This window comes from Vanellus vanellus (genome assembly GCF_965231255.1).
Source record: "Vanellus vanellus genome assembly, chromosome: 2".
Taxonomy (NCBI): domain Eukaryota; kingdom Metazoa; phylum Chordata; class Aves; order Charadriiformes; family Charadriidae; genus Vanellus; species Vanellus vanellus.
In genome coordinates this window covers 162,584,876-162,873,233 of record NC_138906.1, presented here as the reverse complement: position 1 = coordinate 162,873,233, position 288,358 = coordinate 162,584,876, and positions in this window count along the sequence as shown.

The window sequence follows — 288,358 nt, the reverse complement described above, 5'->3', positions numbered from 1 at the left end:
TCCCAGGAGAAAGTGCTCTGGGAATGTAGTCTGGCAGTTGTGTATTAGGAGATTGGATTTTGAGACTTAAGGAGCAATTCCAGAGGTTGTCTGAGATTTGTGAGTCCTAAATGTGTTGTGGAAACAAGACAGAACGTGTAGAATAGAGCAATACAAGAAGAGGTGAGAGTGCTGATGCTTTGGGGGATGGTAAAAGGAAATATGGCTGTGAGAAGAGAAAGAGAAGTCACTGGGAAAAAACAAAACAAACCAAAACAAAAAACCAACTTGTTTCTCCAAAATATGCCTGAGAATTCAGTGGGTGAGAATGACCTGATTTCAGATTTTTAATTTAGAACTCAACTGGGAAACAATAGTCCTGACCGCAAATATCACAGCACTTTTGTCCACATATTAAGTTTTAGCAAAATGGGGGAAAGTAAGAAGCAGGACTATTTAATTACAGAACAGTGTATAAAGTGAAATGTTAAAACAAAAATATGCCTTTGTTTTCCTGCTAAAAGATTTTAATTAAATGTAGTTTCTCTCCCTCACCCAAACATTTTCCTTAATAATTTGGGATATTGGCTTAATGCAGTTCTGTGACTTAAACTGAGAAATATATTTTTGACAAAACCAAGTTACTAAAAATCAATAGTTTGAATTTTATTGATGCACTGTCTTATTTTGGCAGTGAACAGCCATGAATGTAAGCTTGGGTAAGAAATGCTTAGTAAGGCTTAAAATGTATGCAAGCACACATTTCCTTAAAAATAGTCCATCACTGGGTTACTACCTGAATTCTGGGTCTTATTCACAGGCCTGCAGATAAATTTTTTTTTGGTATAAGTTACTGAAGAATTAGAACATAATACTTCCCAAGGAAACCACTTCTGTTGTTTGTTTGTTTGTTTGTTTTAAGGAAACCGTGAAGTTTTATTGACTTTTATGGAGTTTACCTCTTATGCAGTTCAAGTAAAAGTGCAATGCTTGAAAAGCAGGATATGGATAGGTCTTTTAAATTACCTTGAGAAGCTAAGGATATCTTTATAGCATTAGTAGTTAGTAATTGATGCATTCCTCCTAAATCTCAACTTTGCTGCTGCAGCAAGTCCCGAAAATTAGCATAACAATCCTAGAGAACAAATGGGTCCCTAGCTGTAAGTTTCTCAGCTACTGATTTTTTCATTCATTACTGTGATTTTTTCTCTGGTATTTTGCCACAGATCTTTTGTTCCCATGATACAACATGCAGTTAAAATTATCTCATTTTGTATTTGTTTTTCAATAAACAGAATGTGTTACACAAATGTGCCATCTTCTTGGTTGTATTGTAAAACAAATACAATGTTCTAAATGACACAAATAACTAGATTTTTAATATTCATTATTGTATCCTTTTTTTTTTTTTTATTCATGATGATGGCCTATATTATAGCCATAAGGATAATCTTATGTTCTATACCGCATTAGATTTCCACAGCAAGATTAGGAAGCAATCCTAAAAATATCCCATCCTAAGTATACCCAGATATATTTGTATTTCATTTTTCTTGTATCACATAAATAGAACAGCTATAATTTTATACTAGTAACAGATCTAATTTCAGTAAAAACACTTCAGGTAGGCTGGGACAAATTAAAGCATAAAAGTGGGAATGTGTGAAAGAAACATATGCTTTCATTCAAGATTTATGGTATTTAGCTACGGCGGTGTTAAAGTCTTGCTGTGTTTTCATATGGAGGAAAACACAAATATTCAAATTTCCTTAACACAACGGGCCAGTGGTCAACTGCGGGTTTATAAAAGATTGCTTTGGCAGATGCTGTTGTCCTCTACATGCAGGAAAAAAAATCAACATGACTTTTCTTTCTTGACAACACAGTCTTACAGTGATCTGCGTGATACAGAACCAAAGAAAAACAGAGCGGAACAGACCCTACAAGGTCATCAAATCCAACAGTTTGCCCAAGGAAAGAGTCCAGGGGACACTAATATCTGCTGAACTGCCTTGCCTGAAAATTGGATACAATGCCTCCGGTAAGGGCCTTTTCTTATACTTACAGATATCTCGTCTGATGTAAAGCGTTCTGGGATGTAAGTGCACCAGGACAGAGCTCACTGTAGGAGTTCAGCTCTTGCCCTAAAGCTGTAAGACAACATATATAATGTTTATCCCACTTGTTCAGGTTACGCTGGTTGCTTTTATGCACCCTGCATCTTGTTTGTTAATATTCACCCATCCTAAAGAATGTGAGTAATTATGTTATGCTTTTAGAATCTAAGTCTCTATACAAGTGCCCAGTTACCTTTTCTTATATTAAACATAAGATAAAAACCTAACTTTACCTCCCCCCCCCCCCCCCCTCCCCGCCCCGTACTATTTTCCATGGTATGAATTCTTTTCCAGGTTAATTCAGGACTCATAGAAGATGCTGAATTGACACTACTGTATCTATTTACATGTGGAATGAATAAATGGCATATGAAAGAGTCCACGTGTTTTCCACGGCGCTCATCTAACATGTTTCATTCTTCAACAGTTATGAAAATAATACTAGTAATACTATCTCCCAATTAACCCCTTTTTAGCTGAAAAGGTTAATGATTAGTCTATTTTTTATTTAAAACCTACTGCAATAAAATTGCTGCAGAGTAATGGTCTTCTGTGTCTCACTAAATGTAAAAGCCAGAGGAAGGCACTCGGGAAAGGTTAACATAAAAGTCATGGGCTTTTGAAGAATAAATTCTGAATTAAATCTTCATAATTAAAATGTTAACGCTCTAGTCATTTTAGTTAGATTGCTATGCACTGCAATATGGGATGGCAGAAGTTCAGCAAACAATATTCAACCTTAAAATTGCTCCAAATGAAAAAGACTCAGAACATAGATGTGGAGGGTATTATTACTACAGTAGCGGTAAGACAAAAGATCTTCATTCAATAAGAAAAATGAAAGGAAGTCAATTGTCTAATTTTTCTTTTTTATTGTAAACCCACAAAAACTTAAAGGAATTTGCTAACAGGTGAGAAAAGCAAACACTGTAATTTGAGAAACAAGTAAGCTGTTTTCTTCTTAATGAAATTGAAGTCTGTTGACTATTTGTGTCCCTACTCTTACAGGATGGTTCATCCATATCAAGGAGCTTAAAACATCTAGACTTATGGCATTTCATTGCTTTGACTGTCCTGAGATTGAGAGGACTAATATTTATGTCCTTCAGGAGAGGAAAAATATTCAGCTATATAAGATACTGTTAATAAAAATAAGAAAATTTAGTCCACATATTTATTTCAGAGACATAAAATTACATTGAATATGTCATTTCAAAATAACATATGAGACACAGGAAGAAAAAAGAATAAATTATAAGCTAATTTAGTGTTCATATAATCTTTATTGCAGCTAGCTTTTTCTTACTTACAGCGAGTTCTCAACTTCTGTTTTCTTTCAGGGCTTTTCCATTTGTTTTTGTTTTGTTATGGGTTCTTTATTGAAGAAAAGAAACCCATACATAATTTTTACTGATTACTTTCATCCAGATCTGCTGATGCAGCAGGAGTCTTTACTGGACTAATTTCTAACTTGTTTTTAAAAAAGCCATCAACATCCACCCTTAAAAACCTCAAAACCCTAAAGCTTCACACACAGCTAGTGATATTTGTAACATATTTCTTTATCCAAATTGAGAAAGAAGCAGCACTGGAATTCTGAAGCCATTTCTGATCCTCCAGAATCTTAGAGCCAACCCAACAAAAAGGAAATTGGCTCTAATATTAGAAATTTCAACACAAATAAAAGTTAACGTGCATTTCAAATGTGAAAAGTCATATTATCTCATATTAGCAAATCCTTTGTGGTTTTACAGATTTTTTTTTAGGCCCTCAAAGTTGAAGCTCTCAATATAAGCCTAGAGGTTTCCTATGCTACGTCTCATTTTACACTTCCTGTGTTGAGGAAATGCTTAGAAAATTTTATTCCTCCTTCAAATTTTGTTATAAGGAAGTTGTTATATTATTGACAGATACAATGGTAAAGAAAGCTGAGACAAAATAAGGTCCCTATAAGAAATTCATCTCTTGTATTTGTTTGCAAATACCTGCAAACCCTGAGTTGAGAACAACTCTACAATACCAGTTGTAGTGGCTGATTCGACTGGGTCTTAAAATCCAGTCACTGACAAAGGTTCAAGAAGGAGGTTTCCTATTTTACGGGTCTTGAGAGCTATTGAAAAATAACTGCTTTGCAAAACAGTCTGGGAAATGTAGTTCTACTGCAAGTGATTATTTTGGTAATTAAACACACTGGGAAAAGGGAGTGAAGAGCTGATAGTATTTGATAAAACTGTATCTCACAGTTAAAGACAACATGGCACTAACAAGAGAGTGTTAGGGTGTAATAAGGCTCCCTAACCTTGTTTGTGCTACATTTGGTCTAGGTTACCTGGTGGTTTTAGAGTCTGTATTTTCTTTCAGTAAAGAAACCAGATGCTTTTTAGGAGCGTAACGTAGGACAGTTTGGTTTGGGTTTCATTATTTGCCTCATAATAGGGCTTGTGAGCAACATGCAATAAATCTGTTGAAATCTGTTACGACAGGGTTTTTTTGGTAGTAGTAGTAGTTGTTGAAATCCTGAGTTTTATTACATTATTTCAATATTAAGACAAAGGAGTGATATAGCTTTTTCTTATACCCTTCTATTGTCTGTATGATGTAATGAATGGTTTTAATACACTGTAGATGTCCGAGTTTCCTGCAATGCTGGTGGTGTATTGATCCTGCAGGTAGGTGTTGCTCTTCTGTTGGAGAACATTTTTAGCCCTTTGAATCTGAATGACAAAGAATTTCTTGGAAAATGCGACTTACTATTTAGTCTGTGAAACAACAATCCCTTGCATTTTTAAAAGAGGGTCACCAGAACTGCATGACATCTTTTAGAAATCCTCAGTGAATTCTTTTTGCTGTCATTCTGAAGCTGGCGATGGATATTTAAACCAAAAAGCTGATTTCTAAACTTGATTTTGCATGAACTGTGTCTAAGCAATAAAAACGTATAGCTTAAATTTTGTACATGAAAAACAACTATCTCTTAACACAACTTTTAGACACGAAGGAGAGAGAATAGAGGGCGAGTTATAATTGCTGACAACCATAGCTGTAGTTCTGACTTCTCTGATTTCATTACTGTCCACCTCCACCATTACTGGTGGACAGTAAGGCCACCACCTACGATTCAGCATAGAGGGCACACCAAGGACTATGCTCTTTTTCAGCGTAAAGGTGAAACAATATTCACGTGGGTGGACAGCAGGTACCAAATACGCATGTCTAATGCGACATGCAAAGCCTAGAGCACCACACCTGACCTCCCACTGCTGTTGCAGGTGGATGTGGATCACCTGTAGATCTTGTGCAGTAGTGTCTCTCCCCATATAAATGACACTTTAGGGAATCTCAAGCAGCACTAGATGCTTACGCTTAGGCAACTGAATTGAGCTCTTCCCGTTCCTGGAACATTTTCTTTTCATAACCTAGCTTATGGAAAGTCTCTTCTTGGACAGACAAAAATAGTTGGAATGATTGGGATCCCAGTTAAGAAAACAAATATATTGAATTCAGGCAGTGTTTATTCTTCTGTAAATAACTGAGATGTATCCGATGGCAACATTCTGTTTCTTTGATGTTAACCCCAATGAAATCTACCATTAGATGATTTGTTTTCATAGATCAAGTCTACTCTGTAAGGCTAGTGATTATAAAAAATGTTTAAAGAATGTAAATGTTTGCTCCTCCATGGCTTTACTAGGGTTGGTTTTGGGGTTTTGGGTGGTTTTTTTTTTGTTGTTGTTGTTCTGTAGGAATTGAAGTTCTTCACCAACCTTTTCATATCCTGATAATATATAATGACAATATGGTGCTTTGGTAACCTCTTTAAAATACAGAAAACAAGCTAGCATGAGACCAGTTGGAAATAACTACCAATGTAACTGGTAATAGCTATGACCCCATTGTGCCAAAGGTTGTGCAGGTGTTTAACTTCAAACATATATGCAGACCTCTTATGATGGCCTCTAACAAGCATGTTTATAATGTGGACAGGGAGCCACAGAAACCTTAGCCAACATGAGCCTTCTGCATCTTCTCACTTTTTCATGATTTTTCAAGTCTGTGGAGTACTGTAATCTGCTTCAGTGAGCAAAGATATCCTCCAAGAACAGCTTCTCTGCTTAGCTGTTCTCTATGGCAATACTTCAGTGAAGTGGGACTCCTTCAGCACTAGCAGCCTGGAGTAAAATTGTCTCACACCATCACTAAAGACAGATGGATAAAGAACTGCAGTGATTTTTTTTTTTTTTGAAATGGTTATTTTTTAGGTGGTTGTTCCCAAAAAATGGAAGCCAAAGCCTACCATACCATATGTTTTCTCTGCAATGCTGTAGGGAGAACTAGTTCTCTTGGGGAGACAATCCAAAGAGCCTCAGATTCATTAAGGAATTGCTAGTACCTCAGCAGTTACCAGTGGAAAATTCTCAGCATGGGTGAAGTCCAGTTTTTATGTCCTCTCTGCAATTTAGGCACCGCAATCAGTTTTGCAAAGGAGATGCTACACAGCCTCCTCAGACTCAAAACCAATTCATGAGGGAAGATGCCTGATCTGAAAGAATGGAAAAAACATGTGCTAAAAGCAGTGTTATGCACTCCTGGTACAAAATAACCTACTGGTTTTAACACTTAATCATAGAATCATAGAATGGTTTAGGCCGGAAGAGACCTTGAAGATCATCTAGCTCCAACCTCCCTGCCATGGGCAGGGACAACTCCCACCAGACCAGGTTGCTCCAAGCCCCATCCAGCCTGGCTTTGAACACTTCCAGGGATGGGGCATCCACAGCTTTCCTGGGCAACCTGTTCCAGTGCCTCACCACCCTCATAATGAAAAATTTCTTCCTAATATCTATTCTAAATCTCCCCTCTTCCAGTTTGAAGCCATTCCCCCTCCTCCTATCACTACATGCCCGTGTCAATAGTCCCTCTCCAGCCTTCATGTAGGCCTCCTATAGGTACTGAAAGGCTGCTATAAGGTCTCCCCGGAGCCTTCACTTCTCCACGCTGAACAACCCGAACTCTCTCAGCCTCTCCTCATAGGAGAGGTATACGTATGTATAACCAGAAATACTTTTACACTAGTGCCTAATGCCTTGACTTAGGAGTGTGGAGTCCCAGAATCTTGACTTGCCCTCAAGATTATCTCTTTTTTAAATGCATTGACTGTGCAATGCAAAACATAGTAGCCTGTAGGTACATTCAAAGCATTCCCTTGTGTTGAAAAGGAGGAAAGATTCATATGGCGGGGGAGAGTGAACTGCTGCTGCTTTCTGAGAGGGGAGAATCTTCCCAAAGCAAAGCACGCAAGTTAGTTCTCAACAGTTTCTGGGTAAATATTGCAGCTACTGGACTGTTCTAATGATAGATGCTGCTGCAGCTGGGTTTTTGTAAAGAAAGAAGGTAACAATGCACTTTGGCAGCATCTCACCTTTTGAGTATCTGTCCCCACTGGTCTCAGAAGACGTCTTCCAGATCGGGTATCTTGATTGTTAGGCATTGCTCTACATACTTTTTTTTTTTGGATCCTGACAGAACTTGTGCTTCAGGCTGTTGTGGGAAGAAGGCAGAGCTGCACCTGCTTGGAAAAAAACCCCAAATTTCCCACATTTGTGTACAGAAAGGAGTTACCATAACAAATGACCTCAGGTTGTTTTTTATATGCATTTTTTCTTTTTAATTGTGTGCGTATATTCCTGAGTACTACAGCAAATTTAATTATAAAATTAACTTAAGCACCTAGCGACTCTGTTCTCTAAGTATATAAGGAATGCAACAAATCTCACAGTCAATCCTGCAGGAACGTTAACATTCCTCCTCCATCCGCTTCACAGATGGAAAGATGCTGAGAGAAAGGAACAAACAACATATCTCAGCATCTCCAAGTTAATAATGTTTCTTTTCTTTTTTTTTTTTTTTTTATTTTTGTGGGGTGGGGAGAGTGGATAAAATGTTGGGGCTGCGATAAGCATTTGTATTGAAAAAAAACACAAAAACAAACAGGAAAAGTATTTACAGAGAAGTCCTCAGAGCCCTGGTTATTACAACAGAAATTCCACAGCATGCAAACTGACAAGAAACAATCTCTGTGCATAATTCATTTTATTTGAGGGAAGGCGTGAGGAAAAAGCAATGCACTGAAAAGTACTTTTGTTTTTGTTAAACTAAGGGAACCCCTTGGGATGCCTTCCCCCATTTATCAATTTCCTTTGAGAAGTAAGCAAAGCTCCGTGAACCTGTGTGGATATGTGCATTTCTAGTGTCTCTAGAACAACAGAATATCATCACATTGGAGTTTAGAAACAGCTACATTTCTTTGTTGCTCTCGTGTCTCCTTTCCCCAGTTAAAAATACTAATCTGCATGATTTATGTTACAGAATTCGGTACCTGGTCTATTATGCATTCTAGTTTTCACCATTGTTTTTGTGTTGACCTTTTCCATAAAAAAAAAAAAAAAGCATATAAATCCAATAACTCTCTGAAGAGTAAATTTTCAACAAATATCCTCCAAGTCTATCTTTCAGCTCTGACGTACTGCATTATCAAAATGGAAGAAATGGACAGCTACTTCCAGACAGTAAAGGTAAGTAAGTGGATATTTTCTCATCTTATTTTTTTATGGAAAAAAAAAATCTATTTCTGTACCTTGGTAAAAGCAAGCAAAGCTTCAGTTAGTTTTAAGTTAATTTTCAGGAATTGTGCATCTGATTTTGTTTTCATTGGTGCAAATCAGAAACAAAATTTCACTGTGAATGGAATTAGCCTAATGTTTGCAGTTAAATAGATCAGGAAAAACACTGTCATTCCTATTTCTAAAAAAAAAAAAAAAACTATCCAAAATGAGGAGTACAATTAATTATAGATGAAACTTTCTACCAGGTAATGACATTGTACAGAATATTGCTAAGTTATTAATTACGATGATTACTCTGTTCAGCTGCAAGAGGATTGTTTTTCACAACTAATCAACAGTTGTTTATAGGTTTCCACTACCACCAACTTGTAGAAACAACATTGTTCTTTAGGACAAAAAAAAAGAAAGAACCAAGAATACTCAGTCGTGTACAAATTCATGTTCCTAATAATGAAGGTAGGTGAGTTTCATTTTGTCAAATTCTGGATTTCTCTGGAACTGTCTCCACTGGGTGGCTTAATTTGTAGGAGTGACACTGGGAATATGATCTGCTCTCTGCTCTCCGATGTGCTACTGGGTGCAACTGGATCAAGAAACCTGTTCTGGTTGCCCGTAACCCCAGAAGTTGTTTAATAAAATCGATAGAACTATTTCCTACCTGCAGGTTACCTCTGACATCAAGGTTAGAAATGGCAACTTTTAAAAATGAAGTTTCTCTGTAATATTGCTAACTCCCATTAATACGGGAATGAAAACACACACCCATATCATTGCAGGTTCCTGAGCGGACTCTTTGGGACTCGGCACTTCTGTGGGTCTGAATCCCACATTTAATTTGACTTCATAATTTCATGAGTTGCTTTTGATGAAGGTAGAAGCAAACAGCCAGAATATTGGTTGAAATTCGCATTTTCTCCTTCTGTCTCGAATAGAACTAAATGATTGCTCTTTGTTCCCTGTGTCCAGCAAGAAGAAATAAATAAATACATCAAATGAAGAGATGGTTTTCCTCTTCCTGAAGCTGCTGGTTGTCTCATGCCTGAGGCATGTGAACTCTGCTCGTCCAGCTTACAATGCTTCTGTGGAAGACAGCTCTAAGGACCTCTCGGAAGTATTTTATATGAGCCTCATTACAACAGTATCAAAGTGCATGACAGTCATAAATGGATTTATCTCTACAATACTGTGATAATTAGAGAACTAATCTTTTGTAGATGAAGATCCAAGGCACAGAAGATTGCTATGACAGAGCAGTGGGTTCGATTTCAGCTATCAGCCCATAGAGCAAACCACCTTTCCCTGGGGTCCTGGTGTATCTTCATCATCTGACCTGGGCTAACTCTGCCCACGCTGGAGCATGGCAGAGTGCAAGGCAGGTGTAAAAGCAGAAATGTTTAATGCCGTTGGCTCGGGTTTCCGCTCGGATCCATCATCTCGGGTGACACACTCTCACAGGAGCGGAGCTATCAAACCTGGAGCTGATTTGCATTTTGCTAGCTTTGAGTGAAAGCAAAATTAAAGCCAGATGTTTCTACCTGCCTGAGCACATGCTCTTGGCACAGACAGATTTGCCAGGCAACATCTGATATTCCCAGGGATTAACCTATTAGACTCACTTTAACATTAAAACCTCTTCACTAAAGAGGAGTTTCAATTGAGATGTGTATTGTGTTTCTCCCCATGTGTTCTGTGTAGCGAGCTAAATAATTCAAAGTATAGAGGGCCTGAAAATTATCCACTTTGGTTCTTTATAAGTGTTTCTGTCTTTCTGGGTTAATTGTTCTTGGGCAGTCAAGGGAGATGATGGCACATTTATCAATAATTAGAGATGCGTGTCTTTCTGTCTTCAGGTGAAAAAGGGCAAATATCCTGCATATGAAATATCGTGGATAACAGCAGAAAAGGAAAACATTATGTGCATGATCAGCTTCAGGAATTAAACTCTGGTACGTATAGTCCGATAGAGATAGTAAAGCATTATTTGAAATAGCACTTTTCATATGTTATTTTCAATATAAAATAACAAAAATCCTAAATAATGCTGTATTTTTCCAAGTTTATGGCAGCTTTTAATAATATAATAAATGTAAAAGACAAGAATATTAAGTAAAGCCTTACTGTTGAAAATTAATAAAGCACAAATATAAGGGTTTTGCCAACTGAGAGTCATATTTAATCACCACTTTCAGTTTCTTCTTTTGCACAGCAATTTGCAGTTTTGAAAGATAAGTATTCGTGCTATAGATATTCCTTAATTTCTAATGTACAAAGAAGCTCTTTCACAAGCACATACAGCTTTTGTTTGTTCATTATACCCCTCTTTTTTGTTATACCACGGCTGTTCAGGATAAAGATAGATGATGCTATACCAAAAAAACAAAACAAAACAAAAACCAAACCCCGAAACCAAACCGCTTTAGTCTTGGGTAAGTAGCAAAACTTGCACATCACTTTTATTGCATCACTTATTATTTGTAATAATATTGCATTATTACAAACGTATCAGCCCCTAAATATCTATCCGTGCCATATTTTCTGTACTTTGCTGTTGTTGTTGTTTGGAACTTGACCCGGGTACGACGCCGATGCCGTTGTGTTGTGGTTGTGTTGTGGTTCCCAGCATGAAGGTCGAGGGCCTGCAGCAGCAGGAGAAACTTTGATCGTGAACTTGCAAAGTGGCAATGCTGCCTCCCGGTGGCTTCCTCCGTCCTTCATTCTCGATGCCTTTACATTTGAAAGGGGTTTTTTGGCTGAAATAAATCGTGTTGTTTCTATTGTGTTTTGAATGCTAAATGCACACAAGTACGTACCCTCCTTTTTTTGTGTAGTGAGACACTGCTGCATCCATATGTGCGTTTGCAGCGTGTTTCTTCTGAATTTTTCATGTGATTATTCCACTACAGTTGCAGCAATTGAGACTCAGGCTGAAAACCTCAACACATTGTTTTTCTTCTTATTCTGGCTTAGCAAGTTTATTTAGGAAGGTGCACAAAGCGTTATGTTCCTGTCCTGGTTTGTGGACAAAGTCAAATTTGGGTCCAGAGCAATTTCTTTTTGCAGCATACTGAGCAATCTAATTGGTAGCAACTTCTCATCATTTTGCAGAATGTGAGCTTTATTCATGATTTAATGAGTCTGTATCCTTCAACTTAATTGTATGCATTAGCTTTTTTGTGTTGCTCATGGCCTTCCAAGAACACCCAGGTCCACTTGACCTGCCTGCACAAAGACTACACACTCACTCAGAGATGACTACGTGTCAAAAGCTGCAACTCACTGTTAAAAGCAGGGTCAGCCTTTCCAAAGTTTTGGGCGCTCACTCCCTCCTGCAGCTCCCACTGACACATTCATGGCCGGCTGCTTTTTTAACACTTTGTGTACTAAGTAGCTGAAAATCTTAAAATGGCATCAAATTGTAGACAGATGTGACATACAGACGTGTATATAATGAGGCCCGTAGCTACAAATATGCACAGGACACAATTAGTGTGTAGGGGAACTTTCTTTGTAATCCCCAGAGAGTGAGATCTTGGAAGTTTAAAACCGAGGCTGCCGTTTCAGGGCATTTCCAAGAGCTTGTCCAAGAGGCTGTCGGCTCTACCCACCACATGTTGGCTGGGAAACGTAAAGCTTTACAAAGGGCGATACAGAAGTCTCTGCTAACCATTTCCCTTAGTACTAAATGAGGGAAGGAGGAGGAAAGGACCTTAAATGATTGATTGTGCAACGATTTGCAAATGTCCTTGGTTTCAATGTTTCATTTAAAAACAATACACTTCCATTTTGTCAAGCTATAGCCACTGTTTATGGAGGCACGCTGTATTAATTCAAGCAGTGATATAAAACCAGTTGAGATGGTTATGCCCTTTTCCATGTATTTTATTCAATTATACGTGAATTACAAAGCCTAATTAAATGTCTGTTTTACTGAATGTAAAACAATTCTTTTTTTAAAGGTGAAGTAAACAAGAAAACTAAATTAACTATGTGAATTTAATATTATGGCTGTATAGTTAATTTTGAATTTTTATAATAATATTTTAGTTTGCTGTTGAAATTACAATGTTTTTCAGTTTGGAGGTGTAGTTTTGGGGGTTGCTTTGTGGTTGTTTTTCCATTTGTCTCCTGAGGACTGTGCTTAGGATTTCATCTGGCCATGTGAGAGCAGCTGCGCTGAATGCTCCAGGCCCTGTGAAAGTTACAGACCACATTTTTAAAGATAATTACTGATTTTAGGTAACCATTTTAAGCACAGAAGCCTAAAACTCAAGGCTGCCATGCATCTATACATTCTTGGCCATAGCTTCTGGCTTTGGGTGGAATTCTGTCCAAAAATAATTAAAAAAAAAGAACATGACCAGGCCCTTGTGTCCTCCAATTAGCAGAGATTTGCAGAGGCAAGCAGAGATGTTGTAGGTGAGTTGGCGTGTCTCATGTTGGGTTTCAGAACCTGAAGACCCCGGAAGGGCTGGTGACTTTTGTATGTATGACTCCTGACCATACATCAACTGGTAATTATGGTTTTAGACATAGCATTAAAGACAGGAAACAAATGTGAGCTAGCATGAATCTGTACCAGCAGCCATCTCAGTGGAAGACGAGCGTTACCAGCATAGAAATATAGGACTCCTGAACTGTTTGCACTGTTTCATCTACATGGACGGTCCAGGTGTTGACATGCTGAAGCTGTGGGGTATTAAGCTGGATGTAGGCTCATTCTGACCTTTCTGTCAGTCCGTATGTATGAACCTATACTGTGCAATGAAGATGTGTCAATCGGGGGTCAGTACTGGGACTGGTAATGGTTAATATCTTTGCTGGTGACATGGACAGTGGGATCGAGTCAGCAAGTCACTCAGCAAGTCTGACGAAGACACCAAGCTGAGGTCAACACACTGGAGGGAAGGGATGCCATTCTAAGGGGCCTGGACAGGCTGGAGAGGTGCAAAACTCATGAATTTTCACAAGGCCAAGTGCAGGGTCCTGCCCCTGGGGCAATGCCAAACACAAATACAGGCTGGGCGGAGAATGGATTGAAAGCAGCCCTGAGAAAAAGGACTTGGGGATGTTGGTGGATGAGAAACTCAACATGTGCTGGCAATGTGTGCTCAGAGCCCAGAAAGCCAACCACATCCTGGGCTGCATCAGAAGAAGCGTGGCCAGCAGGGAGAGGGAGGTGATTCTGCCCCTCTACTCTGCTCTCATGAGACCCTACCTGTACTACTGCATCCAGCTCAGGGGCCCTCAGCACAGGAAAGACATGGACGTGTTGGAGCACGTCCAAAGGAGGCCACGAACATGATCCGAGGGCTGGAGCACCTCTCCTATGAAGACAGGCTGAGAGAGTTGGGGCTGTTCAGCCTGAAGAGAAGGCTCCAGGGAGACCTTATGGCAGCCTTTCAGTACCTAAAGAGGGCCTACAGGAAGGATGAGGAGGGACTCTTTATCAGGGATTGTAGCGATAGGATGAGGGGTAACGGTTTTAAACTGAAAGAGGGGAGATTTAGAATAGATATGAGAACAAAATTTTTCACTATGGGGGTGGTGAAGCACTGAAACAGGTTGTCCAGGGAAGTGGTGGATGCCCCATCCCTGGAAGTGTTCAAGGACAGGTTGGAAGGGACTTTGAGCAACCTGGTCTAGTGGGAGGTGTCCCTGCCCATGGCAGGGGGGTTGGAACTAGATGATCTTTAAGGTCCCTTCCAACCCTAACCATTCTACGATTCTGTGATTCTAATATTGCCATGGAGAACTATTTGTTGCATTTTCTTTCACTGGAGCAATCCCCAGTGATGGCTTTCCCGCAGTGTTAAAAACCCACAGTTACATAATGATATTTATTTCATGTTCTTCAGCATACAAGTGCCTGCCACAAGGCCTGATTCTCAGCTGCTCTCTGTACTCAGCTTGCTGCGTGCCATGTTTGTGCAGTGGTGGTGTAAAACATGATGGTGAGAGTTGGTTTTTCCAACTCCACTTTGCAGAAAAAGAGGAAGGGAGAAACAGGCTCACCATTAGCCAGGTAATCAAAGCAATGAGGTCCCAAGTTTTCTTATTATTATTGAAGCAGCATTTACAAAAAGAAAGCCACAAAATTCATGTCCGCCAGTCTCTTTCTACATTTTTATTTGTGTGATTTCCTATTGCCTTATTTCATGTCATAGGATTGCGTTTCTTACTCCACGAGGAGGTTTCCTTGCTAGTTGAATTCCTTGGGAGAGGAGGAGCAGTCCTTGTCATGGCAGCAACTTTTTCTTTGTCAGACACTTTGTCTCTCTTGCACATTCAATTCACTAGTGCCTTGCGGTAAAGAACATATTGCCTGACAAGATAGCGCTGTATAATAAGTGGTTAAATCTTTCTATGTTCCTGATAACTTGGCTTTGAGGGAGGTGGAATGAGGATATTAAAAGCTTTCAGTTACAGACATGTGCTGGAAGGACAATCTTGACACTGTACTTTGGGAGCACATAAAGGTTAAGTGTAAGAGGGATGTTGTGCATTAGTGATTACACAATTCTGTTTGTGCAGGAAAGCATTCTGTATCTTCTAATAATCTTTATCAGGCATGCCTGCCTAACTTTTAGGTCTTGGCAAACTCCTAGTTTAGAGCAAATTACTTTTTTTTTGCAAGAACTGCCAGTCTAGGTAAATTACGAATTTTGTCCCTTTTTACTTTACAACATCTGAGCCTCCAAGGCAGTATGTGGTTGCAATCCTCTTCTCCTCCTGGCTCAAAAGCTTTGTAGAATTGCTGTTATCAGTTTTCTATCCTGTGCCCGTATATTTGAACAGCAGGGATGCTGCAGCCCAGAATCCAGGACCTACAATGGCTCTGCCCCTTCGTGATGTCTATGACATATTGTCTGGTGCACAGCAGAATTCCGGTAAGTATCTTGGGTTAAGAAAGATACATGCTGTAACTAAAGCAATATTCTGTTGAAGAGACTGCTATAAGTAAGAATCTCGAGTGCTAAAAGTTTTCCTTTCTAAGCAGTTCTAAATTAATTTATGACACTGAGATGGTCTGTGAGTGCTTGCTATGGCTTTCAGGGAGCAGGTTGCTCACATGCTTCAGTCTAGATTTTTTTTCTTCATCTGCTGCTCCATGTGTCTCTATTCTTTTTGCAAATGACAGCTCTGAAATGTGCAAAAGTGCCTGAATGGCAAGAAAAGAATCTAGCTGCTGGTGGCAAGAACAGACACTATATCGGAGCAAGGAAGAACTACTCTAAAGGTGCTGCTCCCAGAACTGTCATTTTCCAGAGAAAAAAGGTGTCCTGTGCAGGCAAGCATGAGCAGATGGGCAGTGTGTGCAGAGGATGATGGTAAAGAGGGATTCACGGGAACGGGCAGTATTTCCAGTGAGAGGGAACCGTTTAACATGGCAACCTATCTTAGACAACACGAGTCGGCAACAAGGAAGCACAAGAGTAGAGAAAGAGACAAGGATCAGAGTGTGACGAAGCATATTCAGAGGAGCAGAGAAAGAGGGATGAACAGATGGATGCAGTATCATTTTTTACACAAAAAAGGGAAGTGAACTGTAGTATTACATTTAAGACGTATCTATGAATGCGTATGTATGTGTAAATATTTACTTATACATACATATACTTAAATATAAAACACACATTTTCTTAATAATATCTATATGATCAACTGCTGCTGCTATAAAATGATTCTTATGATCTTACTGCATAGTTTGAAAAAGTTTATGAGCCCCTTTGCTAGGAGAGATAAGAGAGCTTCTGTACTTCTCAGCAGAGGGAATATTCTGTAGCGTTTTTATACCATTACCTTATTCTAGTTCCTCTGTAATTCTGTGAAGTATATGTAGAGACTTGCATAATTCAAGTGTATGAGTTAATAAATTACAGTTAGAGTATATCCAGTTACCATAATTGCTCTTAAATAATTAAACAAAGCAATCTTAAATAGGATACTGCTACACCGCACTAACTAGAAAGGTGTCATCAGAGTTACTAAAAACCGATCCCTTAAGGTCCTGTTCCAATGTGTACGTAGAGTACAATTAGTGGCTGCTTTGTGGGTCTAAAGGAATGGAGTATAAATCAAAGGCACAGACTGCTTGTAGGGAATCGAGTGGAATTTAATGACGAGAATTGTGTGGGTTATGGAAAATGTGGTTCGGTCGCTGACGAAGTGTCGGATGAACTGCCTAGCCTTGGGGTGACTCAGCTGACCTCCCTCTAGGATGGCTGTAGCCACCTTCCAGGTCACCACAGGAATTAATGCTTATAAATTTCTTTCACACTCTTCAAAGAGGACGCTACTTTTTAAATCAACATCTGGAATAAAGATGTTATTGGAAGACAGTGGTGTATATTGACCATGCTTCAATCAGGCCTTGAAGTCCTGATGAAAGCAGAAAGCAATGGTCTCGTAATTAGTTCCACTAACATCTGACAATTTACTTACATAAGTGAAGGATACACAATTAGTCCTTTGTTAGGACTCTTGCAGGAGCTAACTTTGTACTTGCTAGCCATGAGGTAATAATGGGCTGATCGATCCTTTGTGCAGACCTAAATGAAGATTTTAAAACCTAGAAGCCTAAAACAAAGGAAAAGGAACATTTTTTTAATAAAATATTCTCATCAAATTCTCATATATATATAAAAAAAAAAAAAAAGAACAGAGATAGTTATTTTCCATGGAAAACTAGAGATACTGTCTGAAAACTAAGGAAGGGCTACAGAGCATATCAACAAAAAACTCTGTGGAAGAACTTTACTCAAAGGCTTTTTACTGTCTGTGGTATTTCAGATGTTCTCACCGCAGGTGGGCCATATATTGTGTTACTTTCTTTGAGAAATTGCAGGAAAGCAGCTGGTGAAATACAAGGTATCATCCAACACTTGTTCCATATACAGTAAAGCAGACCAGTAATGCAGGTTTCTATGATTTATCTATGAAGAGCCAAACCATGTACTGGAGTTGCCTCTAGACAACTCACTCAGTGCTCTTTTAATAGTAATAACTGAGATTTATATAGTGCCTTTCATCCCCCAAAGCATTTTACAAACTCTTTTAAACACCCTTTTTGAGAGGAAATACAAGGTCCATGAAGAACACGTGACCACTGCTTGGGCAAGAAACAATTGTCTGGCAAAATATGCAATACCATTATACAACAGTTAGGGACAGGAAGAGAAGGACAAAGGTGTCAAAACAGAATGGCAGATAGTACATAATTAAATACATTCTAAATAAATGCCATTTATCTAAGTACCCTGGTACCAGAGTCTAGCTATTATACTGCAGGATTTCACATCCCGTAGGAGAGACTTTTGTATTTTTTTAACTTATATTGTGAAATCAATCCAACACTGAGCGCTGAAATACTTTCCTATGTGTGCAGCTACAACAAGAACGTATTTTTATCACTGGTAGTTCAACTATCATAGTATCCAAAATATATCAGGTGCTGTTCAGTTGCTGTAGATATAGTTCTGGTACTAAAAAAAAAAAAAAGAATAAATCACAGGACAAGAAAAAAAGAAAGCGAGGGATGTACAAGAAATTACAAGAGGTGCTATTGCCGCTTGATCTGCTCCTTCTTTCACACTTTACGTTTGTCTTGATCATCAAGCCTGATTTGCCATTCTCATTTTCAAAGGAGCTGCTTTTCTGCTTCGTGTCAACTGGGAGGTTGTTTTCACCTTTATCTCAATCAACGAGAGTAGAAGGCATGTATTCAGTCTACAGTCAGATTGGGTCCAAATCTGATTTAACTTGCATACCGTGTACATCAGCAAGGCTCTGTGAAGTATAAAGCAGGACAGCATTTGATATGCTATTTTGTTTGTTTGTTTTTAATAAATACTCTGAATGTGTCGGAGCAGGCTGCGATATTTTTTAATTCCTTTCCTTGCCCTTTTGAGTCTTCAGAAGCCCTGGAGGGGATGCCTCTGGGAATCATTTATTTACAGACAAGGGAAGAGAGGTTTATCGAGTAGTGAAAATATCATCTTGTTTTGTTGCTGTATTTTCCACTTTTATTCTGAAAGATTAACCTGTACAAGAAAAGCACTTTAATGGAATGTAACTGCTCTATGAAGAGGGCCTGAAGAGATATCTATGCAGTATTTATATGCTGTCTCAATTACCACTGCAAAATAGTTTGATGATTCAGCAAGGGGCCTTAACAGTATCTTCAATAATTCTTTCCCGTTTTGGTCTCTGAAGAAGAACCGAATCTATACTATTGCTTGGTCTTTTATTCCCTTTAGGTCACACATTTCAGTACAGAAAGTACGTACGTAATCTTCTGTGAGCTGGAAATGCGGATGAAGCAGGCAGCGAGGCTGAGCTGAACGGAAAGCCAGGAGCTGGTAACAAGGCAAACTGCTCTCCACAAAATACTTTGAGGCAAACACGCCTGGCTTCCAGTTACATTAAAAAAAAAATTTAAAAAAAATTGTTGGGAATATACTTCTTACAAGAACACACACAGCACTCTCAACAGAAATGCAGTGCAGCAAAGGAAATGTTTTGCTTCGAATTGTTTGTGTAGTTACCATGAAAAGCAAATGTATAAATTTTCATTGTCTCCAAAGGCAAAAGCCCAGGAGTTAAGGCAAGGGAAGAAACCAAGAGCAGAAGTCAGAGAGAACTGGTGCACAGCACTGGTGCGGGACATGCTGTAAAGAAGAATATTTTTGAGCAGTGTCAGAAAACACATCAGGGGAGTCGGTAGCAAGCGTCAGTCGCTCAGGAATACGCGCCGAGCTGTTGTTAAGAATATTGTGACAAGTTATATGGAGCACCAAGGGATGCTCCAGACTTTATCAAGAGTGAGGCGATCATTCCCACCGCTGTAAAAGTATCTTGGCAGGCAAAGACTATAAATGTAATAAAAGAGGGGGGTGGGGGGAAATGCTGTCTGTGCCCATAAAAAAGGACAGTGATTGTGTGGTTATAGTGCTTCATAAAATCCTTCAAGTTAGCAGGAAGGGAAGAAATTGGGCGAAAAGATGAGTACAAAGCAACCCGTTATATTTTTTGCTGGAAGCTGGTAGGGTGGATGAGGGAAAATACCATTGGATCCTGAGTCTGATTTTATACCTTTCTATAAACAGCAGCTACCGGCCACTGTCGCCGACAGGACTCTGCAAGATGGACATTGTCTCTAATTCAGTATGGATATGTTTTGCATTTCTAGCTAAAATAAAGGTTAGTACTAAGACTGAGAGAAGCAAAATTATTTCATTAATTAAGTACCTACGGTGTTTTTACACAGCTCTAGACAAAGAGCTGTACAAAGGGCAGGGTGGAAGCTGTGAATGAGGTGACAACTCAGTTCTGGCTTTTTTTTTTTTTTTTCCTCTCTCTGGAAAGCTGTGGCAAAAAAGAACAAGCAACACAGCTGCTTTTCTTGATAGGATTCAATAATTGTCCAAATTGTTTTTGCATGAAAACTTTCTTATTACAGGTTTCTTTTCTGACCTAAATGATGACATTCATAGCTAGCAAATGAATGATATAACCAGTTGTTGGAAAAAAGCCAGTCCTCTCAGTTCACAAGAAATATTTTGTGACAGTCCTTTACTTTCTCCTCATTTTCTTGAAAAAGTCTTTGAGACTGGAATATTAAGTTCAATATATTTTGTACACATCCCAAACACTAACTGAGGCAGTGCTGAAAGATTTGTGGTTTACCCTAATTTATTCAGGCTTTATACTGCTTCTGTAAGACAAGACATGGTAACGGGTAAAGATTCAGGCTTGAAAATACATGCCTTTGGAACAGGAGATTTCAGTTGTTTAGATATAGCAGTTAATGAGAGCTGTGATAGCTCTCTGGAGATACATAAAAGACTACTAATGACTGGTTCATTTATAAGTGATGAAGATCTCTCAAGATCAAAATCCTTCAAAAAATACAATAAATAGAGAGCCGTGAACTTGTGGAGATCTTGATGGTGGTACACTGTCATTGTCACCCCACTGGTGAGATTTCTTTCATGCTCAATTTTTAGTGGAATTAGTTTTCATTTGCGACATCTTGCAAGACATTTAATTTACCTTTCTTCTTCTGCTTCGCATCTCTGCTTTGCAGAGCCCAGTGGTTTATGGCTGCCATATGTCAACATTTTCTCAGTCACATCTTTTCTCTGCTTGAAAGTTTAGTTTAAATGGAATTAGAAGATTTGGGGCAATGCTGTGCAACTGCAATGTGTTCAGTGCCCCTGCAGACACAGGAGGACTCACAGTCTCTGCTCGTTGGATGGTTGGCCCATTTGGGAAATTTCAGAATCGTGCAATCATAGATCAGCTGGACAACATCTGTGCAGCAGGTCTTACCCTTGCCGAAACATCAGTACAGCTCTGCATTTCTGCCTAGAAAATACTTATCAGAAATACTATACACCCCAGAGGTGAATATTTGAAATGCACGCGACCCTTTCCCAAACATCGTCTAATCTCGAGGCACAGAAATACATAGCCATATGTGAATAGTGGGATAATATCTTTATGTATTTATCTTTCTTCACATTTTAGTCTTTTTTGTATGCCAATACTTATTGAAATTTGATCACTTATGTATAAGTACAAAATATCAAACCCAAACTTGATATTTTTATGGCTAGTTTTACTGGATAAATAGACTAAATAATTATTTCCATAAATGTTTTCTTCTGTTTTGTTGATAAATACTTTGTTGATTACCTGGAGCCTTGAACTTGGAGCAAAGGCTAACCAAATCTTACCACAAGAGTTTATCTGAATCACTGGGAAAGTTGGACACGAAGCGTGAGCCTATGCTATTTGACTTGTGTATAAAATCTGTTCTACAAACACAGCTTTACTATTACTTAGTTCACTCACAGAATACTCAATGCAATCATGAGAAATAAATCTCTATTATTCTTTGCGTTTAGCTCTCTCTTGCCCACATGGCATGGGGGGTGCAAAATCCATGATGTGAAAGCGAACTCAAATTTCAGTGGACAGCATCAGTGCTTCAGTAGCTAGAGAAGCACACGTTGGTTCATGACGTGAAAAGTATCAAGAGTCTGTAACTTTCACTGAAGCCAAATTGTAAATGCTTGACACCTCCCAGTGCTTGTCCTGCTATTCTGAAACGTAGATTGTGATGAGAGGAGAGAAAATGGCAGTTTAGCAGGAATATCTCTTCAGGGTTAAGTAATCAGAATATTCAACAGCAGCTGAACTGTGCTACGATGGATGGAGCAGATCTCTTTCTAACCAAACTAAAATTTTAATGTGCCACACATGGATGAAAAGGATTTTGACCATTATGTCACTATAAAAAATATCTATGAATAATAATTATAATCCATTCCAATAATAGGAATATTTATATAATATGCCATATGATAATGGTTAAGTCAGTAAGGAGTTGTAATTATCCCTATCAATTAGCTCTAAATTATGCATATTGATGATTAATGCTGAAATAATATGTTGTTTTCAAAATCCCTTTTTCCACTTTTACTTGCTGCTTCTTTGTCTTATTCAGCTCTCCAATCTTTTCCATTAATTGATGTACTTTTGAGGGCACAGACATTCACCTCTTATGGCTTGGCCAGTAGGAATGAGCTTCATAAGAGCAACAACTACCATTTAATATATTTTTTAAAAAATTGAATTCCAGTCTGACTTAGTCCTAATGACACAAAAGTAAATAAGATCCTGGATTAATAATGGTGCGAACATTATTAATAACAAGAATAAAAATGGTAAATAACTGAGTTACTAAAGTGTTAAATTATCCACTGTGATATCTGTTTTCATGAGGTAAGGCACCAATTTGTTTATTGCAGATGTACACAAGGGACTATTTTTAAAAAGATGGTGCAAATCGTTTAGACTTATACAACAAAATACCAATTTCTTGGGTGATTCCTGAAGTGTTTTGCACATGCCAAGATATATCACTGTCTCCATATTACTCACTGTCTTTGAGCAAAGAAGAAGAGGAAATTTTAACTCAGCCGGAGGGTCATTAGAAAAGACCAACAGAGCTCAGATCTATTGGCTGTGGTTTGCCCTGTGGTTATGAGGCCTTGAGATTTTTTTTTTAGCAGTAGCCTATTGACTCTTGTTGAATTAATTCAATATAAGGCTTCAATACCTACAAGTGGAGTTCCCTGATGCCTAGGGTTCCATCCAGATCTCAGAGGTTTGACTTTCTATCTGGTATACAGGAGAATTTAGGCAGAGAAACCAAGTTAAGAATGTGCACTCTGAGGGTGAGGTTTCATGAAAAAGGCTAAGTTCAGCCAGAGGTATAGTTTCTTCCCCCCTCTCTCTCTTCATTCCCTCCCTTATGATAGAAGAAAACTGCCCTGAGAAGAACAAGCGAACGGTTTCCTCCTGGAATACTGAGGTCCAAGGTCTTTCATGAATGTGTGATGCAATGAGACTATATAACCCTAAGTAGGCCACTCCTCTGATTATTGTGAGCTATTAAATCAACTCAACCATTTCAGAGCTCAGGTTGACCTCTCACCACGTGGTCTGTTGAATCTGCTAAGCATGTGGATGTATTTTCAATTCTGACTATCTTCCAGGAATGAGAAGTCTCAAAAAAGGTCTTCCAGGGAGATTTACCTAGCTACTTGGAAGCTAGACCCCAAAGTCCTCTCTTTAGGATAAGCCCCAACAATTGTTCTTTCAAAGAGCTCATGTGATGATGATTTACTATTGTCTTTTTAAAGAGGAAGGAGAAGCAGTGGTAGTGTCACTGCTTTACATTCAGGACAACTGGTTAGAAGCTCTGACTCACAAAGTGAGACCGTGGTCCAAGGTCTTTCTCAGCCACGGTGGTTTCAAAGAAGCTACAACTATCTTTTCAAACATCATCCTAGCCACTGACGTGGACAGAAATCCTCTTCCCCATCTACTGTAGTCTGCTGCCTGTGAGGAATGTACTAAGTGATAAGACATATAGAAAATGTTGGTAGTACCATCAGGTATCACTGAAAAAATACACATACTCTGTAGCTTCAAGACAGATGTTGGTACGCTGATTATGTGACCCTGAACAGACCTGATGGACTCATCAAGGCACTGTGGACCTACTTAGCTTACTGTTTTACCCTGTCACAGCCCAGGTATAAAGCAAGAGGTCGGGACCTTGCCGATTAATGAGGGCAATTCTGGGTGTGCAACAGCGAGCTCAAGGCCAGGAGGAGAAACCTGCTTTGAGTGAGCTGTTTCAGTGGTAGGAATCAGCTGAGCTAAGCCCCGTGATGGATTTACTCCTTCCACTTTTGTTTTACTTGGCAACACCTTCTCCCTCCTCTCCACCCTGATTTGGCTCTAATTCCTCTTACACCGGTCATTTAACGAGCAGTGACCTCTGTGAAGCCCATTTTCAGTGGTGAGAACTGTTGTTCTCCCTAGTACCGCCAATTGCTCCAGTGTCCAATTTAAACCCATGAATATAAATTTCTTAAAAGTGATGAAAGACATATTTTACTAATAGGGTCAAAATCTTTCTACTTAGTTATCAGTAAAGTTTGATGAATCTAATCCAGAATGTAAGTTATTTAGAGAGAATAACATGTGGTGCAGTTGATGTGAGAAGGAGGTGGTACAGACATGCCTTTCAAACTCTCAACCCTTTGAGAAGTGAGAGGTAAAGGGGCAATAACCCTCTTCAAGCTGTGAAATATTAAAGAGACATCTGAAATGTTTCCCTTGCAGATTTTACCTAAAAGTTGATTTATTGGTGCTTTAACGCTCAAGCATATTCAGTAAGTAGGAGCACAGATGTGGCCATATTTCTGACTTGGTAAGCCTGATGAATTATGGGATATAGGACCTTTTATCCTGCAGCCTGTGGTCAAAAGTGAATGCAGTGATCTCAGCCCTGTTTCTTGTGGTCAGATGTCTACTTAGTGACCCTAATTGTTGGCCTCTGCAGTTCTTTCAGATGACAGGATGACAGCTTACTTGTTCTGGAGGCATATTTGCAGAATAAATGGCCTTAATAACATGCTTGTCAATCCATGACAAAGAAGTTTTCTTTTTTTATCCCCTGTGCTTTTCCTATACTGCGGAGAAGCTGGACAATTCATCACCTTTTGTGAGAAATACATTCTGCCTTTAAAGGAAAAAGTGACATTCCAACTTGAGTTAGTCAGTACTGGGGTTTGATGTTTTATCACTACAAGGGAAAGATGGCAAAGATATTTTTTTCTTCTTTGTTCAACTCTTTTACCTCACCTGTTCACCAGTTTCTTTCCTGCTTTCCTGCACTCTACAGTATAGAAGCACATCCAGGAACAGAGAATCACAGAACAGTTGAGGTTAGAAGGAACTTCTGGAGGTCAAGCAGGGCCACCTACAGCCAGTTGCCCATGACATTGTCCAGACACCTTTTGAGTATCTCCAGGGATGGAGACTGCACAGCCTCACTGAGCTAACTGTTTCAGTGCTCGGTCACCCTCACAGTACATTGTAGATGTTGGATCCATCTTGTCTGGAATTGTCTGTATCCACTATTTTTATAAACTGCCTTAATAACATGCACTGCTGGCTACTACAATGGAAACGTGATTTTTATGACCTATGATGGCTATAAATTTCACCCTTTTGTAAGCATCTCTTTCTTGGCATGTACACTTTCATACAACAAAATCGTAGACTACTGTTATTCTAACAAGTCAAAAGTAACCAATTCTCTCATCTGCCCCTGGAGCTGGTGGCCAGTGTCCACACCACTGAAGCTTTGTAGCTTGCAAACCAGAGTGACAGGGAGTGACCCCTGGTCGGTGCTAACTTGCAAAAGGTTCTTCACCGTTGTTTGGGAGACTGCTGGTTGGCATGGGCCAAAACAGCACCAGGGACCACCTGAATGATTTAGCAGTGCATACAGAGAATTGAATACCCGTGTCCGGGAATGTTCCCTGGCACTGTTTAATGTACTGTATAGACATAGCCGTAAATTCTATGTGAAAGCGACACTAATGTGGCTATTAGGCAAGTAGGAAGAAACCTTTAACCTTAGAAAACACTTTCTGTGCTATTCTGTCAGTGAAAATGTGGATCTTTTAAGTAGTTGTGAGAAATCAGTATTTGGGTAGCTAACCTTCTGCTACGTTTGCTGTGAGTATTACTGGGGGATTATAGGGAAGGGCGAGAAGTGTCAATGCAAACATTCTACCTAAATTTAACCTCATCTGAGTTAACTCAGTTGATATCGAAGTAAGGCAGAATTTCAGACAAATGAAGTGGTGAATCTCAGTGCAGAGGAATACTTCCTCCGTTTCACGCTGACTTGTTTTTTTTTCCCTTACAGGGCTTCAAAAGGGAAATAAGGCATTCCTGCACACCGGGCTTTGAAGGTGAGCTGCTTTGTGAAAACTCACTGCAGTGCTGTGCTGCTGAAACCAACAGCTTGAAAATGTAAGCTGTGCTTTGTTATAGCTGAACTTTTAAGTGACTGTAGAGGCTAAACACAAAGCAAGCAGTTTCTTGAGCTGTATCTGAAAATAGAAAATAAAACCCAAAATAAAACAAAACAAAAAAAAAACCCCACAACAATCTGAGTTGTGTTTCCCAGCTTTTGTATTCACTTTTGGGCCTTGGTCACATTTGACTTCATGTCCCAGTGAGACCCAGATACCCTGTCTTTCTTCCCTCTATCCATGAAGGCAAACAGGCCCCCAGCAGGGCCCAGTAAGGTTCCCAACCTAGAAGATCAGAGGCTGGGAGAAAACAGATGAGGCCTTGGAGGTTGGACAATGATGCTTGGGAATGAACATAACAGCCTTGCTTTAGGAATAGAAAGAATTTGGTCTGTCACTGCTTAAACCACTTGGCCATGTTTCGGTCCTTCAGCCTGACAATGGCATCAGACTACGTTTAATATTTACAGAAAAATATGAATAAATGATTTGTTGCAAGGGGTGATGTTTTTTCAGGTTTTACCCATCTGGTGAACCAATACAGAATTGATGTCTCACACAGCACGCAAAGTGGTTGCGTTTCTTTTCAACATAAGGCCCTGTGCAATGGCGTTTGTTGTATGTGTTAGTAATACAGTTATTAACTTCATGTTAGAAAAAACTTTTGCTGACTTACAGAAATTATGTGAAAATGATTTGTTATAAATTGTTTCATAGTATTCCTTACTTTTACAGTCTCAATTGACCAATTTTAAAACTAGCTACTATTTATCTTCACTTCCTTTTGAAAATTGCTGTGAATTCATAAAGGTTTATCCGATGTCCATTGAAGTCAATGGGATATAAAAGGTCTTTTAACAGCAAACTAATTTTTCTGGTGGATTAAACGGCTTTAGGTAAATGGCAAATTAAGTAATGTAAATTTATCATTAGCCTAAGGTGTTATTCTAATATTATTAGTTTTACTATAGTTTCCAGGCCAGGGTCTGATCTCAATTACTCTGGCATGAATGCAGATAACTGCTGACTTAGAGCTACTAAACTTTTTCTGAACATTTACTAATGTAATATATCAAAATCTGGACCCCTTGTTCTTGGTGGGACAGGTTTGATTTGCTGGTTTTCCAGGTGGTGTTTCTGGTGCACTCTACAATAGTCAAACACACTATTCTTTATTAGAGTCAGTCTTGTTGCAAGACACATTTTTTCCCTATTTTACCATTCTGTGCTCTTTCTTTGGATAAGAAAAAGTGATGCAGTTGCAGAGTTAATAGCTTTTTACCTTACAACTGATTTAAATCCTCACTTTCTTTAAGAAGTTACTAAAAAACCCCAACCAAAACCTGAGCTTCTTCTCTAGCTTTTATGGAAAAGGGACAAGAAAAACATAATTTCTACCACTATGGAATGACAATACTTTAATGTCTGTCTCCCTGATAAAATCTAGGGGAAGTTTATTTTCCCTAGGTAGCCTTGTACATGTGTAAATAACAGGGTTTATAAACCAGTGTCCTTATCCATATGGTCACCCATCTGGTGGTGAAGAATCCCAAGAGAGATACCAATTAGTGGGAGCACAAACATAAAGTTAGGAAAAGCTACTAAGAGCTACCAGCACAATGACAACGAACGTGTTTCCAAAGTGTCTTTCATCTTGAACAACCCTGCTGGTACTTTCCAAGGAGGAACTATTATAAACATAATTATATGATGAAACTTTGATATACAGGGGAATTAAAAATAAGACAATTTTCTGGCAGAAAGTGCAGAGATTAAGGGATGAGCACCAACATGACCCTGCTGTTAAAGACCTGTCTCCCTCTGCTTAAATTCAGAGCCTTCCTTTGGACACATGTTCCCAATACAATAGAAAGGAGAAACTAAACCTGTGGGAACAGCGACCACAGGAACTGTGTGCCCCTGTGCGAGTGTGAGCGTCACGTTGGAGCAGCAAACTCTGGAGACCCCTTTTTTGATTACTTCTTGTCCAATTACCTTTCTACCTTCCATCAGACAACAGGTGAAGGATCAGGGACTCGAGATCAGCATGAACACTTTCTGCAAACAGATGCACCTTCATCCCATGTTCTTGGGTATGGCAAGGCTTGAATTTGGCAAGTTGTTTGGATTGTGCCTGTGCTAATTGCCAGTGCACTTTGGCAGAGTTGGGGCATATAGCTTGACAGCCCTTTCTTAAAACCATCTGCTCTTCTCTTTGGATTATCTTTGGATTCTCAGTATTCCTGGAAAGAAACTACACTGTGTAAGAAGCTGGAGCAGAGGTGTTTTTAAACGGTTTTAAAGCTGTGTGCAGAGTTATCCCAACAATGTTTGTTTTGGGTTTTTTTGTGTTTTTTTTTTTTTTTTTTATTGAAAACACCTAGGTGGCTGCACTCTGAGCATAAATACTCTTGTCAGGTTTCTGCTCAGCACAATAGCTGCCCCCAGTCTCATTTTGTGGTAAGTTATTCTCTGCGTCTCATACCCAAAGTCCAGACACTCAGCAAAGAGTTACGGATTCTGCCTAGGGGGAATCACACCTCTAAATGTCATATATTAGCTTCCAGGCATAGGAGTCTCTTATTGGATCTAGCTTAGGAAGCAAAAAGTATACACTTTGGGGAATGAACGTCTTTGGTGAGGAAGTATTCATGTCCTTTTCAATGGCGAATGTAGGATACTGCCACTAATCATTTCTGCCAATTTTTATTACTTAGACACTGTTTGAATGTGATTTGAGGAAATTAACTAACTAAAAGACTCTCAACTGAATATTTTGGAATACAGAATGATCAATCTTCTAGCAGGATCTGAAAGAATTTCTGATGTATAAAGTGTTTTGATTGGTAGTCATGAGGAAGATTTTCAAAGGTCAGGACAGAAGAGGAATGCAGAATTTATCCAGGGAAAGACTGGAGTTTGCTATATAAACAAGTTAAATCTACATCAAACCTAAAGAGAAGTTAACATTATTTAAATTTTCAGTGCTGAAAAACAAATGATTGTAATGTATACTGTTCTACCACAGTGGTGTACTATACATGCAATAAAGATTAGGGAGCTCAAGCTATTATTGTGGGTATCTATGGTTATTGCAAAACTTTGCATCAGAATTTCAGTTTTTGTAAGATTTTTCTGGGCGCAGTTAGCTTATATCATCCAGATGTCTGCATTAAAAGAAGTTAAAGCAGGTCACGTTTCTCCTCTGATTAGTGACTATAAAAGCTGTAACGTATCATTCCAAATGAACAGTGTTTCAGGGGCTTTGAGTCAAATGTGATCACTTTACCAGTGAAAAGACATGTACTCATTTCTTTTCCTTAGCTGTCAGAGCTGGTAACTCAGTTTGGAATATGGCAGTCAAACTGTGCTTTTCTCTGCTGGCACTTTATTGCCAGCAGTAACAATTCAATAACACCTCCATAACCCTATTGCCATTTGCTTGTCCCCGAAGTTACACCAAAAGAAAACTGCTCTGCAGAAAATGTCCTTGTAGGCATGGAAATTAGCATCATGCAGAGACAGTGGAACATAACCTGAAGACAGTATGGATAAAAATGTGGCACCACCTTTATTGCCAGGACTGATACAGAAAAAAATAAAAGCACCTGAGCCAGAGATGGCTCTCAGGAAGATGACTCTGGGACTCAGAAACTCTGAGCACGTAAATGCACGCTGGAGCAAACGTGGCCCTGAAACACAGCCCCCAGACCCTTGGTGGGTATGTCCGTGTGGCACCTGCTGTGGAAAACCCCAGCTCTGGTTATCAGAGTGTGGGCACAGGTTTGGCTTTGTAAAGCTCGAAGCAGTGAAGGAAAAACCCGTCAAATTTTAAACTGAACTTATTTGATATGAAAATCACTGATGTGCAATGCTTATGGAGCACCACAGTCACTTTGAAGAGCAGAAGCACAATGTAAAGAGCTATCACAGAGAACTTATAGAACTAAAATTATCTACAGCAAAATAGGCATAATGAGACACTGAACAAAAAAGAAATCTGTGCTTGCATTGTTAGGATGGATGAAGGGTATGGATCTGTGTCTCTGAATAACATGTTTTTACTTATCAACCTGAGATATATCTAGAGATAGCTCAGCTGTTTTGATACCCATATTTCGTATTGCACTTAATATGAATTCTCATCTAAATGTTTTACTGATTGTGATGATACAGTTTCGTTTGAGTTTTTAATTTTTTTGACTTAAGTATGACTATTTCATATTTGTTTCTAATAGTTACACACACAGGCTGTGCTATGAGCATTGTACTCTCCCTCAGAATTTACCTGAAGATGTGAGAAGTATCACAGTATCACAGTATGCTAGGGATTGGAAGGGACCTCAAAAGATCATCTAGTCCAATCCCCCTGTTGGAGCAGGAACACCTAGATGAGGTTGCACAGGAAGGCGTCCAGGCGAGTTTTGAATGTCTCCAGAGAAGGAGACTCCACAACCTCCCTGGGCAGCCTGTTCCAGTGCTCTGTCACCCTCACTGAGAAGAAGTTTCTTCTCAAATTTAAGTGGAACCTCTTGTGTTCCAGCTTGAATCCATTACCCCTTGTCCTATCATTGGTTGCTACTGAGAAAAGCCTGGCTCCATCCTCATGACATTCCCCCTTTATATATTTATAAACGCTAATAAGATCACCCCTCAGTCTCCTCTTCTCCAAACTAAAGAGACCCAGCTCCCTCAGTCTTTCCTCATAAGGGAGATGCTCCACTCCCTTAATCATCTTAGTTGCCCTACGCTGGACTCTCTCCAGCAGCTCTCTGTCCTTCTTGAACTGAGGGGCCCAGAACTGGACACAATATTCCAGATGCAGTCTCACCAGGGCAGAGTAGAGGGGAAGGAGGACCTCTCTTGATCTGCTAACCACCCCCCTTCTAATACAGCCCAGGATGCCATTGGCCTTCTTGGCCACAAGGGCACAGTGCTGGCTCATGGTCATCCTGCTGTCCACCAGGACCCCCAGGTCCCTTTCCTCTACACTGCTCTCTAACAGGTAGCTCCCCATCCTATACTGGAACCTGGGGTTGTTTCTGCCCAGATGTAGGACCCTACACTTTCCCTTGTTGTATTTCATGAAGTTATTCCCTGCCCAAATCTCCAGCCTGTCCAAGTCTCTCTGGATGGCAGCACAGCCCTCTGGCGTGTCAGCCACTCCTCCTAGCTTAGTGTCATCAGCAAACTTGCTGATAGTACACTCAATTCCCTCATCTAAATCATTGATGAATATATTGAATAATATGGGCCCCAGTACCGACCCTTGAGGCACTCCGCTGGTTACCGGCCTCCAACTGGACTCTGCCCCATTGACTACGACTCTCTGGCTTCTCTCCTTCAGCCAGTTCGCAGTCCACCTAATTATCCGGTCATCCAGTCCACACTTCCTCAGTTTATGAAGTTGAAATCTTCAGAGAATGAAGGGCTAATTGGTAGATGAAGAGAAATGCTTATGAGAAATGCAGATAGACCAATGACCCGAATAGGAAGAAATCTTTGCGGGCCCAGAGGAACTTAATGAGCTGGATGCTGTTTGCATGTTATGTGTGGCGATTTTTGAGACATTTGTATTTAACAATACAGAAACTGTTATTGCAATCTACTAAGGAAATGGCAAAAGAATCATTTTAGATCTGGGGAGGAACGGCACCTTGAACCTTGAACGGCACTTTGAACCTTGAACGGCAGCCTGTACTTCTGGAATAAGGGACTCCTCTCCATGATAGCTAGAAACAATAATTTTTCTGCTCAAAGGGCTTATTTCTGGGTAAGACATCAATGTGTTTCTTTATAATATTGATTTTTTTCTGGGAAGCTAAGACAGTGAGGAGGATATTAGCAGATGCAGTGGTAAGGACCTCAGATTACTTGTGTTGATACTAGCAGCCTAATTGGAGGAGTCCAGCGTAGGGCCCATTTATGACCAGAGTTGAAAGACAGAGGAGAGCACTTGAACTGCAATTTCCTGAAGAGAAACAGACATGTATGTCCAACGTACAGTCTCCAAACCTGAACAGCCAACTGTGAGAAGATATACAAGTGGGAGCAGTGGTCAGTTAACTCATAAACTCTTCACAGCTGTAAGGGTCATGATAATTCCTAATGCCGGGGAAGGAAGCAGGGAAGTGCCTTCTAAATTACTGGAGCATTAATATACGTTCCCAAGTTTAGAGTGTATACTCACTGTCTCATTCTGTCCTATTTTCCCAAAAAATGTTCTGCTTATTTATAAGAATTACTGCCTTAAGTATCTAAGGGACCCCCACTGCTGACTCCTGAAAAGCGTGACTTCCTACAATTTCACCAGCTTCAGTCCAAAATCTTTTGGCAACATCGTTTCTCTAACAATGTTATGGAATCTTATCAAAAGCATTTTTAAAAATCCAAATGTATAATGTATTCTGCATCTCCATTAGTCACATGCTTACGAAATCCCCATAAAACTGTGACTGGACTGGTAAAACAGGATTTCTCTTGAGATAAGACCTGACAACTTTTCTCCAACGCATTGTGTTTATCCATGAACAAAGTGATCTTACTCTTTGTTACAGTTTCAACCATCTTATGAGGGATGGAAGCCAGACTTATTGGTGTGTGTTTCCCAGGTTGAATGACCTAGAGGGTCTGTTATTGCTTCTAGACTTGTTTTTCTACAATTGTATCATGAGCTGGTGTCACAATCTCCCTATCTGGAGATAAAAAAATTCAAGAGGTGCACCATGTAGTGGCATCAACTATGATTTGACATCCTTATGTGCAGAATATTGCGGGTGTACAGTAGATTGTTGATATGGACAGATCTTCCACTTTCAGAATGAACAAAGGGTACAATGTTCACATTCTGCTGGAATACTAACCAAAATAGCTATGGTGTGTGCTCCAGACTTCTCAAGTGTTAAGCAGTACTGCTTTGAGAACAAAGCAGTCTGCCTCAGGTTTTGTAAGGCTGAAATTTTCGGGATGCAAAAACTCTCAACAAGGTTGGAAAAATGGTATGAGTAGAATCCTGTTTCACCTCTCCATGGGACCCTGGCTCTCTTGTCTGAGGATTCATAGTCGTGACAGAGGACAGAAGGAAATTAATGCCTTGGCTTATGTACATTTGACTTCAGAGCCGTTCTTCTAAGCAAGAAATTTACCTGGCTTTTGATAAAACCACACCTAAGAGTCCTTAAAGAGAAGTATCTGATAGGCACTGCCAGGAGGTCTGAGTGCTGGAGCTGAGGGCCATCTCAGCACCAGCGCAACTGGGGGTGGCCCCTTCCCTTGGGTGACCATGGGGAGAATCTGCTGGGGAGCAACGTGGAGAGGCCATGTCCAGGGCTGACTCCTGACCCACAGGAGCTGCTTTACACTGTGGCTCTGGTCATCAGCTCCCGCCCGAGTAGCAGCTCCACTGAGTTGCAGCCCTGCATGGACTAGGCCATGGGTGCTGCTGAGACAGGCCCCAGCTCTGAACCATGGGCCACCATAATGGTTTGGCCTTGTCCGTCCCCATCTCCACAGAGATGCCTGATGTGCTTATCTGGTGATGTACCTAATAGTCCACTGGTCTGCCCTGCTTCCTGGCCAGGTGAAGGACACCCCCATGGGAAGCCCATGCTGCTACCAGCTGCCAGCCCTCAGGGAGCCATTCACTCTCAAGGCACCCTGACAATTAGTGAAGTAAAAAAATCAACATTCGTCATACAATATTCACAAACATACTTTTATAAGTAAAGAAACAGAGGCATCTGGGAAAAGTTTAGGATAGTGCATCCAGTTTTCAGTCCTCCAGTGCAATAAAGACATCAGCAAACTGGAAGGAGTTCAGTGGAGGGCCACTGAGATGGTCAGTCAGGTTGGAGCACTTGCCCAGTCAGCAAGGTTGTGCCATCTCTATCCCTGGAGGTTTTCAAGACACAATTGGATAAAGCCCTGAGAAACCTGGACTGAGCCCACAGCTGACGCTGCTGGAGGCTGGGCTGGAGACATCCTGAGGTCCTTGCCCAACTGAGTTATTCCATGTTTCTATGATTCTAAGTTATTATTAGTTATAATTTTCATAATAGGACCAATCAAGAATGGGTCTGTGCTAAACAGAGCACAGCACAAATTTGGCATTGTAGACAGTTTCTTTGATTGTCTTCTTTATTTTGTAACACCTACTTGTCTTCTCTTGCATTTTGCTGGAATTTCCATTTCTCAACTATGAGATGTTCCAGTTGTAACAACATGTGACAAGAATGGTATATACTCCTTCTAAAATTAAGGAAAGGTGTAAATTTTCTTGTTGATAATTTAAAAATTAACTTTATTTGCTCAGAACTTTCTTTTCTCAATTTTTTCATAGATTATTCTTTGAAAAGTCTTGCTTTTATACTGTCTGATGTAGTCTTTCATTCATCTGAAAAGTGATATTTATTTAACAGACAAAAAATACAGTTTATATATATGATATACACAGTGAGACAAGTCTTTAGTAGCATAAATCAGTGTGCCACCTTTGAAATCCATGGAGGTATTCTAGTATGTCAGAAACTGATGGGACCATTACATATCATCTTTGCGTATCTATGTGAGGTCTATCTTGGTCACATACAAAATCTCATTTAAGGCCTCATTTCACTTAGGTATTTTAATAGTTGCCAAAATTTAAGCATGTCATTCAGTTGATTGCAGAAAGATTCATCGTGTATTTAAGCACCCTGCTGAATCATGATAAGGAAAATAAGTGAGGGATATAAAGGATAATTTTAAATAGTGGAATGTGCCTACCAGCACACTGGAATGCTCTGAAATGTATATGCTCCCTTTTCCCCAAAAAGCAAAGAGAAAAGCAAAAAAGTGTAACTTCTCTGTAGGGTCCCTGGCAAAAGATTTGTAAAGTCAGCAAATTTCTTTACTGTTTGCTTTGCAGTGCAATACCTTCACTTTTCAGTTGCTTTCCCTGTAACATAGACCTGTTCTTTGTCGCTTGACCTCCTCTGTTTCTGCCTTTACAAACTGCTCTTTTTTAAAAAGCCCTTCTGCTCAAAAGATTGTCAAGTACTGTGGTTTCTATTTTCAGCTTGCAGTTAAAAGCTCTTTGTTATTTTCACAATCCTCCCTTCTTGTGACTTTCACACTACAAAAAGGCTATCTAATTCCTATCGCAAGAATCCTGGCAAAACCACTCATCAAATTAGGCCAACTGAATGTAAGAACAAATCCTATCATTTGGAGTAATGTGCTTGAGGAACTGAGAAGGAAAAATACACAAGAGATGCTCAAAAAATAAGCACAGGGAAAGGTTTTTTATGGCAGTACAATATTGTCCGTCCACAGTTGCTGTGGTACAGTCCAATTTGCTAATTGAAAAAGCACCGAAGGAAGAGTTCAGTGTCATCCAACAACACCGTTGGTAACTAAATGTGGAGCCACTTTGAGAAAGACAGCTGTAAGAGACCAAGAAACATGTGTAAAAGTGGACAGAGATATAATTAAATATATGGTAAATACGACTTTATAAGAGCAGGCGCACATATACATACAGATGAACCAACTCCGGAATGCATGAGGTTACTCTGTAGGTTTTTGTTTCTGTTTGAAATGACCGACAGATTATTAATAGTTTTTACATCCAAGAAAATGAATCAGTTGAGTTGGCCCTCTATGTGCAGAAGGTTCACCAGTGCCCAGTGAGTCTTGCTAAGTCACCTCAGTCATTTTCTCTTTCCAACTATGCACTTCAATAAACAGGAGACAAAGCTGACAACTAATTGCCTATGATTCACCTTCCTTTCAAGCTGCTCTTTAGAGTACACAGTATGCAGAAATCCACAAAATCTTTTTTCTGACATAGTTTTGTTATGTATTATAAAAGACGGCATGAGTCAGTAACTGTGACGCGGATGGGAATTTGGAAGTTCTAGACCCAGTTCTTGGTTCTTCGCTAGAATCTATTAAAAACCTTTAAAGCCTTTAATTTCTCTCCTCGTAAACTCCACCTCGGGGATGCACAATATTTTCAAATTCTTCTCCTCTTCTATTTTGCTTTTTGCTGTTATTGCTTTATTTTTCAGTAAATCTATACAACAGCCTGAACAGTGAGCTCCAGTCTTCATTGCCTCACTCATCATTGATCAGATTGTTCACCAAATGATGCCAACACTGTATTATTACTTGCTTTCTATATAATGAGAAAAATATGTGGGAAAAATTACCACTAGTTTATCCCTTGAATCCAGACCACACTTTTAAGACTATGCTTTCAGCAGATCTGCTTTTTATATTATTCTCTCCCCTCTTGACTACCATTTTTATCTCCTCACATTTGTGTCATGTCAGCACTTCAGCCACAAAGTGCAGAAAAATATTTACTCTGTTTGCTACATCGTCTTGCTCCCAGTTACAGCAGATGTGTTTGCATTGCTTTTCAATTCAGAGGTGCGTGAGCGCAGATTCAAGTTAGGCTAAAGGCTAGACTCAGCTCCCTGCTGAGCAAATTGCTCTGCTTGCTGACAGTTGTAACTTCTTGTGAATGCATGTAAGAATAAAATTGGTATTAAGATTACAAGATTTATGGGGCAGCAAAGACGTCTTTTTCTTCTGCTAGAACATGTGTCTGAATCAAATGGTTCCATTCATTCACAGGGCTGTAATAAGACCAGTGAGGAAGCTCAATGAGTACTTAGTTGTGGGGATGGTGGCTGGAAAAGGTTCAGGTTTTTTTTTTCCTTATTGTTATTGTAAAGTAGGTTGAAGTAGTTTTTCTGAAATTTTATCATCAATTGCAAAAAAAAAAAACCCAAAACAAAACAAACCTCATGGGGAAAATATTTTGGAATTAAAATATTTGGCATCTGGATTTTTTGGAAAACCTACTTTGCAAATTGGGTTCGGAATTTTCTGTTTTGTTATTTTGTGGGCTTTGTGTCATTATTTTGATGTAATTTTAAAATAAATGAGAAAAAACATCATTTACCACAATGGCATTGCTGCAGCTGACTTATTTTCCTGGGGTGGTGGTGGGGTTGTGGGAAGCCTTTACAATCTTCCGTGGTCCCATGACTTCAGACTTACTAGCATATATTGATCAGAAGAAGCGTCCCTTGTCTCCTTTTACAATTAAACCAACTGATGCTCTGTAAGTTGAAGTTACAGTGATTCGTGGTGTAAACCTACTCCAAAATGTAGACATTTCTAAAAAGCGAACATTCTCATTTTTTACTTGAATCAAAACTCATGGAGCAAACTTCAGTCCAAATGTGCTCATTGACTAAATCTTACTGTTTCAATCTACTGGAGGTGGGACCCTTGAACTCAGTGGGTATTTTGAGAGCCAATGAACTGTCTTATGTGGGGCTTCATAATTAAAGGTGATGCTTCCGGAGGAGATTAGTGTCTGCTGGAGAAAGATTATTCCCCTGTTTAGAAAGAATTATAAACTTACCAGAATAAGACATCTGGTCATTCACCTTCTTGGCAAAAGCCTCCGGAAATGATTGATGGCTCATAGTCCGGCACAAACACGAGGGTCTGCCAGTGATGTAAATTCCTCTGTTGTCTGTACATCCAGATTAAATCCTCAGTGCTGTTCCTACAGTCTGTGAACTAATAGGAAGCTCAGTGCATTGGCAGGAACAGCAAACAAACTGATACAAACTAAATTTGCTTAACTAAATTAAATACATGGGAATGCTAAGAGAACTGAGTTAAGAGCCTTCAGGAAATGTAAAGTAGGGAAAAAAGAACAGGTTTGTTTCCCAGGGGCAAAAAAAGACAAGATTTAAAGGGAGACATCAGGAAAGAAAAATCTTTTAAATATAATGTGCATATGAACAGAACACTTTGTGTTTTTAACACATAATCTGGATTTGCTGTTGCATGGAGGGTGGGCAGGGATAAGTCTGAGAAGGATCTGTGCTAGATGAAAATAGAAAGCTTTCAAAGATTTAACCATGCAATAGAGGGAAGAAAATGCCCTTCAGGTTTTTTTTTTTCCTTTCAATAATAAAAGTCTGAGAAACACAAATTGGCAGAGAAGTACTTGGAAGGAAAATGCACAGTAATTACCCAGGCTTTGAGGTTCCATGCAGATTTTTTGCCAGGCCAAGTTCTCCAGTCTCAGTGTTGTGACTCAAAGTGAGATTTATCCCTAAATATTAGTGATCCCAGTGTGTTGTCTCTGATTCCTTAGTTATGCTACCATTAACCAGAGAGAAAAAATACCCTTGATATTGCCTTGGCTTGAACTGATCCTGCAGAAATTCGTTAGGAAGGGAAATCCAAAGGGATCATAATTTTTTCCAGTCATCATAATATTTCTGACAGCTTCTGTGACTTTTTTGTTTCTTTTTAGCAAGTGAGTCTGCCCTGTAGAGTGGAAGGAGAAGTGGCCCATGCCCCTCCCCCAACTGTCTCAGCACCTTGGCAGGAGAAGAGCTATCCACAGTCAGGTTTGTCTCTGGATTCAGGGTTTCTCGCTTCTCCCAGCTGCTCTCTGGCAGTCCTGCAGCTGGAATTATGCTGCCTCCAACAGGGCTTTTTCCAGCCACAGAAAGACACTATAGCAAAGCAAAAGAAAATCTGGCTGCACTCATAATATGCCCCATTTCCCCCAGGGCTGAAGGTTGACGGCTCCTTTACGTAACTTATTCCATCTCTTCATATCTGCTCAGATTTCTTTTTTCGTCCCACCAGCCTTGCATTGAACTGAGAGCAGATTTTGCTGAGGACTTGAACCATGGACAAGCAGAAAGATCAGCAATAGAAACCTAGAAATCTGTTCTTCCACCTGATCGTGAAAGTTGTGAGCTCTTCCAGGCTGTTATCTCTGGAGGTTGGCCAATTTTCAACCTGGCTGTACGAAATGTATTTGTGAAATCATTCACATATAGCTGGTTTGGAAGAGTATTCTGACATGGAGCTCTTCTCCCAGTGCCACAAAGTGGTGAAATGGAAAAAGATGAAATCTATATTTAATGAATTAAAATTTCACCCGGTGTAAGCAATTCCGTGTCTAATGCAGCCGGCTCTTGCCAAGTTTTCAATAAAACAGTCGCTTTCACCTGACATTTACTTCTTGAATAAAGCCATACTTGAGATCAGTATGTTTTCATGCCGAGATTGTTAGCAAACTGAAAACAGATAGAAAAGTTTGGCCTTTCCAGCAGGACAGCAATACAGAATTTATTAACAAGAGCAAAGCAGGACAAAAAGAAATAGAACGTGTATTCCTTTAAATTAAGGGGATTACTGTAATGGGACATCTGGTACTTTAAAGTGCAGATTGAAAACTCGCTATGCTGTATCATTTTAATCCCCATAAGTAAATGCTCCCTTCCAGCTTCCTTTCCTGTATTAGTTATTCTCCTGCTTGCTGTCCTTGTATATGGGAAGAACAAATCCAAGGGCAAAATGTTGAGAAGCAATTTGATTTTGTAGACGCTTTGTCAGGCTCTATCCCCAGAACTTGTGCGGATGTGGGAGAGGAGTGAGGCTATGCTGCATGGCTAAATCACATGCTTTAACATCTCAGCTTCAGTTCAACACGACATGACTTCAGGCAGACCCAGAATTTCATGTGGGAACAGTTAAATAACTGCGAACATCTAAAGCAGAGCAGAACAGCATCAGGCAGTGAGAGGTAAATGCCTACAGGCAGGCCAAATCTACAGAAGAAAGAAAATTGCAATGCTGTATATTCTGCATAACAAAAGAAATGTACTTGTGATGAAAGCTGGCTAAACTTATACCAGTTTTGGATAGGAGATAATAATTATTGCCATTGTAATCCTGGAAAATTCTTCAATGTAATTATCACCCTCACCAGAGTTTATTACACACGTGGTAGCTGGAGATTTGTGAAGTCTGGATAGTTGCTAGCCTCTGGATCAGGATAACATTCCGCTTTTTTTTTGTTTGTTTTAATCTGTTATTTCAAAAAGCAGATTATTTCCTTTTTTAATTTTAAAGAGGACTCTTCAAAACAGATAAATATTCTTACTCTGGGCTGATAGTCCACATCTATATTTGAAAAAAATGTTTTGAGTTTTGTTGCAAAAGAGACAGATTTATAATACTGATTACTATATTTATTTCTAAACATTCTTTCTGCTAAACATGCATTTGCTGTATAAGAGAACAACCATCTGTGAATTTCTGAATTTCATTAAACAGACGATAAGTGTTTAGTGATAATGATTTCATTAAACAAATGCTAGTATTTTGTTTTGCACAGGATTAATACATTTCATACACAAGAATTATCATAAACTAGTATGGACTTTAAGCAATTTGCAAACTGGAAATAGTCCCAGAATTACATCGTTTGTTTAGTTGATTCAGATTAATTAAGAAAAGCAGGTTATAAATCTTAATTATTATTAAAAATTCCTCTGAAATTAAAGAAGAGACAACCATAGAGGTTTTGTAACTTTTGTAATTTATTTTGGAAATGGCTAGCACTGCTTTTAACCTCATTTTGTGTGACTAAATTTTCTGTAAACACAACTGTTCTTTCACAAGTATTTTCAAAGATTTCTTTATGTCTTTCAGGAAAAGATTTCAGCAGAAAGGCTTTCAAACAGCCTGAAAGTCATTTTGATGCACAGTTAAAAAAACGAACAAATGTTTTGCCTGTACTTGTCATAGCTGTTCAGGTGGCAGGGGGGACTCGTACTGAGCCACCAAATCAGAGATACTCACTACGTGAGCAAAGCCAAAGGTGGGCACTGACAGCTCGAAGTGCTGTAGTGGGCTCCCAGCGCAAAGCACATGCTGACAAAGAGCATCACCCAACACAGGGAAGAGGGAACCTTGAAGGCTTGAATAGTTCTCTACTGGTTTCTGTCGCCTACATTTGCAGAATCCATTTCTCTTTTCTATCATGATGTAGCTGCTGAGAGCAACAATGACAGTTTGAGATGACCTTTGTTCCCTTCCTCTGGCTTCCAGCTCTTCTCTTATTTGCAAAAGCCTGAGTAGGAAACATCTACAAGCCTTCCTGCTCCTCCTTGCACTGCCCCCTGAGAGCACTTCTCTAAGAGGAGCTGACATGTAAAACAGCTAAAAAAATATTTCCATTTATATCTTCATAGAATCATAGAATGGTTTAGGTTGCAAGGGACCTTAAAGATCATCTAGTTCCAACCCCCCCTGACATAGGCAGAGACACCTCCCACTAGACCAGGTTGCTCAAAGCCCCATCCAGCCTGGCCTTGAACACCTCCAAAGATGGGGCATCCACAAGTACTCTGGGCAACCTGTTCCAGTGCCTCACCATCCTCAAAGTGAAAAATTTCTTTCTAATATCCATTCTAAATCTACCTTCTTCCAGCTGGAAGCCATTACCCCTCACCTTATCACTACATGCCCTAGTAAAAAGTCCTTCCCCAGCTCTCCTGTAGGCCCCCTTTAGGTACTGGAAGGCTGCAACAAGATCTCCCCGGAGCCTTCTCTTCTCCAGGCTGAACAGCCCCAACTCACTATGAGCCTCTCCTCATAGCCCTCGGATCATCCTCATGGCTCTCCTCTGGACATGCTCCAGCAGGTCCATGTACTTCTGTTGGGGACTCCAGAGCTGGATGCAGTACTCCAGGTGGGGTCTCACCAGAGTGGAGTAGAGGGGCAGAATCACCTCCTTTGACCTGCTGGCCACACTTCTTTTGATGAAACCCAGGATACAGTTGGCCTTCTGGGCTGCGATTGCACATTGCTGGCTCATGTTGAGCTTCTCGTCAATCATCACCTTCTCCTCAGGGCTGCTCTCCAACCATTCTCCGCTGAGCCTGTATTTCTGCTTGGGACTGCCCCAACATAGATGTAGGACCTTGTACTTGGCCTGCACCCCTTCCCAGGGTTTCCAACTGATTCCATCTTTATTTCCAGTTTATAGCACACATTTTTGTTATTAGTCAGTAGTACATGACCCTGCATTTAGTACAAGCGAGTATCACCCCATTTCTAATGTGGCAGGACTCAGACCACTCCTCTGGATCCTTGCAATCCTGATCTGTGCCTGTCACAGACTTAGGTCGAAGGAGAATTTCAATATCTTTTTTATGCTGTGTTTAGTAATTAAAATGTTAATGGTAAGTCTGGAGGAACTCTGGAGAACTTCCCTAATCACTTCTTTTCAGCATGACACCTCCCTACTGGAGTGCAGTTGGCTCCCCTTAGTTAAACCTCTTCCCACTTTACAGATGTTACACTGATTCTCCATTTTTCTACCTCACTAGTGTTTTCCCATGTGGCACCATGTCTAATGCCCTAGTTTAATTCAGACAGATTTCAACTATGGCATTTCCTTTCTCTGGATAATCAGTTATGCTATCAAAGGGAGATATCTGATTATTCAACTTTATCTATCCTTGGTAAACTATTTAGCATTTTATCTCATTTTCTGTTTACCTCATGTAACTAACATTCCTCAATTATTTTTATAAACCTACTGAAATATTGAAGCCGATGCTTTGGAGAGTAACTTATTCCAACAATTTCCCTTTTCCCTCATTTGAACTGTTCTCCAGGTATACTGACATAAACCCTTCCTTGGCATTTAGCGCATCTTCATGTGACAGACCTTCTGGAGTCTGGAGGCGGGGGTGTTCCTGCCTGACCGCTTGACTTCTTTCCACCCCAGAGATGGGGCTTTCCTTTTCCATAACCTCTCATCATTCCCTTCCTATAGCCCTGTGCTCAGTGCCATTTCCCAACAGAAAATGAAGACGCTGTATTCCCAGGAGCACACAAACAGCTCAGAGAAATGCTTTATCTAGTGCTCACCAGGAGTAAGAGCTCTTCTTTACAGCTCTCTCCATAGCTGCAGAGGAGCACTGTGCTATTTTTCTTTATGTAAACAGGCCATTCTTTACATCCAGTCAAAGTAATCACAAACAGCATTTTGACTGCAAAAGCACAGAGGACTTCCCAGACTTAGATGAAAGTAGTTAGTTGAGGTTTATATAATTCTTGTTTAAATTCATTATACATGCATGGATACATGAATCTTGCAAGAACTTTTCTAACTATGTATTTTGGTGCCTAAGGAATACTATTCTGCAGAGATAAAAGCCCAAATCCAGCAGACCGTTGTATCAGAAGTTCTTATCTAATTTTCAACATTTATAGAAGGATAATTACCTTCCTCCTCTCACCCCCCACTGTTTTAACAAGGAGTTGGTTAAACTTCTTTTTCTTTCAGAGGACATAGGAAAAGTTTGAGATCCAGTTAACCCTGACTAGTAATCCCAGTTCCTTCATTGGCTCATACTGGAATTCTCATCAGGTCATTTACATCAGCATTTTCAAGGGCCTTTGACAGGCTAGTTGCCTTCACTTCTTATTTCTAATGCGACAAACCAAGAACTTGGTTTCGGTGGTCCAAAGCCATGTCACTGTGAGATCAAAGAGACAGAGCTGAGAGGATGCCAGGCTCCTGGCTGCCAGCTCATGCCCACTGTAGTACGTACCCTTCAGAAACCCGTGGTGCAGACACACACTGAATAACAGTAGTAATAGAAGCGATGTGATACACTGTTCTCTGGAGCATTACAATGTACCACACTTTCATGGATCAGATGAATGAAGGAAAGATAGGAAATGATTACTCTGCAGGAGCCTGAATCAATCCCTCCCCATTCTCTACCAGACCTGGAAACATTTGGCTATTGCAAATAATCTTTAATCAGATAGGTCACACTATTAAAGTCAATCGCTCCTTCTGTGAATAAGGACTACTCAGCAGGCTAAACATTTGCTGGACCGATTTCTAAGTCTTAAAATGCTCAGAGAAAACACAAAACACATTCTATAAATTCTTGTTGCTGCACTTCACATTTTACTACAGAGTGAAATTTTATTGCTAGCTGTCATTTATTAGAAAAAAAAAAAGAGAGAAATATGAGCAGGACCCAGATGGCATTGTGCTTTTTACATAATTGCAAAATACTTATGTTACAGGCAATTTTCATTATGTACTAATCAAACTTGTGTAATCCTGTCACTGCACTGTCAGTACGATTATCACATCTGTTTAACAAAAAGTTGAGTAACAATCATAAAGAAAAATAGATAAATTAATGTTTGTCTCAACAGAGACGCCAAAGTGGAAAAGGTCCTGCCACAGTTGCGGTTCTCAGCGTACAAGAAGTCAGGATGAATTGTGGCATCAGTGTGAAATACTCCAGAGAAAAGCAAGTGGTATGACAACAATCAGACAAGATCACAGGAGCAGTTAAGCCAGCTAGCAAAGATTTTACGATGTCCCTTGTGAACATCTGAAAGCAGCACTCAGAACCTGCTGCATTTCCTTTCTTTGCCATGCAGAGAACAATAATACCTGAGAGCATCTTTGTTGTATGTGGTTTGGTTGGGAAGAATTTCTGGAACATGAAGAAAGAATCAAAATATAACAGGAACAGTAAGAGATAGGCAGAGTGTTCTGGCAGCATCCCAGAAAAAGACATCACAAATTTAGCATCACGGGCTGTGCAGGAAGGAAAGGGGACTCACAATTCAAATCTTGCAATGGCTGCACAAACAGGCAGTGGAACTGCGAAGCGCTGCTCTGGGGTTAGTGTGCCAGCGACGGAGACAGTGTCGATGGCTATAGAAGTAATAGTTGTGATCACCACTCAAAACCACTACAGTCACCCTCACATCATGAAAAACAGTTATGACTGCAACCTGTAAAAGCCTGCATGAAGACCTTGCCTTGAATCTTGTTGACGGACTGTCTGCAGACTCTAGTGACCACTGTTGAAATCTGACATCTGGGAAGGATGACTGCTTGCCAGGAGGAATGATGGCTGTCCCTTTACTTACACCGTGGGGCTTTGTAACTGGTCAGAACAGTCTCCAGCTCCAGACTTCCAGTTTTCAGCCAATCTGCTGCACAGCCCTGAACTGACCGCCCTTGGGAGCGAGATCCTCTACGTTCCTGTGATTTCGTGTCCCCTGGCAGCTGGGGAAGAGCAGATCCGCGGAGCTCTCTGTGCAGCTAGAGCAATGGCAGACAGCTCGGATGCCCTGACACAACTGCAGAGAGAAGTCACCTCTCTTTGGTTTCAGCCTGTCACTGCCCTGCAGTGATTACCTCCTCCAGGGTAGCAATTTTGGCTGGAACCAGTGTTAATCTCATCACTCCTTTGCATACCGCTGGCTTGCAAACCCAGTCCACCTAAACCATGCTAGCCTTCTAAACTGCTGAAGCCTCGGTGGCCTTAAAACACCAGCCTGTCTTTTTAAGCATTCAGGACCACTCTCATTTCTTGTATAGTCCCCAAGGCATCTAATTTCTACCTGTTGACATTCACATGCTGCTCAGGTCCTTGGCTGTAGAGGAAGCCCTGAAGTAGGATTTTCAAAGGCTTTTTCTTCTGATCACAGCTGAGATCTTACAGAAGAAACACCTGGAGCCCAGCTCAGCCAGCGTCTACTTCCTAGTGTGGTCACGGCACTGATTTATGATGCGGGAGGTGTGGATTCAGTCTTTTATTCTATGGAGATCTTTGAACCCACACTCCAGGCAAGGAGCCGACTGCAAGGCTACTGGGTACTTTCATGCTAATTTGTCATCTTTTGTTTTGGTGCCATTCCACACTTTTAGGAATGAGTATTTTTATAGTGCAGTTATGTGGTCTAATTATTTGTGTCTAGATCTGGGATTTCTTATTCTCTGGGCCAGTTTTGTTATTTTTCGTACATTAAAAAAGGAGCAGGAAAATGCATGGATATTATCTGGAGAGCTTTGGTAACTTCCTGTTGAGGATTCCAATAAGCTCTTTTGCTGATTTTTTTGGGGGAGAGTTTGAACAGGCCTATGCTTCATTGTTCATATGCTTTTAAAAGTCAGAGTGCAACAGCATGAAGATCTGTGCTGAAAACAATGATTTTTGATAAAATCTGTGGTGTTACCTACTATTGATAGTTCTGAAAATCTCTGATGTGAATATTCTCAGTGATGCCTGAACTTGAAATTTGGCTACAGGATTAGACTTTGGCAATACACAGAGATTTAAAAACAAAATCCCAACCTGAGAAAAATCTACTGACTATGGATTCTACATGAAGCACTTATAAATAAAGTCACAAAAGAATACCATGGCAACAAAGAAGGAAAAGAGATCAAACTATTCATTATAAAAGAAAAATCATATGCTATCTTCATTGCAAGCTTTGTAATCTCTTGTTTTGCTCTCTCTTACAGCATTATAATACATAATCTTGTTTGAAGCATTGTGGAACTGTTATTTTCCCTCCGATATAAAAGCCATTGACTTGCATGGAAATTTCACTGAGAAAATGTAGTCTATATACAAGCAAAAGAAAATTTTAATCTTTAAAACAGGGACTTTGGCACATAAGCAGATAAATAAGATGCATTTAATCCATAACCAGCCATAAAATGAACACTTGAAGCTAGGGAACAAAGTCTCAAAGCAGAGGAAAATCACCAGAGATCAATAGCATGCGAAAAATGTGAAGAATTTCTGCAAAATATTAGCATCTTCTCACATCTCTTGAGTTACAGATGTGTGCTAGTCCTCATGTATAGGGCAACTCTAGTTTATTACCTTTTACTCAGAGCAACCTGCCACCTTAGGTGTCTTCAAGCTCTTTCACACATGTAGAAGTAACTATTGTTAAATTGTCTTTTGCTTTATATTTCTGCTCTCTACAGTTCCTAGAAGGTCTGTGTCTCCTCACATAGATAGTTCTACTGAGTTTCTAATACCAGGTTACAAAATATGAACCATAAGTGAGTTGGACTCCAGTTAATAATGATTTTCAGGTACGACACCCTAGGATATCCTGTCTGATCTCTGTCTGAAATTCCATAAGGATCTGGGTCTCACAAGAGTCCTGTCCCATACCTGTTACCCAAGTGAGATATTTGGGATGGTCTGACACAGCTCAAAGAACTGCTGTTGGCACCTTTGTTTCAGCAACAGAATCCCATTCCTACCGTGGGATCCATCTCGCTTAAGTTCAGCTGTCAATGATGTCAACATCCACGTTGAGGCTTGTTGCATATTCAGTGAAGATCCAGTTGATAGTCAATGGCATCTAGAGCATGATTCACTAGACCAAATGTCAACATTCATTTTAAGAAGCGATAAACTCTGTCCTAAATGTCTTTGATCAGCATGGGAGCCCACGGTAATGTGTATATATGGACATATTTAGGTAAATTATATGAATCCCACCCTGTCTTTGAATGAGGCAATCTATTGCCATATGGTTGTAAGGTAATCAGTCTGGGTTTTTTAGCATAGTCTTGCAAAACGTCCAATAGGGGAATTGTCTTCAGCACACATACTATACTGCTGGGACATTCCAGGGCTCTGTGTTTGATGTACTCAGTTGGACAATGCATGGCTAATGTATAAAAGATATGTGTCAGGTGAAGCTGTTAAACTCAGGCCAGATCTTATAGATGCAGATATCCCCTAGTATACTCCTCAGTTCCGGAAAACATGGCTGAAGAGATGGTCACCCACTTCTTTAGGAGCACAAATGAGCCATCTTTGTGCCTGGGAACTGCAGGTCTTTGTTCTTTGTGAACTGGATGAGTGTGTGTTTGTGTGGGGGGCAATTAACATATTCTGCCCTCTGATATATAACTCTTCTTCAGAACTTGCTGTTGATGACCCAATATAAAGAAAATTAATATGACAAATTGACCAGGCTATTTTCACATGCTCTGTTTATTACCTTTACAAGTTAGAAGAGAGACACATTGATAGGAGGTTTCATATTATAGTTAGGAAACATCATTTTCTCTTTATTGTTTCCCCTAGTTTTCTCACTTCTGTTTTTCCAATTATTTTGATTAAATTTACCCCCATGATCTTATTTTTTTCTTGGACATCTAATAGCAAGTTAAAAAAAATCACAGCTGAAGATAGGGCAAATAAATGCTGTGGGTTTTATTGGTTTCTTTTTTCTTTAGAAGTTACAGCTTTAGCACTTTAAACACTACATAAAACATGAAAATTACTCTGAAATGGTGTAATAATATAATATAAAAAAATGCTACCCTAAATTAATATTTACATCTATTCTTGCTTCTGTGTGCTGATCCATTTTTAAAGCACTTGAAAGATTTTTTCTTATTCTGAGGCTAGAAAATAGACTCCAGTACTCTTGTGGAAGGACACATTATATTCCTACTGGTTGATAAAAGCAAGAGAAAAGGAATTCAGGTCTGTCACGTAAATAAATAATAAAAATAATCTCTTCTTGGGGAAATTGCAAGGTCAGTTCATTTCCTCCTATTGATCAAAGTGGTCACTTCCTTCCTCTTTTCGTCTTATTGAATTATTTTTTGACCTAATCCTGCTGTGTTGTGAGATAGTTCTATTAGATTCTAAGTTGTCTATGTAATGTGAAAATCAGCTCTTCTCCAAGGTCTCATCTGTAGGGATGTATCAAAAAAACAGATTTTATTAAAAAAAAATATAATTCATAGTCCCTTTATTCTGTTTTTTCCACTGTTTATGGGCTGAGACCCTCCAGTCAAGAGCATTCCTCAGTCCAAGGTGAAGTACATTTTCTTCATTAGCTATGTCTTCTTTATGAAAAATGCAACAAGTAGGTGTCACAGTCAGTAGAAAGGCACAGGTAGGAGAGAGCAATGGAGCAGGAGGAAGGCTCTATGTTCAGACTGATCATCTTTACACTTATTTACTTGAAATTTAGTAAATTAATGTCAGATGTATAGAATGAGAGAGATACAAATATCTGAGGATCCTTGTCTTCTGGTCAGTCTTGGTACTTTGTCACAGGAATCACAGATGGAGGGCATTCTTGAAAAGACTTATAAGAATGACTTGAAAGAGGGAAGGACTTTAGAGATTATTCCTGAGTTGTAGGTGAGACATAAAGAGTCTTGTTGAAAAGTATATAAGGGGTTCTGTAGGAGAGTGATACAAACAGGAGACCTGGGAAGAGGGAGGTCATGAAAACTTACAAGGGCAAGTCCAACTATTTTTATACAGGTAAAGATGCGGAGGTAACCTCCGTTTGATGTCAGTGACTCACAGAGGGATTGTGAAGGGACTCGAGAAAATAGGTGTTGTGCGTATAAAAAGCTACCAGCATATCAGAGATCAGATTTAAAAGTGTGGTAGCAATCAGGAGGTCAGGGATGAAATCCAGACTAGCATACTCTCTGCAATGCACATGGAAAGAATGGCTTAGGTAAGAGGCCAAAGCAACCCATTTTGCTTTAGGTACCTTAGTTGCTAGCAAGGAGAGAAGTAACTCGGACGAAGGCTGGTGGAAGAGACACACCAGGAACTGAGAAGCATGCTTGCAGGCAGTAGTCAAAATTGGTTGAGTAAAATCAGGACCAGTGCAGAGGCTGAGCTTCCAAGAACTCCACAGAAGTGAGAAGATAAAAAAGTAAAATAGTAAAATCCACAAAATGTAAAGAGTAAAAGCATGAGCAGAAAAGAAGAAGGAGGAACCTGGAGTTACAGGCTACCCACTTACAGAGAGCCAGAAAAAGTCTGATTTTTAAGGAAGAATGTGGCTGACTGCGTGAAGTGTCTGAGGGGTCAAGGCAGATGAGAAGAAAATAGACACTTGAGTTTTGTCATGACTAAGAGCTCTCTGAAGACTTTGAACAGCAGAGCAGAAAGAAGGAGCCACAGACAACCAGAAATTGTCCTGAATCCAGAAGGAGCTCAATACCTCCTGTAAATACAAATAAATCTGCCTACCACAAATTTTGTTTTTCCTGTAGAGTCTTATAGCACAAGAACAGTATTTCAAAAATAGTATTTCTTGACTGAGAAAAGCATTACAGTGGGTTCTTGCCTGAGAATACAGCCAGATTCCCTGACATTTACAGGAGATATCTCAAGGTCATTTATAGCACTCAGAGTGTGGGCACTTTCAGTCTCTGCCTTTTGACTTCAGCTCTTGTTTCAGTGACATCCTCTGTTGGTTTGGGTAATGGTAAGTGGCAGACTGGCCAGGAGCTCCAGCCTCCTCCCACGCAGGGGACTCCATGCGCTTTGTCTAATTACACATCAGGGGCTGCTACGCTGTCCCTTGAAGTGAGCGTAAATCAGAAGTCAATTGTCCATTCTAATCAGATTTAGACAGAATATATGCTACACGAAGTTTCAAGTGACTAGAATTAGCTTACACACAGTAAACATTTCAGGTCTAATCTGATCATTTTAACTGAAAACTAGTGAGCTTTAACTGTAAGGAAGAAAAAGCCATGCTATAATCGATAAGCGAGGAATGATCTGAGAGAGGCAACCAGCATGTCCGATTAATCATCCTACCAGATGATCAGATTTATGATATGAAGCAAATTAATCACATGCTTTCAAAAAACTGGGGTTTATGTTATACAAACCTTAACCACAGCCTTTGCTGCGGTAATTTGATTTGTGAAGATTTCCTCTGAGACAGCAATGGGATACATTTATGGCTGAAACATATACAAATATTCATCATTGTTTTCTAATAGCTATTGTATTAACTTTTTCCTGAGCACTTTTGCTTGAAGTCACTCTCTCTTGCTACTTGGCTGTACATTCTCTTTCTCAGTGCTTACACATGCATAAGAAGATGTAATGGGAACTGGAATTTAATTTCTCAACACAAGTCACGTTCTCATCACAATAATAAAAGCAGGTTTTGTTTCCAGATAGATTTAATTTTCTTCTTTCCTTTTTTACTACAGTGGCTCCTTGTATGCAGTTTTTAGAGCACTTTTGCAGAGATATTGATTTTTTTGTTACATGAAACATCAGTTTTCATGATAAGAACCTGTCCTCTCATCCCTTGTTATAATGATACTTTCAGGGAAGGCAAAAAGAGGGAAAGGAATGCCTTTTTCTGATATGATTTGTTTTTTTAAACTGGAAGTGTGGACATCCTATTAAAGGTCTTTTAAGTTTGTTGTTCTTGTTGCTTAACACAAATTGCGTTTCTATATGGACCAAATTCAATATTTCAGTTCATAGAATCATAGAATCATAGAATGGTTTAGGTTGGAAGGGACCTTAAAGATCACCCAGTTCCAACCCCCCTGCCATGGGCAGGGACACCTCCCACTACACCAGGTTGCTCAAAGCCCCATCCAACCTGGCCTTGAACACCTCCAGGGATGGGGCATCCACAGCTTCCATGGGCAATTTGTGCCAGTGCCTCACCACCCTCATAGTAATTTTTTTTTTTTGCTAATATCTATTCTAAATCTCCCCTCTTCCAGTCTGAAGTTATTCCCCCTCGTCCTATCACTACATGCCCTTGTAAAAAGTCGCTCTCCACCTTTCTTGTAGGTCCCCTTCAAATACTGGAAGAGGGCCTAAGGTCTCCCCGGAGCCTTCTCTTCTCCACTTCCCAAAGAAAGGCCAGACCTGTACTCTTCACAGAATCACAGAATCACAGAACAGTCAGGGTTGGAAGGGACCTCTGGAGATCATCTAGTCCAACCCCCTGCCAGAGCAGGGTCACCTACAGCAGTTGCACAGGACAGCGTCCAGGAGGGTTTTGAATGTCTCCAGAGATGGACACTCTCCCCACCTCTCTGGGCAGCCTGTTCCAGTGCTCTGCCACCCTCAAAGTAAAGAAGTTCCTCCTCATGTTTAGATGGAACTTCCTATATTCAAGTTTGTGCCCATTACCTCTTGTTCTATCACTGGGCACCACTGAAAAAAGACTGTTCCCACCCCCCTGGCACCCTCCCTTTAAGTATTTATAAGTATTGATAAGATCCCCCCTCAGTCTTCTTTTCACTAGACTAAAAAGACCCAAGGCCCTCAGCCTTTCCTCATAGGAGAGATGTTCTAATCCCCTAATCATCTTTGTAGCCCTTTTCTGGACCCTCCCCAGCAGATCCCTGTCTTTCTTGAACAGTGGAGCCCAGAATTGGACAAGGTACTCCAGATGCGGCCTCACCAGGGCAGAGTAGAGGGGGAGGATGACCTCCCCCAACCTGCTGGCCACACTCTTCTTGGTGCACCCCAGGATGCCATTGGCCTTCTTGGCCACAAGGGCACATTGCTGGCTCATGGTCATCCTGTTGTCCACCAGGACTCCCAGGTCCCTTTCCACAGAGCTGCTCTCCAGCAGGTCAGCCCCCAACCTGTACTGATGCATGGGGTTATTCCTCCCCAGGTGCAGTACCCTACACTTGCCCTTGTTGAATTTCATAAGGTTCCTCTCTGCCCAACTCTCCAGCCTGTCCAGGTCACGCTGTAAGGCGGCACAGCCTTCTGGCGTGTCAGCTACTCTAAAGGATACAGGCTGGCAATTTAAGTCAAATTTTCCTAGATAGGCATTTTGCAAAGGGAATGTTTCAACAAACCCTAATACACCTTTTCAATAAATACAAATACAATAAATACACTACAATAGGAATCAAGTAGCAAAATCTCTGTGATTTGCTGGAGACAGAGTGGATCTTTGTGTTCAAGTTCAGATAAGCAGAAACTGTTTTTTTCTTACCTAAACAATGTAAGTGAACGAGGCAGTGAGAAGTAAGAGGTCAAGAAACTGAATAATTTTTTCCTTATCTATGAACATGTCCAGTTCTCTGTATTCTCCCATGCCAGCCCTTTTGGCTTGCAGTTGGTATACATTTCTCTATGCTACCCAGCCAGAATGGAAGTCAGCAAACTCTTTCTTCCTAAATGCCCTGTAACAAACCAAAAAATAAACTAATAAACCAACAAAACAGTTGGGAAGCCTCTCAGGTATTGCAGCATTCCTGGCAGACAGCATCCACTTGGGTGTCTGTGGTTTGCTGCCAGGACGTCCCCATTATGAATAAAGGGACATATTAGCCTGATGTGGTCCAGGTACTGCATTTGTGCCAGTGGCTTCCTTACAGGGACTACGCAAAACTGGAGATAAAGTTCAGTTCTCAAAGTGGCTCTTCCCTGTTTTCTCTGTTTAGTATCATCTTCTGCTTTTTCACAAACTGCTTTAGATTTGTGAATATCTCTTTAAAGTTATTATTATTTAGTGCTGCAGTTTAAGTCCCAATTTGATAAAAAGTCAAACTTGTACTAAGTGAGGACTGAACCGTGGTCAGAACACTCTCTGCCAAAAAGGAATATCTTCTAACAACAACAAAAACAACAACAAGTTTTATTATCCACCTCTTATAGAGAAGGAGCTGAGGCGCAGGCAGATTAAGTAGTCTACCCAAGACTGCCAGAACTGAACCGAAGAGAAGCCATGGTCCAGGAACTATCCCATTTTTCCCCTCTTTTTTTTTTGCCTGGAACAAGCTCGTTCATGCTTTAGTCCTCTTATGCTGCATTCTCTTATCCATTTTAGTCATGTCTATATTCTTATGTTTTCACGTTCTCCTGTACTAATTCAAAATACTGATATAAAAATTATTTTCCTGTGGTGCCATTTTTGACCATGCCATTTTCCTCCCTAGTTCTCTTTTTGAGTTTACCCCTCTGTGCCACATCAAGCATATCTTTCTTCTTCTTTTTCAAGGTCGTTCACAGCCCAGACCTCACCTGTGCCCTATCAGGATGACAGCTCCCTCCTACCCATGCCAGACGTGAGCTGTCCAGGCCCCCTGTTCACTTAGGGGTGTCTCCGTCTCAAAATTCCCAAACTCATTTCATTTCCCTCTTTCAAATCCCATATTAAAATTCCTCTAGTGCCTATGACAATCTTGGCGATGATGGGCTGCAGTTGTGCTGAGACCAGGACCAACCGCAGAGGCCAGTGTCAGCGCATTGGCTTCTTCTGCTCTCCCATCTGTCTGCATCTCCTGCTTTCCACTGGAAGCTCTTTGGGCACAGGCCATACTTCTGTCCCATGGTGGTAACGTAACTAGAACAAGAGGGTCATGGTTCACGACAGTGGCACCTCTTCCTAAAGCAGTACAAATACTAAATCAGTGTCATGACACCAGCAATTAATTTGGTCAGTAACACCAGAACCAAAAGCAGTAAATCACTGCCACTGAGACCTAACCCAAGCCAAACACAGTGAAAAACCTACTGGGCATTTTTAATATATTGCACTTCCATGAATTCAACCCAGTGCAGGTTTTGCCTTTTTGTGACAGCATTGCAGTATTGGCTTGTGTTCAATATCACATCCTTTTTAACCTCCAAATATGTCTGTGTAGTACTGCTGCTGTAATCACTCATTTGAGGGATGATCTATTTGACTGCTGAGTATTCTAACAATAAGAAATGGAAATAGAAGCCTGGCCAAAAGATTTCTTCTGAAGGCATCCTTTGCCAATAAGCATTAGCAAAAGCTGTGCTGACAGGGCAGATACATGCATGTTGCTTTTTTAACTCAAATACATCTGAAATTAAGTCACCAACTTCACCATTGGAGTTCAAACTATGCATAGGGGTCAGTTCAATGGCAGTGATGGTGCAGCACTATAGCACATAGGACCCGTCATTCCCCCACGGTTTTTTTCCCCAAGTCAGGCATATAAAATCACTGACGTTAATTTAATGAGTTGGTTTTCAGGAGATTAGTCTCACCATGAGTTGAATTATTCTGAGCATATGGAGACCCAGTCTGGCTATGAAGTATGTAAAAGGCTGGTAGAGATTTGGGAATGTAGACTTTTGGGTTGAGTGAATCTTGTGTTAAATATTTTAACCCTTCATACCACTGTTGGGACTGGTTTGTTGTTGTTTGATTTTGTGGGTTTTTTAACCTATGACAATGCCAGTCACTGTAGTTAACTCCAGTTTAGGTCTGTAACAAGGCAGAATGGAGGCCAGGGTGTGCATATTTTTGAGAAATAGGATTTATATGGAAAACAATAAAACATGGGAGCAGCCAGATCTTGGAACAAATACAGGCTAATGCTGAAGTTTAGTCATCTCTTTTAGCAATACAGGAAACTCTTAGGCACAAAACATATCTGTGTGTGTGTGTGTGAGCTTCTGAGATCAAGGCCCACTGAACTCAAATTTGAGGGATAAAAATCTCAGATGCATCTCAGTGAGTGAGAAGCCTTAAATAAAGGGGGGTGTGGGTGTTTGTTATTATTTTTTTATTATTTTAGAGCTCAATCCATGGAAGGAGTTAGGTGTCTAGCTGCACCTTAATTGCCCTAACGGAATTTAGGATAATGTGGAATGATTACTAAAAATGATCAATAATACAGCATTGGTCACACACTAAGGAAAGGTATAAAATCAAAAGGCTTCTAGGGTAAAATACAGCCGCAGCTGGTATGTGAAGAATCCACTACATCTGTGATACGCTGTGCAATATTCCTTGCAAAGCAACACAGGGAGTGGAGTGGGGTGGAGACTCCAAGGCCAAACGCTGTGATAATCCAGAAAACGTGGGAACAAGATGGCACCACAAAAGGAAAACAGTGCAAAGGATGGAGCAGAGTGGAGACACCGTGGCTAAAACTCTGTGCTAAACTGGGAACTTGGGGAACAAATGGAGCCCTCGAAGGTCTTATAGAACTGATAAACTGCCCACTTGTCACCCTGAGACAACAATCCATCATATTTTTTTGATGAAATGCTGTCCTTTAGTGAACTTTCCTCATTATAATGCCATTATAATACCAAAACACATCCATCCCAAAAGCTACCTGCCTCCAAGGTGCGACCACTCCTCCTTGAGTCTGCGCCCTGAATTTTTCGTAAACTATACCTTTAAATGCAAGGCGAGAAAATTTTACACCAATCATAATGAAAGTAACTAGAGTCACTCAAACTCCACCTTGAAGATAAAAAATAGTATGAAAATAGCCCAAGAAAAGGGGGATGTCAGGGAAGACACCATCATGGACCTCTGGGACCAGTCGATGGGCTAAGCCTCTCTTCCCCCCCATAAGGACGCTTGTGGGTAAGATTCAAACACTTGGCTATACCAAGTGCTTCCCTGGGAAGCTTAGAAAATCTCTATATAGAGTGGTTTTATAACTTAGTGCTTTTGTAACCGAGCTATATTGCTAGCATCTTTAGTATTCGCACGTGCTTTGCAGACAGTCACTATCACGGGCAATCCAAAAGAACTTGTGTATCTGTTGTTTAAATAAACTGCACTGTGTAGGCAGCTCGTCGTTTGGGTTTTCTCATTGGAGGCGACCAAAGTGTGGCCGTGTTAGTTCATGAGCACAACTGGGCTGAAGGTGCAGTCTGCTATTAGTGTATCCAGAACCGTAACGGTTTAATATATTAAACACGCCCAGACTGACAATGTGAATTGGGCATCACTCAGAATTTAAACCTAGCCGCACCCAGACTCCCACCTTGGTGAGGAGTGTTAGAACGCAAGGGGGTATATTTTCTGCCAAAACTACTTTGCCCCTTAACACAACAGGTGAGCAGCTCCCCTGTTGCTAACCAACAACATGAAAATCTCATTTTTTCATAGAATCATAGAATGGTTTATGTTGGAAAGGACCTTGAAGATCATTGAGTTCCAACCCCCCTGCCATAGGCAGGGACACATCCCACTAGTTTTTTCATAGTAACATTGCCCAGGATCAGACACCATTTGCCCTTGTGAATAACCACTGTTTATCTCATCCTCGTTCTCATTTTAAATTCTCAGTCAAGATGTTATTATACCTCCAACTTACCTGTGAGACCCATCTTCGAATGCATTTTGGGGAGTGAGAAGGGTTGTTGTACAGAACATTTTACCCTATAGTCTATTGATTATAACAAATGCCAGACTTGGGAGATTCAGCGCCATCTCTGCCTTCTGCCTATGAGATCTTGAACTCTTGGGAAAGAACTTGAATCCCAATTGGAAGAAAGTGTGTTTGTGGGTAATCCTTTACAGTCTCCATCTCTCTTGTTAGAGCTCACTCCCTTTTTAAGGAGTAGTTAAGTAATTTTTGAGTAGTAGTAGTTGCTATTAATTGCAGCAAGCATTAGCTTTCAGTTTCTTTCTCTTCCTGGTTGGTGACTTAACCTCTGCATTTGCACAATTGTTGTCATGAGCTTTATCTCTTTGTCATCCTATAAATATTTAGGGAATTTGACCAAAGTGAACCAGCTTAAATGGGAGAACTTTAGAGTCTGTTTTTCCAGGCTCCAGGGCTCCCTTCGGGTCCTTTCTCTCTTGCTAGGCCATGGAGTCTTGTGGCGAAGTTGGGAAGGAATGTCCACAGATGGAAGAGGAACAAGAGGCTGGATCATCCATGGGACTGGTGATTGCTTAACCATAGGGAAGAAGGAAGTCATATCAGATTTTCTCAGCTCAACCTGATTTAGGTGTCCAGTTTCCTGAAGTCTGGAGTTAATTATATGCTCAGTCCTGGTTCACATGGCTCACTTCAACCCTTTTCATTGGTTAGGTACAGGGGGCATGAGGGGAGACAGATCTCAATCTGAGATTCTTGAGATCCTCCGAAACAACTAGCTCCCTGCCTGCACCAGAAGCTATGTTAAATCTGTCTCACTTTTGGCAAATTTTCTGAAGCCTCACCTTGTACAAGTTTTGGATTAGTTCTACTTCTGTGTCAAATGGTTCACACTTACTTAAGTCATACAGGTAATCTGCGCATTAAAGCTAGAGATCATAAAATATTACATTCTTCAATCTCGCAAACAGATGCAATTCCATGTACTTCAATGGGCCACACATATTTTTTTGACAAAGAATTTGTCCCTTCAATGCTAAAAAGTGCTCAGGTATCATGTAGATGTGATACAAGGCATACAGCTGATACTACTGATTTTTCCTCTTCCAGTTTACTTAATGCCTTTAAAATAAAACATAAATGATTCATAAATATGCTTTCAGCTAGCAGAAATCAAGGGGGTTGGTGCAAGAGCTCAGGTGGAACAAGATACAAAGCTTACGATGATCTCCTCTAACTTCTTATTCCCTGAATCTACAGAAAACTGATATGTTAAAGTCTTACACACAACTATAATGCAAAATCAAAAGAGCCATTTAGTATCTTTTATTAAACACAAGGAAAGCTATTTCAAAAGAGGGGAGAGAATAAGTCTTCTGCAAGCTCACCACAGGCTCCCATTACAAGGTAGTTAACCAATTATTTTTATTTCAGCATAGACGATAATTAATCAGAGCTATTGTTCAGGTGTGCTGAAACCTGGCCATTTTCGCTGGTTTTGCAAGACTTGAAAAAGGCTGACTGCATGACCTGCTATCTTTTCAGTGCACACCAGCGAAAGTATCTGTTACCTCAATGAGGAAGCTGTTAGACCCATCTCTGCTGTTTGTCAGGGTAATTCAATTGATGTTCTACCTAGAACCCTGCAGGACCACAGCTGCTGCGGTGGATAGACCTTCGTTAAGCCTTAAGTTACTGATTTAACAAGCTGTGCTAATGAAACGGGTCTTTAATGAGGTGCTTTTAGCCAGGCTCAATGTATTTTCCTCTTCATCTCAGCCCTACATTTCCTGAACTTTGTTATAATATAGCTTAGCAAATCCCTTCATTTTTCAACTAAAATGACCCTTGATATCTCATTTAATAGATGAACATATAATATTCAGCTATCCCAATTAACTTCAACAGTGGCTGTGGCCTTTCTCTAAGCAGCAGCTACTCACCAGGCTAAGGAACATGATACTGGACTGGAGGGCCTTTAGCCTGACTCGCTGGTAGTTCACATGTCCTCTGCTCACAAAGTAGATTTAAAATGATACCTTTAATAAGTGATATGTCTCATCTTCCACAGTGCCGTGTTGCAGCATTTAGGAAGCTGTGTCGCTTTTTTAATGACAAATATTAAAATCATGTTCTTTGATAGTAGTTTGCCAGAAATCAACATGATTATTTATCAGCTACTCAGTCTGATGCAGATTCACATAGTCATTAGCAGAGATAATGACAAATTGCCCCATGTGATTGGGATGTGAGCTGAAACCTCAAATAATAGTGAAGTAGTACACAGATCACCCAGCATAACTGCCTTACTTGAAAGCTACTCTAATTTTGTAAAGCGAGTTGTCAAATCGATGTCTCTGCTGTCAAACAAAAATATATTTTTAAAGGAATGCCTCAAAAATCCATAGAGGAAACGCAAGTGCAGCACGACATTTGTTTGATTTCATTCCTCAGGCGATGCCGTAAAAATTGATCAGACCACATTTAATGGAGAAATCATTAGAAGTCTAATTCAACCCACTCCGGAAATATTTATGAAGAGCAGTTAAAAACCACTGATATGATACAGGAGAATACTTGTTGTAGTATTATTAATAGCTGGGAAGACACAGCTTCAACATATGATTTCTGCAGGAACTCTGTGATGCATTTCCAGCAGTTTTTGTACAATGAGTTGTTATTAAACTGGCACAATCTTCCAAATTGCTGTTAGCTAAAGATGGGCTTTGTATGACTTGATATCTATCCATTTTGACCTTTAATGCCTTTTACAGTAATTGTTGATCCAGTAGAAATCTACTTTATCTGTCTTGCCTTGGTAGAAATATGACTGCAAGCTTTCACTAGTCATCCCTATGGCAGTCTGTTACTTAACGTCATGTTTTTATTTAACTCATTCTTCCCCATATGTTGGTCCTCCCTGGTCTGTAATGAAGTGCACTTGCATGTAAATGCACAATGATAATTAAACTTGCTGATGAAGAGTGAGTGCCATTCTCTGATAATACAGGTCTGTGTGAAATCTTCTCAACTGGGAAGCAAGCACTTTCTAGTCACTACAGACGTTTCTGATAAAGGCAATAGTATTTTTAGCTCTTTGAAAGACCTTCTTGGTGCTTTTCAAGTGTCTTTCAATTACTTTTCCTCTCCTCCCTTCATTAAAAATTTTACACATCCTTAAAAAAAAACCAACAACCAAACCTAAACAAGTGTAAATGGATTTTTCTCTAAAGGACTGTCATCCTAGAGAGCTCCTGCCAGGACTGTGGTTCAGCAGAGCATCTCTTGGAGGTACAACATCTACTGTTAGAAGGGAATTCTCTGCTATTTGAGGTAGGCTGTATAGTATAAACTGCACTCTTCTTCACAGCTGTGCTAGCCCATGGGGCTGGACAGCAAGGCTCTGTGGGGTGGAGCTGTGATTATTTCATGCTTTTTCTTACCTAACCAGTGCCAGAAGATGCTCACAGCAGAGATAAAGCCTTCCTCTTAGGCCAAGGACCACAGGTAAAAGACGGTTATATACATCTAAACACATACACACACAAACACACATGCAAAATAAATGGAATTGAAAGACCATGTTCCCAGATTGTTTCATGTGTCTTCATGCACTTCTTAGCAGACTCAACACACCAGCTTGCCTGAAAGATGAGTAATATGACATGAAAAAAATTAACATCTGAAATTTAACATATTAAACTTTATACTTTGATCTCTTGTCCCTAGCTCTATACAGTCAGGCAAAGCCCTTGGTATTGGGAGAGAAAAATGGCCATTAATTGTGAAGAATTTTATGTACATGGGGATTTTCCATTTTGATTTTTCCAAAGGGCAAATCCTTGGATCCGCACACTTTTCTCCTGGTGACCCAGGGGTGCCATGCATCCAAGTGCGCAACTTGCTTTGGACTGCAGATAGCAGCCGTTATTGCTTTTTTCAGGGAAATTTCAGCTGTGACAGAGCTTCACAGCGCTCTGGAGGAACTGAAGCCATGTTCTGTAGTGCTGTATGCTGGGATATTCCAGATGTCCCTATCTTATGTCCTCAATGCTAATAGAAAAAATCAGGAAGAAGGCACCAAACCTAAGTTTGCAGACTGGTGACTGAAGGGTGGTCTATCGCGTCATCTTCTTGGAGTCACTGAGATACAAGGTCTTGGAGCAGGCCAGATGCAACACAGAGAGATGGAGAAGATTAAGCAGGTACGTGGCCATCATCACATTGCATGCTCCTGATTGTATATGTTGCATAGGGTGGTGAAAATAGGACATGGCTCTCTTCCTTCCCTTGCGCCATAAATCCCTTAGTCCTTGATTTAAGCCTAGGGATGGCAGATTATTGATTAATGAACTCCTTCCAATATTTCTCGACAACCCTGAAGAAAAGACAGAATGGATGGCTTCCCTTGCCATAATAACACTGGTGATTTTGGCACAAATATTTGCGAAAAATAAATATATCGTGGGAACTGCTCCCTCAAATGCATTGGAAAACTTGGCTTTCATCCTCTCCCCCTTTCATGATCCCATATCAAGCAAAGGCAGTCATTTATGTCCACTACCTTTGCAGATATCTACCGTCATCAGCTGACCTTGCCTCTGCATACAGAAGGACCAGCAGCCACCTCACATGGAGCACTGCTGGGAAACTATGCAGTGCAGATAGAAATACAACTCCTCAGAAGCCAAAAGTTGACTACAGGGTGACAGAGAGGGTGACGTGTCCCTAGCCAGGACACTGGGACTACTGTGAGTCTCTGGGATAGCCCAGGACCCAGACGCTTCTTGGGAAGTGAGAGTGCAATGAGAGGAAAAATACGGAGGTTGCATTGAGGCTGTGAGGCAGAAGGAATTCCTTTTCCATGGGATACGCAGAGAGCTGAAGTCACTTCAGAAAATGGGGGTGATAAACTCTGAGAGGAGCACTGTGAGGAGAGTAGAGAGAGCAGAATGTAAACAGGATATTTGCTCATGGAATGTTCACAGAGTGATGACAAATTGGGGACAAGTAGCTGTCGTGTGTGACATTGTAGGGAGAAATATTTTTCTAAGCCTTTCTATACACATGCTGTTATTTGACCTTAGTTGCTCCTCCCCAAAATCACTCTTTGCTCTCCTCACTCTCTAAAAATAAAAATTCTCCTTGTCTTAGTGGTAAATATACCCATGGTAAAGGAATTGGGAGTCAGAGAGTGTGGGGTGGGGTTTTTTTTGGTCATGAGTGAGGGCTCCAAGCAATGATCTGTGAAGTTTACAGAGAACCCTCATACATCTCGGTGTGGCCTTTTCTGCCACCAGGATCTCTCACGTGTGTGTGAAAATGCATATAAACCACATTTATTTGATTGGGCTAATTTGAAGGAAATTTGAAGGAAATCGCTGGTCCACAGAGGTAGGTCATGCAGTGTTTATCCACTTTTTGGTGACTGCCTCTTTTTTGTGTAGCTAGATAATTTTGAGTCTTTGGCAAGAGATTCTCAGGATTTAATGTTGAAAATAGTGTTAATGAGTGAAGGGCTGAGCAGACAAATATACCTGTTGCTTGCACAAGAACATGTGAGAATAAGGGTCTCTCTGCTCCTCTCTAATATGAAGGATTTTGAGAAGATACTTCTCCTGGGAATCTGATGTAGACAGCTTCTAACTGATCATGCTGTAAATATTAGAGACATCTGGGAGTTCTTCTGTAGAACTGAGAAACAGTTAGGGGTGGATTAATGGACTGAATTAAATGTTGTCATCACTTGTAAAGTCAGTTTACTTAGGCTGTAATTATAATCTGCCTGAAATGATAAGAACGGCAACGTGGTTTCACGCGCCCTAGCTGGGAAAGCAGCTAGCGCAGGAGAGAGTGGGAGGGAAGCTCAGATTCTAACAATGCCCATCGCCGTGGTGTGCTATGGCACAAAAGGGAGATTCTCCTTGAGCACAGCCAGAAGCGTATCTCTCTGAAGCACGAAGATTTGCAGCTCTTCAGATTTCAATGCTGATGAACACTTAGAATAGAAACAGCAATTTGCTGACTAATACTGTAAAATTAAGGTTTTGGTGAGGGGGAGATAAAAACATTCACAAATGCTTGTTAAATTTCATACTTTTTTTTTTTTTAAAGCATGTGTTTCATTGTAAAATGCAAAGTTTTATTTTCCGTCCATGCTTTTTCTAGCAACAATAATTTAAAGAGATAGGCAGTAAAATTTCAAAAGAAATAAATCTTTTGTTATACCAACTAGTACATCTAGAAAAAACTTTGCGGAGCATATAAGAAGTGGTATGTATTTAAATAGTTTTAGACTAAAATAAAAATATTTTAGATATCACTTTTGTTTTGCCAAGACCCAAGATGATCACATTTCTTTTTCATTTTGACTCAAATTACTTTTTACAATTATTAAATTCAATGTCAAACCAGAAATAAATGTACCTAATCTAGCTCCATACCTACTGTTTAAGGTCCATGTTATTAATTCATAAATCACTGAAAAAAGGATTTTAAGAATACTTATTTGTAAACTTGCAGTGCATTTTTTTAACAGTTGTAGCTGAATAAAGAAGAGAATAAAAAAAAAGCTAAACAGATACTTTATAATAGCATTTAATTTTTTTTTTTTTTTAAATTAAACCTATCAGGATAAGCCAAAATATTTATATCATGTAGATTTCATTAAGCAGACATTAAAAAAAATCTATTTCTTCCACCAGAGGCAATTCTTCCCCACAGCCAATTTTTCCAAACGAGATGAGTAAGAAATTATGTTATTCGCTACAGACTAATACTACTGGTTTTGCTCATTAGTATCTGATCTAACGTCATTTAGATCTGTGCAGTGCCATGTTGAAGATGATGTGTCATGTTTCAGCAGGAGTTTTCAGAATTATTGGGTTTTTTTTCTTAATTCACCGAGGTAAAGTTTTAAAAAAATGTCTTAAGCTACTTTTGCCAGCAAAATATAGTAACCCTGGGTGAACCTATTACATTTGGAATTTTTCTTGAGCTTTTTTGTTACTCTTATGTAATTTTTGAGAGGAATCAAACCAGGAAGTATCGTTCCAGGAACCCAAATTCACTGTTTCCTTCCATACAGATAAGCAGATCATCTCTGCTATGTTTGTGAACTGAGAAAATTGTTCAATGATAGGGCTAAGTCAAATAAGAAAATATTTAGAATCATGGAATCATATCATAGAATGGTTAGGGTTGGAAGGTACCTTAAAGATCATCTAGTTCCAACCCCCCTGCCACGGGCAGGGACACCTCCCACTAAACCAGGTTGCTCAAAGCCTCATCCAACCTGGCCTTGAACACCTCCAGGGATGGGGCATCCACAATTTCTCTGGGCAACCTGTTCCAGTGTCTCACCACCCTCACAGTAAAGAATTTCTTCCTAATATCTAATCTAAATCTCCCCTTTATCAGTTAAAAACCGTTACCCCTCGTCCTATCACCACAGTCCCTGATAAAGAGTCCCTCCCCATCTTCCCTGTAGGCCCCATTTAGGTACTGAAAGGCTGCAATAAGGTCTCCTTGGAGCCTTCTCTTCTCCGGGTTGAACAACCCCAACTCTCTCAGCCTGCCCTCATAGAAGAGGTGCTCCAGCCTTCTGATTATTTTTGTGGCCCTCCTCTGGACTTGCTCCAACGGGTCCATGTCTTTCCTTTGCTGGAGGGCTCCAGAGCTGGATGCAGTACTCCAGGTGGGGTCTCACAAGTGCAGAGTAGAGGGGCAGAATCACATCTATCGATCTGCTGGCCACACTTCTGATGCAGCCGAGGATACAGTTGGCCTTCTGGGCTGCAAGCGCACATTGCTGGCTCATGTTGAGCTTCTCATCAACCAACTACCCCAAGTCCTTCTCTGCATAGCTGCTCTCAATCCATTCTCTGCCCAGCCTGTATTTGTGCTTGGGATTGCCTTGACCCAGGTGCAGGACCTTTCGCTTGGCCTTGTTGAACACCATGAGATTTGCACAGGCCCACCTCTCCAGCCTGTCCAGGTTCCTCTGGATGGCATCTCTTCCCTCCAGCATGTCAACCACTCCACCCAGCTTGGTGTCATTGGCAAACTTGCACTGGGTGCAGTCAGTCCCACTGTCCATGTTGCCAACAAAGATGTTAAACAACAGCAGTCCCAATACCGAGCACTGGTCCCAATACTGATGTCAATTTAATAGAGTGTATGTTGATTACACACTCTGGAATGGGTTTATTTAAAGTTATTAGCTCCATAATTTAGAAAATTATCAATGCTACTAAAATTATGATGTCTATGTTGCAATATTTTTCACTAACTGTGTAACATTTGCCTGTCCCTTCCTGTAGTCCTACATGTTTGTTTGGAACATCGTGTCCTGGGCAACACCAGAAATTGAGAGTTGGACCTGCTTCACAGTAAGGAGTGAAGTGACACCCGAAGTGAAGGCACTGAAGTCTGAATGCCAAACCTTTGGCAAAGCAAAGAAAAACCAGGTAAGACATAAGCACCTGGTCCCCAGTCAGTGCAAATGATTTTGAATAATAATACATTTCATTTTAATTTTACCAAAATGGAGACCAATTATGAACTAAGGCCATGTAATCAGACAGCAGCTTTGTGGGTCAGTTGGTGATAGGGACAGTGAGTCAACCCATGACACTTCGTACAGCTTTTCTTACCTACAAGTCAAGAGTTCAGCCTCTGATCATTTTTATGTGTACACTATTCTGCATCTGCACATACACAAAGTCTTTATTGTTCAGAGACCTGGAATCAATAATTTGTCATATAAGCATTTTCTAAATGTTTGTCTAAAAGAACATTACAATAATTCTTCAGGCCTTTAGCAATGCAGACACAAAGTGTAATGGAGAGAAGAACACATTGGTCTGCTGTTCTATATTCTCTGTTACAGCCTCCAACCCTGTGACAGGATGACAGGAAAGTAGGCGGACTTGGGGAAAGGGCTTAAAAAATGTATAGGTGAATCAATCAAGCAGAGATCATGGATTAAATATATATTGAGAAGTTGTTCCCCTCCTTGAGATTGACCTGAACATGTATTACATTGAGCTCAGCCTTGGAGAGGGAAAGAAATAGTCCTTGTGCCTTCAGTTTCCAAATAAAACCTACCAGCTATTAAGGAGGCTGAAACCTGGATTGCAGTACAAGGCACTTCTCTGCCTGAAGGCGTTGGATGTGGTTTAGTGAAGTAACAGAGTGAGACTGAATTGTTGCAATGGCGGGCTCAGCCTGCAAGTTCAAAGGAGCCCAAACTAGGGTTAGGTCAGCAGTTGACTTGCTGAGGGGATGACCTAAGGAAATGTGGGAAACTGCTGAACTACAAGAATTAAATCCTCTATGACTCTCTGAATATGCGGGAGAATATCATTTGGAGATACAAAGTAGAAGAAATATCCATATCAAGAATGATTGGTAATGCACGCGGAGAGTCTTGACTTTAATAAATTTGGCCAACGATGTGTAGTTTTTCTATTTTGTCCGGGATTACTCCTCCTGTACTCTTTGCATTTTCATCTGGGTGAAACATTTATCATGCGCCTAAGCTATGAAGACATTTTACATTAGCAATACCTAATAACCTTAAAAAAGAGAGGAGAGTTTCAGGTAAGAAGTCACAGGACCTCCAAGAGGTGACTTCTGTAGAACAGCTACTCCAGGCAGACCTCTGCAGGCTCCCGTTCCCTCCATACTTAACTAGTAAAATAGCAATCTCAGCCCAATACCTGGAGGGAGGACCACTGGTAGACCATGATGTATAATACAAACTCTTCTTTTGACTGAAGGTGACTGCACCATGCCATTATTTTTGTTTACAGACACTCCAAGGCTTTTATGAATATGGTTTGTTGGGTGTTTACAGCTGAGGTTTAATATGTGGCTAAATATAGTCTAATAGTTCCTTCATCCTCATTCTGCATCATGACATGGCTTGGCTTTTGAAGAGTAAGTAGGCCATCCAAAACAAAAGCAGAAAATTAAATTCAGCATCCTTAATGCGTGGTGTTTTCCGAAGCTTCTGTTACTTTCATGACATCTCACCAGAGCTATTTACGTCTATGGGGAGATAGGAAAAAGATCACATATTGTGCAGAGAGCACAGTGTTAAATTTATGCAAAGTGAAGAAAAGTGTTATCTCAAAAAATATTTATTTTGTAGTTTTTGCCTCAAGGATTGTGTTTTGTTATATCTTTAAGGACAGCAGTGCTATATTAGCATTGGTTTTAAAATTCTTATAAATATTAAGAACAGGTTTAATCGGTAACATTTATACAAAGCAGTACATCAAGCTTACCATATTGTGTAGAAAGAAACACCTTTACAGCACCACTGCCTGTTCTTCAGCTAGACTTTAAAATCGGGAAAAAAAGATAGCTAAAAGAAAAGAAAGATGTTGAAAGGAAGCAGAAAGATGCTGCACTAGCTTCTTCAGTATTTGCTTTCACATGAAATTTAATTGCTTTGTAAGGGGCTTGAATAGTTATAGCAAAATTGTGGTAGTTCCGAGTGCAAAGGAAAAACATCTGTATCTGCAGCAACAATAGCTTGTTGGTGTGTGAACAGCTACTGTCTTTGGATGGATCCCTCCACTTCTATTTAAAATACTTCCATGCGAAGGACCTTTTGCAGAAATGTTCAAGGACATCAAACAAAAAACCAATCTTGTCTCCAAGGATATCTAATTACAATGCACGTGTCATTTTAACAGTGGAATGGTTTGGTCTTAAGTATCAACTTGCTTTGCTCTTCAGGAAAGTGTTTTAAAGGGAACTCACAGCAATAGGCTGACCTGAAGTGAAGTACTCTCCCCCAGTCCTCCCCACAACCGTATGGATGCCAATATCTTGAACTCATTACTAACAGTGGGAGCGTTGGTGGGTGTCATAGCAGAAAAGCTTTATTTTTATAGCCCAAATATCTGCACGTAGGCATAATTTAACAAGAAGCAGCCAAAACAATTTCAAAAATATTAGTTGTCTAAACCTTTTTTGCTGTTGTTGTGGGTTGTTTTTTTTTTTTATTTTTAGGAGTTTTCATTTCCTTATATGTCCCTTTGTACATCTTCCATTAAAGTCAGATGAATGCCTCATGCATAATTCCTCTGGTTTTCTAAATGGAAGCAGAATTCTATGTTGAGACCAGTTTTCCCAATGACTTTCTCATTACGAGTCACTGAAGGTTGGACACTGTGTCTCCGGGGATCACTCATGTGTAGGCACCTTTGCAGAAAAAGATGCCAGGAAGTAACCTCTACCTATAGAGGATGTTTTAGAATATTAAATATGAATGAACTTGGATTTCCGCTTGACCCAGGCCCCCTCCAGTCCTTCCTTTAATATTCGCTTTTGTCTCAAAAGACATTATCGTATTCTAGCAGAAACAAGGCTCTTCCACCTGCTTCTCATTCTCTTAATGGAATAAAAGTCCTAGACGTTACCTGCATATTTCTGACAAACAGTTCTCTATATCTTGTTCTTCAAAACTGGGAGGGAGTTCCCACATCTTCCTTGGCAGGCTGTGCAGGTGCCAGGCTAAAAAACAGCCACCAATGCAAACTCCAAGGCAAACTCCAAGACTTTTCTTATGATTCAGCCTGCTCAGAAACTCTCCAGGTGACAGGTTTTCAAGCCCAACCTCAAAACCAGTGGTCACTCCAGCTTTATCCATGTACAAAGACTGTCAAATGCCCAACTGTCACACAATACTGCTAGGGTTTTGTTTATTGGACTGCTCTCTCCTCTTTTTTTTGACTGATAAAGCCTGAAACATGGAGGACGGGGGGAACTTTGTGTTCAGTTTATTTTGGATACTATGAAAGAAGGATGTAACTCATTTTTCCTCCTTGGCCCTAGGCTAAGGATGTAAGATGGGAGCTGCCCTCGAGTTCATTAGCTCAATCAGCTGAGGAATTGTACCCTTTCTGGCTACTCTTTGGCCCTGTAACCTTCCTGTCCTGACACTGCTCAGCCCTAGAGAGCAGAGCAACGTTTCACTCTCTTACAGCTCATGGTGTCTGCTGAGTTTAAGTGTGGAACTACATTTTCCTGAGACTAAACAGAAGGCATGAGAGATTTTCCCCATAACTGGTGTGTTTTGAGCGTAGTTCTTTCTGTTCACTGTGAGACCTAGTCACCTCTTGTACTTGAAACCATTTCAGCTCCTCACTCTTAACTTTTTAAAGTAGTATTCATTCCTTCTCCCGTTTTTGTTTTTTTTTTTTTTTTTTCTGCATACATGTTTAGAACCTCTATTATTATTTTTTAATGTTTCATCACTCAGGAGAAGAAATAATCCCTTTTAGGCTTTGTTTTAAGAGTTTCAGAAACTCAGAAATGGCATTATGCCCCCTCTCTGTGTTTCACCATGGTACCTTTTCAAATGCTGAACCTTTAAGGGGAAAGATCAGCAACACTCCTAATGCAGAGGCAGACCTTAAGGAAGCACATCAGTGCAAGCTACTGCTCTCAGGGCTTGCAGATTTGCACCCTGTCAGAGTTTATCTGCTGCCAGCTTCAAACTGTGGTTTGACTTTTCTGGTCAAGAGGGGTGCCCTTGTGAGTCCCGAGAGGGGATGAATCTGAAAAGACAGAGAGGAGCATATTGTCTCCCTACAGCAGTACACTGCCAGCTTCCACTGCAGAGATACCTGTTACCAGCAAGACATTGCTTTGAGGAAGCTCATCACAGCATGATCTTACTTGTGCCTGCAGTAGCGAGCCGTCAAAGCACAGCAAGAAAGAGAGAGATGGCAGGATGCATCAAAGGGGAACTGCTAAAGACTGAATAGGAATGAAAATAAAAGCTGCAGCCAGTGTAACTCCCATCCCAAAGGGAGGGAGCAGAAGTGCAATATAAGAAGGAGTGGTCACAGGAGACCTCAGGGCCAATTCATTCCTCCTGTAACCCAGCTGTTACAATAGGCTGGGAACTCAAGTGAGAAAGTCATAAGAAAATTGCTGTGGTGCACAAAAGATGCTTGTAAAACACTGCAGTGCCACGTCTCAAAGCTGCTGGGGGGCTGAGATGTTACATTGCATTTTTCCTGCTTTAACAGATGAGCTGTGGAGCTCAAACTCTTTAGCACTGCAAAATCCACATCTGCTTTCATACATAATAGGATAACGATTGCGTATGAAGCCAAGCCTGTCATGCCAGGCACATGGATCAGAAAGGGGCAAGGAGACTGCTGGCAGCCATAATCCATGTCTTTGTCACCACCAAGCTAGGCTGCCCTCACTGTCTGGGAAGAGGATATGAGGACCATTTCTCACTGGTATAAGAATGCAGCTGTTTGTCTTCCTGTAGTTTAGGTATCCATGAGAGAACCATTCCCAGCAGTAAGTTCCTTACTATTTTCAGTCCATCCCAGGGGCGAGCTTGAATACTTAGATCTAACTCTTAAGCCAGTCAAGGACCCTCGCTCCACTTACATAAGCCTTCAAGCCACACGTCCCTGTGACAGGGATCAAACTTCACCAGGATCATGCAGATGATCAAGGCCCAAGATCAAGGCTTGGTACAGTGGGACTAAATGTATTCAGCTTTAAAACTGAGAGAGATGGTCGCTGGTCAGGTGTACCCAAAGAGTGAGTCTCAGAAAGTTTTTCACATTGTAAGTGCCACACCATAGATGATCAGCCCTTTACATTCCTAAGCTTACCAGGGATTTGAGCAAAGATCAGAAAATATGTCTCCTTCTGACCCTCAGCTAGAATTTTGATTCCAGAAGACTACACAAAATCCCAAAGACGCTTTGCTATTGATATTGGTTATATGTGAGAAGCTGTCAAAATTTGTGATGGCAATTCTGCTAGGCAGACTGAAGAGGCTTTCTGCAGGGTTATAAACCATAATATTGGTATAAATAACTCCCAGGAAAACAGAGTAAAGGAGAGAGCTCGCTATGACTACTTCAGAAGTGGGGGAAACAAAGAATCATTGGGATGCTAAGAGAAAAATGACCAAATAGGAACATTTGGAAAATGTAGGGAATAGCTGAGAGTCCATGGATTTGTCAGAAAATGGATCTAAATATGTTCAGATAAGAAACTGAGGGTCTCCCAAGGAGGAAGAAAGAGAATAACATAGCTATGCTTCTTTAAGTTTTGTAACCCCAACAAATAGACAAAAGAAGGCATTTTGTGTTGCTGCAATAACAATGTGCTTGAGGTTTCCTGTTGTGCACTAGTTCTGCAAGATACAACATATTTATTGAATGCATTGCAAAAATAAGTCACTTGGGCTAGTGCTTGAGGTTTTAGGACTTTCTTTTGCCCTGAAGTTACAGAGTGTTAAACAGGACCTAGATGGATTTGACACGGTTTACAAACATGACTGTGAGCATGGCTGCTGCATTAGTGTGGACCCACATAGACTTTGGTCCTAGACTGAACTAGCTGTTGTGACGTGTTATGGTTTAAGCTCTCTTTGCCAGGATCTACTGCAACTTCACCATCACGATATAATTCATTGATCATGGGATCACTGAGATCATATTCAAACTCAGAAGAACTTTCTAATTAAGTAAAATCTTCAAGTGCTTGCCTGATTTCAAGAGGATTGTGTTATCAGGATTGTATACAGAGGATTTATTATCTTAGACTTCATGCTGCTCTTCCCATATCAAGAGATTTGGATTCCATAGCAGGAATAAGCTATTGGGACAGCTTATGTAGTGTTTACACCATACAAATTTGTTACTCTTTATCTGTAAGAGTAAAAATATATTCTTGACTTCAATGAAGCTGTATTCAGGATGAGCTGGCTGTCTTAATTACCTTAGACTGACTCAAAACTGCATGCCTTCTCTGAAGTCCCGTACAAATACGCTTATATTTAAATGTACGTTTAAACTCTATTATAATCAACGGAGTTTAAGCACATGCGTAATGTAAATGCACATTTAGGTGCTTCCTTGAATAAGGGCAAATTTCCCTCCCTCATTTCAGGAGGGAATACAGCTTAACTCGGGACAGTAGTGATATTTCCTGGCACCACTTGTCATTTTCTTAAAGAAAATCTGTAGAAATGGTTCACTTGCTCTTGCAGGAGCTGCTGAATCTCTGCAATTCATAAGGCAGTGTTTTAAAGTAAATCAGGACCAATTTTAGCCTATGAACTCTGGCAGTTAAGCAGCTGGGGCAGCCTAAGTAGTGGTGACACTGACCAGAGCCACCCTCGGCTCTACAGTCCCTGTCTTAGATTCCTTACAGTACCTTTCTCCTGGGCTCTGTCTTGAATCAGAACTGTGAATTTTACACTTGCTCATCTAATAAGCTTGAATATTAAATCAAAATGCACAGTCACTTGTAAAAGAAAACTCTGGTCCTGTTAGCTCTCATCAATCTTTTCAAACTGTCTTTCTATTGAGATCTCTCTGCTCTGATGTGCAAAAGTCAGACACAGAAAAATGTGGATGAAAAACTGCCTCCCAAGTTCTTTTATGGCTTTGAAATTGTAGTTTATTTTTCTACCTTATTCTCCCACTTTGTGATAATCGTTATTATCTCTTTTTCCTACATCTTTTTAACAGAATGACACCATTAATAGTTGAGCAAGTTTTCTGCTACCTATTATTCCTCTGCACTTTTTAAGGAACGGCATTCATTTAAAAATTCAAAGTGGCAACCTCCATCTGTGGCTCTGTGGGGCTCAGGGCTATAAACATGGAGGTTCCACTTTGCTTTTCCTTTTTAAACATGATAAAAAACATCTTATTTAGGTCATTGCACAATCTTTTTCTTTTTTTTTTTTTTTAGTTTTCCTTTCTTGTGAGGGATACGGATTCAAAACAAAACTGTTTGCCACTGACTTCAATCTTTTGTGCTGTGTTGCACATGAATTACAAGCTACGAATAAAGGTTTTTCTAAGGTTAGCTATCACCCTGGTATTTGAACATCTTCTATATGATCCATAAACCTGGTAAGGGTTAATCTAGGTCAATCTACCCGGCAGGAGAAAAGCTGTGGTCTTATTGAAGGTTAAAATAGCAGTGAAAAAACAAAAAGAAACAAACAGCAATAAAGGCTTTTGTTTGGTTTGGCAGGATACTCTGTAAGGGTTTTGTCATGAGCTGCAACTGCTAGTTAAAAAGCAAGTGTCCTTGTCTATACACCTTTTTTAACTGGAGTTAATAAACTGTAATGAGAAGTCTGTCTTTATTAATTTACGTATAAGAGTGTAGATGCACCCCACTTATGCCAGTTTTGTCATCACGAACAAAGCTGAAGGTTATTGAGGAGAATTTCTGTATTTACTTTGTTTCTCAATCAAGGAATAAACACAAGTCAGCTTGAGCATTTGGGGGAGTTGCCATGAGGGAGCAAAGTCATTTTGCTTGGAAAGAGACTCAGATGGTGTTGGCCCTCCTTGTAGCATCCCGCAGCCTCCGCGCAACTCTTGGAGCCTACGAACCTCCCTCCTGCTCAGTCAATAGACCATTGTGCCCAGGCTGCGTTACAAAACCCCCAGGTGTACACATTAAAAGCAGGAATATTAGGTAGAGGACAAATCCCAGCCCATGGAGTGTCACATCAAATGACGAAGACACAGGAAGAAGCAACACTCTCCAAGTCAGGTATGGCCAGTAGGAGGCAAGGCCCTGAAGACCCATATGATGATATATTCAAAGCAAGGGAGACGATGTGGTCACCCTAGACTGTTCAGCGGGTTAACCAGCTGCAATGCTCACCAGCCTGTGAGCCTGCAGGGCACAGACCTTTATTCCAACGTGTTCCAGTTCGAAGGCTTCATAGCAGGACCTGTTTTCCTGTGCTCCCTCCTCTTCTTGTCTTCATTGAGATACTATTTTTCATTTAAAAAAATGCTGTATTTCTGCATTATCTTTATACTGTCAAAGATTTTTGCGTTGATATATGTTGGAGCTGGTCTTTAAAGTAATATTAGCAAGACTTGGCAACCGTAAGTGTTTCAGAAGCAACTGGATCTGCCTTGGCACACCTCTAGTTTAAAAGCTACCTCACTGCAATTAATTAGCTGGAATCTGAGAGCTTCCAGAAGGAAAGTTTTATGAGTTACTTCTTTCCTCTGGGAAGGTATCATTCAAGCCAAATCGCTGTTAACTGACATATTCACTCTTGAATTCTTTCAACTCAGCATCCACTCAGACTGTTTTCTCTCTTCAGAGGAGAAGTGCCTGTGGAAAGTTATGCACTTTTATCCGCTGCTTTCTGATTCTTTTCATTTATTTATTTTTTTCTGAAAAAGAGAGAAAAAAGTACATTTAATGTTGATGTCACTGCTCTTGACACCAAAGTTTTCACTCTGCCTGCAGAACAGATGGAGAGTTATAATGCCAGCAGGGCAAACTTCGCTCACTGCACAGTGTATCTTCTTTTCTTCATTAAAGCCAGTGGAAAGAGACTCCTGAATACCAGATGCGCAAATGAATGTGTCGGCATCAAAAGCATTTCCCTACTGCCCCTCCTCAGTGGGAAGGAGTTCCCACTCTATCACCCACACATGAGAGTCCTCTCCTCAGTACTACCAGTGGGAGAGGAGTCTCCAGTCAGCAGGACTGGTGCTGACTTCCAACTAGCACCTCTGTCGGGACGGTTGTCTCAGCCAGCACCTCTTCTGCACTCCTCCTCCTTTGATTCTTCTGACTTGTAGGAAACTTGGAGCAGGTCCTGAGAAGATGGGTTAGTCTCCAAGCCCATTGATCCATCTCCTTGCCCACTTGAAAAGAGGTGAATTGCCTGGGGGGTCTCCTCTGCCCTACGACAGCTCTGCCAGGACACCATGAGAACGCAGGTGAAGAACACCACTGTCGGAAGGTCTGCAACCAGGTCCTCTTCTCCAGGAAGAGTTGTGCTCCTCTGGATGCTGATGTTTAGAGAGTTGGAGGGGAAGCTGAGAGAAACCTTTCTGCTTTCTTCTCCTGTTGCTTCTCCCATGATTTATTGCAACAGGTGCAAGCCTAACCATTATGGCCTTAATTGTAGTTCCATATTTTTCTCTTGACCCAGGAAAGCAAAGGCTTATGTGACTTATGTGAAAATTTAACATTTCCTTTATCCTTCAAGGATCATTCGGGGCTCTTTAAGTTCAAGTCTTGTAAGCTATAGTTGCTGAGAGATTCATCGCTTGATAAATAGCCCTTCTCAACAGAATGATTAATAATAGGATTGATATTGTCAGTGGTTCTGTTTCATGCTGTACACCAGCAGTTGTGTTACCATTTTGCTTTGGGTATAGGATGCCTCTTTATCAAACCATGCTTTTTCCTCTAAACCTAGGGAGTATAAGATAGCGTTGCATCATAAATTTTTAAATATACCCTGTTTGAAAGCAGACTGATTTCCTGTCTGACTTGCTCATCTATTACCTAGAGACGATGAAAGTGAAGCTCTTTCTTGTTATGTAACCTTATCCCGCTCTGATTATTATGCATGAAACCACATTGCAAGCACGTCAGTGTGAAAAAGACTTGGGAAACTGTTATAGTAAACAAGAAGAAACTAAACGTGTGGATTGGATTCCATCAGGAAATCTTAACTCTAAAAGCTGCCACACGTGGTCCAAAATGTCACACAATTAATTATCATTTGATTTATGCAGGAACTCATTATGGGTATGAGCAGGGATGAGCAAACTGAACAGAATTAAGCAATTCCCTTGGTTATAGGCTGTATTATCAAACAACTTTGGACATGAACCACAGCTCCAGAATTAAACTGGATTTTAAATTTCCCGGTGCAGCAGAGAAATGACATTTTTTATTTTTGTTTTTATTCTTTTGCCTTGAGTAACTGAAAAATTAGGAAGGATCAGCTGGGAAAGAAAATATTTTCGAGCTGAAAAATAGTGATTTAATATGCTAAACATCCAGAGAGACCTCTATTTTTTTTTTTTTTTCCATGCCCTAGTCAGCATACAACCGCTTATTTACCCCAGGGCTAATGAGTAAAAGCATTACTAGACGAGAGCTGGTGCAGCTCATGCTCTCTTTGCACTGTATCAGAGAGGCACAGAGAAGAAAGGATAAGCATATCCTATAATCTCCAAAAGCAGATATTCGAGTCTTCTCAGGTTGGCTCTGGTTCCTCAGCATTGGTCCCTAGCAAAAAAAGGTGCAGGAAAGGGACTAACACTTTCCTCAGGTCAGTGTAGGTATGTCCTAGATGTCACTGCTTTGCAGGAATGATGTGTCAAATTATGACACACTCCATGTTTTATTTTAAAGTATGTAAATGTAATAAAATCTAATCACCCCACTCTCTACCTTATAGGTCTGTCAATGCACTCAGAAGATGTGTTCAAAGAGAAGGGTCTGTGCACTGGTCTATAAACAGAACGGGAGACATGATTCAGCTTCCTTTAAAGTCAAGAGGAAACTTTTCACTCACTAAAATGAGGGTTGCCTTAGGAGTACACATTGCTCAAACCACGTTAAAATATCTTCCAGCTGGTTTCATACTAACAGTATTGATTACATTTTCGTTTTCTGATGCCTGCAGCTTAGTCAGCCACTACAGATAACTACATGTAGATGTCTTAAATTTGAGTTAAGGCCTGCCCGTGAATAGATAACAGTTGTTATCCATGCCTAATGGGATAAACTAAAGTATTTTAGCTATAAACCAGCTAACTGATAACAGGAGCACCTGCACGTGCAAATAATAAGCAACAGTAGTTAGGGCATAAAACAATTATCAGACATTTCCAGCAAGATGCCTATTCCTTCAATGCGATCTAGCAGTTTGTTTTTTTTTTTTTCACTTTTTTCATTGTTCTTTAAGGATTATGATACTGTCTACTGCAGTATCAACTGATTGACTTTAGAGATGATATCTTTATTATTTTTGAAATAGCATGGAAAGTATATTTCCAATTTGAATGTTTGTCTGCTGGTAAAAAATAATTGAATAGTTGTTGTTTTTTTTTATTGTGGATTTTGAAAGGGAAACTTCCCTCCACTCATCAGTGAGCATGCACCTGTCTTTGAAGATATTTGTACCAGATTTAAAGATATTATTATTATTATTAGGATTTGAAAAACATCACTGAAACAAGATGTGCCAAATTCGGGCAATTTAAAAATAAAATAAAATTGAAAATAAAAATAACTGGGGCAAAAAAGAGGGATGAAGATGGCTGCATAGTTATGATGAGTCTATAATAGTACCTCCAGTTCTTGTTTGGATGAAATTGATTCCCAAAGACATACCCTGTAGCTTTCACTATTAGATAGACAGACTTAGTATAATAAGATTGATAAGATACCGTAGTTACGGCTGTTCATATTTAAAAATATTAGCTCACTTTAAAAATTATACAAAACTTGATTGTGAGCAACAATAAGCAAATTTTCAGACAAATCAACTTCCAGTTTAGAAAGACCTACGTTCATGGATCATTGAAATTAAAAGTTTCTATTCCTTTTCCACTAGATTTTCGACAAGAAAATTATTTCTTATGAAGAAACAGGGAATTTAAAAACTCTAACCAAATCAGTTAGCTCTGATTGCATTGTGTTTGCTAATGTGTATTTAGGAATCGTCATTTAGCAACAAAGCAATATTGTTCCATCACTTGCTTTTTTAATGTGCTAATATCAACAAAACAAAAACGTGGATTAACAGCAACGTTTGCATTTCACACAAAGTTCATATGAAATCGTCAACAGGGTGGAAATCTCTGAAAAATATCATCTGGTGGACTGTGTAGATTGCATCACAATTATTTACGGTGACCTCTCAGGTACTTTGGTTTACCAGTGGAAGTTCAGCTTCTTTTCCACACTTTTCGTATTGCTGTGAGCTGAATGTAAGGACAAATGAACAGATCATTATGCTGTATAATTTACATTAAGTTTTTCCAGTTGTGCTCTTTAGGGGAGAGAGAAGGTAGGAGACTGAGAATCAATTATTCCACATTTGAGAATAGGTTTGGAAGGGCTTAAGCCTGGATTTCTCTGTGGGCAGAGCATGGTGGCTGCCGCTGAGCATTCGGCTGCAGTCGAGGTCGGGTGAGTGCAGAAGAGATCACAGCCAGCAGATAAGGGATCAGTAAGAGTCACTCACACCACAAAGCATAACTTAGCATTTATTTATTGGTTTATCTTCACTAGCCTTTGAAGCTGCCCTCCAGATTATGTCTGCTGTCCCCTTTGACAGTAAGCCTGAAAGTGAGGACTGGAAGGTGCCTCTGGAGAAGAGAAGACCCCGTGAATGAGCAGGCTTTCAGACATCAGACTGCCCTCAGACTGTTGACTTCACAGACAGTGAAGTGAAGATGAGGAGATCGTGCTGTGCACATGACAGCCAAGTAGCTGACTGTAAAGGGTTGTGTAGACACCGTTGCATGTAGCAGCGTGGTCGCAGGTCGCAGCAATACAACAAAGTCATCAGTGACTGAGGAATGTGCCAGCATGCAAGTGCTAATTTCATTTAGGTCATGTGGGTAAAACAGAGTGAAAACGTGTCTTTATTTCTTTTCTCTGACATTTTCTTCTCTATTGTCTTTAACTAGAACTGCGTGAGACCTTCTCACTGGAGCATACGCTGGTACAAAAGTGCCCCTAAGTCATCTCTGCACTGCTCTGGGAACAAAGTGAAGAATTTATCTGTGAGTCGAAGCTTTGAAGACCCTTTCAGACTCTGAAAGAATAAGAAAATCTTGGTAAGTCCTAAGGGAAGCTGAGGAGTGTCCTGGGAAGAGCACTGATTTAATATTTTAACTTGATACCTTCATATTTGGGGATGCATCCAAATGTGAATTTTGGGGATTTTTTGATGTGTCTGAATGACTAGGTTGAGACTTGAGGGACAAAGGTCCAATCTCAGTATGTCATAAAATTCCTGCGTGATTTAGGAACAGCCATTCAGTCTTTGTGGCCCAGACCCTTAGTCATAAACCAGAAACAATACTATTTTTTGTCATTGTGTGATTTCATTGTCAGTATCATAAGATCAGGACTAGCTCTTACTAACCTTTATACAGCTCGTTGCAGACCGAGTACACAGCACATTAATTTCCACATAGCCTTGATCTTTTCTGTTATGTATATAAATAGTTGATAAACAGAGAGGAAGGAGGTTTGACACCTCTTGTAAACTGATATTCAGGATTCAGCTGTTGAGCTGAGCCCCTGGAGCTGCTGCCTTTAGCGTGCTTTCAGGTGTACTCTACACTTGCTGTCTTTGTCTTTTTAATTCAGATCCTTTAATCCAAGCACTGACTGGCACAAGGATATGTAGAATGTAAGGACATCTGGTTAACATCTATCAGCATGAGACAAAGATAACAGACAAAGATAAGAGGCAGCAAAAATAATAAATTAAACACCTAGATATACAAGCCCTAAGGAAAACGAGATAATAGACAACAGCAAAGACCTGAGCTCTCGGGTCACTGGCTGAGGGGCCACTGAACAAATGACTCAAGCCTTTAGATGGTTCAACCTGAATTTTCTAACTGATAAAGAAGGGAGGAAACAAGTCTCCCCCGTGCCCTCCAGGAAAGAGCAAAATGATTATGGGCTATTTGCAGGGGCTTGTGGGGTTGCATAAAACTGCTTTATGGAATGCTTTGAGGGAATTTTGGGAATGGATGTAAACTATTATGGAACATTTAGTGGAAGGGCCAGATGTAAGAAAGGGAAGGATCAAGGTGGATCAGGGTGAAAAAAGCATGGAAAAATGGACAACTGCAGTCTGTGCTGTCTTCTTATTAAATTTTATTTGCATTTTCTGTGTGACCTCGCTCTCTATGTGATTCACATAGGAACGTCAAGCTGGACTAGCCAGCCAGCACCTGGAAAGACTCAAGCTTACAGCTGGTGCCTGAATAAGGAGCCCAGGGCTTGTGCTTAGTTACTAGACAGTTGAAAGTGTGTGTCCAACCTCAGTCTGGGTCATGTGTGTTTTTCGTGCCCGTGTGAGTGCTGTCGGGTTTTATGTGGCTGCTGGTAAAAGTCCTGCTCTCTGTGTTGGTTTCCATGCCTGGCCGTGTATTTGCTCTGTGTGGGTTTACATCTTTGATACCTGCTCCATCCTTGCTACTTGCTGGACCTACAGATGGCAACAGCAGCAGCCTCACCTATGGATAACCAAGTCAAAAATCCCTGGGTCCCACAAAGCCATGGCTGTGGCGTTCTCTTAAGGAGTGAAATCCAGAATGCCAAGGTTGTTGTTACCCTAATAAGAGGTTATACCATCAGCCTTTACTTTAACTGCGGTTTTGGAGTAGGGAAAAGCGTGTGTTTGGAAACATGATTCTGGCCCTGAAACAATCAGAGTTTCCCTCTCAGGAGTCTTCAGTCTAAACATGGTGACTGGCTGACTACACAGACACAAAGAGCAGTGCTCTTTCACATATAGTCTCATTTGAAATATATATATTTTTAAACAGATAAGCATTTTGGTTTAAGAGGTGTTATTAAACAAAGTTGACATAAATTGCTGTACGGGGTGTCCATGCCCTGGTGCTGGCAGTGGGTCTGCGAGGCGGCCTCTGTGCGGAGGTGCCGGGGCTGCCCCGTGCCGGACACAGCCGGTGCCAGCCGGTGCCAGCCGGCTCCAACGGCCCCACCGCAGGACACAGCTGAGCCCCTCAGCCAAGCCGGGGGCGCCCCGCGGGGGGAAAAGAGGTTTGCGGCAGGGCCCAAGGCGGCCCAGGCAGAGGAGGAGGAAGCCCAGGAGGGAGCAGCAGCAGAGGGAGCCCGAGGGCGGCGGAGGAGGAGGGCAGGAGGCGCTGCAGGCCCGGAGCAGGGATCCCCTGCAGCCCTGCAGAGAGCCCGCTGGAGCAGAGGCCCAGCCTGCAGCCCGGGGAGGGCCCCAGGCCGCAGCGGGGGGATCTTTCCTGCAGGAGCTGCGGCCGTGGAGAGCCCCGGCGGGAGCAGGTTGTCCCTGAGGGACTGCAGCCCGGGGCAGGGCCCGCGCTGGAGCAGGGAGAGGTGTGAGGAGGGAGGAGCGGCCCAGAGGGGCTGCCATGGACTGACCGCAGCCCCCATCCCACCCCTGCGCCCCCCGGGGTGGGGAGAGGGGTGGGAGGAGAGGGGGGAAGGGGGGACTGGGAAAAAGGGGTGAGGACACGAGTTTTTTAATGTTCATCTTTGTTTCTCACTGTCAAAACATTTTAAGTTGTGTCAGAATAAATTCATTTTCCCCAAGTTGACTCTGTTCTGCTCATGATGGTAATTGCTGAGTGACGTCCCTGTCTTTATCTTGACCCATGACCTTGTCCATCCTATTTTCTCCTTGTTGAGGAGGGGGAGTGAGAGAGTGGCTGGGTGGGAACCTGACATCTAGCCAAGGTCAACCCACCACAATTGTGTTATAGTTTAGTAATACAATACAGAGCTCTGGCTAGCGAATAGTGGCGTGCACAGGTTTCTGTAACTACGTGATCTTTTCCTGCCCACAGACATGCATTTCTGCATCTAGAAGAAGTCCTGGTAGATCTGAAGTACTTTAGGTAGTGTTTGAAGATCTGCTGCTGAAATGGCTATATAAAAATAAAATAGTAGTAATATTAGTATCTTAACAGCTCTGGTTTTGTTTCTGGCTCAACTCAGAGTGATATAGACACATGAATAAATGAAGAGGTGTTGGTTTGAACTTTCCCGTTTCTGAGTGCCGGATTCAGGCCACCGGTTAGATCAGGGCCTATTTTATATGAATGTCACATGCCCTTGCCCAGTGAAATGAGTTAAACCCAACAAAACTAATTTTGCGTGAGTAATTATGGCTCAGTAGGACTCAAGGTCATACATCCTGACATGAGTGAAGTGGTTTTCATAGCCAGTGAAATGAGAGTCACCTTGAGGTCATCTTCTTGCTGGTTTAGAGGAAGTGCATGATTAGTGATAGTATTTGAGTATATATACTGTGCATTTCTTCATAAAGAGACGGAATAGGAATGTAGAGCTGAAAGGATGGCATATTTTCAGGAGAAAGAGACCTGCAATGTCTTCTTTTAATAAAAGAGAAGAAAAATAGAAAGCATATTTTCCTAACACCAGGTGTTAGAGAAAGTTTGGCACAAAATCATCTTCCTTGGCACTATGTTTAACATTACAGGACAGGAATTACGAGTTTTGTTAATGGCCCAAACATCATACTGATAATTTCCAGGTTGTTATATTAATCAGCTGAAATCATTAAAAGAATTGTTTGCACCTTTTTTATTTCTTTTTATCGCTGTTTCCCCCCTTTCAATCTCTTCCTTGTCTACACTTACTTTCAAGCTCCAGCTCCTTACTAGCAATTCTGAGTTTTAAATCAGATGTCACATTCTTTTCTGTGCACAGAAGATGAGTCTTTTTCATTTGAGACAACCTTGTTCCTGTTTCCATTAGTTTCATGCATCAAATTAGAAGACAATACATGGAGCCAGATGAACCAATGGTCAGGTGCAGTGCAATAAATCTCATAGACATTTTCTAGTTATAATTTGACTTTTGGAAGCACATATATCCTCACATAGTAAATAGAAAAGTCAAATTACTTACTGTGCTGCAAACATGTTTTGTCACCTTGAACTTATTGTTGCATTTCACTCTCCCTGCTTTTTTTAGACAGTAAAATGGTGACAGCACTTACAGCATCTACCTTATAGAAAAGCCATGAACGAGATTCTTTGAGATAATTTAAATAATAGTCGTCATTATAGATATAGCCTGAGCACTTTCTGCACAGAAAAGTTGTCAAGCCTATAGGTGTAATCAAACAAGATATCCTGGATCTGAGAGGGTAGACTGTAGACAGCACACATGTTAATGACAGGAAACAGTGAATCTAAACATTTTGGTTTCATACTTTTTTAATCTATCTTCCTCTCCATCTCCTGAAATTCCCATTACTAGAGCTCACCTTTGTGTGTTTCCTCAGCTGATTTTACTTTATCATAGTGAGACCAGGCGCTGGAGGATGCTTCCCTCTCACAGCATCAGTTGCTTCAGAGCAGCAGTGAGTGGTCTGTGCTTTCTTTGCAGGACCGCAGGTCCCCAGCCTCTGATTTACAGAGAAAATCCTTCCAGGTACGAAGCAATTGGAAAAAAAAAAAAAAAAAAAAAAAAGGAAAACAAAGGGAGGAATTCCAGATAAAGAACAACTGATGACAGTCTTTTTCTTACATCTTTTTGTCTCTTAGGTAGATTATTCTACGTGTAATAAGCTAGAAGTTGTGTCCCTGCAGCTTTCCCTGCAGCTAATGAAGTTGGCAAAACTGGATTCTCAGAGCTTTCAGCTTTTTCCCCCAAGATGGGCACTATCATTGTCACTTAAATGTGAAAATAGCCAACAAGTTCAGGAATGGAGTGCAGAGGACTGGCAGACATCTCCAGTAGGAAGACAAAGTAGAAGTGTCCACTTAGACCATGAGAAAGGACTAGAAATATCTGCTCTGGGGTTCTGGGAGATGTTCTGATGCAATGTCCTCTTTGCCGACTATCTCGTCTGCAGCCCAAGACATGGCTTTTTTAAAAAGCCATCTAGAAGACAAGCAGGCAGGCAATCTTTCACCTTTATGTCAACTTAGAACATTGAAAATCATAGCCGTTCCAGTGAAAGCCTCTTAACCAGATCCTAATTTGGCCCATAAAAAAAGGAACAGAGCAACAAAGTACAGGAATAAAGAAATCAACAAAGATTAACTGTCTTGCAGGCCAGAAAATGACAGCCTAAAAGAAGGCCTTCTCCACTAAGGTATATTAGTCAGTACATTTTTTTTCTCTTTTTTTTTTTTCCTAAGGTAGCAGACCCTTGTCCAGGAAACAGCAGACATCTAAATACTTGCTTCTGTCAGTAGGCTGACTAACTGCTTAAGACTGACTGAAGGCAGTCAGACTTTTACTTTCTTTTATTACAGAGACAAGAGCTTTGTGAGTTTTTTAAGGAAGCTGTATCTTCTTCACATACTGGAAAAAAAACCTTTGTACTGAGTTAGGGGTAGAAGAGAGAACTTCCACAAAATCACTGAGGTTGGAAGGGACCAGTGAAGATTGTGTAGTCCAACCTTACTTTTCTCAAAAAGGGGTCAGCAAAAACAGGCTGCTTGGGCCTATGTCCAGTTATGTTTCAGATATTTCCAAGGTTGTAGACTCCACAGCCTCCCTGAGCAACTTGTTCCAGTGTTTGATCAACCTCACAGTGAAAAAGTTGGGTTTTTTTCTTATGTTTATATGGGATTTCCTGTTTTTCATTTCAGTCTGTGCCTTTTGCCTCTTGCCTTGTCACTGGGCAACACTGAAAAGAATCTGGTTTGATCTATTCTCCATGCTGTCACATATTTATACACATGGATAAGATCCCCCTGAGCCTTCCCTCTCAGCATCTCCTTGTATGTCACATGGTCCAGACTCTTAACCATCTTCATGGCCATTCACTGGACTTGCTCCAGTATTTCCATTTATCTCCTCTACTGGGCAGCCCAGCAGTGGACACATCACTCCTGATGTGTCTCACCAGGGCTGAGTAAAGGTGATTACCTCCCTCAACATGCTGGCAATGCTCTACCTAATGCAGCCTGCTTAATTATGCTGGATTGTGTGCAACTTGGTGTCCAGCAACATGTTTTGCTCTGCAAAGCTACTTTCCAGCTGGTCAGCCCCCAGTGTGTGCTGGTGTACGGGGTTATTCCACCCCATGTGCAAGACTTCACATTTGTTGAACTTTATGGGGTTCCTGGCTGCCCGTATCTCCAGCCTGACTGGATCCCTCTGATGCCAGCACAGCCTTCTGGAGTGTCAATCACTCCTTCCAGTTTTTTATCATCTCCAAACTTGCTGAGGCTGCACTCTGTCCCATCATCCAAGTAATTAATGAAGATGTTAAACTGTACTGGCCTCCGTATCAACCCTCAGGGTACTTCAATAGTAACAGGCTTTTGAACTTGACTTTGTGCCACTGGTCACAGCACTTTGCATCCAGCAGTTCAGCCAGTTTTCAGTCTACTTTGCTGTCCATTTATCTATTCCTTACTTCATCAGTTTGTCTATGAGGACATTACAAGAGACATCACTGAAAGCTTTGCCAAAGTCAAGGTAAAAAAACATCCACTGCTCTCCTTTCATTCACTGAACCAGTCATCTCATTGTAGAAGTCTATCAATCACATTGATTAAACATTATTTCCCTTTAAAAAATCCATGCTCAATACTCATAATCACATTATCTTTCATGTGTTTGGATACAGTTACCAGAAGGATTTGCTCTATCACCTTCCCAAGGATTGATTTAGTAGGACCTGTAGGGATAGGACAGGGGGTACCGGTTTTAAACTAAAAGAGGGTAGATTCAGACTAGATAGAAGGAAGAAAATTTTTTACAGTGAGGGTGGTGAAACACTGTAACAGGTTTCCCAGAAAAGTCATAGATGCGCCGTCCCTGGAAACAATCAAGGTCAGGTTGGATGGGTCTTTTAACCTGATCTAGTTGAAGATGTCCCTTCTCACTGCAGGGGGGGGTGGACCAGATGACACTTAAAGATTCCTTCCAACCCAAACTATTCTATGATTCTATGACTGAGGTGAGGCTTCCCAGCCTTTAATTCTCTGGATTGTCCTTCTTGAAGTCAGGAGTGATATTTGCTTTTTTCCAGTCCTCAGACACATCCCCTGATCACAGTGATCTGTCAAAGATGATTGAAAGTGGACTTGCAGCATAGTCAGCCAGCTCCCTCAGCACTAATGGTGCATCCTGTCAGGTCCCAGGTACTTTCATAGGTCTAGACACCCTAACCTGGTCCTCCTCTACTGAGGGTAGGTCTTCCTTTCTCCAGACATGCCCTCTGATCTCAGAAGCCTGGGTTTCTTAAAGGGCTGTCTACCAATACAAACCTAGATGAAGAAGGTAATGAATACCTCACCCTTCTCTGTGTCCTTTTTCACTGGTTCTCCTACCCCATTTATCAGTGGTTCCACATTTCCATATCATCACTGCTGATACACCTGTCGAAGCCATTCTTGCTTCCATCAACATTCGTTATCAATTCGTTATCAATTCAGCTCCAGGTGGACTTGGGCTTTCCTAACTAGTCTAGAGCTAGATCATTAATTTTTTGCAGGTGCTTGGGAGGTATTGTCTCAAAGAAGCAAGGTGCGGCCAGTATTTTTATCAATAGTATTGGGCCTTAATGTGAGGCAGCACTGCCTGCCAAAAGCAAAATGCAGGGAGACTGCAGATGGGAGCCATGGTGTTCCACAGAGCTCTCTCTCAACATGCTCCATCTCTCAGGCCAGATTTCCAAATCTCCCTGTGCACCGTCTTCACCACTTGTAGTCCAGACTGCTGGTGTAATTGTGCTTCACAACTTCTGGTGAAGGAGTTGCCACACCATGACAACTGCTCTGAGTCCAGTTCTCTGACCTTGCTCATCACACCATGATGTACAACCCTCTGTTCATTTAGGTATTTTCACTCTGGAGCAAAGGCTTCTGACCGAAAATGTTAAGTACATCTCATGAATAGTATTTGAAACACAACACAAACGTGAACAGGTAAGGAAATAGAGCTTTAAGATGACTGCTTCAGAGACATCAAGCATAAAAATGAAGCAATAAAAAGGGCTCACTGTACAGGAAACAGAATAAAAACAAACAGCAGTGAAGCTTCTCAGAGCTTTGACCATTCCCCTTTTCCTCCATCCAAATGCTACACTTCAGGATGTTTCCCCACAGGCTCTATATATTGGTACTGTGTGATAGCTTCTCTTAGGTTTAAGTCTGTCATGGTATGCTTGGGTCCTCAATACCTCAACACGGGCTTGTAGTTGGGATTATTGCAAATAGAGGGAAAGGGTGTCTGATGCCTCGTAGCAGGAAATACTGGTCATAATTAAAGAATAATTTCATTTCCATTTACAGAAAGGCCATGCAGGAGCAAACTGGGAAATGTTCAGTCAATCAGCCATAGTTATGAGTCATTCAGCAGCTTAGCAGTCTCACCATTACCACTCAGCAGGTCCAAATCAACACATTGAGTGATACAAAGGAAAAACAGAAAGGAAAGAAAAGAACCATGGTAGAACTGTGGTATGGAATGTAGTAGCTGATGAAGGATGATGATGATGAAGCAAGAGGAGAAGAATACTGGATTTTGTGGGTCTCATCACATTATGATCAAATAGAAACATGCAGAGCTGGGCCTATTAAGGAATGAGAATGGGTAAAATTCTGAATAAAGCATAGTAGGGAGGAGGAGGTGGGAAGGAATGAATCTGTTAGATCTGTGTCAGCTAGAAAGGGAAAATAGATCGATTTTCTTTTCTTGTTGCAGTGGGCTTTGCATTAATTAAAAAAGGGGAAGAAAAAAAAGAAAAGAAAACCCAGCTGCCTAACAAAGCAAATGGTCCGAACAAAGAAAGGTGCCGAAGGTACTTCTATCAAAAAGCTTCTATTAGGCCCAACAGAAATCACAATCCAGCTCCACAGGATGAAGGAAAATGAAATTCACCTAGAAAATAACAGACAGAGCATGAAATTCCACACTGCTTATTGAGCAAGATCCTGTTGATATTTTACAACCTGCTCGAGAATTAACCAGTCTGCGTATTTTTGTATGTTGATTTCATTGTGGAAAAGTAGATCTGATACCAAACAGTTTCCAAATCCTGTTAGAGGGGAAATATATAACAGAGCTTATGTGAAGAAGTCAGAGAATGTGTTGTGGATACAGTTCCTGTGCATGAGCATTTGGTTGATTTGATTTTTTAATTTTCTCTAATGCAATTCCTTGTAATTCTTTCTTTATGCCTCATACGTGGACCATCACTCTTTGTAAACAGCTGTCTTCATTTTCAAAGCTGCCATTCTGTATGCTGAAACTTCGTGGCAATGTAGATGGATTCTGTGAGCTAAGAGCTGACCTGCTTAAAAAGGCTACAGCAGCACCATATAGTGACAGAGAAGAATCCAGATGTTAAAGGACAGCTGGAGATAGCACTTAAATATCTCTGCTCCAAAAGCAGATAGTCCTTAACATCTTAGTAAGAAGTAAGTTCATTGGACTAACAGCTCCTGGCTGAACGTTTGCTTTGAACTCTTGCATTGAAACTGAACAGTCCAAACATCTGTCTGCGACATCAGCATCCTGAACTGGAAGATGAGAGCAGGTCAGTGACCAGTAGTCCTTGTGTTGTATATGACTGAAGCAACAAAATTAGGTAAGCAAAAGGGCTGGGATTCATCCCACTAAGGTTGGATACAGTGTGGATATCTGCATTGGAGCTGACTGTTCCCCTTTTGGAGTATCTATATTTACAGTAGGTATGTACTTTAATATGAAATTAATCATACTGATTATAAATGTAGTTGCATGCTACTAATTCAGTTGAACATATCTACCTTTTATTTGGTGAATAATACTAAAAATAACTAGATTAATATAAAAAAAAATCCTATAAAAGTATCAACACGTTCCTAGGAAGTACCTAAGAAATACCGTGGCATTTTTAAGGACATAGAGCTGAATAGTCTTTTCTGGAAAATAACTCCACTTAACAGTATTGAAAACATCCAAAATACATCTGTGACATCCCCAGATAGTTCTCTTCTACTGTAGGAGGAAAAATATCTCCACACGAAATCCATGCTATTGTTTCATAAATTTAGGAAAGTTTCATAATTTTATGAAAGTTTCATAACCAAGGATTGGCCAGGCAAGATGTGAGGGGAAATTATCAAGCATGATTAGCTCAAATGATGTAACAGCATCTATGCAAGAAGGTTATTAGGATGTAAGAAATGAGGATGACGAGAGGGCAAGGGAGGAAAAATACGATGAGCAAGATGAATGGTGGAGTCATTACTCATTCTGAGCCAACTAGGGTGATAATCAATTCCATGTCTACTCCTCATGAGAATTTTAAGCAGTATGTTAACTTTGGGCTCACCAAGCTTTGGTTTCTGTCAGGGAAGCCCAGTTGACCGCACAGCTGGGCCATGTTACAGCCACCTGAGATTCCTGCCCTTGGTTGCACTGATTTTAGTTCTTTGCTAGTCTGGCTTTTACTTTAGCCCTTTGATTCATCAGACTGTGCTCAGTTGGAAGCAGGAGGATATCTGGGTTAATGGTGGTCAAAGACTGAGCTTTCCAACTCTGATGATTGGTAGTAGCAGTGGGAAAGTTATGCTGCTTAGTCTTAGTTGGATTTGTCCATAGTGTAGCTAATAACATTGACCATGACTGAAGAAAATAGAAGACTTTATATGAGGCCTAGGTAGTGCAATGTCTGTCTTGCTCTTGAAACCAGCTGGTATTGATTTGTTTTCCAAGCATAATTTCGAGTAAAAATTATCCAAGGAATTATGAAGAACCTCAACCTCTTGTTGTGATAGAAGTATCCTATAAAACGCTTGCTGGTAATTTTTCTGGAGATTTTTTTTTTTCTTTTTAATTTTGGTCAGAAGTTTCTTAGTACATCAGCTTGGAAGAGTATGTAAGGGCTTCCCTTGATGCTAGAAATCTGCCACAGGTGGAGTAAAATGTAAACTGTGGCTGCAGGGAAACTACCTGAAGCTTTATGGTGCTTGGCTGCAACTAACAGAAAAAATGAATAGCTTGCCTGAGATTGATGACAAATGGATAGACAACATCATGGCAGGATAAACATGCAAATATCTGATCCGTGTGACACTTAGATAGGAGATCACTGATATAAGCATGAACTGTGGCAGATCCCTTTTTCTGAACAAAAAAAATGGAACAAGACTCCAAGGAGACCTGTCAAGACACATGGCTGCCATTCAGAGAGAGGACCCTCTCTTTCCTGCATGTCTGGGGCAGAGGAGCACATATGCTGTCATATCCAGTCAGAATACACCATGTCGTTGGCAAGTGCTCACCACTATCAGCATAGATAACCTCCTTAGTTACTGGGAACATGACTTCCGTGGAGTTGCCACATCAAGTGGCTGATGGACAGTGGTGGTTTTGTCATCACAGGGCAGCTGGTGTGCAAAAGTGCTGGCGGGGCTTATGTCTGAATGATTGCGGATGTTGTTGTGCTATATGCATTAGGTGGGATACTGTTTGTGTATAACAAACAGGTTGCCCAGAGAAGTTGTGGATGCCCCATCCCTGGAAGTGTTCAAGGCCAGGCTGGATGGGGCTTTGAGCAACCTGTTCTAGCGGAAGGTGTCCCTGCCCATGGCAGGGCAGCTGGAACTAGATGATCTTTAAGGTCCCTTCCAACTCTAACCATTCTATGATTCCATGATTCCATAACAAGCACTCCTAACAAGTTTATGAATAATAGTTGGAACACTGTTTTATTTAACAAAGGATGGTCTAACTCAATAAATATTCCTTGCATTTGTCGTTATCTGATTGAACAACCAGTTTCTCTGTGGAAATTGAGTTTTCATTCCCAGAGCTGTAACACTCTGTAACAATCAGGAAGCATGAAAAGATATAGAATACAATTCCTGGTCAAAGTTAGAGAGTGACCCAGGCCAACAAAGACAGCCAGTGAAAAAAATCCTTTAGAGCAGGCCTGAGTTTGTTTCAAATGAGGGCCATCTATCTGCAGGAAGATGTTATATTCTCCAGAAAACATAATTAGCCCCTTTGTGGTCCTGCTTTAACATTTCAGATTTATATGATATGAAACAACTGTAACCAGGAGACTGAATGACTGCCTGACAGACACTGTAGCTTGAAGACGAGCTGCCATCTGGGAGACCAAATCCTAGTCATGCAGAGAAGGTATTTAAACCATGATTCTTGCCGTGTGTTCTTAAGACCACCTGTAAGGGTCAGTTAATGCTGTTAGTGCCCTCCAGGCCTGGACACCAGCTTATGGTGAGCTGGAGTAATTCTCTTGTATATTTTTACGAATAAAGTCTGAAAAGCCTTCTTTACAAGAAGAAATAGAAATATCAAAAGTTAATAATTTTCAAAAAATTTAGTTCTTGCTTTTCAGCTAGCCTTAGCTATGAGGCTGCCAACTGACCACTTTAACACAGCATCTCAGCTGATTTGGGCTTCCCTGTTGGTATGAACTGTCCCCCAAAAAGCAAGGGTGTTCATTCTCATGAGCAACTTCTGGCCAAAAGGGCAACCATAAACTTTTCTCCTGCAATACAGCCCTAGCTAAACTGCCAAAGTGCTTCTTTGCAACTGCTGCTTCATATTCTGGAAGTTTTCACCATGATACTTTTCCTTTGTGGGTCGCATTTCCACTTCAATTTACTCCTCTTAGGCAATTACAGACACCGTGTTTGAGAAATACATGGGCTGTTTAGCAAAGTACCTCCTGTAATTGTTTTGCTTGTAGACTCTGGGTTTTAGTTTTTCTGTGCGTAAGGATGGCTAGGAGGGTTAGGGACTATGCAGGAGTCAAGCAGCGCATACTTCACTCATGCTCTAATGCTATATTCACATTGAAGCAAAGTGCTCATAAACACAATTTCTATTTTTATACCATGTACCTCTTGTCAGTGGTGCATTTTAATGTAATGAGGTATTACATTTTCAATATGGAAGTGAAAACAAGGCCAAAATTTCCTCTGCCCTATTTTGTAATGTAGGTTAAGTGCAGCCCATAAGGGGAATCATAGAATCGTATCATAGAATGGTTTAGGTTGGAAAGGACCTTGAAGATCATTGAGTTCCAACCCCCCTGCCATAGGCTGGGACACCTCCCACTAGACCAGGTTGCCCAAGGCCCCATCCAGCCTGGCCTTGAACACCTCCAGGGATGGGGCCTCAACAACCTCTCTGGGCAACCTGTTCCAGTGCCTTACCACACTCACAGTGAAAAACTAGTTCCTAATGTTCAATCTGAACCTGCCCTCTTCCAGTTTAAAGTCATTCCCCCTCGTCCCATCGCTACATGCCCTAGTAAAAAGTCCTTCTCCAGCTCTCCTGTAGGTCACCTTTAGGTACTGGAAGGCCGCAATAAGATCTCCCTGGAGCCTTCTCTTCTCCAGGCTGAACAGCCCCAACTCACTCAGCCTCTCCTCATAGGAGAGGTGCTCCAGCCCTTGGATCATCCTCGTGGCTCTCCTCTGGACACGCTCCAGCAGGTCCATGTCGTTCTTCTGTTGGGGACTCCAGAGCTGGATGCAGTACTCCAGGTAGGGTCTCACCAGAGTGGAGTAGAGGGGCAGAATCACCTCCTTTGACCTGCTGGCCACACTTCTTCTGATGCAGCCCAGGATACAGTTGGCCTTCTGGGCTGCGATCGCACATTGCTGGCTCACGTTGAGCTTCTCATCAATCAGCACCCCCAGGTCCTTCTCCTCAGGGCTGCTCTGCAGCCCTTCCCCGCCGAGCCTGTATTTGTGCTTGGGATTGCCCCAACCCAGATGTAGGACCTTGCACTTGGCCTTGTTGAACTGCATGAGGTTGGCTTTGGCCCACCTCTCCAGCCTGTCCAGGTCCCTCTGGATGGCATCCCTCCCCTCCAACCTGTCTACCTCACCAAACAGCTTGGTATCATTGGCAAACTTGCTGAGGGTGCACTCGACCCCACTGTCCATATCGCCGACAAAGGTGTTGAACAGTACAGGCCCCAGTACCGATCCCTGAGGAACGCCACTCGTCACTGTTCTCCACTTGGACATCGAGCCATTGACCACAACTCTTTGAGTGCGACCATCCAGCCATTTCTTTATCCACTGAATGGTCCATTTGTCAAATCCACGTCTCTTCAATTTAGAGACCAAGATATCATGTGGGACGGTGTCAAACACTGCACAATTCCAAGCAGATGACATCAGTTGGTCTTCCCTTGTCCACTGCCGCTGTAACCCCTTCGTAGAAGGCCACCAAATTTGTCAGGCATGACTTGCCCTTGGTGAAGCCATGCTGGCTGTCACCAATCACCTCCTTGTTTTCTATGTGCCTCAGTAGAGTTTCCAGGAGGTTATATAAACAAGGATTCCCAATCATTTAAAATTACAAGAAAAAAACTTCTAAGGTTTATATTCTCATGTATCTCACATGTTGTCAGGAATAAATGTGCTAGGAGGTATCAAGCAAGTGTACTTCTCTTTGGTTATCGAATTGTTTTCCTTTACTAGGAATACTTTAAAAATTTCTGAATCTGGCCCTAAAACATCCCCCATTGAGCTTACATGACAAATGGAGTCCAAAGTTAAATGTCTTGACTGCCTTAATATTAGACACCACTCCAGGGATTCTGCAACTGCTTGAAACATTTCACATTGTTGATGTTTTGACTCCAGAGTTGGAACAAAAAGCTCCAACCCACTGGAGTGAGTGGGAAATTCAACAGATGTTAAAGACGTTTCACTCAAGACTCCATTACTGACTTTCACCACCTAGTGCAAAATGGGCCAAGGAGGTTGAGGGAGAGGTGATCATAGGATCATGGAATGGTTTGGATTGGAAGGGACCTTTAAAGGTCATCTAGTCCAACTCCACCACAATGAGCAGGGACGTCTTCAACTAGACCAGGTTGCTCAGAGCCCCATCCAACCTGACCTTGACTGTCTCCAGGAATGGGAAACATCTACCACCTCTCTGGCCAACCTGTTCCAGTGTCTCACCATCCTCATTGTAAAAAAAAAAAATTTCCTTCTGTCTAGTCTAAATCTGCTCTCTTTTAGTTTAAAAACATTACCCCTTGTCCTATTGCAACAGACCTTGCTAAAAGGTTTGTCCCCATCTTTCCTGTAGGCCCCCTTTAAGTAGTGAAAGGCTGCAATGAGGCAATAAGTTCTCCCCAGAGCCTCTTCTCTTTCTCTTCTCTTCTCTTCTCTTCTCTTCTCTTCTCTTCTCTTCTCTTCTCTTCTCTTCTCTTCTCTTCTCTTCTCTTCTCTTCTCTTCTCTTCTCTTCTCTTCTCTTCTCTTCTCTTCTCTTCTCTTCTCTTCTCTTCTCTTCTCTTCTCTTCTCTTCTCTTCTCTTCTCTTCTCCAGGCTGAACAACCTCAACTCTCTCAGCCTGTCTTCATAGGAGAGGTGCTCCAGCCCTCTGGTCATTTTTGTGACCCTCCTCTGGACTCGGTTCAGCAGGTCTATGTCTTTCCTGTGCTGAGGGCTCCAGAGCTGGACGCAGTACTCCAGGTGGGGTATCATGAGAGCAGAGTAGAGGGGCAGAATCACGTCCCTCAACCTGCTAGCCACATTTATTTTGATGCAGCCCAGGATACGGTTGGCTTTCTGGGCTAGAAGTGCACACGTTCATGTTCAGCTTTTCATACACCAGTACCCCCAAGTCCTTCTCGGCGGGGACTGCTCTCAATCCCTTCATCCCCCAGCCTTTATTGATACTGGAGGTTGCCCCAACGAAGGTGCAGGGTATCTGTTTGGAAAGGGGAAGAAAATTTGGGAATAATTGATTGGGCAGGGAAGAAATCCCATTGCTTAATAGGCCAGGTTGCAGCTTACCTGTCTTAGGAAGGGTAGAAATCTTTGAAACAAGAATGGAGCACAAAGATGAAGAGTGATGTTATCTTAGGCCATTTGATTTTAGTTTTCTGTCAGAGCCCTCAGACTCGTTGCCGCAGGCTCCTTCCCTGGGTAATAGATATAATCTTCAGCAACGATGTAAAGGGCTTGTGAGGATTAACACATTAAATTTTCAAGTTTACAGTGGTTGAGGAACTGATGTTGTGTTGAATATCAAGTCGCTAGTGACTAGGCTAATAGGCCTCCGAGCATGCCCACGGTGAACTGGTTGTTTCCAAAACCTGCAGTTTCACAGGCGATGATGTATTCTGTGCTCTCCCTCCCAACTCCTGGGTGTGCGATACATGTAACACTGAGGAGTCTTAGATTATTTATACTCTATCTTCAGAAATAGTTTCCCAGAAAATACATACTAAATCGACCCCTTGCTTACTTTTTTTTCACAAGGCAGAGGCATCACCTGCTTTTCTAAGTAGCTTTTCTCAACCCAAGGAAACAGCAGTCTGGGGTATTTGTGCTGACAGACTTGGCAGTCTCCTCGTGTTTACATGGGCTGTAAGGTATCGTTCCAACTTGAGGCTCAATTCCTTATTAGATAAAAATTAAGCTGTTGTCTGAAGAGGCATAGATATGTTGAAATGAGTGTTACTGGAATTTGCTATGGCTTGATATAATCACGGTCTAAGTGCTGGAATTGATGCCCATACTCCCCAATGTATATGACAGCAGTACTCAGCTTATACCCTCTGTATTCCAGTGGCAAACTGGTGATGGTAATTCACACCTGTGTCACTTTTCAGCTGGACAATGTGACAGGAAGCCTGGGAAACTTAAGAAACTCTAGGTGATACAGCCCACTGCAGACACACCCTGGGTGATGCATACGCAGTTGACCGTGCCTACCATACATAACCAACTAACAGCAAACAAGGTGCAATGTCCTCCTGACTGCTTTGAAGTGTGCAATGGATCAAGTGTGAAGCAGCAAATAAGGGTCTGGCATGATGACAAGGGCTGACAGGATTTATTTTGGCAAGGAATTCAAGAGTAGTATAAATCTTTTGTTTGAGCATCAGGTCTTTATTGGGAATTAGTCCGTACCTGTTAAAGGATTCCCAGGGCAAATAAGGACCATGAAGAACATCAACTGTCTTCCATTTTCAGTGCAAAACATTTGCCTTATCTAGCAAGGGTGGGTTCAGACGAAGTCCCAAACTTGTCAGCACATCCACCGAGATGACCAGAAGCTCAGTAGTTTCAGAAGCCTGTCAGCTGCTCTAGTGTGGCACTATGACCAACCACCATGTCCTGCAGAGAGGCTTCGTCTTCACAAAGTAGAAGCCTGTTGGCTTGGACAGACTACAACACCAACACAGCTATACAGTGCCAAGGCTGCTGCTGGCTTGTGCCTGGCTAACTGGAGGGCAAAAGGATGGGATGGGATAGGATAGGATAGGATAGGATAGGATAGGATAGGATAGGATAGGATAGGATAGGATAGGATAGGATAGGATAGGATAGGATAGGATAGGATAGGATAGGATGGGATGGGATGGGATGGGATGCGATGGGATGGGATGCGATGGGATGCGATGCAATGGGATGCGATGCAATGGGATGGGATGGGAAAGGAGAAAAGAGTAGACCTCATATGCATACTGTCCTCTTTCATAGGTTATTCTTTTAGCTTTCGTCTGAATGATCCATGCAATGTAGCCTGATTTTGGTGCAGCTGGAAGTCAGAAGTAAACCCATAAATGGCAAAGGGCCCAGATCTCTGCTGCTTTATGTCTTGCAGATAATCATCTGCCTCTCTGCGAGATGCATGAAGAATTGTCCCAAAGCAGGGCTGCAGCATCTAGCACTCACTTTTTCAGGTATAAATCACTGTGCAGAATGCAATGCAGTGGAGAAACAAGCCCAGTGGAGTTGTTCAGGTGTAAAACTGGTGCAAGAGAGATCTGAGTCAAGCCATACAGATTTAAATTAGAAGGAAAGGGTTATGAACACTAAATGACTTTGCAAATTAATGGTTCAGAGAATCTCACCTTCCATATGGTTTACTCATCCTTTATTCTTAGGGAACAGATTTTATTATTCCTGATAATAATCCCTCTATCAAGGGAAATGGGGACGTAGACAGGGAAAAGGGAATTTAAAAAGGGGATAAGGAGATAATTGTTTTCACATTCTCTTGCCTGAAGAAAACTCTTTCATTTTGTTTATCTGCTACAGACAATGGAAAGGCTGGAGAAATCAGAAGTTGGTTTTGGTGTGGGTTTTTCTTTTTCTACACCAAACCTTACACCATAATTGCAGAAAAGCTAAATTAGCAGCTTTTCATTAATGAGATCTATGGTTGCATTTTAATAAGTTGACTAAATTGTGTTTCATGAAAGGAATACTAAATTTACTGACAGGAAAACAAACCAACTTTGTTCTCTGAGATTTGTGTGTTCAAAGGTCATTGATCTTTTTAACTGTATTTCCTTTGTGCTGCATCTTCAAAGACAGATAACACAGCAGTTGGGGGTGGGGGCAGGAGCCAAACATTCTTGTCGACTTTATAAAATTTGGGTATAATATTTATTTTACTGAAGGTGACTTCTTTCTTCTTGAACTAAGAGATTTAATTCTCTGAAAACCCCTCAGACAGTTGTAGATCTTAGTAGCGACCACCGGCAATGTCTGCTCGTATTTTTTAAATCAATGTAAAGAGGAAAAAAAAAGACTTGGGTTTGGATATTAACCACTCTCAAAAGTCTAATCACTTCTCTTTGGTTGCTGCTCGAGATAAGAGCTTTTCTGAAAACAAAAGCCTGATAATTGATTAACAGAAAAGTGGGCTTAGGTTCTTGATCAAGCCACAGAGGTGAAGTAATGTATGTTACCTTAAATTTCTCTTACCTTGCATTTTTTGGGACGTTAGGATATGTGCACACTTGGTCACTTTGGAATGCCTAAAACCAGAGTATCATGTGTCTGTGTCCTGATTTTCCCCTTCCACACTTCAAAGTAGATAAGTTCGGGTCTGTTAAATTTATCAGTTATTGTTCTGTGGATCAGACATTAGAGTCATGCCTCTTCTCTATGAACAGTAAAGTTCTCCAGGCATAGCGGCTTTTCCAATGTGTCCTTGGTCAAATTAGCACTCTTCTTACTCTTCCATAGAGTGCATAATATATTTGGGGATACTCCTCAGGCAGTGGCTGTGTTTCCATGGTGCTGTATATAGCTGGTAGGCATTTGAGAAACCTTTTGAAATTTCAAGTCCTTTCTTTGCAGATTACCACTATCACTATTTTGGGGTTTTTTTGGTTGTTTTTTTTTTGTTTTTTTTTTTTTAAAAAGAGACCTTCTTACTTATGCATGATATTTTTAATATTAGTCATTTTCTCTCTTTTTCTCTTGCTGCCTATATTCCCTTCAGACCATGGAGAGGTGGCCCTTTTTGATACCCATGATTGTTCAAATGGTAAATAGGTTTTGCACACATGACCAAGTTCTTTCTGTTTGATTCACTTCTTACTTCAAATTTTGTTTTGAAAACACTAGCAGCACTTCATGAGGTTTTTCCCAGGATATGCCAAGCAGCCCATTCATTCTGAGTGAGAAGCTCAATTATTCTGAGATTATACTGAGCTGCTTCTAAAAAATGTGGCTTTTTCAGACTTGTAAAAATAGGAAGGAAATAAAGAAATAAGAAAGGGTAGAGTAAAGGGTCATGTCTGGGTCAGTCGTCTTTCTCTTTTAAGCACTGGTATTAGGGTCGTACCTAACAGCCAGTGTCCCATGCGATTGGATTCAGACAAACACATGGACAATGTTTGCTTTCCAAGATTGCTGGCAGCCCTGATGTAATGACAACCATAAAGAAAGAGGTAGGGGACCCAGAGGGCAGTGTTTTTTCATGCTTCCACTAGATATGCCTCACTCACAAATGTAAATACATGCAGTAAATATTCCATCAGTCTATATTTTATATTTAGACGTCTGTTTCTTTCTTGAGACTATTAAAACCAGATCCTTGTCCCTGCCAGCCCTGCCTATACTTTTTATATATCTGTTAAATCTCCTTTGTTTTTTTTCTGTTGAATACTTTTACTATCACTGTCTGCTTGCTGTTACAAATCCTCTTGACCAGCTCCCCAAGAAGAACACAAGCTCTTTTTCTTCTGTCCTCCCCATCACTCAACCTCATATTCCCAGCTGATCTTACTCACTAAACTTTCCTGTTCTGTAAGCCCTTTTCCCCACCACAGATAGGAATTACACTGGTGACGTTATAGAGACTGGTAAAATACCCCTGAGGCAGGGGTTGGCTGGTTCATTCTGCTGCTTCAACAGCCCCAAGTGTCTACGCAAGTCTGCACAATTAGCAGCAACAGTTTAGGCACAGGGAGAAGTAAAAATGCAGAATACGTTGCATGCTATAGCCTCATTCACCTTGCTTCTTGCTTCCCACCAGGAATGGTAGGTGACACAGTATGCAGCATTAATTCTGCTAGCCATAAAGAGACTCTTTCTTTACCTTTTGGGCTATCCGAAGGAACCGAGTATGGACTAATCTATTCTTTCACCAGTCAATGAAGCTGGTGAGGGGTCTGGAGCACAAGTCTTATGAGGAGCGGCTGAGGGAAATGGGGTTGTTTAGCCTGGAGAAAAGGAGGCTGAGGGGAGACCTTATCGCTCTCTACAACTACCTGGAAGGAGGTTGTAGAGAGGTGGAGGTCAGTCTCTTCTTCCAAGTAACAAGCGATAAGACAAGCGGAAATGGCCTCCAGTTGCGCCAGGAGAGCTTTAGGATGGATATTAGGAAAAATTTCTTCACAGAAAGGGTTATCAAGCATTGGAACAGGCTGCCCAGGGAAGTGGTGGAATCACCATCCCTGAAGGTATTTAAAAGATGGTAGACGTGGTCCTGAGGGACATGGTTTAGTGGTGGTTTGGGCAGTGCTAGGTTAATGGTTGGACTCAATGATCTTAAAGGTCTCTTCCAACCTAGACAATTCTATGATTCTATGATTTTAGCCATCTCTTGTCATTACTCAGTTAATCCTCTTTGCTTTCAAAAATGGATTATAGGTGCAGTTCTTCACACAACCATACAAAATATCAAAAATATCTGGCCCAAACTACAACAGCTCTGAAGGATGATGCATATCTGTTCCAATAAAAACATCTATAAGGTGATCATCTACACGTGAACAAGTAATCTAGACTTCCCATGTAGTCAAAGACAAGCAGGCAAGGGGTGATTCATCTCATAAAGTAGAGCGCTAAAATAGATCAGATGATTCACATCCCAAGTGTGCTTATTTCTTTTTATTGACTGTACTTGGAGCTAGTTCAGACAGAGGTATCTACATTGCAAACACTTAGAGATGTGTGAAAGAGTCCTTCCCAAAGGGATTTTAAGTAGAGATGGACTTGGCCTTTATCACTGAATAATTAGCTATATTTTAGATAAGTTTCCAAAGTTTGGGGATGGGGTGTTACCATTTGGGTCATCTACCTTTCTGATAAAGATAAACAAGATCTTTGCTACTTACAAGAAGGAACTTACATCAAGCTAACAAAATCACGTGCTGGCTCTTTCTCCAGGGTCTGCCTCTTTTGCTAAATATAAAGAGCAACAATTCAAGATTCCTTTTATTTAGAGATCGCAGCCAATGGGACATAACTGCATGTTTCTGACTAAATAGTTTTCCATGGAACTGAAGCATCCAGTAGCCAAAAGTCTACACAAAATTAGTTCTTGCTCCTCTTTGGCAGCACTGGATATTCCTTTGTAACAGAGATATTGCAGCTGGGTATTTCATTTGCACACTTAATGTACTCTGAGCATGCATGTACTTGCAGTCACACTTCATCCTTCTTCAAGTCTACACCAGTCAAATCCCCAGAATTCTGTTTTGGCTAGCTGGTTCCTCCAGTTAGTCGTGTCTCAGTATTACCTGTGTCAAAATTGTCACTCTGTCGCTTTGCAAACAATAAGAATATAACCAGCTGTGTAACTTCGCTTCTCCATTTCAAGGACTCTTATCACCTGGTAACGAGTTAAGTAGAGTGTGCTTCCTGCACCAGCCAGCCTAGGGGCTTTTCTTCACATACCCACTGAAAGAGAGTGGACTAGTAAAGCAGAGATCAGGGTGTGTCACCTGTCCTTCTGTAATTTATTCTCATTTCCTAAAATAACTGCCCCACTATTGAACTTCTCCTACAGTTAGAAACCATATTTGGTGAGATAGCTGGTGATTTAGGCCTTGCTAGAGTACTTTGAAGTGTGTGATAAGACACCATATCTCAAGGAGACTTCCGTAGGAAAAGCATAAGAATCCCTCCAAGGGCAGCTCAACAATAAGACCATTAAATCTAAAGTATTACAACTAGGCCATGGGAAATAAGGTCAGAGATGCAAGGCTTTTGTATTGTACAATGAATGTGAATGAGAGCTGAGCCACTGAAGATAGTAGCAATAAAAAGTATGTTATCAGAACTAGTTTGTTACACAAACTAGCTGACACATCTCAAGAGTCAGCATGGGTATTTCAAGCATGAAAACTTGCTGAATGGACAGTACACTGATGATAAAGTACAAGATTGCAAATGATGCTTAATGATGGTTGAATAGTGTGTGCTCTCTTTATATATTGTTGGAGTTCTCAGTATGGAAGATCTACAGAGAGACATATTCACATCATAGTCACACAAGAAAAAAAAAAGAAGAATACAAAGGGAAAAAAATAAAACAAGCCCTCCTGCTATCACTATAAACCATAAAATGTACTGGTACCAATGTATTTTCTCTGCAAGCCAGGGGTCTCCCTTCAAAGCAGCATGGAGGAAGATGAGGAGATGGAAGGGGGTAGAGAAGCATGTTCTTGTTAGTTTAATGATTTATGTCAAGGTTTGTTTGTCTTTGGTGTGATTAATTGCTTCCAATTATCTGCTACCACAAAGTCTGCTCTATATGGAAAAGATGCATCCCTGTGGGTGGGATATCTTATCTTTGGATGAATCAAGCCCTGAAAATGTCCCAGTGATCTTGTGTCTGACACATTTTTGCTTGTATGGGACAGACTAACAGAAATTAAATTACAGAAAGCAATCTGGGAGGGAGAGAGACAAAGGAGCCCAGCCAGATTTTTTTTTTTCAGAATCTTCTAATTTTGAGTGTGCTCCTAACTCTTGTGCACCTTTCCACACACCCCACTCCTTGTTTTAATTATTGCACATGCCAAGAGCACAACAGCCCTGCATTCAGTCACCAGGTTACAAACATGGGAAAGGGTAGAGGCAATTGACTGTATGGGGTCAGCGGGAGCCTGGACTTGAACCAGGGCACACACCAGCTGTGCTATCCCCCTCCTTACAGTACATGGGAGGACCCGTTATGGGTGAACACTGGTGTCTAGGAGACAATAGTCAAGACTGGGAAGTCAGGTGAGAAACCTGCCATCCTTCTATGAGTGGTGTGCATGCCATTTCTACTCACACAGTGAGATCAGAACAGTGTCTTGGTCAGTTTTCTGCTCAGGTGGACAGGAAGTAATTATTGGTGATATTACCAAGTGTGTGGGGGGTTATTTCAGAAATTTGTGTCCCAGTAGATGCAAAGATGTGGGTTTGTAAAACTGCTACTTTATTTCTCATACACTGCTGAAAGAGGGGAAAAGGACTGATGCAGCTGTGCTTCTTTCTGGTTTTCACATCTGTTTTGACTGTGTTCTGTGATGTGATGAGGAACGAACCCTGTTGCAGGTCACTTTGCCTTGTTTCTTCTGTAATTTGATCAGTATTTTACTGTTGCTCCTGGCTTTTCCACTGACCTACATTTATCTTTGCTTTTGCCCTTCTGGTACGCATGTAGCAATGCTTCCCTGGATGCCTTGTCTCCCTCACCAATCCAACCTTCCTTCAAGGTTCTGTCCATTCACTTGTATCTTATTAGATAATATTAACCATATAATTTCACCATGAATTGAGGATTTTTCATTTTCTTTATATCAGGGAAGTGCATCTGTAATGTAACAGGATTGTATGTCAGGTCTGATAAGGAGACCAGAACTTCTCTGTTGCACTCCCAAATGCATTATAGGCCACGCCACATTCTGGCTCTGGTAGAAAGATGTTTGAATTTAACTCAGGGTAAAATTTAGCCTGTAGTATAACCTTCCTGTCAGAGCCAACAATTTACTATCTATCTGGTTTGTGGATTGCATGAAATTAAGCAGAACCACTATCCTAAACTGTAATAAAATCTATTGACATCCAAACTATGTATTATGCATATGTAGTCTATTATCCTGAGGCAAAAATGCACAGAGGTTTGACAGCAACCTAATGAAGGAATGCAAAAGAAATAGGATTTAAATAAAAAAATCTGCAAAAGGACAGAAAAGGTACCTGATAGCCAAAGGGCTGGTCCCCTTTGAGATCTTTTTCAAGAAAGTGCAATTCTTGGAGCAGGAAGAGGAGTTATAGGAGCACGATGAGGAAGATTAAGGGGAAACGAATGCGGGTGACTGCAAAGGGTGAAGATTTTTGTTTGGAAATGGGTGTCAGGGCTTCAGGATATGGTGATGCAGGAGCAGTCAGAGCACAAAATGAGTCTGTGTGATGACACATTAGGGTAGGAGAAGGAAGACACCAATGACCTCCCACAGCGGGGCTAGATGATGTGCCTGAAGGGGATCAATGCTCCTGATGAGTAGGACAGGACTATTCCATTGGTTTAAGGAAATCCTCTTGGGTAATTTTACCAGTTCTGACCAGCAGGAACCAGTGCAGCAGTTTCTCTTTTGCCAGACAGCTGGCTTCATGGCTGGACATTGAGTTGGCACAAAGACTACATTAAAGAGTACAAACAATAGCAGACTAGACAATGAGAGACGAAGTGGCTCCCACAGGAAGGGGGGAACCAACAAATATCCAGACCTTGTAGATCTCTAGGAAAATTTATTTGCAGTCTCTCTCCAGACTGTGGCCTGCCATCTTAAGTAGTTTTTTTTTGTTTGTTTTTAAAGACTCTGAGTGATAGTATAAAGGAAGAAGTGTTGAGGTTCCATCCTGGAGAGAAAAGGCTAACTGTCTGAAGGAATGTGTTTTTTTTCTGCTTTTTTTTTTTAACACAGCTCTTGCTAATCCCTTTTTTCCATCTAACTTACTTATTTAAAAGTTAGCAGTCATCAACATTACCATCCTTAATCTAAAACGTGTCAACATGCTGAATCCTACTGGGATTTTACAATTTATTTTTAATGTGTAAATTGTCTTCAAGAATTAAGGGTACTATGATGTTCATAAAAAGCATATTCTTGCTATCACTGGAGAAATAGAGCTAAATAATAAATTAAAGCCTTTCTACAAAAACATTAATTCTTTGCATACATTTGTTTTTAAAGCTCCCTTGTTTGTGAGCAGTAATAAAAAATATTCTGCACACTCTTTTTTGATAGTGAGATGAGAAAAGTATAATAGGAAAGTAAAATTAAATTATATTTCATTACTGATGACAACCTGAATAAAACATGGAGAGAGCATTATCAGGCTTCAAGAACTTCTGGCACCTTGACAACAAACAGAACAAATCTATATCCACTTAAAAGCTCCCACACATTAAAGTACCCCAAAATAATCATCTCTCTTTTCTTCAGCTGCAAACTAGATGAACTGGCAGTGAACAAAAGGAGAGCGTTTCCTCTTGAATTTTTCATAAGAGCTGTGTTTCAAAAGAAGCATATCACATCGTCTTCATTACTTCATTCCATACTAAGACACACCCCAATGCTGCACTTAAAAATCTTAGAAACGTCTCTGGGAAAAAGATTCCCTGGGCACCCAATTTCAATCATGTGCAGACTTCATCAAAACTGATCTAGATCAGGAGTGAACAACACATGAGGACATGACGTTCTTACTGATACATGATCTTTTGCTTGCTCTGAAAGCAACCACATGATGCAATGCAGCATAGTGCCAAAAGTTAGACATCACTCTTTTAACCACCCAGGCAGCTCAAAACTTTTTTTTTTTTTTTTTTTTTTTTTTTTGCAAAGCACAGGCAAGTAACCCCTACACAGATTTAGGGGATGGCTATAGGAACCTTCCACTCTGCTCATTGCGGATGCTACACATTGGGAGTGCTGTGTCCAGTGCTCAGCTCCCCCAGGACAAGAGAGACTTGGATCTACTGGAGAAAGTCCAGTGAAGGGTCACAAAGATGGTTGAGACACTTGAGTATCTGACATACAAGAAAAGGTTGTAAGAGAAGGGACTGTTCAGCTGAAGAAGAGAAGGCTTAGAGGGGATCTTAACCATGTGTATAAATACCTGATTGGGTACCCATTGAAAGGACAAGAGGCAATGGGCACAAATAGAGACATGAAATTCTGTTTAAACGTAAGGAAAAACATTTTCACTGTGAGGATGACCAAGAACGTGGAACATTGTGCCCAGAAAATTTGTGGAGTCTCAATTGGATATATTCAAAACCCAGCCGAACACAGCCCTGAGCAACCTGTTGTAGCTGACCCTGCTTTGAGCAGGGTGGGTGGCCTAGATGATCTCCAGAGGTCCCTTCCAACCTCAGCAATTGTGTGATATGAGTGTGGCAAAGACTACAGCGGCTGCTTTCCTGTGGAATATGTTTCATTAGCCAGAGAAGCTGTTCTGGGAGTGCAGCAACTCTGGAAGATACGCCTTACCCAAAGAGGGCTGCTGGGCTCAATACAGTGATAGTGGTAAGATCCCAGCTGTTTTCCATAGTTTTCCAAGGTAATGCACTAAGATTGTAAAATCCTCTAAGCAGAGATCTTGCTTTGTTTTGTAGGTGTCACCTATTGTTCAGGGTCACCTAGGTACACATTATGCTGCAATAAATAATAGATGGTCAGTTAAGAGCCACAGAATGAGAAAGAATCACAGAGTAAATCTGGAACCTGCAATGTCCTTGCCAGAGTCTATTTAGGACAAAACCAAAACAGCTTCATCAGAGGTCAGTTAAGGAAAACTTTTGTTTTGTTGAAAGATTTGCTTTGGCATAGATTGTATCTTTGAAAGAAAAATACCAGGCTTTTTGCTGTGTTTAGGTTATTAAAATATACACATTTCTTAAAAAGAAATAAAGACACATATCCTCAAAATATTAGCTACTATTTTTGCAATTCCTTAAAAAAGTTCCTAACACTGTAAAAGTGAACAGAAAATATTATTGTTCCATCTTAGTTTTCCTAATTTGGGTTTATATGAAAGTTAGAGAGGTTCCAATTTAGTTTAAACAGTCATAGAGGATTGTTTCAGACTATGAGAGGTTTATCCTTCCCTTCCACCCTTCTACTTCCTTGGAAGGTCACAATGATGTAACTCTTCCCCGAAGTGCCTCTCTTAGCCCTGTTCCCCATGATAGGGTCTTGTAGTTGTTGCCTGTGCTGTGTTTTTGATCATATCAGAGGGCCCTCAATAAGTATTTAATCTCCTAAGAACTGAACTCCACTCCTGTGGAGTATCTAAAATAGTGCACAGCCAACTTCACAATCATAACCAATCAACCTTTAATTCTTTAAACAGTAAACTGTAAAAAGTCTAAGCTGCATCTTCAATTCCAACTGAAGATGTGAAATCAGGAATACCTTTAAATAGCAGAATACATGACCCACACTCAGCTGCCTTCACTGCTAATTTCTGTCCCCCCATTTAAGTATTTTTCTTCCCGTTTTTTTTTTTTTTTTTATGAACCTACAATACATGTCCTTTAAAGTAAGACCTTCCTTTCATTTATGTTTACAAAACTTAGCACTTCACAGTAAATGAGCTGTGAACATCAGACAAAATGGGAAAATGTATCAAAATTACCTGAGTGAAGAGATTTGGAAAACATGGAGAGGAAAACAGAACAAAAAAGAAAATGCAAATTAGAAAAATCAATGAGATATACGTATTCAATACTACGTGAAAGAAGAACAACTTGTAAAGTACAATTCTAAGAAAGTTTATAAGAACTGTACAGGACCTTGCAATGCAATATTGCAGAAAAATACGCCAGTGCTTAGGTAAACATCATTCTCCATACTTCTGGAATATGCCTTCACATCTAAGCTTAAAAAAAAATATCATCAAAAGAATTGCCCAAAAGCATGTGTTAAAAACTTTGAGAAATAAATGAACCATAAGAAAGATGAATAAAACTAAAAATTTTTATCTTGACTAAATATGCAATATAGAGGGGAATGAGCAACAAGAAGATGAGAATGATTTAGAATATCACTTAAAAGTATAAGTAATAGTATGAAATTAAGCTCAAGGTAGTATAAAATGAGGGTAATTCAAAGAAATTCTGATGAATTGATGTTTTGAAGAACCATCTTCCCAGAGGAATGGTGAAGCCATGTGAAAATTTACAGAACATAAACAAAGGTAAAGTAGGGAACTTCTGTGCTGTTGGAGAGATATATGAATTTATTCATCCATACCATCTATTTATTAAAGTGCTTTGGCCGAAGAAACATGAGGCAAACCTTTCTTTCCTCATGTGGCAAAAGCAGGTACTACTGTAATCAGCACTGGACCGCCACCAGCAGATTAGCACTTGAGACATGTAGCCCAAAAGCGGGACAGAAATGATGGATCTGGGAAGTGATTGATTTTTGAACTAATGTGTGCTGGAGAACCTGCTAGGAATAATACAAGCAGATATGGTCAAGACCAGTGGCAGGAGAAGGATCCTTAAATAACAAATTGAGCTCCCAGGATCAAGCAATAAAGGTGTTAAACAGTCTGGCAGGCTTTCCCAGGGCAATACATCACAGTGAGAGTTTAGGAAGAGTTTTGCAGGTTGACAATTTTGTATTTTACTTCTTTTTTCCTTTATTTGAAAATGTAACATACAAGTCCCAGGTATTTATTCCAGAGAAATCTCTGTACATTTCAAAACATAAATTTAGCATTTTCTCTGACCAAAAAAGCATAAAGAACTGAAAGGCAGAGTGACTGTCAAGTACCTGTTCCCATATCACCATTTCTAATCTGGCCACATTTACAATGTTGTAATCAGAAGGAACATTTAACACTGCACGGAGCCCCCTTCCATCATCCATACCTCCACACAGCTACTCTTGGGTGGCTATCAAGAGATTGTCACTGATTTCCTCTAATTTGTGGTAAAACCTGTATGAAGAAATTAGTTTTGCACTGAGAGAGCCAGTTCTGAATTTTGGCATTTGCTTGCTCTGTGGTCTGGACCACTTCCAGGAATGTTCCTTTTCTCCAGATTTGTGTTCTGTGGATTTGCTAACAACCCAATTTCTGCCAGTGTTGGTTTGTAGAGGAGAACAGGCAACATTGATTACTGCTGTAGTTTATTGAAGCAGTGGAAGAGATTGTGGCTTGGAAGAGATTTGTGGTCAATTAGAACCTGTGTGCTCTCCTCCATTTCGGGTTTCTCTCTTAGGAGGCTACAGATGTTAAGTGTCACGGGCACAGAATAAAGAACAGTAACTTCCAGGACAGTGAAAGGCAGATTTTATCTGGAACAACTGCTTGAATTTCAATATGGCCATTATTGACCCCCAGGTCCCATGAAACAGAGGAATCACATTCTTAGCTTTGAGCCCCACTATGGTCAAAAGTCCCTTTCAGTGCCAATCTGGGTCCATCTAAGTTTTTTATAGGGCTGCACACACTTGATGGATGAGGCAGAGATGACAAATGAATCAATATCATGTTCCCATTTTACAAGTGTTAAATAGGGAGTTTAAAAGATCATCACTATCCTCATTCCTGCTTTTTTCCTGAGTCTAACCGGTGTTCAGTCTCAGCCTTTGTCTTCACATGCTGCTACGTCTTCATATCTTTGTGGGACAAGTAAAGATTTCCATTGAGGTATAGGTACCTAGGTACAATAGGCCCAATGAACCATAACTGAAAGATAGGACTTAATTTTCTTAGGGGACAGACAATCCCAGTTTCATTAAAGCGGGAGGAACTATTTTAACTAATCCTGCATAGGTGAGTTGGGAAATTATTTGATAGCACTCACACCATTAAGGCTCCCTGTCTTGCCTACTGCACTGGCTATATTAGGTGGTACAGTGTTTTAAGGAAGGTCGTTCTTTCAGTAAAGACACTTCATTCTTTGGAAGCTTTTGAGAGCCTCTCAGACAAATATCCATCAGGAACAGACTTGATAGAATTGATACTTCACAGAGCAGAGGTAGGAAATAGATGAGTTCTGGAGGTTTTCTCCTGTCTTGTTTTCTGTTATGAACTGAACAAACTACACCTGAAAAGTCAGCAATTCAGCTCCCCCGCAGAAAGGCAAACCAGCAGGAGTTTAGCAAACAGCTTTCATGGAATTTAGGGACTGGAAGCGAGTATTTTGAGAAGAAACCAGAGAAAAAAGAGCACTGGGGATGGGAAAACACAGCTACATGGACTGTGGTACATTCAGTGGAATGTATTGGGGCCTACAGTAAGTTGTTTCATTCAGCTTTTTCTGTAAGATGCTTCCTTATGAGGCATTTGAGACCCTAAGGAACTTAATTACTGCCTAGTAAATGATAGTGGTACATGGTTAGTATTAAAGGTGGGGTCACTTATCAATAAACAGATGAGATAAAGGCAATCGAATGTTACTCCTCTTTAGGGTTTTAAGTGACCCAAGACACATGTTTTGATCCCAATTCATTTACAAAGTAGAAACCATACAGGTGTCAGTAAAAGTCCCCTTGCTACCAGGCAAAGTATAGAGAGTAAAGATGAATTTTAACTATTTTTTCATCCTTGCCTGGCCAAGGTGGAGACTTATTGACAGGCATGTGGGCAAAAGCTTCTGTTGCTGCTGCTTGCTACACCTGATTTTGTAAGAGGGAACTTCAGTCTTAAGGGCTGTCAGTTTGGCACCTATAATGAGCATGATATTCATTTCGAAAGGAAATCTACCAAAAAAAAATAAATGACAGGCTAAACTTCGCATCTCTACAAGCAGAACTGTTGATCTCCCAAGATAGTGTTCCCAGCCCACACACCCCTCACACTACCATGTGCTGTTGCTTCTTTTCTTTTTTTCCCCCAATCTTCCTCATTACATTTCCTTGGCAGAAATTCCACTGTGGATGCTAGCAATAGACTTGCCTTGATGATGCTCATCATAATCCCCTGTGACAGCTTAATATCTCATTATCAACATTAATAATAAACGTGTGTTTCTCTGAATATGCAATGTGAGAATCGAATATATATATGGGACTTCACACTGCATTTATTTGAATGTGTAATGGTTGGTATAAATGCAGCCTCAAAGTGCTATGAGTGAAGGACACGATTGGCATGCAAAACCAGGCTTGACTAAGAGCTGTGGCGCGGACTTCTTCTGTGCCTGAGGGTAAGATATTTGACCCCATGCAGACCCTTTTCCTTATTTTTTAAATCCCTCTTGCACTTTTAGGAAATGGTTTAAGTTCGGTGTGCTACATATTGCAGTGTTTAAATACGCAGTCCCACTGATAATGACATCTTAGTCTTTATATGAACATTGGAAAGTTACAACTACAAACTGATAAATACAGAAATAAAAAATCTGGTATTTGCATGTCTGAGGATATGTATTTATGAATAGTTAATGGCTTATTTTTCCCTTACATGCTGTCTGATTGTAAATATGGCTTTCCGAAGAAAGTAAACTTTTATTTTTATTTGAACATTTTCATTTCATTTAAAAGTTCCTATTTTTGAATGAATGAAAATATTTTAGTATAACTTCAAGTACAAAAAGCTCACACACTATCAAAACCAGTTTCATAGATGAAATAAAAAAGGCAGAGCATTCTTGTCATAAAATAAAAACTGGGCATGAGAGCAGGTCTTAAAAAAACTAATTTCTGTTTTTAATTTCTGATAATATTTTTGTTGGTATTTCAATTTCTCGTAGCCAGAGTTGTAAAGGTTTTAGAACTGCCTATAAAAAATAGTGGTCAAAAGGACCACTCCTTTAATGGATATTGGAGACTACAGCTCATTTGGCCTTACTGGGATGGAAGACATCCTGGCGGAAATAAATGCATGTTCATAGTAGGGGATTCTGGAACTCCTCAAACACTGTTACAGAAGAAAACTCCTTCATCCATGCAAAAGGTATATTCCAGTCCAAGGACAGGAGACAGTGTTAACAAAACCATATGTACTTGGATGAGTAGTCAGCAATGTGTTTACACTTCAAGCTAAATTTCACATGAAAGAAAAAAATTTTAAAAACCTGCAGAAGGCCAGAATATATGAAAATATTTCAATTTACTTTCTAATACAGGTTGATAATAGATACATTAATCTTAGCAACTGTATTCTGACCTCAGTCTATTCTGGCTGTCAAATTTTATAAAGAGAACATGACTGCAAAAAAGATGTCTAAACTCATTGAGAATACCTAGAAAACAATAGAATTAAGATGAGGAAATGTCACTCTGACAACATTTCCCAAAACAACTTATTGTGTGAAGCAGTTCTTGCATAAACTTCAGAAAATGAGACTATGGAGTGTGCTATTTAGAAAGGAGTCCAGTCTAGAAAGAAAGGTCTATGGGTGCTTAAAGTGTTATGAAACATCAAAAAGGAATGGTAAACTTTCAAAACAGAGAGGAGGACATGCACAAGGAATGCCAGCACCAAGTATTTTATCTGCTCTCCTATGGGAAAATAAAAAGCAATAAGTGGTTCAAAGTACAGTAGAAACTCTTTTTCAAGCGTGAATGCAGTGTTTGTTTAGTCCTTCACTGAAATATAAACTCAGCAGCTCCAGTTTCATTTGAAAAATGACAAAAACAATAGAAGTTTTTCAATTTACTAAGTTAAAAAGTCAGGAAGGCAGAACTCTTCTCCGCAGCCCAGATCTCTTCCCCACGCCTCCACCACCCTTTGGAATTCACTCTAAATACGAAGCTATCATTGTTCTTTGAAATTGAGTCTGCAAGAAATGAAGGTTAAACAAGCACAAGTGAATCTCATGAAGAAAGGACTGAATATAAACAAAACATTGTTTTGAAGTTGTTGTTTTTTTTACTGGAGAGCATTTCTCCCCTAAACTCTAACTCTAAAACTGTTTTCAGAACAGAAATGTCTTCAGAAACATGCCAGAATGAAGAATATGCCACTTCAAAGATTTATACATAAATTTGTCAGATAGCATCAATATGGTCAAGCAGCTGTGATTAGGAAGATGTCTAATGCAGAAATACCATAAAAATCCATGCACTAGAGGCCCTGAGTTTGATGGGCTTGGAAGAGGTCTTCAAGCAATGGGATCAGAGAAAAAGGAACAAAGATTTTTTGCTTCAATTTGCTCTTCAGTGACATGCACAAGCTTCTGTTTCCACTTTATTTAAAATCCTAAATAATAAAACAACTCAAATTACATGCCCAGTTTGTGTGGAATTGTCCCTTTTATGGGATATTTAAAGCAGTTTTTGCTGTTAAAACTAACTTGACATCCCAGCCGTAGGTACATCCAGGGCTGAGATGCAGCTACCCAAAGCAGATACTTGATGTCCTACAGAACAGAACCATTTTCCTGTGGTACATAACCAGCTCCCACGATATGCCACCTTCTCTCTTCTCTTGCTTTAGAGAACTGGAGAATTCCCAAAAATATTTCCTATATACTTGTCTCCTTCTGCTCCTTTCTAAGATACTTGGAAGACTGGCTTCAAATTACTGCCAGTGGCCTCCCACCAATGTCAAAATCATGTTAATTCGCGTGATAACTTGCTTGTTTCGTCACACCTGAAAAGCCTCAAATTGAAACTGAAACTGGCTGAAAGCTGTGTACTTGATTTAAGCTTAATTTCTTGCCTTAAACTTTCTTTAAATCACAGAATTTTCAGAGCCTTGTTTAGACAGAGGATCAGGACTGCAGAGCTTAAACTTGCTGAAAAAGGACTAAGCTGAAAAACTACTGCAGTATAAACTTTGTTAGAGCCTCTGAGTATCACTCTATTTTGAATATTAAATAAGAAAGATAATAACCCCGTTTCTGCCAATTTCTGTTCTGCTTCATTTGGCCCATGCAGAGTGTATTGAGATCTCCATCCATCCATGAAACCCTGGAATGTCTTGCTGGCTGGTATTATTATTAACAAATGAAAAGCATCAGGAAGCGCTATTCTTGCTAAATAATTTTTTATAAAAAATAGAACTAATGTAAAAGTTTGACTTGCTGGCCCAAGGATCACAGTTTCTCCATCTGGCGCTCTGTCTATCCAGCTGTCTGTCTCATGGTTCCCTCTCCTCTACTAGCAACAACTTCTGAATCTAGTAGCCAATTCCAAACTTCCTTGCCAAAGAAGTCAAGTCAAGGTACAAACATATTCTAGTTCCAGTTCTTGCATGATCAGCCATTCTTTTTGAAGATCAGCACATCCATAAGAGAGAAGGTTCAGTTAGCACCACACTGAGGGAGAAGATTCAGGGCAAGCTAATAGCTCTCTTCCTGTTTGGTCTGTCTTGACAACCAGTTTTTATGTGTAAGGTAGCCAATCTGCACGTGAGTTACTGGGAATCAACTTCAGCACATGTTAACTCTTGCCCAGAGAGCAGCAGGAGAGTGCTGAAGGGACATGACAGAGCTTTGAAGAGGGAATGAGGACATCAAAGATATGTTAAGGCAGGCGAACCCAATATGTTTTATGTAAGTCCATAGAGACCAGGCTGAGTGGAGTGCAGCTTAATACCAAATTAAACTAAGGTTAAAATACCATAGCTTCTTTAATGGTTAAGTTTTAACATGTTTGCCTTGCCTCTTGGTGTGCAATTGATAGGAATCATTTTACTACCAGTACATTGGGTTGAAGAACATATTAAAAACCCAGGGAAAGACAGATAAATGTGAAGAAGATTAAGAAATCTCTATGTGAATGCACTGGCTGACCAATACTTTTGAAGACTCTCATACAACTCCTTAACACAGAACCTTAAGTTCCTGTTAAAACACAAAGGAGTTTTCTGTGGACTTGCAGTGGGGTCAGGACCATAGCACAGGCTTACTGTCTGAGCTGTGATAATGCTAGGAAGAGGTACCTGTTCCTTTCATCCTGCTCCCATGCAGAAAGATGCTCTGCCCCTGTTTTCCCTCACAGATTTTGTGCCTATGGCACGTCTATTCTGATGCTGACAAGCCACATATTGTGTCATAGCAGAATATGGTATGCAGGTTATAGCAAGACTTGTATCAGACAGGGCACCAGTCCTAACAGTCAAGTCCTGCAGTGGGCAAAGAGAGAAAAGTAGGAAATATGAACAGTGCATTTTTGGCATGTTGCTGGAACAGGAAAAAAAGAAAAACAGGAAAGATTAGGCTAGAGGGGAATCAAGACAGACATGTTTTCCAGCAAAAATATAAAAAACTGAAAATCGGGACCCATCAAAAACATTTCATTAGAAGACAAACTTCAGCTCATCTTACAAGCATCATCTAAGCCGTTAGAGGAAGCCATTGCTGTTTTGGATTGTCACCTCATGCAGCTGTATTTTCTCAATGGCGGTTACAGAGCAAACGCACTCAGCAGTCTTTCTCTGCTGACTTGGCACTTCTTGGATCCCCGTGGATCTGTAAGTGCAGTTCTTATTCATCAGACTTGCACACAAATAGTTGTGTGCAGCAAAGCTCAGGCTTCACAGAAAACAATAAATGCTTTTGAAATTGTGTTGCTTTGGTCTGAATGCTCATTAGATAAGTCTGCTCTGGAGCCAAGGGACACTTAGCGATAGCCTCACACAGGTCTGATGTTCTCTTTTAGCTATACAAAGTAAATTTTAAGGTTTGTGCAAGGCCCCAGATTAACTGCTGTGGAGACTGGTGTCTTCATTCTCTTCACAGAAGTCTGTTGAGACAGCACAGCAAATTTTCTTTCAGTACTTTCTTCTGCAGTGAAAAGTTTCTTTCTGTTTCTCCTGCTTTCTGTGGGCCAGTCAATTGATACATCACACTTCTATGGCAGAAGATATTTTGTTGTGTTGAAACTTGTTCATTTGAAACCAAGCTGAACTTATGCACTTTGCATGAAAAGCACAATATTAATCAGAAAATAATTACTTCTGATCACTGAAGACCTCGGCATCCTAGACTTACAATGTCCTAGACAGGAAGTTCTGGAAGGGACATAAGACCATCTGGTCTAGGCTCAAAACAGATCCTGATTCATATGTAAGATACCTAACAGAAGCTAACTCACAAGCACTAGGTTAAGGTTTATTCCTTCTTTTGAACTGATCTACTGCTTATGGAACATGGAAATTATTTGCTGTTTATCACCCCACTGTGTGACGCAGCTCTAGCTGGAGTATCACACCAATCTCACCCATTCTGAGTGAGGTACTATTAATTGATCCCTCTGGACTTACTCTGTGAGTCTACTTCAGGCATTGATTTGTTCATTGCCCTCATCTACATTATTTCAACACTGAGTTTTTTCTTCCAGATAATAAAGTGGTTACAAGTTTTAAAGTCAATTATAGCCCTACATATGGAATAGTTAATATCAACAAAAAAATCCCCAGATAATTTAAAGGGTAGCTCTGAACATAATTTACAACATATCTTACATATTTAGATTGACTGCATCTTGGGATGCTTAAATTTGAAACAGATGGTCAGGTGATTTGAAAATCACTCAAGGAAATCTGGAAATTAGCTCACAGCCACATGAAGGAATATCTGCTAGGCTGAAAAGGGGAAAAAGACAGGGCTGTTGATTGGGCTGGAGAGTAAATGAGACTACAATAAGATATTTGGTTCCATAGACTGGAAAGAATCATTTTCTGGGTTATGAATATGATATTCACCATGATACACACTTAGGAAAAGAGAGACACATTCTGACAGGCAATGCTTAGTTGCAGGCAGTTTAAAAGCAGTGCCAATATAGAAACAGGAAATGTATCTTATAAATAAACATGACTAATGTATGAAGACTCCAGGAATCTGAAGTGACAGTTAAAGTGGCACCTTGTGGTTCATCATACTTGATCCCACTGTGTCAATGTCACAGTGGCAGCTGGTATCAAGAATCGCTGGTGGGGAAGAGGATAATAAGCTTCTCTCCTCATCCTCACCACCTTTCCTAACCATGTTATTCATATTTATGGGGGGTGGAAACTGGGACAGTGGTTTTGAAAAGCAGAAAAAAGAAGGGAAGTCTGGGTTTGCTGTACTCAGATCATGCCCTCAAGTAAAAAAACTAAGAAGTTTCAGCAGCAGGTAGGGAGGAAGACAATAACATTTATCCCTCCATAGCAATGCCATTCTTCTCTCAAGTTCTGGTCTGTGATCTCCTGCCCAGCCCTGCCCTAAAGTAACCCTGTTTTGTGTTGTGTATATAATTTAATTGACCTGTGTAGCTGACTACCTTGCATAATGGAGAATGCGGCTCCAAACCCATTCAGGCAGAGTCAAATCTCCCTTTAGTTAGATGACTGCCCCAGCCATTGAGTTATTGGGTGAGGAAAGCAGACATCAATGCCTTCTCCTTCTCCCATTAGGGGTCTGAGTCTTCCCAGGCAATGTATGGTGCTCCTAATATACTTTACGTGGATGCTGAATGTTCCCCTGGCTGGCCAGATCCCTGAAAGTCAGGTGCTGCAATACTTTCCATCAAAAGATTTAACCCTCCACTAGAGTGGAGTTGCTTTCTTTGGAGTCACTAGAGTCAGAATTGCTTTCTTTACTATTAGATTTTATTTTGTTCAAGGAGAGCCCCATGTCTTACTTGTTCAGTCTATGTACTAGATCATACTTTTCTCTGTGCCCCACAGTGAAATGCATATGCAAGAACGTTCTGAACACAACTTAATGTTCATCATTAGCTTGTCAAAGCCTTAGGTGGTGCATGTGACTTTCAGAAGACAAGGAATGCTGATGACCCAGGATACTACGGAGCTTTCTAAAGACTTACCATGGATCAGCGATAGCCACATAAAATGGAAATAGTTTGAAAGGATGTTGCTTTCCAGTGACATGTGGAGACCAGCACTTCTAATTGTATGTTATCTCCAGCACAGTGTGTAAATCGGGGTCTTGGTGAAAGACACCCCTCTCCTTAAAGATGGTACCTCTAACATTTGCACTTTGACAGCCTCAGCACTGGCACCCTCAGCACCAACAACTATCTAATGACTTTTCTCATTAGTACTGTATTTACATTAAAAGTTGGACTACAACTGTTGGAAATGTGTAAGTTAACTTTTCATCCTCTCCAAAATGTATTCATCTCATTGTAATATATACATGGCATTTGCACATTCATCAGTATTTGAAATCCAGTCTTTAAATTGTCCTATGTATGCACATTTATTTATAAGTTAATAAAAATATACCCTTTCCACATTTTTTTCTACAATGAAATAGCCTGTGAGCAAATTACATTTTCTTTTTACTGTTTACTCAGCACAGTGAAAGAATATATTGACTGCTAAGTTTCTATGACTTTTTCTGCTACAGCATAAGAAAATGGACTCCCACTCTTAATAATTTCAAGTATTTTCCTTGTTGTCCCATAAATTGTCACTGCAGCTCTGACCTCTGCAAATTCACAGTAGAAAGAATTAAGACACCTATTTATTTACAGTCATTTCCAAAACATCTGTGCATCCACATGCTTCTCACAAAAGTTTTCTGCATGGTGGGTGTTTCAATCATAAACCCACGTGGCTGGCATATAAAAAGAAATCAATTTCAAGAGCTGAATTTCTTAATTAGATGACTGGAGCCATATAATGGCCTGTGATCTAGATCTTCTATTAATCTTTTCCTCACTGTTCTTTAGTCACATGAGTTGTGCCACTGACTTCATCAAAACTGTACATATGGAAAAGGATACCATGTCACGTTGTTTGTTCCCATTTCAGTTCTTCAGTTATCTGCTGCTGGCATATGAAAGAGCCTACACAATCTGTCACTTTGTTAATGAGTGAATGGTGTAGACCTGGAAGCAGCCTAGTTCACCCTGCGCTGGAAGGATCTTGGTTAAGGCAAACTGTTTCAAAGTTTTCAAATTGTTCCCACCTCCATAGGTCAGCCTCGTCAGAATACTTTAGCCCCTGAAACAGGAGAAAGAAAACTGTCTAGAATTTGCTTTCTAGTAATTTCTTAGGTCAGTCATGATCTCATTAGTGTCACTAAACATAAAGATGTCATTTATACACGGTAACAAGACAGACTAGAAGAAAAATATTTTAAATAAACTCATTATTGGAACAAAAGTAAAAAACAGCAACAAAAATGTAACAAAAGAAAATCAAGCATGTATGGCAGAGAACTGTTTGTTGGTATTAAAAATTAAAATGGAAAATAAATGGCCTAGGAATAATTCAGGTCCCACACAACAGACACTCAACGCTTGCATGACAGCCAGCGCCACCACCTAGGCATAGGATAGAAACAGATGGCTCCAACCAACATGAGGTGAAATTGATGCTGATCAATATGAGAAGGGCGGACAACAAATCACCCACAGCCTCGCAAATGGCAAAGTGCTCAAGATGACCTGTGCCACTGAGGCCTGGATGGTTGATACTATCAGAACCGTATCAGTTTAACCCTTTCCCCACTGACAATATCAAGGTTACTCTCCACTCTAACATCTTACAAAACCAGATCAGGTTTGGATTTTGAGCACTGAGTTCAGAGGATTTAATCTCTATTGTAATACTGGCACAGGGCTCAGGCTCACGCCCAGACCTGCTGTTGTTGACATTTGCCAGCGTGTTGGCTAATGCCACCAAGGATGCCAACTGGCTTCTCAGGATGGACACATGACTGGGGGCACTTGGTCAAGCTCATATTACACTGCCCCAGGCAGGATGAGCACAACTGGTCTGTGGGCTCACAACTGGGCACAGTAACAAAGGCAGCCCAGCAGTAGTTAGAGAGTTACATGGGATTAGCTTCTTGCTTAAAGGACTGCCTAGAGATGATGATCTTGAGGGAGGACCACCACAAACCTCACCAGCTTTTACTAGAGCTGCAACGGCCGTGCCTTCACTAACATAAACACACAGAAACACATATGTTGGAACCAAGAAAGAGTGGCTTCTCAAATGAGGCATTTCACTCACTGCTGGGGAGAGCATGAAAGAGCAAACTGTGAATGTCAGGAGCTGGTCAGATCACTTAATGTGCTACTGGAGCCGCTTGTGGTAAGGAATCGGCATCAACGAAGTGGAAGATGGGCTAAGGACATGGTGTACTACTGTAGCATGCACTGTATTACTCTCAAGTGCATCAGTCACGCATGAGAATTTTTCAAAATATCAGGAAAACTGGTAAATACATTTTGGGTTAAGATAATAAATAATTTTAACATAACTAAAAGGTGATAGAAAATTAGCACAAGTTCATTTATAAAATGCCTAAAGGATTTCAGATGGGAAGATGCAAACCCATACTTTTAATCCAGCATAGAAAACAGTCAAGAAACATCCTTTTTTAATGACCTCATTCTTGAATGTACTCTACCACTAACCCAAAGTTGTGTTTGGGTAAATTGCTCGTTCTAGAGATTTCTGGAATCAATTAAACAGGAAAATAATAATTATTGTTACAGTTAACAGTTACTGCTACTTATAATAATTATCATAATGCTCTATCAGAGAAAATTACTATGATTAAGGCAGAAGCATGGATTTGTCAACATGGCAAAGTTTCTGGAAATTAAATGAGTTTTAGAAAAATTATATTTGCCATGATCCAGTGAAATGGAAGGAGTGTATATGTGAAACTGATGATTAGGCCATAAAAAGAGTCAACAATAACTAATTCATATGTAATAACATGCATTTATTTATAAAGTTACAAAGCCTGAAAAGTTCTTAGTGTTACAGACTAAATACTTGAGAGTGAACATAAGGCTGTCTGGATCACAGCGTCCTTTTAGTAACTTATGATTAAATCATGCTACAGATAGATAGCAAATAAAGCTTTTATTACTGGAAAATTATTTCATCCAGCACATAAAATTGCTGGAAGAGTCCTTTCTTAATTACAAATTTTACTTAGTTCTTTGGTACTATCGTGCAAATGTTTCCTTAGAAGAACAAGCATTGCCAAACTAAATTAGAAAAGAAGACACAGGTTTATGAGCTTTAAAAAATGGTTAAAGCAGTTTTCAGAAATGTATTCTCGGTGTAAGCCAGGGAAAAGAAGTGAAAGATCACAGACTCAGGTATGTCAGATGGCTATCATTTGTTTTGGTGTTAAATGATCTTGTGGCTGAACATTGAACTGGGCCACATCAGGGCCACATTCTCTAAAAGTGGATCTATGGGTCTTGGGATAAATCATAAAAAATCAGCCTGCCTCAGTATTAATGTTACCCTCCTTTAAAGGAATGTCATGAGATACTTTCCTGCTTTGGTTAAATACAAATATTAAATAAAATCAGAGTAGGACAAAATATATATGTAATTTTCACAGCAGAGATGAACTAAGGCAAGTTTGAGCTTCTCTGTTGCACAGCTGAAGTTACTCTCTTAAATAGGATTAATCTGTTCTCAACTGGTAGAAGTGAGTTAAAGAAATAATCAATCAAACAAACAAACAAACAAAAACAAACAAAAAACCAACCCCCCAAAAAACCCTTCTTGATGTCCTGTAATGTTTGGGGGAATAAATGAGAAGAGTAACAGAGGTAGTTCCCACACGCACTGGAGTGACTTTATAAAGGAGGAAGATGCCCATTTCGTTATCGCTTGATTTGTTGCTGTTGCCATCTAGTGTTTCACAGAGGGCTGCTGGGAACAATGCTGACTTCTGCCCAGTTTTGTCATCTCCCTTTTAATCTAGTTCCATCACACTTTTAGTTTCTCAGATCTGTAGAAATGATCCTTCTGTCCACAGCTTTTTTGACAACACCTTCCCTGAGCTTCCCTATGAATAAAAATAAGCCCAGTTGACATCAAGCCATAATTTGCATGAGCTAGTTTTGCCAAATTCTGGAGAATTTGCTTGGGATGCGTTCCAACACATGAGGAGTTGAAAGAAAGCATCTCAAGGTCAGCACAAAGAAGGAGGGTGTAAGTGAGAGAGGTGTAATCAGACTCATCATCGGCATGTCTCATGCTGTAACAGAAGAGCAAAACCCTGTCCCTCGCGTGGCTCTGTTGTATAACGCACAGCCTGGGTGGCCGGTACAGCAACACACGCTTGTTCGCGTGACTGACTCACATCCTCATACCTGCTGCTGCTGACACGGTCTCTGCCTTTGCAGTCCTACCAGTTTGTAGCTGCAGGTTGCAGGTTTGGGTATTTTGTACGGTCTGCGCCTGTTGTCGTGAGAGGCATCCTGGAAAGTCTCCCTCTGCACGGTGTATTGCAGCTGACAGGCTGGTCACGGATGTGCTGCCACTTCTGCTCCTCAGCAGCTCCTTACAAGATTACTCCTATCCTGTGCTCTTTTCAAGAAGGTTTTTGCAAGTGTCCTGTGCTGTGCTGAGCAGTTAAATGAAATGTTTCTACTGCATTTGAAGACTCCTATGACAACAGGATCCCATTTGACTGTATTACACCTGGGAGCACAAAAGCAACTGTCATTCATAGATCTCTAAAAGTTACTCCGGGCAGTAACCTGCGAAGAAAGGAATTAGTTTTAGGGTAAATGTGCTTTATTTCTTGCCTTCTTTCATCTGTGTGTAGGGCCCTGCACCCTGGCATAGCGGTAACTTAAAAGCATGACTATATTGCTCCATTGCATTTCAGAGAAACGGGTCGTATCCTGTCCAAATTAGAAGTATACAGACAATCACCTTTAACTACATACCACCAATAGTACTTCTGCTACCTTACCTAGGAAGTGCAAGTACTATTGCTGGCATAGCCATCAGATACCCAACGTGCCTTGTCTTCCATTCTCTACCTCCCAGCTCTGAATTAGCTCTACTTACAGGTTTTGCTGCATCTGTAAGTTAAACCCATCAAACACCATTACAAGAAAATTGCTGCCTTACTGTCAGTGACATAGGAACAGATTGACGTGTTCTTGTGTGCTTTTGGGTTATCTTCCTTTAACTTGCTGTTCATGGTATACCTCTAGGCTGGTGAAATGTTTTCAATCACACCTGTTTTAGTGTGTGAGGAGCACTTCGGACCCCTCCTTTGCCCTGGTAAGCCCTAGGGCCAGGACTCCCAAGTAAATTGTCTGACCTAATGCATCAAATACAGAGCTCCAGAGCCAGAGTTGCCCCTCATGAAGGATGGAGAGTGTGTCCAGTTATGGTCCAGGCAGTAAATCTCATAAAAAAGGAATGAGTGGAGACATAAATAACAGCTTCATTTTCCATAAAGTACTGCAGATCCCACCTAGTATCAGGTTCTGGTGTTTTCAAAAACATTGCTTTGTCTTTTGGGGTTTTGCCTTTTTTTAATCTGGTATTTTTCTGATTAGCAACATACACAACAATTTGATTCTTTCATACTGGAGCTGGTGGCAGAAAGGCAGCAGTGCAGTGTGATAACGGGACTCCTCAAGCAAAGAACAGGGTGATATTAAGAAACAGATGAGATTTCCAAACCCCAGCTTCATTTTTACTAATGATTTCCATACCTTCCTCATTCAGACAACTCCCACTGTAGCCTTTATCATGGTATTTTGAACAGAAAAATGGACTTCAGGGGCAATTTGCAGGAGCACAAGTGAATAAAAAAGAAAGTGGCAGCTATGGAATTTTCTGAGATAAGATAAAAAAGCACATCATTAAGTGACTTGATGAAGGTGAGCAAAGTTAAAAGAGGAATATCCCTCCTCGAGACTTCTTTCTTTGTCTAAGTAATTAATATATTATTGGCCTCAAATAAAAGGATTAGACAACTTTGTCTCTTACTTAGAGCAACCTTGCTAATAGTTATCTTGCCTTGAAAAAAGCTAACACTTTATATTTCTCTAGCACTTTTCACTACAAAAGTACATAGTTGGCAGTCCTTATTGCAACCACTAGGAAGAGCAAAATCCTCATGCACCTTTGAAGGGCAAATGCTTTGGCTGGAACATAGCAGTTAATTAATATTTTTCTTGTTCACAGTACTGCAGTGTCCCAACCAAGGTCACGGCTGCATTGTGCCAGGCACCGTAAAGGTTCATGGAAGGAGCAAGTTGCTGCTCAAAGCTCAATAGAAAGGAATGACAGCAGTTATCGCGCAGAATGGGAGATCATTCAAACCAAATAAAAAAAAATAGCACTCATTGCATGAGTTTTAGCTTAGGATTCCTCCCAACTTGCCGTGCTGCCTCATAGCAAAAAAAAAAAAAAAAAAACATGTAACACAAAATTCAGTGATTTTAGGTTAACCTCTAAAGAGGATAGGTATAATGGCAACTTAATTATCCTCCTGAAACAGCTGTTGATAGTTGTAGTCAGAAATCAGTTGGAGTTTACAAGTGGACAAAGTGAACATTATGGCCTTTGCTAAACTGAATGTAGCATTTTTTATTCACAGCAGAATAATCTTAAGTTGCATGTGTGGGAATTGCATGGTTTCCTCAGACTGAATACTCTTGTGCTGAAATCCTGGCCTGAATAAAAATGAGTTTTTCAAGCAATATTGAAATGGAGATTCTTATATAATGTATATCTCTGGGAATCTGGGTATACATGGGTAATGAATGTAATACAATTTTAATGAGAATTTCATTTTATGACTCAGGATACAAGAAGACATAACTTCTCCTAATATAATTACCTTTGATTAATCTGTGGGAGTTATTAATTTCAGACAAAAGTTTTGCTTTTTCGAATGTCCAGACTAATGAAATTACTCTTATTAGTTTGAGGGTAGATGATGACACAGATATGACAAGCAGTGAAACAGAGATGTATTGGACAGCTTACTGGAAATTGAAATTACAGCAAATGAATATTGCACATTGACCCATGAGCACAGTGGACCACTTTTCCGATGAGAATTCTTTTGTATCTCCCCTCTGTTAGCACTCTTAACATACATGCAACACAATCTGCTTTAAGCTATTACCAAGTACTTCTCTGAAACACAAACCAGGAATGAGAAAGGACTATAAAAAGAACAGAAGTATTCCGCCCAGGCATATTAACATTATAATTTATATTCTGTATTCTGATAGTGGCCAAGGGGGTGAAAGAAAATTGGTCTCCATTACGTGAGGAGTTTTTCAGACTCTCAAGAAAATAAAGTCTGAGCTCAGAAGAATTCAAAATCTTATTTCCGGCACCCAAAAAAATGAATATATGGAACAGTAGCAGAGAATTCAAAGAGGTCTGATGAGGGAGACAGTGTTAAGAAGGATATGGAGACGGATTGTACAACTGTTTAATCTCTTTGCTAGCAGTCTGCTCTGTTTTCTACAAGATCTCTTCTGCTGAAAAGGGGTGCAGGAAGGAAAGCTGCTTGACTGCCTTAACTGACAGATATTCCTTGCGTGATGTGTTTGTGCCTTTCCTGAGAGCAACCTGAGTGAAGACAGAGACTGGTAAACTTGGAGAGAACAAGTAAAAAGAGACTTTTCCAGGGACCAAATGCATCCTGCTCATATAGTGTTTGCTACAGTCCAGAAAGGAACTGAAAATCACTGGACTGTTCCCAGCATGGTAAGAACCAGACCTGAAAAGGCCCTTTGAAGAATCATAGAATCATAGAAAGGACCTTAAAGATCATCTAGTTCCAGCCCCTCTGCCATGGACAGGGACACCTCCCACTAGACCAGGTTGCTCACGAAGGGGGAATCTGATTGCAAACCCTTTTATTCCTATTGTATTTTACCCAACAGATCTTTGATTTGAAAACTTATTTTAAAATTCCACAAGCCTGTCTGGTGTTTGTGGTGTGCTCTCTCTCCACCTCAGAGCTCTGACTTACTTCAGGTCCCATCATACCCATGCACATACCTAAATCAGCTATAAAACAAATGTTAGGGGTGACAAATAATGAGATACAGAATTTCAGAATGTTTGTACCATGCTCCCACACAATGCATGGAAAAATCCAATTAATTTGATAAATTTCATATGTAGAAGAGCAGAAGTATCTGGTTAGAGGATGAAAGCCCAAATGAACATGTTACTAAATGAATTTGTCTCTGAAATAAACTAAATTCTGAAGTCCTCTCTTACACAAAGCTTGCACTAAATTTTAACAAGTTTGCCTATAAAGGGCTGGGAGAAAATCGAATATTATTTTATTGGATTTAGCAGTGCATGAATATTTCTCATTCTGTCACAATAAGATTATTTACTTGCAAAGAGGTACTAAAATAAAATATTATGAAAGATAAATGCTTATCTCTAAATGGCAAATACTTTCCCTATATATTCTTACTTTGGGGCACAAACATTACAAATGTGTCTTCTCTTTTAAGCATTATTTTTCCTCCAACATTTTTACCATTACCTTCCTATATTTGTCATTGCTAGCAAAATCCACCTCCAGTTGCATCTATATTCGTGGATGTCCTACTTGCAATATATTAGGTGAAGGCAATATATGAGTCAGGTACTTGCTTTTTTTTCTGTATTTCATACTGAAAGCCTTCTTTGGGGTCTACTACCAAAACCACCAAGAGAGACTTTTTGTTAGTTTCTCCTTGTAGTTGTACTTTACTTATTTTAAAGTTATCTAACTTTCAAGTACTTACGTAGGTGTTTATAAGTCAACCGAAATATAAGTGAATTTCTCCTTACAGTTGCTGGGAAGGGAGTGAAAACATATTTTTACTGAGCTGATGAGAGCTATACCTTGCCCACCTTGCATGTCAGAGCTGAGCTTTGGAAAGAGCCATCTCATATTGAGCCCAAGGATACCTGGAGACTGGCATACAGTTGAGACAGGGCGACAACTGCACTGGAGCTCCTCCGACCTTGAGTTAATTCCCAGAGGCTTTCCCAGACCTCTTGTATGTTTTTTTACTTAATGAGCGTGGGCCTCAGCTCCACTCTACAAAATGGGAACTATTCCACACTTCTGCACCACTCCTTCAAGTAAATTTTGCCTCAGCAGACACTACGCTCTTCAGAGCAGGAACAGCCACTCCCTGAGTGAGAGCACCTACCTTAGCAGGATTCTGCCCATGACTCTAAATGTTGTTATAACACAAATAATTAACACAAATAAAAGCCAAATAAAGTCAGGGACTATCAGTTAGATTTGCACTGTTATGAGTTGCTTATAGCCATCTGTCATGGTTTGGGCAGGACTGGCTGCTGAAATGAATGACAGATGCTCTCTCCCTCCACCTCTCTCTCAAACGACAGGAGGGAGAGAGAAAAAGAGACTTAGGAGTTTAGAAAAAAAACTAAACTACTTTAATGAAAATCTTAATGAATTAATAAAATAATTAAAAAAAAATAATGAAATATGTACAAAACCATATCAAACTCCCAGAATGATGATCGTATCACTGACAGGCACTGGAAAAGTCCCAGACTGAACTCAGCAATGGATGTGAGCTGGATTCCAGATCTGGATATGGGAATGCACAGATCAAGATCAGAGGAAGATGAACAGAGTCCTCCTCAGACACCGGCCACTGAAGAAAGAGAGCTGACCCTTTGATCCCTCATCTTTTATATTGAGCATGAGGCAGATGGGATGGAATACCCTGTTTGTCAGTTTTGGGTCACCTGTCCTGTCTGCTCCTCCCCACAGGTGCAAGCCCTCTATGCTTTTCTGCTGCTGACCCTCCAACGGGGCAAATAACCAAGTTAGCTGACCCTGGCTTATTAGCAAGAACCTCTCTGCATACCATTCCTTGGCATAAATTACAAATCATCAGGTCTTATCACTCTGAGAACAAACAGTGTCTCCACAATATGCTGTTAATTTCAGAGTTCAGTTAGTTAGAAGTGGCTTAGCTAAAAAGTAAAGTTACTGAACAGAAAATTGGTTTTGTTTTACCTCAAACCAGGACAGCATCTACAATAAAAGATGAAAATAACCATCCTACTTGATAAAAAGTAAAGATCTTTCACTTCTAGCATTTCCCTAATAAACATCTCACTGGTGCTCTCCCTCCTGACTTTTAATTATGGGTCTTGGTAAGTTCATAAGCATTAAACAAATATAATTTCCTTACTTAGGCAATCCTATTACAAGTGATTCACATGTACCTCACAACTTTGTGATAAAGGCAATTGTGCGTTTTCCTTGTCAGCCTAGAAATAAGCATTGTATAGAACAATCCTACTCTGTTTTCCAAATTACAGTGCAATAATAGGCTCATAGTTCCCAGTCACGACTGAGTTTCTGTATCTCCTACATTGTTTTCTTCTCTCTTTCATTTCCATATCTACATCCTCGTTTTAAGTTAAGAGCTGAAGAAGTATTCAGCAGCACAAACCAACAATTTCTCTTCCCTGTATAACTTTCTTTGCAATTTTAACACACTATTAAAGATGCTGGAAAGTGTGTGTATTAAAGACTGTATGTACGGAAAGCCAAATCTTAAATCTACTTTGCAGATTTTGTGTCTGCTCTTCCACCTCAGAAGACAACAGAATGGCAACATTTGGTTCCTGAAAATATAGTGAAAATCTGACAAGGGGACTTAGCTGCAAACCATGTAGATATTAGAATGGTGAAAGGCATAAGAAAATATAGTACCTTTAAGATATCACACTGCTGAGGGTGGCCCAAAGGCTAACTAAAGATGATCCCCAATTATAAAAAAGCACTACTCTGTATAAGAAATCTTAATGAGCAATGAAATTAGACAGTGGAGCTCAAAATAAAATTATTATATATATGCAGAAATCTCATTACTCAAGTGGTATGGAACATTCAACATAGAAACAGATCTGAAAGTAAAAGAGTAATAATTTATCTTTAAGTTTTCTCTTCAAATTAAACCTTTGTCACATACCATTTTTCTGAAGACATCCCGAAACACATAACTGGCACCATACCACCAAATCCATAATGCCACTTGTGATAAAAGGTATATAACTTTGTGTCCCACAGTGTCTCTCTGCATCATAAAATTTGCCAAGGATTATGTATTTCGAAGCAAAGGACTGAGCTCCAGCATATCGAAGCCATCTGCTGAAAGAATCAGACAGAAACTGCCACAATCACCAAACCACTAGATGCTGCCAGCTTTACCTAAAAGGAAACACAACATGTCACACTAGTCTGACATTCCCTGTTGTCAAAGAATATGACTCGCATACTGATCCAGCAAGCATCTGAGCAGCTTTAAGCACAGAAATGGTTCAGACTGATTTTGTCAACTGGATTGAAATAGAAGAAAAGGCAAAGGATCTAGGATCAAAGTGTTCCAGCTCCAGATTGTGGAGATACTATTCTCAGCAAAGGCCATTCATTTTGCATGCCCTGGCTCAGACAAAGGTCTCAAAGATGAGAATCGAAAATAAGTGACAAATTTATCACCTTCCAAAAAAAAAGCATAAAAAATTGATACTATTCTGTCACGCAAAGTCACCACAGAGGATTTGAAATAAAAGCACTATGTTGGAAAGAGATTGCCTGGCTTCTTTATGACAAGTTTACAATATTGGTTCTTTCAGTTTTGTCTATAATATAGACTATACATGGCCAAGACATGGAAACAAAGCTGGTCCATGCTCATCCACACTTTTTAATGTCATCATATTCCTGTGCCAGCTGGCATTTTTTCACAAATTGTTTTGGGAATAACATCGGTCAGGGACTCTTCTTGTTCCTAAGTATAGATAAGGTCACCCCGTTTGAGAGGAGGAGGTGAAGAGACTTTATCCAGGCAGATGCAAGCTGTGCCATGCCATCTGTCCTCTCGGCCAAAAAACAGGACCTTGCTTTATCAGTAGATATGTAGCCTTTCTGTCCATAATGAGAGGAGTTACACACATGGTTCTATATCATAGTTAAGTGGCACCCGCCTCCCTGAGCCCCTGTAGAGGAACCTTCCAGGCACTGATGGAAGCTATAATGTGTAGGAGGACAGTATCTCTGACTTAAGAAAATAATTTGCTCCAAGAGTTTTCAAATTAGAGAAAACACAAATTCCTTACATTTCAAGATGAAAATGTTAGTTGTCTACAAATCAGTAAAGAACTAGAGAATTTTCTAGTCTTTATGCGTTGCTCTAGTGATATTGCTATATATACCGTGTAAAACAGTGGCAAAGTGATCGAGCACTAAAAAATGGCTTTGTCAGAGCATTGGCTTTCATCTGTGGCACAGAAGTTGGCCATCTTGTGCCTGATGTAGTGCTGGACTGTCTTCTCTCTTGCAAGCAACTGGTGGTTAGCTTCCCATATCTTAATTTAGCAATAGTGTCTTTTCCTCTTTTTTGCCCTGTCATACACCCCAGGGTAAAAAAAAAAAAAAAAAAAAAAAAAAAAAGATAAAAATCTGTAGAGAATCACCATTAAGGGACACTAAGGAATGGGATGCAGAACCCTCTGAGCCAGGGGACTATTGAATGTGAGAGACACATCTGTAGCTCTCAATGGGCCCGTCTTGTACTCTTAGCGCTCCTTGACATCACATCACGCATCTTTTTTTTTTCTTTCCATACATGAAGATTTATTTTCTGCAGTTATTCCTCTCATCATGTCAGTGAAATAAAAACATGGAGCTATTGCCATATGCTGCATGCTGCCAGCACTCTCTTCACTCTATGTGCATTAAACTCAGCCTCAACCATGTCTCTGAACTGTAAATTCTTTGGGGCGAGGACCTTCTACCACTATGTGTTTGCAGAGTGCTTAACATAAGAAAAGCATATCGTTCCTTGGCTGTTAGGCATGACTATAATAAACATAATAAATAATAATAACCTTTTTAGCAGTCTATCAATTCCCAGAGATCAGAGTAAAACCTTGCAGGAAATGGGAGAGGCGCCTGCCCTGGGATACTTTCTGAGCCATTCTTAGCACAAATTAAGACCAAAAAGAAAATTGTTCATAATGAGCTCTAGATGAAAGTCTTTGCAGGGAGGGAAGAACTATACCAGAAACTGGCGGGAGGGTTCCTCCTGGCCTCATCTTTGCTACAGGCAAATGGTCTTGGCCTAATTGCAATTTTGTCTTTTAGAATTTGACAGTAATTGTGGCACAAGAGCAGTAAAGAAGGGCTATTGTTAGTGGTGTGTTCTTTTCCCTTTTGCCCAATTTTTTGGAATAGGGTTGTCTTTTTTTTTTCCTCTGTTTTTTCTCATTCTCTCCATCTCCCCAAACAGCTCTTACGGTGTTCTTTTCCTCCTTCCTACACGCTCTACTTCTTCCTCACTTCAGTCTCTCACTCTGCACCCCGAAATCATCACTCACACCCCCACACGACATGCAGCCATCCTCCCCTCCGCTTTTTCTCACAAAAGCTCACGTACGCCTGCTCTGTGTATAGTTTTCCCAGGTGGTGATTAATGAGAGCTCTAGCTGGAGCTAAAAGCTGTGATGAGTGTCTATATAATAACAAACATTAGTGCGGGCAAAGGAGGCAGAAGCATGCGTGTATCTTCCCCAGGCTGACAACACACTTACTATTTCATAGCAACTGATGTAAAACATGGAGTTCCTGGGCCTCATTTCAGCTGGAGTCCCCTCAAGGTCCTGTTAACTTCTCAGATGCAGGAAAAAACACAGAAGAGTCAGGCTCATATTATATTATGAGGAGAGGATCTGCGTCTCTCTAGCTTGATTATCATGCTAACTCTGTGACATCAAAGGGATTTTCTTACTGTTCAAATGCCGCAAAAGGAAAGCAGGAAAGGTTTCAGCCTCTGACAGTAGCAGTGTAAGTGGGACATCCCTCTTTCCATAAGGTGCTGCATGGGGCTGTGTCCCAGGGGTGTACAGAGGTCTCTGCTGAAGAAAGAGCTACCAGCTAGCTCGACCTGCCCCAAACACCCTCCTGCCATTCTCTCCTAGCGATCTCATTCAGTGCGTCTGCTTGTATTTCAGGCAGAAATCCCTTAGGTCCTTTGACGACGTGCTTTGAGGAAAACCAAGAAGTGTGCAAACAGAACAAGTGACATTTAATCTCTGCTTCTGCACTTTTAACCAAGAAGCTTGACAATATAACACGATTGGATAATGATTCAGGGAGCACTATTGGAGGGGGAAAATGCAAAGAAAGCAGTCAAAAGGAAAAAAAAAAAAAAAGAAACAAAAAAACAACCAACTGTGATCAAAACTAGATATCCATTAGGGCTAATTTCCTAATTTTATGCTGAGCTGGGGAGGAAAATTTTACACTGTTGTGGGACAGCTACAAGGGAACAGCTGAGTTTCTGTATCATGAAAGAAAGTTTCCCTGGAGTTGCCCTGATAATAATGACTTGAATTAAAAGTCATGATGTCAAGAGGCTATTTCTATATAAATGTTGTAAAATCTAACTGGACAAAAAACAAAAAAAACAAACCAGAATGAGATATTTTAGACTCCAGCTTACATTTAGAAAGTATTTTAGATTTACTACCTAAGTATTTAGATTTATCTACCTTTGTAGCTGCCATCAGAACTAGGACCAGGCTACACTAAAGCAGTTCCAGTGTATCGTACAAAGTGCTTAATGAACGGCCAGACCCTGCCCTTCCTGATATACTGTACAACCTGTTCACAAATGAAGACAGAATGTGACTTAAAGTGCCAACCGTTGCTCTGGATTGCCTTAATTTGACTACATTAGATCCTCTCACATCATTTCTAATCTTGTTTTCCTTTGTCTAAATTTGTCATATGTGTTATTGGCCTCTGTTATCTTTGCAGTTTGGTTTCATTTAGCTAACCTTTATGCCTTCCCCTTTTTTTACCCTACTTGCACTCACAGCTGACTTTGGAAAATGGATTTGAGATAAATGAGGAGTGAGCAGAGATCAGAATCTATTGTGCTCATTAAAAGACTTTCTGGCTGCTTTGCTCTTCAAGTAAATAGTATATAACAAGCAGTCTGATAAAAGATGAAGATCCAGGATAATAGAAGAACTTCTGCTGTTGTGAGAACAGTCAGCAAGATGATGAGCTTTTGTTTTAGCCTCGTACCAACAGACAGGTAACCTAGTCTTAGTCCATACATCACAAATCACATACACACATGGCTTTACCCAGGCCACCCATTAGGGTGGAATAAGAGCCAAATTACACCCTTCTTGAGGAAGAGTATGATGGGGTCACTGGGACCGTATTATCCCAAGTGCAGTACCATTTATTCTCTCTCATGAAAGCAGCAGGACCCATTTTGATTACATTTTGGATTTCGGATCCTAATAACCTCATTAGGAGATCATTATAGAAGAAACCTTCCTGGACATTTGGGTCTCAGACTTTTTCTCCTTTGGATATACACTGGATGCTTCAGCAGTGGGGAACTGGGATGGCTGTAGAATTTCTCTGTTTTCTGCTCTTGAGCTACCTAAGTGTCACTCTGCTCTTTATAAACAGTCCCTTGCTATGTCTCACTCTTCAGCCTTCTAGTAGAGACATACTGAGGGAGGTGAAGCCAGTAAGAGAGAGAAATAGGCTAAGTATTACTGGAGAAAAAAATGTTGTAGCATCTTTGAGGAAGATATGGCCTGGCTTGAGTCTGAACAGAGGAGGAGAAAGAGAAATTTGGGAACATCAGGGCATATCTGGAGAACTGTGCAGGATCTTTTTTGTAAATACGACCTGCATTTTGTCAGCCACTAAAGGCCTAAATACATCAACTGAGTCACCACCTCAATTAAAATGTTTCATGCATGACAAATTTGGTGGCCTTCTATAAAGGTGTTACAGCGGCAGTTGACAAGGGAAGATCAACTGATGTCATCTACCTGGACTTGTGCAAAGCGTTTGACACCATCCCACACGATATCCTGGTCTCTAAATTGAAGAGAGATGGATTCAACAAATGGACCACTTGGTGGATAAAGAACTGGCTGGATGGTCGCACTCAAAGAGTTGCGGTCAACGGCTCGATGTCCAAGTGGAGAGCAGTGACGAGCGGCGTTCCTCAGGGGTCTGTACTGGGACCTGTATTGTTCAACATCTTTGTCAGCGACATGGACAGTGGGGTCGAGTGCACCCTCAGCAAGTTTGCCGATGATACCAAGCTGTTTGGTGAGGTAGACAGGTTGGAGGGGAGGGATGCCATCCAGAGGGACCTGGACAGGCTAGAGAGGTGGGCCCAAGCCCACCTCATACAGTTCAACAAGGCCAAGTGCAAGGTCCTACATCTGGGTTGGGGCAATCCCAAGCACAAATACAGGCTCGGCGGGGAAGGGCTGGAGGAGAAGGACCTGGGTGTGTTGATTGACAAGAAGCTCAACATGAGCCAGCAATGTGCGATCACAGCCCAGAAGGCCAACCGTATCCTGGGCTGCATCAAAAGAAGTGTGGCCAGCAGGTCAAAGGAGGTGATTCTGCCCCTCTACTCCACTCTCGTGAGACCCCACCTGGAGTACTGCATCCAGCTCTGGAGTCCCCAACAGAAGAAGGACACGGACCTGCTGGAGCGTGTCCAGAGGAGAGCCACGAGGGTGATCCGAGGGCTGGAGCACCTCTCCTATGAGGAGAGGCTGAGCGAGTTGGGGCTGTTCAGCTTGGAGAAGGCTCTGGGGAGATCTTATTGCAGCCTTCCAGTATTTAAAGGTGACCTACAGGAGAGCTGGAGAAGGACTTTTTACTAGGGCATGTAGTGATAGGACAAGGGGGAATAGCTTTAAAGTGGAAGAGGACAGGTTTAGATTAAACATTAGGAAGAAGTTTTTCACTTTGAGGGTTGTAAGGCACTGGAACAGGTTGCCCAGAGAAGTTGTGGGGACCCCATCCCTGGAGGTGTTCAAGGCCAGGCTGGACGTGGCCTTGGGCAACCTGGTCTAGTGGGAGGTGTCCCTTTCTGTGGCAGGGGGGTTGGAATTCGATAATCTTCAAGGTCCCTTCCAACCTAAACCATTTTATGATTCTATGATTATTTCACTGTGGAATTGTTCATCCATTCCAGGAGAAGAATTTTTATCCAAGTCTGAGAAGCATGGCCTATGCTATTTCCCATGCCAAGGGCTACACTGGACAAATATCCTGACTATGAACACTTTTCTCTTTATAGCATTTGACAGCTATTTCTACAAATTTTATTTAGACACATAGAATCATAGGGTTGGAAGGGACCTCTGAAGATCATCCAGTCCAACCCCCCTGCCAGAGCAGGGACACCTTAGAGCAGGTTGCACAGGAATGCGTCCAGGAGGGTTTTGAATGTCTCCAGAGATGGAGACTCCACCACCTCCCTGGGCAGCCTGTTCCAGTGCTCTGCCACCCTCAGGGTAATGAAGTTCCTCCTCATGTTTAGGTGGAACTTCCTATACTCAAGTTTGTGCCTGTTATCTCTTGTTCTGTCACTGGGCACCACCAAAAAGAGCCTGGCCCTATCCTCCTGGCACCCACTCTTTAAGTATTTATAAGCATTGATCAGGTCCCCCCTCAAACGTCTTTTTTCCAGACTAAAGAGACCCAATTCCCTCAGTCTTTCTTCATAAGAGAGGTGTTCCAGTCCCCTAAGCATCTTGGTAGCCCTATGCTGCACCCTCTCCAGCAGTTCCCTGTCCTTCTTGAGCTGGGGAGCCGGACATAGTACTCCAGGTGCGGCCTCACCACGGCAGAGTAGAGGGGGAGGATGACCTTCCTTGACCTGCTGGCCACACTCTTCTTGATGCACCCCAGGATGCCCTTGGCCTTCTTGGCCACAAAGGCACATTGCTGGCTCATGGTCATCCTGTTGTCCACCAGGACTCCCAGGTCTCTTTCTACAGAGCTGCTCTCCAGCAGGTCAGCCTCCAACATGTACTGCTGCATGGGGTTATTCCTCCCCAGGTGCAGCACCCTACACTTGCCCTTATTGAATTTCATAAGATTCCTCTCTGCCCAACTCTCCAGCCTGTCCAGGTCTCTCTGTATGGCAGCACAGCCTTCTGGTGTGTCAGCCACCCCTCCCAGCTTTGTATCATCAGCAAACTTGCTGAGGGTGCACTCTATCCCCTCATCCAAGTCGTTGATGAATATATTGAACAGGACTGGACCCAGTACTGACCCCTGGGGAACACCACTCGTCACTGACCACTGGATGACTCTGCGCCCCTAACCACAACCCTCTGAGCTCTGTCTTGCAACCAGTTTTCTATCCACCTTACTGTCCATTCATCTAACCCACTCTTCCTAAGCTTCCCTATGAGGATGCTGTGGGAGACCGTGTCGAACGCCTTGCTGAAGTCAAGGTAGACCACACCTACCTCTCTTCCCTCATCTATCCATCCAGTCACACCATCATAGAAGGCTATCAGATTAGTCAGGCATGATTTCCCCTTGGTGAATCCATGCTGAGTACTTCTGATAGCCTTCTTTTCCTCCACGTGCCTTGAGATGACGCCCAGAACAAGCTGTTCCACCATCTTTCCAGGAATGGAGGTGAGGCTGACCGGCCTGTAGTTCCCCGGGTCCTCCTTCTTGCCCTTTTTGAAGACTGGAGTGACATTGGCTTTCCTCCAGTCCTCAGGCACCTCACCTGTTCTCCAAGACCTTTCAAAGATGGTGGAGAGTGGCCCAGCAATGACCTCTGCCAGCTCCCTCAGCACTCTCAGGTGCATCCCATCAGGGCCCATGGACTTGTGAATATCTAATTGACCTAACTGGTCCCTCACTTCATCCTCCTCAACCCAGGGGAAGTCTTCCTCTTTCTCCGTTACTTTCTCCAAGGCCTGGGACTCCTGAGGGCTTAGCCGGGTAGTAAAGAACGATGCAAAGAAGGCATTCAATACTCCGCCTTCTCTGCATCCTCCGTCACCATGGCTCCTGTCTCATTCAACAGTGGGCCCACAGCTTCTCTGGTCTTCCTTTTCCCTCCAATATACCTGAAGAAGCCCTTCGTGTTGAGCTTGACATCTCTTGCCAAGTTTAGTTCCAAGGCGGCCTTGGCTTTCCTTGTTTCATCCCTGCACACTCTGGCAGCATTCTTGTAATCTTCCCAAGGGGTTAGGCCATTCTTCCACTGAGTAAACTTCCTTCTTCCACTTGGGCTTGTTCAGAAGCTCCCTGCTCAACCAGGCAGGCCTCCTGCGTCCCTTGGCCAATTTCTTGCTCTTTGGGATGCACCGATCCTGAGCTTGGAGGAAGTGGTCTTTGAATACCAACCAGCTTTCTTGAGCCCCTTTGCCTTCCAGAGCCCTACTCCACGGGATCTCCCCAAGCAGTTTCTTGAAGAGATCAAAGTTAGCCCTCCTGAAGCCTAAGGTTGTGATTTTGCTTCTTGTTGTTTCAAATCTCAATTTAAAATCTGAATCTGATGGAAACGTTCTCTTCTAGGCAGATACGTTCAAAGCTGGACTTCAGCCCAGCTGGAACATTTAGTTTTTCCCCACTGAGTTATATGATCTTTTTAATGGAAATGTCATCTCCACCTTAATTATCGCTGTACAAGGAGAAGATGTTATAATATTCATGACAGCAAGTAAAAAATAACTAAATGTAATATATGGTATATCTATTTTCTAAGATTATTGATCTCTGTGGTAGAGGCTCTTGGCAACATCCAGTTTTGGAATTTTTAACAGTGAATTTCAAAGAAACATAAATGGAGAGGCAAAGCCTTATTTAAGTGTCCGGTTTGGGAGAATTTAATCAAAGATGACACTGTGCCTTAGTGTTTCTTAGAATTGAACACTAAAACTCTGGAATTCTTTTCCCTGGGGCTTGAACCCTATTTTTACAAGTTCCTCCTTTTGCTACATTGTATCTCCATAGAGAATAAAGATCTACTTTTACCCATTTCAGAGCCTAAATTTTGTCTCTTTTTGTTTATTATGCCCTGCTTTCCTTAAAGACAATGGCAGGTAATGTTACTGAACATGTCTCAATTGCAATAGAATCTTAGTATTTATGGACTTTTCTTTATACTTAGAGGGTAAGTATTTATTTTACAGTAATTCTGTATCCTTTAAATGTTGCTGAATTTTTTCCTTATCCCTGACATAATTTTTTTTCTTCCAGCACTTCAAGACCAGTATTTCTAATCCCATCTTTTCTCTTTCCAGATTTTAACATTGTTATTATGCTTCCCCTCAGATTACATAGACAAAACAGTACCAGTTCACTTAGTCCCTCTTCATGGACCATTCTTTCTAGATCTGTGTTTAGTATAATTTCAAAATAGTTTTAGTCTCCCACCTCCTGAAAAATCAGCCAGAAACAGCTAATAAAATTTCCCCTTTAATGAAATTGCCCCGTGAACTTGCTCTAGAATAATCTCCATAGCTGTAGAAGGATTCAAGCTTTATGAATGTTTTGGGTTAAATTTATTTTTAATTTGAGCATTTTAAATAAATCATTAAAGAGAGAGTAGGGTATGGAAAGGGAAGTGGAAGCTGCGTAAAGGTTCAACACTAATAGAGTCATCCTACCACAGTAAAAGAAAATCTGTTCCTACTTTTTTTGTGAAGGTTTATTAATCAGTTATTTGAATAAGCTATATCAGGAGCAGCATATTGAATCTTTTATTAAAAAGGTGCCACAGAGAAGCACATTACATTAAATGACATAGAAGATTCTCATAGATAAACAAATATTAAAATCCAATGGAGACGAAATACTATTTTTCACATATATATAGTCCATGGTTATTTATCTTCACTTCAGTATACAGGCACTCCAAACAGGGTTTAATACCTAAGTTTTGACTGGACATGGTCTATATGATTAGTTTCCAGTTTGCTCTTTCCATTTTCCTAATTGGTAATTTTTCAGACTTTTTCTGTTTCAGGAAACAGCTATGCTTTCCACTGGAGATAACACAAATCCTTAAGAGTGACTTTAAACTTGTAGACTATAGGTTGACTTCTATTAGTCACCTTTCATGAAGACTATTTAGGAGTAGTCCATCAAACCATCAGATTTCTCAGATCACAGGTTTAAAGCTGCCTGCAGACACAGTCTAACGATAAAGCTCATCAAGCCTAGATAATAGTTCATAAGTAATTGAAACTAAGACATCAGCACTTATGAAAAAGTTAGGAATGTGTTTTTTTTTATTTTTAGTTTTTTTCAACCTGCTGTTCTTATGTGCATCACCTAAAATCTGACCTTACACAAGGAGACAAAAAAGTAAAGCATCCTTCCTGTTATCCTGTTTGCTTTGTGCTTTTAACAACACTTTACCATGTGTTTGCACTGTGAGGACATCTTGGGTCACCAATCTATCACCTAGTGTACTGAATAAAAAAGGAAAAAAAATTAAACGCTACCCCAGACTTAGTACAGGTACAACACAAAGTGCACCAGGTACATTATCTGTAAAGATAAAGCAGGCAACAGGACAGATGGCAGAATTGAATGATGGTGAATAGTCAGTACCCCATACTGCCTGCTGGTAATTTGATTTGTCTGTGCAGATCTTCCAGCATTTCTAAAGAATAAGAAAATAGGATCACAAAAACCTCCAGTTGACTGCAGATTTTATTGAGACCTCTTAAATCCTTAAATAAACACACAAACAAACCATAGGTCATGTACATAAATATGCATGTAAAAGAGCATGTATACCTTTACACATGATTCATAGAGCATCCTACACCCATGTGCCCAGCATCTCTATACCAAAGCGCATTTTTTGCAGAGGGAGTAGCACAAAACATACAGAAAATTCTTACAGAAAAGAGATGCTTCAGTAGTCTCTGTCTCTGCAACCTCAATTTATAAAGCAATAGTCAGTTAAACCTGCACAATTCGCTCTGTGTTATCATGTACTTTTTTGCAGTTTACTGGTAACACACAGACACACTCTTTTGGTTGTACTTATACCCTCTGGACTGGAATATCAGACCTTTATGTTCCTGCTCAAAATTCTAACAAATTGAATTACTATGAACCACCCTCAGGAATTTCATTGCCTGAGTCTGGACAACTACCAATGACATTCAGGGATGGACATTAACATGAGGTGCTCAAATGGTTTTAAATCTCTAGCTCTGCCTCCTTCTCACTTAAAATATAAATGGTCAGCTGAACTTTAGTGCAGATATAATCAATAGGAATCAAGCAGAAGGGAGGAGGCCGTGGCAGAGTGGATGGATACTTCAAAAGAGTCAATTTCAATACACTTATGTTTTTCTCACACCGCAAGACTAATTTGCCTCATAGACATCAGAGTATTCTCCATCATGAATTAGTGTCTTTTATAGTGTGGCTCTTCACCTTTTTGCTTGCCAGATAGGGTTTGCAGTGGTGCTACTTTAGCCTTTGGATGTAAGGAGGCATGTACGTGCTTTGTAACAGTCAACATTTCCTGAAAATATTCAAAGTTTCAGGCATGTTCACTGCAAATAGAAATCTCCAAAACCGTGGACAGTTTTGGAGAGTGTGGATTGCATAAAAACTCCAGATGAACCAGTCTTGCTCTTTAGTTGTCAAAGTGGCATATTTCTTGTGTTTAAATTTCTCTTTTTGTGTCTGGACATTTATTTCTACCCTTCAGGATCACTTTCCTACTGTACAAAGAAATTAATCTGTGAGAGCTATTAACATAAAGCCTTTCTTCAATCTTCAGGTATGACTTTCATTGAAAATGAGGCATGTTTGCTGATGTACAGAGGCAAGAAAGAGTACCCTTCAATGGTTTCCCCAGGCCAAAGTTATTTCTGCACTGAAGGCATTAGCCAAAGCAGCTCACCTGTACATTAGGATGTACAAAAAAGATGTAGACCAGAATAGAAAATGCAGAAATTTGCCATGCCCAGGATGACAGATCCTCTTTTCTCATCTGCTGCCTGTCCAGGAAGAGTATTTGTAAAGTACCTACTTTTGACATTGATGTTTATTGACAATTCATTCCTGTTGCTGTGGATGCAGACTGCAGGTACTCTTAGTCTCCCAAATGCTGCTAAAATATGAGTTATCCTTACACTTATTCCTTCCACAACCCCCAGAACTTCAGAGTTTAAATTCTAGCAGACAGAGACAAGATACAGTCAAATAGGACCCAAATTCCAACCTGAATAAATTTACATATTAGTTATGGGTTTGCTTTCCTAGTTCCACAGTGGTACGGAGATGAGAAGCCTTCCTTAACTTATCCTGCGATTGGATGTATTTAGGCAAAATGTGCCTGACTCTACGATTCTGTTTTTGATCAGAGTTCAGATATGCACTATCAACTATTTATTGATGGGAATGGAAAATATAGGACAAAGGGAAGTCAGAAGAATGACCTACAAAAGAAAGGGTCATATAGCCTCCAAACCCATGCCCTTAGTGCTAGTTGATAGAATACAACTACACAAGTGTTGGAGGGGCAGGGGGAAGAACAGTAGCAACATGGCTTTCAGTTTTACCTAAGCATCATTATATAGTGCTTTTTAATCATGATGTGGCTGTGCAAGTAGCAAAGTTCGCAAAATTACCAATGAAAAGTGGAATCTGTTTCTTGCTATCCTCATAAGGCCTCACTCTTCCTGCTCTTCAATGACCTCGTCGTCCAGAAACACAATGATCTTCTCTTCCTTGCTAATCTCTCCTGACTACCTCTTTTACCCCCTGCCAGTAAATTATTCAAAGTATCCAGATTACTCTTCCTCTTTTTATTCTTTTTGTGCAGGGAGAAAGTCCATCATTTATTTTTATTATTTCTTCCTGAATCAAGGGATCTTTAGAAAAATACTCAACCCCTCCCACTTAATCATGTTAGCACGCTTTTCCCCTGTGATATGTAGATGATGAGATTAGGAAATTCTCTCTGGGTACCCTGCACACCATCCCGAGCTCAGTCTGTGCCTTGGGATGTACAGACCTTCCAACAGCAAGAGAAGAGGCAATGGCTGTATCTCTGCAAGGGTCAGCACATGTGCCTCGAACACTAGCAGATCCGAGGTTGATTTTGCCCTTTCATGCTTTTAAGAGTGAGGATAACATGAAAGTGTAGGAACAGCTATATTGGGTCAGACTAAAGGTCTGTCTTGTCCAATATTCTCTGTCCAACAGTGGCCAAGAGACGCAGGGACATGCAGGGACAGCATATCATGATGTTGCCCAGGACACCCTTACAATCTCTGCTCTTTGCAGTCTCAGACTGCCTGAGCCAGCATCCGTACATTTCCTAGTCCTTGATATTTTTTTTTTCTGTTAATTTTCCCAGCTGTTTGCTGAAGCAGAGTTAACTTCTAGCATCCACACTACAGTGACGAGCTCCCATGCTATGGGAATAAGCAGCTTTGGTTTCTTCCTTTAATCTGCTAGTTTTGTATGATGCCTTCTCCAGCACACACTGGAAGAAACAGCGAACAGGCATTCCATATTCATCTTTTCCTGTCACTGGTGGTTTTAAAGACCTTTATCATACTTTCTTTAACTCACCTGCCTTCCAGCCTGAAGAGCTGCCATGAGATCATCTCTGTAAGCGATGTGTTATCACTGCATGGGCCTGCACTAACCGGCTTTGCCGAGAAACATGGTGCCGCACTGACTGGGGAGGCACACATTGCAGCTGGTCAGGGAGGGGGCTGAGGCTGTGGTAGTAGGTAGTGCCGCCAAACAGTGTTAAATCCAGGCTAGGATTTTATTTTTTTCTTTGTTTGTTGAGTACATTAGGCAATAGACCCAAGATGGTCTTACTGTGCATTTTCAGGGTAGGTGGGTGTCTTTAGACAAACTGTTGTAATCCCATGGATGTCATGGTTCACTAGTGGCTGGAAGCCACTGGGTTCATTCTTAGAGCCCATTGCACTGGCCAGTGGTGCTCCTGGGGACTGGGGCAGCTTCCCTGCAGCTGGCAGGGCAGGGCCTGTCCCACTACCCCCAGCAAGAGAGCAGGGCAGGCCCGGGGGCAGCCATGGGCAGCCTCAGCCTCAGGGAACAGGCTGGGACGGAGGTCAGCACAAGGGTGGAGTATATGGGGTGTCCATGTCCAGGTGTCAGCAGGGGTCTGCGGGGCAGCCTCTGTGCGGAGGTGCCGGGGCTGCCCCGTGCCGGACACAGCCGGTGCCAGCCGGTGCCAGCCGGCTCCAACGGCCCCACCGCAGGACACAGCTGAGCCCCTCAGCCAAGCCGGGGGCGCCCCGCGGGGGGAAAAGAGGTTTGCGGCAGGGCCCAAGGCGGCCCGGGCAGAGGAGGAGGAAGCCCAGGAGGGAGCAGCAGCAGAGGGAGCCCGAGGGCGGCGGAGGAGGAGGGCAGGAGGCGCTGCAGGCCCGGAGCAGGGATCCCCTGCAGCCCTGCAGAGAGCCCGCTGGAGCAGAGGCCCAGCCTGCAGCCCGGGGAGGGCCCCAGGCCGCAGCGGGGGGATCTTTCCTGCAGGAGCTGCGGCCGTGGAGAGCCCCGGCGGGAGCAGGTTGTCCCTGAGGGACTGCAGCCCGGGGCAGGGCCCGTGCTGGAGCAGGGAGAGGTGTGAGGAGGGAGAAGCGGCCCAGAGGGGCTGCCATGGACTGACCGCAGCGCCCATCCCACCCCTGTGCCCCCCGGGGTGGGGAGAGAGGTGGGAGGAGAGGGGGGACAGGGAATGGGAAAGGGAAGAGGAAGGTGTTGCTTTATTTTGTCTCTCTGTTGAGTCTGTTTTGCTCGTGGCAGTAATGGGTGAATGATCTATTTGTCTGTATCCCAAACCATGATCTTTCTCATTCTATTTTCTCCCCCTGTCCTGATAAGGAAGGGTAGTGAGGAAGCCCTTAGCCAAGGTTAACTACCACAGGAGGTCAGGATCAGGCCTGGTGGGGGGAAATGAGGTCAGACACAGCTTGGGATGGCTGGGCAGGACCATGGGGCACAGACCAACAGCCTCAGGCTGGATTGAAAAGGGGCCTCTGCACCCATGGGCAGGGATGTGAGAGGCACCGGATGAGGCAGGTCAAGGCCAGCATGCCCTGTGAGTGCTCTCAGGTCCAGGACACACGTCTTCCTTTAGTTACATTTGGAAGGAACCCAGCTCATGCCCTCAGAGACTTCTGCACAGTGCAAACCAAAGGGCACTAAGTAGAAAGAATGAGGAGGCTTGCTTTAAGAGCATGCTCTCGATGTAAACATGCTAATGCTTGCACTCCAAGCTGTTTGGGTACGACATCATCCCTCCATCCACCCATCCACCCGTGTGTGGCCACAGTGTCTCCCAGCTGGTCTGATCAGAGCTGCGTAGCTTCCCACTGCCTCCTTCATCAAGGCTGCTCTCTCAAACATCGCCATGCTCCAGAGCTGTTCAAAGCTATTTAAAACACTGAGCGTGTTCCCTTAATCTTACGTTCCATAACAAAAGTGCAACAACGTATTTCTTCAAAATAAATAAAACAGGCCAGCAACAACAACAATAGAATCCTCAAATACCAGGACTAAAAAAAAAAAAAAAAACAACAAAACAAACCAACAACCAAACCCAAAACAAGAATATTCCACAAAACAAAGCATTCTGCCAAACACCCTGCAAGGGAGGATAAGCAAATAAAGAGCATATGAAAGATATTACTTATGTTTCTTAGTGCACTTCTGGGAGACACTCATGCAACAGGGGGAATGGTCTGGATGCCGTGGCTAACACGCCTGCTATCAGCAGAGAAAAAGTGAGATGATAATAACCCCTACTGATGTATAGTCAAGGGACATGAGCTGACAAATAGGAGTATGATTCATGATCCTTGTGTTAGAGGGGAATGACAAATGATTGATAATATGTTTCCACATTGGTTCTGACAGGTGGCTTGTGGAAGGAGAGATCAATCCCTGCTTGTGAAACGTGGAAAGATCTCAGCACAAGGTAAGAAGGCAGCAGCTAACATGTGAATTATACTCTACAGTGTTTGAGATCTTCTAAGCAGCACCTGTGCTTCCCTTTGGGCATTTTATACAGTAAACACTCTATTTTCCAAAGCATTCAACATCCTCTGCTTTTCCCTGATGCTCCTGTGTGTTCAGGGTATTGAAAATCATACCTGAATGGACCTTCAGTAGGCCATATATTTTTTAGCAGGGATTTTCAATAATTCACAGAATCAGGCCCTAAATATGCACAATATTAGATGAGACATTTTCCAGTCTCTTTACCGTGCAATTACAAATGCAAAGAGCCTCTGGTTTCCTTTCCACGTAGCAGCAGTGTTTCAATCTCCCAGCCATATAAAATGCCTAGCTAATTGGACTGGTAGAGGAAAGGGGGATTTTTGTGTTTGATAAATTAATCAGTGAGCACTGCTGTACATTTCCCACTAAAATCCTTAATTAGACTTAAAATGCCAAAGAATGGGATTCTTTATTTTTAGCCAGGAGTTTAGTTTTTAATTGAAGGGATGACTTTTGATCCTCCATTAGCGAGGAGAGAAGAAAGCCTTTCAAACGGAAGCGGCACCCCAGCTGTTGCTTAGCGTCTGAGAGGTTCAGCACTGCACTTCCATGAATCCCAGGAGCCTATTGATACTTAGCATAAACACACTAAAAGGATCAAATTGACATTCACACAAGACACAGTCCAAGAAATCACAAAAGCTTTTAATCCAAGCCTCCATGTAAAAGGATAGCTTCTAATTAGCAGTCTAGACTAATCATCAGTTTAGTTTATAAAAATGAAGCTATCAATAAAGAAAGCAAAATTTGAAATGTTGGTAGAGGCCAGGCATAAGCTGGAAGATCATTTAGTCATTCACTGTCCATGTCTTTCTTGCTCAGTTTTTCAGTGTTTCCAGAGCTTTTGTAACCAATGAAGACAGCGAAATCTCTGAGGCTTCATTGGTTGCAGATTTCACACACACAAAAAAGGCAACCAGGACAACAACCAGGGCAAACGAGGATATCCTGTAAGAATTCTCTATAGATCTTTACTCCTGCCTTAAACTTCTCAGATGGAGCTATCACTTAGCTGGACCCTTAGGCAATGTTATAGGGCAGCTGCAAGTCAAGGTGAAATGCCACTTACATTCTTTCATTAACCCTCCCGGGCCTGTCATTAAATATGGCAGGCTTAGCATTTTTCACTTCAGATGAAAAAGCACGGCTAATCCCAGGAGGCAGATTTTTTTCGATGTCTAAATTGATGAACAAGACAAGGTCAGCAATTTTCGGTTTATTGACAGAACTCTATTTACTTTTAGAAGTATTGAAATGGTATTTTGGATGCCCTGGAGCAGAACTGTGACCAAAACGAAAAGGGAGAGGTTTATGAGAACCATTGCCATTATGCTACCTGAAGCATTGTGAGTGGCTTTTGTTTAAATTGCTAAAGCATAAGGAGATATTTTGTGATTAGAAAATATTTTCATAAGAAAAGAACTTTAATAAATGTGACAGCACAGGATAGATGGAGACAAACACAGAGAAGCAGAACAATAGAGAAAGAGCAGAAACTGCAGCCAACCACCCATTTAGAGTTAAATATAGGTTTAGGTTTTGATGCAAAAAAATGTGTGTGGGCTTTCTGCTTTGTTTGAGGTTTGTTTGTTTGCTTAGGAATGATTATCACTAACAAGCTGATTAACTGATCTGGACTTCAGTGAGAGAAACAGAGCTGACCATTTCAAATCTGTCCGTCATTGTAGCAATTCAGTAATGATAGTTACTGAAAGCCACAGCTGAGCTCCACTTTTGTTTATAAAACCTCAGTTTTTTCATAATGAATAATAATAATAATAAATAACTCCATATTGCTGCAGGAGCCAGGGCACGGTTCGTAAGAACTGGATTTTCTCCTTTAACCATTGCTGGAATTGTTTTGCCCTGAAAGGCCCTGCCTTCAGCCAGAAAAACAATGGGTTTGCTTTTTTTAAAAAAAACAAGTGCAGAATATCTAAAAGTAGGCCAAAAAAGAAATGAAGAGAAGGCAGTAAATGTTGCTAATAAAGACTAGCAAGTCTAATTAAAATCTGGAGCCTACTGAATTTAGTTCAACCCACTAAATCAGTGGCAGAGAGCTCTGATCTGAGCAGGGGACTTGCAGCCATACAGTTGTGACTGCATCTCTGCCGCTTAGGGTTCTTGGTAAACTGACATTCAACCTTTGTTAAAACTGAAAAAAAAACCCCAATACCTGCCTTGATTTTACTGCAAATGAACTAATTTCTGCTAGCTAATATGAGTGAGGACCACACCTTTGTCCCCAAGGAAGATGGAGTTTAAGGACATACATCCTTCATAAGATGTATATAGTTTGTTTTGGGGAAAGGTGAGCTGGGATCCTACAGTATGACTAAGCTAACTCCTGGGGGGAGGTTTTATTTTTGGTGAGGGTTGTCCTGCAGGCACCCCACCTATTCTAACCAAAATGATCTGGTTACTAAGCCCTTGAAGTAGGCAGCATTTCTGCATCCTGATTGAGTCCCAACATTAGGATGTCTGGAAAAGAAACCTGGGTGCCAGCAAAGAAAATAACACCAAAACTTTGGGGGAAGGTGGCTGGGGTTGAATCTGTCAAGGCTGAAACATGCTTCCAGGGTTGCTCTTCCACTTCTCACAGTGGATCAACTACCTTGACTGGGGTTTGAAATAAGTATGGCTGCAGCCTTTATTCCTGCATCTTTGACAAGTGTCCCCAAAGCCACTGAGGACATTTAGAGAGAAGGGTATCTACCTTGACATCTCTGAAGAAGCCAAGCTGCTAAGAGCCAGCAGTCTAGATTTGCACAGAAGCAGGACTTTCTTGTTAAAAATGTAGGCACTAACAGGCATTAGCCACCCAGTGAGCCAGAAAACCGTGGGGGGGTTGCACTTTTCCCTAGTTTGCCCTTCAAATACCCCAGCTGGTGCTGAGTAGATGCGTATGCATGGAAAGCGCCAGTTGGCAATTAATCTCAGAGAGATTTCTGAGTAGGAAAACATTGCTGTTGTCCTGGAAGACCAAGGACATGACTGATACAAACTGAATTTCTGGGTGATCTTTCCAAGTAAAATTCTTGTAGCTCATTAGAACTAGATTTGCCATTTTTAAAAAGTGGTCAGCTCTTGTGAGGGATCAGTACCTGATTTGTGTGCTGTGAGCAGGGAGTAGCTAGGATTTTGTTGATGATCCCAGGGTTTCCTAACGAGAGCTTTCTTTATGTCAACGATTCCTGTCAATCTTAACTAAATTCTCATTCCATTTACCCTAGAGTACATCTGTGGGCTTAGCAAGTCCATGTTTTTTTCATGATATCTTTCACACATGTATTTACCAGCCTGCTCTCATCTGGCTGCAAATTTAACTTGGCACTGCAACTGTTAGCCACCAAGTAATGTTCTCATAGACACCAGAAAATGTGGCCAGCATCCCTTTCGCTTCCTTAGTCCTCTCTCCCTGCTGTGTCAACCCACATTCCCCATTCCCACCAGCAGTCCCCTGGGTAGGGAGTGCAGGAGGTTGTTACAGTGGAACCTTTAGGCACAACTTCTATGCACAGGGATAGCAGGTGAAAGACACAGTATCTCTCAGATGTATTGACGTATTCAAACCATCAGCACCAAATCAGCCACAGACCCTCATCTCCCATCTGCACACAGTCACTAACACCTTCACCCCAACATCCAGATGTCTTACCCACCTCACCTCTGTGGGCACATTGGTGTGGCTCCATGTTGTTCTATGCAAATTTTTGTTCTATGCAAATTGCTTATGGTATGCAAATCAATGCATTAAATAACTAGCATAAAATGACACATACGGAGATGTGCATAACTTGGCAGCTATAAATCTGGAATCGTTCCACTGACGTCAATGGTTTCACTTCAGATTGGCTCCAGTATGGAAGGTGTTGAAATCTGGCCCTGTGATATTTTCAGTCAGCTTCTAAACACAAAATCAGGATGAATGATTACAAAGGTGTAATTATTATTAATGTCTTGTAGTTGATGTTCTTTCTTTGTATACAACTAAACATACATCCAAAGGTGGATTGCAGAACATACTTCATTTCAACTAAGCTGACATTTGTCGAAAATAGAGAACCTGTAGTTTATCAGATCTCCAGGCAGTATGAACCTGATCCACTTTGGCCCTAATAGCAGAATAGTTTCTCTTGTAAAATAGCCAGGGCAGATAAAGCAGGATTTATGCCAAAAAAAAACAAAAAAAAACAAAAAAACCAAACCCAAAAAAACCCAAAAAAGTCTTCAGAGGCAGATGTACACCCTAAAGTGTTTCAAATCAATTTAGAATGGGGAATGAGTATAGATCAGTTCAGTGTTACATGCCATGTATTTTTGATCTGGGACTGACTGTCTAGAAGCATATGTACCATCTTGTGTAACCACCCCCTGACAAGAATCTGCTGTTATTGTATGCAAGAAAAGCAGAACATGGTAAAGGTTAATGCTGCACATGGCAGAATCACAATACTGAGCAGGGGCCCTGGTTGCTGATTGCTTCAAGTGCTGTGCAGTCATTTACACATTTGCAAATGTCGTTTTCACATGGCAGAATTTCCACCCACTTTTGCCTGAATGTAAATGACTTCAGGAGACGCCAAGCATTAAGTGTTCTCACAACTGCCCCCAACATCCCACCACTCAAAAAAGAAGCTTCAAAACACTCCTAGAAAACACTGTAAGACTTTCAAAATATATCCGTTTGTGTTTCTGAACCTTCTTGGTCACTAGTGGGGCTAGGCTGAGATTTAGCAGGATACTGAACTACAAGACGTGAATCGATGACAAGGAGATTCAGCAAAGCCTGATAATGAGAGACTTTGGAAGAGTCAGGCTCTGCTCCTGCTGTCTATTTGATCTATTCAACTCACCTTAAATTCTGTTGCATTTTGCATGAGTAAAAAGCTACAGGAGATTTGTATGGTATGAAGAAGCTTCCAGATTTCTTATTAGTTAACTGCACTAGCATCAGAGATTATGTATATAAATACTGAAGTAATCTAAACCGTGGAACTGTCAGTATCTGTCTGTACATACAATTTAACGTTTGTCAAGTGTGTATAACATTTGTATCAGTGTTTCCTTTTGGTTTTGGTGGTTTTTTTTTTCGTTGGGTTTTGGGGTTTTTTGTTGACATCGTAATCATGATATATTTACGTTTGTGTTGCTATAACTAACTTTTACTTCAACTGACAAAATTGGACACTCTTATTATAGCTATCACTTTGGGAATGTTTTTGAATTTGTTTAGGTTTTTCTTTTTTAATCATAGCAGTCTCCCTACAGACCTGAACTGACATCAATTTACCACTGTCTTGACATCTTAAAGTTGTTTCTTATAAAATTTGCATTGGTGTCATTTTGTTTCAAGCTGATATTGTGACAATGTCTCCCTGGATTTATACTGGCAATTTATTTTCATTTTGACATAATGTCATCCCTACAGCCCTTCACTAGCATCTATCTTAAGTCTGTGGATTTAAATGAAAAGTGGTTTCATTCTGTAAACTACAGTAACTAACTGAGCTTTCTCAGTAGCTTCTTTTCTGACCTCAATATCTGGCTATTGATTGCACTTAGGTTTCTATAGAAATGTCAAAGGTTCCTGTCCAGTGCTTTAGGCAGCTCTTCCATATGTACCAAATAAGGAAATTAAACAAAATTTTCCCTTGAAAATAAATAATTGCCAATGAGAAAGGAGTGAATGCATGTTTGTAACAGCAGCATCGAAAAAACAACAAGCAGTGTTGATGACATCGCCTTGAGCTGCTGAGATCTGCTGGTCCTCTTTCTCTTTAACTGAAAGGGTAGGGACATCTTTTGGGGACTGAACATTCGGGCTGTTTCCAGGCATTTCCTTGGCAAACACAAAGTTCTCAATAACTATGCATTTGATATGCTGTTGCCACTTTATTTAAATACCAAAAATGACCATAAGCAAGCTCTGGTGGGAGCCAGGGTAAGGGGAGATTTCAGGGAAGTTCCTGTGTGGCAGCTATATCTTTGAACCTGGTTCATTGTTTCAGCTCTTTCATTTCTAAATTCAAAGAGACAAGTAGGACAGTGTGCAGTATCACAAATGCATTGTGACCCTTCTTGAAGTAGGGTCATTGTGTGGCATATCTAGAGTCCCCAAGGGCACATTTGCAAATTATAAAACAAATTCCTGCCAGCAGTTTTTCAATGTTCCTAGGATTATCCATGATCTTGATAGAGTGGCTTGTGTATGTGATTTTGCAAAAGCTATTGTTCATCAGAATACAAGCATGGCTTAATGAGGTATTTGCAGCCGTAACATCATTTATATGTTCTGGTATAAACATTTCAGCTCCTATACAACTTCGCATTTGGTAAATCACAGTACAGGTACAGAGGAGAGGAGCCCTCAACAGCAAAAATTGTTAATTTTTAATGAATCAGCCCATCAATACTAAGTAATGATGATGGCAACTTGCTTTCACTGACTTGTCTCACCAGCAATGCCTAGGCAGAAGCTATACCCCTCATGGTTTAACCAAAATAAAGAACTCAGAATTGCATGTGGGAGGTTCTTTATTCTACCCCACTTACACAGTGAAGAGTGCAATTTGATTGCCTAAAAAGGGTAGTCAGACGTCATTTGAAAAGCCTTCCAGCTCGTGCTCCAAAAGCACCTAGGTTTCCAGAGGTCCTATGTCAGACCTGTCAGTCTCATGTGGATGTTTAGACACTACAACAGTAGATGTCTATCTTCAGGCAATGAGATCAAGCCCTAAGTATGACAAGATTAGGACAAGAGACATTTTAACAACAGTGCAAGTAAAGAGAGATCTGGGAAGGCAGTGTGTGAAGCTAGTGAGAAAAATTTATCTTACAACTCTTCAAAATGAAAATGATTAATATAAGTTTAACTGACACTTTGAAATTTAGATTGGAATTAGTTTTCAACTTCATCTCCAAAATTCGAAGGGGAACCTGAAACTACGTAAGCAGAAACTGAACACAAGGGTTGCACAAAATGTGCATAAAATATTAGATACCTGTATAAGCAGTGTCAATTCCTATAGATAATTTAGATAAAGAAAAAAAAAATAGTATATAAACCAATCAGTGAAGTTTCATCTAAATCATTAATTGTTTATTGTGTATTCTTTTTACTCCCTTCTAATATTGAAATATGCTGTTGTTGTTAGAATTAACTCAGTATATTTTTGTTTTCTGTATAAACACTCAGTCTATGTTTGACTTCAGCAGAGTTTCATAGTCTAATTAAACGTTGTCTGTCAGATTGGAATGTCTCTGTCAGTAATTCTTGTCTAAAAGGGAAACACCACCACTGGAAATAGCACTCTCTGTTGCGTTAGGCATGGCAATGAACTCTCGTATTAGTCTGGCATTTTAACTCCTCTAAGCGTTTCTTTTCTGATCTTAAAGTTGGTCTTACTGAATAGACATTTTGAAACTAACTTCTGATTTTTGGTGCCTATCATTGCAATCCTGTTTTTCACATATGTCAATCACCCATAAGCAGTGCTAGCTCCAAACACAGTTTAGGGACTTCAGTATATTGCGCTGGGTGTCCAAAATGTGTGAAATGTTTTGAAAATGTGGCTTTACTCAGTTGATATTGAGCTTTCTGTCTGTGGACCATGGGTATTAATATTAATTTACTTGCAAAGGATACTTTGCAATAGTCTGCATCTTGCTACAACCTGTATCTGGCAACAGAAACACTAAGAAAATTCTGCTAGCAAAATCAGGGATGACAAAGATTGGAAAACAACTCAAAAAGTATGAGTTGCCCAGAAACTTGGTTGTTCACAGCACTAAGCAATTATCAGAGCCAGCCTTGCCATACCAGTGGCGGGGCAGTTCTGTGGACTCAGAAGTGATAAAGATGGGACCACAAGACACTAATACCCCCAGTTCTGCGTTTCAAACCTGTGTAGCTGGATACAGGTGAGGGATGGTCTTCTTATACTTCCCACAGAGCTTTCTCGAGGGCTAGAGGTTATTGTCCTCAAAATATAGAGCTGTAGAGATTGCAGTTAGCTATTAACTAACTGCTCTAAACTGGGAGTCTCTCTTGCTGGGAGAAAAGCACTGACAGAAAGGGCTTGTGTACCCTCTTTGTAGAGGATACAGTCCCTTTATAGGAATTCCATGCTGTCCTATGAAGTGAGACGCTTAGAGTTTATGCTGATCCCCATGTTTGGATAAGTTTGACTGCAGATTTCTGCTTCACTAGCCATGAAGGATCAGTCAGCTATTAAACCAAGGGCTGTAATACCACTAGCTGTGGAGAGCTGCTTGACGACAATGTTTTATAATGCTTGGCTAAGAACTGAGATGTTGCTATTCTTTCCAGCATGAAGAATCCAGACATATACAAATACGAGCACGTGTATGTACACTATACTTCTGATGGTCCCATGATAAAAGGAGAAATAAGCTGTAAAAGAAAATGAGATAAGGTGAGTTTATTTAGATGTGCTGACAGCTCTGTGAAGGATATATTGAAATCTTGCATTTAAATTTCAATATGCAATGGTAACAAAGGAAAGTGCATGAGGATCCTTTGAAGATTTAATGTCTATTGACTACTGTTTAAAAGTCAACCATAGGTTTCAACCATTATTTATTAGAATTTTAATGTGCATTGGGTGTTTGCAGCATACTCCATCTTTCAATGGTGACTGAATACAATCAGCACCTATTTCTCAAGGATTTACATATTATGGCCTACAATTTTTAACTTTGTGAAATCCTTTTTCAAAATGTGAACAAACATTCCAGATGGTGCACAGGAAGAAAGGGAGTGCAATACAATTGTACATAATATCACTTCAGCTTCTCCCTATCCCATTACTTAAAAACTCTGCTTCAACTAAGTGTTAAGAAAATAAAAATGTCTTGGACAAGAATAATAAAATCAACAGTACTTAATTGCTTCAATATTTCTCACAGCCATTCTCCTTCCATAGGAAATTAATTTCCATTCCTACTACAGACAAGATACAGGAGATGGAAAGGGAGAAAATTAATTTGGCTGATGTCATTCTGTAGTTTAATCCCAGCATTAATGTCCTTTGTATAGTGACTGGGAATGATATCTGGATTCAAAAGTAATTCTGTGAAATTTGAGGCTTTACGGAATTGATATTGTTCTGGGAATGAAGATGTTGCAATCTTCCTACCATTTGCAATAGCCAGTAAATGTGAAGAATCAAATGAGTGCTAAAATTCCTGTTCCTCTCTCTGGAATACACAGCTGTCATCATCTCCCACTCCTGTTTTGTAATGATCAGATAGACTTGCCAAGATAGTCATGTCTATGATTGTCTGTGTTTTGATGGATGAGCCCTTAAAAAAAAAAAAAAAGGTTGTAATATGCCTGAAGGCAAAGAAGTGAACGGCCATTTCTTTGTGCAGATCTTGCACTGGGTCCTATATTAGAGAAAATTCTGGACAGAGGAGGAGAACTTCAGAGACATGCCAGAGTTAGGGATAAATTTGCCTTCCCATGTACAGAGCTGTCAGGTGTTATGCCTTCAGACAGAAACTCACAATTAAATCGCGTCTTATTTCAATCACAGACAGGGGGAAAGTTTCTGTGTACGTAGTGACAAAGACAATCTGAAGTCTTCTTCCACTTGGAGAGGAAATCAGGGAAAAGATGGCTTTGGGTTCCTACCTGCATTCCACTGCAAAGAAGCTTCCTTAGGAAGTGCATCCTCCCACTGCTGAGTAGTACCTTGATGCAGCTGGTGTCGTGCACCCCAGTGCACACTGCATGCCTGCTTCCCTGATTAACCATCACTGGGGTTTACGCAGTGACAGTGAAAGAAATCATGACAGACATGCCATGCTGGGGGAGCACTGTCTGCTGATGCTAGGCTGGGGCAGTTCAAATGCCAGAGGAGGAATGTGGCTTCAGTTTTAGCATCTAAGAATTTGTCCACAAATTTTAAATGCCCCACCACTGCCATCACCAGAAGTTTCATACTGTGAATTTGATGCAAACTGATTAAGCTTTCTTTTCCTGAATCTGAAGTGAGCCTAAAGTCTTACCTGAGCTTGATTTCTAGTCCATTTATTATAAATGCTGGTGCTTTAAGGATAAATCTAAAGGGACTTCACTTGTATTTGCTGGAGAGATTGGTGTGTCTCCTTCTGACATTTTGATTTAAAAAAATCATCTTTAGACTCTGTTGTATCTATTATCTATTTCTGTCTTCATTTAATGGAATATTATGGGGAATAATTGTTTAGTGAAAAGCATTCTCATTTATGTTATTGTATGTTATTTGACCTTCCTCAAGAGCACTGGGACACCTCCAAGTACACAACTCAGCTTTGAATACTGGCACTTGTAAGCCCATCTTTACACCCTGGTAAGATGATTAATGTACCTTGGAAAATCACCTAATGGCTTGATACACTTTCTATGTAGTCTCTTATAGGAGAAAAACAGGATAATGTGAGAAGTATTTTATGGGTTATGAAATGGAGGAGCAGAGACAGAGAAACTCATTCAGAAGTATTGACAGGATATCTGTAGTGCTTGAGAACCACACAGCAGAATTTGAAAGCATTTGTGAAATAGTGTGATATTGGAAGAGATCCCAAATACACGGAGACACCTGGCTGACAAGGATGTTCCCTCTTTAGAGACTGGTGGAAGGAACATGAAGAGATTTATCTAGTCAAAATATTGACCTGGAACCTTGCCTTTTCTTAGAAGTACTTGAAGTACTTGATGTATATGACACCAAAATGTCCTAAATTGAGTTTGTTGGTTGTTCACAATTCTATCCTTTCTTGTCAGGCTAAAGATCTTACTTTCCCTGCAGAGCTCAGAAAGGCTGATAGTTCTCATAGAAACATAACGTCAAAAATAAAAAAAAAAAAAGGGAAAAAAGAACACAATCTTCTTTTTCAATCAGTATATGCACATCTGCAAGGCTTTTTGCCTCTCTTGGTTGCTGAGCACCTCTCGAGACCTTGCATTAAATATTTTGAAGCAGGGAAGTCACCTAGAAAGAACTGATACGCCAAAACGTTTGGAGCTGTCATTCCTCCTTTTTGGACACTGGACTTCAGTTGTAATAGAAAAAGGAAAGGATGTTAACTGGCCCATCCTCTGATTAACAGTGTGAGAGAATGGCTAGAAAGCTGTTAATACAATATGGGAGTGTTTATTTGCATTTCATTTTTGTGCTGAGGTTCACGATCCCAATGGCATTTTTTATTGACATTTATGAATTTTGGTGGCTGTAATTCTTTAAGTTTATAATGTTAACTTTAAACATCTGTTCTAAGTAATGGCATATTTCTGTGATTCATTTTTTAATATTAGGACATGACAGATACTGCTTATCTGCACACTGTGGATGCCCTTGATGTAACTTCAAAGTACATCTTAAGTGAAACAGTACAGTATAAAATACTCCAACAAGCAATTTCAATCTCAAATCTCCCATGTGCTCAAAAAAATTCCCTGTTCTTGTAATTACAATTCCTGTCCCCATTTTCAAAAGCCTAAGAGACAAATGAACTTTTGTTAAGTGCCCTAAATCATCACTTATTTGCCTGAAGGTGTTAATGATGGGTCATATTCTATTCACACATGGAGTAGAGCATTATTTCTTGAATTCTTCTATTGATTTTAGCACTGGCAATATACAATTATTGTCACTGAAAATTTGTCACTAATCATAGAATTTCCAACTCTCTCTCCATTGTTCCAGAAATAATATCTTGCAGAAGTGCTCATATCACTGTCAGTTTATCAAAGAACAACTTCCAATTGAAAAGCCATGAGACATTACTAGCCTATCTTGTACACAAAAGTTAAAAGTAATATGTCATCTGGAAGGCAGAATACATTACATTACATTCCAACAGTGTCATCAAGAAGGGGTATGAAAATCCTCTAAACAAAATAGTGCAGTCAACGGGCTTATTCAGCCGATCTCTAAGTATCATCAGTATCTTTTATTATTGCCATTATTATTATAGCACATTGGGTATTTTTTCTTCCATTTGACAAAAAAATGTAATAATGAGTTTCTTTTTATTGGCTTGAGACTATCTAGGGGTGACACAGAGGATTTTTTATAATGAAAAACTACTAAGAGGCACAGCCACTTTTGGCAAGTTTAAATTATGAAAGCAATTCTTCCAAACAAAATTCATGAGTCACAAACATGCTGCCACTGCAATAAAAAAAAAAAAAAAAAGAAAAAAAGAAAAAGGCAGACAAAACACAGCCTCCCCTTCCCCTATGTGTAACATACATATTGGTACAGATTTTAGGGATTCAGCTGGTTATTGCAGTCAGGCTTCAGGACTGGCTGCGTTAACTGCTTCTCTGCCATTGTTCACTCATAGCCTGGAACTGAGATTGCCCCCTTGAGATGTTTTGGAAAGGGAGAGGGAACATAGCTTTTCTCTGGCCATAGCTGTATTGTGGGTAGGGAGAAGGTAAGTTAAGGAGAAAACAGGCTTTGTTTTAGAAGTAGATGATGATATCAGGTTGGTCTGGAAATCACCAAAATGTTATAAAGACAAAGCTCTGACCTCTGTTACATGTTCCAGTGCTTTTACAGTGGGTCTTCCAGAATTTTAGGCATTTTAGCAGGCTTCTTTCACCACAGTAAGTCAGTCTCTGTGTACAAAACACTAATTTGTGTCATGGATACCTTTAGTAGTGCAAGCAGTCAGTGAACTTCATTGAGGGATTTGCACTGTGCAACAGATATGGAAATTTTTGTGTTGCATCTGACTTTCACACATTGTGCACAATGTGTTCAGATTGATCCTTTTCTTTTCCCTTCTTCCTGTCCAACTACGTCACAATACCACATAATCAATGCTCTAGGTTTCCCAGTTACAAAAGAAGATCTGTGGCCCCCACCAGCTAAAAAAAAAAAAAAAAAAAAGGAAACAATAGCTTTTTTTTTCTGAGGGTTTTTTCTTGCATGTAGTTAGAGAAAACCACAGACAGCTATCTTCTGCTTCAAAATATGTAAATATGCAGTGTTATATTGAACAAAACAGAAAGAAATTACTCATCAAGAAATTCCTCAGCAAGCATGTAATTAGAAATGGATTCCAAATCAAAATGCAGCCAGAAACTGCAGAAATCCACATCTAGAAGTAAACAGCTTACAACTGCTTTAGGATAAATATTCTGCTATGCTACAGGAATTTAAAAAAAAAAGGAAAAAAAAGGATGAGAAATACAGTTCACAATACCTGTGGTTACATAGACAGTAGCTAAGCTGATTTTAAGACACTCAAAGTATCTGTGTTTAAAGGTACGCATTTGAAAGAAGAAGAATTGATCTTCACTGATATCAGTCTGTGAAGCTCTGACCTCTGTTTTCATCAGCAAGCTTTTCTGGCAGGCAATTGAGAGTCAAAAGAGAGTCTTGCTGTGAGATCTACCAAATTCACTCTGACCCTAATTCATCCTGTCTAATGTTGGGAGTTTAACTACAGCACCTTTACAAGGAGTGCAGTCCCTCCACGCTCCCCAGAAGATCTACAGAAAGTTACAGACTCAGGCCAGGCATCTGACAAAACTTGTCTGCTCCCAAAACACAAAAGATGCCTCTGTTTGACTATGCAAATGCATATAAAAAAATTCCAAAGTTGCCTTGAACCAGGATAAAGGGCCTAACCAGAAGACTGTGATTTACTTCTGGATAGGAATGGAGATTTGGGTGAGTATTTGACACTGCACAGTAGCATTTGCTTTTGATATATCCTTTCACCATATTTTCTTCCCTGATCATGGTGTTCATGAAAAAGACATGGATAGACTCTGATGGCTGAAAAAAAAAAAAAGGCTTATACTGCAAAGAAAGGCTTATTCTGCAACTAAATCTTTTAAGTCTATAATGAACCCAAACTGCATCTTCAGCTTATTGAATTGAGCACTACGGAAGGATCCTGCTCTGTTGAATAGATCGCACACACCTGCAAAGGCTTTTCAGACAATCTGAAGCCGTCCATCACTGTGTTTCTTTAAGCTCCATCCACTGATTTACTGAGAAGCTCTTGACATCTTGCAAAGTTCTCCATCTCAAATTTGTGTCTCACCTATCTCCTTCCTGACTTCTGCAAGAAAATCATGAGCAAATAATGTCATTCCAAACCCATGCCTCATCCAGAGGGATATAATTTCCCATCTTTCATCAAACATATTACAATCCACTGAACACTGAAGAAACTTATCCTGGATTTATTGGCTGTAGTTCAAAAAAGTACAGTGTCAAATCTGCTACTTGTGAGAATACCCATGGGGAACTCATGGAAAGGCCAACTTTAAGCCTTTCTAAGTAGTAAAAGTAGAAGTAGTAATGCAGACACAGCTTTGTCTGGATGTAGGCAAGGGCATGGCACTGTATAAACCACATTAATAACACTGGTTAATGAAATTCTTCTGTCAACAGGTAAAAGATTTTATTAGAGGCTTCCCAAATCGTTTTGCAACATATGCTGTTGTGAAGCATAAAACACTGCTCCTCATCTGAGAAGCACAGCCAGGATCCAGAATAATGTGTTAAAATGGCTCGACATCTTCCCACTGAGTTGAGGCAGAAGCTGCATTTCCATTTCTATGCTACTAACCTGCAGTATAAGACTAATACCAATTCTTTCTTTAGCTCTAATCATCAGCCAGGTGAAATGGACAAGTAGGAATGACTTCAGGCTCCAAAACATGGAAAGGACAAACTGTTCTCATTGCTAAATGCATATGACATCACCACCATTAACAAAATGGTCCACTGTGGTTTATTCCTTCAATATAGATTACATGATGGACATTTGCGATGTGCATCTTCTTTCATTCCTTTCTCAGGAAGAAAAGGGAGTAGCAGAATGCTTTCTTTTGGGTTTTCTACTTTTCTTGCTCTAGCCTGATGTCAGATATACCAGGGCATACTGAATATTCTCACAGCTGGAGAAGAAGGGTTATGAGACCTGGAATGGCATCTGTCTGGAATACATTAGATGACCCGTTCAACCATGTTCCAAAAAGCTGAACTCAGAGCAAATGTCATTAGGATTTGAAATCCACCAGCAGTGATGAGTCAGTAGAGTACCCTGGAGACACTGATTTCTGCCCCTTCATCTTGACTGAGGTCTTCCTGGGGTGGTTCCTATAGGTATATAGATTGCTTTTTCACTGGCTCTTGTGGAGATGGTAACAAGGTGGGAATCTTTTATCTCTTACTTATGTTTTATCTCTTACTTACATCTTATCTCTTACCTCTCTTTTAAGGATTTTCATGTCCCACCACAGGGACAATAAACCACCATCAGAACAAAACAGAAACTAGGGTCTTGCTTTACTTTGCTCCGTTGAAAATCTTAGCTTGAGTTCTACTTTCCTGTAATCTCTGTGGTGCATATTTTTTCATTGTGGCTGTGTTGCTGTGATTTTTCTTCTCACCTGAAACAGGTATCTCTCTAGGATCATTTACCCTACAGGCAACTGTCTTGTTGGGAGCACAAATCCTGCTAGAATCTCTCAATAGCAAAACAAAAGCCTTTGTGTTTCCACATTTGCATTTTTTATTGCTTTTAGATATTGCAGTTTTTCATCTCCATCCATTGCCCTCCCCTCCCCCTTTTCATGGAACCTACCTGCACGTACACACAAGGCATTAATGTGGGCCTGAAGTTACCTAATTCACAGGGGCAATTTTTAATAGGCTACTACAGCCATAACACAAGTTTCCCAGGTTTGCTGTGGAATCTCCATTATTAAGCAGATATATCCAGAAGGATGTTAGATATAAATTTTTAAGAATGAGTTTAAGAATGAAATGAAATGTTAGTGGAGCTGACATCCATGAAATGCCCACCAGCTATATTGAGGAGCTGGGGAAGAAATGGGGTTCTAAGTGTATTTTGCAGATGGGAGGTAAAATCATTGCTGTGTGCTGCCTTAGCAGCTGTTTTGGTTCCTCCTTTATACCAGGAATTTGTGTTATCCAGAACTCTGCTGGTCAGGTGATAAATCTTTGGCACTTGTGCACATGAGCTTTGTACACCTCAGAACTTAAAGCTCCAATGTGCTGCCTACATGAGGTTCCTTCTGGGTCGATTGTCAGTAATAAAATACTTACTTACATTAAAAAAGGTTAGAGAAAATTATTAAGAGAAGACTCTTGTTCTAAGGAGAAACCGATATCCTTTTAATAATAAAATAATTTTAACTAGAATTTATTTTTTTATTTTATTTTTTTTCTTCTTAGGGTAATAGTAGACATAATCATAGAATGATTAACAGAATGATTAACAGTAATGATTAACAGTAATCTGAAAGGAAGTAAAAAAGTATATCCACCTGCAGTTTTAGTGGTCTTCCAGATGTTGACAGTCTCCCCTTCTGTATTCAGTGCAGTTTTGCTTTATTACTCACATTGCACATGGAGTAATAGTTTCCTCACTGAGGATTTGTCCAATGCATGGGGCTAAGGTTAAGTTTACATCTTCTCCAATTATAAGAGGGCCATTAAGTTCAGATAATGTGAGATATAAATTTAAGAGGAATTCTAGGGAAATCATAATTAGGTGCAGAGACATTACATGAGTTTAATGACTGAAATTTAATTTCAGTTTTCAGGATTATAAATTGAGAATCCTATCTGGTTCATCTTTTTTTTTTTTTCTTAATTAATTGGAAATTTATTTCCAAGTAATTAAGGCAGAGATTCTTTTCAATCCCTAAGTGTTTGTGAGCTATATACTAATGTTCTCTACCTTGCTTTCAAAACTCTGTCCTGCTAATTTGTGAGCTATATACTAATGTTCTCTACCTTGCTTTCAAAACTGTGTCCTGCTAATTTCTTTGAGCTCTTTCTGATAACATGGTAATGCCTGTGTGTGTTTTTATATACAAAGAGCAATCTTCATTTCAGTTTAGATATCTTGTAGGAAATTAGGTTGCTCAGGACTTAGAGCTGTAGCATTTCATAAATGCTGATAGGTTAGAAAGATAGTCCTCCACAAAACCATACAGAAGGAATAAAATTAAGAAGTAACATCATTCTGCAAGTGTCTAAAAGAATGGCTTGCTGAGATGGTCTGTTGTGGTGTTTTACGGATTCTAAGTTACATGATCTCAGCAAGTAAATTTGTCCCACTCCTAAGATCTTGGGCTGTGACTCACTTAAATTGACTTTAGCCACATACACATTATAGATCAATCATCTGCTCTCTCAAGTGAAGAGCAGCATCTCCATGTAAGGGAAGCTGATCCCTTTTGATGCAATTGGTTCTTTCCACTTCATCTCTTGATGGCAGAGGAATGATTGTACATGTCAAACCTGCACACTACCTGAGCGCTAAGGTGTGATACCCAGTGGGTGTGTATGTGCATGCAGGAACCCAGCTGTTGGTTTTCCTGTTTTGCACCACGTAATGAAATCTAAACTCCTCCTTCCCACAGGTCTGCATCTGGATGCGTTTAGAAAGTGAGTGCTGATGTATTAATTTGTTTTTTATTCTTTTGAAGTGTTGTTCTAGTCAAACATGAATGCTGCACCATCCTGCATAGTAACCAAGCACACAGCATAAAAGACAGTCCCTATGCCTAAAGACTTAAACCTCACAAGAAACAATTTTAGGAAGCAGATATTGCCTTTGCCTTTATTTTTCACAGTGCTGAAGTGCCTACTGTTCCATTTGCTCTTGCTTTCCAAAAACACCACCAAATATGCCCTGGGAGCCCGAGTCAGAAGCAACCCTTTGGCCAAAAAATCTAGCCATAACACAGAGCCTCCTGGTGCTGAGACAGAGAGGCTGTGATTGAATGAAGAAAAGCTTATGATGCCAGCTTGGTTCTCTTTCTTCCATCACCATCACTCTGCCATCATTCAGGGCTAGTCTTACACTTTTGCAGAGTACAGAGTATGAGGAGAAAACAACATCCTTCAAATTCAAGGTGCTAAAGTTCACATACACAGTTTTTGTTTGCCAAACCAGTTTAAGAAGTTTCTGCCTTCTTCATCCTCTTTTGCTTGGTTGCAGTCCCCACTGCAGTTTAATACTGTCTTTGTCTCATTTGTACTGATAAACATTGAACTGGTCTTAAATTTGAGTGCTGGCAGAGGCTAGCTGGCACAACTTAATAACAAAACCACTCCAGAAGTTCACGGAATGTTTTAGGTTGCTTTTTAAAAAAATATTAATGTTCTGCTTTGCTGCATAGCAACACGAGCATTTCTTTTCTCAGTACAGGTGAAGAGGCAGTGTTGCCTCTTGGTAGAAACAAGTATCGGGGAATAAAATGTTCTTAAGGTAATTTACAGCCAAATAAGTGTCAATGGAACTATACCCTAATAAATGTTATTTTCAAAATCGAGCTGGTATCCCCTTGGTATTTGGGATCTATCAAAACTAAAAAAGAGGAAAGTAAGAAAAATAGTGAGGTTTTAGATCAATAGCTTCAACAAAAGAAAGTGAAAATTAAGTTCAGTTTTAAAGTAATGAATTGAATGATTTAGAGGATTAGTGGCAGGAAATACACTTTACATCTAAATGACCAGTTCCACTGTGAAAAGACAAGCTGACCTACAGTGAATGAGTGTTTATATTTGTAACCTTTCTGGCCAACAATTCAACCAATGTGAGAAAAATAAGTAAATAAATAAATTGTCTGGAGGCTGTTTCAAAGGCAAAAATCAGCATTCAATGAAATGTTCATGAAAGTGTCTCTTGTGGAAGCTCAGACTCAAACTGTTTTGGGTTTTCAGCTTCAGATGACACATAGCTGGTTGGCTATGACATTGACTCATGCTTTCTGTGTCTCAGGTCTCCTTTCTTCTTTATAAGATGTGATTCCTGGATGAACCAGGAGTGCACCAAAATGACATTTCAGAGTCAAAATATTTTCAAGTTCTCATCAAAAGCTCAAAATCTGCCATAAGAAAATCTGAATTAAAAAAAAAAATCGTTACGTTTTATTGAGTAAAAGAGTGTTTTTTCAGACAGCTGAAGAGTGTACATTGAAAAGTCACACACAGAACAGGTTATGGGACCTGGATCTCCTTGTAGAGATGGCTGTTTCAGTGTTCACATGGTCACAAAGTGAGGAAGTTAACCTTCACTGCATTGTAAGTGATATTTGAATAAATAGAGATTCAGTGTCATGGTAATGAACTTTCTACCTGGAAAGCAACACAGGAAAAATCTGGTATAAATAGCTATTTGCCGCTGTCTTTTCAAGCAGGAGTGTGGCAAACTGTGGGTTTAATACGTCATACCTTACATTCATTACTGAGTTTCCAAGGTTAAGAGTACAAATGATAAACAAACACGATTGTTGTGTGCTATCAGCCTCCATTTCAGTGTGCTTGCCTGAGGAACACCTTGCTTCTCATGTTTTATTCCTGCCTTCAGCTCAATTAGATGCATCTTTCTGAGGCCAACCTCCTTTATAAAAACATGTATTCTTCCCATAATTGCCTTTTTAAACAGGGAGCTTTCTCAATATTTCCTAAAGAATCAGCTTTCTGAGAATCTGCTGTGAATTGATACCAGCTTCTTAGGCTTCTGTGAGGTTTTCTTTTACAGACACAGGCTTTAGTTGTTTATCATCACAGCTATTTTTAAAGCACTTTGGACTGAGACCTGACATCTCAGTTGCAAGGTAGAAATAAGACTTCTCACTTTCAGTCACCCCTGGACTCATTTTTTTTCTGGCCATTTTCTTGTTTCGTTTGAAAAATACAAGTAGATTCCAATTTTTACTAGAGTTTTCTCTTTATGTGCTCCTCTTTTTGGCTTCTGTGGCTTATTCAAATGATTAGTCTTCTCTCTTAATTAGGAAAAGTGGTATTAATACTAGCTGGGAGTTCCAGTGTTGGATCGCTACATCATTTTACTTTGTCTTGAAATTCAGCTGGAAATACGCTCACAGATAGAAATACAAGCCCTGCCCAGCAAGATTTCCAGTTGGGTTATAAGGTAAGAAACAGCAGATGTATATGCAAAGGAGAACACAAGACAATAAATACAGCTACAATTGCAACAGTCTTTTTAAATTTTCTTTTAATATAAGGTAACTGATCTGTATTTTTTGTTATATTTAGCACCATTTTCTTCTACCACTGGTGAAAGATTATAGACTCCATCAGGCAGATCATCAACTGATGTAAATTACTGTAACTCCATGGATATTGATGAATTTACCAGTTTATCCTCTGAAGATCTACACCTTCACTTTTATTAAGATTTTGTGATACTAGATTGCCAGTCTGTGATTTTTATCTTTTGCAGTTATCATGTACAATCAGTAAAAAGAAAAATCAAGTTATTTCAGGACGTATATGAATTGTTAACAGAGAGTCTATGATGTAGTCACATACTCACAGACTCCTACAGCGACTGCAACAGTTTGCTAGCACTGTTTACCTCTTCATTCCTGTGCTCTCCAAGACACAGCAGCTGAATATGTGTGCTTCCTACACTTCTGTAGAGCAAAGCAAAATAAATCCATTCTCACCTTTGCAGAGGTGGCTTAAACTGGAGCAATTGAAGTTGATTTCCATGAGTCTGTTTCAGTTTGCACTGAAATGAATTTGGAGAATTCACGAGACCATTTCCATGTGTTAGCAGAGAGGATGTCACAAACATCTGAGGGTCATCAATTCCAGACCCCATTACAGATGTTCCAGGGGAAAAAAAAAGTGGTGACTGCGCATTTAGGAAAAGCATAATGGTTATGTTTGCACAGTGAACAAAACACATAAAAAAGGACATCACCTATGTCTCATGTAAATGCAAATGTGAAGACGTAACCAATTTTTCAATAGTGCAAGGTGGAAATGCACCTGGGGAGGTGCAGCTGATCAGCATGCCCTGCTCTGAAAAAAGAACTTAATATCAATTTGCACTGAATAAAGCCCTGGTGGGTCATAGCAAAAATTTCTATGGAGAAAGCTTTGTTAAAAAAAGAGTTTCAGTGGAATCCAGCTAATACGGCCAACATTACATGTTCTGATGAAAGTTGGGCAAATTCTTAAAAGCAAAACCTGAACTCTGAAGTCTTCTTAGTTGAAGAGTTCAGAGATTCAGCCAGGGAGCTGCCAATCTGCTTTCTCATATTATCAAATTAACATCCCTTCATCACATATGTACTTTATCCCCTTCATGGCATCTGTTTGTTTCCTGTTTTGCTCATGAAGTTCACAGTAGGTTTGGGGTTTCTTTGGTGGAGGGTTTTTTGTTGTTGGTTGGGGTTTTTTTGCTTTGTTTTTAATAAAAGCAATGTTTGTTCTCATTAAATTATGCCAACACTCTTTTAGCATTACTTATAGCTCTCAGGTTTTGGACAAGAGGTATTTTCCTTCAGTCATTGATGATTATATAATGAATTCATTTTAGGTAATCACAGCAAGTATAGGCAAATGACATTTTAGCTGTTTTATTTGCAATTATGCAGATTCTAAGCATAGCATTTTGTAACACATCAGAGTGTTGGAATTTCCTTCTTTGTTTGATAGACTGTTTGAATGAATCTTGAGGCTTGAGTCAGTTGCCTATTCAGAGGTGTCAAGTGTTATTTGCAACGCCCACAGGTAGCTGAGACATCTTCATGGTGCTGGCAGCTATTACACAGAACCTGCTCGCCTGGAGCAGCAGCTGGAAATTGAGCAGAATTGTACATGAAATGGCACTGGCCACCTATCCATCCTGGGGACCTTTATCCTGTCCTTGCCAGGTGAGATTCAGTTTAAGACTCCTTGTTATAAGCGTCTACAAATAGCTGTTTACCTCTCCTTTCAGTGTGTAAGATTCCATTATAATCAGTCAAGATTTGAGAGTCTCAATTCCATTGCTTGAATGTCATCTCCAGTGGCACAAGACACTCCAAAGGGTCACGTAACTCCTAGAAGTTCTATGTCATAGGTTCTTGGGTACCTTTGAATGTCCCAAGTGCCATCAGATACCTATCTATAGGCATCCACTTGCATGGCTCATCTGGTCAGCACAGTCAGTGGAGCCTAGACAGCAATTCAGCTCATCAGCCAATCTACTTTAGCGTGAGATAATATGATCTCCCCATCTGCTTATGTTGGGTAGTGGCAGTATTCAGATACTCTCAGACAGGTATGTAGGCATTTGAGATAGCATAGGCATACGGGGCTGGCAGATACAACATAGGACCTATGAGGTACCCAGACTCTTCTAGACCAGCAGCTAGAGACCATGCAAGATACCCCACTGCATCTCAGATGGCAAGAGGTGCCCATGTTTAGGTGTTTGAACAGGCCCCATAGATCACCATCTCACAGTAAGAACCCGGTGGATATTCACTAGAATTATAAATGTAGTTGTCTTAAATTGGGTCCCAACCCCACCCGCTATGTTTGTAAACATGATATAAAGTGTGTTAGATGAAGGAGAACATGCAGGTTTTCTGCTCTTGTGCAAAATATTCTCCCTCTAGAGCAATAACAGCCATAACTTTTCCATTCTATAAGACCATTTGTGGTGGGCTTACCCCAGCCAGCCGCCAGATACTGACCCTGCCTTTTTCTCACTCCCCTCTCTGAGGGCGGTGGGGAGGTATATTGAAGAAAGGCAAAAGGACTTATGGATAGAGATAATGACAGTTTAATAAGAAAAACAAAAGCTGTGTGTGCAAGCAAAGCAAAAATAGGAATTAATACACTACTTCCCATCAGCAGGCAGATGTCCAGCCATTTCCTGGGAAGATCCTCAGCATGTATAACAGCTGCTTGGAAAGACAAATGCCATAATTCTGAAATTCCCACTTCCCCCTACTTTCCTGAGTTTTATTGCTGAGTGTGATGACATATGGTACCGAATAACTCTTTGGTCAGTTTGGGTCAGCTCTCCTGGATACGTTCCCTCCCAACCTTTTTTTCACCCCCAAACTACTTGCTTGGGAGGGTGTGGGAAGAGAGAGGGAAAACTTTGAAGCTGTGCAAGAGCTGTTCAGCAATAGCCAGAACACTGCTGTATTATCCACACTGATTTAGCCACAAAGCAAAGCACCATATGGGCTGCTATGAAGGAATTTAACTCTAACTTCATGCCAGCCAAACCCAGTACACCATTCTTCCAAGTAGGTAGTAAAAGGCTATGCAGATTGTCTTCTGGGTGACATTTGTACAATACGACAGTAAGTGCAATATTCCACTGCCATTCTTTCCTATATCTATGTTCTGATTATTTCTGAAGGTCCCTGTCACTTCTTGGACACATTATAACAGACCACTCTATTTTGTAGAACAGAGTTGTTCTACAGACATGCAGAAGGAAAGATGCAAGTGCTTCAGTTAGGAAGATGGGAGAGAAACAATGGGGTTTGCAAGAATATGACAGACCTCCATGGTGGATTGCCTATCCGGTCTCCAGTGCCAAGTACCTCACTGATCCACCACCACCAAAGCCGGTGCTGTCTTTAAATTGTATTAACTGCGAATCAGTAATTTCTAATTATGGTATACATTCGATGCATGTCCTTTTCAGTTTTCATAATCTGAATGGAAAATGTTTGTGAGGTACAAAATACCAGTATTGTTTTTGTAGATCCAAAGAAGTCTGCAGGTTTAGTTTAGCCAATTGTAGTTTAGTATAACAGAATTTTTCAGAAAAATTTAGACTTCAGTCCTATACCGGTACTGCCGGGACCCAATTTGTTATTGGATGGTTTAAGCATATTGTGATATGGCGAACATCCTGTGTGGATGCCAAAACCACAATAACCTTGGGCATAACTAAAATAAGACAACTAGAGACTGTAAGGAGATCAAAAACTGGAGCTTTTTACCACATCAACAACTTCCCTAAAGCTTGTGGGAAAAGCATATTTCACTGGGGTTTTACAAATCACAATCATCTTTGTCCACTGCATACTGACAAACTTGCCACTTGTCAGTTAAATGAGGAAAATTATTTTTTATTTTAAGATTAAAGGGGCAGTTTAAATCTCCTCGTTAATGCAAAGCAGACTAGTGGATTGAATGTTGCTGATTGACCTAGTATCATATGACACATTAGAAACTGGGGAAATTAAAACTGGATTACCCAGCACATTTTCCTCAGTTGAGCTTTTCTGGCACAAGATTCCCATTAATATTTTGCTTCTAATATGTCTTCTATGCCAGGAGTGCTAAAAGAGAAGGAAAAAAAAAAAGGAAAAAAGAACAGAAAATGAGTTTATATTGGATTTGGGTAATTGACAGTGATCGCTATCAAATCACAGCTTAAATAATACATTGTTCAGCAGCGTCAACACTGTATTGAGGTGTTTAGAGCATTTATGTACAGAAAGCAAAATCTGCTGCCTCTTTCTCAGTCTCCCTGTCTGTCTGGAATACAGATGCATACACTGAAACTGTATGATTTAAAGACAAAAACAACGGCAACAGCAATGATGAACACTTCAGTGGAGCAAAAATGGTGAAACAAAGATGGCTTACAGAGCCTGACTGGATCCTGTATGTCTGCCTAATTTCGAGAGGATGTTCCATCCAAGGTGAAGGTAGCAACGTGAACCCAAAGCATGTAGGTGAAGAGACCTGCTGGGTTCATAGCTGCTTTCAGGGCAGCCCCTTGAAAGGGAAACTTCATCTTGAAACATCCTGTGATATTGACCATTGGTCCATTCGGACTGGGGGGAAGGACACTCTGATGAGAAAGAGAACATGTAGCCTTGCCTCCTTCCCCCACATACTCCTTTATCATTGCTAAACTGCCTGTTTTTATAGCAATCTTAGTACAGTTCTAAGGCCCGATTCAGTCTTCCAATGATTGCCAGCTACAGCACTGCACTGCTGGCACCGGCCATGACAGGAGAAGAATTTGCTAGCTGACTGCACAAGATGGGCAGATGTTGGGTGAAAGATGGATAAGTGACTTGCCAGAGTCAAACAAACACAGGGCTCCACACAGTACCTTGCCAACTTCCCCTGCAGGATCCTGCCTGCTAAGCTCATTAAAGTTCACAGCAGAATTTGGATGGTAAATTGAATAATCATAGGAGCACAAAAGTATATTAATTTACTTTGAAAACTCTATTAAATGTAGGAATGGTAACACCAAAGTTTATTAATTGTGACATGAATGTATAGGAACAACAGCAATTTAGGAATTTGGAAAAAAGCAAGCCAAAAAAATCTTGTAATTAAGGTAAACAGAGCCAAGAGGAGCATTATAGAATCATAGATTATGAACTAGATCTTTTTTGTCTCATGCATTAATCACAAATGATCAAGGAACTCTACATCCACAGGGAACTGGCAGTCACATATCAGTGATATTTGATATAAATCCAATATAATAACAGCAGTAATAATAATACTACTACTCCTCTGGACAATAGTAACATCTAGTCCTTACATCTAAAATCCAGCCCTCAAGTTAGTGGCTGCAGCTACACCGGTGTCAACAAATTGTGGATGCCATGGATTTGCCCATTTCACTTCAATATGCTGAAAGGGACATATTTTTTCCTTATGAAAACTAGTAGACATTAAGATGACTAAAAAGGCACTGCTGTTTTTCAGGCTAACTGCTTTGTATCCTGGTATTTTCTCCTTCTTTTTAGAGAAATAAAGATAGAAAGAAAAAGAAATTTAAGATGTTTGGCTCATCTCCAACATATTGACAATCCAGCCATGCAAATACTTATGCCCAAATGGTTTTCAACCTGGACAGACTTACAGTTCCCACCTGTACACAGCAAACGCCAATATCAGTGGAAGGAAATGCTGTCAAATACGTGTTTATTTGGTAAAGTAGAGTCAATGCATTCCTCATCAGAGGTTTATCTTGTAATGAAGATTTGAGTACATAATTTAATATTTTACAGCAATTTTATTTCAAGACTGACATTTGAAGGGGAAAAATAAAATTCTTAAGAACAGAACTGGACAATAAGTTGACACTGACATTTAAATTAATTGGTTATTTTTTTTAAGCATCTAATGTAAAAGTTGTGATAGTAATCACTTGTCTTGTACTACCTGTTTCCTTCTGATTTTGCTTGTGCAAAGGCAGAAATGGAAGATTTAATTTGCCAACTTTTAAGGCATTCAGAAGTAATTTACACAGTGAAGTTGTCTATTAAGAAAAAGTCTATTATATTTCTTGCAATGAATGTATTCTGATAAGACTGCAGTATGCAGCACTCGTGAAGGTGATGTAATGCAAGTGTCAGAGACAGATAACAGAGTCTAAACAAATTTTGATTACTAGCGAAAACCTAAAAATTGGTATGGGTACAATTAAATTCTAACTAGCAGATTTTTCAAATGGATAATATAAGAAAGGGAAAGTTAATTTCTTCAAAAAATAGTAGCACATAAATGACATTCTGATTACTTATAAACGAGACTGAATTTTAACAATTAGGCTTAATGATAATTACCCAATATTTATAATTTGGTTATTCTAATCAGTATAAATGTTATTGTTGTTTGTAGTTTCACAGTTAAGACTAGGTTTTTCACCTAACGATATGACTGTGAGCATGTGACTACTTTGTTATGTATAAATAAAGTATATTATATCATTGGCAAAAGGTAAGCCAAAGAGAGGATATGATGGTTCCCTTCTTTAAGTGCTCCTGCAACATCCAAAAAAGCATACACAGGTGGATATTCTCTGGGTTGCAGGTGGCAGAGGCCCTGTTTCAGTGGGATTGAATGAGATAAGGCAATAAGAAATCATATGCTGTTAAGCAGAGGTTCCTCAAGAAAAAAAATAATATTCTGATGACAATTCAGATTGACAGAGTTCCACTACCCATGACAGGACAGATTTCAAGAAGAAGGATCTCCAAACTTACATTCCGACAGAAAGGATTGAGATGTAGTCTGTCTACTATTTCTCTTCTAAAACCACAGTGATTGGAAGTTATTGAAAGTGAGCTATGTGCACATTCTTCAATCAAAAATGGTTGAAAAACAAAGAAGAACAAGCTAGTGGCATTAAACTCACCTGGAGTGATGGGCTCACCCTATCTGTTGCACTGCTCATGTTTTCACAAAAACAGTTCTGTCCGGATCCAGGTATCGATGGAAATAAGTGCAATAAGAAAGGAAAATCTCAAGTAATGAAAACTGTAAAAGACCGGAATTGTTTATTTTGGCAAGGAGGCAAGGGAGATACAACAAATAGTTTGGGAACAGACAGGAGAGTCTAATTCCTAATTGTGCTATGAAATTCCTTACCATAGAATGCTATTGAAGCAAGAGTATATCAGGGTTCAGAAAGCAAAAGGATATTTTAATGGTCATCAGAATAACCATATTGCTAATTATTAACTCTATGAATATTTTATGTTGCTTGTTAACTATTTATTCTGTAATGGATTATTGTTAACAAACATTTGCCTTTTAAAATGTCTGACATCTCCTGTTATTCTCGCTGAAAGTGAACAAGATCATTGGTAAACATACATCTTTTCAGTAAAGACTTTGGAATTACCTTCCAAGTTTTCCATGGAAATGAAACTAAATTCCCCATGGGAAAGATGGTGGCCATTATGATTGAGACAGCAGGTGTTTAAAATTGTTCCTGCTGAGCACAGTACAAGATTAAAATTTTACTAGGTGGGGAGAGGTATAAGAACATATTTTGCTGAATAGAGAGCCAGTATAATAAACTGAGACATTTTGCAATTATCCTGAAGTGAATACAAGCTACAGCTCCTTCCTAAACCACATTCAAAGGCTGCACTGAATATTTCTTGATGATCAAGTCATTTTTTAAATGTAGTAGAAGGCAAGTTTTAATTTCTTCACTCTCTCAGTGTGTTCAAGGATAGATGACACTATGAAAATACAGGGACAATCTCTGGCAACTAACACTGTAATTAGCTTCCAGAAACATTAGTGGTTTATTTTTTCTTTCTTATTCCCTAATGAAAAAGAGCTAATCGAAAAAAAAGCCACGTGACTCTGTTCAAAGTGTTTTGAATTTTGGGTAAGTCAAACACAAGGAAGAAATATGTTTCATAGACAGAGTGTGGGTAATATGTCCTGAGGGGTCAGCACAGTTAGTTGTTCAGTAAGTAAGGTCAAATTATGTGCGAGGCAGGGACATTTAGCATAAAAACAGTATTAATAATTCATGTGGCAAGCCGAGTGGTGGAATGATAAGATATAGCGATGGGAAAAAAAATGCCAACAACAAAACCCAACCACTAGACAAAGAAAATGGAAGGAAAAACTCATCTAAAACAAAAAGCCAATAGGATAGAGAGGTGAAAATACCAATTAAGACCTTCCTTATAAATGTCCACACAGATTCAGTCTTAGAATAAGACAGTGATTCTGGTTTTTGTTATTTGCTTGCCAGTTATTGCAAGCCAAAGCGCAGAACCTCATGTCATATCTCACCAGTCAACTACACACTGTTTATCTTCACTGCAGCATGATAAAGAGAAACAAAGCTATCTGGATAAGTAAATACAGGAGGACTATGTTAGGAAAAGAATGGACAAGGTGCTCCAGGTCCAAAAAAGAGGGTTTTGCTATCCTGGCATTAAACTCCAGAGGAGTTTTTATTTCTGAAACTTTCTCACAAGCCTGAAGTCTCCCATGAAATATAAGTCTTGAAAGAGCTGAGTGAGCTGGCGACTAACTAGTGCTATGCCTGTCTGGGATCTAGAAACTACGCCTGTTCTAAGCTTATGATCCCTAAGAAGCATTAGGTATAGTGATGTGTTTCATCAGCTAACAGCAGCTGAAGGTGACAGTGTTCACTGAGGATAACAGGCTTGCGATAAACTTTTTCTGCTCCTCAGATTTAAATACCAATACTCTTTCTCACTCAACCGGTTAGTGCTTTAAGTTAAGGGCAGGGACAAGGGGAAAGCAGAGATGAGGATCCACCCCAAAGAAGCAATATTTCTGGCACTCTTTCATGTTTCTCTGAGAATAGCAAGAATTCTCTGAAGATCCCATTCCAGGGGAACCAAGTTGTGTGACCTGCTGAGTCTCCATCATTTTATTAGAGGCGTCTCATGGAATCACAGAATAGTTTAAGTTGGAAGGGACCTTTAAAGGCCAACTTATATCTGGTCTAAATCTTCCCTCTTTCAGTTTAAAACCATTCCCCCAGTCCTATTGCAACAGGCCCTACTAAAAAGTATGTCCCCATCTTTCTTCTAGGCCCCTTTTAAGTACTAAACATGGAACAGATCCTCCTAGAAACTATGCTAAGGCACATGGAGGACAGAGACGTGATTTGAGACAGCCAGTATGGCTTCACCAAGGGCAAGTCCTGCCTGATCAACCTGGTGGCCTTCTACAATTGAGTGACTACATCAGTGGACAAGGGAAGAGCTACAGATGTCATCTCTCTGGACTTCTGCAAGGCCTTTGACATGGTCTGCCACAACGTCCTTCTCTCTAAATGGGAGAGATGTGGATTGGATGGGTGGACTGTTTGGTGGATGAGGTACTAGTTGGATGGTCGCATCCAGAGACTAATGGTCAACAGCTCAATGTACAGATGGAGATCGGTGACAAGGGGTGTCCCTCAGGGGTCCGTACTGGGACCAGTAGTGTTTAATATCTTCATCAATGACACAGACAGTGGGATTGAGTGCACCCTCAGCAAGTTTGTGGATGACACCAAGCTGAGTGGTGTGGTTGAAAAACCTGAGAGATTGGATGCCACCTGGAAGGACCTGGATAAGCTTGAGAAGTGGGCCCATGTGAACCTCATGAGGTTCAACAAAGCCAAGGGGAGGGTCCTGCAACCCCCAGTACCAATACATGCTGGGGGATGAAGGGGTTGAGAGCTGCTCTGCTGAGAAGGACTTGGGGATACTGGTGTATGAAAAGCTATACATGAACCGGCAATGTGCACTCACAGCCCAGAAAGCCAACCGTACCCTGGGTTGCATCAAAAGCAGCGTGGCCAGCAGATCAAGGGAGGTGATTCTGCCCTTCTACTCCTCTCTCTTGAGACCCCACCTGGAGTACTGCGTCCAGCTCTGGAGCCCCCAACATAAGAAGGACATGTGGACCTGCTGGAGTGCATCCAGAGGAGGACCACAAAGATGATCAGAGGGCTGGAGCACCTCTCCTATGAGGACAGACTGAGAGAGTTGGGCTTGTTCAGCCTGGAGAAGAGAAGGCTCCAAGGAGACCTTACTGCAGCCTTTCAGGCCTAAAGGAAAGATGGGGACAAAATTTTGTAGGGCCTGTTGCAATAGGACAAGGGGCAATGGGTTTTAACTAAAAGAGGGAAGATTCAGACTAGATATAAGGAAGATATTTTTTTTTACAATGAGGGTGGTGAAACACTGGCCCAGGTTGCCCAGAGAGGTGGTAGATGCCACATCCCTGGAAACATTCAAAGTCAGGTTGGACGGGGCTCTGAGCAACCTGATCTAGTTGGGGATGTCCCTACTCATTGCAGGGGGGTTAGACTAGATGCCCTTTAAAGGTCCCTTCCAACCCAAACTATTCCATGATTCTATGATCTTCCCAGGCACAGAGGTGAGACTGACAGTTTGGTAGTTCCCATGGTCCTCCTTTCTACCGTTTTTAAAAATGGGTGCAATGTTTCCCTTTTTCCAGTCACCGGGGATTTCACCTGACTGCCATGACTTTCAAATGCCATGGAGGGTGGGTGGCTTGGCAGTTACATCAGCTAATCCCCTCAGGACTCTAGGATGCATCTTGTTGGGTCCCATAGGTCTCTCCCTGCTGCCTCCATCTTTTGGCTGAGCAGAAGCTTTGGAACCTTGCACTTTGTGTCTGGGGAACCCTGCTAAGAAAAGTGAATCCTTGGTTTACATTCCTGCTTCATAAAATATTTAAAATCAGACTAATTGAGAGTGGAATGGATCTCTGGAGGTCATCTAGTCAACCCTTCTGTCAAAGCAAGACTGGCTTTAAAGTTACCTGCAGCTGTCTGTTAGATCAGGTTCTTGTCCAGCTGAGCTGTCACGGTCTTCAGGGATGGAAAGTTCACAGTCTCTCTGGGTAACATGTGAAGAATTTGTGTGTGTGTCTGTGAATAATTTTTCTTTATAACTAACTGAAATTTCTCTTGTGGCAACTGTGAGTATTACCTCTTTTTCCTTGCTGTGCACCTTTGAGAAAAGTCTTGTTCTGTCTTCCTTATAGGTACCCTTCGGGTAGTTGAACACAGCAAATGGGTCTCCCCTTAGCCTTCTCTTCTCCAGGAGAAAGAAACCCTGTTTCTTAAGCCACTCTTTGTTTATCATGGGATCCAGTATCACAACCATGCTGGTGGCTCTCCACTTGACTTGCTCCAGTTCATCTGTGTCTCTCCTGTACTGGCAGACCCCAAACTGAACACAGTTCTCCGTATGCAGTCCTACAACTGCCAAACAGAAGGGAATAATTACTTGTCTTAATCTCTTACTAAAGCAGCCCAGCATATAGTTCAGCCTGTTGTCCAGAGGCACCCCAAGGACATTTCGTGTTGAGCTGGTCCCTAAACAGAAGTGCTTGGGTCTGTACTGCTGTATGGGGTTAGTCCTGTATAAGGTTTTCAGTTGAGTTTTTTGGGGCTTCATGAGGTTCCCGTTAGCCTGTTACTCCAGTCTAACGGGGCCCTGTTTGGCTACGTTACCTCTTAGCTTATCTCTGGCTTCATTTTGGTCTCAAAAATGGGAACTAGATCTTCCCAAGACAGGTCTGGTCCAGAAGGAGCTAGTCTGTTGTATCAACTAATCCCCCAATTTGGTGTCACCTGCAAACTTGGCATGGGTGGGCTCATACTGCCCAGGTCATTTGAAGATGACAACTTACCAACCGAACATCAATCACCAAGGAGCACCTTGGTGAGGCACAATGAGTGGCATAATAATTTCCAGGTAAACTTTGAGCTGCTGACCACTACCTTTGAGCCTGACAATCCAGTTAATTTAATATCCACCATGTAGTGTACCCATCCAGTGCATATATTCTCATTATTGCTGCAAGGATACTGAAGAAACTGTGTTAAAAACTTTCCTAAAGTCAACGTAAATTATTTAACCCCCACCCTTCCCATCTCCACAGAGACTGCCATTTCATGATGGAAAGCAATCAGACTGGTCAAGCACGATTTACCTTGATTTATTACCCATGATTTATCCAGACTCTGTGTTCCCAATCACCTTGTCTCTCATGTTCCTGGAAATGGCTTCTGTGTATTATACCTTTTTATCAAGAAGCCCGGGAAAGTAGCTAGTGAGGCAGGCTCTGGGATGCAGCTCTCAGCTATGTGCTCCAGCTACAAGAAGAAGACTTCACACTCTTCACTATGGCAGAGTTAAGGTTTTCATATAAAGCGAAACACCTTCCAAGAAGGGGCAAGCTGTGGGACAGCCTGCAGTTTGACTTGCAGTTTTTCAAGGACTTCTGTACTCCACAATTCAGCACTTACTAAGAAAAAAGGTATAATTTAAGACATATCCTTGCCTTGATCATTGATTTCTGTGAATCCTGCTTTTAGATATTGAACTCACTGTGCACAGGCATTGACATTAGGCCTGTAATTCCTCTAACATGCCTGGGTATTATAGTGCCTAAATTTCTCACTTTAATCCTTAACTTTAATCTCATTTGTGTACCACGTTGATATTACAGTAATGCACTGTATGCTTCAGTGGTACTCACATAGTAGGCAGAATTGAAAGTGATATAAACATTTATTTTAATGATGACAGGAGTAGAGTTTGAGGCTGGAGTCAGGAAGACCTGACATATGTATGCCTCAGTAAATTTGCAGCCTTGAGTTAGACCCTCAGACTTCCCACACATTGTCAGGGCAGAGAATACATCTCAAAAGCAGTAAACAGAGACAGGAGATATTTTAAAATAGAAAATAGGAAATTCAAAGAAAGTAGCAAGTCTTGTATCTTGTATACCTCTGAGTTAGCAAGGTGACTCAATAGAGGATGAGGAACCTCAGTTATTATGATTTACCTAAGAGAAGATTAGGGCCAAATTTCTTGTCTGAAGACTTACCAAACTCCTGGATTTGGTTTTGAAGTTCCCATGTTCTGCTGACGCTCTGGACTTACGTCTTCACCGTTACAGACTGTTGCCTCTGTAGAGCACAGGACTGTGCACTTCTTGTTTGTGAGCATATTTGGAGTTTATAAAAGTGGTAAATCAATTCTGGAGATACTTTCTAGCAAGTGTGAATTCCTGGACACTAATCAGAGGAGGGCTGTGTAGAGGGAGATGTTTCTTGTTTTCAGTGGCCTGGGATTATTTGGGTTAAAGCTGAACACAAAGAAGAAATGTTTTGTCCTTTTCCTCCTCTGCATTTCTGTGAGTGATAAAACTTGAGCTGTGCTGCCAAAATAATCACAGCTTAAAAAGCTGCTTTAAGGGATGGGGATTATCTCAATTATCACAGCTCTTCCAAAGGTATGAGCATAGAGGACATCAATCTGATAAGACAAAAATCCTTGTGTTTGTGTTCCCATATCTATAAATTCTATATTACACCCAGAGGCACCAAATCAAGTCACACTCATGCCGTGCCTTACTCATGCAAGTAAGAGATCGGGATTAATTGGCCTCCTGAAACCATGGAATTGTGATACCTCACACCAGACGGTAAACGACCTCCCCCTTTGTTTAGAGGCAAACAAAGGGGCACCTCTGCCGCAGCTCTGCCACAGCAAAAGGGGCACCCTGCCCTACCTGCATCCCAGAAACCTTTCTGGTGGTAGAGCAGGATGTAGACAACATTCAAAGCCATCCTTTTGCATTATGACAGATATAAAGTTGTGTGCTCTACAGTATTCACCAGTTTCCTTTGCGGATTCAAGTACAGACTGTACTGAAGGGACTGTCAACAAGATGCATCTCACAGACAGCTCAACTGTACCTGAGGATCCTGCGCATCTCTGATTGCAGCTAGAACTGCTCTTTGATGCACAGTGGAAAAATGCACATATTGCTGATACCCAGGCAGCAGAGTAAGTGTGCTGTCTCCAAGCTGGAGGATGTCTGCTTAATTGTATCATGTGTGCATGTCTTTCAGACAGCATAAGAGCACTTGACTTGCTGCCTTCTCTGTTCAGATACTTACAGTGTCTTCACAGTACTCTCCTGTTTCTTCTGCACCTTATAATTAGTTCTTGCAGCCATGTAAAACCACATTATGGCCCTTCTATGAATATTCTGAAATTCATTTTGTGGATGGAGTCACGATGGGGTTTGTGGAGCTTGGAGGACCAACGACTGCCTGTGACCATAGTACTTTTACCTTCTGTGGGCTCCAGGCTGCCAAAGCTTGAAAGGTTTGACAGTCACACTAAGTCCCTGAACAGGCAGAGATGGGCAGAGGCAGTAAATCAGGATCACTCCACTCAACATGAAAGTTGGATCTCGCTTGAGTATTGCTTTTCTTCTTTTGTTATCCTTATCCAATTAAATAACTATAATAATGGGAAATGACATAATTGGTTGATTGGGTTTCTGGAACATAACACACGTGGCTTTTGACCCAAACAGACTCACAGAGCAAGCAGACAGAGGAAATAACAACAAGAGACAGAATCCTGTATTAAACTGGAGTCAGGACAGGGTTATTAAAAAGGTAAAGGGGAAAGAAACTTCCTCTGTGGACTCAAAATATGTATGCTTGAATTATTCTGATATCATTGGCAAATCCTTTGTCTTCAGGTTCCTCAATTATAAAAAATTTTCAAATCAAATATTAGAACAATTTACTAATTATGCTTCTGTTAGGCACTCAGACTGTCTCTGGGTAGATGCTGTAATCCTGTTCACAGGTATAAGTATTCTAATAATGCTGTGTCTTCCGAGTAACGGGATGTTACCTTAGCCATTAAAAAGAAAACAACATGAGCTGATTTGGAAAACAAACAGAAGATAATATGGGCTGAAGACTGCAAATTACAAAGCTGGGAAAATTGATGAAGAGGACTATCCTTTCAAAGATCAAATACAGCTATTTGCAGCAGAACTGCAGGAAATGAGTAGGTTTTCCTCCCTTGTGTGGTAGTTCTGAGAAAGTGCCCGTGCTTGAGTAGGGCATGAAACAAGTGCATTTGCTGCCCTTCCAGGAGACCAGATGCTGGTAAGCTGGACAGCAGGCTGAGGGACAGTGTGGGAGCAACTGCTTAAAGCATCGACATTGGTACCTTTGCCATTTCCTCGACCAACTCCTTTCTCTCCCTCCCTTTGTGAGGAAGGGGACAAGCAGAGGAGGGAAAAGAAAGAAACAGAGTAGATATCATTAAAAATATAATGAGGTGAAGGAAAGGGCACTTGAAAGTCAGGATCTGGCAGACAAGCCAAACTCTAGAAGCAGTGGAAAGCATTATTGATAGGTGATATCAATAATAAATGTGAATAGGAGGTAAGAAGCTGAGAGGAGGACACGAGTGCAGGTTTGCACTTAAAGAAGAGGGATGGAGCATGCTTGGGCTAATGAGGCAGTGGCTGCTGCCCTAAGGGCAGGAGGTTGCTTGCTCTGACTTCACTTTTGGCTTTGCAAATGCAGGGAGGAAGCTTATGGGATCTTCCCTTTCTGGTACTGCTGCTGGAGAAATCTCTCCTGTTCTCTTTGTCGTGCTGAGGCCAAGTTATTCGACGAATGTCAGGTCTTTTAGAGAAAAAGCAATGACAAAATCTGCAAGTGCAGAAGATGGAAGAGCAGAGTCAAAATGTAGAGCTGGAGATGCAGTCACAGCATCAGCTCTGTAGGGAAGTGCTTCACTTCATGTTCAGATGTGGAGTGCGGCATGGTGTCTGGTAGGTGTCTTCATGCTGGTCATTGAGTGAAAAAGACTGCAAACATGTATGGCTGTTCTACCGTAAGACTGGATCCACAATACACATATCATGTGGACCAGAAGGTGGCGTTTGGATGTTTCCTTCAAGCTGGACAACCACAAACTACCTCTCTCTTGTCCTCTCTTCCATGTCTGTACTAAATACATTCCAGTACATCTCAAATTACTGTACATGTGAGGGTAAGAGAAGTTCATTATTCTTAATACTGCTCAGTTAAGACTCACAATGACTAACGAGAAATTGCTTCTAGTGAGCTAGGATTTGATCCTGCTGCTATTGACTTTTGAAGAGCTGAAGAACCTGTGCTTATAGTTACCTTCATACATCTTGAGCTCAGTGCAGTTCAGCAAATATCACACATATTTCAGGAACATCTTTGGAATCCCTGAATGTTCCAAAGATACAAATTTCTCAGGAAATCTCATGGGATTACCTCAAAGGATTTCAGCAGCTTTGAACTTCCTTTTGGAATGGAAGGGTAACAAGTAGTTCCTGTTCTTGTCTTGTTTTGGTTTTTCTAAACAGGAATACAAAAATAAAAGCTAAAAGCAAATCCATATTGGCTGATTTCTTCTTCAGAACTTCTCAGAAAGTAAGGTTAAAAAACAGAATATTGGTATTATGGGAGAAATCATTCTAATTCTTTACAGAGTCACCTCTATTTACCTAACTCTTATGCCTTTTCCTATTTGTTTCCCAGGAACACTGACCCTTCTCCTCCACTCACCTGGTTAGTGCTGCAGACATGAATTCTCAAACCTAGATTGAGTGCACTCATCAGTGTCTAAAACAATCTTTGACAATAAAGGATGAAGATAAAAACATAAAGTTCTCCTCAGTGTAAGTGTAAGGCATATCAAGAAAGCAGGATTTGAAAATCTAATCACTCTTTCTAAGGACTGAAACAATTAGAAGTGATCAAAATATGTAAAGAAATGTGCTTCCAGCAGCTGATATAAGCAGATATTCTTCAAACAAACATTTTAAAATCACATATTTTAAGTACATACTTAATTTATGATATATTCAACGAGATTTTTTTGTCTTTCCTGTTTTCTTTATTTTTAGACTCGGGTGAGAAAAATTTGATTTATGCCCTCAGCCAATTATATTTTTTTCTGTTAACATAGCATTTGTAACTGGATATCCTTTAGGGAAGCTTTTCTAGGGTGTAATTTCCATGAAACTAGGGAGAAATGGAATTATTTCTTGCCTCAAGCTAAACTGAATTTATCTCTTACTAAAATCTCAGTTGTTTCTTAGTGTTGCCTCTAGGTGTTGCAGGACTCTCTCCTACTTGTGAGGGCTCATTTTTACCTTGAGAACTTCAGATAAGTTACCCCAGAGAAGAATTAGGTCATATAGGTTTTAAACAATGATTTAGAGGCTAGTACCTAAATAAAGGGCAGTAAAATCCCACGATATCATCTAGTCTGGGCACCAGTGAGTGCAGTGTTGTGCCTTTTAGATATAGTTAAGTGCACATTATGTAGTGTTCATCCCCCTGAGAGCATCTTCCCCAGTTCAAGCCCCTGCAGCACCCAGGAGCGTTTCCTGACACTCACTGTACCTCTTGCCTCCCTTAATATCATCCCATTACTCTTAGTTACAGCCCTTTGATTCACTTTTTTAAATCCTCACGTTTGGCTACATAAACCTGCCATACATTTACAGGCAGATTCATGTTGTGTTATCCAACAGACAGAATTGCAGCACACACTTTGCAGTGGACAGTGTCCCCACTTCAGGTTGTGAAAAGAAGTAGAGAATAAACCTTAATATGCTTCATTTGAGTACACATGGGTATAATGAACAGAGCACAGGGTGCAGTTCCTCTAACCCCAACATATATGTCTGAAGTAAGTTATATCCACTTCCCTCTGCTGTGTATAAAGAGGGTCTTCTCTAGTTGGTTTGTGTAAAAGTCCACACTGCAGATACCTAAACCTCGGCGAGATATATTCCACTTCAGGTCACTGTGGTGAACTGTCCCACAAAATGGCAGAGGTCTCGGGTCAGGTCCTCTCCAGCACCGAGAAAAGCAGAGAACAGGGAAAACAGCAACAGTGACTTATCCCTCCTCATTGTCACCACTGCATAGCCTGGATCATCACACCCGTCATTGTATAATTGTGACATAATCCTACAAGGTGTTGAGTGCTCTAATTCCAGCCCGGAAGTGTCCACTCATGGGCAAAGAAGTATCCCCTGGGCTCACAGTGTTTAAGGGACAATATGAACAACTTGCCTGGACTACCTTTGGGACTTTGCTTCAGGAAGAAATTTTTCACTATGAGGGTGGTGAGGCACTGGCACAGGTTGCCCAGAGAAGTTGTGGATGCCCCATCCCTGGAGGTGTTCAAGGCCAGGTTGGACGGGACTTTGAGCAACCTGGTCTAGTGGAAGGTGTCCCTGCCCAGGGCAGGGGCAGTAGAACTAGATGATCTTTAAGGTCCCTTCCAACCCAAACTATTCTATGACAAAGCCCCAGCTGCAGGTCTGACATGCACTAAGTAGTACTTTCACATATAAAAAGTCTTTGTGAAGAGGCATAAGTTTAGGCATTCGTTAATCCTATGGCTTAATTTGGTATAATAATTACTAAAGGAAGGAGGAAAGTTAAGCACCAGTGTTTCATATCTTACAGTAGTGAGTTAACTACACAGAACTGTATTCTACTCTTGTTAGACATATGGGGAAAATAAACTGATTTTCCTGACACTGTTTGAGTCATTCCCCCCCCCCCCCCCCCCCCCCCCCCCAAGCTGAGCTTTTTTTGTGAATGTTATCTATATCTTCAAGCAGAAGCATGTGTTATTGTGGACAGCCAGAACCAAATGTTTTAGTATTGCTGCAGTATGCTTGCCATCCCTCTCTGGCTTCAGCCTATGTAAAGATTACAGCATTTGCTATCATAATGCAATTTTAAAAGTAACTTTTTGCTTGCTGAAGGTCAAAAGGACAAAAGGCCATTCCATGACAATTACTTTTCCTGTGGTTTAAAAAGGAAAATTCAGGTCATGTTACTTAAAAATTTCCCCCTAATATTTCAATTTTGTACTTCCTGCCAATCATACTTTGCTGAAGTTGCCTCAGATATCTTTAAGAACTGTGTGTTGTACTGTTCATCTGACCTGTAGGCAAAAAGTAGTTCTCATCAGAGAATAAAAACTGCTTTTCTGTAAAAAACATTTTCCCCAATGGGAAAAAAGCTAATACTGAAGTGAGCAGGTATTTTCAAGAACACATTTGATTTTTTCTACAATCAAGAATATATCATTTTAGAAAGGGAAAGTTATATCTGTCAGCTTCCTGGCTGCCAAGCGTCATATTAATCCTGACTTCAGGTGGATACTGTGACAGTGCCTCCACCCTTGATAAACCATTTAGTCTCTGTTCAGCCTAGTAAAGAGTCTTCAGACTCTCATCGCACTGTGATGTGGCTTTAGCTGATAAATCAGAGGATTCTTTTCCTCTCTGCCCTCCCTTCACCACATTAATATTGATTATTTGAAAGTAAGGAGTCCCAAGGAGTGGAAGTGGATACGCCTCATTGCCTTGAACAATTCTTTTCCCTCTATTGGGACAGTACAAGGTAAATTAATAGTGTGCTTGCAGACACTAGATAATGTTAATGTACTTGCTATTGATAGAGTGAAATAACATGAGTAACTTCAGCTTTACTTAAAACAAAACATTAATTTTCCAAGGCCACTAGGATTCATGCAGCTGGTCGGTGTAACACGTACAACCTTTATTTTAAATATGTGATATTTGTGTTTTTAAACATGAGGCAGGATTTTATTGCCAGATGAAAGACAAAAAGGGATTTTAATTCATTGCTGATGCTCTCAGGTTCTTGTCTGCCTTTAATCTGAGTCCCTGTTCGATTTGGTGGGTAAGAAGATGCCTTTTCTACTAGGGAATAATGCATAGCAGCTTTATCCCCTGCGATCCTCTGGCTATGTAAAAATGCATAGGAAATCTGTATGTGTGGATGCTGTGGTTTTGTATATGTTTCAAAAAAAGAGTTTCCATGCAAAAAAAAAAAATGTTGGCAACAAGGGAAAACTCCACTTCCATGCCCATCCTTTGAATTTTCTGAGAAATTATTACAGCCATGTTAGATTAAATAGCAGATATTTTATAATAGGCTGGACCTCTGCTAGCTGGAAGCACAGATAGTATTTGAGCCACAAAGCTTTCTTGACCTTGAGGCCAATTTAAAGCGCCTGCATGGTTTCCTTCCACAGCTCCTCCTGCCTTTGGTACATGAGGAGCATCTCCCATGCCGTGATGGGAAACTTGGAGGAAATTGCCAGAGCAGAGTGTAGGTGACTGTAATGACACGCTGGTGATGGCTGCACATCCACAATGCGGTCTAGCAGGGATCACAACGCAGCAGCACAGGATGGGAGGCAGTGAGGGCATTGCCATGCAGGATCAAAGCGTTGCCATGTTACCGTTTCCCTCCTGGCCCCTTCAACTTGCTATATGACTTTGTGCAACTCATCTGAACTTAAAGTTGGAGTTCACCCATCTGTAACTCTGACGTAGTAATAAATTATGGGTAGGACTTGAATTACAGCAAATTTGGCCCTGCTTTTCTCTTTGCACTCTGCTCCTAATTTCTACAAACGTGTTTCTAGTTCATAAATATTCACGGAATAGCTCATGTAAACAAATTTTGTCTATGTGTTATTCATGCACTGTTTGCTTTGATTGTGCAAGTTCCTCTATGTGTTACTTATGGTGGGTGAACGGTCATAAAAGTCACATACTATTACTTCTGGTACCTGACTGGGTGACTGAATTTTCTAGACAGGAATATAACAAATGACAAACTGTGGATAATGAATAGCGAGTAACAAATAACAAACTATACAGAATGAATATTTGGAGGAATAATTATTTGTGATGAAAATCATGAAACTTTTAGGATTTGCCAGCATTTTTTCTCCCAGACAAAATGGTATTCATTTGAAAGCTCATGAATGATAGATAATCTCATCTCACAAATAATGACAGTTCAAACCTCAATTAAACAAGCTTCACAAAACCCCTGGGAGATAGGCACTAATAATAGTTTTATATTACTAAAACCGATACGTGAAGGTTTTCCTGAAGAAGTTTGGCATTTGAGGGGTATTTCACTACCATTGAAAGAAAAGCACTACTGCAAATGAGTGAAAAATACAATTATTGTATTTGTCAGATTCCAGCATGCAAGAAAATTAGATGAAGGACACTCAAGACACCAGCTCTGGTGGACTGATTAAGGAAAACAACATCATTTACTTGTGGCAGGTCAGCCCAGACCCTCTTCCAGACTCGGTGAATCCCACAGTTACTTGACAGTCTGCCAGCCCACAGAGCAAATGCCAAAAATTCCTTCTCACCATGTGTGAGTTAAATCATAGTTAAATGATTAACTATCAGCACAGAGCGCAGATTACCTGCACCTATCCAGCTTGTCAGGAGAGAAGCAAACCTGGTTTCTGTTGTAGTAGTTACAGATTTATAAGTAGATCTTACAGAATTCATTATTTTCTATTTGCACTAAGGTAGCACCAGTTTCCAGGGTCACGCAAATGGCCAAAGCAGCTTTCTGTCTCTTTGATGGTCCAATTCATAGCTGAATACCTCAGGTCCTAACCACAGTCACATTTTTCTGATTCTGCATGTACCTCAGATGTCTGTGGTGATGTTGCATTACCCTGCGCAGGAACGCCCCGGCACAAGCTCCTTCACAGATGCAGAACACGATGTTTATCTGAGAGGACTTGTGATCAAAGCATAAAGTTCAGTTTTCATCATGCTTCACTAATGTAGAGTTTGAAGTGATGAAGGATGAGTGATGTAGTAATCCAAAGCTTCTTGCAATCCTTCCAGCATTCCTTTTGTTGGAGCGCCTTGAGTACCAACCTGCTACAGTCTTACCGTATACTATTTCCCCAGGAGGTAATAGGGAATTTCATTAGCTACCATATTATCAGCTCTTTGGTTTGTGTGCAAAGGTCCTATAAAGCACCTACAGGGCTCCAGCCTGGTTTTGGACATTCTGTACTCAAACTGAGAAAAAAAAGCTTTCTTATTTAAGGCAACAGAAAAGCAAGTATCTGAAGCCCCTCATCTTCTAAATGCACACTTGAGCACACAAATGCAAGTATGAACTGCATTTTTGTTTGGGTACTCAGAGGGCAGAGAGAAAACACAAACACTTGGTGTGCAGAAGACAGTGACAAGTACCAAGACTGAAGCTGGTCTCCTTCATGCCACTGTTAATCTGAAATAAACCAGTGTTTATGCTGATATGAACAGGATCTGGATTAGGCATGTTTTCTCTACAGCTTTCGATCTTTTTCATCCTGCTAATCAAAGATCTGTTCTCTGTGCTGCTGCATTAACAACCTTGCCCCCCCAAAAAACAAGGAACGGTTTCTGCAGCCTAATGTTTGCCCAGAAGACAAGGATATAACCTTTGGATTAGCAAGACGACTTGTTAAACTAGATCAAGAAAATCCTGCTGGCCTCACAGAGCTAACAGCAGCTCACTTTCTGATGCACTGTCAACTCTCACGAGCTGGTTCTCCCTTTTCTCTCTTCCCCCAGTAGGTGAGCACACTTAACAGCCTTCAAAGCAGCCAGGCTTTTTCCTTTCTTTCTTTTCGTAGGTAATGTTCCCCATTCTCAAAGTAGGAAAAAAGATGGGGTAAGTTCCTATTAAGCCAACACAGCCCTTCTTAAAATCTCAAGGCATCAGTGCTCCTACCCTCTTGAACCTTTCATACTCTTAGCAGCTTGTGTTTTTCACTTTTCTTTTACAGCTTGAGTTTTTGAAAACTTACTTCTTTTTTTTTTTTCCTCCTGCCTGGAGACATTTTTATTCCCAGAATGTTTAAATTCCCTCGCACTGCAGGGTAAAGGAGCTGATGCATGTTTGCAACTTCATCAGTATATTGTCACACTTCTCCCCCAGTCCAGCACACACTAGGAAAACAAGCTCAGAAATGACAGAAAAATCTGTGACATGATACCTGGGAAGAAGCCCCTTGTGCTTCCAGGGCTGCACTGGGCGCTAGACCCTACAGAGGTCTAGTCCTTTTTCTGGCATTGATTTCTGCTCTGACCTTTGGCCAGTTGTTAAATCCCTGACTTTCAAAGGTGCTGAATTACTGCCACTAGGTAAAATCCTTTTTCTTTTTTTTTTAACTAAGGTCAGTAAGAGCTTTGCAGCTGGAAGCCAGGATTTCATCTACTCACTTGAGCTGCAGCTGTGGGTGTTCCAAAAATCATGCAGCTAGGGCGGGCAGAGTCGGTAAGGGGAAAGGTTAAGTCAAAACCAAGTTGGAAGCAGCTTTAGCTGCGTTTAGTTTCTTCAAGATATGATTCTGCCCCAAATGTTGTGAGACGGATTAGTGACTGATCCGATAAGGTAATGAATTACTTGTCAGTAAAAGCTGTGCCATGTAGTGAATGATAGATTATAAATGAAACACGAGAGCTTAGTACCTGACATAGGTCTTGTTAACAGGGGAGATGAAGAATTATCACATGATGTCACATAAAAAATAAGTCCATAGGAAGTGGCATGCACTACTGCGTCTTTTGTGGGATGTCATCCAGAGTTTCTCAGTGTGGATATGGTACCATCTATTAGGAAATAGATTCAATTTTGAAGTTTTAAATAAAAAAACTAAAGTATCAAGAGTATTCCATGGGCAGGAAGAGGTCACTGGCATCTGATTAGAAATAATATTCAGTTGAAAGCTGAATTTCACATTTTTTTCTGCAGCCAAATACTGTTTATCTACATCTTCTTACTCCCTCAAGACAAAACAATATAAACCAAAGCAGGCTCAAATCTTGTAAATTAGTGTCTTGCATTTAGTGCCAGAATAATGCTCAGTTCAGCCACATATCCAAATATATATTTTTTTCTATAAGCTTCTTTTACATTAAAATGACTGCGTGTACTGAAAGCTGAGAATAAGAGAAACTGCATTTCTGGATAAAGGCTGAATAGAGCTGAGCTACAAGCAATGAGAAAAGACTTAATAATTTACTTAAATACAGTGAACAATGCTGGAGAATGGATATAACAAAATGACACGTTCTGGCCAACACAGTAGCTGGACTGTATGCAATAAATTAGCTAAAATATGTACTTCCTGCTACCTGCCAAAGGGTAGGAACTTTAGAGTATCAGGAGGCAAATCTCAGTCAGCATAAATTGTTATAGCTCCAATGACTTCAAAGTTGCTAAAATGATTATGCTAGTAAAGCATTAGACCCTACCTACCTGCTTGCCTATTTTTTCATCTCAGGAAAATCAGACAGAGCCTTCACAAACTACAGAAATGAGAACACTTCCCACATCCACATTTAAATGCATCTTCTTTGCCTACCCCAGTTATAAATAGAACTGGTTGACATTTTTCATTCACATTGCTTGTCAATAAAAAAAATGGCCTTTCAGTTTTTTTCAGAATATTCTAGTCCTGTTGATGTTTTGATTTGTTTGGGCTTTATTTCACCATGCTCTCTTCAAATAGAAATGAAAGCAAACTCTTCTCTACACACAATTTTTTGTTTAATCTTTGCAAAGTGAAAAGCTTTTAGTTTTTCACAAACATTTCATTTTTCTCATCGTCGCAAGATGATGTAGGGCATTTTCCTGCGCTTCCCTAATCAGACAGATCATAAATGTAATTCCAAAAGGGACCAAACATTTAGATGGCTAACTAGGCCTAGGCTAATTTAATCATTAGCAATTGATGATTTAAACTGGCAATTTCTAGTGGGGATGTTAGATCATATCAGATATCAGGAGAAACCGACTATGTGATCGGATTCTGGCTGAGGTGAAGTTTTCTTCCTTGATGCCTGGAGGGCTGGCAGTCCCAGATATAAACCAGCAGAGAATAGGGGTGATAGGTCTGACCCTGAATAGTATTTCAGATCAATTCTTTGCAAGACTTTTATTTTTTAAAAAGTTAAGATGCCTTATCTTCTGACCAGCTCTAATTACAAATCTCAGTTGTGTTCAGAGAAGGATTTGTTCTGTAAACTGTTTTCTTCTAAAATCACCTTTAGCAGTTCTGACTCCTCTCCTTGAAAGCTTGAGTTTCCTGTTTTAGTATCTTTTTGTCTTATTCATCTTTGAGCTATTTTTCACAATTTCAATGCATGAAGAATCTTCACATCTTTTCTTTGCAGTTTCCCTAACTCTGGGCCTCTCCTGATATTCCTCGATAATTATTTCCTGGCCCTTATAACATGGGAAATTTGTCAGGGAGTCACCTGGGAGAGGCCCTCCAGGGGAAACTCAACTCCTGTGTGATGGGGAGGTGGGACAACAATACAGATGAAATTGCATGCAGTGATACAAGAGTCTGTGCACACACCATCAGCACATGCTGGGGACAGGGGCATTCTCTGTTACTCCATCCTTCCTCATCACCTCCCAGGCAAGCCCATCCCATCTCTCAAGCTCCCAGAATAGCGTAGTCCAGAGTACCTGGAAAAACTCCCTGCTTGTGGAGTTTTTGTGGGTTCAGCCTACTTCTTTCTCAGGCTTTTCCTTCCTGTTAACAGGACAATGTTTGGGATTAGTTTTGTTTCAACATGCCCAGATCAGAGTTTCTGTTTTCCTCAATATCATTTCATGGTTTCCCTTCCCGTGTTCCTTTCCCCTCAATCTCCTTGTATTGTTCTCCTGTCCTTTCTGGCATCCATGACTCCTCACTGTTTAATATCACCTGCAGGTTTTAATAGGGTGCCTTTACTCCCAGTTTCTGAACCATATGAAAGGAGGTTGTAGCGAGGTGGGGGTTGACCTCTTCTCTCTAGTAACAAGTGATTGGACAAGAGGAAACAGCCTCAAGTTGCACCAGGGGAGGTTTAGATTGGATATTAGGAAAAAGTTCTTCACCGAAAGGGTTGTTAAGCATTGGAACAGGCTGACCAGGGAAGTGGTGAAGTTGCTATCACTGGAGGTATTTAAAAGACAGGTAGACGTGGTGCTGAGGGACATGGTTTAGTGGCAGTTTTGGCAGTGTTTGGCTGATGGTTGGACTTGCTGAACTTAAGGGTCCCTTCCAACCTAAACGATTCTATGATTCTGTATACAGTGGGGACCAATACTGTTTGGTATATTGCTGTAATGGACGTTTTACCTAAACTTATACCTTTCATCTTGTCTTTCTTTAGCAATTCTTATCAAGAATTCAGAAAGATGCGTTTGACAGCCTCAGAGGAACCCCTCGGCTTGAGTCTTTCAGAAAATATTTCACCATTTTAATGAAATATATCATTCACAGCTTGGTCTTTAGTCCTATTGAGAGGAAACGGTTGACAACAGATACACATAAGAAGAGAGACTGGTGGGAGACATCTATTTTTTTTTCACACTGGAAGCAGTTATGGGGTATGAAATCCAAATTAAAACCAGCATCCAAAAGGAATATGGAAATAGAGCTCATTCAGGTACAACGATGACTCTCCTGGAGAGGAGCAGACATGCATCAGTGTTACAGGAGGAGGCCTGGAGGCAGGGACACCTCCACTGAGCCTGGCCGCGAATTGACAGCATGTCACAGGCATTGGAGAGAATGCCTCGCCTGCAGGCAAAACCAACTGACCAACACCAAGCCATCGTCTCTGCAAAAGTGCTGACTTTGACAGAGAAAATAACCTTTGACTGTACTCGGTTGATAGAAACTCCTCAGTTTGAGCCCCTCAGCCAAGCCGGGGGCGCCCCGCGGGGGGAAAAGAGGTTTGCGGCAGGGCCCAAGGCGGCCCAGGCAGAGGAGGAGGAAGCCCAGGAGGGAGCAGCAGCAGAGGGAGCCCGAGGGCGGCGGAGGAGGAGGGCAGGAGGCGCTGCAGGCCCGGAGCAGGGATCCCCTGCAGCCCTGCAGAGAGCCCGCTGGAGCAGAGGCCCAGCCTGCAGCCCGGGGAGGGCCCCAGGCCGCAGCGGGGGGATCTTTCCTGCAGGAGCTGCGGCCGTGGAGAGCCCCGGCGGGAGCAGGTTGTCCCTGAGGGACTGCAGCCCGGGGCAGGGCCCGCGCTGGAGCAGGGAGAGGTGTGAGGAGGGAGGAGCGGCCCAGAGGGGCTGCCATGGACTGACCGCAGCGCCCATCCCACCCCTGCGCCCCCCGGGGTGGGGAGAGGGGGCGAGAGGGGGGGGGGCGAGGTGGGAATGGAGAAAGGGGTAGAGGTGAAGTATTGTTTTAATTTTGTCTTTGTTTCTCGCTACTTGAATCTGTTTTAACTGACAATAAATTAAATTACTTTTCCTCAAGTCAAGTCTGCATTGCCCATGATGGTTAACTTTTAAGTTACCATCCTTGTCCTTATCTTGACCCATAAGCTCTTCCATCCTTATTTTCTCCCCTCATCCTGTTGAGGAGGTGGCGTGAGAGAGCAGCTGGGTAGGAGTTAGGTCCTTACCCAGGGGTAACCCATCACAGTGTTATTCATCCCATACTTAGGAGCAGAAAAATTTTTATTTACCTTCTTCCGAAAGCCTCATTATCTCAAACTATGCAGCAAGCATCACCCCAAGCTATGAAAAACAGGAAAATGAGGAATTGGGGGGGTGGAATCAGTCTAATCATGATGCGAAAATGGAGGAAAGAACAAATGAGTCCAAGGTCGTTGCTTGCTTCGTTCATCCAAGTGTGCTTAGTTTCTCTTCCAAATCCTCTGTCAGACTGTCAGTGCCAATCCATTCCAAGTAATCTTGCTTTACCTTCAAAAGCTGAAGTGTCTATTGCTATTGCCAATGAAAGATTGGGGAAAAAAATAAAAACATTTCTGAAATTGAGTTTGTTGGACATAACATAAGAAATGTCCCTAAAAAGGAAACAATTCGGAGATCAGTGTATCCTTGCTTAATTCTGTTTATTCCACATCTGAAACAACATTTGCACTTTGCCTGCACAATGTTGAATAGGTATGTGAAAATGTATGCCACTTCCTAGAGGTCATCATTGTCTCCTCAGGGATACTTCAAATACTTCAGATGTAATTTGAAATCATAAAATACCTATTTCAGCCACCAGGAGACTTCTGTTGATGGGTTGGAGGATCCCGATGCTTTCCCATGTCACTTAGCAACATACTCGAAAGGAGGTATCTTGGCATTGGTACCCACCAGTCACAAGTATTTACACATCTGTACAAGCAGGTGTGGGGTTAAATCCCATTATACATATTATGCAAGGCAAGTGATAGACCAAGACATATTTGTTTCCTAACTCCATAATTAGGCTCCCAAATGAGTGACTGCTGATTGCTTAGCACTTTTTAAAGCCTTAAGGCTGCAATTTTTGCAAAACTAATGAAAGTGGTTTCAGGGGAACTTTACAGCTTGCACAGAATCTGAAACGTTGTAGTCTTCAGGATTTTTTTTTTCCCTCTAACTAAAAGCAAAGATTTGGATCCACAGAAAGATAAAATGTAAAAACAATTCAGAGAAGCTACAGAATCTTCATATTTGAAGCCAGTATATAGAGCTCCAAAAAAAGAGTTGCTGACAAATGTAAACTTGAGTTTTAATTTCTAGGTATCCAGAATATAACTTTGGTCTATGATTTTCTTATTTTGGTTCATTTAGTCAGAAGTTTTTCATGTACATTGATCTGGAAAATTTTAAATGGTTATCTTTCTGTCACAGGGCAGGTATAGCAGAGTAAGAGACCTAAGCATTTTCAGTGTTAGATTTAGTGACTCAAGTTCCCTTAGAAGAATTGCAAACTTACGAAATATTTCTGATATTTAGAGTTGTGAACTGTAGTGAACTGCAGAGGCCATGTGTTGCAGATTTTTATTTTTTCTGCCACGTCAAAAATAAAAACCCTGGCATGTTTTGTTTTGGCATTCACTTATTTATTGTTTGACAACTCCAGAATTTAAGACCAATATTAACACAGGAACTGTCAGACCGAATCAGTCCAGCAATCTCTCTAATTCATTTCTGTCTCTGGGGAAGCCCGATGCTGGAATAGGAAGGTACAAAAAGCCCTAAAGCAGGCAGTTATGGAATAAATTTCCTTCTTTTTAAATATATGTTATAATAAGAAGGATATCAGTGATATCTAGCTAAGGGTTCATATATTCAGTAGAGTTACCCGCTGCCTTATTTTTGTCACCAGTGTTCCTGGAAATTAAGAGAAGGAATGCATACGAGAATGCCCAGTGCAAATGCCTCTGATCTTAGGAAATAATTGGACGTGGATCCAAACCTGGCTGCCCTATCGTGTACTAAAGTCTCTTAAAATCATCCTATCCACCAGCAAAACAGGGAAAGAGAAACATGGGAGAAAAGGTCACATTAGCAGGAAGCAGCTGGCATGATTCCACAAGGTTCATTTTATTTAGTGGGACCAGTTTCTGTTTTACAAATTCCAAATCCATGCCAAAATTTAATGGCACAAACATGCATAGAATTTCACACTTAGATATATACTGTATCAGGGTGACATTTCAGAAATGATGTGCAAGGAGTTACACTTACATGACTGTAAATAATAGTGGTCCAGTTCCCCAGAGATGGCACTAAACTCTTACTACATCCTCTGCAAACACTGCCACAAGGCAGTGCAGATTGGCTTCACACTGTACACACACATAAACCAACTTGCTTTAGTAGAAAGGCTGAAACATTTATTAGAGGAAAAGATTATAATGATACAGTTTAAAGAGTACTAAATAAACAGGAATCGATGGGAAAAAAGTCAGCTTAGTAAGAGGCAAGTTTTTCCTTCGTCATACTGACAGCGGTGCTTGTACCATTAAAGAGAAATCCATTTTGTGTTTCCATAGCTGTTTTCTTCTTGGGCTCTTAAAGAAATTCAAACCATCAGAAACTCAACCACCTGAGAGCATCCTTTGCAAAACTCCTCTTGGTTTTGTCTTCCTGACCTGGTATTATACAGACCAATGGATCCAAATACTTAGAGGTCCGCCAGTGTGGACGTCCACAAAACCTAGTAGTTCCACCAGTCTCAAAGAACTGCTTCAAAATGACAACTGCCCCATTGCTGCAGACAGAGAAAAAAACACTTCCAAAGGAAATCTACAAATGTCATTTTTCAGCAGTTACTCACATCACCTTTCTCCACAGATTTTAACCCAGCACCCCTTAACAAATAAAGATGGTCTCACCAGAATTTCGTCTGCCACACGCCCTTCTGAACATCATAAATTATCCCCACAGCAGCTTCCCGATAAAAAGCGACACCTATTCCCTGGTTCTCTCCTTTAAAAAACATTCTTCTTTTGCACTAGGCCACGGGGGCTGAGTAGTGTGTATTCTCAAGGAAATTTCTCAAGTTCAGTCTATAGAGTTGAGGTTTGTTTGGTTTTGTGGTGCTTTTTTTTTTTTTTTCCCTTTCCACAAATTGTTTGGAGACAAATCAGTCTCGGGGAACGTTGATGTGTCTGAAGACACTTTACAAGCAGAAAGAAAAATTCATCAGTCACATTACTTGCTATGAATCATTCACTCAACTCCACTACTGACAACTTGGAGTTCATCCAAAGGTTCCATGCTCCACATTGTGTTCAGGAGCAAACATTCTCTAAAGAAATGTTTTTGCATGTTAATGACTCATTTGCTTTCAGTAACCACGTGTCTATAGAAATCACACCAAGTTTAAGATTCTGTTGCCTAACAGCTTTAATGCAACATCATACATCATATTTTCAGATGCAGCAATCCGTCTCATCCTAATTCTGAGACTGCTAAGAACATCCTTAATAAGTCTATAAATCACAGCGCAGGTGCAGTCAGCTGTCCCACAAAGGCTGGACTGGGGCTGTGTAAGCTGCTTCTTCACAGTTCTGCCAATGCACCTCAGAACCAACTCCCAGGTAGAACTAAGAGAAATCCACCATTCTTTTAATTCATAACATGCATTTTTTCTTTTCAGAAGATGTTTTTTCAAAACTTCTGGATGAGCAAGAAAAAAAAGTGCTGCTTTGGTTTTTTGATAAGGGAAAAAGCCTGTTTTGCAAGGCCCAGGTGCAACAAAATCACCAGGCATTCTTCATTTCAAAGGAATAGGGCCCAAAAGAATGGTTTACTGAAATGAAACCGATCAGCATCTCTGGGAACACTCTCCAGAAGGAGGGGAAAGGTAACTGGGTGGTGAGAAACTCTGGGAAGATGAAGACCCTCTTCAACAAATCTCAGCTAGTGTACGGTTCTTGAGAACAACGTCCAGCTGCTGCACAGCGATCCCTTATCTCTCAGGACAGCAAGCAGTCTGGGGAGACTCATTTCAGTCTACTCTGTATTAGGTGTATGCTGCCTTATAAGGCAGATTTACTCACATTTTAAAGCTGATCTCCATTCCCTGCACGATTTTCTTGAGAGATGATTTAATAAGAGACATTTCTGAGGAACCCAGAATTTATTTCTGTTTTGGCAAATATTTTTTTCCCTGCAAAATAGGTTTTGAGTTGTGCTGAAACTAAACCCAAATGCAAAACCACTTTCTGCCACATTTAGACCATTGATTTGAACCCATTTCTCCATCTTGTGGTCAGCTGGCCTTAGGCTAATAAGACAAAGAATGTCTCTTTGCTCCTCTCAGTGGAGCAACTTAATTTCTCATGCATTATAGAGAGGGTATCCCATCCTATGCTGTAGAAGTTAATGATAGATATTCACCAGCAAAGAACTGTGAATAAGGCTCAGTTGACCTAATTTTAATCATCTACTTGAGTCTTCTAGGCATCTGTAGCAGAAAAGTCACCCTATAGGGGAAGTCTAAACAGAAATAAAGGGTTTTGTCTGTCTCCATGGGCAGATAATAGCTTCACAGATGGCTCCATCTGGGTGAAATATACACCGTAAGATACAGGAAACAAAATCTCTAGCCTTATTTCCAAAGATAGTAATTAACATAAGAAAGGGGTTAAAACGCTCAGCCCCTTTCAGTTATAAGCAAGAAATTACTTTCCCTTTGGATTGCTGTTTGCCCTTGCTGATTTCTGTGATGGAAGGACTCCAGCAGATATGTGGACATACTTTTCCGACACCTTGCTATCATTTTCCTTTCTCTAGGCAGGCCATCCTACTGCTAAAAAAAAAAGCTTATAGTCTTCCTTTCTTTACAGTGGGAATATTTAATAAACAAAAGCATGTTTTTATATATATATAATATATTGATCACATCTACACAGCCTAGAGCAGCGCATTTACAGCTATATAATAAAATGTCTTTCAATCTTCTGGTTTATTCCCTGAAAGAGAATGGAATATATAATTAGGGTTAATTTTTCATACAAACTTTCTGGAATATTTTTATGTCCACGATAATAGGTTACTTTCCAAAAAGGAAAAAAGAAAGATGAGGCAGCAATGAAAATGGAGATTCATGTGTCCTAGAAGTCTTTTTCTAGGTCACTACGGGAGGACAGGACATTACAAAGGCAAAAGAAACATTTGCAGATTTCTTCAGGAATTCCCAGATGTGTCCTCCCAGCACAGAATACCTCATTATATTCTCGCAGCATTATGTGCATCAAGGAAGGTATCACGGCATTCATCCTGGTCCTGGGAACTACTGCACAGTTTCTCACATCGCATTGTTCATTCCCCGAGACAACAGCCCTGGTCTTATTCTCTGCTAATGTCCTGACTAGCCTGCTAAACACCTGCTACAGCATATGATTAAAATGTACTGTGTTGACATTAAATCTGCAGTGCCAGGAGGGGCATTGCAGATGTTTCTGTTAAACTAATCAGAAAGGAGAAATATGGCACATAAAGTATAACCGATATCTCTACTGTACTCTTTCAAGCCCTGACATAGGCACCTCCTGGAGAATTTTTAGTGAGCTGCTTGCAGTAACACCTAGAGGCCACATCCAGAATATACCCAAGGGTAATGTGTTTATTTTTTTTACTCTGGAGCATTATTAGCGATTTTCCAGACTCTTTCATACTCAAGATTGAATTTCTTTTTTTTTTTTTTTTAATTTTATTTTATTTTCAAACTCTAGTTGTTCCTGTATGATAATGACCTGATAAACTTTACTGGTAATTTTATACCTGAAACAAATATTTAGCCTTGCTAAAGTTTTGTTCCATCCAGAGTCTTCTGATGATATGGTGCCCAGGGCATGGTTAACTCTGTGGGCAACTGTGTTGACTCTCTTTATCACAGGTTATGAAAGGGAATATGTGGGAAACAGAAAAGTTTGTATATTATTATATAGCTGGACAGATTGTTCCTCATTTGGTTTAATTCCTCATATGTAGTTTAATTTGACCCCAAAAGTTAGATCCCAACTGCAAACTCCAAGCACTAATGTTATGGATTTTGTAACCCCTCAGCTCAACGCTCTGCAAGTTTTCGGCTTTACCCTTCTGGGATGAAATCTGGGCTCTACTGAGGTCAAAGCCAGGACTCCCTCCGAGTTTGCCAGAGACACAGTGTCATTCCCACAGAACAGTGCAGCAGCAGACAAGCCGAAGTTACCTGAACTCTGATGTTGCCACTCCTTTGTTCCCCACCATGAACAATATCATCTCACCCACCTAAGGCTTTCACTCCCAGGTGCTTAGAACAGACCAGAGATGAGGTAGATAAGTCACCTAGATCTATCTACTTTGCAGTGTGTATTCAAGCTGAATCATTTGGGTCCTGTCTATAATATCTTTGATGCTTTCTTAAGAAAGAGAACTTGTCCCACACCTCCGGGAAAGTATTGAACCCATCTCAGTGCACTGTATGGGGAAAAGCCATGACTTATGTCCTGCCAGCAATGTAATTGGATTAAGCATCAGTAGGGACACCGCAATTTTAGCAGGATTCTCAAATATGATTAGTCAAACGTGGACTTTCCAAATTCAGATGTTCAAATGCAGGTGTCAAGGTTATTTCAGAAATGATGAGAGCCCTTAAGATGTGTGAAGTGGGATGTATTTAACTAAATGTGACTATTTATAGAGTTAAACTTTCACCTCCAAGCAAGTCACTCTGGGATGTCTTTGCAGTCAGCAGAGAGCTAGTCACTAGAGTTAATGTAGTTCGTGGCATGATTCATCTCACCCTAAAGGAGAGAGCTGCATTCGGACAAATGAATCATACACTAATCTCCATGGTCTATATTGACCAGGTCACCATTGATTGCAATAAAAGTCTAGGCAAGTGGTAGACACCTGATGCTAGGTCAGATGAATCATCTAACTAGCAGGGTTCCAGCCTAACCTTCCCAGAGCCATTATCTAAAGCTCCACTATGAACATCAAGGGCTCTACTAGGAACATCAAGGGCTCTGAGTTCATCAGAAGAGATGAAGGCACGCCCACATTGATCCACCAGAACTGGGAGCTAAAAGAGATAGCGGTTCTGTCTTTGACTAGGTGCAGGAGGTGTGAAGCATTGTGGAGGCACTTAGATGACCTTTCTGTGGGTTTTATGGCTGGATACTAAGCAACTTGATGGCAGATCTCTACAATAATGACAGAAAAAGTCCCGTACACTGGACCTAGCTAATCGTCACAGAGGTGAGCGACTTACCCTTCACCTGCTGCAAGAAGCACCAAGTTTGTTTTGTAGACTGTCCTTCAAAGAGACTCCATGGTCAGGAGGTGCAATGATAAAAGATTAATGAGATGAGGTTAGCATCACAGCACCCACTCTGCTGAGAACGCACATCAGGATGATGCATTGATAGTAAAAAACTGACGTGTTCTAGGTATCGTTGAAATGTTTTTATTAGATTTCAACCTTTTTAGAAGCAGATTTTACCACAGCAGACATTACATAATAACACTTTGAATAACAAATGAAAATATTGAAAGGGAACTTCATAGCAAAATGAAAAAAATTAATATTTGATTCTGCAAATGTGAAAAGGTCAGAATTTTCCTCCTGGGTTTTCTGGTTTTCTTCTAAAACAGAATTTGTGTTTTTCAGCAATCTGAAAAACCTGATCTGCAAAGCATTTCAAATCACAGTGTGCTCTGACAAAAAAGTTTTCATCAAGCTTTTTCTGATCTGCTTTGGTATTTGCATACTTGTATATCTCTCTTCTTAATATGTAATCTTGTTAAATTATTATAAGATAAAATGAATGTTATTGTTAAAGACAACTTCCAGGCCTCCCTCAGGTAGGCTGGCAGCTTGCAAAGCCGGCTTTGTTCTGGCCTATTTATGTAGCATTTTCATTTTGATTTATTATATTAAGATCTGTGGCATTTAAGCAGGACTGGTTCCAAGCATATCTGTGAACCTGGACTTACTGCACTTAGAGGGAGCAGGTGGAGAAAGGAAACAGTGAAATCTGTCACCAGCTAATTCAAGTGGGAGATCTGCAGTTTCTGATTACTCCACGCATAAAGGAAATCCAGTCTCTGAGATTAATGGTTACAAATACTTCTATGGATACCAGACATCTAAGAAAAGACCTCACTAGGAGACAGAAGTGCTGGGACAACAGATAAGCCCTGCGAAGGATGAAATGCTGAAGAAGAGATGAAAAGAACAGAGAGGCTTTCAGCCCAACTGGATGTTTTTCAGCTTAGAAAGAGTACTTCAGGATTTGTGAATAACTGAAGACAAGAAAAAAATCAGATTCATTTGTACTGGAAACATAACTTCAAGTACAACCTAGTGAAAACGCCCTCTGAAGTATAAGGGAATCCAAAGGATCCCACTGATGCCTGGACTAGTATAAGCGTCACAGTTCATTTTGCCTGTTCTTCCTCACCTGCTGCATATCTACAAAGTGCACTAATATCATCAGAAGTGAGAGACAAATATGAAGGTCTGAGCCAGTGCACCAGGACAGAAGGAATAGCATTTGTATGCAGTCAGTACAACCCAATCAGAATGATGTGTTTGAGGTTCCATTGTACTGATGGTTTTCCCGCATTACAATCCCTGGCACAGCTGCCCCCATGCAAACCACTCGCACAGGCAGGCACGACTCCTGCTTGCACAAAGTTTACAGCTGCATCCGTCGCAGAAAGCAGCAGAGTTCACATCATCTCAGCTGCAGTGGCTCAAACCATTGCTGCTTTACGAGCGTTTTGGAGTGGTGTAGTTTAATGAGCTGATGGTGGCCAGCTGCTAATACCAGGCCAAAGCTCTGGCACGAGTAGCACCTTCCTTTTGAAATGATGCAAAAATAAAAAAAAAGCAATTTAAAAATAGAGGAAATAAAGCTGCATTGGTGAAAGAATAGCCACTAGGTCAGCAGTATGTTCTCTACAGTCATGAGTTTGCACTTCATTTGTGCAGGCGAAGCTCCTGCTTCCAGAACCAGGGTTCATCTCATCACTTAACTCCTTCCAGTCCTAGATCTCTCTGTTTTTCCTCAGGTGTTGGTTGGGTGTCAGTAGCCAAGCTTGGGACTGAATGTTCAGATGATATTTTGCTTAGGGTAAACGTCTGGGAATTGGGATACACAAGCTAGATTTATACTAAGAAATTAAATGTGCTTAGGACCATTCTCTGGCACTGAGGCAACTGGGCATTGAAAGGGCTACTCCAAAGTGTCCAAATTACCTCACTCTCTCAGTCTCCAGGAAAGCCTAGCTACATGGAAACTGCTTATTGGGAATGGTTGCGTGCCTGTGCTAATTACTGAGCTGTGATGAGGGACGGTTTGGGAGAATGCTGGTTTACTAAAAGGATACCAGGAACAATTCCAGCAATTTGACAAAGTAGGCAATTGAGTTTCAGTGCCAAGGGGTATTTCCTGGCTCCGTTTAATTTTCTAGCATAACAAATTCAAATTCTCAATTCTTGGTGCACCCAGGCTTGTGTGTCACGGTGTGCCTTGATTGGTGGTACATCTTGATGATGATTGATTGATGCTACGTCTACTTTAGGAAGCACTGCAGTGCTCAGCCTACACTGAAGACTGAGCTCCCAGTCCTGTACGCCACTTCTGCAGGGGGAAGGGCTTACTCTGGTCCAGATGTACTCTGGTCCAGATGTACTCTGGTCCTGAGGGGTGAAAACCCAGTAACGATAGGAGTGCACGAGGGCATCTTCCAGAGACTGTCTTCTGGTTTGGTCTCACCTGAAATGAATCTGGTTTGCACACTTGAGGACTGCTCTGGTATTCAAAACACAAGGCAGTAAATGCAGGTGGTTGGAAGAATTGCTTCAAAACTGCGTTTCAGATCCTAATTAAAGTGCTAACACAGAGACACCTATACACATTCAGGTCCAATTAAAGGTGGTTACTTCCTGAATTTTTGTGCCTAATTTCAAGTGTTCTTCTTTCAAGTTATAATCAAACTGTTTGTTTTTCTTAGTTCTTGGTGTATTGTGTTATGATCAAACTTTTTGGTTCTTGGTGTATTTTTTTTCCTTGTAAAACACTGTTAATGGTAAGATATGTATAAGCCTGATTTATCATACACACTACAAAACCCAAAAATTGTATACCTGTAGAATACTGCATTGCTGACTTCACCTTTGTTATGCTTGATTATTGATACTTAATTATTAGTCTAAGCTGTTGTTTCTTTCTCCTGACAATGTAAACACAGCTTTTTTGAAAAGTATTTTTCAGCTTTTGCAGGAGGTTTGCCAGTTAGACAGAGATGGTAGGGCTCACCCAACCTGTGGTGCAGTAATACTTTATTTTGATAGCATATACAAACAAAACCAAAAGCCTCGCTAAGTAGTTGTCAGGGTCAGTTATTTTTTCATGCAAGGAAATCCCATAAACAGTGCTCTGAGAGGGGTCTGTCAGGGTTGGAGGGTGTCTCATAGTCAATAAGGAAAAAGTGCATAACTGCTTTCTGACCTCCTGGTTGTAAATGCACAGTGAACCAGCAGGACCAACAGAACACTTACGGACACTTTTTTTGAAAATAAACATTCAGTTTTGATGTACAGCTGGCTCCATGACAGTGCCTCAGCAATGTACAAATGGAGCTCCTCTCTTCCACAATCTCACTCATTGACCGCCTGACAACTGCCATGGGTAAGAGGCTGCAGAACTGGTGGAAAGAAGCAGCTGCCGAGAAGGCTGATGCTTTCCCATGAGCCTGAAAACTTCTATTAAATTATTACTATAAAAATATGCAATCAGTGTAAGAAAGATGTGCATACTTCAATCTCTGAGACACAAGTTGAAAGTCCCATCTGTCAACCAACTATCCTCTAAACTGAAAGGCTGGCTCAGATTACGGGGCTCACTTTGCTCCTTGGTCACTTTTTCAGGTCACAGTTGTGAAGTTTGTTTCTGCAAGCATAAGAGAGAGAATAAAATATTGTAAATGACAGTTGCTGCTTAGAGGTGATCAATTCCCTCTGGTAGCCTTCATATCACAAGATTCACAATAAAATCCTGAATATTATTTTAAGCTCATTTGGCGTCACTCCATGCTTACAAATGACCAGACATTTCAGTGACTCTCATTTAGGAGTTAACTTCCTATATAGTCTATAGCCACCTCTGCAAGACCAAATTTTCACCCAAGCATGATCTTCTAGAAACGACTTGGCAAATCATTTCTGCTTGGAAATAATACATACAGTACCACTGGGTGGAACTACTCAGAGTAGTAAGCCCTGAAATTGTTAATAAGTGTTTGCAGTTGCACACTGAAATCTTCGTAAGCCTGGATATGTCATTCACACTAGAACAGCCATCTACATCTCTGGGGGCTGAGTGAGATAAATGAATAGCAGTTTATGGTTGTTGTTTTCTTTTTTTTTTTTTTTTTCCCCAGAATACTTCAAATTACTACTTCTCCTGGGAAGAAAACAGCATTTTCAAAGGCACAAAGAATGTGCGGATGCCCAGCTCTTATTGACGTCGTTGAAAGTCACCATTTAAGTAGGATGATTTACTTAATAGCCATGTTTTACTTGATTCTTTATCAATTGGCTTCATTAAGTCCTTAAAGACATTGCCTCATCTTAGAATTAATTCTGACCCCCCAAAAAAAGGGCCAGGGCATTTCAGTCATTACCTCTCAAAACACTGCAGTCACATTAATGTGAGCTACGCTGTTTTGAGCCGTTACTACAGAACACTGAGGTTTATTTTTATAAGGTTGCTAGGCAGTTAAACCACCTTGAAAGAAAGGAACTATCTGTGTGAAAGCATGTATAACAAAGTTATTGATGGAATACTAAATAAAAAAAGAATAGGCAAGAGCTAAATCTGGAGATATTTACTGGTGCACTGCTACTGTATTCCAGCAACAATGACATTTCAGTCTGCAGTTTTCAACAGCCACTGCAATATAATTTAAGCCCCCAAATCAAAACTACCAGTGCTTTTGGACCCAAGAGTTAGGGAAAGAGTTGATTTTAAAATAGTATTTTTCTTTCCACCAGCTTTCTAAGCCTCACAAGTACATAGTAAGTTGTACTTAGTCTCTTTCTCTTGGAAGAGTACTTACTCACTGTCTTTGATGCAAAACTATAGAACCACAAGAATAATTTGGTGTAAAGGGACCTCTAGAATTCATCTACTCCAACCTCTTGTGCAAAGCAGGGCCAGCTTTGAAGCAAGATCTGGCCTGAAAACCACCCTGAGCATCAGAAGTCCATCATTGTCTTGATTCAGAAGGGTTGTCATCCAGATGAGTACTGACCACTTAGAAATCTACTAAATCCCATGTTTTTTTCTCTTCTTGATGTACTACTTTTTGACCTCCTATCTGTGTAGACTATATGGGAATATTACTTCTGGGCAAGGGAAATGGGAAAAAGCATTGCCGTCTACTCATGCCCTAGCCCTAGTCCTGCATTTATACACATTTTCAGTAAGACACATGAAAAAAAAATCCCCTCTCCCCACACCATTCTCAATAAGTTCTCACAGTTCTTTGCTGTGAATAACTTGAGCTAAGGGACCATGGTTCACATCCATTATTATATTTGAAAATAAATCTGCTAAAACTGGCTGAAAGGTGTGTAGAGGACTATTTAAAGCATTACTATGCATTAATACATAAACCAGTAATGTTTTATGTAACAAATATTTCCAAAATGAAAAATACAGAAAGTTTAAACTTTAGTATTTTTGTGCTTTTTTAAATGAAAATTCTTCATTCAAGGACAAACATTGAAAAGAGTTCAGTATCAATGGTTTAAGATAAAGACAACTTTAGTGCCTAGTTAATAATACCCATTAAGAAGGTTCATAAATAAACCCAAGACCCAAGGTGTGGGGTCAATCTAGGATGTACCCTGTAGTTTCATTGGAATTTTTGACTGTTAATATATCCTCAGGATCTTCAGCTGATTTAATGCTCCATGGAAGTCAGTGGAACAAAGCAACAATGATGATTCCATAAAGGTAGTTCTAACTTTGCCTTTTGTTATTTAAATAAATTAAAAAACAGGAAAAGTAAGGGAAGCAATGAAAGATTTATTTATTTATTTTTTATAACCCCAGGAGTCTAAGGTGTAAATCTTAAAGGAAAAACAAGTGCAAGATGCAGGTTAAAATGAAAAAACTTGGCAGCAGTTTGTGCTCAAAGTGCTCCATATACATTTTCTGGTTACAGTTGAGCAGATAAGCCCAGCTCCTGCGGAAATGAATAGGAGCTGGCACATAAGTACCTGCAAGAATCCACACCGCAGCCCATGATAAAACATCTGGTTTATCTTCGGCAGCACAACCAGTAGAATTAAGTAGTTAATACTTCAAAGTGATACAAAATGGGGCTGTAAATTCAACAGAGCTTTCTGCTGGAGACCATGTAAGGACAGAATAATAACAGCAAATTGATTCACCTAAACCTTTGCTTTACATTTGCTATAATACAGGCTTTCCAGTAAACTACTTCAGCTCTCTTCCACGTTAATAATAACCACCTCACTGGCTGCTGAATGGGACACGCTTACAGACACTGGTGGAAAAAAAAAGAGAGAAATAAAAAGAAAAATATTACAGACATGGGGGAATGTATTCCTTGTTGGAGCTCCCATTTGCTGCAGTTTTATAAAGATATAGAATTTGGGTCAATGTAATACAGCAGATGCATGTAGTACCTTAATACTATTGTTTTTCTCTTTTACAGCCTGCTGAGATACAAGTGATTGAAAAACTACTCCATTAAAACCAAGCAAATGCGTTTCCCCCTGCTTTTACTCTCTCCCCCTAAAAAGACCATGACTGGTTTTGTTCTCACTGGAGAATTAACTGCACAGATTTTATAAAGCTCATTGTGCCAGACACTACCACTACTGAAGTTAATGTCAAAATGGCTCCTTTTCCACAGTCCCCTACATAAGGGTGGTATCACACTCATTTAGAGGGCAGCGCCATGGGACCTCTCACCTCATGGTCCCACATGCAGCGAAGCAGCCTGAGCCATGATGCCCCATCCATCTCAGCTGTGGGGTAGGAAAGCAGCAGTGGTGCTTGTGGCGTGTGGCAAACAGACTGCTTGGAAGAGCCTCAGACTCGGAGGAGGACTGCAACGAGGTCTCTTCCCAAAGGCAGCCTGCACAAGAACCCTTCAACACCATTTCACCCCCTACACATGCACACAACGGTCTTCCTACCATCTGACATTAAACACAGGCTTCTGTCTGTCTTCTGCATGGATTTGCAAAGAGGAAGATTGCAAATGTGTTTTTTTTTTTACTTTCATGGCACTCCTTAGCAACCTTCCCTGTTTGGACAACCCACCCCCATAGTCACTGTGCAATTAAGATTTTATCTAATCTGAGTGGATGAGTTCTGTTGCTCCGGCTCTGCTTGGTCCCTTCTGAGCCGTTTGTGCAGCATTCAGTTCCACGATGAGCCGTGAGTGGGGCGGTTGCAATCTGGCTTGTAAATAGCCATTGTGTTTTCAACGTGATTAAAGTCTCAACATTTCTGATGCTTTACAGGTTTCCTGCAAATATTGATAGCTGTAAAAACAAAAATAAAAAAGCTGAGTTGTGAACTTCACAATTCATGAGGTTTTTCCTCTAATAATAAAATCATTTAACTGCATATGAAAGGAGGTACATTCCTTTCCTCAGAAGTAACCTTCTTTGGGTCTCAAAACCCCTAAATGCCATCAGCTGGAAGACTGGAGCAAAAATAAAGACGCAGAAATCTCAAACTTTGCTGCAAAATCTTACCCTAAGGTAAAATCGATCCACTCTGCTGTCACAGAAGCCAAGGGAGGTCAGACACTAGTTCCCCAGGTATGAGGCAGACTGTGATTGCTGTGCCAACATTCACAACATGCTGGGGTTTGTCTTTATATAGGTTATTATTTCTCTCAATGTCATGCACTGTGATCTTTTTAAAAATGTGGCACCTGCATCATGCAGAAACGGCTACTTTGGGGGAGCTGGGGTTTCTGGTCACCACCAGACTTCATCATTTGTGTTCGCTGGTCCACCACTGCAGTCATTGTAGCATCAAAAGGCACAGCAAGGGAGGATGAGAGGCAGGAGACCTTTTTGTGTGTCTGCCAGCTAGAACAAAATGCAAGCCATCTCTCTCCACTTCTTGGGTGATAACACAGGTGGTTGTAGATCTTCATCTTTTCACTTTCTGCTGTGGAAGGCACTGTCTTCACAGCCACAAATCAGTCAAGGTGCAGTGCTTGATTCTTTCTACCCCTCTGCCATGCCTTTTCTGTAATTCAAATCAATCACTTGAAGTGTCCATAGAACCAGTTTACTGCTTCAGATGCTGCCAAAACAAATGAGTCACAGGCAAAATTAAGGACATTTGGTCACAGGAAGTTGTTGCTCTTGCCTACTGCTTGTAAACAGATCTGGATATGCCTATACCAGAAACCTGGTCTGGTGGTTTAGCCCCATTTGGTAGCTCAGCCCTACACACCGCTCACTCACTCTCCCCGGTGGGATGGGGGAGAGAATTGGAAGGGTAAAAGTGAGCAAACTCATTGGTTGAGATAAAGACAGTTTAATAGGAAAAGCAAAAGCTGCACATGCAAGCAAAGTAAAAACAAGGAATTCATTCATTACTTCCCATCGGCAGGCAGGTGATCAGCCATCTCCAGGAAAGCAGGGCTACATTATGCATATCAGTTACTTGGGAAGACAAAACCCCATAACCCTGAATGTCCCCACACACACACACACTTCCTTATTCTTCCTCCAGCTTTCATTGCTGAGCATGATGTCATATGGTACGGAATATCCCTTTGGTCAGTTGGGATCAGCTGTCCCAGCTGTGTCCCCTCACAACTCCTTGTGGACCCCCAGCCTACTCGCTGGTGGGTGATGTGAGGAGCAGAAAAGCTCTTGACTCTGTGTAAGCACTGTTCAGCAATAACAAAAACATCACTGTATTATCAACACTGGTTTTATCACGAATCCAAAACAGAGCACCATACAAGCTGCTGTGAAGAAATTTAATGTTATCCCATCTGAAACCAGTACACCTGACCATATGTGTTTGCAAGTCATTAGTTTAAAGAGATGTGCCTTTTAAAACAAAAGAAGCTACATGCCTGGGATGGAGTGGCAATGCAGGATCCATGCATTGGCCCCTCCATGACGAGCTTTCAGCAGGAGTACCTATTCAGTTTGTAAAACAGCCATCAAGAAGCCATAAATGCAAGAAAAGCAGTATTTTTCTTTTTTCAGATATAAAGGGAGGAGCCCTGTGAAAATGTTAAAATGTCACTACATACCTGATGTCCCCTGCCCCTCAAGCTCTAAACTTCAAATGGACCATGTGGATTTCCCCAGGCCTGGCTGGACTGTGAATTTCATGTGGGAAAAATAAAACTATATTAACCACAATATTTTCTTTGTAAAGGACATACAAACTTCCTTTAGCTCCAGGCAAATAACGGGGCAACTTCAGCTCCTGGAAGGGACCCTACAACCCTTCTGTTCATGGCCCCGATCTGGTGACAAAATCAGCATCGACAGAGAAATAGGTATTTTGTATGTTCACTGATGTCACAATCAAGCCTCAATAGCAATTAGATTACTTTTTTTTTCTCCTCTCATGGCATCCGGCAGACTGAGGATGCTGACTGAAGCCAGCTTTTAGAAACGTGAGGAAAATGATTGGCCTTGTCACAACTCATGGTCAGCCAATGTTCCACGCCATTTATTAATGTTAATCTGGGCTGTCCATCCCCAGATGTGGATTTCTGAAAATTCCTATGTCCTGGCAGTGCTTTCTTCTCCTCAGCAAAGATGCTGAAAATAGTGGGGAAAATACACAACATAAATTAAATCACACTGAACTCTAGTCTAGGACTTTGGGAGGTTGCTCAGGTCTATCAGTATATGTAGCACAAAGATGTTCAATAATGCTCAGGGTTCGTATATATTACTACCAAGTCCGACATTCTTGATTTGAGCATAAACATGGGACATATCTTCCCATGGCCAAAGAAATGATGACTCCAACTGGAAAACATAAAATCAGCTCACAAGGCCTGATACTCAGCTGTAGCAAAAGAAGATCTCTTTTAATGAAATATGCAGAGTTATGCTATTTTGGACCAAAGTATTTGAGGATTTAAGTGTTTGTTGGTATAATGTAATAACAGCAAGTGTCTCTGGGCAGCTGGCATAAATTATAGTAGTTTCAACCTTTATAGGATCGGTCTATGATGTAGCTTTTTCTCTATCTAGCTTTACAAACCCACTGCCACTAAACAGAAGGTAAACAGGAGTTTATCCTGCTTCCCATTTTGCCAGTGAAAAGACCTTCATCTTACACCCTGAGAAATTGATATAGCTAGAAGTAGCATTGGAAGCAGAAAGTACTTTTTTTTTTTTTTTCCAGTGCCAGGAAGAGTTTGCAAAGCCAGCATCTTAAAAACAAAACAAAACAAAACACAACACAACAAAAAAAACCACGCCAGGTTTTAACTTGTAAACTGAGCACATCTCATATGTAATTAGGGAGTGCAAATAAATTAACTTTATAACCTAAGGGTGACATACGTAAAGATTATAAATCTTCCGCCTGAGGTCTCTTGGAAAGATGAAGACTATCCCAGGAGAAGAGATGAACCTTTTCCTCCCCCTTGCATGGAAATATTTCAAAACAGATAAAACACACAGGAACACATTATCTTGTCTTGGAAGAAGGTTGACCAGCAAGCTAACAGTTCTTCTACTCTCTTAATATACTGCTTGAATATCTTAATCTCAGAAGAGTATGCATCCACAAAGGTGTGGTTTTATGTGGTTATGAAATTAATGTTACTCACTCACTTCCTGAATACCATCCACTTTCTTATCTTTATTTCTATATAATATGAAATGACAAGCCCTGAGCAAGTCATTACTATTTGATGATTACGAATTAGCTGACCTCAGGCCACAGAAAGGTAGAAAGGTAGAAAGGTCTGGCAGACCGCAAGGTGTTTTAGACAACAAACATATCGTAATGTTCTGATCTGCAGCTGGACATTTCTGCTAGCTTAGTAGTCAGGTGTTTCATCTTTCCAAAAAAGAAATGTTCACCTAAGGAAAAAAGAAGAGACCTCTTCCTACACTTAGCAAAGCAATACTATTTGCTAGAGGCTATCAGTGCAATCAGAGCTTTACTCTCTTCTGCTGACTGCCATAAAAATTATTCTAATGCAGGAAACATTAAGAAAGACCATTTCAAGTATAATGGACCATAGGCTAAATCAAATATCAAGTGCTGTACCGTATAAATTCCTGTCTGCTTCCAGAAAACAAGTAAGGGACCACCAACATTTCCCTGAGTCCCTATGGGGAATGCAAGTCAGCAGCAACAACATCTCTAAAGCAGAAGTACTCCCCTCCTCCCTTCCTTTCTACTGCTTGCACCTTCAACAGGCCCAAAGCAGCCCTTTCCATGCAAAATCCTCTTTCCAGAGTCTGGAAGAGACCAAAGAAATAAAACCTGAGTCTGAGGTAGCCCTGCCACTTAAAGAACTAAAATCTAGCCCCTCTCCATCTGTTCATATCTTATTTAATCTCACTTAATCAGTGTGTTTCTGTGTCTTGCAGGCCATGCTGCAGCAGCTGGCCCAGCTCTGCATGAGGTGGGAGGGATTGCTGAGGCTCCGAGCGGGGCTTGGGCAGACTCAGCTGTCAGATACAGCACATCAAAGCCCCGTCTACCAGACCTTCCCAACAAGCGTTGGTGAACAGAGACAGAGAGCAAAGGAGGGAAAGAGGTCATCCCTTGCCATTGCCTTTTATAGGGGATATGAGGAGAAATGAGCCTCTTTTCCGTGGGGGAAACATGGAAATGCTCGAAACCCTCCGTTCATTGCAAGGAAGGGGGCAAGAGAGACTGTGAGCCCTGTTCTTTCAGAAGGAAACCTTGAGAAACCCCCTTATGGCCTAGGAGATGTGAAGTAGTTTGGATACGCCTCCTCCCTCCTACCTCTACAGATAAGAGTGCAGAAAAGATTAAATTTACAGTGTGGTTGCTCTGAAAGTGTGGGACACTGAGATGCCCCTAAGATGTCAGAACCTGTCTATGTGGTATATTGTGGGCAGAGGCATGGAAAAGATGAGTCAGTTCCCATGCAAAAACCATGTAATGGCAAAATAAGTTAATTCTGCTTTGCTGAGAGGCCAGAAACTTTGGGAAAGCTGAATGCATTGGCTCAGGATCAGTGCCCTGCTATCGGGAGTACACAGTTGGCTGATGTCCCAGCACAGGCAGAGAGTCCTGGCATTTGTCTGTAATGTGGAGTGGAGATACACAGCAATGAACCCGTTGAAGACAGCATTGGAGGCTGCAGAAGAGTAGGATTTCTTGAAACATCCATTTATTTGAACCGCTCTATACTTCCAACTTCCACAAATCAGTTAGTTTCTATGTATTTTAACACTTGTGGTTTTGTGCATCATCTGTAATTGTAGCTTTGCATCCGCTTTTGTAACTCTGGTTCTCCTACTCTTTAATCCGATTTTGCAAGGTTGCCAATGGATGTGTCACAGGTCAGAGAGACCATTGCTTCATTTTGGGACGCATAATAAGTAGAAGGAAATTGGAAAGAAGCAATATTCAATATTCCTGAATCATTAGACCAAGCCAAAATACAATGTGGTTTCTGCAGTGTAATCTCAGCCTGACATTGACACCATTTTAATAACCATCCATCAGTAGTGAGAGGGCCTGAGTGAAATTAATTGGTCGTCTTCATCAAATTTTAAGTAGACCAGTGCCAAGGCATGAAAAAACCACCAAAACTGCAAAAAAGTTTCCCTGAACAAAAAGCATAGCTGATAGGCCAGAAGCAAAACTGAAAGACTGTCTTTTACCCCTCTCTTGTGTAGTAGGTTTGAAGCACAAACCTGCAGGGAGGGTGGTCTCTGTGGACTTCAGCTGAAGGAGAACAGAGCACTCAACTTCAGAACTGCAAATCTGTTACATTTCATCCATGCTCAGGACACATTAAGTGTTTATCAACATTTATGTGATACCAACAGAAATAAGAGGGGAACCCCATACACAGTGAGGAGCTTTTACCAAATTTGTTGTGCTGCCTATTGCAAAAATCTCACAGTAATTCCTCTTCACAGACTACCTGGAATGCAGGTAGGGTTGGAAGGACTCTTTTTCTGGGCTTCCTGACATTGTCAAGCCCCTCAGGTGGGAGCTTATCAGGTCACAATCACAGAATCACAGAATCATAGGGGTTCGAAGGGACCTGTGGAGATCATCTAGTCCAACTCCCCTGCCAGAGCAGGGTCACCTGGAACAGGTTGGACAGGAATGCATCCAGGCAGGTTTTTAATATCTCCAGAGAAGGAGACTCCACAACCTCTCCGGGCAGCCTGTTCCAGTGCTCTGGCACCCACAAAGCAAAGAAGTTTTTCCTCATGTTGAGGTGGAATTTTCTGTGTTCCAATTTGTGCCTGTTGCCCCTTGACCTGTTGCTGGGCACTGCTGAAAAGAGTCTGGCCCCATCCTCTTGACACTTGCCCTTCGGGTATTTATAAGCACTGATGAGATCCCATCTCGGTCTTCTCCAGGCTAAACAGATGCAGGTCTCTCAGCCTTTCCTCATAAGACAGGTACTCCATTCCCTTGGTCATCTTCGTAGCCCTCTGCTGGACCCTATCCAGTCGTTCCTTAGGTCACTGCCATAGTGTTGAAGGGTAGCACACGAGGGATTTGAACTACCTTCTACCTGCAGAGATGAGGGTGTCCTAAAGTAAGATGCTTCATCTCTACTCTCCCTCCTATCCCTTGACTTGTCTAGCCAAACCAAACATCCCCTACCCTTGTTGCTCTTGTTAAGAAAGGCATAGTATTTAAATACTTTTCCTGATGAAGAGGTTCCCACAGCTCTTGATTACTTCCCGCCCTGCCCTTCTCTACTGTGGTATTCCAGCTCCTCAGATCTACTGATGTAAGCATTCATGGGATCATGCTCTAGGTGGGATCAGTGAAACAAGTAAAAACAAATTAATAAATGAGACATGAGATTGTAGTAACATTCAAATGGGAACCAAAGTGATCTCAGGAGCAATGAGGATTGCATTGGAACAGGCTGCCCAGAGAAGTGGTTGAGTCGACATCTGTGGAGGTATTTAAAAGATGTGTAGATGTGGTGCTGAAGGACATGGTTAACCAGTAACTTGGAAGTGATAGGTTAATGGTTGGACTCGATGATCTTAAAAGTCACTTCCAACCAAAATGACTCTATGTTTCTATGATTCCACTGCTCACTACAGCTCTCCACTGGGTTTGCAACTTCAGCTACAGCATCTCAAGAAGGAAGTCATTCCTTGATCACCTCTTCCTTAAGTTATAATGGCAACTATACCAACATGTACCAGCTTCACACAGCATGCTCATCCTAAACCTACTGCAGCAAGACCCCAAGCTCAGTTGAAGCCTCTTGGTGCTACTGTAATTCAGCTAATTAATGCTAATTTTAGTCAGTTGTTCCTGTGTATCCTAGAGAATAGAGTGACTATTCATTAGCCTTGGTGTGTACTTTGAAAACAGCTACAAATTAGAACTCTTTTAAAATGCAAAATGTTATTTGCCTACGTGCTGCTTTCATTGAGCAAACAGCAGTTAAGGGCGAGGATGAAAGAAACTGCCGTACATAGGTTGCATAAGAATGAGATCTAGCATCTCGCTGTTACAGTGCCAGTCCCTCCAGCCTACCTGGCTGCCCCATTCATGGCAAGGTCACCTTTATCAAGAGCGTGCAAGGTACAGCCTGAGCGGGCTGCACCATGGTCCATGGCGGTACGATACAAAGTTCAGGCTTTGATCTCAGACTTCAATGGTTGAGATGGTGGTGCAGATCCCAGGGGACATGGATTCCTGTGTAACATGTAAATTCAATACGGTAATGCCTGTGATTTCATGCCTCCAGCTCCTGGCTCAAGGAAAGATGAGAAGCTTTTTCTTTTGCATAGGAGGGATGTTACTTCAATTCCAGGGGAGGAGAGGGGTGATCTTAGTGTTGCTGGATTGCACCTAAATTCCTAGCAATAAAAAGATGTTGACAGCTATGTCCCCCGGTGTGTGGCACAGTGAGCAGACACTTCCAATTACTTCTTAGATCAAGGTCCAAGATGTCCACAGAGTGATATTAAACCAGGCTTGATTCAAGTCACAGGCAAAACAGGTGACTGCACAAAGGTGTTCTGCTCTTGCTGCCAGGGCTCAGGTTAGCAAAAAGATGCTGCAAAATACCTCAAACAGCAGAAGTAAACAAGGTTTTCCACAAAGTCCCAGCCTGCTCCGCTTCCCCCTCTTTTCCTAGAGAACACACCTGATTGCAGGCAATAGCAAAGCCAAGCAGGGAAGAGAAAAGAGCTGTAGAATCACTGGCATGCAGCTCAGAAGTGGGTGGAAGTTTGGAAACGTGCTTGATGAGCCTCTGAGTATGGCAAGACCTATAGAAAAGAAGGAAGCAACAGCTACCGTGGGACGGGGGCTTAGCGTGACTGGCTTATATAAGAGTTAAAGTGGGGATAATCTTAATGAGGAACAGACCAAAGCCTGAAAATACTGATGGCCCCTGTGAAAGAGTGTAAGGAAATCACATAGGGCAACGAAACAGCAGCATGAGATGCGAGCCCTGGCATCAAAATACTTCTCTCGTTAAGGCTATTGGCCCGGAAACTATGAGGAAGTATTTTCTCAATCCCCCTTCCTTGAAGGAGAAAGTTAGTATAGCTCAGAGATTCAAGAAGCAATGGCATCAGAAATGAAAGGCTGTGCCCCCAGGGGAGACAAAAGCCACCTTTGCAACCTATAAATTAAGTCTGATCAATTCATATATCTGGAAAAAATTCTCAATCAAGTTAATATGCCACGGGGTGGCAGTTATGGCAATGCCTGCTGACTTCTTAACAGCATGCAGTGCAATACTCTTCCAGAGTCTGACACAACAGGTTCTGGCCTTAGAGTGAAAGTTACTGCAGGACTCAATTTTGCTTTCTCCAAAGGCTGTGGAAGAGGAAGAGGAAAAATCTGCCAAAACTCCTCTTCCTACCAATGTGAAGCCCTATGTTGCAATCTGGAGCCTTTGTGAAATGGCACCTTGAAAATGAGCCCAAGCTGCTGTGCTCCAGAGGCAGGTTGTAAAGATCCCCTTTTTGGATAACACCACTGGTGTGATGGGTCTAACCAATTTATCTATGACTTCTCAGACTGGAGGAGAGTAGATTTAGATTAGATATTAGAAAGAAATTTTTCACTCTGAGGGTGGTGAGGTGCTGGAACAGGTTGCCCAGGGAAGTTGTGGAGGCCCCATCCTCCAGTTGTTCAAGTTGTTCAAGGCCCGGTTGGATGGGGCTTTGAGCAACCTGGTCTAGTGGGAGGTGTCCCTGCCCATGGCAGGAGGGTTGGAACTAGGTGATCTTTAAGGTCGCTCCCAACCTAAACCATTCTTGATTCTATGACTTGCGCCCTTCAATGACATTCACTAGTGGGTTGTGTATACTGACATATTTAAGTCTTGAGTCCTCTGAATATTGTAACTTCAGAAGCCGGCTGAAGCAAGTAGGCAGGTGATACGGTGAAAACTTCTCAGCCCCTGGAGCTGGTTTATAATTAAGATACTTTTCAGAAGGGTGAAACCACAAATTCTGTTTGACTAGATCTTATTTTCCAGATTCAACATGAGCTGAAATAACTGCATAAACACAGTGTACCAGCAGGGACCCGCTAAACATGTATGAGCCACAGCCTTCTTATCTCCTGGGCAGGAACTTGAGACAGCCTCATTGCCACTTGATCCCTTTACCTCTGCCCAAAGGGTCTGTGTTTTCCTCTGTACCCGCTGTTTGTATATACAGCCCTTCTCATGTCAGGCAAGCTTTAGGAAAGGCTAACAGAGGAGGTGCCTTGCAGCCTCCAAGCCTTTGAACCACATATTTTTCTTCTGGAAAGGCAATAAGGTGTCATACTTGTATGAGCAGGGAAAACATCAGAGGACCTTTTCTTTTTCTGAATGTGGGTTAAATTACAGTGTATGACAGACAGAGAGAAAGAAACATTGTGGTATCAACCACCCATGCACAAGCCAGCTCTGGTCCAGAAACTGCGTTAGCACAGTGTTGTACCCAGGATCACTGGCTTTGCTGAGAGTATTGCCTCCAACACAACTACACAGCCTCCACCCCAGACTGAGCTTGAGCCCAAGACAATTGAAACTCTTCCAGAACTAGCTCCCACCTGCCTACGTGTGTGCACTGCGCTGTGAAACCTTCCCACACAGGGTCCACCCAAAGTTTGGGGAAACAAAGGCTTTAGTCTGCAGTATTCTTTCCCATATTTGGCATCATTTATGACAAAGTGAAATCTGGAAAGATACCATAGATAAAATAATAGCGTGTCATGTTTAAAAGAATTTTCTGTACTATATAAAAGCTGTAAAAGCAATTACCTACTTTTTATCTAATCCCGCTAGGGATTAGATGATTCCTTCACAGTGAATTAAGTTTTTGAGTAGTTTTTTGGAGGAAGAAGGTGGGGGAAGAGATAAAACAACTGTCTTTTATCTGTTCAGGTAATCATTGGTCAGAACACATAACCCTATAAACCACCATTAAAGAATTTTCAGAAAGAGTGAGAGTTATTCGTCCCATTCACATGACCTACTCTCAGATGTGGCAAGTTCCAAAATGTCAAAGAACAAAAATATCACACAGCCATTGTAAACAATATCCGCCAATCCAAGATAAAGCATTTCAGCTCTACTTAAAAGTCAGAGCCAGGAACACTCTTCTAATACCATTGTAAAGCAGAAAAGGCTCATTACAACATGATTCTTTTTAACATCCTGTTTTCATTTCTTCCCCTGCTTCGTACACATGTAGTGACTGCTTGTTTATAATGTCAGCAAGATAGTACTCCTCAGGGAAAAGAACGGGGAAAATGCACCAAATCTGGCACATTAAATCTTTCACACACATATGCATCTAGTTAGCACTGTGGGGCAGGAATTTTCTCACATGCTGAGGACTACGAGGTCCTTGTGTAGCCATAATATTTTGAGAGAGAGGAGACCAAACCACAACTTAGAGGCAATTCTCAGGCCATTCATAAGGCAAAATTTTAAATTAATGTTTTTATCCTCACCTCTATTTCTTCATTACAGTGTCTGCCTTTGTTTGGTGTCATAAACATTTTCCAAGTTCACTGTCAGCCTCAAAGAAAACCATTCCGCCCAGCAATCAGGAATACAGAGAAGCCAGTGAGGTATTTTTCAGGGGGAAAAACCCTCCAGACAGCTGCCGAAAGTAGCAGAATCACACAGGTCTTATTTGCAAAGGTGGTTGTTAGGTGTGTGAAAATGCAGAAAAAGGGCAGCAAAACTTATTTTCTGGTTAGCACCACTCCTATGTCTTGCTGTGGATTCTGCAGGGGAAAGTGTACTTAAGAATCTCTCATCAGAGAAATTGTTTCTCAGTGTGCAACTCAGTGCCCTGGTGCATTTCAGGAGATGTGAGGACATGTACAAGGCCTACGTAAAGTAAACAAAATGCTGTTAAGACCCCTGCTACAAAGGCTGTGAAATTGATGTAAAAATGGCATTTATAGAAGCCCTTTTTACTCACGCCAACTTTGAGAGCCATTTAGTTTCACTATAAAACCCTTTTTCACTGCCCTTAAGACAATTAGTAAGTAGCAGTCCTGCTGCAGTTTTCAAGGATACGGAGTAGCAATCTACATGATCAAAACAAAGCTCAGACACTGCCCTCAGTGCCAACCAATTCCCTCTGGACTAATGGAGAGGCAAAGCCCTGGGTGAGCCTTAGGCTCTCTGCTCTCACTGTAGATCACAGAGATTTCACCTACTAATAAGGATTCCTCTTCAGAAGCTAATGAAGACTAGGGCATCAAGCCAAACGTATGCCTCTTTTCTTGTGCTTCTCACACCTATTTTTATCCTTCCCTTGTGAGCCTGGTACCCCCCCTAGACTGGTGCCTCCCCAGCCATCACCTTATCTTGGCACCCACTGCATCACCATCCTGGCAGGAATGCCTTTCTCTTCCGAGGCAGGATGGTGGGATAAGGACCATGAAATTAGTAGCTGTCCTGATTTAAAATAAGGAAATTATCTAAGGCCTCATTTGCCTCCTCTGTCTTTCCTTCCATGTTCCTTCACAGGTAGGCTTACATTTGCCATCTCCTTTCTCTGATTTGAAGTTGGAAAAGGTGGAAGTTTCGTCCTGGAAAGAGATCCAGGCATTTACTGAACACTTTCCATCTCCCTAAGAGGGGCAGAGCAGTTCTTGCAGCATCAGAGAAGAGTATTTAAGTTGTTTCTGTGGCTCACTGAGACCTGTCAGGTAGATCAGATGTGAGAGCAAAGGCCCTTTATATTCCCAGCATGTCTTCCTGACCTGGACATGAAAACAAGAGCCTTGGAGGGATCACCCTTATGATTATGCCCTGCTGGGTCTTTACCAGCAAAGTTTCCTTTAGTCTCACTTGCGGTGCATCAGTTCCCTTTGCCTCACTTCTCTCTAAACGTGGCAAAGAGGAGCAGGAACACCGGTGAGATAACACCACCTTGATTAAGGCTGCCGATGACCAACAGGAATTTCACAAATATATCTGACATTTTTAATGTCTTTAATTCACTGCTAACCTTCAAGAAGCTTCTTCATTTCTGCCTCAGTACTTATTTGCCCCTTCCCTTGCCATCTCTGTCTCCTCAGTAAGTGCGCACCTAGCAATTTACCTAACAGTGCATGGAATTGCTCTTCACAAAAGGAGGCTGCATTTTCCCTTTGCGTAGAGTTTACTTTAATCAGAGGCTTCAGCGTGAAAGCCTACACATGCCTCCCTTGCAGCTCACAGATGAGCTGGGAAACTCATTCAATTCTTTGAACATCCATTGTGGCTTAGGGCTACGGTCAAGCACCCTTAATGAAAAGCTGTTTGTGCAATTTATTTCCTGCTGATAACCAAGAACACCTCCTTGAAAAATAAACACACGAAAATAAAAATCCCAGGAAGCTGTCAAGCCTGCTCCCCAGTTTCTAGACTCTTCCATGGTAACTGAAGTTAGAAAACTACACAATCCACCTCAGAGCAGCCAGAAGTCTCAAGCAAATGATGACTGCAAAGTGTCTCTGTTGAGACGTAACTGTTTGTGTTGGGCAGGTTGTGTATTTTCCCATGGCAGAACAATTTCCAAGGATGGCAAAAGAGAAAAGTGTTTCCATTTTCCCTTCTCTCTTCTCCTTTCTTGCCTTTCAACAGCCCATATCACAACTGTCTAACTCCAAAGGGGGCCAGAATTGGTTTCCTCAGAGCTGTGGCACTTCCTATAACAAACAATTTCAAGCATATGGGCATTTGCTCAAATTTTCTGCTTAGCCAGCAGGAAAAGATGTGATATACATTCATCTGAGTGTACTCACTTTGAGTTGCGTCGAATGGGAAGCATTATCATATGTGCAGTGACAAGAAGAAAACTTCCTTCAGTCTTGTAATTTGTTTGAGGTGCCAGTGCTAGAATGGCTTTCTACCACGACATTCTCAGGAAAATACAGCGTTAGGACGTATAGGGAACATGGACTTGGGCGAGCAAGTTATGTTTAAAAATGGGGTCTCCATCACCCTTTTACTGGTCAAAACCCATTCTCTCTTAACTCTGAGGTTTTATGAGAATACACCCTTTTTTCTTCAAATCCCCTAACTTACCAAAGACTTTCTGAAATCACAAAAGGAAGCTCGTCTAATGGAACAACTTCAAAACTTGAGTCACAATCTTCAAAATGCAAGGGCTTCCTGAACCTGAAAGTGAGGGCTGTGAGTCAGAAAATTCATAAACTTTCGTTCCAAGGTCTCCACGATGACATATGGCCTTGAGACTGGAAAGACTTGTCCACTCCTATAAATATCTCCTCTTACTGATGATACTAAGTATACACATAAAAGGATAAATGCCGCTAGGTACTTTAGACAATAGTACTGCACCAGGAAAAGCTGGTCAAAATGAGCAATAATAGCTTTAACAACTGACTAACCTGTTCCTGTCTTCCCAGTCCAGGCTTCGTAGCTAGGGAGAATGACTTGTCAGCTACATAATCAGTTTCAAATTCTTCACTTAAATGATGCAAAAAACATCACCTAAAGAGAAAAGGAGGGAGAAAAGACAGACTTTGAGAATAATATTGCCACTAAAAAGTATGTGAGTGAGTCAAGCTGCTGCACTTTGTGAGCGGTCTGCGGGGAGACTGACCACCAAGAGCTGAACTGCATGGGATAAAAATTGCTGCTGTACAGGGGCAGGTGCAGACACCAACGTCTTTGCATTCAGTTGTGTTTCCATAGCTGTGACCGGACTGAGCACGTTTAAGTGCCCACGACCTTACCGAGGACTCTGTCTCCACTGTCTCTGCTTTTCTTGCTGCTTTTTTCCACAGGCTTCTTTTGAACTTTTCTGGGTTTGGCTTGCACTTAGTTTACACTGTCACAGAACTGCATATTTTACTACTTGGACAGCTGAGAGAAGGGTTTGGGGGTTTTTGTTTAGGGTTTTTTTTGTTTGGTTGATTTTTTTTTATTATTTTACACTCATTAGACTGTCTATTTACAACTCTGCTGTAGACTCCCTTTGGTCTTCCTTGTTGCGGGCGGAGGAGGGGCAGTGGAAAGGGGAAAGAACTTGAACATCCAACATAAACACTGCAGACAGTCTATGGCTTGCTTGACTCCTTGCATGGTTTGGTTTGAAGTGAGGAAGGAAATAGTTGGACTGCAATTATCAGACTCTGGCAACTTTTGTGGTTTGTTTTCTTCAACTCCTGAAACTGAACTTTTGAGAGAAGTAATTTAGTTGAGCACTTTGCATCTGTAGAGCACTTTCACTCCAAACACAAATCCCAGAATTTAATAGATTGGGTGGGGGCTGATCTGTACAGAACTAATTGAAGGAGCTGCACATATAGACATTCAATCCTGATTAATTAGAAGAGCAAAAAGAAACACTCTAATTCCATTTCCAAATCAAACCAGTTGTACCACAATTATCTCAAGTACCTCAGAGACGGTTGAGTTCACAGTTAGTCCCTCTTTTTCCTCAGGGAGGAATGGATAGCCTTGTGCACAAGGAGAATCAAAAACCCTTGAGCTCTGTATTCACCAAGTTACTTGTCTCTCCCACTAATAAAGTATTTTAAAAAGATATAGTTTCTATTTGGGACCAGTTTTCAAAGGAGCTTAGCGTGCATGTTCAATGATGTTCAGCTCCTGGGGAGCTGCAACTCCCCTGGAAATATACCCACTTATTGAAATAGCTAAAAAGGAACTCTTCTGGAAATCCAGCTTTGATAGGCTTTGTTTTGAAGATGGGATACCTCAGAAGTCCATATAATGAGGCTTGCCTTCCGCAACTTTCCAAAGGATCTGGGTAATAGGATGTATGATATTACCAAAGCTAGCAAATATAGTTTTCCTCTGAAACTAGAAAAAAAGACCTTTCCTGGAGATCCATCTTTTCCCTTGAACAACTCCCCTGTCTGCCTCATTTCTCCAGCTGGAAGATTTTGGTATCAACCTTAATGTTTCTGACATATGGTAAAACAATGACAGTGTAGTTGCTTTCTGACAGCACTGCCTTTCTACATTTTCTCATTCTAGGCTCATCTCCATCCGCCATCAAAATGCAGTTGCCTTTGCAGCAGAGAGCAGCTGTTTTAACAAGGCTACAAACAGTACACAAAAGCTCTGGAAAAGAAGAAAAGAACTTTCCCAGTTTGAATCTGCAACAGGAATTCCAGGCCAAAGGCAAGCAAATGGACCATTGTCTTCTCAGGTAGCTCTGTGAGCCAGTCTTCAACAACCACAACTTGTCAGGGCCTCTCATTTTGTACCTCAATCGAAAGACAGCTGTTCTATTTTCTAAATGGGAAGATAGTTCACCTTCAGCCTGGCTTCAGCTGCTGCAGCTTTTTACCATTAAATATAACTCAGAACAGATTATCAGCATGGGGAGAAGACAAGAGAGTGTTTGAACAAAACAAGCCATTAATTTTCTACATAGAAGATAACAACTCTCATCCTGGAGACACTGCTGTGCTATTGTCTGAAACACAATTTTCATCTGAAATTGGGCAAACCATTTGGAAAGTAATTCAAGTTTCTCTAAAGGGAGGATGTATAACACACTGACGGTGGTGGAGAGATTCAGTACCCACAACTATGTTAACTGTATGCAATGAATTGGAAGTATCTTCTTTTAATAGGTCCTAATTGCAACACCCTGTCCCAACAGCTCATTTGCAAACACCCCAGAATATTTCAACCTCTTTAGCTCATTACCATCAAGCTTCACTTAGTTAATTCTGCTCCAGTGTCATCACCACCAACTCGTGCCTTTTGTTTTGCAGCTTATTCTGAGTGGTGATCTAAGTCACAGAAATGTTTGCCAGGAAGACAACCAAGGAAAAATGTGTCTCTGCACACCCCACCACCAAAACATGAGGACTCTCACATTTTGAATGTGTCAATGACCCCTCTATACATCTCATTGCATGGTCACCATTTTAGTACAGACTACTTATCAAACTACAGGCCAAGTCAGGGAATGCATCACTCCATGCCCAGATCAAGTATTTTTTCGAGACATGGACACACACAGAGCTTTCCACCCTCTATACTAAGCAGTAAAGGAAAACAACAACCTGGGTACTGGAACCCTGTGGACATTTGCCCAGTATTTGATCTCTCCAATGCCTCTCACTCTGCATCACAACAGCCGCCTTCCCCACACAAGGCAGGGTGAGCTCTCCACTTCCCCTCCACTCTCAGCTACCCTGTTCACAGGCTGCTGCAGACTCAATGCCGACATGCTTGTAGATAACATGCAAAGATGATGCAGAAACTCCTCCCAGCCAGCTGTAGACTGTGAAGTACCATTCTTTGGCATTCCTTTTCTGAGTTTAGTTTGCAAAAGGCAGCCAGATCTGTCCAACAAGTGCCACAGGAGTGAAGTACATCACCCAAGATTGCTGCGTAAACACAAACAGTATGTCAAGTAGAAACAGATTTTTATTTTGCTTTACCTCAGAATCTCCAAACAATGGAAAAGTTAAATCTAGGCATCACTTTTGTGGATACATGTGATCAAAGCTTTCATGTTTCATGCAATGCTGACAGAAAACAGTGATTTTAAGAGATAAGAATACAGTATGTACAGAGTGATAGATGATCTTCTACAATATTACTTGTGATTTTCTTCTAAACAAATTTCCAGGGTTATTCCACCTTCTGAATATCAATCAAGCCCAGGAGCAGAAAAAGGAAAGAGGATGGATGAGGGAGCAGTTGGAGTAACGAGCCTTTCTACTGTAATCTCAATAACAGATGAGATTGCATCTGCTGCTTTGCTGGACCCTGAGCAAGTGTAGGGAAAAGAAGTATCTTATAAAGGCAAGAATAAACACTGTATTTGTGCACATGAAGACAGCAATAGGACAGAGGAGGGCATGTTGAAGACAAATTTTAACAGTTAACTTTGGACCTGACTTAGATTTCAGAAGTCGGTTAAATATAAATGTACTAAATTGCTTTAAGCACAGCCCTGGCTAGAGTTCAGCTGTGCTTTCCATTAACTGGTTTCATTGTAATGATTTTTTTTTCCAAATAATCATAAAAAAATTTAATTTGAAAAACGTTGTCTTTAGTGACATTAACTATAAAGTAATGAGCAGTCTTTTTGTGGCTTAAGGAAGGGTTTCTTTTCATAGAATCATAGAATTAAAGAATCATAGAATGTTTTGGGTTGGAAGGGACCTTTAAAGACCATCTAGTCAAACCCCCCTGCAATGACTGGGGACATCTCCAACTAGATCGGGTTGCTTAGAGCCCTGTCCAACCTGACCTCGAATGTTTCCAGATAGGGGGCATCAACCACCTCTCTGGGCAACCCGTGCCAGTGTTTCACCACCCTCAGTGTAAAAAATTTCTTCCTTATATCTAGTCTGAATCTTCCCTCTTTTATTTTAAAACCATTACCCCTTGTCCTATAGCTACTTTTTTGTTTAGGTTAAGTCAGCAAGGAATAGGCGCAAGGTATGTTGAAATAAGACATTCTTCAATCAGAATAGACACCCGCACTGGAGTTCATACAGTCATCATTAAAAAGAGCTGTATGTACAACTGAGTACAGCATCAAATGGTCCAGACATCCATGTTGGATTGTTTTGACAACAGAAACATAAAAGGATATAGCCTGAAACATGGAGGGGCGTAATCATAGAATCATAGAATGGTTTAGGTTGGAAAGGACCTTGAAGATCATTGAGTTCCAACCCCCCACCATAGGCAGGGACACCTCCCACTAGACCAGGTTGCCCAAGGCCACCTCCAGCCTGGCCTTGAACACCTCCAGGGATGGGGCCTCAACAACCTCTCTGGGCAACCTGTTCCACTGCCTTACCACCCTCACAGTGAAAAACTTCTTCCTAATGTTCAATCTGAACCTGCCCTCTTCCAGTTTAAAGCCATTAATAATGCCTAGTAAGAGACTAGAGGAAGCAGTGTGTCTTATTTCCTGGGGGAAATTTGTCTATATGTTTTTTAAAATTACCCCTTATCTCCAAAATCGTTATGAACACAAAAGCTAGGTGAAGCAAAACTGCAGTTGTCCGCTCCTCACAGATTAGAGCCGGGTTAAAGACAGCACAAACACACAGAAGGACAGCAGAGTGCTGTGGAAGTGGTGGTGTCCACCGTCATCACTCAGCCAAACACATAGAGTTGGGAAAATGCTCTCCTTCCTCCCCCCCCACCACCTCCCATGGCTTAGTTTTATTGAGTTATATTGTTCTTTGCCTCCCAGACACCTGGACAAGAATTAGTGCTGCCTCATTGCATTTACGTGCTTAGCCAAGCCATCCCAGCATTTTCAAGGTCACCATCTCCAGTCTCCTGAGGTTGTTGATCCTTTGGTTTGCCTTTAGAGAAACAGGGGAGATAAATTTCCAAAATGGATATAAAGGACAAAACTGAAAAAGTCAAAATACATGTCATTTTCACATAATACAAAAGATGGATGTCAATTAAAGGTACTGCCATTGCTCACACACACACACACACACACAAAAAAAAGCACTTTATATTTGGTGGTGGTGGTGGATTAGTCGGGTTTGTTTTTTTTTTTTTTTCTTTTACCCACGATGCAGTCAAGGACACCTGCTAGAGAGACTTTCTCTTCCCAAAGGCAGTGACTTCATAATTTTAGCCTGAGTAAGCTACTGCTGTCTCACCCCATTCATTTGTGCAACCACCTCTATCCTTGCAGCAATAATGAACTGCAGCTTTACCTGCTGGTAGGCGAGAAAACTACTTGCATTTGTGCATTGAGCAGAAACTGGTTTTCTTTTGTCTGTTCCTTTCCCCTACCCCATCTTATGCAGACAAAACTGCACTCTGGTTCACCAATGAATGGTTGATCACAGGGTTAGCCCCGTTATACTTACTACCTTCTGCTTTTAGCCTGGCAAACATCCACAGGAGCTGCATCATCTTCAGCCAAAATATAAAAGACGAGGCTGGTCACTGAATGGTGGTGGAAATAATTTGCCATGAGGTTTTTAAAACATTTGACAGTTGTTAACTGGTTAGATGTGTGATGTTTACTACTGTGGTGAGCTGAGCCTAGTCAGCAGCCAAACACCCACCCAGTCACTCAGTCACTTCCCCTCCAGCAGGACCCAGGGGAGAGAATTGGAAGAGCAAAAGCTGGAAACTCATGGGCCAAGATACAAACAGCTTGATAAGTGAAAAAAAAAGCTGTGCGCAAGCAAAGAAAAATAAGTAATGCATTCATTACTTCCCATCAACCGGCAGATGTCCAACCTCTTACTAGAAAGCAAGGCTTCATCACATGTAATGGTCACTTGGGAAAACAAACACCAAAACCACGGAAGTTTCCCTCTTCCTCCTTATTTCCCCCAGCTTTTATTGCTGAGCATGACACCATACGGTATGGAATATCCCTTTGGTCATTTGGGGTCGGCTGTCCCAGCTGTGCCCCCTCCCAGCTTCTTGTGCACACCCAGCCCACTCTTTGGTGGAGCTGTGGGAGAAGCAGAAAGGCCCTTGATGCTGTATAAACACTGCTCAGCAGTAACTAAAACATTGTTGTGTTATCACACAACGTTTTAGTCACAAATCCAAACCACAGCACCATGCAGGCTGCCCTGAAGAAAGTTAACTCCATCCCAGCCAGACCCAGCACAACTACTGTTTCCTTTCTGCATTTTTACTTTCTGCCAAGTGCTCATCTTAAATGCGTATCATCTCAGCTGTTTTGGACAAGGTCTGTCTTTATCAGATATTTACCTACAGACAAGATACACAGTACAAAGAGCTAAGAGTGGCAGAAAAAGGATAAACAAATCGTTCAGAAAGTCATGGTTTACTGTCTTTTATTTGTTCAGTTTATTTAATTTTATTTTTAGTGTATAAGGAAGAGTGTGTTAAAATTGGGAACAATGTTGTATTAGGGGATACAGAAATGCTTACTAAGGAAAGTCTGTGCCTCAATGCAATTTTAATCTAAGTACACAACAGGAGAAAGGAGAGCGCAGCAAGTCAACCAGCAGGAACTCCGCAGTCTCAGTTCAGTGCCTTATCCAGTGAACCATGCTACCACTGCTTTGAGGAATGAGGTAAACTTCACCTTTCCCAAAAGATGCCAGTTTTCACACTTCTTTCCCACAGGTCTTTGGTGCCTGGAGATGGGATTCGGAAGCTGTTCCTATATAAGCCACCAGAATGGAGAACTCTTCTTGAGAGGCATTTAAGTTTCAGGTGCATCTCCTTGGTAAAAAATAAGACACTATGTTTGAAAGAATCTTTGAGAAGTTTTATTTGTAGCCAGCCTTACGAGCTAAATGAAGACCTATTTACAGATATTTTGAAAAAGTCCCATGCATACTATTAGCAGATACCAAAAACTATCTCTTTCTTCCCATGGAGCTGTAATTCTTTTTTTTCCCCTGAAGCGGAAAAAAAGACTTTGCATTTGAGAAAAAGCTGGTTCATAAAAATGAATTTAGAAAAATAGAGTGTGTAGTCTAATCAGTGACAGAAGCATAACACAGTGGCTGAGTTTCTCTGTGGATGCTGATTTTGACTGCAGATTTACCTGAAAAAAAAAAAAAAAAGATGACCCCAAACCAGCAAAATGCTTAAAACCACATTTTAAGCTTTAATCATGTGAATAGTTTTGTCTAAGCCTCGGAGTCCTCATCCTGCACCTCTGAAGATAATTAGAGTTTTATTATGCTGAAGGAAATTGCGAATACTTAAACAACATGATTTAGGGACACTGTCTGGGAGTTGGAGTTAGACATATTTCTTCCTCCTGACTCTGTGACCTCGGGCAACTCACCGCATCTCTTGACTTTGTATCTCTAAAAATGGAACTGGCGGCTGCTTCCTTCCATCTAGAAAGAGCCTTTCTAGAGGAAAAATGGTGTGTCAGTCTTCATAGCCACTCAGGCCTGAACTTCTGTTATGAAACTACCCGTAATAAAGACAGTAACTACCAGTACCTGTAATGCAGAATTTAGTCCATTAGCACTTGTGCTGGGACCATCAGTTCCTCTTGTGTAAGTTGTCAAAGAGCTGTCAAAGTGACCTACTGCAGAGCAAAACTCTCTGCCAATGCTGGTTTCCTGGGTCATGCCACCTGTCTGTCCCCCACCACCGCCCAGGTTTCAATCTCGCTGCTACATTTATTTAGCAGCTAGACAAGAAATGGGACTGTTCTGGGCAATTTCAAAGTAGAGGAAACAATACCAAGGGGAGACACAATAACTGTCTGCAGATAAAGAAAAGAATGTTGCACCAGAGGACAGGAAACAATTATTATCATTAGTCAGCAATGATAGAGCAAGAAGTAATTAAACTTCAGCTGCATCAGGGAAATTTTTAGACCGAATATTAAGAAAATAGCTGAAAAAAAGACTAGGCTGAGCTGCCAAGGAAAGTTGTGGTGTAACTGCAGTATTCAAAGTCACATCTCATGAATATCTTTCTGTAAATAGGCTATGAACACACTAGTCCTATCTCAGCATTCTTGGAGTCTGAGATGGGAAAACATTTCTATTCATGGCAGTACCTAAACGTGCTTAAATCCCATTCACATAATCTGAACAGCCAAGGAATTCAAGTTGAGCTGGAGCTACAGAAGGGCACTGGATGACAACAGAGTAGATGTGATTCCTCCCCAGACACCAACGTTGTTCCCAGTGCAAGACAACTGCTGAGAACCTCAATGGGTACTTGTAGAGCCAGAGAACCTGTTTTTACCCAGACTGTGGTCATACAGTTGAGACTTTTATAGTCTCATGACAACCAGGAGGTTACAGCGCACAGGGAGTCAAGCCCCATCCCAGTGCAATGTAAGCACAGGAGGGAGGGAGCAGATGCTCCCTGTGACTGTGACAGGAAAAAGAAGAGCCCGGTCATATGTGCTGTAGGGGACAGTCACTCCTTCCCACCACTCAGCTTTAGCTTCGCAGGAGGAATTCCACCCGAGGGTGACTCCGAGCAGAAAACACATCTACATACTCTGAATCCTACCTGGAGGAGCCTCTGCCCCCAGGGGAAACGCATGAAAGAGAATAGCAAGTCCTCCTCCCCTCCTCCCTGCCCCCCCCCAGCCCACCCGAAACCCAGCGAAGCCAAGGTCGAAGATTTTTTTGTGTGCTGAGCTCCCTTACCATTTCTGGCACAGAGCAGGATACAGAGAGAAATTACAAGGAATTAGAATTAGTGTTTAGAGCAAAATCAAAAAGAAGGGGAGAGAGAGAGAGAGCATGTATGCCTAATGGCACAGTTTTTACTGCCTTCCCATCTCCATATTTCATTCATTTTGCTAATCCGCGGAAGAAATGGCTCACTGGCAGGCAGAATCTTGAAGTAGCCATTTAAATTTGCTTGATGGCCCCCAAGGCAAGTCAATTTTCAGTCTGACTGGCTTTAATCCCAGCGGAGAGCCCTGCCATGCCATTACATGGCACAGCAGGAGTAAGAGCAGGGAGGTAATCACATTACAGCACCGTTCCATTTAGCCATAATCTGTGAGGATCTCATGAAAGCATCAACCATTATTATGACTCCTGATGTCCTTCAGGCAAAGTCTTTGTGGGGAAAAGGAGAAGAAAGAAAAATAAAAATCTCCACCTGTCAGAAGGAGACAGGCACTTTCATTCAAAGGAAAAGGAGATGAGATGTAAAAGCGACACAATATTATTTAAACATCCTATTACTAATATTACAGTTCATCTATATAAAAGTGAGCTATAGGACCTTAGTCTGTCAGCTAGATCAATGTACCTGCCATGGTTGCAGAGATGCAATGAGCTGAGGAAGCATTTGGGACACAGAATTTGTTGTAAAGGCTTCCAGCTTCAGTCCATCACGCCTGGTGTCCTTCCTGCAGCGCTAAATAGCTGCTGCAGAAGGCGATGCTGGGGAGGACAAGGATGGATCTTCTTCAGCCCATTGTGGCCACGTTCACATCCAGAGGCTTGAGGCAACTTTAGCATAACCACAGCTGGTTTTGAGCTGGCAGCTTTGTTAAGAATTGTATCTAAAATCCAGCTCTGGTGCCTGACTCTTTGACCTCTTGTGGTAAATGTAGGCTGATTACACACTTTGTGAGGGAAAAGTTGTCATCAGTGGCTGTAAATCTACACAGGCATTAATCAAAGTGGCCAGCTCCAGGATGGAGTGTGTATGGACTGGACAGGATATTTGGAGAATTGCTTCTATTTCCACACCTGCTTTTGACATTTAAAAAATCAAGCCAGTTTTTCAGCCTCCGTTTCTCTGTTTGTAAATGGAAACTCCTGATAATGTGCGTAAATGGATGAGTGAATCACGGATACAACATGTCATCGTACCTTGAGACAGAGGAAAACAGTCCATTTCCATGAGCTTTTTCTCCCAATCTTCATCCCCAGTAATCTGTGAACTGTCTCAGGGAGTATCAGGGAGATGGGTGTGACTGAGGAATCTCAATTTGGGACGGCTGTAGACAGAAGGAAACAAGAAGGATAAAAAAAAAAAAGGGCAGACAGAGTGCATCCATGAAGATGACCATTTTCTGAAGATGCAGGACAGGGCCAGGGAGAAGCAAGGATGACATAGTGGCAGGACTAAGAGCGTTACACCCTGGCATCCAGCCTGTGAGAGACGGTGCCAAGAACGGCTGTATTACTTTGGAGGGCATCGATCCAGGAGATGATGTGTAGTAAGAGCGAAGCCGCTGACAGCAGGCCAGGGCATCTGAAACGTGCTGGGACTCCTGATTCTCAGGGTAGGATGCACATGGAAAACCACAGCATGAAAGACAGGTATACCACAGAAAGTAATGCTGGGGATGCTGAGATAAAGCCTTGATGGCTGATGTCAGTGACCTAGAGTGGAGAGGAGCTCAGTCAGAGCACTGAGCTGCACATGAAGGACAGGGCAACACTCCCACAGTACCATACCCAGCAACCTGGTTGCTGCAACAGAGGATGTCTCTGGCAGGAATTAGATGACCAAGGAGGGAAAAGCTTGGATTACTGGGAGGATTTGGAAGACCTGGAGCCCAGATCAGTCTCAGAAGGGAATGGGGTTAGGACTCCAGAACAGACTGGGGAAAAGTCACACAAGGCTCTTCTAAACTGCAGATGTGGTTTCTGCAGTGGACTCAAGAGTGGGGCAGAAAAACAAAATGGTGATGATCCCTTGCAGGAAGACAGAAAGTAGAAGTCATAAACAGGGGGATGGATTGGGATGAGACAAAGCCCAGAAGAAGGGAGATCCTTGAAATAATACGTTTGATCTACCTAGACATTGAAGGGATACAGGGGAAGACCCAAGGTGCCCACCCTACAGAACCGTGTGGATTTTGTTTGCCTGCTATGAATGGGTCGCGATGTGCCTGACCTGGTCAGGGAACTGAGAGATGGGACATCTACTCTCCTATGAAAAGACCAGGCATGGAATCACAGGGAAAAAGCAAAATAAAAACCTGTCTGGATGCAATACAGTTCTGGCAGCTCACTGAGAAGAAACCATCTCAGACTGTGCGGGGCTTTTTGTTTACAAAAAATATACATATATATAGTCAGAGATTTGTGGAGAGAAGGGCCATGGGAAGTTTCACCCCTCCTGATGGATTTTAATGTGGCACTCGATGACTTGTAACGGAAAAAGATCTATTGTTTCTCCAGTAGCAATAAAGTAAGGTTAAAACAAACTCAAACATAAATTTTACAAACAACCCCATATAAACACAGCTGTTCAATGAACTGACAGGACCGGTTGCTAGCTGAGTACTGCCCTCTAATGTTGTCATCTAATGGAAATGTCCTTTACAATGCCTTTTATTAATGAAACACCATTTCCCTGTAGGACAATGGAGAAAAAAATGATCGCTCTTGAGATCAGGCTAAAGTTAACCTGAATGTAACCTTGACTTTAGCAGATGTGGTTTTGGCTTGGCTGCTTTAAGAGTCAGTTATTTTCCATATCATCAAATAGACAGCTAATGTTTAATAAGGCTGTTTAGAAACCTTCGTTTTGGAGAAAGACTGTTGTGGTTAGATGAAGTTGATTGGAAGACAGAGAGCTGGGAATTAGTACATAGCCATTTTTTTTTTCTGAACAAGTTCAGCCCAAATGTACACTGTCTGGAAGAAACAGATCTTGCTCACTGGGATCCCAAAGTTGTGGGATCCCTCTTAGCAATGGGACTCTCCCTTACTCCAAGGCTTTTTATATCAGCCCCATACATAAAATACATTTTTCATACTAATTTAGAGTGTAGACTGTTCATGGAACCATCCAGGCACATGCATTCCTGTGTGGATCCTAGAAATCCAGTGTCACTGGAAACAACTCATAAAGTTAAAGGCTGGCTTCTTCCCCAATGGAGAAGATTTATATCCCTTTCAGTCTTTTGGTTTAGGATTAACTGATCAGCTCCTTGCCTCCACGGTGCCTGGTGGCAGTAAATTCAGCTGTAGAGGAACCCAGGTCTCCTGAGGCCAATGCAGTGCTTTAAAGCATACAGGGAGGCGCATTTCTTACCAGTCTCCACATCATTCACTGCTTTCCAGGCTTCTTCAAGCTCTTCATTTTTTCCCCCCATGGCACCAGCCTTAATCTTTTTTCCTGGTGATGCTCATGACTCTCACCCAGGCCCTCTCCATTCCTCGTGATAGCGAATTTCCCACCTGGCAGAGCATCCCGTCCCAATCTGTGCGGGACATAGCTGTGCTTTGCCCTCAAGCTGTACCGCAGCTGCCAGGCACCATGCCACAGATCTTCCTCATGGGTCGGGCACTTATTTTCCCAATGGCATCTGTCTCTGACTCACCTTTCCTGAGTCACTCTTCCTGTCACTGTCATACCTACCTGACAGCATTAAAACCCCCACTGTCACTTTACCAAAGGATTAGAAATCCTTCCAGCGTCATTTACCTGGGACAGAACAATTTTCTTCGGGGGGCTATTTTTCGCTCTTCCTCCTCTTATTGCTGCTTGACAGGAAACCATCTCATGTTGTTCTGCTCAAAAATGTCACCTGTCTGTGGAACAGCAGTCCCCATTTCCCTCCCTTCTTCCCACACCCTGCTGTTTTACCTGATTTTAAAATGGCAGCTCAGCAGACTTTATAGAATCCTCTACTCTACTCAATTTTATTTTATTTTTTGCATGGCAAACTGCAAATATATACACACACACACACACACATCTGCTGATCATGAGTATCTAATCTGGGAATAGCAAGAAGTTTCAGGGCAGACCCCCATGGTTAGAATTAAGTATAAAACCATAAGAAAAGACTGAGGTCATAAATAGGTAGGTGGATAGATATATAGGTTTTTTATTTAAGTACTCTGCCTATTACAACTTAAAGGCAAATGCCATTGTGCAGATGTGAGGTCTGCTGCCATTTCAGCACGGATAAGGCTACGTGCTCTAAATTATTGCAGGAAACAGAAACACAAATAGCACTGTCTCCTGTATCTGGACAGATATTCTCTTTTTATTGTCACCTGCCTGACAGCCAGTCTGTTGCTGCTTACTAAAACCTGTCTGTAGCTGAAATCCCCGGGGTAATAAGTTCCCTGTGAAACAGGTTCCTGACTGGAAAAATCTGCACATCTCTAGATTAAATCAATAACAATTAAGAATTCTTTGAAATCTAATTGGAAAAGCAGCTATTTTGATCAGCACCACGATGTTATCTGGAAATTGTATTTTGTTTATCTACAGCAGAAGAAGGTTTTCTTCTTTGTGGGATTGGTTTGCCAGCTTCAGACGCATCCTTTGATCTCTCAGATGATACAGTGAACTGAAACATGGGGGCAATCAGAGGGATTATCACGGGATGGGAAATCATTTGATCTATTTTTAAAAGTATTTTTTTTTATGAATAACTTTGGGGGTTGGTTATCATTAAGAAAGGAAGAGACTGCTCTCCCATCTTTAACAGTGTTAGATTTCTCTGAAGATGACTGATTCATGTAGTTAATAATACTTAGCATTTATATAGTGCTTCCTAACTTCAAAGCACTGTACAAATATTTCTCAGTAATACCGCACACCAAACTTCTGCGTTGTTACTTTCAGGGAGGGATGAGGCTATTTGATGTCTCTCATATTCCTGTAGATTGTTTTCTGAACGGCCCCTCTTCAGTTGTCTGAGGTTAACCAGGACAGAAAGTCCTGGTGAGAGAAGGAAAAAAATTAAAGTCCTGGTCAAGAATACAGTGAGAGCCTTTCAAGCCCATCATCTGAAAACTCTCCTACTCATCTTGAGAAAGTCTTCTACACTTGGTATGGACTATCCTACCAAGTTAACTGACTTTCTGGTGCTTATTGCAAGGACAGTACCCTTGTTTGAAGATTTCTAGCAATACCAATGCTCACCAAAAAAAAAAAAAAAGAAAGAACATAAGCACAGAAGACATACTGTGCTTTGTGTGAGAATATCTGATGTTTAAAACAAAACAAAATGCAAACCCTAGAATGAACTTGGAACTCTAAAAGATTGGTGAAGCCCTTTTTCTCCCCTCAAACCTAGTTTTCTTCTAGTACACATTCATGCCAACAAATAGCAGATGGTGATGGCAGATATGTACTAAACCAGCTAAAATTGTATTCCTTGCAGGAGTATCTATCATGCTGATCAGGCTGAACAGTCTGTGCTAGCAGCAACGACTGGTCCGCGCTTGGAAGGAAAGATCAAAACCTTTCTTGAGATCTCTTTGGACTGTATTTCAAGTGGCTCATTTTACAAACAAAGGTAGATTTGCTCTTGTGGTTCCTGGGAGCCACTCAAAATGGGAATGTTGCTGTGTTAGCCATGTGTCTGCCCTGAGAGGGCGGCTCAAAGCAAGCCAGCATCAGGGATGGAAAGGGGGGACTTCAGGTGTGTGGTGCTCCCCTGCTCTAGCAGGTGTCCTCTCTCACATGTGGACTTGAAAGCAGCTTGCAGCTCTCACAGCTGGGGTCTATAGATGAGCCGGGCAGACCCAACATTTCTACTTGGGCTTCCTGCAGTGTAACTTTTTCTCCTTTCCAGGAAGATTTCCTGAGAGATTTCTGAGTCTCCAGGTCTTTGGCTTCTGTCTGGCTCACTGCAGTCAGCGGTGACAACTTTTCTTGCAGCACAGAAATTTGTTCACCAGGAACTGGCATAAGACCCATTTTGGAAAGGACATTAAGGCTATCATGGATAAGAAGAAGAATTAAGGGAAGCTTACGTATACAAGAAGCTCATCAAGGATCACGGCTGCCCTGGCCTCCAGGAGATCATGCCATCTGTGCTAACATATTAAAAAAGGATCTTTGAATGGTTAGCATTTTTTCAAACCCTGATGTTTTTCATCCCAGTCCCCCAAAACTTCAAGTGGCATCCTTTGATCTTTAATTAAGGAAATTCACAGACTATGAACACAGACCTTACCCTTGCAGTAATTTGCCTTCTCCCAACACTTTGGCATAAGACTATAGGGTAGGATTATCTTAGAGGAAGAGCAGGTGGCCTGAGAGTCACAAGTCCTGAGCTCTGAACAGATCTGTCACTGGTTTGTGGTTTGATCTCAGGCCAGTTACTGAGGGCCTGGTATTGGGACATTCTGGACACCCACATCTCCCACTGACTCCAGAGGAAGCATCATATGTTCGGTACGTTGGAACCAAAGAACCTCGACCTTTCTGACTCTTTGATGTCTGTAAGAAAAAGATGCGATTTCTCATACCTTTCTCCACGGGGTGTTGTGCCACTTCACTAATATTCATACGGCACTGTCAGCTGTGCACACTGGGAAAGAAACTACAGTAACTCTGCTCTGCTTCTCACAGTGCTGGTGTAGCACAATGCCGAGGCTTTGAGGAACTGCCCAGATTTTTCTCTACAATCCTCCAGGCACCTCAGCAAGCTGATCTCATGTTTGACAGAGCTGGCTTTCTCTAGGCATTCTGGCTGGTAATCCTACACGATCTTTTTGTAGTGATACTAATTTTCCCCTATTCACAGTGTCTACTGATAAGCTGATTTGAAGTTACCCCTTGCTTGTAGGTTCAGCCTCTTATTCAGTCGCTTTGCAGTCTTTTATCTGAATGCTGAAGAGGAAACTGGGCTTTGCTCTTATGCAAAAGCAAAGCCACAACGGCAGCACCAAAACCTGGCATGCATGTCCAAGCTTTGAAAAATGGCAGTGCATTGGGCTCTAGGAGAAGAAAAAGCTGACCCTTTGCCTGCAGGGAGCTCAGCCAGATCCAGCATTTTTCAAAGATGCCCCATGTCTTCATCAGTATGCAGATCCATCTGCATTGCTGAGATATCTGCATGGTACAGACAGGGAGTGGGGGAATACATTTATAAATAGGAGCACTTCATCTTTCCCTTTCCTGCTGTCCCCACTCTCCTGCAATCCCCACTGGTGGAGGTACTTCACTGCTGAGAGCTGCCAGTTCCACCCTACCTTCATACCTGCTCTAATGTCACCAAACATTTCTTCTTTGCATTGTAAATGAAGTAAAGACACAGAGGATGAGAGGTATGGATGGGGAAGGAGGAATAGACTCCAGTGGCTGTTAGGACTCTCAAAATACCTTTTGCCATTTGATTAACAAAGACAGGTACTAGAAATGATGAGTCTGACATTACAGTGCCTGCATGCTATTTCTAATAGGCGTCTTTTAAAATCCAACAGGTAAATAATAGCACCTCCTTGGAAAGGGTGTGCACTATAAACCTATCCTCTGTCGCACAGCAGCCTGCACCAAAATATCTCAAAACACCGGGTAAAGCTAACTCTTCCTGCTCACTGCGCTAGAGGGTTGTTAAATGTTTTATGGTCACAGGGAAATTAAACATTGCTCCTACTCACGCTTACTCACATGAGAAGCTGTTGAAGCTGTAGTCACACTGAATGCAGCAATCATGTTAGTACATCAAAGTAACAGTTGCTCTGAAGAAAAACACAGCAAATAGCTATATGAGACACAGCTTTTCTGCAACTGGGTTGAAGTTTTTCTCCTGGCATCTCACTGTGATTTTCTGGCAAACTCAGTAGTAAAGCTCCAGAATCCCAATTTTCTTTTCTTGTGCCCCAACAGATGACAAACCTCTAGTGAAACTGTCCCATGCACACAGTACTGGCCCTGCTGCAGTTTGGCTGCCTGGCCTTTGTGTGTTTTCTTCCTTCCCCAAGTTCACGCTGCCTGTTGGTAAGCTGATTTATCTTCATTGGTCTGATTGCAGATATAGAAACTGAGCTCTGCCTTCTGGCAGCAGAGAAACCACCTCAAATGTCTTGGGAGAGACCAACATCCTTTACAAAGCCTAAAAAGTCATATTTTCTATCTTGAAAATTTTCATTTCTTATTAAGGAAGTAATAGAGGAAGTTCTGGAAATTCTATCATCCGGCACTGGGGATGTAAGTGTTCAGAAACAGACAATGCCGTAATGATTTGAGTAAAAGAGTTACTTTTTAACAAAAGATGAAAAAGATGCTGAATCAATTTATCCTCTAGCCAGATGACTCACAGATTTGTCAAAAGCCAAAAGGTTACAGTAAACACTTAGGGCAGTTCTGCTATTTCCCCTGGAAAATAGATACCCTTGTAATTGTCAAGTGATGCCTCTTGAAACAGTCAATTTGAAGAAGTGTGTATATATCAACCATCACAGCCATGAAAGCAAGTGTTGTTACATGGACACAAGTGTGGAGAAACTCAATGCACTGGTAGTACAGTGCTGACCAAAGTGACCATAACAGTTCAGTGGCAGATCTGTCCCCGGTTCATTTTATAATTCAATGGGAAAGCCTGTTTCTGAAAGGCTGTGAGAAGAACTTTATGTAAGATGAGGCCTCCTCCACTGGCAGATAAGTCCATCTTACAAGACCTCCACAAATGTCTAGTGGAATAGATCAGCAGACCTGGTTTTCCAACCACAGCCTCCCAAAACGTCCATGAAGAAACTGTTACTTCTTACTCTTCACATCATTGCCAAACACATTGCTGCTAATCTCACCAGGGAGTCTGGGACAGCAAGATGGGTTTGCATTAGACAAGGAAGCAAGCCCATTCCCAAAGTGGTTCCCTCAACACAGAAGGACACAGATTGTCCTCATGGACAATATGATTCAAATATATTGTTACATGTTAGCATTTCCTAACCAGCAAGGCACATCTCCTTATTGGGACAAAGCTCAGTGAGACACTGACCTCAAGACAGGAAGCTCTAAGGGGTCACCACAGAATTTGGGAAGCTCCAATGGCTTTGCAACACATCCCAGCATCTAGAATGCCCAGAGCTATTCTGGACAGAGTTCTCCAGGGGAAATTAGATGTGCTCCCTGGTTTCCAGCCCAGGAGAGAAAGAGATAGCAGGGCCGGGTATGTAGTAAGGGAGAAGCAAAGGCACAAATGAAGGGACGGTAAGGTGAGAAAGAGAAGCAATTTGAGGGAAGAGGACGTGATAGACATAAGGGAAAAGGAGTAGGCAGCAATCACAGGAATGGTGAAGATGCAATACTGGGGGTCTCAGAGCAGAACCTGTCAAGAGTGAACAGGAGGTTTAGCATAAGCACAGAAGGAACCCACTGTTTTGTTGTACTCATGAGCACTCCTTGAACCCTCCTAACACTCCTGTGTCTCTGCACAGCCTTTTACATGTCATCCCTGTTTATTAGAGTTTTTCCAATACTTGGGCTAATGGAAGTTATCTCAACAGCCCAGCTGACCTGGAGCTAAGCGAGAAGATGTTTGTGATGCTGGATATCTAGTCACTCTGTCAGGTAGGGTGCAGCTGTCTGTAGACACAGGGCAGATCCTGGGTATGTCCACAGTATACTTGATGAACATCATCACTACAGTGTGTGCCCAGCGTGACTAATCCTTCCTAGAGGCGCTAGTTTTCACTCCATATGTGTTTGCAGGGCACCCACTGTGTTTGCACAGATTTCCATCCAGGAAAACCCAAGTATAAGTATGTCAGCCTTCACTCTGCTCAGGGCACTCGCACTGCAAGGCTAACACATCCAGGATGCAACAGATGGGCTGACTGCACATACACTACACAACCTGTGTACACTCATTTCTCTCTGAGAAACCCTGATGGGAAAAAAATGGCAACCCTATGTGAAAACTAACTTCAAGTACACAAAGAACTACTGCACTATTTGCTAATCCTTTGCATTAGAAAGTGTTTGCTGACATATGAAATAATAGAAAATCAAGGCTTCAAGCCTTCAGGTATTCAAACTGGGACGTCTGCAGTGCAGAACTGTGGCAGTTTTCCCAATTGACACTTGACTGTGGAGCAGCAACTCATTCCACCAGTGCAATCTCTATGCTGGTGGTTATTCCCATGCACTTGCTCAAGCATCAAACTTCAGCGCAAACATACTCTGAGACAGGGGCAGTGCCCTAGACCCTGAGGTGTCTCACCACTACGCCTGCGAAGCAAAGCAGCAATGATACAAAGATGCAGCTGATAACAGGCCCCCAGCTCTAAGCAGAACTTTAGGACTTGCTGAAACATTGCTTTAAGTCTACTAGTACATTTTCTGGTTGGTAGCCAGATCTCACAACTTTGTGCTTGTCACTGTAAGATAGACCCTACAGATCAATCACCTCGCTTGGCAATGTCATGTCAGATTGGGATGACAGTAGATTTCATCAGAACCGGGCGTGGGCGCTTTTATCACTTACTTCACATATGGAAAATCTCATCTATTTTTGCCAGAATTTCATGTGGAAGAACTGGGAAAAGTTGAGGAGGAGTAGAAGGGGAGAGGTGTGACAGCAGTGTCAGTCTGTCCCATTTCTGACATTTGAAAAAAAGGGATTTTCATTTCTTATTCTGTGCTTAGTTCTGACCAAAAGGGAAGAAAAAAAAAAAAAGAAAAAGATTGCAGTGTATTAAAAAGGGAAATCCGAAAGAAGTTCTTGTGTTCTCAAAAACTATTTCTTTTCTCCCTGAACTCTTAATTCATATCGATTATCAATATTTTTTGTTGTGTTTCATTCTGACTTGGAACAAAACTGGACTTCTGAATCATATTTCTTCCCGGAACAGAGTTCTTGTGGTCCCCTCCTGCAGTGCCAAACCAGCGTGGTTTCGGGAGGATGGCACTGCCAAGAGCACAGTTGCTGACTCCACCTTTATATCTGGGTCTCACATTCTGAGTCAGAATGCTTATTTTAATACTTGTATGACCCTTAAGTATTTCATGGTCTGAGCTAAGGGCATGAACGTACAGATGTGACATTTCTGTTATACCAAAATCAGGTAAGACAGAGGGTGCCAGAAGCATGGATGACTAGAAAGCACCATGCCCGCTGCTAATGCTCCACATTGCTGCCTTGGCAAGCCTGGGACGAGCAAGGAAACCAGGGGCATGTCAAGTTACAGGAAAGCGCGTAAGGCAGAGCTTAAGGCACAAGTAATGGGAGAAGCAGGCAGGCAGCCAAGAGGAATAACCTTGACTGATGAACAACAGGATGTGTGATGTCCTTTCATGTGGAACAAAAGGCAAACACGAGACTTTACCCGTGTTCTTTCTGCCTGAAAAACACCACTGATTACACACAGCAGAGGTGAAGTTAGAAGTCAAACACAAGCCCTCAGTCTTCTCTTTTACAACCACAACCAGGCAACAGACAAAAGGGGATGAAAAATGAAAAATATCCCAGTTGCAATGTAAAGCCTTGCTAGAGGGATCCTAAATACAAAGAAGGGACTACAGGCACTTAGCAGTTTTCATGTCCTCTTGGGTGTTTGGGAAGGAATCGCCGGGGGAGAAACGATAAATCTGTGAATTACTGAATCTGCGTGTTGACCTAGAGTACACCCAGTTCCCCCCTCCCGTTTTTTGGAGGGGGGGGCGGGGGGTTGCAGGCTTGTTTGAAGGCAAAAATACTGAGCAAAACCAGATATAAGCAAATCAAGAAATTCCAGCTGAGGAATGGCTAGGAGAAACTCTCCAGAAAAGCAATGGACTACAACACTGCGAGTCTTTCAGAGCCCTTCCGTACTGACCAGCAGCAGTCAGCTGCCCACAGCGACACTCGCAACACAACACTGCACTAACCAGAATAACCAAAGGGCCAAACTGGGCACAGAAGGGATCTTGGTTCAGTTTTTCACTCGCCTGCTAACAGCACTGGACTGTGAGGTACCTTTAAAATTAGTTTCTAGCTGATGTCATTACTCTCTTGGTTATTCTGGATGGTTCCGTGTTTCTCTGGTTTTGCTCAGAAACATAATCTGAGGATCTGCTCCACTGAAGCATCTATGTTCGGGGAAGGCGGGGGGGGGGGGGGGTAAGGAAAGCATTTCTGATTAATTTTCATTTCTGAATGGAAAGCTAAAAATAATTCCCAACTAGCTGTAATCAGATCACAAGTATAAATCACATGTGATTTGTGGTACCAGCATCCAGTGGGAGTTTCTTGGGAGGGATTGTGTCCCCAGGGCCCTGGTTTCAGTGTGACACTGATGTGTTTGGCTTTTCTCCTGTTCCTGTAGAGCATGAGTAAGACTTCAGCCCCAAGACTACGAATTCGCCTGGGATGTCGAGATCTGCAATCACACTGAATTGTTTAAAATGGTTCCGTTTGTCCCCATAGGAGTTCATTTATTCTGATCTATGGTAGGTAAGATACCTTCCCCTGTTTTGGCTAATACATGAAAATAATAATAATAAAGCTTTCACTTTCATTTCTCTTTCTCCTTAAATCTGCTACGTGCTTGGAGCTGTTATGGACTTGAGAAATCTCTGCTAATGCAGGACCAGGAACATCTTTGTATCTGTACAGTTATCCAGAGATTTCTTCCCCTTTCCCTTCACATCTCACCATGTGTCTAGGGTATTGTTCTCTTTCTCAGTTACCAACAACTAATTTAAAACGTCCCAATTTTCGACTCCCTTCTGGTAGCTTCCCCCACTGACCCCAGAGGAATTGCCCGACATACTTCCCCTCCTTTCTTTCTCTCACTCTGTCTCCCCACTCAATATCTAATAATTTATGTAAATAAATTCTTCAGTACCAAAATAACGTGGGGGGAGAGAGGGAGGGGGCTGACTGATTATGAAGAATATGTGAACAGCTCCAGGAAAACACTGTTTTTTCCTTTAAATCTCTATACCCTGCAATGCTCCTCCTTAAAACTGCCTTAATCAAGACTCTGTTCACATTAGCCAGTGATACTTAAGCAAACTTAAGATAATAATTTTCAGGTGAACTACATTTTCTAGGCAGTAACCATAAGTCACTCCTTGCAGTTCAAGCATAACAGACCATTTCTAATCCTAAAACCTAAAATTATCTCCACTTATAAGAGTTGCTCCTTTAAATGGATACATTCCTTAAAATGACATCTTCCACGAGTCTTACATGTTTTATGTAGTAGTGTGAAAACAAGGATCGTTTGCTGATGAATCTTTGGCATTTGCCAACTTTGAAGGCATGTAATTACCAGAAAAGGGTATTGCTGAGGGACCTGGGAGGCCGCAATCCCTTTTGCCCACTGGCATCACTGCTATGACTGAGAATTTGTTCATTCAATTACTCAAAGGTTGATCTATTTCACTGTCTCCTATGGTAGTTTTACGTCGTTCTGTATTCAATTTGTATGCTGCAGACATATCGGGCTTGATGAAAGCAGACAAGAATTTTATTTCATTATCTTAAAACCTTCAAATTACACATGCACAATAAATATTGACAGGGGGGTGAAACGAAGGCTTTGCTGCAACTCACCGCAAGAGTTACAAATGGCAGAAGGGAGAGTGCCGGGGAGGTGTGACAAGGACAGTAGAAAGCCTTGTCTCTTTTACTGGTGCATTAAGTGGGGACTGATACCTGCTGACCCCCAAGTGTCATGACCTGTGTAATGCTCTCCTTAGATCCATCTCCTAGATCCTCTAGGGGATGAGAGGATCTTTTATGTTTCTGCACTCGTTAGCAATGTTAAGGGGCCAGTAAGTAATTGCATAAATTCTCTTGTTCATAATTTGGTATTGTTTTGGTTTAATTGGCACTGGAAAATTAAAATAGGATCATATGATAATTCAGCCTAGAAAAGATCTCAGGAGTTCTGTAACCCAACTTCCTACTCAAAGCAGGGTTAGCTATGAGATCAGAGGAGATTGCTTGGGGCTTTATTGAGTCAAGCCTTGAAAACCTCCAAGGATGGAGAATGCACAACCTCTCTGGACAACCTCTGCTTCCAAAAACTTACCTAGTCTTGCATCTGTTTTAGCTGAAGAAATTCAATTTTTTTGCAGACCCCAGAAGCTATAAAATACTATATATTTGTCAAGTAACATTTTCTAGTTGAGGACTTAAAGCAAATTGCAGTTTACAAACTGTCGTTGTCTTCCAACATGGGGTTTCCAAAAGCTGTGTTACTACAAACCCTGGTAAAGCCACACTCCCCGATGTGTGCAAGGTCCTGTCTCAGAGGTCCTGCCATAATGCTGCAGCCACACTTGGCTCGGTTTTACCGCATATTTCACAGTCAGGAAAAACGATGCATAGAGAAGTTTGTGACTCGCACGTAGGCAGTGTAAAATCACTAAAAAAAGATGGGAATTTCCATTCACTGCCCCCAGTGCCGTTTTCTACATTTTCTCTTTGGCTCTCTAAGCAGACTTCAGACCTATCTACTCCTAACGGAGTGGACATATACCATATGGGATGCACAGTTAACTTCTTAGCTCACTTGCTTTTATTGCCTCATCTTTTCTACTGTAGCTATTGAAATTTACAGTTAATTTATAGATCTTATTCCTAAACCCTACCTGTTTTGATCCTGTTCCCTACAAGACCATAATTCCCTGCTCTTCAAAGCTTTTCTTCAGTGTGGTGTAGGCTGGTGTGAATCAGACCAACTTCAAGAAGCTGCCAGGGGCAGCATCAGGGTTTGCATTTTTATGTGCAGCTCTGAAATCTGGCAATTAAGATGCCAATAGACAAAGTCCTGCCTCTGGCAGCCCCCTCTGTCCTTCACAGCAAGACATCTGAGCTGCTCATCCATTAGGCTTCCTCATCACTCATCACTGCAGCCATCAGCATTACATTTTATGGAAACTCATCGCCAACTTTGCTTTCCTTAAAATTCTGCCCTGTACTCCTGGAGCTGTTTGAAAAGTAGTTTAGGTATTGATGAGTGGGATGAGGGTAAAGTGGGGCAGAGGGGGGAGGGAGAAAGACAGCAGAGAACTGGCAGTGATAACCTCATCAGCTTTTCAAGATAAGTCATCTCCACTCATCACTCAGGATCCCGAATCATAGAGGAGCACCAAAGAAACTGAAGAATTTGTCCATCAGAAATAACCTTTCCTTTGCAGCCGTCACAGGACTACTACCTGTGTCCATGTAACACAGGTCTGTCTTAAGGGAATATTTCTTGTCTGTGAGGAATTTCAATAAAAAAGATTTATTTCAGATTTATGCAAAATAAAGAAGTAGATAGTCTCACTGAAAGCAAATTTCCCTCTTCTTCCAAAAATAGATTGCTTTGGGGTGATCCAAAAACTCAATTTTTATCCAGAAAATAGAAATGTTTTTGTTTCAACATCTTTATTACGTGTCATAAACTGTTTTAATTCACTTTTTCTGTTTCAGAAATATTTTCTTTTGGAAATTTTGTTCCAAAAATGAGAGGAAATTGTGCCTTGATGTCATTGGCATTTTATGAGTTTTCTCCAAAATGAAATTCTCATTAACTCATCTAATTTCTATAAATATTTTATTTTATCTTAATGGAATCATATATTTCAAAGGAACATGATTCTATTCCATGTCTTCTGGTTTTCACTGTACTAATTATAAAGATGTTTATTCTAGGCTATTATAAAAAGAACTTTGTGGGGTTTTGCTGTAACATTTTCACAGACCACTTAATGCCAGAAGCAGGTAATGATGATGGGGAAGGTCTTACTGACCACGTTTTCCACTCCAGCCTCTTTATTGCATTATTTGCATAAGAAAGGGGATACGAGCTGCTTTGATTTTGTCACAGGTATTCAAAGCTTGCCTGAAGTAGGAAGTCTTAATTTGTGTGAAATCGTAGAGCCTTATTTCCCATACAGAGACATGCACAGCTCTGGCCACGTAGCTGTCGCCAGCGCCGACGGGGGCTCTGTGAATCACATCGGCCCCCACAGCGAGCTGAGAACGAACTTCCCCCCAGCTGCCTCTTTGAAGTGCTGCTCGAGTACAGCCTTCACAGGCCACAAGTGAGCTGACATTTTGTGCAGCTCCTGTTTTGCAAGCGAGCTCAAAATAACAGCAAAGGAAGATCTTTGACCCTGACTGATATTGCATATAGATATAGTTCTAAAGATGCAGCTTTTACTGGTGCGATTCAGGAGAAGGAGAGGGAAGCCAAAAATATTTAATTAAGAAAAGCATAGATATTTGTTTAATATGTGATTTGCCATGTGAAACTGCATGTGAGAGAACATTGCTTGGTTGGCTGAGCTCTCGTCCTGAATCTGTTTGCTATAACATTTACTGTTAAATCACTACTGGATTATCTTCACTGTTTAAAGAAACGTTAAAATCCACTTGCTTTATCTCAGGGTAATTAGTTTGAGGACTGGGAGGTTGAAGTCAGTGCGTTCATCTCATAAAACTAGTGTCCTCTTCCAAGTTTTCTCGTCTGTATGTTGAAGCTGTTACCATTCCTAGCCAAAAATTACTTCTTCTCCACCCCCATTTCAGCACTGTTACATCCTCGTCACCCAAAACTAGCTAAAATAACTCTAATCACCTATTTTTACTGTTTGAGTTAGGGAGTGTTCACAGGACTCATTTTTCTGGCAGAGCTGAAGGGCTTGCAGAAAGGGAAAAGGAAAAGAGAGTTACAAATTCAGAGGGCAAAATAGCAGCTGAACACGATAATGTCATCAACTGGTGGAGGTGTTTGCAGACAGAACATCTATGGCCTAAAATGACTGTTTTGTTTGGAGATTTTTTTGTTGTTATTGGGGTTTTGGTTTGGGGTTTTGTTGTTGTTTTTTGTTTTGTTTTGTTGTGTTGTTTGTTTGTTTTTTTTTTACTGCAGCATAACTCCTAACAGTTAATACAATTGAAAAAGAAACTTGAGAAAGACAACAAAGTCCTATGGGTTTTTTTCATTCTCAATTTGGTTTCTGGAAGAAGCAATTCATGGCAAATAAGGGAGACAAACCTGGAACCTCTGCTACATTCTGCCTCCTATTTAAGAAGATTTGTGATTCTACATATAAAGAGAACCCCAGAAACATGCTATGTGGCCCTAGTAAATTACATAAGCTAAACTTTTCACAACTTAATGTCTAAAACTAATCCTTTAATCCATATTTAGGTTCCTGCAATGAACTTGTCTTAATTGTTATCTGCAGGTGCTCAGACATACTGAAAAATTGATAAAGTATATACTTCTTCTTACTTAAGGCACCTGAATTTGAATTTTTTGTCCATAATGACTTCTCCCTGGTGTTAATGAAGACTTTCATAAATTGAAGGGCTCTTCCAATGTTTGTATAGAAATTTTAAATCATACTTCTCTGTACTTGCTGAACATTATGCTTCAAGTACCAAAAGAAGTCCAAAGTAGCAGGAAGAAATTCTAGCAGTTTTTTTCCTATTCCATGATAAGCATTTTCAGTAGGTTTTTTTTTGCAATGTTTGGAGGAACCTCCCTCCTCCCATTAACTCTATATGGGGCTAGGTGACACATGTTTGGCATAGAGAGACACTTGCTGAAGGTCATAGAATCATAGAATCATAGAATGGTTTAGGTTGGAAAGGACCTTGAAGATCATCGAGTTCCAACCCTCCTGCCATAGGCAGGGACACCTCCCACTAGACCAGGTTGCCCAAGGCCACGTCCAGCCTGGCCTTGAACACCTCCAGGGATGGGGCCTCAACAACTTCTCTGGGCAACCTGTGCCAGTGCCCTACAACCCTCAAAGTGAAAAACTTCTTCCTAATGTTTAATCTAAACTGGCCCTCTTCCAGTTTAAAGCTATTTCCCCTCATCCTATTGCTACATGCCCTAGTAAAAAGTCCTTCCCCAGCTCTCCTGTAGGCCCCTTTTAAATACTGGAAGGCCGCAATAAGATCTCCCCAGAGCCTTCTCTTCTCCAGGCTGAACAGCCCCAACTCTTTCAGCCTCTCCTCACAGGAGAGGTGCTCCAGCCCTCGGATCATCCTCGTGGCTCTCCTCTGGACATGCTCCAGCAGGTCCATGTCCTTCTTCTGTTGGGGATTCCAGAGCTGGATGCAGTACTCCAGGTGGGGTCTCACAAGAGTGGAGTAGAGGGGCAGAATCACCTCCTTTGACCTGCTGGCCACACTTCTTCTGATGCAGCCCAGGATATGGTTGGCCTTCTGGGCTGCGATTGCACATTGATGGCTCATGTTGAGCTTCTTGTCAATCAGCACCCCCAGGTCCTTCTCCTCAGGGCTGCTCTCTAGCCATTCCCCGCCGAGCCTGTATTTGTACTTGGGATTGCCCCGACCCAGATGTAGGACCTTGCAGTTGGCCTTGGTGACCTTCATGAAGTTGGCTTGGGCCCACCTCTCCAGCCTGTCCAGATCCCTCTGGATGGCACCCCTCCCCTCCAACCTGTCTACCTCACCAAACAGCTTGGTATCATTGGCAAACTTGCTGAGAGTGCACTTGACCCCACTGTCCATGTCGCCGACAAAGACGTTGAAGAATACGGGCCCCAGTACAGACCCCTGAGGAACGTCACTCGTCACTGCTCTCCACTTGGACATCAAGGCATTGACTGCAACTCTCTGAGTGCGACCATCCAGCCAGTTCTTTATCCACCGAGTGGTCCATTTGTCGAATCCATGTTTCCTCAATTTAGAGACCAGGATATCGTGTGGGACGGTGTCGAACACTTTGCACAAGTCCAGGTAGGTGACATCAGTTGGTCTTCCCTTGTCCACTGCTGCTGTAACCCCTTCATAGAAGGCCACCAAATTTGTCAGGCATGACTTGCCCTTGGTGAAGCCATGCTGGCTGTCACCAATCACCTCCTTGTTTTCTATGTGCCTCAGCAGAGTTTCCAGGAGGATCTGCTCCATGATCTTGCCAGGCACAGAGGTGAGACTGACTGGCCTGTAGTTCCCTGGGTCCTTGGGTCATGGTATTGGGGGTGGGGGCACAAGCCTTGCTTACATACAGATTCTGGCTGGAAAAAAAAAGAAAATAAGTTCATCCCAACAGTTACAGTTAATGAATTTAACTCTTTGTTCTCTGCCCCTGGTATTACAGCTACAGGGAAAACATTTTCTTAGAAACCTAAGCTTTTCAACAAGCTCTGATAAGTTCAGAAGAAGAGACAATAAATTCTCACCTGTCCAAGTTACCACTAATGGTCCAAAAGCTCTGGCCTCCTTTCCCCAGGTACCTCCATCTCCCTCTTCCCAAAGTTACTGATTGTCTTCCTTAAATGGAGGAGTAACTGTGGGCTTTCAACGTTGCTTACTTGACAAATGGAGAAACAGGACTGTAAAGCAGGAAACAAGGAGTAAAGGTGTGCTGATTTCTTTTATCAGACCTTTGCTCAATGTTTCTTCCTTCTATTTTTGTTAAAGAGGCACCATACTGACCAGCCCCATCAGGTAACGTGGGATGAATAATAAGGGGTTTGGTTACTAATTTTCTGCAGAACATTGTACAGAATTTGTCAGGAGGGTGGATTTTGGGGTAGGAAGGGCCAGGTAAATTTCGGAGGCTGCATTCCCAAGTGCTGCCCATTATCTCTTTCCCCAGGGTGGAGTCACAGCACTAGCAGTTGAAGGACTGGCATGTCACAAGCTTTTGTCTTTGGAACAGCATTTCCCCAAGTGGCTGATAACAGGCTCGGTCTATTCCACAGAGGATGTATTCACAGCCTGCCCCGATACATTTATTATAAACAAAAGCCCAAGAATGTTAAATTTTGTCTGTAACAAAATGCTATTCTGGCTATTCAGATAAAACAGGTTTGGCTGGGGTTTTTTTAGATGCAGAGCTGCCTTTGCTGTAGGAAATCTCATGTATTAAGGAAAGATCAATACCACAGCTAATGGCCTAAGGTATCAAAAAACCTCACTGGAGGAAATGAGAATGTTGTCTGGAAACCAGATGATGATAATCCTCAGGATAAATGGATTTAGAGATTTCCGAAGCCGTTTTAGTAAACAGAGGGCAGACTTAGGCAGTTATTTCAACAAGTTCCTTTACAAAAGAGAAAGAGATTGCCATTTTCCTGTTTGGTTTTAGTCTTGACATTGATGAGTCTCAGTGAATATTTATTAACCTCTTAGATGCAGGACAGACCTTTTAATAAAGCACCCTTTTCTTTTCAGAGAAATCTTACAATACTCATTTTGTCTTGCAAACGTTGTCCTTGCTGTTGACAGAGGTTGGCAGAGGGCCATCAGTTTCCCTGGGGTCAAGCAAAGGCAGGTGGAAAACTTGTAAAGGATGAAAGGCAGAGCTCAGACAAGTACCACAAAGCAGAGATCACTTGATTCTGCTCTCAGTTTCATGGCTGTGAACCAGAAGGCATCTGGAGAAGAGCAGCGTTCAGTGGGGCCAGTAAGACCATACAAACAGCTCTACTGCCTAAGGTTGGAGGTCCATCTAGCCCACCTAGCCTTGCTTGCCTTCTGTCTTACCAACCCTGCAACCACCTCATTTCCAAGCTGGTAATTGATAGTCTAGGTCATCACTTCTCCTGTGAAAGCTATTCCATGACTTAGTTCATATGTGGTATGTTTTCTAGCTGTACTGCTTCCTCTATGAGGATAACAAACACCTACAGCATCCAAGATCTGGGAGCTCGTGGTATTTATACAGATGCTTAAAACATGCTCTGTGTTGCTCCCTGTTCTTCCCCATATCTTTCTGACTGCCGCAGAGCACTGAGTTTATATGTGTCATTTTCTCCCTCTTTGGATAGAAGCATATGATCTACTTTACAGGACTTTAATGGATTATGGCATGTCAGCTAAACTCAGTCACCGACCATGTGCTGACCCAGACCAACAAAAAGGTGAAACACATAAGTCTAACCCACCATAAGTGTCAAAGCAGTTTACCTTGCAGTCAGAGTAGGGTCTGCTGTGCCCGTTCAGCTGATTTGCAGTAACTCACCAAGTCATTGCAACACAAACATATTTAAGGGGGTCCATTTAAAAAATGAAATGTCTGGTTTTGCCTGGGGTTGACTTACCCCTCACTGTGGTAAGCCTTTGATTCACTTCAGTTTCAGATATACAGAAATCCCCACCAGTATTCCAGCTTTGAACTGAAGCACTTATGGTTCAACCAGCTCCAGGTTATGACTCCCTCCTAGCTGCCAACTTTCACCAGGTCTCCCTAGACGTGCACGAGGTGCAAGCTGCAGATATGAGATTTATTTCTGGAAATGCACCCTGCCTTGTGTCCACCTTTCTTTCTTTTCCTATCATATGGCAAACCCGTTGACATCCAGGAAAAAATGCAGCACAGCTGGATTTTCCATAGTGTCAGCAGGTACTTGAGAGAGGGAAGTATCACACGACTACAGAAAAAGTAGGAAGGGACCTTTGGAGGTTTCTAGTCCAACCTCCTGCTCGAAGCAAGTCCAGGAAGAGCAGGTTACTCCAGGCTTGTTCAGCAGAGTTTTAAAATCTCAAAGGATGGAGAACTCACTGTACTTTTGGGACCCTATTTGACCACTCCCATAGTGATCTTTTTTCCCCCTTTACATTAAGACAGAATTTCCTGTGTTGCAACTAGAATTTGTTTCCATTTTCTTCTATTGTTGTGCTTCTTTAAGAATAGTCTGGCTGTGTCTTCCCTACATACCCCCCACTACATAGTTAGATAGCTTTCCCTTCCTCAGGCTGAACAAACTCACCTCTCTCAGCCTGTCCTGCCATGTCCTGTGCCCCAACCACTGACCCACATGGTACCCCTCTGCTAGACTCACCCCAGTTTGTCAATGCCTTTTTTGTGCCTGTGCCAGTGCCCATGCTGGAATCCCAATGCTGCCTCGCAAATGCCAAATAGAAGAGAATAACCCTTTCCCTTGAAAGGAAAAGATCTACGTTCTTGCTCTCTGTGCAGCTGGCGCTTGCTGCAAGGACACACTGCAGATTCACATAGACCTAATCATCCACCACACCTGCAGTCACTTTCTGCATCTCCTATTCTGTATGGATAACTCTGGAAGGAGCAACATCTTCTTGACACACACACATCCCCATCCTGTAATTCTCGGGCAGTGAGCATACAGGGATGTGCCCAACTGCTGCCCAACCCATGTGCATCCATAAAAAGGCACATCTACTAGTCATGCATTGAGGACACGCTGGATTCTCTGCATGCCACATGCACTCTATGGTGTGTATGTACACCCACACAGCCATGAAGCATAGGAGGAGACATTTATTTGGTCCCTTCTTGACTTCCAGAAGAAGATACCTGGCTGACGCAGAAGGAAGTGGGCATCAGAGCATGTCTTTCAGAAAGACACCCAGCCTCGGGTGGGTGTCCACTGAAGACTGGAGAAAAGAATCCACCACTCAAAGGGCCATCTACACTACATTTGAAGCGATACATAAAACTTTGATGGCTTTTGTCCCATGTCAGATTCAAAAAACTTTGTATGTGTTTGGTTTTTTGTTTGTTTTTAAAGAACTGATAAATTTAAAAGGAAAAGTGGGACTATTGGATTACAGCAGTTTTCTCTGATTATAGTTCCACAAAGGCACCCTAAGATTGACTAAGTCAGTTTTATGGGAAAAAAAAATCACTGGGAAGTTGTCTTCTCAGACCTTTCCATTTTATTAAACCTTTTCTGGCCTTTGTCATCACTTCCCAATGACCGTTAAGAAAAAATTCCCTGCAGCTTTCTCTGTCCATTCTAAATATTTATCACTCAAAAATGTGTCATTTTTAAGGAATGTTTGCCAGTCTTAATTAAGGGGAGAGGGCAAATAATCTTGGAATGGTCCTTCTAAGTTTATCCTTACAATCTTTCTTTTTTTACTCATTTTGTTTGAAAGAGTTTAGCCTCAGTACAATTGATTTCCCAACTCTCTTGAGTGGGTTCCAATGTTGCTGACAACAGAAAAATGGAATGATTTGTTGACTGTATCCATAAATGTAGCAATCCTTACTCGACATAGAAGTTGCACAATATCTTGCAACTTAAAGCTGGCATTTTCTGCTTTCTGCTCATGAAAAGATCAGTATTTAGAAGAAGAAAAAAAAAAAAAAAAAAGAAGCAGCATGTCCCCCCAAAGCGCTGTATCTGTGGGAATGAGGGGACACAGTTAGGAAAGAGCAACTGGGGCAATGCAATGCAGAAATCTCGAGCTGCACCCTTGTATTTACTTTCTGGATATGGTTCAGTACTGCCATTTTCCACATGTACCACAGCCTGCTGCCTGCATGGTTACAGGGCCAGTAATAACCCATCCCTCTCTGTCCCACAGGAGCTCTCTTTCATCAGCCACCTTTTCTCTCAAATAATTAATGTGATAATGTTAAACTCAGAGCAATTACACCTTGCCCTACTTAGCTTCACATCCATTTTCTCTGAGAGTTGCAGAAAAGTCTTTGTGCCTGAAAGCTCGTTTGTTTTTTTTCCAGGTGTTGCTTTTGGTCCACTCTCGTGAGACCCCACCTGGAGTACTTCATCCAGCTCTGGAGTCCCCAACAGAAGAAGGACATGGACCTGCTGGAGCATGTCCAGAGGAGAGCCACAAGGATGATCCGAGGGCTGGAGCACCTCTCCTGTGAGGAGAGGCTGAAAGAGTTGGGGCTGTTCAGCCTGGAGAAGAGAAGGCTCTGGGGAGATCTTATTGCAGCCTTCCAGTACCTAAAGGGGGCCTACAGGAGAGCTGGGGAAGGACATTTTACCAGGGCATGTATCACAGTATCACAGTATGCTAGGGATTGGAAGGGACCTCAAAAGATCATCTAGTCCAATCCCCCTGTCGGAGCAGGAACACCTAGATGAGGTTGCACAGGAAGGCGTCCAGGCGAGTTTTGAATGTCTCCAGAGAAGGAGACTCCACAGCCTCCCTGGGCAGCCTGTTCCAGTGCTCTGTCACCCTCACTGAGAAGAAGTTTCTTCTCAAATTTAAGTGGAACCTCTTGTGTTCCAGCTTGAATCCATTACCCCTTGTCCTATCATTGGTTGCTATGTAGCAATAGGATGAGGCGGAATGGCTTTAAAATAGAAGAGGGCAAGTTCAGATTGAACATTAGGAAGAAGTTTTTCACTTTGAGGGTTATAAGGCACTGGCACAGGTTGCCCAGAGAAGTTGTTGAGGCCCCATCCCTGGAGGTGTTCAAGGCCAGGCTGGACGTGCCTTGGGCAACCTGGTCTAGTGGGAAGTGTCCCTGCCTATGGCAGGGGCATTGGAACTCGATGATCTTCAAGGTCCTTTCCAACCTAAACCATTCTATGATTCTATGATTCTAATACATGGTATTACTTCTCTACAATAACTTCCTTTTGTATATCCTTAAAACTTTGTAGTTGTATGAATACTATCACTACACTGTGTTATTATGGCTATTGTATTTCTGACTGAGCCATAAAGTCAAGAATTTTAAAGTCATTAAAAATCCCCCAACACTTCTCACAAAAATAGGAATGTTATTCCAGATTCCCTGGCCCAGTGAGCACAATCTTTACATGATGTTTTGGCTGAATTGTAGCTTTTACATCCTGTTGTAACTGTCGGTTGTTAAACAGCTGTGATGATTCCCCCCGACCCCCCCAAGAGATCGAGCTGCAAATGAATTATAGATAGAATACAAGCAGTCTTAGACATGCATTACCCAAAGCCTCTTACACGGGTCAGAATCTGACGGTTATTGTCCTATCAGATCTTTGGAATAAAAATCCATGGACTTTGTGAGACGATCCCAATGTATTGATTGCTATAAAGGAGACTGAGAATCTTTGACTTGAGATAAAAAGATATCAGATGTCTGTGATTAATGATCAGCAAAACTTGAATGTTGCAGAGACAGCTTTTAATTGATTCTATCAGTGTGCCTCTCTGTGTGTGCATATTTATGCACCAGATGTGCATATACAAAGTGTTATGATGTATATAGATTGTACATATGTGTATGTCCATATATAATATCTGTGTGATGAATATGTGACAGGGCCACAAGAGCCCCACACACACTGGGGGATGTGGTTGATGGGTCTGGGGGCCAGCCCAGCGCCAGCCCATGGCCCTGCCTGGCCATCCCGGGCTGTGTCTCATTCTGGATCCCCTCACTGTGCCTGATCCTGACCCCCCACCCACAGGCTGATGTCCCAGCCTGGACTTGGCCTGTTCCCATCCCCAGGGAGGTGCTCGATACTCAGGGATGGGGCTTACCCCAGCGGCTCCCCCAGTCTGCCCTGCTCCTACCTGAGGAGTGGTGGTGGGATTGGCCCTGGCTGTGAAGTCCTGCTCTGCTTCCCCAGGATAGGTCCCATGGCCCCCAGACCCAAAGAACAGCTAACCTACTCTGGACGCTGACACTGGGCCTATCAGGAAAATAGTTGAAATAGAACATGGGTAGGGATGGGATGGGATGGGATGGGATGGGATGGGATGGGATGGGATGGGATGGGAGAGATAGAATAGAATAGAACAGAACAGAACAGAACAGAATAGATTCGCACATGGAAGAAAAAAGAGAGAGGAGAGGGAGGAAGAAAGAGGGAAGAGAGGAAGTGGGAAAGAAGGAGAGAAAAAAAAGAGAGAAAGAGCAAGAGAAATGTGCAGTGTGAATGTCTTCTCACAACTACACTTAAGGGTAGACTCCTCCAAAAGAAGAAACAAGGAGATGACAATGAGGACTGAAGTTTGGACTCCATCCAGAGAGAATTGACTTTATCAGTCCTGTCCTATTTTGACCTTTATATTTTTCAAAGGTAATTAAAAACACCAGCTTCAGTTTGGATCTTACTTCAAGTAGTGATGCACCTCCGCTGACAAGGGGAAGAGCTACACGGGAGAGGTCCAAACTGGCTGCCCAAAAAGCCATGTCCATATTGGTTTTATTTTATGCGAATATAATGCCACCAAGTAATTAGCAATAAAAATACTGTTCAAGAGCTGTGTATGCCATTAAGATTGAGTAATTTGGTCTTTAACCCATCTAGCAGGTACTGCAAGATGCACTAAGTGACTGAAACCCATCTATCTCATTATAATAAATATTTTATAGATCACATCTCAGCCCAAATCACCTTCTATGACATTGTTTTTAAAGCCACTGATAGGTGACAGGGTGATTTTGGTGGCTGGTAATTGGAAAGAAAATCTTCTATTGCCATGTTAAAATGAATCCATATCGATAACAACCAAGTGTTTTCATTTGATCCGTGTCAAATGTCAACAGTGCAATAAACTGGTGACCCTGCTTCAATTTCCGTAGGTCAGAGGATGAAAGACCGCTTCTTCCCCACTTTGGGTGCCTATCCACCATTTTTCACGCTCGGGCTGACACCTACTTGTGAGAAAACTCTCGCAGTGGACATCCTGCTATATTTGTTTTGTGGAGAGGCAGAAGACACTGCTATTTAAGGCTGTAAATCTGGCATTTTCATAAGTGCTGAAATTCACACCTTTGCATTTCTTGCTAGATCCCTGCTATATAAGGTGAGCAAAGGTAACCATGCTGCTGATATTTGCAGTAGTCCTTCATCTCACTCCTTTCGGGACTGTTCCCATGTACATAAGTACCCTTCATCTCTGACGTCTGACGCCAGCTCCTTATCCACTCTTGTGTGGCTGTGAGTGACAAAGCATCAAAGAAAGCTTCCTAACTGTGAAATTTATTAGACAGGAGAGCAGAGTCCTCTGGGGGAAGTGTTGGAACAAAACTCCATCAGAGGAGGGTTTAGAGCTAAAGGGGATAAAACATTGTAGGGGGGGATATATTGTTGAATTACAGTCCTGCAGTGACAGGAATTGAGTGGGTACTTACAACTACTTTTTCTTTCCCCAAAATAGGGCAGGGAATGGGAAGAGCCTTCCCAACTCATCAGTGGGGTCCTCTGCCATCATGCTATATGACTTTTTTTCAGTAATTATGCATGCTCTGTCTTCAAATCATTCAGGATTCCCTCCAGCCCCACCAAGAAGGGGGGTGTCTGAGTGATTAAAGTATCTGGGTCACTCATTCCAGTACCTCTGCAGACATGAGCAGAAGGCCATGTTTGATCTTCTTAAAAATGGGTCACAACTATTCAGACAAGAGACTCAAAGGCAACCTGAAGTGATACTAGTCAAGCCATTTCCATTTGTGCAAATTTAACACACCTGATGCAATTGATCTCATAGGCTCCTAGGAAAAAGAGAGGCTGTTTTCTTCAAACGTAGTAAGTTCTATTTGTACAATTATAGCTCAGTTGAAGCCAACCCATGACCAGAAGACTATGCCAGAGTCTCACAAGCCTCATGGCTAAAAACTTTCTTCTACTTTTAAACTTAAATTTATTCATTCTTAATAGTCTTTTGTTCTCTGGACAATTTTTTTCTTTAGCTGAAACCACTCTTGCTTTTCACTGGTGTGTAGCCCAGTGCTCATTTATAGATCAGAGTCATGTTCTCTCATCCTTAATTGTGTTAAAATTAACAAGCCAAGCTGTCTTGGTATAAGACAGGCACTTCCATTTCCCAGATAACTGTTAGGGAGAAAGTAATGAACAGGAAATAATTGTTCATTGTCTTCTTAAAAACAAGAATTAGCGACACTAGAGGAAATAACAAGGATCAATTTCTAAACATGGAAAAGGTGACGGTTTTCCCAGATATTGCGACTGCACAAGTCCCTGCTGCCGCAGAAATACTGAAAGTTCACGTTGGTTCAGAAAGCAAACTGCAAGCAAAGTGAGCAAACGAAGGTATGGGAGGAAATCCAGTAGAGAAAAAAGTCATCTGAAGATATTAAATGCGAAGATAATGCCTCTTGCTCAGGAAGCCTTTAAATTGAAATTTGCTGAAGACTGACAGTGTTTTGGGGAACTATTACACATGCTCATACTGTCTTACGGTCTTTGTTAAGCTTTTACTCTTGGTCACCATCAGAGACAAGCTATTGCACTGCATATGCCTTTAGTCTGAATCTTTATGGCTTTTCTTATCACAAATAATAGTTGTTCATTGAGTTTGAGTCCACAATTCTTGCAGAAGGATAACTAGCATGACAGTCAGTATTCCAGATGACTTTTCACAGTCTCATACAAGGCTACTAAATTCTTCACTCTTCCCCAGTGAAAATATCTTCCCTGTTACAATACAGGCTTATGTTTTTACTCATAGCCTTCCTGGGATCAGTCGCTATGTCTACCTCTTTCTCCTGCCAAGTCATGTCCCCAGCCATTGCACAACTCCTTATTGCCCCAAATCATGTGACTTTGCATTTGAACTGCTGAATTTCATCCCACTGCTGCTTCTCCAGCACTTGTGACTGTGTCAGTTTCCCTGTATGATACTTCAACCTTTTTGAACTGATCATACCCGTCACTTCTGTGTGATCAGCGGACATTAGTTAATTTGTATGACACTCTGGCAGTATCCTCATGAGGGATACTGTGGTGATGGCATGTCACTGTTACTCACACCCCCTGCCACCTGGCTCAGACACAACACAGGCAACAAGCAAAACTGAACTTCATTGGAAAATTATAATTAGTCAAAAGCAAAAGCCTTTGATGGCAACAATCAGTTTTCCTTGAAGAACATAGTAGGAGAAATTGGTCTGATCTGCAGAGTCCCAGTCCTTCTCCTGAAGATGAAGCTGGTATTGGTAACCTAGGCTTCCTATTTCAGAGGGAAATCCTATTTTTATCTGGGTTTTTCTCTGTATTTTTGGTGTGCAATTTTGCACATTGTGTGTTTTGTCTTAGTGAAGGTCAATTGTTGGAACCTCAGATTTTCATAGAACACAAAACCCAATTCACACCTGATTTTACTGCTTCCTAAGCAAGCTTAAGCAGGATTTTTCATTACTGTACATATAAAGATGCTTTATAAAAAGCAAAGTAACTGTGGCTTATTTTATAGCATTTGAATTATTTTTAAAGCACCATCTACCCACCATTCCAGCTGATTTCCAATGGCTTATTTTTGAATCTACAACCCTAATTAAATTCTAACTTTCCCTATACTTTCCCATTGGGTCCTTCAAAAAATATCATTAATCACATACCTGAATCACTTTTTTTTTTCAAAATCATTAATCAGAAAATGACAAGTTAAGTCTAATCACTTAGCCTTTGTTCCCTCAAAGGCCTCTGGCTGTTGTTAAGTAACAACCTGCATCGCACTTTAGATAGCCTGACAGACTGGAGAAAAAACAACAACAAAAAAAACCAACAAAAAATACTTTTTATAACTACAAAGATAAACAAAAACTGATCTAATGCTACTCTAATTGACTTTGGAGTCTAACATAAACCTTGGATTGACCTCTTTCTAGGCAAACATAACAACCACAGCAATTATTAGCGTACCAGCCCAGACTTAAATCCACACACAGGTTTCCAGCTGAACATTAAACAACATTTGGTCTTTGAAAAACTGGGTGCTACAGTCTTCAGTCAGCTTCTGCCCCTCATCAGCTTTACAGCATCAGGGAAATAAAGGACAAGAACTGGCTGGACACACCATGTTGGACAGGTGGAAAGCTGACCTATGCTTTCAAGGGCTGTTGCCCTTTTAGCCAGGGTATCAGCATTAAGATTTTTAAAACCCAGTATCATTCACAGGAGTTCAAAGACTTCTTTTATTCCCACCGAGTATTTTTACAGTGTGCTTTGCTTGCCATTTAAATGTTTTTACTCTGGATTTATTGCTTATTTTATCTGCTGTGCAGCACTAGCTGCTGATTTTTGCAATTTGAGTTTCTTAGATTGTTAAAGCAGACACAAATTGTTGCACTATATGTTATCGCAGAGACTGTAAAATGTGTGATATTTCATTTACAGTAGGATTGGTAGTAATGAGACCATACATTTAAAAAGAGTAGTATTAAGTTTTAATCCTCATACAACCCTTTGAGGAAGATTCACTAACTGAAAAGCATCGTCCTGTTTCAATGAGACATCTTAAAAATTCGTTCTCTTCTGAAATCAATTTAAGAATTAAATATGTTAAAGGACCAAACTGTGAGTTCCAGTTTGTCATAACCATTTGCCATTACTTGTGGTTCCTTGCAGATATTGGCCTTGAGATAGACAGTCATGAAGGATTTGAGATTAGGGGAGCGTGCATGGTTGTTTCTTCTTTGCTTGCTGCCACAGTTGGTTCATCCTGTAGACTTGAAAGAGGCTCCTGAGATACAATCACTGTTTGCTTTCTGTATCTCAGGCAGGCTCAATCAGCTCACTCAAATATGAAAAGCTCTCACAACAAGAGACTTATTAAAGGCAAAGTTAGAAGACAGCGCATGTGCAAGTATAGGGACAAAGCGGAATCCGACCCGCAGTGGCCAGAGGTCCTTCAGTAGGGAAGGGCACCAGCCCACATTGCAATGCCGTGTTTTCCCAAGAGGTGTGAGCCCTTCTCTCCTGGGTGTCTGGGAGGTAGCTGTGATCACGCAGGTAGTTGCTGGGAGCTCAGGCTCTCTCCACCCAGGAGAAAATTCTGCTCTGCTCAGTCCTGTGCTTCTGCAAGCGACCTGCCTTCAAATACACAAATTACTGATGATGAGATCGATTCTGTGTCATTTTGGGCTGAATAGGGCTCAGTAAATTGAGCTTCCCAGGCTGTGTCTGGTTGTCAACCAGATGCAGAGGAGACTTGGGGCAAGAGTTGCATGTCCCACAGAGAAAGACACATGGGCTTGGCCACTCTGCTACAACAGCTGGAGATTTTTTAAAAAAAATGATAATTTGCTAAAACAAAACAAAACAGAAAAACTGGAAGGAGTATACTTTTGAACATTCTTATAGATGTGACAAAGAAAAAATACTGCATAGAGCATCACTATAACAGACCTTTGTAGGATTTTTTTTTTTCAAAGTATCCTCTTATTTGGAAATCTTCATTTGTCATTTCTGGACCTTTTTGTGGGTAAACAGGTGGGATTTGGGGTAGGGGTGCACAGCTGTTAACCTGTGACATGGAAAACTCTCATGCAAATCTACATTTCTGCCTGGGCCTCTTCTATCCAAAATAGCCCTCAGCAGATTATGACAAGATATTCTGGAATTACTTACACATCTTCTCATTACAAAAATGAGTCCTCAAAATAGATTAAAGAACATAGAAAAGTATAGCTTTGAAGGGGTCTCGATTTTATTTAGTCCTGCTCAAAGCTCAGCTTTTAATACTGTTTTATCCCCCAGGTATTAAAAAAAAAAAGGCGGGGGGAAGAAATCCCTTTTTCTCCCGTTCTTTGCTTCTTTTGATATTTGAGTGAGCAGGCAGCACTCATCCATCAAGGAACTGTGGCTTCATGAACTCTGGCTTGGGCTCAACACCTAAACCCTCAGTGAAGAATATCCACAGGCCCAGAAATCACGGACAAGAACCCTAAGAAAATCTTTTTTCTTAAAAGCCTCCTGGCCAAAGTTCTCTTCAGGAAGAGAGTTCCTTAGAAATGCCACACTACGTCCTTAAGGAAAGGAATCAGCTCAGTCTCCTCACTTTTACGCAAACATGGATACCCAGTTCCTGTTGAATATACTTGATAAATACAGGCAAAATAACAACCTTAAATACAGGAGAACAACTATTTCCATTAATCACTGTAATAAAAAAAAAATGCAAAATTGGCACTACAGTTTTGCTCAAATGCCTCTTCAGTACACACTGTCAACTCCACCCCCAGTGTTTCTCAGACACTATTATTTTCACCATTGCAGCATCTCTTAAACAGATGTCTTCTATATTGCTTTACAAAGGAAACTAATGAATCAAAGTAGGAATGTTCCTGAAATAGGTCTTTTAAATGAAACATTAGGTCAGAGCTAGCTCAGAGGGCACTGCTAGACTGCTTTGGGCTAGAACTTAACCTCCTGTTTGGAAAAATATAGGAATAAAATATCATAAATAAGCCTTTAATTTGGGTTTAATGGAGGCCATCGTTACAGACTGTTGCCTTCATCTATTAAAGAGAAACTTAAGGAGATTTGAAACAGGATCAATTCTGCTGTCATATAGTTAATAAAAGTGAATAATTGTTTACTTATAAATTAAATTCCATGTGGAATTGGCATCTAACAAGGAAAGCTCAGCTAGGTCATTAAATATTGGCTTCAAAGATAAATTGGCATTTTAATAAATATTTTAATTGATGCACCCCCAGTGGTGGATGGCTATCCAAAAATGCAAAGTCTTGCTTACTTGACATGAAGAAAGTAAATGCACATCTGAAGTTAAATACTGAAACCTGCATCCTGACCACTTTCTCTGCAACTCCCACTGCCTAAAACACATGAAAACAAAACAAGCTACATGAAATCCACCTCTCTGAAGGACTAAGCACATTCAGTCCCTTCTAATTTAAGTGACCACTGACAGCAATCACAGTCTTCTGGAAGGAGACCCACTAGCTTTGGTGTCACCTTCATCATTTTTCCTGTTCCTTGAAGGACTCGTCTGATTCAAGGGAAATTTCACAAATTTCAATAGTAATGCCACTAGAACTGCTATTATCTCTCTGAGCAGTAATGCAGGCAAATACAACCACTGCAAAAATAGAAAAATAATCCCTACATGCATCTCATGCTTACCAAATCTCATCACGGCATACTGTGATTAAACTCTTGCAGACAGTTTAATTCTAATTTAAGGATAAATATCTGTATTTCTTCATAGTAAATAAAGAAGCTCTTGCACCACCTCACTTGTGACACGAATGAGAAATGATAAGCCATGAACTGATAACATTTAGTGTTGTTTCTCTCCAGATCGGGCATTTCAGAAATCCCGTGCCAGATGAGGTGACCATTCCCACTCTGTATTTTGTTTGGTGGTTAGAGCTTATGCACAGATAGTTTCCAATGCCTTTTGATCACGTTTTAAGGACTAGGTCTAAAGTGGTTTCTGGACATACGGGTCTTGATGTCTAGGGTGTGGATTTTAATAAATATTTTCCTGCGATTAGCCTGTCAGGCTCATCTGTTACTGCCCTTAAGTAGAAAGCATGAAGTTTGCCAGAGTTCCTACAGGCTTGAATATCTGCAATCCCCTCACATGATTCTTTCAAGTGAAATGAGGGAAGGAAAGGGCGCGGTTAGAGAGAGAAACTCATTCCTGCAGTTGCTTTTGGTATTCAGAAAAGTGCACTGGGCTGATCTTCTAGGGACAATGGTTAATGTTGTTGTCTGTGTCTTATTCCTAACCATGGTGTCTTTCTGCAAGAACCTGAAATTAATAGTTTCTTTAGTCTTCTGCTCCTCCCTACTTACTTATTACATTTCATTAATAAAGCGTAATATTGCATAGTATCACTCCAGGAGTAAAACTCACTTCTCTCTTCTACCCATGTTTTATCACAGCTATGCTGCCTTTCCAAATGAACATGCCAGATCTATGGGATCCTCTCGGCTGTCTCTAATTCCTGATCTGATTGCTTGACCTCAGAGACAAGCGATGAATGTAAGTATCCTGACACCAACTTACAACGAGCTCTTCCAAAGAAGCTGTTTAAACCACAGATAAAATGAGTCACTAGACCATCATCAGGATGCCGGCTGCAGGGACTGAATGCAACAAACTGCTTCTACTAGACACTTTTTTAGTTCAGGTCAGGACCATGGGTGAAGCCTGAGATGAAACAGTGAAGAGGTGTAACTGAGCAGCATGTATGATGATGTATGGGTACAAAGGTGACAGAGAAGTGGAACCTCCCTACAGTCACTCTGAGAAGTACAGAACAACATCACCCTGGAGTGGTCTGGAGGCTCTGCCCCATCTCCAAGTATAGTTCAACAGTGACTTTATTCTTGAAGTCACTGGTTCAGTGACTTCAAGAATCAAGTCACTGGTTCAGTCCCAACCCTACTAAGGAGAAATTAGGAGCTATTCTGATGGTTGCAAGGTGGTGCAATACAGGAGGTTGCATGAGAGCTGGTTTACTTGCCGTCTTCAAATTTGTGGTGCAAAATACACCACTGAGTCTTCCTGGAAAACACAAAGAGAAAGAGAAATGAAGTTGGAAGCATCTACCCTCTGTTCTTTTCCCTTCCTCCCCCTCCCCCAAGAAAGTCCTCTCTGAGCTGAGGATGAGGTGCCCTTAGAGCCATGAAAAAGGTTTGCTTAATGAAAGACCTTAATGAAGGACTTTTTCAGGTAATTGCACCAGGCATAACATTTTCTTTAATAATATATACAGACTTGCCAGCTGGAAATGCCACAAAAGCTGCACAACAGTTGGGCGCAGAGAACCAGCCCAGGGCCCTGCTCTGAGCCTTTGCCCTGGCTGCCAGGCCAGGCAAGAGTTTGGTCCTGGGTGTTGAATGACTCTGCTGACACCACCCATAGCACAAGGAAGCAATTGCTGTTTTATCGTGCCTTCTGCTTGATGTTAGTTAAGGCACTGTCCATAGCATTGCACAGCCCATGGAAATGGTTTCTTTGCAGCATAGTTTCACGTATCTTTTATTAAATTTTTCCAGAAGATAAAATAAAGGTATTATCATTTGCTGTGAAAAAATATGGGTAAGAAATGCATCTTGGGGTTTGTTTTTTTATTTCACGTTATTTTTCTTTCCTTTTAACAACCGGAAGGAACAGTAGCCATGTAAGTTCAGCTCCTCTGCTCTCCTGTAATCTACCCTTTGATGTAACTAACCAGCAAAAACATATTTCTAATCAAATATAGTCTCCCATCCTTAATCAGCTCAGCTTTAAAATGCAGATCAATGAGATAAGAAAGAGCTGATTTAATTAGCCCAACCTCAGCAATGCTACAGCATATTCTCATTTACAGAAATAATGGGGAGCAAGAGGAAAGGGATTCATCATCATGAAAAGACTGGGGAAGGCAGAGGAAAGCAGGATATTTCCTATGTTAGCAAAGGGTAATTTTCACCCTGGCTAAAGAGCCAGCACATGCTTTATGAGCCATTTAAATAACACTTAGGCCTTGTGCTTTGTCCTTTAGCCTAAGGATGAATTTCTTTCACTAAGTAGCAATACCTCTGGAAATCATCATTCTTAGGTTTGATTGATGAGCCAGAGACAGATCCCACCACTTGGTGAATAAAGAAGAAGAAATATGGCAGGCAGGAGCACAGCAATAATGCGCATTTATATAGCCGCCTGGGAAAACTCACCCACATGCACTTTACATATCATACACTTAGTCAGGCACTCTTAATGGAGAGGCTGTGTGCTTTAATGGGAATAGCACAGGCCATGCTTCCTCCTCCTGCTACTGCCGTACTGTGTGACCACAGGCAACTCACTTCACCCCTTGCACTTTGGGGGCAGGGGGTGCGTTGTTTTGCTTTGCTTTCTTCCTCTGCCTCGTTAGGATTTGGAATTTTCTACAGGGTAAACCTCTTCCTGCCCCCATGCTGGAGGTACCCTCCAGAATGGGGACCCTGGCACAACTGGAGCTCCAAGGTATTGCGGTACAGTTACTCAAAGAGCAAAACCAGTGCAAGTTCTCAGCTTGCTCTTCCTCCTTTGTGGTTTCAAAGCAGCAGACCACTACCTTACCTCCACTAGCTGTGTGTAACTTAACTCATAGAATTATCTAGGTTGGAAGGGACATTTAAGACCATCAAGTCCAACCAACTCAAAGTGCTCCTCCATCCTCCTGGACCATGGGTCTTAATTGGATCAGATTAGTCCAGGTTTGGTCAATGAGAGTGGATAAATGCTGCCACCTCCACATAGAGCACACAGAATCCTTCCATGGCCAATGCAATCTTGTAGAAATCTCAACAAGAGGAAAATCAGACCTGTAAATGTCCAACAAGGGCTTTCAGACAGGCTCCAGCAATGGAGTTGGGCTCAGGACGTAACCTTTGGTGTGGTAGGCCTCGACATCTGCACTGTTGCAAAGACAGGCCCAATCCACACAGATCAGGGTAGTCTAGCTCCTAATTTGAGTGCTAATTCCAGGGATGAAGTTCAACTTCAAGCCTATCCATCATTACGAATTGAGCTAGCTTGTGACATCCACACTCAGCAGCCACTGCCTGGGAGATAACTGCTCATTGTGGAGAGGAACTAGCACAGGCTGGGATAACCCTCAGGGCCTTTCTCTTCAGGGACGGGAGCACCAGAGGCAAAGCAATTAACAGAGCAATTAACCCGTTAGCCAGTCATCTCTTTTTTTTTTCTCCATGTTCTCAGTCTTGTGCTACTCTCCAGTGCCTCTAAAAACAGCAAGGAAAGGAGCTATCCCTCTCTAGGTGACTGGGGCTGAGATCAGTCTCCAACCCCCATTCCTGCCCCTTACAAGACCCCAGGGGTGCATTGCGTCCCTGTGTTGCATGTTACCCTGAGCAGTGCTGACATATAATGGTCTGTGCTGCTCCTCTTGCTGGGCATCACACTTTTTGGTGTCGAGGATGGGCTTCAAGGCTGTAGATACACATTATCTTGGGGATGGGCAGGTGGAAGAGATGACTGTCTGCAACTCAGCCCCAAGTGGAGAGACACCAGCCTCCGCACACCTCTCTTGCCTGATAAACTGCTTATGTGATAGCTCCCTGGCATGCTTCACTAGCAACAGATAGAAAAAGGCCTGCTGTTTGGACTGATTGAGATGGGTCCAGAGCCCAAAGCTCATCATCAGTCTGGGCTCGATGGACATGGCTTGGCTACTTTACTTGGCAGTGACGTTTCTGTCCTTGAGAGCCAAGAGACAACAGTGGTAGCTTAGAGCTCTTCTCTTCCCTGCATTCTTCTCCCCTCCAACAGGTTTGTCTCCCAGATAATAAATCAATCTTTTCATGAAGATTAGACCAGCTATCCCAACTCTCTGATTTCATGATAAAGGTTTGCACAAAAGATAGTAGGACATGCACAAAGGTTTATTAGCTGGGTCCATAGCTGATGGTGTTCATCAACCATAAAGGTGAAAGCTAGTTTGGGGGAATATAAAAACACAAGAGTAGACAGGAGAGAGAAAGGCGAAAGAGAAAACTGTTACAGTCAGTCCATGGCAGCCCCTCTGGGCCGCTCCTCCCTCCTCACACCTCTCCCTGCTCCAGCGCGGGCCCTGCCCCGGGCTGCAGTCCCTCAGGGACAACCTGCTCCCGACGGGGCTCTCCACGGCCGCAGCTCCTGCAGGAAAGATCCCCCCGCTGCGGCCTGGGGCCCTCCCCGGGCTGCAGGCTGGGCCTCTGCTCCAGCGGGCTCTCTGCAGGGCTGCAGGGGATCCCTGCTCCGGGCCTGCAGCGCCTCCTGCCCTCCTCCTCCGCCGCCCTCGGGCTCCCTCTGCTGCTGCTCCCTCCTGGGCTTCCTCCTCCTCTGCCTGGGCCGCCTTGGGCCCTGCCGCAAACCTCTTTTCCCCCCGCGGGGCGCCCCCGGCTTGGCTGAGGGGCTCAGCTGTGTCCTGCGGTGGGGCCGTTGGAGCCGGCTGGCACCGGCTGGCACCGGCTGTGTCCGGCAAGGGGCAGCCCTGGCACCTCCGCACAGAGGCCGCCTCGCAGACCCCATGCTGACACCAGGGCATCGACACCCCACACCCTTCCCTGTGGCTGCTCCTGCGTTGGTGGAAGCCGTTGGTGCTGACTGGTGCATGGTCAGCTCAGCTCAGGACAGGCACTGCTCGGTGCTGCGGGTGGGTTAGTGGGTCCCTGGATATGAACCAGCGCCTGCAACGACATGGAGAGAAAAGATGGGGGGGGGGGGGGGGGTGTAAGGGGATAAGCAGTGAGTCTCACACTGGGGGTAATCATCTTACCATGAGAAACCACCACAAAATCACTGCTGGGGATTTCAGGGGCAAGGGCACGAGAGTAACAGCAGGGAAACAACAGTGTGAGAACAAGGGGGTAAAATGGGGAATGCTGCTCTGGCAGCCAGGGGAAGGGTGCAGAGCTGTGAGGGGAAATTGGGCTGCAGAGCCTGAAGACCTTCAGTGATGCAAAAGGCCAAGGTACCTCACCGCTGTGGAGTTTGGCAATGGCACAGCCTCAAGGCGGTTCCCCCCACCTTGTCCAGCAGCTTGGCCCTGCATTATACAAGCCTGAAGTACACAGGGCCAGGCTGCGAACCCTACCAGGAGGCACCACATTCATTCCTCCAGCCAGTCACCTTCAGTGCCAGATCTTAGACACAAGTCAACAAATAGCATCTTGGACACCTGAAGTAAGATCAGCTTCTCCTTTCAAAGCCTTGAAATTAAGCTCTCCATCAGTGACTCCTCATCATCAAGAAATCTGCAGAATAACACTCACCCCATCCTCAGCACCTGAAGCCTGCACGTCCCTCCATTTAGAGGATGCACAATGCTTTTGTTAATTAGAGCCTTAGTTTAATATGAGCTGTCAAAGTTCACTTAACTTCAATTAATTGTTTCTCCTGAGCTTAATTTCTTTAGTTAAGTATTGATTAATCATTGCTTAATTATGCTGGAGTCTCACTGGGTGATATTTCAGTTGTACACTGCAGCAATGCATTGCTTTCTAAAAATACTCTGGGAATCATCAGATATCTTATGCATTGCTATTATTGGGATGACTTTTAATATTTATCTTTTCATCCGTTATGTTCCAAAATGTATATTTAACATGTTGTGTTTAATTCCACTGGTTTACAACTCATTTTTCTCTATGAGGGTAGGTTTTAGACCAGAGTTTTACATTGCATAGTGTGGGGAGAAAGGACTCAGTGTCTGGCATCCAGCATCCTGTGCCAGGAGGAGGGGGTTAGGAAACAAGTGAATGGTCTTACTGTGGCAGAATGCTAACACATTTAAACAACCAAAATATTGATAATATGTTTTTTTCCTTGAACCTTTTGGGTTGCATACAACAATGATGACTCAAATACTATCTGTATTTCCTCAAAACTACAATGTTGGACCTCCTCTTATGAATATGGCCTTCAGATCAAGGCACCTCCAGTCTGAAATCTCAGTCTGTTCTGAAATATCAGGAAAAGAAAACTATGAAGTCCTCCACCTCTCTGTTGTTATCTTGACAGCACTTTAACGTCAGATTGAATTGCAAGTGTCTTAATTCTCACAGATAAGTAAAATAACTATTCATTTTTACCAAGGTCTCTTGCATTTAGATATTTACCCAAATAAGATGTTAAGTTTTATCTGTAGTGAGAAAGTAAACAATTACTTTTTCCCCAGCAATAATTTCCCTGCAGTCCTTTTCAACAACTAATTTTACCAACTCACAGAAGCATTTTTTATTATTTTTCTAAATGAGAAAGAGTCATTCCCCAGAGAACACTTCTTGGCTTGCCATGGTTTTATCACAGTCAAGGGTTAACTTTCTCTCTTTCGTACATCTTCACTTTTTCAGAGATCTCTAAACCTACTACTACTAAAATTTCATTTTGAACATATAGGAGTACTAAGCATTATTTACTACTGTCATCCCAGATGCTCGAATGAGCACTGGTAGGAATATGCTATAAAAAGAGTCATCAAAATGACATCCTTTTCTACTACATTTCACCTACTTGGGTGTGTAAACATCTGGTACCTTGGGAATGCACATCTTTGCTATGGGAAAGACAAGATAAACTGGTAAAAACACTGATTATTATATAGATCATGAAAAACACTGCTGTGTTCTGATGCTGAATGACACAATACAATAAGTTTTCCAGAAAATGATGGATGAATTAGTCCGGGTTAAAAAGGTACTGACAAAACCTTTGCTCAGAACTTGAATAACTGCTGGTAAAAAATGTTCCAGAGTTCAATTAACCTGGTCTTTGTTATTAATTTCCTATCACGACTATGCATTTCTGGATTCTGACCAACAACAGAAACCAGAAGTCCCATTTCCATAACATAGCTTGCTTGTATTAAATTCATAGCAGTACATAATCAAGAAGCTGAAAAGCCAATCTGTTGTCATGACTCTCATTACAACTGTATCTGAGTCCAGGTCACTAACATTCTGGGTGCTGAATAAACATGGTCCTGCCACAACATGCTTACTCCAGAAGAAGAAACAAAGAAGTGGAAAAGGAAATTTTACCCTCCCTGTTCTCTGTAAAGGAAACTGAAGCACTGAGACACAATATGCAAAATTTCCCAGTGTGATTTGGGGCCATACTCATTAAAATAATTAGTCATTGATCTTAATTACCATTCCCAGGATCCTGCAACATGGAACCCCAGCTCTGTTTCTGGAAGCCTGTGACAGCAACTGGATGCACATCCCCAACTTTCTCATGCTAATGCTTAAACACAAAAACCTTCCAATTTCATCAGGTTTCTTGGCTTCAGACACATCCTCATTGCTCGCTATTATTTAATTATATTGTATCAGGCTTAGCAGACACAGTCATCAACCACAGCTGTTCAGAGGCTTTACTAGCACAAAACAAACTTCTAAATCTCGGACCAGTGAGGAGAATAGACAGTTAAGTAGGAAGTATGAGTTTGTCAGGGCAATCAACCTGGTCAGAAGGGCTCAGAGCTCCTCTAGTCCCCTCCTGTAGATGAAAGCCAGCCTGATTAAGGTTAGGAGAAAGGGCTAAATGTTGTATGTCTCTGAGTATTTAAAACATTCCTGTTCACTCTGCCAAAGGACTACACACAAGGTCTGCGGTAGCTCTTCCGTCTGTCACATCCACATTGCAAAACAGAGCACAGTACCATGCAAATCTGTACCCAATTATCTGCTGGAGTTTGGAAGTTTTATCTCCCACTGCATTAATAATGTGATGTGTCCAGATTAAAATAATAATAAAAAAAGAAAAATGAAACATAAAAATTAGGAGAGCCATGGCTTATTTCTTTCAGCACGTCTTCAAGTGAACAGAATTGCATGGTTCCCCAAACTGGTCTTATCTCCCTGTCTTTGTCAAACTGTCAAAATGTCTTATCTCCTCTCTGCCCAGGTCTCTGAACCACTTTCTTCACCCTTCCAGCTCACCTGAGAAAAGGGCAGAAGGGTAAAAAATCCCTACAATTGCCTATGAACACATACAGCGAGAGCGGCACATGGGAAGTCTGCAGCTCTGCTATGGATTTCTGGTCCCTCGGGACCTGGGGCCTGCAAGGTTGGCTGGATTTGGGATACAACATCTTGTAGAGGAAGCACTGTGATTTGTTGCAGAAAATCGTTCAGGCATGAGAGCAGAGAAAGAAGTTGTAAAAAGTCAAAGAATGATCCTTGAGGGACATCAGCAGTGCCAGTATATACGAGTTCAATGTGTAGTCTTTTTTCCGGCACATTTGCTTTGGACAAAACCATAATAGCGGCTTCGCAGCTTAGAGAGGTAAATGTGCCTATTAGAATATTTATCCTAAGATGGTTTTGTTATTAATAAAGAATCAAAAAAAAGCTGCAGGTCACCATAACTTTGTCATACTTCCCACCCTAAGATTTTTTTCCATTTTGAATGCCGCTGTGGAAGTGACTGCAGTGCAATCTCCTTCCGTGCTTTTCAACAAAATAATTGCTTCATATGGATTTTGCAGATTGTTGATAACTAAATTAGTGGCTCTTTTGTAATTGTTTCTCTTTCTCCGTTTTTTTACTTTAGAGGGGCTACAGTTTTGTTTTGAATCCCTCTCTCCTGGTAACAGCACCATTTTCATGTGGGCTGGAGCAGAGTGCTGGTTTATAGGTGTTCTAATAAAGCTTGGTTGAGCAGACTAAAAGGGAAAGAAATGCAGATAAATTCTGAGGGATTGGATTCTGCCTGCCTCAAATGTATTATGTAACTCTTCATCCTTTGAGTAGTCTTATTGATTTTGGTGGAAGAAGAAGTTATTGCAGGAGGTGAATAAGATGTCAGAATTTTACCCTAAATATTTCACTTAGCAAAGAAAGCAATGCTGCAAAAGATAACAAACCCCAAGCTGCAGCAGGATGCGAAATTTACAGTGAGAATAAGAACTGGGCAGCCTTTTGCTTCTTTGTGAGGGTGCCATCTTATTGAAAGCATTTAATAAACAGCAGTAGCTGTGTCTGAATTAAATGAAAGACCCTGTTGGACAAACTGAGAGCCTTCTAATCCTTACAGCACCACAAATAATTCAAAGAAGTCTTGAAGTACCATGATAATGGCACAAGAAGATGTGTATCTATGTGTCATTGTTTTTGTGTACCTCAAAGAATGCTCTGCGGGAAAAATAATGTTGCATAAAAAACCCAAACACATTTCTTTCAAAAAAGCAGACAATTAAAATTATCCAGAAGTTGAGAAAAATATGAGTAAGAAATATTTTGCTGTACATTTGCCTTTGAAAGTCTACATTGCCCTTAAAACAATTTTATGGTGGATATTGTGGGCTCTGGATTAACATAAGTGACTGATTGAAAATCTTTTTAAGGATATTAAGATTAAGGATGCAGCTCTTAAGTTCTACAAACGCAAAACTGATTTCAAAGAAATAAAGTAATAAGAATGGATATCCATGAAACAAAAATAATATATTCATAAAGCCCTTTTTCAACAGTCAAGACATGAAGTGACGACCACTGAACATGTCAGGTGGTTTTAAAATTGTATTGAAATTTTTTAAATTAAAGATTATTTGAAAAACTAAAAAAGAAAATAAAGAAATAGAAGCCAGCTGTACCTGTAGTGTGATTACACTGTCTTCAGTATAGATAAGGCACAGGTTGATTGACTTCTATGATGAAACTTTGGATGTGCATGAAGTAAAGAGAACATGGCACTGAATGAACAACTGGAAAGTGTACAGGGCAAAATCTGCTTGAGTCAGTGCCAGCAAAGCTTGGAGGAGAAAAAAAGGGAAGAAGAGCACGTTTTTCTGTATGACCTTATAAAAGAAATACTCAAAAATGGACATGCTCCAAACCAGTGGAAGCACAAAGCACTGGACAGAAAAACTGTCCCCCAGATGCTCTCATCTATGCCAGAATAATTGTCTACCTTTTCTAGGTGTAGAAATTCCAGTTCCCTCTGAGGCAGGGCCTCCTGGTGCCTTGCTCATTCCCAGCAGCACTGAGGGTGGAGGTGTGGGGGGATTGCCTGACCCTGACTTCTCCAACAACCAAACCACTGGACACAGAGCAGGTAAAATCCCAAATATTTTGAGCCTGCCTTCTGCACGGGCACAGAGCTGTGTGCCTTTGTCCCTTATACACATGGAGTCATACCTCCATATACATACCAGGGCAGAAACATCAGCAACAATGTACAACATGCTTTACTCAGTATAGAGGGACACTGAAGTATAGCATCCACTTATTTTCTGTCATACCTTTAAATCAAGGCTAAACGACTTGAAAAGCAAATAGATTTTAAGCCCTTGTAAACTCATAGGGCAAGCTGAATGGATAAACTAAGATGATTCACCATCATATATTATCCTGGTGTGTTACAGTTGGCTATATAATAAGTTCATGACCATCTTGAAATGAGTGGAAAGGTGAATGCTTCCACTGTGATTACTTGGCTAAAAAAATACATGTCGGTAATCCCTCTTCTGCCCTTCTTCACCATTTAATTGCAATATTTTAAGGTTAACAATGGGGAAAATGCTATGCATTTTTCAGGGAAAACTGACCAGGATTTTTTCAGAGATAAATTACTTAGAAACAGGGAGGAAATAATATTCGTATTGAAAATGACTCGTCGTTGTAGGTGTCCCAGCTTAAAGGATGGCTAGGCACACTTGCACATAAAGCTGCAGCTCCTGCAGTCCTGTGACTGGAGGGGAATCTCAGCTTCTCTCTGTCGAGTTTTAGAGAAAGATTCAGTAGGAAATTTCAGTCCGCTTGCTTGGCTGGGAAGAAAATTTTCAAGAAAATAACCTGAGTGTATCTGCTAATGTGCATGAATGCACAGCTGAACTGAGACAGCAGCTCTGATTTGTGTCACCTGACATAGTCATTTCTATAAAGTCTTAATTCTGTATGCAGCTGTCCTTAAGAGTCTTCAAAGAGCTAGTCCCCACCGTTCCTAGTGAATGACTGTTCAACAGATGGCGAGGAAGAGGAGGAGCAAGGATGCAGAAACTGATTCTGTTGATGCTGAGAATTTCTCAGCTGCTGCTTCTCTCTTCTCTATTGTAAAAAGTGTCTCCCCCAGCACACCTTTGCGGTGAGTGGGAAGAGCAGGACCATTTCAGTGGCAAAGCATAGCCATCACCCAAAAATAAGGTCACAGCTACCAAGTTGGGATCTAAACACTGTTTAGGAGTAGGTAGAACTACTTACAAAGCTACACTCGAGTCATACTTTGCTGCCTAGCTTTGATATTTGGCTCCTGGAGCACCCTTAGTACTGGTGATCCAGCTGATGTTTCTGGGTGGGAAATCCCAGATGTAGCCTGAGCATTACAGTATATCCAAAAGAGAAATCTGCTGTGTGGCTGGACACCATCATTCACCTGTCTTGCCATTTGACTGATTTGAGGCAGACAAGATAGTCTGGGCTACCTCTCCAACTTCATCTATTGTACGGATTCATGGGCAGTCCAGTCTTGAGTTTGGTTATGGAAATAGAGTGCTGATGAGGTCTGTCCATAATCTGGTGGTCTGAATGGAGTTGCACACTGCAAGATCACAGAACTTTTCAGAGAGTGTCTGAGAGCACCTGCATGCACAGCAGAAGTAGTAGCTTTTCTCATGAGACTGAGCTTTGCAGCTGGGGAACGTAGTGCCTGTGGAAGAGCAGCCTCGCAGTGGTCTAGATGTTCTGCATGTGACTAAAGAGCTGAATGAACTTCTCAAGGAGTCCCAAGGAATGTTTTCCACCGTTAATGGATATGGAAGAATGACCGCAGATTCATTATAAAAGTTACCCTTTCATTCCTGGGCTCTCTGGGAAAAAAAAAAAAAAAAAAAAAAGAAAGATCAAGACACTTTGGAAGACAATCTGTTTCCCTGTTATTTCTATGCCTGGTTCACAGGTTCAGGAGGATCAGATAAACTTCCTGGGTTTCCCATTCTCCTCTAGTACCAAATTACAACATGTTGGTCCTTTTCTTTTTGCCTGTCATGTTTTGAGCAGCTTCTGATGAGATAGATTAAAATCATTTTACTTATTTATAACAGTTGCAGTAAATTTCAGGGTAGAGCAGGAGGCTATTGGACAGGAGTACGCTGTTTCTTTCCCTCTTTGAGTTAGGGCTGCGGAACATGAGGAGCTGATATTAGGTTTTGGCAATTTAAATCTGTTTAGCAAGGCTCTTAAAAATCTCTGCATGTATATCACAGAGAACCTTTCACATATTGCTTTAAATAATTCAGAACTGCTCCAATATTGTATTAAATAATTCAAGAATAGGACAGGCTTTGTGATTAATGATGTGTACCTGGAATTTCTGCAAATACAGCAAGGAGTCAAAGTATGCTCTAGATACAAGTGTCCTGGCACCAGATCCCATTTACTCTTTGCCAAGGCAATAGTATGTATTAGAAAATTGGAAAAGTGCCTGCTACTCAATGGAAAACTGACTTAGGCCAATGGTTAATGTGGCGGCTGCTGAAAGAGTCTGTTCTTTCTGACAGATGACACTAATTTGGCTGAGAACCTCTATTGTCTTCTGACTCCTAATTTTGATCTTCATGAACAACATTTGTGCCTGATGTGAAAATTAAATGGAGGTATAAATATTCCTGCAGGAGCTGGGGGTTTGTCCTGGTATTTTACCAGTCCTGATCTGAGAGCACAGAAACAGTGTGCTTTGTAAAGCAAAGCACATAAGCTTATTTTGCATGTTAACTTAATCCTGAAGAGCTCTGAGGTTGCTGTTCTTCCCAGCTGTGCTTGGGTCTGCAGTCATGAAAAGTACCTGGAGAGTCTGTTGTCCTTCTCCATTTGTTTTTGTGGGGAGATGGGAGTGGAGCAGCATTATTAAGGTAAAAACCTAAAAACTAGAATTTCTAAGTTTACACCCTGTTGACACACAAACCACTTTCCCTCCTTAGTAAAGTTGAGATGAAACCTGTTTTAGAAAGTACTATCAACATTTTTGCTGAGGAAATGAATAGATTTCTGTAAGCTCAAAGTATTTTTTTGGTTAAGGGATTTCTCTAAGACACAAGGTAAATCAATTCTACATTGAAGTAGGAGTAAAGAAAACAAACCCTCCTAAATATCTTTTTTTTTTTTTTTAAATAAAGAATACGCTAGTGAGCAGAATAGGATACCTAGCAAGGAGATTACAGATATCAGCACTATTGGAAATGCTCTGTAGATATCTTTATAGGAGTCTGAAATTGCACTCCCAGAGCAGCTGCCTCAGTGAGCAGCCACTTTACAAACATCAAAAGGACCAGCTAATTTTATTGGATTTTGGATGTTTTCAATAGAAAGACTCCACAGGGGATACACTGAAATGTGTCCAGGTTTAATATTTAAACACATTCAAGATTCCTAGAGGAAGAGACAGGGGAAAAAAAGAGGCTGTGGCAACCATGGTATGCCATGGTCAGTATACTCCAGTAACGCCTCTCTGCCCCAGCAGCAGCTGGTGGCCTCAGGGCCATATGGATAAGGTGTGGGACCAGCTTGGATGAAACATTTTTAGAGATGCTGAGATGCACAGGTGATCTTGACTTTAGATGTACAGGCTGGGGTAGGCAAGGGGGGGTGTTATTGTTGGGTTTTTTTAAAGGAAGCTGCATCTTAGAAGGAAACTCAGGTGTTTAAAGGCAGGGACAAAAGTCAAGGCATCTCAAATGACTGGTATCTAGAAAAAGCTCTGTATACACATTTGCATTTAAATAGCAGCAGCCACTGCAAATCACCTGCACGAGTCTTTATTTCAGTGGTTTTGAGATCCATGCTACAATAAACTTCAGCATCTTTTTGCTTAGGCTGGCTGCAAACCACTGCTCCCTGTTTCTTATTAAAATCAAAGCTCTGAAAGATGACCAATTAGAGTGTCTCTGGGAAAGTCTCAGGGGTGAAGCATCTTCCTTAAATAAAAGGGGAAGATGCTAATTGTCCATCCCTGCAGATTAACTGGAAGGAACCATAGGATTCCTTGTGTGTTTCAGAACACCACAGGCAGGAAGGGAAGAGGGAGGATATTGTATGTCAGCCACTTCTGGGTTTCGATGGAAAGTTTGCCTTCTGTAAAGAATGAATAATTCAGCCACCCACACCCCATAACCATATAAATTACAGTCTTCCTGTTATTATAAAATGATCTCTCAAAGGAATAAATAAAGGCAACAAAAATAATCTTCATCAGGGTTGACACTGATTACTCCAGACTGAACTCCCTCACTCATGGGGCTCGTCCACCTTTAAATGTCATCATGAGATGACACCTGTCTATCCCGCTGTCAGTCTGAACAGACAATAAGCCTCTGTTCCCTGTGGCTTCTTTTCCTAGCAAGACCTATTCTAAGTCATAAAGCACAGGATGACAAGACTTAAACCGCCAAATACTGAATGGTTTCTTGTTATTCACTCTATCTCATAGTAGGAGGGGGGAAAACTGAAGAAGGGAAGTGAGGGGGAATTCCATGGGATTCATGGCAGATGAATTTAAAACAAAACACTGGATGTCGGTTCTGTAAAATTAATTTCTGCAAAAGACCGTATAGAACAATGAAGTGACAGAAAACATTGTCACCGGCAGTGTTTTAGATTAATCAGCAGTGGGAATTCACTAGCCCGCTACTTCTGCTGCGTATCGGGGCAACTGGCCATGTGGCTCTCTGCTTCACAAGACTAGTCTGCTGGCACATATTGTCTCATTTTTGTTGTTGATTGTCAGTCTTTCAGAATAACAGGCTCAGAAGATCATAGGTACTGCCATATCGAGTGAAATCAAAGGCCTAACTAGCCCTGAAGCCCCTATCGTAAGCTAAAGAAAGTCCAAGAAAAGGAATCAGCCTGTTGAGAAACCAAATCGTGGCTGGCCTCTGTGACATGTCTCATCTGAAACAGAGATGAGAATGACATTCAGATTTTCTGAACTAGCCAAAAGCCTTCTTCCTTATTCAGAAAATACTTTATTATTTCCTGATGACTTCCAGTTGTTTTATCAAATTGCCATCACCAGGAAAAATATTTCAAAATGTAATTGTTCACTGAAACAGATTTTTTTTTTCTATTTTTGCTGCGGTTCGTATTTCATTACATTACAATAAATTGATATAGTTTCCTCATGCCTCTTTCTATTAGAGGGTACCTTGGATATTAACAGTTCATCTGCCACAGAGCAGCTTAACTGGCCTCCCCTGCCCAACAGCACAAAAGTGAATGGTTATGGATACTCTGTGATACAAACTGACATACCCTCAGGGCAGCATATACATTTATAATTTAATTCCCTGTGAGTTATTTCTTAGTATTAGAATGGTTTTCTGTGCTGCTAAGAAATCCTATTTCTGCTCCCAGATGGATAGCTCAGATAAAGTGCCTGCCTGACTAGATACCTTTTGTCCTGTGCACAGCAGGTCAGGTCAGACAGCCTCCTGCCGCTGCACAGGCTCCCTACCTTGGGCAGGATGCTGAGAGGTAAGGAAACACACTTCAGGGGTCCCACCTTACAGATGTTGCCAGAAACACTCCTGGAAGACAGTGCAGTCACGATACAGTAAAACCCCATATACACATATATATGCCTACACGTGTATACGTAGAATATTACATTCATTAGCTTATAGGAGACTTAGACATCTATGGTGGGGCTTTTTGCCGTTATCCAGTACCTTTTTGTGTCTGCCATTTCACTTCTTTGAAGCACTGAAGATGCTCTGCAGTTCAGACAGGCCTATTCGAACGCTGTATGAGTATAAATGAAAAAAAGAACTAGTTCCTCTGAGCTACCTCCAAATGTAAATTAAGCTGCACTTACTGAAGAACACGTTCAACAGCAGCAGGAGTACCGTGTTCATATTTTGCATGTATTAAAAAAGAGCCTTCCCCATTTTGTTCCAATATCTTGCTAGTCAAGAACTTCAGGCAAGAACTACAAAGGATTAAAATGGTTTTACATCTCTCCAGCTCCTCAAGCAGCTGTGCTATGCTGTAGCTGCACACATTGCTCAGACAAGATATAGCAGCCAGCAACTCTGCAATTATTGGACAACAGCATACCACGGCATCCAGCAATACCCTCGTTAGTTTGTATTTTAGAGGAGAGGCTAAGTCCTCTATAGAAAAAAAAAAAAAACCCAACTATTTTAATAAACAAATAAATAGGATTATCTGAACTTCCTGGGTTAGCATCATGCCTTTCTCAGAAAGGCACTAAGCATACCTTTGACACCCAATTAACACTATAAAAGAAACTAAACATATTGGTATAGTACTAAGATTTTCTTCACGCTAGTTGCATTGTCATGACTAAATAAAAAGGACTGATGTCTGGCTTTAAAAAAGGAGGAGGGAGAGGAGGTATAGCGAGAGAAAGGAATTACCCGTTGATTTATTCTTTTACTTAACAGCAAAGGGGAATGAGCAATTTAAGGTCAGCTGCATATTGCTCAGCTGGCCTCAGATCCTGCAAAATTGCCAGTGTTGTGTGTTGCAATAAATTGCATACTTTTGTCATCCTTGTTTGTTTGAAATATGTGTGAAATGAAGAGGGAAATAGCTAAGGCCAGCACTAAGGACTGCACTGATCTGCCTGGAAGGTGAACGGGAGACAAACCAGTCTGGTTTGTCTTGCAGAGTGATATGAGTGCCCCTCTAAGGCAGAAGCAGTCCCACTGCTGTCGTAACTGCTTCCTCGCCACGGTCCAGCAGCCCCGGTACCAGCGACATACACAGCCAGGCCGGTCAGGAGGGATGTTGGCAATCCCAGCAGAGCTACTCCTCCCAGTGCTCTCCCTCCATAACCTACTGTCTCACCCCAAAGGGCTCACTTTTGAATCTGTGCAGAGTTCGCCTGTTGTCGCAGAACAGATTTGTCCTGCAGGCTGCTCAGTCATCGTGCTTGTAGGCACATTTATGCTAATGCCCCTAAAGAACTCACCCTATGCAAAAGGTATAAATTAAACACCGAGGTGTGGCTCAGCGAAGGCAGTGCATCACAAAGTGAGCAGGTTACTGACAGTCCAAGTAACTTTCCAGACTAATGACTCTCTCATCAGTCCAGGAAAACAGATCCTGTTGCTCCAGAAGGTCAAACTGGCCTTTATTTTCCTCCCGGCGATGCAAGTGCTGATTATAGTGCAGTATCCAAGACAGGTAATTCATGTCAAAAGGTGGAGAAAGTGGCTTTGCTTATTGATGTGTTGTCATCGCAACGTTCAGCCTTTCTGTTCCAAGCTATTCATGTGAGTTACAGCAAACAATGCTCGCTCCTGGCATTAACTTGCTCCCCAGGCTGCTATTACTCAAAATGCACAATGGCCTACGGGACACCAAAAGATTTGCCATTGGTCTATTGACCAGGGGCAGCCTTGTATTGCACCATGTAATGAAGTAGCATCAAAAGACATTTTTCCAGAGAAATTTACCAGGTTGGCAGCCCAAAAGGATAAAATCCTCCACTTACTCACCAGTTAGGCTGCTTTTGACATCATCCAGCACTGCACTGACCCCAGGAACAAGGGAGCAAACTGGGATATCGCCAACACCAAAGGCACTGGGGCAGAAGCATTCAGTGGAACATATCATCACAGGCAAGGACTATTTCACCACACCTCCATTTTGTTAGAGATTTGTCACTAAGAATAATGTAACAGGTTGTAAGGACCTCTCTTCAAAGCGCAAGGCAAGGAGCATCCTGGTCACCTCTAAAACAGCTGAAAGAAAAAGTTGCTAGAGATTTGGTGAGTGTCACTATGAATCCTGCAGTTCTGAAATGTTTACTCAAATTCCAGCCCAGGAAAGGCAGATTAAGTCCCTGTCCAGCTTGATAAAAGTGATCCACTTGAGGTGTTTAATTAGATCCTCAGTGAAATCTCCGTACCCTCTCAGAGTGACCTGATCGTGGTAGTTGTCTCAGGCTGTATGTCTGTTCTCTTTAATATCTTTATCAATGATCTGGATGAGCGGATCAAGTGCACCCTCAGTAAGTTCGCAGATGACACCAAATTGGGTGGGAGTGTCAATCTGCTTGAGGGTAGGATGGCTCTACAGAGGGATCTGGACAGGCTGGATCAATGGGCCGAGGCCGATGGTATAAGGTTCAACAAGGCCAAGTGCCGGGTCCTGCACTTGGGTCACAACAACCCCGTGCAGTGCTACAGGCCTGGGGAAGAGGGACTGGAGAGCTTCTGGGCAGAAAAGGACCTGGGGGTGTTGACTGACAGCAGCTGAATATGAGTCAGCAGTGTGCCCAGGTGGCCAAGAAGGCCAAGAACATCCTGGCTTGTATCAGAAATAGTGTGGTCAGCAGGACTAGGGAAGTCCCTCTGTACTCGGCACTGATGAGGCCGCATCTCAAATACTGTGTTTAGTTTTGGGCTTCTCACTACAAGAAAGGTGCTGGAGTGTATCCAGAGAAGGGCGACAAAGCTGGTGAGGGGTGTAGAGCATAAGTCCTATGATGAGCGGCTGAGGGAACTGGGATATTTTAGTCTGGAGAAAAGGATGATCAGGGGAGATCTTATCACTCTCTACAACTACCTGAAAGGAGGTTGTAGCAAGGTGGGGGTTGGTCTTTTCTTCCAGACAACATGAAATAGGACAAGAGGAAACGGCCTCAAGGAAAAAAAATCTCTTCACAGAAAGGGTTGTCAAGCACTGGAACAGGCTGCCTAGGGAAGTGGTTGAGTCACCATCCCTGGAGGTATTTACAAGGTGTGTAGACATAGCACTTAGGGACATGGTTTAGTGGTGGACTTGGCAGTGTTAGGTTAAGGGTTGGATTCAATGACCTTCAGGGTCTTTTCCAACCTAAATGATTCTATGATTCTACAGTTCTATGCATATATTTATCCTTTCCTTGTGTATTCTTCCATTATGGACACCATTGCACATAACAAAGCAAGTACCATGAAGCTGCCCACTCTCTCATTTTAGGCTTCACTGGCTGGGAAGATCAAGCTATCTGAATGCTATTGCTCACTATGCTATGCAGCAGTAAGAGCCACAAGGTGTCATGGGAGGACTGGAAATTTGCTGTTTGTTGCCCTTGGTCCTCTGTCAGCATTGACTTCAGTCTCACAGTGCTTCTTTGAATGAGAGCACTTTTCCCCAACTCAGCCATGGAAAAATAAACTGGAAGATCCTGCATGTCATTTACCCTTGTTTTGAAGAAAAAAAATACTGGGTCCAAACAGGTCCACTTTTCACTGTGTGCTTTTTCTCCCTCTGGCTTTGATTTGGTGTGTAGAAGAGAAACCTTTTTCTCCACTTACATTTTACTAAGCAATACACCGACCACGTGGAGGACAGAGCAAGACTTATCCATCTCAGGTGAAGCTTTCTGCTGGTCCTACTGTGGCATTAGGATCTCCACATGCCATCTCAACACTGCACTGCAGGTTGCCCAGGGAAGTCATTGAGGCTTCATCCCTGGAAGTGTTCAAGGCCAGGTTGGATGGGACTTTGAGCAACCTGGTCTAGTGGGAGGTGTCCCTACCCATGGCAGGAGGGTTGGAACTAGGCGATCGTTAAGGTCCCTTCCAACCTAAACCATTCCATGATTCTATGATTCCTGCACTGAGAGTGCTGGAGGTGGGGATCCCCCAGCTGGGGTTGCCACATCGTTTGAAATATTCCTGGCTGCTCTCATGGTGTTGAGGAAGCCTTTTGGATCAAGAAGGTGCATCAGGCAATGAAAGGTCAGTAAGCTGCACGCAATTAAATGTTCTTTCTACCCGTGGGAACACTTAGCAGATAGGTGCAGCTCTGGTGACCAAGAGACATGCTCTCTGAAAGTCAGGGGCAGTTATCATCAGTCACTTCCCATGAGCCATTGGGCAGACACACAAGTTTTGGTCATTACTAAAAGCCATTCCTTACAAACCACCTTTTCCAGTCCACGCATCCAGTCCTTGACTTGGATTTTGTGTGCACAAAGACCTACCTCTCATTACTGTAGGGGGCAGGGGCTATGGTCCTTCACCACTGTAATTGTTATACTTTCGTGTTGCTTGTTGCAGGACAGGAAGGAGATGACCAGTGCTTGGGTGGAGTCTGTGTGTAAGGGGCAGCCCTGTGGTGTGCCATTTTTATCTTTGACATCATCCTTTCACAGCTTGTCTAGACAAAAAACAGTGTTCTGAAAGCCCACGAGACACCAGGAGCAGTTGTTGCAACCCTACAACTGATTTTGATGGGCTGCTGCTCCCTCCTCCATGTTCCTGCAGGGACTGGAGCAGCTGGCTGGGTCAGGAGTCACTACCTCACCAACAGGTACGGTACATGGTGCAGCATCAAACAGCCTCTGCAGGGACCCACCCGGAGCTGCTGGTTGCCTGGATCTTGCTTATGGCCTAGGCAAACTCCAAATTCAGTGAGTCCCGAGATCCCCAGCCTTGCACAGAGCAAGGGGCAGTCACCTCGCATGGAAACAAGGTGCTGCCCATCAGCTACATCTAGAACCATACTTCCAACTTCTTGCCCCCAGTCAAGCACAGGTTTTAATGATCTGTTGAAGTTGCACAAGCAGTGTAAATTGCCCTGAATATGCCTATCGCATATGATAATAGACATGCAAATGCATGAAGCTGTCACCCAGGCCTCATCTTGCAGGAGAGCTTCCTCTAAAGAAGAACACAGCAGTGTCACAGTTTTGAAGGTCTGCAGGAAGCTCTTCTAGAGCTACGCAAAATATTTAGCACAGCCACGCACAGTCAAAATGCCATTTGTGTAACTGACAGACCTCAGGAAGTGGCTTTTAATTTGTTGCAACACAACAATTTTTCAAAGTTTCCAAGATTTTTGTGCATTTCAGAGTGAAAGGACAATTATTGCCACTTTTATGTGTAAGCTGCCTACAGCTCCATATTACTTGGGGTACAAAGCAGATGAGCAAAAGGCCTTTAAACTAGTGTTGTTGCACCTCTGATCTTGATTGATGTTGACACCAATTAGCAGAAAAGGAATCTTCCAGATAAAGGAAAAGAAGATTTTATTAAGCCCTAAATGCCAAGAGTCAGAATTCAATGCAAAATTCATTAGTGCTTATGGCAGGAGTCCTACCAGCTATTGCCAAGGGGTTAAAGGGAAATAAAAATTACATAAATAAGGTTCTCAGGACTTTTAAAACCTAGCTTGAACAGTAAATGTGTTTGGGTGATTTTAGCTTGCTATTCTATACTCTCTACTTGTAAAGGCTGTTCTGTCACACACTAGTTTTAATCAGGGGCAAGTCCTACTGAAATCAGTCCTATTCCTCTGAATGAAGAGCAAAGAGAAGAACAGAGGTCATATTTTTTTCATTCAGTTCTAAATCCATTTTTGTAAATAAAACATTGATCAGGTAGAAGAATAGGTCTTCACATGGTATAAATATAAATTTAAAATGTATACATGTATACATGTATAAATGTATAAATATAAAAATGCATACATATACAGGATCAAAATGTGATTTTAAATTTGTGGCTAATGTACAGAGAGTGACACAATGATACTTGTCTTTGCGGACTTTTGCCCATAAACAATTGCTCAGAAAAATAAAGGAACTTTGCAAGTTTCATTATGTTGTATCACCAATAAATCCCAGTTTAACAAAGTTCTGAAACAATGTCTGAAAGCTTTGCAAAAACAAAGATTAAATATGCTTTTTATGAACCAGAAATGAGATCGTGACAGTTAGGAGTCTGGAGAACTTTGAGCACCTGCTCTGTAAGAGAAGTGCCACAGCTGCCTGTTACTCTAATTCATGTGCAGATCTTACAGAAACTGTGTTGGAGCAGGAACAAATATTTGGTCAAGCTGAGGCAGTTCCTTCCCATGGCTTGTGTTCATAGCACTCAGAAATCTTCTTGCATATTCACGTCTCTCCATGTTCAGTAGGTCACATTTTGCTTTCTAACACTAAGCTTTTCAGTGTTGCAAGGAAAATCATAGGTCCTAGTTCCCAAAGCCTGAGCTCTTGCCTGCCCTGAAACACACCCACGGATTTTTATTCCTTTCCACTTACAGGGTGTCTGTTCTTTCAGTTCAAAGGACTGCACACACCGACGCTAATTTCTTACAACTCAATTTATCCAATGATAATTCAATTTCAACATGTCCTAAGACATGTTCTTCCACTGGCAGAGAATCCTGATGACCACCAGTTTACATCTGTATGTCAGAAGCCCCAGGGCAAATGTTGACTCTGAATTTACCTTCCAGTCTCATTTACTGCATCGAATGTCAGAGTTTTTGACAGCAGCATCCTAGACTCATAGCTAGAAATTTACTGCCAGTTCTTGCTTGTTGTGAACATTAGGGATTTCGTTTATACATCTCTCATCTTCCAGGGTTAAGCACTGCAGTTCTTTGTTTCACTTTACTGGTGTAGTGTTATTCTCCCGAAAAGACTTAACCCCAGATTTATTTTAAAAATTAAAGCATCCCATTGCCATCTTTGCATTGTTTGTTCCTGCCCTCCAACCAACCATTCTCCCTTCTTTAACACATACCTGTTGTCTCCCTCCTGCTTATGGCAGGGGTTCATTTTCTTGTTGTAGATTTGAACAGCTTGCCACACAGTGAGAGCTTTGCTCTCTGATTGGGGCTAAGCACTGTTGTTATTTTAAAAAAATCTTTGGAGGTTGCACATAAAAAGACCCACATTGTGCTCTGTTGTTAAATCACATACTGTGAAAATTGGTGCACTTGAAAACTCTGATTGGAAAAAGGAGAATAATTCTAGAAATGGGGATGTGGGATTTCAAGGAATATCTTAGGTAGACTCCTACTCTTATCTGATACTATGTTTCCTCAGTTTCTCTTCAATCCTTTTCAGCCACACTACGCTCTCACAGTGTTTACGTGTTCTGTAAATGAAGATGGATGCCTGCTCATTGATGGCGGTTATCCAAGCTGCTCTGTTTCTTGGGCCTTGCTCATACTTCCTAATGTACCATTTTTAGAATAGAATCATAGAGTAGAGTCATAGAATGGTTTCGGTTAGAAAGGACCTTTAAAGGCCATCAAGTCCAACCCTCCCTGCAATGAGCAGGGACATCTTCAACTAGGTCGGGTTGCTCAGAGTCCCGTCCAACCTGACCTGGAATGTTTCCAGGGATGAGGCATCTACCACCTCTCTGGGCAACCTGGGCCAGGGTTTCACTGCCCTTATTGTAAAAAATGTCTTAATTATTTTTATAATAGCAAACCTTTTTCAGCTAAACATTGAAATGTGAAGAGAAACAGGGTTCCTATTCTAAGTGTACTACCCACCTAGCAAAATGTCAGCATTGGAGCTAGAGCCACATGCCACCAACATTCATCAGTCCTTCAGCAGCAAGTAACATGTTGCAGAAAGCTGGTCCCTCCTTTAAAGGTTCTCAGCCACAAAATATTGAGGAATCTCTGACCAAGAGTTAGAGACTATGACTGCTGTCTCTGTATGTATATAACAATGGAGAAAGCATCTATCTAGAGAAGTATAATGAATGGTTTCAACCTCTACACCTCTAGAAGGGTCTCTCCTGTGTTCACAGAACTGGGGGGGAATATTTGAGAAGTGAGTAGATGAAATGTATTTTTCATCTCTTTCTCTTGCTTCTTGATGAGGAAAAGATAGGAAAAACCTTACTGCGTAAGTAGAACTTGTGAATCTGTCTCTCAAAACTATGCTGGAGAACTCCTTAGAGGACCAGAGTGGGTTATTTACAAATTTGAAATAACAGGGCATTGACTCAATCACACAATAGATATACTCTCAGGCAGTTAACAAAATAAGAAACAATTCTTGGTTAAAAATCTATTTGCACAGAGTGAGATCGATTTCAACATTATGTCTGGATTCTGTTAGTTTTTCCTTTATTACAAACGAAGACAAGACTTCATGTGATTTCAAATTTACAGTATAGCAACAACAACATTTTAAAGCTTTCGGATGCAGAGACAAGGCAAAATTTATAACTCTGCCCCTTTTCTCACTCTGGAGTTACCTGTGAGCAGTCATGCAGAGAACAGAAAATGAAAATTGAGTGTTTTCCATAGATATTCATATATAACAGGACCTCAGCAGAAATGCTTACATTGCCATCCCTGTCAGATTCTATGAATCCGCAAATCCTGCTAAATACCTAGTATCACAACTAAAGACGTACCTAGATGTGCAAGCTGTCAGTTATTTATAAAAGGCCTCTTATCAGGACCAGCACTGACAATACTATCTGCAAATGTCAAAGGGCCCTCAGCTGTCAAACAAGGAATCATCATCCAGCTGTGCGATAAGTGTAACTGCCAGGCACTAAGTCTACAAGCAAAACATAAGGGGGTAAACAGCAACTACCACCAGGACACCAAGGATGAACCTGACCAGAGAAAAAATACATGAGCAAAATAGTGGGGTTATTGTTAAGCCTGATCCTGTTGTCATTGCAGCAGCCATTGCTGCTAGGGAACATCAGAAGTCTACCTAGAAGTGTTAGCAGCATTTCTGTCACTTCTGTCTGTGTATCATCAGACAGAATGGTCAGTTTTGGTTGTCGTAAAATGCGAGTAATTGCCAGTAATCTTAACAGCTACCATTGCAACTGATGCTTCAACACAGGTCATGATGGGTGAAAATGGTAGAAGTATGGACATGTGCATCCTTTGAATCTACTCTATGTTCCAAACTGTCTTCAGTCACGACTGACAAAAATAAGTACAATAGTTTATATCAGGCCCTGTCACCAACACCATTGCTAGACATAGAAAAGGTATTACAATAGGTCCCATGAACTTGTATAATGTCTTCTAAAAACTATGGAAACTTTTAGTATCCACATTATCCTGTGGCAGGGAGCTCCACGGTTTAGCTGGAAATTGTGAAATTTGTCAGATGTAGGAAATACAAACAGGTTTTTCTTGACCTGTAAAGTAACTTATTGAGTGAGGACATTTTTTTTTCCGAACTGACAGAAGATGGAAGTCATGCTCCATGAAACATGTAGACAAAATCCACGACAGCAGAAAAGCACCAAAAATTAGTCAGAACCCCTCTATTGACTGACAAAAAGTAGGCATATTCTATCAGTGCAGACCAATCTTTTGAGTACCCAAAGTGTGTAAATTAGACCCAAAGTGTAAATTACACAGTAAGTGACAAGAATTTCAGAACATTGATCATTTTGAGTCAGTCATTTGAGGAATGAATTCTTTCAAGAATGATAAAACTGCTGGTCTTGATGGCGTATGACAGCTGAGTAGATAAAATACCTTTGTTGAATGACAAATATCTGAATACTCCAACCATTTATTGTGCATTGCTGTCAGTGTGTTAGTGCACGTGTGTCATGGCATTCCAAAAATCAGCAAAGGATGCTTCAGAGCCAAAGAACAGTAGGCCTGTGTCCATATGGCATCATCTTCACAAATGGCATTAGCATCTGATCTTAATTAAATTAGTTATCACCATTCGCTAAATGGCTCCTAATACCAGAGCAAGCTGGACTGTTCCCAGAAAGTCCCTGCTGTTTAAGTGCTTAACATCACTGAGCAGTTCCAAGAGAGCCTTGGGAGTGCATGGACAGAGACTCAATGCCTGTAGATCCATCAGCAGCTGCTCTTGACACTGTAAAAAATCTGAAGTATGTAATTATTTGTAATTATTAAATTACACAAATTGATCGTCACTCCATAGAGATTGCAGGCTGAAAAGTTTATATAAAACCATGCGAGAAATAGAGCCAATGGTGCAGATAGCAATATGAACTATCAGTAAAGCATACTTATACCAATATTTTTAGCATCTGTCCAAATAAGCAACCAACCTATGATCATATAAAATCTTATTACTTGCAGGTGACTTAGGCATCACAGTTCAAAATTTGGACTTCAGTTTTAAGGATTTCATGCAAAATCAAAGCCATGTGTACCTGAGCAACTTTCCTGGATATCTGATTAGCACATCCAAAGCCAACTGTGTATGAATTCAGACAAAACATGTGCAAGTCTCCTCCACCTTTAGACCGAATAAGCTACTAAACAATTTTTCACATCCAAGATTTAGGAGGGTGGTTCACCCACGACTAGCACCTGGTCTATCTGGGTATCACGCTAAATTGCACACTTTTCTGAAGGCCAGAGAAATCAAAATGCAAAGTGAGTGCCTGTAAGAGCTCAGTTTCCAAATGGAGGTGAGGGGGATATGAGGAGACTGATGGCAACCAAATAATGCTGTGAATTGCTGAACTTGCACAATACCACTCAGTACCTGTACATGTGCTCTGTGTGGGCAATATCAGGGTTTGCAGTTAGATAGGCTGCAATGGATCAAAAATGCATTGTTTCACTGGATATCATGGATAAGCCAAAATCAGCGTGTCTTTCTGGGCATCATCCTGTCTGATACAATGAAAGCACTAGCTATTACCCAAGAACACACGTTGCATGTTTATGGTGGTGCTGAAGAGTTTTCTAGCTACAGCAGAAATACAAAAGCTGTGGCAGCTACACAATTTGAAACGTACAACATAATAAGTAGGATATTAAAAATGAGCATATATTAAAAATAAATAAAAACAAAAAAAAAAAAAGAGAAAGGAAAGGAAAGAAAAGTACCTTGGCTAGTAGCCTGAGAATGGATTGGACAACTTGGAGACCTTCTCACACATGAGTCAGCTGGAAGAACAAGAACATGCAGAAATGTGATTATTATAAAAACACAGAAATGTGTGAACATAGAGACTGGTTGAACAATACAGCACAGTGTCTGCGGCACTGTGAAAGAGTTGTAAAATCCTAAAGATTTAGCCCCAGCAACCCATAGGTCTATCTTTTATGTTCGTTTTATGAAACTGTATCAGAAAACAAGAAAAGGACATACAACAGGAAAAAAGAAGCACAGAGGTAGCTGTGCAGGCATGGAAGGATAAACAACTCTTTTCTTCGCTTTCTGCAAATCAGAACAAAGGCAAAAGACTGCAAAGCCTTTTTCAAACCCTAACGGTCCTTGACAGGAAAGAGGAAATAATGCCCTAATTGCCAAAAATGGCAAGGAGAGGAAAGAGGGCAGAATGTCACGGTTACAATTTGTTTCCAATTCATTCTCTCTCTCCAAGGTTCCTTCTGCCCTTTAAGAAATCTGTACTTAAAAAATAATGGACTAGACAATTTCCAAACCGGGAGCCTGGTATAATTCATTTTAATGCCACTCCAGTTGGCTGGGCAATACAATAGATCATCACATTGCGAGAGAACCCTTTGGTCCAGACTATGTATCAGACTGAACTTCTGGATGTATAGCGTATTTATCATGACTATGCTGTCACACAAGGTTATCATGCTGGTATGCAATATTTCTCTGTCTCTCCCTTAGTGAATTTGGTTCTTTTAGCCAAAATGGAGCTAATCAACATAAAAAAAAAACAAACCCTATGCTAATCAGAGTCAGATGCCCAGACTTAAATATCTACCATGACACACTCAGGGAAGGTATCAGCACACAGTATGGTTTCACATAGTCTTCAAGACTATTTTGCTTAGTACGAGCCAGTGTTTAGTCTTGGAAAGATGTGCTGTATTATACTTAGTTTCAGCTACACCAGATATCCTTCACTGCTTTTTCTGTTTAGAACGAGTTCCGTGAATAAGCAGAGGATTTCTTTTTTCTTATGGTTATTCCCCTCATCATAGAAAAATAAGAAAATTCTACATAGTTTTGGGCCACTTTTTATGCAGATCCAGTAGCGAAACACTCAGAAAACTACAGTCTTGGGATCATTTATGGTTCCGCTACTAGGAAACCAAGCCAAAAGGTCCAAGACATCACAGGAGACATGTGAAAGACCCTGGGATCAGAAAAAGTGTCACAACTAATTAAAACTTTGTTTTGGAGGACACTCAGTATTTGATATTTCTACTGCTTTCATGGGAAGTCTGTGCTCTGAACTTCTGACAAATCAGGTCATTTATTCAAGCTCCTTACTGTGAACGAAGGTCTCTGAACTGAGCTCTGACTGCCACTGTGAACTTTGGTCTGAGAGGTTTAAAACATACAAGGGTAACAGAAATAAAATCCACTTTTGCTCAAAGGTCATTGTCAATAGTGTTTATTTTTTCTGGTCTTGTTTTCTCTTCCAACATACATGCATTTTTGTCTATAAGTGACAAGTTTGACCAGACAAGCATTGATTAAACCAAACTCACAGACTCACTCAATATTTCAATGATTGAGGATTGCTGGAGGAAAAGAAATATTTATTTTTGCTTCACCTTCCATTTCCAGCTAGGAATGAAGCCAGCAGTGACAAAAATCTGCTCTGCAAAGGTCTTTCTGTGCTATTTCCATCAGGAAAGCCTCGTGAATCCCCCAAGAAAGCCTGTTGTCAGAAACATCCCACCTTGTTCCAATGAGCTTCTGAGGTCTGAAGAGATGAGTGGAGGTCCCTTCTGGCTAACTAGATTACTGCAAATTCTCTGCCTCCTATTTTTCTCCTCTCCTTAACATTCACAGTACTGCAGCTAAACCTCCTTACACGTTACCATTCAGATTGTGTATCTATTTACTGACGGTCCTTAACCCTTTCCATCCATTAAATGCTGTTCCCTCCGGCCCATATTTATGCTCTTATCTTTATCCTTTTCCCCTTGTTCTGCCCTCACACTCTTTCCTCAAGCTCCTTTCTTCTGCTGCATCAGGGCTGTGTCACCCTTCTGTTCTTGCTCCGACTCCATCACTTTCTATCCCCTCGACAGACTTCTCCTTCCACTCTCTGCAAGAACCAGAGCTACAGTCTTGGAATGCAGTCCCGTAGGCC